A 288,358-nucleotide genomic window follows, 5' to 3' on the forward strand; every position below is an offset into this window, starting at 1 on the left:
TATACATTTTTTTAGACATGATGCTATCGATGGTGTAAATATAACTTTATATGCCCGGGGAAACCAAAAAATTCATGCAACTCACTTTACTGCATTATTGCAGGGGTCTGAACCCACAGTCTCTCTGAAGTAGGCTTATATTTAATGAACAAGTATCTAGTTTCACTGAGTATTAACATTTTGCCATATTTTCATTCTCTACCCTTATATGATGTTTCTGGAGGGTGTGGGGGGCAGGGCGCCTTCATCTACACAGTAGACTGAGTCTGAATCAATGATGAGCTAGGTGTCATTCCCTTCATGGAAATAGGTCCTCTTCCCTGAACTACACCATGTGCCATATACTATTTAGAAATGTTTGGGTGTAACTATACATTCTGTAAATAACAAGTACTCATATCTGCATTTTTAGTGTCTAGAACAGGTCCAAGTTAAGCATTTAACAGATACTTAGTAAATAAATCTGCCACCATTTTACCCAAAGACCAAAAATTCCTCCAAAACACATATGAAATATTCAGCCTTTTAAGTCCTGATCATAAGACAAACATCCTCTTGATAAACGCACTGGTACCAAAAAGGAAAAAAAAAAAAAAAAAAGGACAATCTTCTCTCTGTAATTCTTTATTAAAAATACTGCTGTACACATAGAGACTGAAAACAGGATAAAGATGAAATAACCCAGATAGGGGTCATGACATTAGAAATGAACACACTGGTGCTTTTCAGGGAAGTTGTTGACATCCAAATCACAGAACCGAGGTCGAAGGCAAAAACACAAAGGTGCCCTCAAACATATTTACAATGAGTAAACGCACGGACAGAACGGAAGGCAGGTACAGAGGCTGAACGGCGACGTCACATGATTCGGGGCTGTCCTTGCTGTGCTTCTATGTCTGTCCTGACAGGGAGGCGTGGGAAGCTCACATCCTTAATTTGAGTACTCTCAGATAGTAAAATCTTCCTATGAATTAAAAAGACTAACTTTTAGACAACCTCTTAAGTGGGATTACACTATGGAAAAGAGGGCTCCCCCAAAAAACACCTAAGCAGAACTAATAAGAGTGCTATTGAAAACCATTCCCAATAAAAACTAAATGAAAAATAAATATAAAACAAAGCTTAAAAAAAAAATACATTTACCTGACACCAACTGTTTTCTGGCTGACAATATTTACTCATGAAAACATATCTGTTGTCTACCTTTTATATTCAAACCAAGTCCTGAGGTTACTAGGGGCTGAAGCAAACTAGCATTTTATGACGCAAACACTCTTGGGTTTGTGATTTAAGCCTGCCTTGCAGAGGGAAGTTTGCTGGTCTGTACAGAATGAGAAAATCAAGCCCTATTTTACCCCTGCCCTTCCTTAGCTTTCACATAACATTGGTCCACAAATTAAATTTTCAAAAAGTTCCCAGACCCCGAAACTAAAATAGATGATCCCCTTTCATTTTCAAAGAAAACAATATTGGAAAAAATCTCCAGCCCGCTTATAAATTAAGCATTTCATATTTCTTCTAGAATACAAGTAGTTCTTTTTTGTACAAAAGAATTACAATATGATTTGTCAAAAAACATATAAAAAGACAGCTGCTCTTCCTCAAATACATGAGCTAATAATGATAAAAGACCTTTGCATGTTAATGTCTCCAAGTTCTTGTTCCTTTTACATTTAAAAAAAGAACATTACGGTGGCAAATGTTAATTATCCTTTGAATAGTGAACATTATGTTCTTTTTAAAATCCATCCTGATCAAATGCAATAATTGATTTCCTTTTTAACTCAACAACTGATGCTACCAAACGTGGACTCAAACACACTTGTTAAAACATGTAAAGCATGTCTCTAGTCTTCAAAGCTTTTGGGTGAAGAGGTGCTTTTTCTTGATGCAAATCTCAAGGCAGAGAAAATCATTTTAAAGCTTATAAAAAGTGGACAGAGAAATATTAAAAACTTCTCTGAAAACTACAAATATGAATAGTTATTAAAATTGAAGACTGTCACATCAGTTGCAAGTGCCTGGAAGTCCCTCCCGACCTTCTGAGTTTCCACATTTCTTCATCGTTGTGTGGTGAGCACCCAGTGCTAGGAAAACATTCAGTGCTGGGAAAGGAGATAAAAGTCTTCATTACTGGTTTTTATGAAAGAAAATTCCTATGTATTTGGCAGTCTTCAGTATCTAAGGACAGGTATTTCATTGACTAGAAATTCCATGAATACCCAAGTTTGGCGACAACTGCACGTCCAAATGTTAAGAAAGTTAAGAGGAGGAAAATTCCAAACTTTTGAGATTGACTGACTCAGGAATACCCCCACAGAGTTATTATTATCAAAAGCACTATGACTTTGGGCTAAGCAGTGACTGCAAAGGCACAGCAGACTGTGATCCTTCCAGATCCAGGCTGTAAGACTTCAGAAAGCTCTCGACGCCAGACCACTGCTGTGTGCAGTTTGTCTTCTGAACAGTGTCTCTGCATCTGTGTCCAGTGTAAAGTACCATAGTAAAGCTGTGGTTTAAAGAACAGAACTTTATACAAAAAAAGCAAACTGGAAAGAACCTAAAGCAACAGACTCCTGACCTTCAGGCCTTTAACACAATTTCTTAATGTTTTTTTTCTATTAAAAAAAAATGGCATAAATGTATCTGATTAGCAGGGGAACACCCTTTTTTTTTTTTTTTTTAAAAAGGCTCTGGTTGAATCTGGAGTGAAGAGTTCTGTATGCTCCTTCAGTGACTGTCTATCCTCATTCAGAAAGAATTTAAATCAGCTGAGAGGAGAATTCGTGCCCAATAATTCACTGATACTTTTCTGTGTTCGTAAAAACAAAACAAAAAAAAACCTCTCAATCTGAACAAACAGTGGGTGGCATACAGAGCTTGCATACAATACTCTTACAAGAACGATGCACTATACTGTACTTCCATGAAATCACTGACCTGGTCCGTTATGTTACTCAGGGCAACCCCTCCCCCAAACAGCAAATTCTGCACCCCTCAGTGAACAAAAATGCTGCCCAGCATGGTTTCCCAAAAGTGTCCTTGCAAATAGTTTCCCTTAATAAGTATACAACATGGCAAAAGTTCAAAGATCAGAAAAAAGTCTTTAAAAAATTAAAATTAGTGCATATACAAGTGGGGAAAAAAAAACAACAAAAGCTGGAACATCATTCACCTAATGGTGCTCCTTGATCTAAAATAAATTCTTCACAGGTGTGGCCCCGCCGGCAGCCACAGCTCGGGGCTGAGGGAGACATTCTTTCTTTCAAGTAACAGTGCACCTGACCCAAGTGCAAGCAGCTCTGCTCATCTTCTGCGTGCTTCCCGACGTGAGATGAGATGACGCCAGTTCAGCTGTAGTGCAATTTGCTATTGGTTGAGCTCCTTGGCCATATCCCGCCTATTTTATTTTTTTTAAGCAAATACTACAACTGACCATTCGCAGCTGCAATCAGTTCTTGAAAAGTATTTTCAAAGCATCGCTTTAAGTCACTGTAAGTCACCACAAGTACACTCTTCTCATCTCTGGAAATGAGGCTTATTTTTTCTGGCACACCAGCATCTAACTGAAACAGACAGACACACAAAATGTGAAGTGCAAGCCTATTTTAGGACAACACGTGCAACAGTAACATATGAAATTTTTAAAAATTGTGTCACATCCCCCTCCAGATAATCGTAAATATTTTACATCACTAGTCAGTATGCACACACTTTTGAACTCAGGTGTGTTTTTTACAAACATTGCCCTATGTTGCTGCCTGTCTGTCTTTCACGCTTAACACTTGGGTGCAATACTTTCCATCCAGTTGATACTCCATAAAATGCAGACTTCAATTATTCCCCCAATATCTTCCAGTCTTTGGGCATCCTGAATTACAGTGCAATGAACATATTTCGCTACTTAATTTTTTTCTTCTGTAGAATTACTTCCCTAGGAGAGACGGAATCAAGAAGTCTGAGGAATTTTATAGCTTAATACATACAGGCAAACTGCTTTCCAAAGGACATCGAACAGCACAAATTTATGATCTGTATCAATTTACCAGTACCACCACATCAAATGAGTGCCTTGCTATTTTACCTTTTTTAATGTTTTTTTTTAATCTTTTTAACTAATGTTACCAAATGTTTTTATACGTTTACTTCTGTTATTTCCACTTGTATGAATGCCAGTATATGATCATTACCAAATCCTTGTCTATCAGGATCTGGCAATAGTATTTTAATGAGGCCTTTATAAAGCATTAGTAAGAATCCTGAGTTCATCAAATAACTTCTCCTGTTAGGATTTTCACTTTACTTTTGTTAGTTTTCAATGTACCTTTTTCCTTCCCTTTTCATTAATTCATTAAAATGTTTAACACTAATTCTGAAGACAATAGCCTTTCAAATCATTTTACCATCTAATTTCTGTCATTTCCACCAAAATAATCTATGTAAAACTTTAATTTCTGTATCACCAAAATGACCATCCATCCCTTTTAATTTATTACACTCTTTCTAAACAAAAAATTGTCACATTTTCAGATTTAAGATAAACTTATTTACTCCTATTTTATTTACTGAGTTATTTACTCCCAGTTATTTTATGAAATGAAACAGAATTTTCTCCAAAGCTTCAGTTATCCTAATACTCAGTAAGTAATCTTCATCTACAATAAGTCATCTGTTTGTGGCTTATTCCACAGGTTCTCCCTGTCAGTATTTATTCCAGTTTTACATATTTTTACCCACTGGTGCTTTGATGCTATAGACTGTTTTCTAAAATCTGGCGGCATTATTCTCCACTTGATGGTTAAGAAAAATGTTTTCTCCGAAAGAAAAAGGACAAATGAATACATAAATTGTACCAGATTAGCTAAATTATACATAGTCTTGTTCTGTCTTAATGTAGGTTACTGACAATACTCTCCAAAGAGTTTTAAGGAAATTCAAACTTGGCAAAGTATGCTTAAAAATAAAACCCATTTTATCTGGAGGGTGAGCACACCGTAGCCAACAGATCTAAATCATGGGCCACAGTGGCTAGTTTCTGCTCTAATCGTTGCAATTTAGGGACAGCTTAGACCAGGAGTCAGCAGAGAAGCACCAGACAGTAAAGGCTTTCGATTTCAGGGCCATATACAAGCCTCTGTTTCATGTTGTTAGTTGTTTTTACAATCTTTTTAAAATGTGAGAAAAAATTCTTAGCTTGTAGGTTGTCTAAAAACAGGAAAGGATTTGGTCCACAGGCCACAGGTGGCCAACCCCTGTTTCACATACAAACCTAAACAAAAGAGGGTTTACCTCTGGAGACCCATTTCTCTCCGTGATTACAAGTAGTTCACAAGAAAAACGCATTCCTCCCTTCCTCTGTAAATCCATCTCTCCGAGCCCTCTCTAAAACACAAAGCTCGCCTCTTAAATAAACTTATGACATGCCTCTACCAACATGGTTCATCTAACCACCTACCCCCCATTTATCACAGCGGGCTCTGTTGGCATGCCTGGCACTGCGCTCTCAGTTTTAACACTTGACTGACACCCTGAGCTGAGAGCACTCAACGTGACCCATGACTGCAAATAAAGGAATTCAACTTTTAAAGATATTTAAACGCAAAAGTATTTTTGTCTTTCCCACTCATGGCCTCATATGTTGAAACAAACTACACCTGGTAAATAAAATACAGTGGGGGTGAGTTGGGGGAGAAAAGGCAGTCATTTTGTGACATTTGATCACAACAAAAAGATCCACCATGAAAAATTCCGAAATTATTCATGCAGGTTTTAAAAAATACTCCCATTCTAGAAACAGCTATTTAAGTGGGAGCAGCTAATAATTATGAATAACATGCCCTGTATACTACAGCAGAGTCAGTCAGTCAGTTCAGTCGCTCAGTCGTGTCCGACTCTTTGCAACCCCATGAATCGCAGCATGCCAGGCCTCCCTGTCCATCACCAACTCCCAGAGTCTACCCAAACCCATGCCCATTGAGTCGGTGATGCCATCCAGCCATCTCATCCTCTGTCGTCCCCTTCTCCTCCTGCCCTCAATCCTTCCCAGCATCAGGGTCTTTTCCAATGAGTCAACTCTTCACATGCAGAGTACAGAGACGTAATTCCTTACATCTCTCAATATTTGTACAAGATGCAGCTCTATAAACTGGAGATTATAGCATCATAATCTTCAAAGTCCAGGCCCAGATTACCTTGTTAAGACAAGAAATGATATGACTGAGGTCAATCCAAGGAGCACCCGCTTCTGTCACCTGATGAAAAAGATGATCCCTAAAGAGCTTCAACAGGTACCGGTCTCCCGTCTCTGACCAGGTAGGATCCTTCTGAAACCTGAGGGAAGGGAATATTAACCTCAATAACTCATGCTTACAACACATAGCTGTATATACTTCAGACTCAAAACCAGTTTTATTGTTGTCTACAATCAACCAGAAAGTAGGGTCTGTGTGTAGCTTTTTTAAATCTAATTTTTATGTCCAGAGTACCCATAGATTTTTTAAAATAATCTCACTGAACATGGAAGTATATGAATACCATTTTCTACTTCTCAAAGCAATCACCCCCTTACATACTCCTACTTCACAATCCCTTCCTCACTTAGGCCCCTACCATTAGATAAAATGGGGAAGAAAGCAAATGACCTCTCTCTATAGGGTAGAGAGATGTCAGACATGTCTTCTGCTTTACTGGGGGCATAAAACAAGGAAATGTTTAGGACTAAACAAAATGGGGTAGATACTGGTTTCCTACCATCATGTGATGATGTGAAAGTGAGTGGCAAAGAGCTGGAAAACTGGCCAGATGGTCACTGTTAGTTTTCAGTGACCTATGAAACATATAGGTTAGTGGTGAAAAGATATTCAAATAACAACAAAAAGCTGCAACTGCATATGGAGAGAATGCTATTTAAAAACAGGGACACAGTATAGACCAGAAACAAGAATTCACCTGGGAAGCAAAGGAAGGCTTTCCAGAGAGGGAATGGTGCTCTCCCCAAGGAAGTATGCCTCTTGGTTAGAGGCCTCAGTATGCGCAAGGGAGAGAGCAAGGGGCACCTAAACAAGAAAAGATAAGTGAGGCTGGATGGCGCTGGGGGAAAAGAGGATCAGAGTGCATGATCGGAGTGAGGACAAGGAGGGGTACAAGAAAAGACGGGCAGACAGCACAAGAGGCAAGGAGGAAATTAAAAGGAAAAAAAGGTAGATTTGAAGCAAGGATGAAAAGGGAGAGGTCAGGCCATGCAGCCTTAGATCACATGTAAAAATGAGGTCTGCATTCTGAGAACAAAGAGGGAAGCCCCCCCCCCAGTCATGTGTCTGCTTTATTAAGATCACTCCAGGGTCTTTCAATTAAAAGTTGATTAAACACACCCATTTATCTCTGTTCCTTTTCAAAACCCCAGCCAACTGAGAGTAAGTGTCTAAGAAAACATATAGACACACAAGGACAAAGGGATCAGAAACAATAAGAGACAAAAAATATTCACAAAAATTCGAAAGGAGAAAAGCAGACAGGTAAGCGGCATGACTTAGCAGATCTGAAAAAAAAACACTGAGCTCTAATGTTTTGTGGGGTGCTTGAAGGGGAAGTCGTTAGTGGGGTTTTCTATGAGATAATGCAGGGGACAAAATAAAAGTTAAACAAAAATTTTAAAAACCCACTCAATAAAAATCTATAATTGACAGCCTCAGAGAAAAATGAATTAAATGCTGTAAGACAGAAATATTCAGAAAGCAGAAATATTTGGAAATTTAAAATATAGCAGAAATTCAAAAATTTTAAAGGATTAGGGAAGAAACCCTTTAATTTTAGACCAAGTAAGTTGAGATTATTGCCTAGAAAGTACAAATTTAAAACATTAGGAAAAAACGCTTTAACTTCAGACAAAATAAGTTGAGATTTTTGGCTACAAAGCACAACACTAAGACACAAAATGGAAAACAGAAAAGAATATTAGAAAATCAACTGCAAAGGTGTAACATCTAAGCAGCGCGAATTCCAGAAAGAGGTTTACAAAGAAAGAGTAAGACAACTTCCAAGAACTAAAAGATAGAAATCCCCAAGGTTAAAAGGCCCATCTGTTGATTCATCAGAACGAATCAAAAACTCACCACCACAGCACATTGCTGTGAATTTCTGCACATCAATGATTTAAAAAAAGGGGGGGAGTGGTTTGTCCTAAAAGCATGGGGATGAAGAAAAATTTGGAAAGAAAATGGCTTTGAGTCTGTCTATAAGTTAAAAGACAATAAATGGAGCAGTGCTTCAAATTCTGAAAGAAACTATCATTACTATTACTGAACTATGAATTAGAGATACAAACACAGTCATTCAAGAGACATCAAAAGTACAGAAATGAGAAGGGAGGAAATATGACTATCATTATATGAAGACACGACTGAGTAACCCAGAAGAATCAACTGAAAAACTACCCAAACACTAGAAGTCCCATGCTACAAAATTTATAGAAATCAATTTTTTTTCACATACATCGATAACAAAGACTCTAAGACAGGATGGAGGAAATTTCCATTGAAAACAACAAGTAAAAACACCTAAGAATAAACTTAGTGTATTGTAACTATATAAAGAACAATGTAAACTCTGAAGGATACTAAAGCAGACATCAGCAAATACAGTGACATGCCATTATCTTGGAGAAGGTAACTGCACATCTAAAAAACACAAATGCTCCTTAAGCTTACTAATAAATTTAATAAAACCAATAAAGCGGAGACAAGAAAGAGCTAACATTACTAGATTTTAAATGTCATTCATTAAGATAGTGTGAAAGAGCAGCTGCCTTAATAAACCAGTGGGAAAAGCTAGACTATGCAATAAACAGCTTTTGGACCACTGGATAGTCATCTGGTGGGGGTGGTGGTGAATTCATACCTTACATCCTATATAAATTCCAAATATATAAAAAAATCTAATATAAAAAAATGAAGCCTTAAGTATTCTAGAAAATACTTGATGATCCCTTCATAAGATCATCTTAAGAGTAGAAATGCTAACTTTCTGACCATGACTCAAAATCCAGAAGCAAAAAATAAATTCAATCAATACGACTACTATAAAAATGTCTGTATGGGAAAAAATTGAGCAGAGTCAAAAGAAAGATGACAAACTTAAAAGAAAGGATCACAAAGGTCAGATCCTTCTGGCTCCTACACAGCAAAAAGACAGAAAATGTAGCTGGAAATAAAGATGGGCAAAGCAACAGACAGACAGAAAAGGAAGCAAAAATGAATCAGAAAGATAGGCAACATGCTCATTATGAGTAAATACCAAAAAACCTGCACTGAGATTCAATTTTTCATCTATCAGGTTGTCAAAAACCCAGAAGTTTGGAAAAAGTATTGCTAGTGAAAGACTCTCATGCACTGTACACTGGTAAATCCTTCTAACAGCTATCAAATTACAGTCACAAATTCCAGCAGGTACTGACCTCATAATCAGAGTTGGACCTACACTTGTACACACACAAAATTAAGTATGCTTAAGTCAGTCCCTGCAGAACCGCTTATTCTAGCAAAAGGTTGAGAACAACTCAAAAGGCCATTGATAAGGAACTAGAGAGACAAATTACAGAGCATCCACAGGATGGACTATTACACGGCCACTGACCATGAGGAAGTATGGCAGTGTGGTTACGACAGCACAGACTCTGGAACCACATGTTGTCCGGACTCGAGTCTTGACTTTATGTGTGACCCCGGAGGCTTTTAACCTGTCTATGTTTCAATCTCTCTATTAAAACGGAATACTGAAGTATCTGCACTATGGGCTGTTACTAGGATTCAGTTAGGTCATGTTTGTTAACTACTGAGAAGACTGCTGGGCATACACTAAACGTATCTGTACAAAGATTTCCAAAATACCCTGTTATGAGAAAACATACTGTCATGTGCAATATACAGACCATTGTACATAACTTACAGTTTGCACATATTTTAAAGTAGAGGGGTGATAAGAATATATAGTTGCTAACTCAGGGAATATGTACAAGAGACTAATAAACTAAAGGCTGGTAGGAGGAGTGGAGAGACTGGGTATGTCAGGTATGAAAGGTTTTTCACTGCAAACCTTTTCTACTTTTAAAGAAACTGGTTCATACAGACTATACTCAAAAGATTTCATTAATAAAAAGAATTTTCTGAGGACATATACCCAATCATATTATCAATAAAGTATGAAAGCAGAATAAAGATATTTTTAGACTTCCAAACACTGAGAAAAACTCCCCTTTCTCAGGAAGCTACAGAAGGATGTGATTTATTAAAGCAGAAGAGTAAACCAATGCAAAAAGCAAGAAACAGGGCATGTAACACAGAGGGGGAACAAGAAGAGGGAGAGCTGCCAGGGCAAGAGTGAAGGGAAGCCTGGGGTCTCAGCTGAGGGCGTGAGCAGGCTGGAAGGCAACCAGCCCCTAGAGGGGCAGCTGGCAGAGGCCCTGGGGGTACTTTCTCTAATGGGGAGGAAAAAAGGAACTGAGAGGTTACTACTTATTTTTGACCATATGGAAGGGTGTTTTATATCCTGCAGTGAGTTTAGAATGAACTGGTGGTAACTATTTTTCACTTGCTTAGTTTTCTACATAAGACAAGTATTCACACCAGGAAAACAAAAATAAAAAACCAAAATACAAAACAAAGGAAATGCAGTCATGATTTACTGTGTGCTGAAGCTACAAACAGTATTTACCTTGCTCTAGTAATGTCAACACTGAATACTCATCTCAAAATTCAGGGGTTAAGTGGTATAGTGTGTGTTTGTGTTTAGTTAAGGGAAGGGTGTATGAGAAATACAGCCTCACCTGCCACAGGACAAAGTCATTAGCTGAGAAAGAAAAATTGAAGAAAAAAACTGAAGAAAAACTGAAACACTGAAGAAAAATCAAGAAACAGCACTTAAGCATGCTATTTTTAAATAAAGAGATAAATGCCAGAAGAAGTAACTAAAAACTTTTAAAATGGTTCAACATATGACCACATTCTCTTTACTTAGAAAAATCACTAGGGAAAATGCTAACTGAATCTTTTAACTTTGAAGAAAGGTAAGTGAATTTAAATTTTGTGGTCAAAAAAACCCCCTCAAGCAATGGTATTTATCTACCACTTATCTCTATGAACAGCAAGCAGTTAACAATCCTGAAATTTAGCTTGTGCGGAGAAGGCAATGGCACCCCACTCCAGTACTCTTGCCTCGAAAATCCCATGGATGGAGGAGCCTGGTAGGCTGCAGTCCATGGGGTTACAAAGAGTCGGACACGACTGAGCGACTTCACTTTCACTTTTCACTTTCATGCACTGGAGAAGGAAATGGCGGCCCACTCCAGGGTTCCTGCCTGGAGAACCCCAGGGACGGGGTCGCACAGTCGGACACGACCGCAGTGCCGCAGCAGCAGCAGCAGCTTGTATACCACAGTCACCACAGCTCTACTACTACTTCACCTTGTCTTTGGGACAGATATGAAGCATCAACATCAACCTTGCTTCTTTCTTGAACATACAATTAACTCACAAACAAGGCAGAACTAAACAATAACGTAAGATGGTGATGCCTTTCCAGTGTCACTCATGTGACAGCTATAAACAATGCACTTTAACAGAAGATAAGAGGCATGAAACAATTAGAAATATCAAAAAGATCCAGTCTGACCATGGTAAACGGAACAGGCTTCAAAAAGCAGATGGGGAGAGGCAGTACTGACAGGCAGAAAATGTTCCCTCACAGGCAAACCACAACAGAGGTTTTTAACACAGTGTATTTTCTGTTCGTGTGTGTGTATACGTGTGTGTATGTGTGTATATATCTGTGTGTGTGTGCGTATGTATGTGTGTTGTGTATGTGTATGTCTCTGTGCATGTGTGTGTGCATGTGTGTATGTGTGTGTAGTGTGCATATGTATGTGTGCAGTGTATGTGTGCATGTGTGTAGTGTACGTGCGTATGTATGTGTGTAGTGTATGTGTGTGTCTCTGTGTGTATGTGTATGTGTGTTATGTATGTGTGTAGTGTGTGTATAGTGTGTGTATGTATGTGTGTCTCTCTGTGTGTGTAGCGTGTGTGTGCATGTATGTGTAGTGTGTGTGTAAAGTGTGTGTGTATGTGTGTAGTGTGTCTGTATCTGTGTGTCTCTGTCTCTGTGTGTATAGTGTGTGTAGTGTGTGTGTGTGTGTTACATATGTATGTGTGTCTCTGTGTGTATGTATGTGTGTAGTGTGTGTGTGTGTAGTGTATGTGTAATATGTATGTATGTGTAGTGTGTCTGTGTGTCTCTGTGTGCGTAGTGTGTATAGTGTGTGTGTGTGTGTATAGTGTGTGTGTGTCTCTCTCTGTGCGTATGTGTAATCCCTAAGGAAAACCACAACCAGGGCTGTGATTAAAAACACCACCCTAATGGCTAACAGTAGGCTTAAGGTCACTTTACATGAGAATTCTTCTGTTCTCCCAAATAAAATCAGTAAGAATAAGGTATACTCATTCTGGTTATGCAAAACAGTGCCCTTGATTGATGTAAAATACTGTAAATCCTTACTCCGGCCTCTCATTGATTGTTCCCAATTTTGCTAGAAGCCTAAACAGTCTTCCATTTTGAACCTCCTATAAAACATTTTAAAAAGAGAGAGAATATTAATGTTCCAGCTAACTGAATATAAAAGCAAACGTTTATAAAACTGGTATCCTGTACCCAGATTAGCTTTAAACCATAAACCCTAATATCCCCATCTTTTGGTTATACTTTTGAATATAACATGTTCTTTTCACATACTGTAATACTCAAGATTATGCAACTGTCCCTTTTTTTATTGGACTATAGTTTTTGTGTTACTTTCAGGTGTATAGCAAAGTGATTCAGTTACACATATACATGTATTCATTCTTTTTCAGATTTTTCTCATATAGGTTATCACAGACTGGAGTAGTTTCCTGTGCTACACAATAGGACCCCGTTGGTTATCTATCTTATATACAGTACAGTGTATGTATTAATCACAAGCCTGTGATTTATTCTTCCCCCACTGTAGCTGTCTACTACTAAGACTGCATATTAAAAAAAAAAAAATCAAGATTGTATCTCAAGACTGTGGCAAAACCATGAACGAAAAAAAAATAAGACAAACGCCCAGAGGACCTGAGAAATCAAAATACTGAACACTAAGTTTGGACAAAAATATCTGCAAACAGTCTTAGCCAGCTGCGTACTATATCCAGCACAGTAATTACTCTGTTTTACATCTACTGATACACACAGACGCAGGTGTGTACACACTCCTTTAACTACACACTTTACCTTTGCAAGGTCTTCCTCTATGACATCATTTCTCATTTGAGCAGCATCCAATTGAGTATAAAATCGAGCACCAATCATGGGCATGATGTCATTTACACTTCGCATCCTGTTTTGGTCAGTCAACAAATATCTAACCAAAATAGAGAAGGATCACTTGAATGCCAAACACGCAGTTTACAGAACAACACAACCCACAAGCACACAGGGACTGCTGCCACCAGCATGTTAGTGTGCACAATTTCAAAAATTTTTTTTCATGCAAGTCGAGTTCATTTTTAAAGCTTAATGATTGTATTTCTTTTCTCTGGAAAACTTTAAGAGCCAATGGAAAAAACTGTAAAAACGTCTCTTTCTCTAAATCTTTTACTACTATGAAAATGAGAAAGGAAAGCTGGGTATAGAGTTACACTTACCATATTTCCATTCTCAAACCCTTCTTTACAATAGTGGGAGATGAAAAGATCCAAAGGTTTTGGAAGGGGTGGTTGTAAGTGGGGAAATTTTTCCATTGGTCTTCAAAAATAGTTTTTAAACTAAAACTCAGACTTTCATTTCGGTAACAGAAACAAGCCTCAGCTTTTTAGGAAGCTGTCTCCTGCTCTGTGACTTCATTTGCCAGCTGTCAGGGTATTTTTATTTCTGAGAAATCTCCATGCACTAACACACATCAGGAAAAAGAACAGTTTCTTCTACCATCATAACTAAGGCAGAAAAATACTACACATCTCAAAGGGCTACCTGTCAAAACACAATGATTATCGATCATTTAGTATTAGTATTCTGACAGGTCAGCCGTGTCCTAACCATTTCTAACAAAGCAGCGTCTAACTCTTCTGTGCTCTGCTTATAATTATACCTATTTTCTCCATAGGACTTATCTCTATCTTGCAAACATCTTACTTGTTGACGTGTTCATTAACTCCTCCCCATTATAATAGGGGGAAGCTCCAGAAGATGGGGGATTCTGTTCATCTTATACAAGGTAGCTTCAGCATCTGACACAGAGTTAGGCATTCTTTTGTTGAATAAATGAACGCTTATAAACTCATGTGGACAATCTATGTCTTAGCCATTCATCTGTAATTACTGATATATTTATATCTAACTACTCACACTTTAAGTTATTACAAGCTATGTGACTTTGGCAAGTTATTTTATATCTCCCAGCCTCAGTTTTGACATCTTTAAAATGGAGCTAGTAATGGTACCTAATTTAAAGGGTTATTGGGAGAATTAGGTGAATTAATTCATAATTCACATCAATCAGCTCAAAAATACATGATACATAGTTTACTGCTCTGTAAATTTTGATTACTGGTTAGTATGAAAGTATGACTTTTTTTGTCAATTCATTTTTTATTAAGGAAAATTTCAAACATTTATAGAAGGAGAGAGAAGAGTATGATGAATCTTCATGTACCCATTACCCAGTTTCAATAATTATTAATTTATGGCCAATTTATTACACTTATATCCTTTACTCTCACTTTTATAAAAAGGGAAAATTATAACGAGATTACTTAAAACATCCTAGGTGTTGCAAGCTATGGCTAGAAATCACTGCTGTGATAATATATGAAACAAATATTTTTACTTAAGAGAAATCATCTTAGTTGATCCTAAGAGGAACCAGGTAACCACTGGCTCCAGTGCTCTGTCACAAGCAGGACACTTAGGCCAGTGTAACAAAGCACAGGTGGGCAGCCCCATCCTCCGTCCCTCAGTTCCATACCACAGGGCTAGTCCAAAAAGAAACTGGATCATCCAGGGTTACACAGAAAGATCAGAAGGAACAGCTGGAAGCTAAAAGAGACTGAAAAGGATCAATAAGCTCTAATTGCTTCTAGAACATCATAGAAAAAAAAATTTCAAAGGAGACTTCCTAGCATCTTTTCTCCTGAATCATTTAAAATAAAAGTTCTGGTTGTCCCCCCTCCAGAATCCCCGATGTCAGACGCATCTTATAGACCATCATGACAGCAGTCCACAGTGGACTGGGCTTCTCTTAAGCCCCAGTCATTTCAGACTTACAATCAAGGATTTCCTGGAGTATAAAGACACTGGGGGAGAAGCACAGGGACCCTGACACACATGCTCTCTGAAACAGGGGTGTGGGCCACACACCACACAACTGGGCTGCAGATGGGGTTATTTATGATAGCTCTTACAAAGATACTGACCACTCTGGAGAGCAGCACTGTCTAATGGACTTTCTGAGATGATGCAAATGTTCCATGTTCACACTGTCCAGTATATGAGCCAGAAGGTACATGCAGCTTCTAAGCTCTTAAGATGTACGTGGTGCAACCGAGGAACTGAATCGTTTCAATTTTATTTAACTGTAATTTATTTAAATTTAAAATGTCTTATGTAGCTCGTAGATACCAATGCAGCTCTAGGGGGGTCTACCCTTTGGCCAAATGTTTAAAACACCAATAACTAATTTAAACACACTGGTTTATGACTTTATTTCAAGAAATACATACTTAGCAATAAAAATAAATTAAAAATTGTTTAATTATGTTTTGCCTGATTTTAAATAGTGGAAACTAAAAATCAATTGAATCACTGTTAAAGACTCTCATGAAAAATCTGTCTTATCTCATAAGATCATTACATTAAAACTTACAAAATCAGATTCTTCAGGTCAGAGGAGTAGTTGATTGTCACCAGTTCCATGGCTTTCTGTAAATTCTCTCGCTGAATTCCTGCCAAAGAGTTGCAAGCCAAAGCCAACACAACTTTTCCTAATGATATCAGATCTGCTTGCTGACATGAAAGAATAAATATAACTTTTAATTTTTCTTTCATAGGCACAAATTTAATACACTGACACTATTGCCTGCATGGAAAAAGCATCTTTACAAAGAAGCTGAAGAACTAAGCACAAGGTTCCTAAATATTGGTGCTCATCAGAATTACCTGGGAGCTTCATTAAAAAGACTGAGCAACTCCACTCCAGATTCTCAAGCAGGAGGTCTGGGAACAGGCCCAACCTTTTTAAAGTACCCAGGTAATTCTAATGAAGGTACTCCTAGGGGCTACTTTAAGAAACATTATTCAAAACAATTCATATGCCACCTATAGAACTGCTGCTTTATTGTCTTTTTTTCCCCCTAAATGTTTATACTTAAATAAAGCTCATATTCTTACTATGGCAGGACATTTGAGGCTGGTTACCAAACAGCTGCTTCACAGTAATCATTACATTCATGACTGGCACTTTCTTCATTTTCCATGATGCACAAAAGTGAGAGTGTATTTGAAAGGGAAGTAATTCCCTTATTCCAAACACAATGTCTGCAATACCTGATTTCAGAGCACATTCTCTAGACATCGACAATGCTGCAAACCTCCATGTCAGTCCATCTGCCCTTGTTTCCTAGCAGACAGATTTTCACACTATGGTCGATCTCTGAGCTCTGCAACCACCTCAATTCCTACTCATTTTGTTTGTTTCTTCGTTTGAAAGATTTCCCCCTTTGAGGCCTTTCTTTCAAAAGAATGTTTAAAAGACAGCTGACTAATAATAACTCCTAGAAACAGAATGGTCACCTAAGTGGCCCTGCTTGGCAGGTTAACTATCAGTAATCATGTATCTCTGAGACAGTGGAACAGTTCAGGGTTCAAGGAAATCATTTTAAGTAATTTCTATGGAAAACTTGCATAAATCTTCACAATTTGAGATCTCATCTGAGTTACTGGATACATGTTTATTTATGGAATAAATAAATATTCCATAGGAGCTTTCAAACCTAGTTTTACAATTAAATTCACCTGAGAAGCTCAAAAAAAAAAAAAAAAATCACCCAGTGGCTATCCCTCCATCCTATTTTGGTGTTGTTAGTCTGGGGTAAGATCTACATATTGGTATTTTTCAAAACTTCCTAAGAGATTCAGATATGCAGCCAGGGTTGAGAGCCACTGGTTTTGTAGAAGTTTATAAATGGTGTTATTTGCACAATCAGGTGAGTATTTCAAGGCAATTGCTACTGAAACTTTAGGACTAGATAGCTATCCTTAACAACATCCTTCCCAAAGAGTAAAAAATAAAAAGAAATCAAACTCCATGACTAAAATAACCTTAAAATATTCAAATCTAGCATCGGTGAATCTGATACTCTGAACCTAAGATCCTACAATATAATCAATGGAAAAACTGATTATTAGACAAATAACTCTGATCGATCAGGAAAAGAGAGGCCAAAGATTCATGTCAGAGAAACTGTGTAAGACTCCGTCAGTGGCCGAGTTTGGAGATCAGGCTGGGAGGGCAGGTGCCACGGGAAGGGGCATGAATGCTGTGGCATCGTCCTTGCTCTCTGGACCCACAGCTGTGACTGAACTCAGGCAGGATTCCTCTCAGTCTCTCTCCGGATCAATAAAACATTCCAAGTTAGATAAAGGAAATCATAAACATGCTGATCAAGAGAAATCAGTACATGGAAAAGCAAACTGTAAAAGTCTACAAGTGCTTCAATTCAGTGTCATCAGCAAAGCAAACTTAAGCTTGTTACTGTTTATTAGGTATTTCAGCAGCATGTAGCAACACACAACATCCCCACCCTCAAACAGCAAAATCCTCAGTTTAGCTCCACCCTGAATCAATGCTATAACTAAATCTCCCACCTAGAGCATCCCCTATTACAAGACTGGAAAATAGGAAAACAAAAGCACAAAATAGCTGAAGGACTATATGGGTTTAAGAAATAAGTCCATCTGATTCTGAGTACATCTACCACCTTTCTGAAGCTGACTCAAGGTGGGAATACCCACCTGAAATGAAGTATACACATCACATAACCCAGACTAAATCAGAACTGATTTTTTCAAATAAAAGAGGTTAATGAAGTCCTGCTCGATAGAGACATTGTAATGTCATTAAGCACTCAGTAACTCTCCTTTCCTTATTCCCAGCTAAATAGTGTTCCGTTTGTTATTTTTGCTTCTTACCTCCATCTGGCTTTTCCCCCCATTTGTTGAATTCTGGAGGCTTTCCCCCCAACTCATTTTCAGTTTCTTCCTGATTCTTGACTTCTTGATTTTTCTCTGATTCTATCTATGGCTCTACTTATGTCCATTTTACTGAAAGTCAGTCTCTATTCACGTGTCTGAAACAGACTATGAAAAATAGACTACAAGAAACAATACACTCCTTTCTCATGTACCCTCTTCTCTGTAAAATCATAAACCCCCCACTAGGAACTACCATGAATTCTCTCCTTTACCTTACTTATATAAGCTATATGGAAAATCCATATATACACCCACTCCAAAAAAAGAAAGAAAACCTGATACAATCTTTGCCTTTGAAAAATAAAGGGAGGCTGACAGTTGGTTGAAAGTAGCCCAAGTTTATGAATGGGGGCAGATCTTAACCTACCATCAGTTGGCCCAAATGCTTACTTTACAGTTGTTTGTTTCGAAACTCTGGAATTGTTTTTTCTTATGAAGTGTGGTCTTTCAAGGTAACTAACTATACAATCCAAAACATAAAGGACATTCGAAAATAAAAAAATGGAAAACACCCCTGCTGTGATACCTACAGAAAAACAAAATCAAACTAGTCTTATCTTCCACTAGTAATTAAAAAGAAAAAGGAGCTATTCAGAATAGAGAGGAATGAAGAGGTACCATGAGGCTGCACATAAACAACACAACACCAGTTCTGTGGACAGAGGGTTTCCTAATAGTTGCAACAGAGGCTGATGGCACTGGTTCTAAATAATGTCTAATTTCTCTTCCAAAGTTTAGTATTATTTTCTTGGGGGATATATAAAGATCACTACCATTTTAACAGTCAATAATCAGTCACTTTCAGGAGCACAAAGATTATGAAGGAAAATTTTCAGAGCCAATTAGTTAGGCACTAAGTATAAGACAGATGATAAGCAGGAAAGTAGCTAAGAAACAACCAACCAGGATAAGAAGGAGGGAGCAAATTCCCCTCTGCAGAAGAAAGCTGCTAGCGGTGGGGGTTGGGTGAGGATGAGGGGACTGGAGGGTGGCCAGATTCTTCCACATAGAGCCCACTAGATGGCGCTACCAACCAGAACAGCTTGGCAGTTCCTGGGGGCAAGTGGGCCAGAGCAGAGGGGAAGGAAGCTGCGAAGAGGCTGCAAACAACTGAACACTGACTAGCGGCTCTAAGTCTGGGGACTATGCTGTCCACCGTCCAGCAGCAAAGGAAGAGGTTTAAGCATGAACTAACCGGAATATCACACACTACTGACACTCTAATTCTCATCCAGGCCTTTCCTTTTTGTTCTGAATTTGTCTCAATTTTAATAAAGCAAACTAAAATCTTTCAAAGATTTAAAGAAAAGAAAAGGAAATGAGAAGGGCAGTGGGAAGCTAAGGTATTCTCCCTGTTTCTCCATGTAAATAGGAGATTTTGCCTTACATCAAATCTCCCTAAGTTAATAAATGTTCAGAATCACCAAAAACTCCTTACATAAAAAAAACAAACAAACATTGTCTTAAAATGACAACTGCACATCCTCCAAAAAATATGAATACAAACAGAATGACATGAGATACTGACTTTAAATAGCTGTATCACTTGCACAGAGTAAAAAGGCAAAAGGAACCACACTGAAAACTCTTGCAGAGGTGGATTCTTACCTATACCTTGCATTAATCAAGAAATAAGAATGAAATAGCTAAGAACACAATGGAACCTCAGTCCACAATATTACTATAAAGTCAGACTATAACCACATTCTAATAATGTACAAGAAGTGAGTGATAGGTTTTGATTAAGGAAAAGAAAAAGAATCCTTTAGAAAACAGCTATACAACACCTTTCCTTTAAAAGTAAAAGTTTTGGATTGACAGAGGGACAACCATAAAAGTAAAAACAACAGGTGTGATTTTAACATACTAAAAAGTGAAAACTAAGTAAAATGTAATTTACTGTATTTCATTCAGCTAATTAATGTTCTAATCTATGCTGAGGATGAATTTCCTAGTCATATAAATGCATTTTCATTTGAACAACTAGTCTCTTGACACTGCCACTAATTCTGTATATTACAACTTCTAAGGGCGCTACACTGAACACACCATAGTGGTTAAGAAATGCACATTCCAAGTCTGCATAGAGACCACCCCCAGAATAAACTGAGATCTACATTTAAAATTCTGAAATGCTTTTAAAATTTAAAAAAAAAAAATTTATCTTGAAAAAAACAATTCAAGCCTTAAGTTATTAAGTAAATATCCATGTTAATTCTTACTCACCTGGTATTGAGCCATTAATGCCAATGGATTATTATTCTGACTGTTATCAAATGTTAAAACATCAAAAACTCCAACACAATTTACTCGCAACCTTTAAAGATCAGAAAATTTAGAGAGAATAATTAAAATGAGACTTTTGAGAACTTACATCCTAGTGGAAACTGAACATTTCTGATGATACTGGGAGGGATCTCAGCATCCTGGCCAGGTCTCCCGCCTGCCCTACCCCCACGTAACCCCTGCCAGTTACCACGTTGGAGATAAGGTCACAGACTTGACAGGCCCCTGGCTGTGAAAGCCGGGAATGGACAAAGCCAAGACTGCAACCTGTGCTTTCTGACTGCCAGGTCACTGCTGCTTCTCCCCAAACCTCGCTGCTTCGTTACTAGTTACGCATGAAAAGGGAACCAGTTAGCTTCTTAACAGGCGAGGAACATGTGCTAGGCACATTCAAAGCATTTTACATGTATTAATTCATTTGGTCCTCTCAATCTTATGAGGCAGGCACCTTACAAATATGGAAAATGGAGATGACAACAGCACCTGTCTCACAGACTGCTGAACACACACGTAACTTGCTGTTAGTAAGTAACTAGCAGAGCCAGGACATGAATCCAGGTAACCTGGTACTAAGACCTTGAGCTCCTCATGCTATGCTGCCCAAGACGATTCTCAAAATTTCAGCAACTCAAATCAAACGCTGGTGAAGTCAAGGTATCTGTAACATCACTTGTTCTCAAAGCATGAAACCCAATTAGCAGCAACAGTATCAATCGCCCCTTGTTAGAAATGCAACTCCTAGGCCTCGCCCCAGACTCCATGAATGGGAACTCTGGGGGTGTAGCCCAACAGGCTGTGCTGACTAAGCCTCTCCAGATCATGGGGACTTAGGTCAAAATCTGAGACTGACAGTTGTACATACGAAACTTGTACTGACACTGGTTGATACACCCCCAACCCTAACCATACATACCTCCCAAACCCCTATAAGATCTTGGTTAATAACAAGGCATTTTATTACAAACTCAGCATGTAAAAAAAAAAAAACTTACAAATGAACTCAAAGTCACAGCAGTTCTTCTGGATGGAATATATGAAAAGGTAGAATTAAAACAAATCGTCATGCTATGTTTACTAAGCTGTCATAGGTTAGATGATCGATAAAGCAGCCAGAGTTCAAAATGCCAGTACCTTGTTTTGCCAGTTATCAGAATCTTTGTTGGGTCCATAACGCGACATGCCAAACCTGCGGTATGAATGGTACGCAGTGCAGAACTCAGCTGGACAATATATGCCCAAATAAGAGATTCTGGCAACAATCCAGCATGCTGTCTGGGCAACGGTCCATCATGTTGACCTACAAACACACACACACACACACAAAAAAAATCGCACCTTCATATAACTAACTAAAAGACTAAAACATGCAGATCAAAAAGAATTCAAGAAACAAACCCAAATTTTCTTACGTATGATATTACACCTCAGTATTATACTGCCAGCAGTAGCAGAGCTCTCACTGAGCTTCTCTTTTCTGTGACCACTATAATTATTGCACAGCAAACAAAAATTATTAAAGTAAGAACTTCTACTTAATTGTGAACCAAGTTCTGATTAAAAACAGGAACTGAAGGGATTATTTTTCTTAAACAGTGGTTAAACCTTGTCTCTATTACTGCTCAGGTGTGTGGGAACTATTCTTTCCGTGGCTTGAGGGAAACAAAAGTCTCCACCAACATCTCTGTGGAGTGTTTTCTTATTGTCCTTATGCTGCCCAGCCTCTTCTATTACAACGACATCCAATTAACAGAAAACATAAATGTAAAACACTGAACGTCACTTATGCCACTTATGCGTAGTAATGTTGAAACATAAAAATATCCCAGTCTACCATAAAAAGTAATCCTTTTGATTCTATCAACCTTGTAAGTGCTTCTTGATATAATTTTCTCGGTCACTGTTAACCAAGAGAAAAGGGGCCTCACAAATTTAATATAGATTTTGTAATTATTTCAGGGAACATGACCTTATAAATCCAAGTGTTCAAATGGTTGTAAACAAACCTTTACTGAATCAGTTACAAAAGCAACACAGTTAAATGGTTAACTGTGGAGCTAATAAACAGCTAGTAAGTACTTATGGCTTGAGACAAAATTTCCAAGGAAGAACAAATATAAAATTCAAAAACTGCTATCCCTCAAATTTAGACAGAACTGAAGATAATACCATCTGGAACACCATGTTAAATGACTCAAAAAGTAGACATATACGACAACCAGGAAGCGGTCAAATAAAGCTATTTTAAGTGTGGTAATAGGGAAAAAAATATTTGTAGCAAATACATTGCATACTTTGTGCCAGATTCTGTCTAGTTACTTTACCCACATTATGTCATTTTAAACCTTTTACCACAATCCCTATAAGGTATGCTATTATTATTACCACTCTCTTATTACTATCTCTTACAACCTACCATTTTTTATTTTGTTTTAAATTAACAAATTAAATAGTATAAGAAAGCATTATACTTCCATCTATGTCTCTACAAGTTTATGCAAACCTTGGCTCTTTATTCCTTCATTTTCAATATTCATACTGGGAAAACAGAGATTATAAATTGCTATAAATTAAAGCATATATGGTACATTTAGAGGAGTTAATACCACCAAAAAACACTTTCAAACACTAGAAAATGAACTGATTCCTAAGAAAATGTGAACATACCAAATAATCAAACACCAAAAGCAGAATTAAGATTTAAAAAAAAAAAAAACACCTAAAAAGGAGTGCTATAAATCAGTGGTTCTCAACAGGGGTCAACTTTGCCACCTCAGGGACATCTGACAGTGTCTCAAAATATTTTTGGTGTCACAACAGGAGGAGGGGGTTGCTACTGGTTATCTAGTGGGTACACAGTGGGGATGCTGCTGAACACCCAGCAAGGCAGAGAATGGTCCTACAAAAATAATTAATTCAGCCCCAATGTCAACAGTGCTGAGGCTGAGAAACCCTGCTATAAATTAAAGCCAACAGTCATTTCACAGCTGTTGTTACTAAAATAAACGAACAACTACAGCTATATTTCTCTATAGGAAAAGTTATACCACATCCCTTTCAACAAAATCATGTGTGTGCTACTGATGACACGGCAAAAGGAAAAAAATGACCACACTCTGAGACCAGATTTTAATGTGAAACAGCCATGTAACCACAGCTTGCTTCTTTCAACTGTCAGAAAGCAAAGTTAGGAGCAAACAGAAATAATATATTTTATCTATGATGCCAGGCAGACTCCAGCCTTCTCTCTCCTTGCTTTCTCTCAGGATACACTCAGGAAAATCTTTAACAAATTAAAAACCTCAACATAAAGGGTAACACTTTTCTGCCCCCAAACAAGAAAATGATACATACATTTTCCTTCCCCCAAAACAAACTAATTAATAGACATTGCAAAATGAATTAACTCTGAAATGATTTACCCTTCAATAAGCATTTGTTAGAATGTAATTACATTTTAGTTCTTTGCAATATATGAACAATACAACAATTCTTTAAATACTAGATGAAGAAAATATTCCCCATTTAAGTAAAAGTTACCTGAAAATTTTTTGAAGACTAGTTCCTTTAGTAACACAGAATCTTACCTTAAAGCAAAATATTTGTTCAGGGAAACAATTATATAAATAACAGAGAGTCACACTGGACTATGCAAAAGAGACAAAACAAACCAAAACAAGAAAGAAATGTCAAGAGACTCATAATGATGATGCTTTGGGTGGTGAAGTTACAGGAATTATTTTTCAACTTAATGAATTTCCCAAACCATTTTACTCAGAAAGCATAACATTTTTTAAAGAAAAAACAAAAGGAAAAAAACCTTTATCATATTCTCAGCTACTTAAATTTCAGATATTTACATGAGTCTTTCGTAACCCATCTTCATCTCCATCTACAGATAATATGTTATTTCCTAACTTGTTACATATTGACTCCATCTCTTTAACGTATTTCTTTTTAAAATGCAGTATGGTCTTTAAACTGAATAGGGCTAAACTTACAAGTACTTTAAAACACAAAACTACTCTTTCACAGAGCAAAGGCTCTGTCAAACCCAGCTTTCTTGCGTCATTGCCTTACCCCACTTTCTCTTTGTGAAATAGGCATCCGCGTTGGGGTCATTGAAGTGTCTGCTCATCATGGTCTCTCCTCCAGCATGGAAATCATATGCAAACACAAGAGCTTGAAATAAAACACAAACGCTCATTATTGCAACCTGGCTTCCAACAATGAAGCCCACCAGCAGAGAGACAATTACAAGTCACTCACAAGGCTCTGAGAAAGCTTTAGTGGTAAATACTTCACGCAAGGTTACAATATTTGAATGCTGAATTTTTTTCCACATATCGACCAATACCATGCACTTTGTGTTAACAAGACGAAAACCTGAAAAAGAGAACATTTTCTGCTTAACTGGAAATGACATCTCCCCCTTATTTCCCCAGAAACGTGCCAAAAGAGCCATATTATACATCCCTTGTTGTTGTTTAGTTGCTAAGTCGTGTCCAGCTCTTTTGGGACCCCATGGACTACAGCCAATCAGGTTTCTCTGTCCACTGGATTCTCCCAGCAAGAATGCTGGAGTGGGATGCCACTTCCTTCTCCAGAGGATCTTTCCAACCCAAGGATCAAACCCAAGTCTCCTGCACTGACAGGCAGATTCTTTGCCACGGAGCCACCTGGGAAGCCCAATATGTCCCTTAATGAGATACTAATTTCCAAATGAAACAATAAATGTATTTATTATCCTTTAAATTCATGTTAATTAAATAAACTCATTCAGGAATATCTGAATAATCTCAGCCTCAATAATATGCTCCTAAAAGAGGATAAATTATGTTCCTTACCATGTATCCTCCGAAGGCAATAAGGCAGATCATCTTTGCTATTTACAGCTTTGTAGCAGGACGTAATATATCCAAAATTACTTGATTTCTGTATCCGGTTGGGTGGTGGCAGTGGTTCTAGAGGGAACAGGCTATGATAGCTGTCAACTTCTGAAGGGACTGCTAGAGTAATTCATAAGAAGATGACTTTAGCTTGCAGACATTCATAAATCTCTCAGATCTCAAAGAAATAAAGAAGAAACCAAATCCACAAACGATTGATATCAAATATTCTGTATTCTAGAAGAGTGTCAACATTCATAGTGTGTCCATTCTATAGGGCACACCAGTCTCACAATCAATAAAAATAAATATTATAACACAACAAAATAACTAGACTTCATGAACTCAAAAATATTTGTTTGGTAACAGCACAACTCTTGTTTCTCAGCTCTTAGAAACAATTTGGATTGTCACTTATAAATATTAAACTTTCCAATGGTATGTATCTTACTTATTTTTCCCTAATCATCAATGATGTTCAACATTTCTTCATAATTTTTGGCTGTATAAATTTCCACTTTCTTGCAATGCCTATTCCTATTTTTGGCCACTTCTCAGTTTTGTTTTTAAGGTCTTACTAATCTGTGGCTTTAATTTTCTTTTCTTTGTCAAACATGTAAACATCTAAGCTTTTTCTCTACTATAGATAACTTTGGGCTGTTTTTAACTTTAATTCGATAAAGTTTATCAGTATTTGAAGAGTCAACAAACTTTGCCTCCAGTATAGGAAATCTTTCCCTATTGAAACATTAAATTTATGAGTTTTAAAGCTTTGTATTATCATTTAGAGATATTACACATTTTGTTTTAGACATCTAAATTTTTAATCTATCGGGAGTCAGTTTTTGCATGTGGTTTGAGATGATACAACTGTAAGAATGCAACCTTCTACCATGAAGAAAACCATCTTCCCCGCGCTTTCCTGTCCCCACCAATGAGCCACTGTGTCACCTCTCCCTAGCCTGCTCCAGCAGTCAGGATGTCCAGCCCAGTGCCATTACCGCACCACTGCAGGGACTACAGACTCAAGCCAAGCCTGCCGTCCCCACACACCAGAACCCTAATCACAATCTTCAGAGTGTTGCAGGGAGTCTTCGACCTTCACTTTCTGATAAATTCTATCATATACTACGAAAAGCTCTGTTATGTGCAATATAATTTAAAAAAAAATAAAGAAACAAAGACCAAACCTTGATTAGAAGTGGAAAGTGAAAGTGGAGTCACTCAGTCGTGTCAGACTCTTTGCGACCCCACGGACTGTAGCCTACCAGGCTTCTCTGTCCATGGGATTTTCCAGACAAGAGTACTGGAGTGGGTTGCCATTTCCTTCTCCAGGGGATCTTCCCGACCCAGGGATTGAACTCCGGTCTTCCACACTGTAGGCAGACGCTTTACCCTCTGAGCCACCAAACTTTCACGCAATCTCCCAACCTTCCAGGGAGGGGAGAGAAGCTGAAGACTGAGTTAACTGCCAAGAGCCAGAGATGTAACCAACATGCCTCGACAACAAAACATCCATAAAGACTCCTCAGCAGCGGGATTCAGAGAGCTCACAGTTGGTGGGCCTGACGTGGCACTGAGAGGGTGGCACGCTGGGGAAGGCAACGAGGTCCCCCACCCCCACACCCTGCCCAATACGTCTCTTGCATTTGGCTGTCCCCTGAGTTGTACCCTTTATAGTAAGCCAGTAATAGTTCATACAGTGTCTTCCCGAGTTCTGTGAGTCATCCCAGCTTATTACCAAACCTGAGGGCATCCAGCAGAAACCCTCAAATTTGTAGTTGCCCAGACAGAAGTCTAAGTAGCCTAGGTACCCCATTTCAGCTGACATCTGATGCAGGAATGGTCTTACAGGATTGAACCCTTCCTTAACAATTAAACTGTTAGACATGAAGCAGGTGTTAGTATTGTGAGTAAAAATAATTCATGTGCTTTGACTAAAATTGTACTAAATCTATAGATTAGTTTACAAAATTGATAATCATTATGTCTTCCTATTCATGAATATAGTATTTCACTCTATATATTTACCCTATTTAACATTTCTTAGTAAATCTCCTTCATTGAGATGTTACGTATCCTATATTTATTTCTAGGTACTGATACTCTGAAACTACTGTAAATAGCATCTTCATTTATTTTTTATTTTTTACCCTGGCTAGGGCCTCAAAGACAATACTTGATAATAAGGAAAATTCTAACACGAACATTTCAAAGGCCACGACAGAAAAGTTTCCTGACCAACTAAAGTGGAAAAGATCAGTCTTGAAACATAATAGCCAGACATACTCCTTTGAATTCTTTAGCAGTCAAGAAGATACACACTTGACTGTGCTGAGTCCCTGATTACAACCAGGTATTTTGAGATTCCTGCTACAGTAAATGTATTTCTGCTGTATTATTTATAAAGTTTTGCTAAATAAAGCCACATTTAATCTTGCCTTTACAGAATAAGCTAAGGAAAGAGATTTTAATGCACTCTGTGAAACACTACAATTCAGCCAAAAAAAATATAGGTTTAAACCCTGATTTGGTCAGACAATTACTAGCCACTGGTCTTAGAGGCAAGTTACTTAACCTGCCTGTTACCTTCAGTTTCCTCACAAGTGAAACAGAGGTGATAATATTAGCAAGTACACCACAGGAGCTTTGCAAAGAAAAAACTTACACACAGAAAGCCTTAGTACATAGGCATGCCACAGTCTCAATGTTAATAATAATAACAATCACCTCCCACTCCTACTTAAGTACCTATACTTTGTCAGGTTTCAAAAGATAATAACATTCTAGTGCACAGTGAGACAAATCACAGTGGAAATTCTAAAACTGCCTATTTTTTGGATAAACTAGAATCTTGTCACATGTAGAATTATTTGAAAAACACTAGATGACCAATGGCATCTTGGAATTCTTAACTAGATTTCAAACAAATATATTCATTAAACAGTAATTAGCTGGCTTAAGGCATAAAAACCATGGAACTACGTAAGGATTATACTCTCCTTTAAAAGGAAGGATCAATCAACTTGCATTTTACCTGGCATATCCGCTTGATCAATTTGAGCCATTGTTATTAAATGTCTGTTTATCAGCTCCTAAGAAAAGAAAATAAGTTTATTTATATCTAAACACAGCTTCTGAAATATGGACTTTTTATTGTAACTGAATAGCATAACCATTAATAGTTTTGGCATGTGCACTTGTCAATACTGGTATCATGAAATGACATTTCCAATACTGGTAAGATGTCTAAATTCCAGTCCCAGCTAGGCCTGCCCATAACTCTAGTTGGTTTCAAGTAGCAGTGTCAAGTAGCAGTGTTACAACTCAGAGCCTACAGTTAGCTCTGTGGTCAATAATTCACTCCACAAACAATATTCTGGGGGTGCAACTTACTTCTGTGAAATAAAACGATTTCTGAGGATCTAAGAGTAAAATAAAATCCTACATATCAAGTAACACCTGTTTAACAACAACAAAATTACATTATTTTATAAAACCTACTTTGTAGAAAATTTTGAGCTTTCTTAAAATGAGGTTCGTTTCTAGGCCAAATTACTTATTAGCTAACAACTACAGATATTAGCAAAAATTTGTTTAGAGATCAGAAACCATTTAAATTATTTTATATACTTCAGAGGCTTTTCGATGCACAGGACGTGAGGCGCAAAACGGTGGTCCACTTAAATAGCTAGTCTATGTTCTGTATTACCTGCAATTGTCTTGAAAAACACGTTTCCTTAAATAAATATGTCAATTAGAACTCATAAATTCTATCTGCTTCAGTACAGCACATCTAATTAAATAATACAATTTGAAAGGAGCTCTGTTGTTTCTCCAGTTCTTTGCTAAAGAACTACAGACATCAAGTGTTTCCACTCTGAACCCTGAAAGCGTACCTGTCGCAGTTCATCAGCCATGAAGAAGGAAGGTGCATTCGCTTTCGGCTGCATATAAGCAACGTGAGGTGCAGTTGGAGGATAGATGTGGTAATTGGGAAATACCTAAAAGACAGGGAAGGGGAAAACAGAATGATCAATTTTTCTCAACTGATAAGCTTTATCATTACTGTGATAAAGTTCTAATCTTTAAATGACAGTGATAAATTGTTAGTTTTAATCTTTATATGACAATGAATTAAAGGCCTCAGAGAATAGCTGTTATCAGCACACTTTCTAAATGAATTCATTTTTAAAATCTTTATTGGAATAATCAATTTTTTAAACTCTAATAACAAAGGAGTCATTTCCTCAGATATGGTAAGATTTTACCTCCAATGAGAGGCACAAGTAGTTTTTTGGAAGTATTTTTTAAAGGCAATTGGAAGAGAGGAAGAAAGTAGATACTAAAAGTGCTTGGGAACAGTCAGAGCATGGAGTAACTCTGCCCTGGCCGCCCAAAAAACTGCCCTCTGGAAGGGTCTCCTGCAGCCAAACTGAACAAAGAGTTATCTAGATGCTTGTTAACACCTCAGACTAGAAAAGGAAAGAGGACCAGCATCCTCTGGGTCAGCAGTGGAGGTGAACATAAGGATGCGACAGAGTATGTAACTTCCAACCAAACTACAACAAAGCCACTAAACTCTGCTGCCAGCCTCGTGCCTTTGATCCTTCCAACTGGGCTTTTCCCACCACCCTGCTTTCTTCCCATCTTCCTCTGCCTCTCCTTCCCTCCACTGGTCCACAGCACAAAATCAGAGTACACCCTAAAATATCTTCTATTTTATCCCTTCATATTTAAAGCTGCAACAAACCCTTTTTTTCTCTTTTAAAAATGAATTCAGCTGACTTCCGCTGCCCTCAGATGACTGTTCTGCTTTGGATCTCAAGCAGGAAGTGGTTTTGCAATACTTGAAAGGTTTCCTTTAACTACACTTGCGAGGAGAACAGTGCCTCCTTTCCCTGGCCATGGTTTCCTCACATCAGGTAGTACAGTTGGGCTGAACTACCTCAGGTTTACCAGGAGTGTATTTTTAAGAGCTGTTTGAAGGGTAAAATCATTGTGAAAACGTGCCATGTATAATATCCACAGAAACAGCTGAGATAGTTTTGTGATACAACAATCTCTTTATAGGTTAAACTGAACTTTTTTCTACAAATGTGATAAAATAAAAATGTAAGTAATTACGAAATATAATAACCCCCTCCCCAAAAGCAAAACATTGATGGAATTCTTACTTGAAAGAACCAAGGAAAGTCTCTACTCTACCTCAATTATTTGACCTTCTGCTCGGCAAGCTGTTCTGTGATAATTTTTGAAAGATCTCTGACCAAAAACAAAAACAGAACAAAAAACTATTAGCTGCTTAATTACTTTTTAGAAAGCATTTCACATGATTCACAAGTATTTCCATAAATGTTTTCACATTTATTTCTCAGACGGTGGTCACTTACAGTTGGGGGATCAGTCTCAGAGACACTAAGATTCAAGAGTCACAACACGAAGGCAGAACTAGGACTCTTAAAAGAGGAAAAATAAAAATCTGTTCTCTTTCCACTCAAACTGTCTTTCAGTAAAATATGAAATGTAATCAACCAAAATAAATCATTAATTTACAGGATCAAAATCTGATTGCTTACTAAAATCCAAAGACACTTTTCATATAAGTCTATCAGCTATGATTTTGTCCAGTTTACGGTGTAGACCAGCTTTCATATTTTAATGGAATCTGGCATTCTTACTCATGAGAGCTTCATCTACTACTACTTTTCTATAGGTAAATAATTTCTGAACATGGACAAAATTACAAAACTGAAAAGGTACACTTTATGGAACATGACCATCCCTCTCTGCCCCTCCCCTCTTCTCCCTGCAGTCCTTTGGTGGCCCCTTCCCTACCTCTCAGCAGGGCTCCCTGAACTCCTCTTTCCTGACCAGTGACCCACATTACAGCCCTCCTATTACCATGTGCTCCATCATCCTGAGTTCCAGCTGTTAAATCACTGCCTCACCTGGCAAGTCCTGACCATCAGTTTGCTTTCAGTCACTACTGTTAAGAAATGACTTCTCTAACTTCTCACCAGAGGTGAGTCTACCTACACTTATTAACAAGGGTCAGCAAATGGCAATCCCAGCTGGCACAAGTACTAGGGGGCCCCTAAAGCAAGATGTGCTATAAAGTATTAAGAGTGTGAATATAATCTAAATACAACCAGATTTGTCCAAAACTAGAGTTATTATTGGGATTCCCTGGGGCTTAGATGGTAAAGAATCTGCCTACAACGCAGGAGACCTGGGTTCAATACCTGGGTCAGGAAGATCCCCTGGAGAAGGTAATGGCAACCCAAGAGTTTTTATTACTGTAGAAACAGATTACTTTGAAGAAGTAAGAAGAGATTAGAATTATCATCTGATTTAGAAATGAGTTACCTTTCCACATCACAGTAAAAAGATACAAGAGGGGGTAACCTCCTCATCTCTCTCATCAATAAGGAGCTGCTATAAGGGCCCTCTTTTTTCTCCCTTGTTTAAAGCAGACATACCATTCCACTCAAAGGTGCTGGAGTCGTGTCTGTATAGAAGTACGTCGTTCCACCGACGGTTTCCTTTTGGATCACTTGACCAGAAGATGGTGTCTGAGAAACAGGATTATTTCCGGGCGTAGAGGCACTAGAAGGCACCATGTAATTTGCTGGATTTGGAGTGTGGCTTCTTCTTCTGGGAGCGGGAGAAGTATGTGGAGTGATCTTGGGGGAGTGAAGAGGGGAGGATCCAGCAGACAGTGACATTCCTAAAGTAGATGGAAGAGCAAAAACTGGGTTTAGAGAAAAAAATCTGAAAACTAAAATACTTGTTTGCAAATACTTGTTTGGAAGAAAACATTTTTAGCAAAATTCTTTAAGTACAAAGAAAAAGACAATTTTATTTTGTCCTAGAGAAAGCTCTGATTAAAGCAAATGTAAAGAATTTCTTTTTTTCAAAAACAGTCAATTCCAAATAAATCAGGAAATTTACTGTAAGAATAAGTCTCCTCCATATAAAGGTTTACATGAGAAACAATAAAAATTATTAACTTAATAAATGAATTTAATTGAAAAATTATAAATAACTGTGACTATAAAATTATGCCTTTTATTAAAGTCTTTTATAAAAGGCAAAATTTCTTTTCTTGTAAAGAAGCATTTACAACTGTGGTTATTAACAATACAATCACCACATTTCCTAAAATGATTTAGTATCAAAAAAATCAAGCTACTTAATGAGATTTATTAGATTTCTTTGGGCCAAATACATTTAACAGAATGGCTTGAAAAAGCAAAAGAAAACTTAGTCCTAGTTGAAATACATGGCAGCTTAAATACTGTATTTTTTTAAATAAAGAAGTGTATTGTTTTGATGCCTTTTGTCTTTAAATAAGCATACACTATAGTAGACAAATAAAATTTCTGCAGATGCATACTTAGGCCAACTGGTATTACTCTGTTCTTGCAAGTTTTACCTAAACACGAGTAAGAAAGCAATGTATGCAGAGCATCCTCTATCATGAATCTACGGTGAAGAAAGGGGAAGGACAACTGTCTTCACCCTTGAGGAGACTCCAGGCTAGCTGAGGAAGCAAGACCAGATCACATGGGGAAGACACAAAATGACTCACAGAAACACTCAAATATAAACCAATGTACTGCAAACTACATGCATAAATGCAAATGGAATCCAAATTAAGTAAAACCAGGTAGAGTTCTCATCAAAGGCTTAATGGAGGTGATCAGTTCTGAGCAGACTGAAAATAGTTTCTAGAGCTACAGTTACACTTTTGGCAGTGGGGGGGGGGGGAGTTTATCCAGAAATGATCTTTTGGCTATTTGGGGAATGATTAAAAACCTTCTTCACCTTCAGGATAATAGGCCATCTCACAATTCAAGGAAAAAGTTACCAAAATGCCTCTGGTCACAAAAATATGATTCATTAAGCAGGAGTATGAATTTCAAACACTAAGAATTCACAAAACATCAACACTGTTCTTTGAAAAGATGTAGGTAAACAAAAATAAGGTGAGAACTAAGATAATACTTATCTTTACTCTAGATAGCCCTCTGTACTTTGAGTCCTGACACAATTATGTCATCTGATTTTCTGAGCAACTAGGTGAGGTAGGTCAGGTCACAAGCACCACAGGAGAGATCAAAATTTAGACATGGGGTTTTTTTTATCTGACCAAGGACAAATGTATGTAGCCAATAGCGAAGTCAGGCCTCAAACCCAAGTCTCCACACTTTCAACTTAACTCTTTCTGCTGTTAACACAATGTCTACTGGACTGACATTAAAACTGGTCAAGACTTTCCAAATATGTCTTAACATCTAAAACTCTTAAAAATATATTTATAAGGAAACCAAACTATTAAGATATAGGCTTAATTTAAAAAAAAAAACTGTTCCAGAGTGTTGCGTTTTCTTCTAACTCTGTATATTATACATTTAACTGTAGGTTAGTACATACTATAAAAATTAGGAGGATTATTTTCAAAAGATAACTACTCCCCAATTATCGAGTATGAAACGCATCTAGATAGTTTTCCTAAAGCTAATCTCTAAGCCTTTCCTAGATTATAAAGCTGGCCAAGTCACTAAAGAGTAAATTTGTTTACTACCTTTGAATTAAATAAACTGCAACAAATACAGCTACCAATTCTTTAGCACTTTCCATGTGTCAGGTGCTAAACAAAGTGCTTCACAAACACCAGCCTATTTAATCCTCACAAAGACCCTGTGAGGTAGGTATATCATAGTCACCTCACAGAGGAAGAAACTAACTTAATAACTTTTAAAAATTTATTGTAAAGGCAAATATAGATTATTAAGCAAAAGAATTAAGATTCAACCTCAGGTCTATCTGATTCCAAAGCCTGTACTCTTAACCAATATCCAATACAGGTGTCCAACCCCTAAGTCTTACATAGGGGTACAAGTGAAACAAAACATAGAATCTCTCTTTAAGGCTAAACACATGGAAAAAAGATAATCATAAACAAACTAGTAGAATTTAACAGATGTAAGTAACAAGACTTCTCTTAATTTTGTGACTTTCCACTACAAAGTTTCAGTATTGAAATTTGAGTTCATGTATCTGAGCAGAGGCTGACTGGAATTATTTAAACACATACAAAAGACAACATGCACAATAGTAACAAGTATCACAGCCCATAAGCAGTACAAGATAACTAAACTGTATGGGAAGCTAGAAATGAAATTTAACTTCTAAACTACAGAAACATCAAATCTAGTCACAAAGGGCAAAGCTTTGTGGCACCAAAATGTTTTACCAACATGGTACAGAATTGAGTAAAATATGCGTATTATCTGCTTGGTGAGAGTTTTTCTGTCTGGTTTCATGAAGACAATAACCACAATACAATACTAACTACTCACATACAATACTATGAAAGAAAGTGAAGTTCGTCAGTTGTGTCTGACTCTTTGAGGCCCCATGGACTGCGGCCTGCCAGGCTCCTCCCTTGCATGGGATTTTCCAGGCAAGAATGCTGGAGTGGGTTGCCATTTCCTTCTCCAATACAACACTATAGATGGCACAAAGCAGCAGAACATTACTACAGAAATGAGCAGTTAAAAACAGAGGTGAAACGAACAGATTTCATTTCATCTCTCTCACATGTAAATGTTCCTTTGTAAGTTCCATCTTTCCTTATATGGTGGGGTGGAGGCAGGGTGCTACTTGTGGCTATTACAACAGTCTGCTAATAATTAGTACTCAGTCACTGGAACACTTAGGCAAATACAGCAAGAGAGTGAGGATACCATGAAAGACAATCTGGAAGAATGAAAATCTTGATTTAAAACAATAAGCTAATTAAAAAATCTTTCATTTGTGTATTTATTTTTTGCATTATTTTGTAATTCACTCCTAAAATGATATCTTGGTGACATTATATATAATAATTACACTATAATTTCTTATTAAGTGAATATACAAACTTAGATATTTACGTCATGTTATGATAAGCTAACTGCTTTAGAACATTTGAAAAAAATCCTTCTTAGAAGTACCGAATTCAAATAAAAGTAAGGAACAAGACAGAAATGCTCACTGGATGAATTAACTAGAGCAATTAACAAAATAAAGGGAGATATAAAAAGTTCAAGCATAACTTATGAAAGTAAAAGTATCAGTGTTTCTGGAGGACATTATTCTATACCTGAAAATTCCAAGAAAACAAACAAAAAAGACTTGTAAATAATGACAGAATCCATTAAGTAAATGGCTCCAATATTAATATATACCAAATGAATATTTGGTCTTAAATACAAACATCCATTTAAGATAATGCTAAAATAAGTATCTTTCCTCAACCACAACCAAAATTATGAACACAGAATTGTGAGATAAAATATAATATCCACATTTTAAAACACAGCTGAAATAGAATAAAAACAGTAACTCCAAGAGCGAGAAATTAAGGCAAAATTATGAATTAAGAGATTGTATCGTGGGAACTCTGGAAAATCAGATCCTAGGCCAGATACAGACTCTACAAGCTGAGGCTTTAATGTTCACAATGGCATATGAAACATGGCCTTGAGCACATAAAATGTGGAGAACGAAATTCAAATTCCAGTGTAAAGCTAGGAGTCTGGAAAAGCTGTACCATCAGTCCTACTGGAGGAGAAAACTTCTACCTACCCACCCACAGAAGCAAAAGGTAGTAGTCTTGTCTGAGGAGAAGGCTGGGGTGGTGTCAAGAGAAATGAAAACCCAATCCCTGTACCCTACACTGGGGCAGGAGAGAAAATCCCCAGGAGATTCCATGTTGGGGATCCTGGTGAGGGATAAGTATAAAACTTAAATTGCACTGGCAATGGACACCTGGATAAAGCAAACACCAACTATTTCAAAAAACACTTCTACAACACGAAACACACAGAGATCGATCTCTCTCTAGAAAATAACTCCACATGAAGGAACTCCAAGAATCATGTGTGTACAATACTTGATCAACGCACTGAGAATCAGAACCCACAGAACAATGAATCCCAGATAACAGAAACCTATAAAGGAGATTTTTTTTAAATCTACAGCTAAAATGACTAAGGTCATGAAAAAAAGTGACAAACATCTCACTCACAGACACACACACATACCCCTGGTATTTGTTCTTAAACAGAACAAACTAGACTCTATAAGAGCAAAAAACATAACCATTAAAATTAAAGGGAGAAAAAATAGTGCTCGCTTTGGCAGCACATATACTAAAATTAAAAAGGGAGAAAAAAATTTAAGAGGGATTAAATAGAAAAGTAGACATAATAAAAGACAAGAAAAGTAAACCAGACAAGAATCTAGAAATAAAGGTTAGAAAATATAGAAGACTGGTTAAGATACATAAAAGGTAGAATGAGTAGGTGAGTTTCCAGTATAAAAAAAGACCAAGAATACTGGAGAAGCAACATTCAAAGCAAAGCTTTGGGATTTTCAAGAACTAAGAAATCCTCACTCAAGAAGTAGTAATCAAGAGTTCTGAACAGAGTCAGTAAAGACAAACCTCTTGCAAACAATCAGGTGGAACTGATTGTTTCTGTTTCACATCACAATAACAATCACGTGAAAGAGAGAGAGAAAACCCTAAAAATTATAAAACTTTGTGGAAAAAAGTAAAAGTCGCTCAGTGGTGCCTGACTCTTTGCGACCCCATGGACTATACAATCCATGGAATTCTCCAGGCCAGAACACTGGAGTGGGTAACCGTTCCCTTCTCCAGGGTCTTCCCAACCCAGGGACTGAACCCAGGTGTCTCGCACTGCAGGCGGATTCTTTATCAGCTGAGGGTATTTTAAAAGGCCTGGAAAAAAGAACTGGAGAGCGAGCCCATGGTCATGGATAGAAAGACCATACTGAAATCTTAATGACCCTCTTCGATTCACCTAAAGATTAAATACAACTCCCTGAAGGTGCCCGGCTGTTTCACAGATCCACAGTCTTCAAGGCTGTCCCCTCCCCTCTGGTACCCTCATCAACATCACTCCTTGCCATAAATGAGTTCTCTAGATCCCATCCTCACAGCAAATTCTAGGTCAATCTTCTGAAAAATCTTCTTACTCTATAAAAATTCTCTGGATGCTTGTATTTAAAAATTATTCCCAGCATTTTGTACTTTCTCTTTTGCTGCCAGGAGCACACAATTCAAACTGTCTCTGTGTAGGGAAGAACTATGCCTCAATCCTCTCTGCATTTCCAACTACACCCTCAATGGCACAGTGTCAGCACATAATACATTTGTCAAAAAGAAAGAAAGAGGTGGAAGTTTCCTCTTCTTGGTACAGTAATAGCTATGATCAGGAAATGAAGAGTGCCACCACCAGAATTATCTGAGCGTAACAAGAAGTTGGGAGAAGAAAGCAAGAGTTCATGCTGTCAAGTAGCACAGAAGCCAGTCGTCCCTATGTAAAAGTAAAAGTCCCTATTTAAAAGTAAACATCAAACAAGCAAATGCGAAAGAGAAAGAAGAATTTGAAAGAACTTGAGATGAAGGGCATTCTTCTGACACAGCCATCTGAGTATCCTCGCACTACTCTTTACAGATCTATGCACCCTGGGTAAATCCAGATTACACTAGCATTTTAACTAAAATTGTGGATGCTGTTGTAACTCAAGTTCTTAACTTTATGAAAGTTCCAATAACCAAACTAAATCCTCAGCAATCAACTGTCATGTATGGCTACACAAAGGAGAATGGTTTAGATTAGAAATCACATATATCTCATATTGAACAGATGAATGAATTAAAGACAGAGGAAGCATCATCTTCTTAACAAGAGGGCCAACTTAAACCCCAAACAGGGCCTCATTTAAGAGAAAATCAGAGTAAGGAATTTGTAAGATCATAACCAGGAATACAAAAAACCAAAGTAACTACTAAAGATACAATTCTTACTTAATGGATTTTTTTAAACCAAAGTCCCCAATCACATCCCCTCCCAAATAAAACAGTGCACAGTGACAGCTCAAATAACAGACACTAAAAGTTTATACTCCTAAATTCTAACAGGACCTTAAACATGCAACAAATTAATAAATCCTTTTCCTTGATATTGCTTATGATGACTTAAAAGATGGATATAAAAGGTCAACTCCAAAATTGAGTTCAAAGCACTTTCTGCCCCTCCTGCCCCGAGTTGCTCCTCAGTGATTCAGAAACAAGCTTTACTTCTTAGTCCATTTCTATCACTAGCTGCTCTTAGCAGGAGAAAGTGAGTTCAAAGTAAGTGTTTAATTGTAATCATTGACAGTAAAAAATCTGGAGTTATCTGCAATGCATCCATCCTGTCAAACAAACCCCTAGGATACTCTAGGAAGCTATACTATATGCAGGACAGATTTCTACTGAATATTTCAGTAGAATATTTCTAGTCTACTGAACAGAACTTCCTAAAGTAAAATGTTAAAAAGCTATAGAATAACGTCAGAAATGCGCTAAATTCTCCACATGATGTCAACAACGGTTGCATAAATAAACTGGTCTAAAATGTAATCCCTACAGTTTCTAGTAAATTCAGGAACAAAGTGTCTTGATTGGGGATCAATAAGACCACGCCCACGTTCAGAAGCAGACAAACTGGAAGGACTCGGCACAGAGTTGCGCTCGGGACCATGATTGACCACAGCAGCATGTTCACATCCAGATCACAGGGGAACAGGGTCTAGGAGGGTTACCAGAGGCTTCTTTACACTTTCTTCCTTGTGAGGGGTCACTCCTCCTCCAGGAACACACTTGTAACGGATCTGCTCAGGGAGGCCCACCAGAGACTCGGCAACCAAGGTCCTCATGGGTGACTGGTCACCCAAACACCCTCTGCCTAGCACCCACCAGAATCCCACACACTCGGAAGGAAAGCACATGTGCAGCACAAACCAGTGTTTGCACAAAGGGTCTAGGCACAGGAAACCACCCTCATCAGTTAGGGAACAGCAGGAACACGCCAACCCCAAGGTCCCAGACGCCAGCCTAGGGCCAACCTTGCAGGCAGGCTTTGCTGAGGACAGCAGTCTTCAGCCTGCTGTGTTAACTCACTTCTGCACAGATATCCTGAGCTGTCTTCCTACAGTACAGCCACCACTTTTCTGTGGTAAATACTGTTACAGAGAAATATCAGGGCAAACGTGTTTCTCACTTCTGAATATATGCCTCAAGGAAAAACAAGTAAGCTTTAAGTTAGGGCAATGGACTTATGTATGGCCCATACATACTGAGATAAATTATATAACTAGTGATGTACACTCATGGCTAGGAAATACAGCAAAGAAAAATTAAATTTAGCTCATATAAAAAGGAGCTGAACTTATGTGTTTTATCAGCTCTTTTCTTCAGTATCTGAACTATCTAAACATACACAATAAAAGAAAATATGTATGTTGTGGCTTATAATGACATTTCAGCTACTAATAAATAGAAAAGGTTGTATGGTATCATTAGTTGGCACATTTGTTTAGTACACTAAAATTATAGAAGTGATTCAAAAGTTTACTTATTTAAAAATTAGAGGTATATAAAACAAATCTTTATTCTCAGTAAATAACTGTTGGACTTCTAGAGTAACCCTGAGCCCCACCCAGACCATGGTTTGGTGCACACATTATAAAAAAACAGCCGCTTTCAACAAAAACTATGCACAGCCTTTGCCACAGAAATTCTAATTCTGGAAAGTAGCCTAAAGAAATAGTCTTCAATTCTGAAAGATATTTATAGCTACAATAAATGTATATATACCCAGAGCACATACTATATATGTTGACCTTTAAATGGTAACACTGTAATTCAACATCTTAATAGATAAGTTTTTAAAAATTGAATGGCAATTTGAAAGGCAAAGAAAACATTATCAATCAATTGAAGTTTAAGTTTATTAAGGTGATAAGGGTGATTTTAGGGGAAAATAGCTCTTTAAAAGTGATGTTCTTGGATATACACTAAATTTCCCCATGACACAGTATTTAATTAAGAAATAAAGAAAAGTTGTTTGAATACTTAATAACTTTACCTTAAAAAGCTTCTTTTAACTTTATGCTTTGAATAACCTTAAGCATATGTTTATTTATATCAATATTAGTTATCATTTTCATTGCCTTATAAATAAAAATACATCAAGTTAAAAATCCTAAACTCAAAAATCCTTAGTATTTTTGCTTAATGATAATCACTCCATTAAGTCACACTTAAACAATTACTTAAAGATAAAAAGGAATCTACTTCATTAACTGCCAATGCTTTGAGGAGAATGTTTTACAATTTCCAATTTTTAAGCTAGAAGTAGACCAAGCTTTTCCCCTCTTTCTACAAACTAAATAACTGGTGCCCGACAGAGCCTGGGCACATAAACTCAGTGAAGGTAGAAATGAAGCTAGACTCTAGGTCCCTTGAGCGCTATTACAACCCACTGCAGTACTCCACGCTGTTGAGTTTAACCCAAATTTAAATCCCTAAAGGTCATAAAAAAATAATGCACCTAGAAGAAAAAGTTATAAGAAGGAAATGTGATTCAAGGCAGAAGAATTGCCAAATATCAGAACACATAAAATATTAAAGAGGAGGAGGATGGTACACCAGGTTTAAAGCATTCATCTGTGCAAAGCTTCTGGATTCCTAGAGTAAGCCTCTAAATTCTACCATCAATCCTAAACAGTTAGGTACTGTAAGAAGAAACAAGTCATACGAAGCTGTGTAGAACTGCTGAGGACAAGGGTGACTCAGTTTAAAGACAATTAGAATTAGACTTTAAAGACCTAATGAGTGTTTTAGAAGAATCCTAGCAATACAGACGGAGAAGACAATTGCACCCCACTCCAGTACTCTTGCCTGGAGAATCCCATGGACGGAGGAGCCTGGTAGACTGCAATCCATGGGGTCGCTAATTGACATGACTGAGCGACTTCACTTTCACTTTTCACTTTCATGCATTGGAGAAGGAAATGGCAACCCACTCCAGTATTCTTGCCTGGAGAATCCCAGGGACAGGGGAACCTGTTGGGCTGCTGTCTATGGGGTCACACAGAGACGGACACGACTAACGTGACTTAGCAGCAGCAATACAGAAGTTTAAATGTTTTTTCTTTATTAAAAGTTTTTTAAAATTTCTATGTCATTATCTATGTCAATTTCTATGTCATTATATGGTATCAATAGATACTAACTTCTCTTCCCTTTCCTCAAAAGGCTATTATTACACTGACAGGGTGCATTTTATGAGAGATGGCATCTAAGAATCCAGGGACTACATGGCAATAAATAATCCTTCAAGGTATTGCAAGTTTTTAAAAAGTAAATATTTTGCTAAATTTCGTTTTGGGAACATTTTACTATCAATTTTAAGTTACAAACTCGGGTAAGAAAACTTTAAAAGTGGACATAATAACGCATATATATGGAATTTAGAAAGATGGTAACGATAACCCTATATGCAAGACAGAAAAAGAGACACAGATGTATAGAACAGACTTTTGGACTCTATGGGAGAAGGCGAGGGTGGGATGAACTGAGAGAACAGAATCGAAACACGTATATTATCAAGTGTGAAACAGATCGCCAGTCCAGGTTGGATGCATGAGACAAGTGCTTGGGGCTGGTGCACTGGGATGTCCCAGAGGGATGGGATGGGGAGGGAGGTGGAAGGGGGGTTCAGGATGGGGAACACATGTAAATCCATGGCTGATTCATGTCAATGTATGGCAAAAACCACTACAATATTATAAAGTAATTAGCCTCTAACTAATAAAAATAAATGGAAAAAAATAAAAAATAAAAAGTTGATCGCTAAGGCAAAAAAAAAAAGTGGACTTAAGTAAATATTTAACTGAGACAACCATCACCTAGGCATGTCTGTATGTTAAATGTGGATCTAATCCTCCAACAGACTGTACAAAATAAAACAAACCCCACTATCCAAAAAGCAACAGGATTAGTATGTGAAAGCCAAGATAATACTAGTCTCTACAGTCTTTACTTCTTTCCCCATAAAAACTCCATCATTCAGTCAAATTCAGCTTTGCAGATAATTATAAAAACTGATTAAAAATTTTATTAATCAAAAGTACCAGACTTAAGGTAATAATACTCATGCAACTAATGAACCTAAAGCTAAAATGTATGAAAGCTCACTTGGCTAAAGCCCAATTTTTCAAACTCAGACATGATCAATGATCACTTGCATTTCTAGCCTAAACAATTAAAGATATTTTATAATCAATTTAAATACTAAGTAAAATGCCTCTTATTTCTATACATTTTAAATCAAACTATCAAATGATTAAAATAAAATTAACATATTTATAATCCTTTAACTCTCAAACCACAGAAGTTATTTGTTACCACATGGATCACACACCTTTGGTTGAAGTATTTCCTTTATCACGCCACACCCTGTTTTTAAAAGCCTCCCAAAAGACAATTCGCAGTATTCCTGTGTAATTCATAAGGGCCCAGAATATTAGGATATGAGAAATTTCCTCTCTGTAGCTTAAAACCTTCATGTTTCATTAAAAAAAAAAATCCATTTAATTCAACATTATAATTATTCTCATTTCCTTGAAGATTGAGACTAAAAAATAACAATAACCTTTTAAGGTTAAACACTGCAAATTATCAAGATCACATGACAATATCAGCCATGAGCCACAATAAAAATTTTTCACTAATCTAATAAAACAGACGCTAATCAAATTAAGTTCAATTTAATCCTCAGAGTTTCAAGTCACAAATGCAAACTACCTTTGCAAAGATGAAACAACCCAAATGCCAAAAGGTTTACAGGCGAGAAATGTGTATGAACCCCACAAAAAGGATAACTTCAATTCATAAACAGATTGTAAAGGCCCTCTGTGGACCTCTCAGGGGCATACTAATTCTTGCTGGCAACAAATAGCAGTAAAATTTCGACGCTTTTAAAGAATTATTTCATTAAGTGTGGTGATAAAATGAAAACAAAGTCAAAAAAGAATACTGACGTTAACTGCCAGAACTGATTCCTTCAGAAACCCTGTTTTCACAACAGCAACCCTTTATGATTAGGGGAATTAAAAGTTGCTGAACTCAACAATCCCTTCAGTTAAACAAACAGACCCCTCAGAGCTGTCCAACGCTGCCCAAACTATCCATCCTTTAGTCGAATCAGTCAGTTTCATGAATTGTAGGATTTATCTTCAAGTCCAGTGCTGACTCAGAGGGTAGCTTGTTCCCTAGAGAAAACAACCAACAACAATCAGAACAGCTACTGCTCATAAGCTCTTTCAACACCCAAGTGGAAAGGACAACTTAATGGGTCCAAAAAAACAGTTCAACTTCCTTTTGGCTACAAGAGTAGCTGATAAACTGAAGGCATCCATATGCCACAGGCAGTTCTTGGTTAAAGCATTAACTTGGTTATAATAAGAAATGTTAAAACTAGAAAGCTTACCAGAAGAGCTATCAACCATACCATAGGGTTTCTCACCCAACAAGAAATTTGTAGGGACTGTAAGTGGAAAGTATTTCAAGAGCCAAAGCTATTACTGTGTTTTGTTTAAACTTTGAAAAGCTGCCTTCCGTATATGCATGTTTGCACGTGTGTGTTTGTGTGAGTGCGTGCATATGTGAGTGGGGGAATTAAATACATCCACCCAGAAGCCATCTATATATCTAGGGTAGCTTTGCTTACAGCCATACATAAAAAGCTAGTGAAATGTTACTTAATTCCCTAAATACAAGGTCCTCATATTCATAGGCCAGAGAAAATATTCTGAATTAAAAGAAAAAGAGTAACATGTTCTGTTTCAAGACCTGCAAAGGTGAACTGCCTTCTCTATTATTTCTAAAATCAAAACTCAGTATGTACAACCTTTGAACCTCAAAATATACCACAACAAAGCTAGGGGGCTTTTCCACTTCATGAGTTAGGGTGTTCTGTCTACAATAATTATGTTGTAATGGAGAGGGGAAAACCCTCTGTAAGAAAGACAACCAAAGAACTCAAGCTACCTTCAGAAACATCATTTTGTCCTTTCACATGAATTAGGTTAAAAGCTTTTCATAAAACAAACACAACACTCAAGACTGATTCCAGAAGGAGGCATGAAGATGGCCAATACAACACTGCACACTGTCTTCAAAACTGTATTCTTTCTTGAATACAGGCATTTGACAGGTGGTGGGGGTTTTTTGGTTTGGTCTTAAGCCTTCCTCATTCCTCAATTTCCCAGCCTTTCTCAGAGAAAGGAGAGCTAAGTCTTAAGACACCCACTGTATGTAATGCTACCTGCCATATAGTATCCTTGGGAGAATTCACCAGATAGCCACTCCAATCATTCCTGTGTTCTGTGGTTCAGGTGAGAAGAAGGGCAACCCTTCCAGCTTTCTAGCTTTCCTGAGTACCAGCAGACTGCTTCCCATCAAGAAGCAGACCTCTGTGCCAGTGGGTTCCAAACTGCGTTGAGCAGAACCCTAAGCTTCCAAAAATGAGTCAGGGCTCTGTGAAAATCTTGACTTGAATCTATCTTTTTTTCACTTTTAGTAAATCAACAATAAAATCACAAATGCAGGTCCAAATTAGCATTCATTTTTCAACACACTAGAGATCATCACTGACACACTTCTGCTGCGTTAAGGTATTTTCATGGAGACGATACAGAATACAGACCCTCTCTCCTGTCACCCCTGTGTATATACACGGATCTTTGATTAGGAAGGTAGTAATTGCAATAAACTTTATTTGAATGCACATGCACTCGGAAAAAAATTGAAAAAATGGGTGCACAACTTATTCATGTGAATCATGACTTTTTTTGTTACTATATGATAGAAAACACAAAAGGAGACTGAGAACTGTTTCAGACTAATTACTGTTCTTCACCCACCAGTTTCAAGTTACTGTGTTCACCAAAATACCACAGACTTTCTCTTCTCACTGAATAAGTTCATGAGTAAGTTTAATAAACCTGATCTTTTTTTTTTTTAATTTAATTTTTTTTGGGGGGGACCACATGGCCAGTGGGATCTTAGTTCCCTGACCAGGGATCAAACCTGAGTCCCCTGCACTGAAAGTGCAGAGTCCCAACCACTGGACCACCAGAGAAGTCTGATTTTGTAAATGCCAGTTTTATCTGCTTTACATAATTTTAGGTTTGGGGACTACATACAGACTTCACAAGTGCTGCTGCTTTAAAAAAAAAGTTTGAAAACCACTGTTCTAAGCCCTAATTAAGCTCTGGTATTCTTGGCTCATGGGTCCTCTAGGGGCAGAAATGGTAATTAAGTCTTGAGTTTCCGACGCCTGCTAAGCTCCAGGTGCCTGCTATCGACGTGTTCCAAACCACCTGTCCAGTCCTGTCTCCTCTCCCCACATCCTGACAGCCCTCAAGAAACAATGTGCCAACCTTGGGGGTGCTAATGGCAAATAAAATTGGTAACGATTATGAGAGAGAGGTACCAGGTACTTCAAAGACATGATGTGTTATCTCAGGGCCATTTTTTGTTCATTTTCCCAAGTTTCTGCCCAATCTAACCTTTTTCGAACCTTGCCCAGTAATTTTAACTTTAAAACAAAATTGCACTCCTCTGATATTTTAGAGATGGCTGGCTCTCCACATCACACAAATGGCAAACTTCAAAAATACATCTTTGAAAAGATAAATGAAAAAGAAACTCCCCGTGACAAAAGCAGTGACTGAGAGCCAAAGGTACAGAAACGGAACTATCCATGTGAGCTAATTAATGACAGTAGTTTCAACTCTCATGAGGAATCACTGCACATGAACACCAACGGAGAGTTTGTTTAAAAAAAACAAAGTGCCCGGCAGTAAAAGACCTTCCCCATCCTAGTCCCTCCACGCGGACTCGGAGTGCTCCTCCACAGGCAGCACTCGAGGGTAACACGTCTTCCGGCAGGAGCCTGTTCCAAGTCTATGGCTCAGCACCACGCCTGAGGTTTTCTTTACGTTTGTTCAGTCTTTACCTAACTCAGGTGGAATTACTTTTTGAAAGTTCACTGAGTGAAAAAATTCTCTATTATGGTAATAAACTGGTTAAAACAAATAGGAAACAAAAAATAAACTTCACAGATTCTCAACTGCCTGTGTTACAAATGTTTAAAGAAATCCTATCTATCCTTTAAAACCCATCTTTTGGGTGTTCCATGATCCTTCATTCTGGATACCCTCACTCAAATCAGATAAAATCTCACCTTCCTTCAAATTTTCTGGAATTTTGAACTTTTATTTTCCTCTCAAAGTAAAGAGTAGACGTCAGAATCTCCTGTGAAATAGTAAACATGCAGGCAATGGCAGTGCTCCAAAAATGGGAGTTTCTGACCCCACGGGTCTTCAGTGGGGACACAGGAAGCTGTACATTCAAAGCACCACGGGCTGATCTGTAACTACTGATACACACAAAAGCTTACTGGAACCACTGCATGAGGTCAGGCACTGAGCAAGGTTCCAGGAATTCAGGAAATAAGGTCCAGTTCTGATCTAGTGAAGTTCATACTATACACATAAAGCCCACTACAGTGCTGAAAACTCTTCCGTTTTAGTGTTTATTCTAGGTCTCCATGTGCGATCACAATAGTGAATAAAATGATAAAAATACCTCCAGAAGCATTTAACTTTGGTGAAGGAAATAAATACATCTAAAACATACAGACAGAAATTTAAAAACATTAAGATACTGAAAACATTATAGAAGCACAGAGATAGAAGACAGTAATGATGACTAGTGAAACAGAAATGGCTTTGATGGGGGCGGGGGGGGGGGGCATTTGATCTAATCAATGAAAACTAGGAAAAATCTCAAGAAACTAAAGGGCCATCTAAGTAGAGGAAAGCAGAGATGGAGGGAAAGCTGGCCAATTTCAAATACATATCCTCAACAGGATACACCAGAGGAGGTCCTCCACTTAGAAAACAAAGCTGCTGGTCATTTAGTAGTCATTTTCAATTCTTTCCATTCTAAAAATATTTAATAAGCATCTAGACACAGTTTCTTCCACAAGGCAGCTTATATCCCAGTGGGAATGAAGAGGATCATTCATTCTAATATAAAGAACACAAGTTCAAACTGTGGTAAGTTCTAAAAAGGAAACAGGAAAACACAATGAAATATAATGATGGGAAATTTCCTTTTCATTAGTCAAAGGTCCTTTTCTCTGTGACACTTCAAGTCACTCTGTAAGTGACACCTAAGAGAAGGGGAGGAACCCTACATGGAAAGAACAAAGTGAAACAACGTACACAAAGAACATGAGCCAAAAGAAGCTTGACATATGTGAGGAAGACCAGCATGGCTGGACCTGAGCACACAATGGACAGAGAGGAAAGGTGAGATATAAGACACAAATTATATACCACAGGAAGGGGCTTGGATTTTATTCCAATGACAATTAGTAAGCCATAAACTGATGACTTCTGCTTTTAACATGGAAAAAGAAATGCAGGGTAGATCAATCAGACAAAACAAGTATATAAAAGAAGCAATGAAAAAAAAAAAAGAAGCAATGATGGATTGCTCTAAGATGGAGGCAACATATATTTGAGATATATAAATAATATGAAGGTTGAATTGACGGACTATCTGTAAAGATGAAGGAAAATGAGCAAAGATGAGTCTTAAATTTCTTGCTCAAGCATCTTTCTAAGCATCACAGGAGGTTTACTCAACTTCATAAAAGCTCAGACAAGGAAAAAACCTTAACCCAGCAAATGAAATGCAGAAGAGGAATTAACAAATTCTGAAATGAACTGACATACCAAGGGAAGTTAGGACATATTCTTCTAAAGTAATTAGGAAATTTTCATATGGCTTAGCTGGCTTGGAGGGACTGAAGCTGGGAAAATGAATTACATAGTTTAGGATCCTTGCTATCTATAATTTTTTAATAACATAGAAACTATACATTCTTGTGCACACAGACAATAATAGCTCCATAATAATCATACCAAAACTCAAAAAAAAAAATGAAACCTTTTAAGACAACATGTGAACATTTTCTTTTAATTATAAACATATGGAATGGAAAGTTACTGGAGGAGGGGAGGGGACTCCTGTTTCACTTCACTGTAACAAGACCAGTGCTTCTCCACTGCCCCAAACCTTCTAAAGCACTGGTTCTTAACCAGAAATGGACATCAGAATTACCAGGAAGGCTTTCAATAAAACAGCTCTCTGCAGAACTCTTCCCTTCTGAAGGAAAAGGAAGGAAGGATCTGAGTGAGAAATTGGAATGGCAGGTTTAGAATGGGCCCTGGTGAGAAAGACATACATTTTAAGAGCACCCTGAGAAATGTTGGTACATATCCTTCATTAATCTTTAAAAGGTTAACACTGAACCAAGATAATTTGCAAATAATTTTAATTAATAGCTTTTTTAAGCACTAGTATTTCAAGCCATGAGATAAATCCGTTATGGTCAAAAATATTTCATGAATGTAATCAATAGTACATTGTCTTATTATACATTAGTCTTTAAAGTCAAAATTATGAAAGCAAAAAAGATTACACAATTATGTTTCTTACAACATTTCTTTTTTTAGGGGGTGGGTCATGTTCTCCACTGATTTTCATTTAAATATAGTATTACTTAAATGATAAAACTAAGTTTGAATATCTGTTTAAAAGTTTCTCTGAACATTTCCCACATGAGGCACTAATGTTACTGCCTGCAAATATTAAGTGTACACAAAATTATTTCCAAGAGTTAAGTACCAGAAACAAAACCCCTCAATAAAACAGATATGTGCAGAACTGGAGGCAAAAGGAAGGAAGGATCTGAGTGAGAAACTGGAATGGCAGGTTTAGGATAGGTCCTGGTCAGAAACACATATATTTTAAAAGTATTCAGGGAAATGTTGGTACAGACCCTTCGCCACCCTTCAATGTGTACCTTAAACCCTGTTAATATATTAGTGACTACAAGAAACTTGATTCTTGCTTTTAAAGCCCCCATCAAAAGAAAAAAATTGAACTAAAAATTATGAAGATATCACAAATAAAGTATTCTTTCTCATTCTTCTAAGAAGCATAAAGAATCAGCATATTTTTAACTTTAGGAAAATATAAAGTAAAAAATGTTCACTGATTTACAGTAACATTTCAATTATTAAAAACTGTATTTGATTAAGACTACAAATATTCTCTATTACATTACATAACAAAAACAGCAAGTTTCAATATACTCCAAAATACTTTATTTTTTAAAAAAACACAAATACTCTTTAAAACAAAGCTATGTGGACCCAACCAATGTAACTGTAACTCAGTTTCAATCTCTGAGTTCCCCTCAATATCTAGAGAATTTCAGCAACTGACAATGGAATCATACTTCACTTTAGTTGAATATCTATCTGTGATAAAAAGGTATTCAGACTATCTGGATATTAGAAACACTGTAAGCATTAGTAAAACTATCAAGTGCCCTAAAGCTTCCTCACAAAGTTTACTTAATCTCATTGGCCAAATTTAAGAAATACTGTGAGTTCATGAATTTAACCTGAGTTTTATCAATCACATACTCTTACATAATATGTGATGGAGATTACAGTCTGCACAACTATTTTGCTTTCCATGTCTACACACAGTAATCTTTCATTTGGCTAACTTCAACCTTACCTTCATCAAGAGCCTCATTTGCGTATGTTTTCAATAATTAATTCAATAAATATTAGATTAAGTGTAAACTATAGTGCCTAAATTCTAAAAATATGAATAACTTATCCAGATTCCTGCCTTGAAAACAACTGAATCACAATTTTAAGAATTATACCCTCTGGCTTGCACACTGAGTAATTTACTTGGATCACTGAAATATTTGAAAAAACAGAAAAGTGACTTGCTTGTCTCCAAACTTGATAAAATCACCTTATAAAGTTAGCAGATAATTTAATTCAGATAAATTAGCCTCTGCAATGGTGGCGAGCTTTTAAATCCAAATACTTAAATTACTTAAACAGAGTCAGAAGAAAATGGGAGGTTAGCGACAAAGTTAGCAACCAAACATAACTCTTCTGGATCAAGAGAATCGTTTTCCTTCTCAAGAGACAGCGACTGTTTATGACTAAATGGTATGCTTCATTCATAATGATAAATTATCTTGTACTGGTTATGAACAATAAACTTACTCCAAGATGACCGTGTCTGATTATAAGAAATTATATTCACAAAAAATAAGATTAATATTAGCTAACAATGTAATTTTAACTTTAAATTTCTTTCCAATGAATAAAAACTATTACCAAATTAAAAAGAAAAAGTCTGACTTCAAGACTGCTGCTATTAAATCAATAAATACTTATTTCTTTAACATTAATAAATTTAGTTGATCTTTACATAAAAATCTTATACATATTAAAATAAAATATAACATGCAAATAGAAGATATGTGACTACTAGCTCTAGCTCTAAGGGGTTTAAAATTTTAAACAGCCACAGTACTTGTGCTATTCATTTTTCAGGTATTCTGAATAATTAATTTACATTAGTTGTGCCCATTAGCCTTACTAAGGTAGAAGAACTCCCTGTTGCCTGCTTTTACTTAAATGGTATTTGTGATCTTGGCTGAGTTTCAGGAACCCCTGTAACTCCTGTAACAATTAATTCAGCAGTTACTTATCTGATAACTTCAGTTACTCACAACACAGACTTGATCCAGAAAAGCAAAGTTAACCTCAGCTAAAGAATAACTTAAAGCCCCATGTACCTTATTCACAGGGAACAATTCAAGTCCTAGACTCAAAGTCTTTTTCTTATTTAAAGAAAGCAGAAGGTCAGGAGAAGAAAAGAGTTGTAAGAAGAAAGTGGATGGAAGGTAGCTCAGAGCATCAAGTAGAGCGGTGGTTCTCAAAGTGGAGTCCCCGGAAAAGTAATCAGCATCACCTGGAAACAACTCCTTGGCTCACTGAGACCACCCGATGGACTCAGCAGCTCTGGGGGCCGGACCAAGGGGGTGCTGGGTTTTAACGGGTACTCCAGGTGATTCTGATGTGACTCAAGAACCACTGTCCTAGAGAGAAGAATACTAACAGCCCAGCAGAGTCATCAGTAAAAAGCCAGTGAGAACATACTAACATGGCTCAAATAAACTTGTCTTAGTCTGTCCAGGCACTCTAACAGATTTGGAGAGCAAGAGAAATTACCTGCAAGGAGTCAGAAGCTAACTAGGCAGGAGGACAATGGAAAGGGTGAACAACCCAAGTACTATGTAACACTGCAGCAAACTGCTCTTCACACTCTAATACACCTGAAGGGTAGCGAATGTATTCAGGTTCAGTACAACCAGTTGAGGCACATCAACTTGACTATCAGTCACAAAAGAAAAGTTAGCTGTGTTTGAAGCAACAGAAACTACAAATTTTGGAAATCTTTCTTTGAAAAATTCCTGAGAATATGTTTTGACAGCAAGGGCCATAAAGCTTCTTATATTCAAAAATTCAAGTATGATAGAAAGCTCTATTTCCCATGATGCTAGATAAGCCAATTACTGCAGCTGTTTTGGTGATTCCTCTAAAGTAGATATAAATGATGCAAATAAGATAATCCCCCAAAATGTATTTATATGAGATAACCAGAATCAACTTAAAATTCTGCTTCCAAAGAAGACTGGAGAATGAGTCTTCTCCAGAGAAGAAGGTAGGCCAGCTACTTAAAAAAAAAAAAAAATGAAAGTCTGGATTTTGGTGGACAGTCACAGTGGAGAAAGTTTTTGGACAATTTCCAGGCTTGTCTGTAATGACTTCGCACCCAGGCTTCTCCATGCTTTCCCACTTCCAGCTAACTGAAGACCAGACGCTTAGAAGCCACTTGACCTGGGTCCTTATCTACATGGAGGAAGGCACCCCACAAAACCTGAACCATCTGTCCCAGACTGTTACAAAATCAAAAAATACATTTTTGTCATGTGAAGTCATTACATTTTGGATCGCCATGTTTCAGCAATTTACCTACCACATCACAACAGTAGGCAATAAGATTACGGCCCAGAGTAACTATGGCTGAGGGAGCATTCTCGTGACATTTATATTAATATCCTACTCATCTGTGCTGTGCTTAGTCACTGAATTGTGTCCGACCCTTTGGACTATAGCCCCCCAGACTCCTGTGTCCATGGGATTTTTCAGGGAAGAATACTTGGAGTGGGTTGCCATTTCCTTCTCTAGGGGATCTTTCTGACCCCGGGACTGAACCCCTGTTTTCTCTGTCTTTTGTACTGCAGGCAGATTCTTTACCCACTGAGCCATCGGGAACTGTTTTCTAAAAGGTACACCCCCAACAAGGGACTGTTAGTTACTAGTTATCATTTATAGAATTATCAGTCTAAAATCTGGACAACTACATCTCAACTATGGGAGATGTTTATGAAATCATAAGAAAATGCCTCATTTCACACATATCCAAGTGTACAAGATTCATGGATGAAAAATCCAGGAGTAAATATGACCACCATCAACACATACTCCATACCTGAGTTTCTGCTAGTATTCACAGTTAGATTTTACACACCTGTGTACACTGGAGTTTAAAGGGATACACCACTGATTCCTCTCCTTTTACTTAGACCCTGCCCACATGCCCTACTCTAGGGTAACTGCACATCCAAAAGGCAAAAAGAGTGAAGAAAAAAGATGACGTTACACGTGAATATGATCAGTCAGGCTGAGAAGAATCGGGGAAAATTCAATCAAAGCGGCTGCCACCATTCCACTCCTTCCTAAAGAACAGAGGACTGCTCCTATCTGTACACGTTACACACAGCGCAGTGCTTCTGTCCACACTCACACTCTCTCTTCACTGAGTGTCTATAGTGCACCATTAAGCCAAACGGTTAGACTTCCACAGGACTGGGGAAATAGAAAAAATGATCCCTGAAGCTCCCAACCTATTTGACTCAAAGGAAATCAAAAGACTGGCTTCCAACTCCCCACCTCCAGCTGAGAACCAGCAATGTTTCTGGGCAGCTACCAACACATGCTCTCTCCCCACCTCTCAGTTCATTTCGAACCTCTACAACACTTGATTCACCCCAGTCCCTAACCTTACACTACTAAAACAAACCCTCCCCTGGCACCTTGCTCCACTTGTGAGGACACGGGATTTTCTATTTACACCTACTACATCAAGGAAATCCACATACCTCTAAGAGTCCTTTGAAGTCCAGCACAAAAATCAAACACTTTTCTCCCTTTTGCTACCTCTCATCACTGTCTTCATTTCTGTCTCTTTATACTGTACCTATCTATCTCCCAGTGATCAACATGTCACAAAACAGTAACAGAATTTTAGATTAGAAAGACTTTAAATTATATAATATTATCTTCTTATAGAAAGGAAGATGCTAAAACACAGGGGTCAAACAATGTGCTGAAAGCTACACAGCTACTTTGGTATAAGAACTGGTACCATGTTCCAAAGACAATCAAGTCCCAGTACAATGAAAGCAGACACCCTCCCCCCACCCCACACACAAAATAAAAAAACAGCAGGAGATGCTGCTGCAGTTGTAGATCACTGAGCCTACAGCTGACGGGAAGCCCTATCCACTCCCATTCCAGCCTTACCTCCCAGAGTTAGGAACAAGTTAGTCAATACATAAGATGAAAACAGGAAGTCCACAATAAGAAACTCTCAAAGCTAATGGGGCACATGAACCAGGGATTCTCCAAGCAGTAGGGCAGTATCTACTGGCACTTATTTTCAGCCTTACCTGACAGGTCTCCAAGCCAGCTGCAGCAGCCACATCCCCCTCTGCGCCATTAATGTCTTGCCTCAGTTTCCTGAAATTCCCAAGTGGGAAGGAAATAGAGCCAGCAGGCACTCCCCACCCAGTTATGGTTCTACAATTCTACTGTTAGTCATCTTCCCTGGGATATCACCATCTGTACCCACACACATGCACGCACAGGGCAGCCCCCATCCAGGATGGGCTCAACAGTACAGGGCAATGGACAGGCCTTTTCCACAAATCCTTAGGGACCCCTGACTTTTAACGGTAAAATTTTATTTTTTTAATGTAGAACGCAATCCCCAATTAGAAAACCTGGACAGGTTTGAGTGATTCTGCTGAATAGACCTGAAAAACAAAGTAGTTACAAAAAATGGAAACATGCGATTTAAAAATAATACAAATATTTTAATTGGTTTTTAAAATGTTTTAGCACCTCAAAACACACGGAGACTCTAGTTCTAATGAAGTTAAAAAAACGTTCAACAAACATACTCTGTTGCTCATGAGACTGTTCACCTACACTCTCTTGAACATGGGCAGGATTTAGGAGTTCTTCAAAGACGTTTACGGAATCATTAAAATTCACTGTAATTAAGAGATACTCACTGATTAAAAAAATTTTTTTTTTCTGAGATAAAAATGAAGCTTAGTTAAATAAGCATTTATTAGGCACCATCTTTACGCTGAAATTTGTGCCAGATAAGAAATGGCAGAGTCTCTTAAGGAATTTGTAAAATGCTTTGAAATTCTAGATTGATATTTAAAACAGGATAGAAGAATATTTTAATGGTAAACTACCTCTAAAGCTATTAAGTATAAAAATAATTTTAAAAAAATCAATTCAGATGGATATATCAAAACAAACTCATGGTAGGATTACTTGACTGTCCCACAAAATTCATTTAATGAAAAATAATTACAAGGAAAATCTGTTTAGTTACATCATACAAAATATGGCAACGTTTTAGAATTACTTAGGTATTTTGTACAATTTTTACTGTCAATAGTTATATTACTTAGTAAAACGTAATCTAACACGATAATAGATTTTATGCATTGTGTAATTTTAATGTAGAGCTTAAAATCCACAGTGAAATTTGAAATAATGAACTTAAGATATTTACCATCTGTAAAACCATAGCTTCAATCTATTAGCAACCTATTTTCCCAATGGTACATATCCTCCCCCTAGGTAGATATAAGACAGTAACACAGGTAGGTAGACATATCTGCAGATTTAACTTTACTCACACTATGTTACAGCATTATGACTTATAAGAGGTTCATGACTTTTGACCCACACAATTTATTAATTTTAACAGGGTTTCCCCGGTTTCTCTCTTGTTGAGCCACATGAACAGATCAGTGTATGGATACACACATACAACTAGTCTAAAAAAATGACAGAAAGGGCTATAGTGTAGGAAAGATTTTAAGTTATTCCACTCAACAAAAGGGAAAGACCCAGGACTAGTGGATAAAAGATAGATAAGACAGAGTTTAGCTCAGCAAAAGATCTAATTCTCTTTGTTAATCAAACTATTAAAATGTATACTGGGCTGCCTTGGTTAGCTAAATAATTCCTTATTATTCTAAGTGAAAAAGCAGAAGCTAGACTATAATTTCTTATGAATGTCACCTCTAAACTGGCACAAGGCTGAAACATGTAAACCCCAGAAGTTCCACCTAAAGCAATGATTAAAGTCATATAATGGCATAAGTCAACTATTAATACAATGTAACTGAAATGAATTAAGACTCCATTTACTATGATATGAAACATTATAAAGCTAATGAATCACAGAACTTTATTTTAGCATAGAACTTTAAAACTAAAAAATGGAAAAAAGATCACCTTTTGACATTATAATTGTATATTATATATGTTAAAAGTTTAACATTTTAATATTTTTGAACAAGAATGATGGATATTTATTTCCCCTTGTCTTTTCCATTCCTCTTTCCCCATACCTTGCTTAAACCAACTAATAAGGAATATTAGCCAATTTTATCTATCAACTTGGCACTCTTTGGAATACATAAGACACGATTAAGTATTTCAAAACACTGGATCTAAAAATATACTTAAATTTTTTCTAAAATAATACAATTGAATTTTAATAAAGGAATACAATTATTTAATAATGATAGCTCTAGTATAATAATTAAACGCTTCTCCTAAAATCAATCATCCATGATTCACCATAATTTACACATTCACAGTTCAAAAACCTATACCATTCTCATATTGAAGGGATGAATATTTAAAAACGCTAAAAAGTCACTTACAGCTCTCTCATTTCTAAACCAATAATGGCATTTTCAAACTCAAGAATTTCCTCTACCTCTCCCAAGTGTCCACACACAATTAAGCAGAACAAGAGATGCTCAACTGTGCACTAAACCACCCCATGATACATTACAGAAGACTACCCAGAAATATATATACATTCTTATTGATACCTCTCTTAAAATCACCTTCAAACAAACTGTGACCAAGACTGAAGTAACTAAGTTTAAAGTCTCCTACCAACTCAAAATACTCAAAAGGAAAACTTCTGACAGAAAATCATTCAGCAATTTAGTTCACATAATAATTTTTTCATGGCACAAAAAATTAAAGTATAAACTGTCTTCAGTATAGTCATATTTTCATTTCTAAAGGCTATTCTAAAAATGGACTGCCTAAAGCTAGTGCTCAGTGGCTCAGACCTGTCCGACTCTTTGTGACCCTACAGACCACAGCCTGCCAGGCTCCTCTGTCATGGGATTTTCCAGGCAAGAATACTGGAGCAGGTTGCCATTTCCTCCTCCAGGGGATCTTCCCGACCCAGGAATGGAACCGGTGTCTCCTGCATCTCCTGCACTGCAGGCAGATTCTTTACCGCTGAGCCATCAGGGAAGCCTAAAGTTAAACCTATTAGAAAAATTTATCTTTATAGATTACTTTAAAAGTATTCTTACTGTATCATACTTGTGAAATAAAATATTGCCAAGGGTGTGTTAAACCAGTGATTCTTAACTTTGGAAGGCTGTGAACCTCTAGGAGGACAATAAAAGCTGTGAACAGAGAAAATTGCATATTTACAAATAAAAAATATGTATATAATTGTTGTTCAGTCACTAAGTTGTGTCTGACTCTTTGAAGCATACCAAGCTTTCCTGTCCTTCACTATCTCCCGGAATTTGCTGATACTCATGTCCATTCTGTCAATGATGCCATCCAACCATCTCATCCCCTGTCAACCCCCTCTCATCTTGCCCTCAACCTCTCCCAGCATCAGGGTCTTTTCCAATGAGTCGGCTTTTCGCATCAAGTGGCCAAAGTATTGGAGCTTCAGTGCCAATATCACTGAAGAAGTTCTTGAAGACAGTAAGTCAAGTGCCATATCCCAAATATTCTTATAACTACCTTTGTAGAAGATACTTAGAAATACAGCTACTGTTCTCAGGTTATGTGCAGAAAACAACTAAACCTATAGCTCCTTCATTTCTTAAAATGTACATACAAGTTAATGGAAATTTAACATGTGCTGCATATTTTGAACACTTTTAAATACATTTTAAACTTAATTCAATTTTAATTTAAACTTATTTTAAATTTTAAATTAAAATTAATTTATTGTAAATTAACTTAAACCTATTTTAATTTAAATAACTTTTGTATAAAGTTTTACTTCTTGCATTAAAACTTTTTTAAAAATATGTTTTTAAAGTGATCAAAACAAGCTTTAAAAGAACTCAATTCACTCAGGATCTATTTTTACTTTGTTCCAGGCATTATGTTTTTTGTTCCTTACAATCTGAGGAAATACAAAATCTTAACATCTACTCAACTTTGCTCAAATATTTTTACATTTTTTGGTCAAAAAATGTATTTAAATATGTATTTTTTTCATACATAATGAAAATGATATTACTCTAGCTTATGTCTGAGTGCCAACATATTTAAAGTTTCATATTTTTTAGTAAAACAGTAATTTGACATATTTTCAAGGATAATTTCTGGAATAGAAATTGAAGAAAAGAGAAAATGAAACTTTATAACCGAAAATTATCACTAAGTTACACCTACAGAAGACGAGGAGGATTAAGATCAATTAAATCACCACTAACACTGGGTGTTCATTGGAAGGACTTATGCTGAAGCTGAAACTCCAGTACTTTGGCCACCTCGTGTAAAGAGTTGATTCACTGGAAAAGACCCTGATGCTGGGAGGGATTGGGGGCAGGAGGAGAAGGGGATGACAGAGGATGAGATGGCTGGATGGCATCACCGACTCGATGGGCATGAGTTTCAGTTAACTCCGGGGGTTGGTGATGGACAGGGAGGCCTGGCGTGCTGCGATTCATGGGGTCTCAAAGAGTCGGACACGACTGAACGACTGAACTGAACTGAACACAGGTATATGAACTCCTACGACCTTTCTTATTGTACAACCTAAAAGTGAAAATTCCAAGAACCTTTCTTAGATCTTGAAAAAAAAATAGTATTTATGGGTAAGAAGTAATGGAAAACACTGAAGGGATAAAATGTTTTGCTGAAAGCACACATTTTTTTTTCCTTTGTTCATCTTCACAGTGTTACGCCATTAACTAAAAAGAGAAAATATAAACAAATAATAAATGTAAAACCATCATCACTCCAGTATTTTGGAGAATATTTTCATCTAGTTGACTGTCATTTGAATAAAGGACAATTTTTATATAGTCAGTATAAAGAATTCAGGAATACCTTTAATAAAATATACTGACCTATTCCCAATGGTTTCAGACAGTAATTATCAATCCTTTCATTAAAAGAAGTAGAATGACTATTTTAACATTAGAGCTATGCAGAAGAGTTTTAAACTCATTTCATCCTAAACTGTGAAACCCAACTGGGACCAATGAAACACCTACCTACCTATACACAAATTAATACCAACTGGAAAGCTTAAACAAATATCACAGCACTGTAATTAAATGTTTTCAATATCTAAAATTCCCTTTGACATTTTAAATTCATCCAATACTTTAAAAGCCTAACTTTTAGTTTAAATTAGCCTGATCAAAGATGTGAACAAAATGTTTACTTATTAAACAAGGAAAGAGGTGCTGTTAAGTCAAAAAAAACTGGTACTTAATTAAGAAAGCCAAAGTTTTCTGACTGGCATATGGATTCCATTGCCGTGGGTGTTTTATCAACACTGCTCAGATGTCTGGAGAATCTCTAAGAAACTTCAGCTGTACAGCTGACATGCAGCCTATGCTCATGTAAACAATGCAAACACACCTCAACGGGAGAAAAATCACAGTAGCATATTACTTACAAGTAAAACTTTAAGGCTACCAGGGATATTCAATTCTGACACTGCTCTCTAGGGAGAAAGGGAAAACATTTACAATTTTACCTGAATCTGAAAAAAGCCAAAGTAGAAGAAAAGGTAAAAAGGCACAAGCAAGGAGGAAGGACTTGCAAGGTGTATCTCAAAGCCCTGCACACAAAACTACCTTGAAAGTCTCACCAGAGAGGGATGCAATTCTTAGCTTACATTTAGTTAATAAAATGATAAAATGCTCACTGGGGGGAAAAAAATGAGTAGGAAATGAGTGGGAAGGGCAGGAGGGAGAAATAGAGGGAGAGAGGGAGAGGTGAGGGGAAGGAGGTGTTAACAAAATCCTTGGCAACACAAGGTTACTAAGCCTCTGAATACACTTGATGCTTAACACACTAAACCTGTTCCATTAAGTTATCATTGTTTTCTTTCATTCTTATTCCAAAAAATGGTCCTTGATTTTAGTATCAGTATCAAAGCCAATCATTTAGCACCACTACTGATTAGATTAAGACCTGGAGACAGGACTAGTTCCAAGCTAATCCAGATGGATCTTTTGGCTTCATTTAGCCTGTAGTATTTCACTTTGTCCCTGGTTTTGCTTTTTAACATTCAAGACTAAGTCATTAATGGATGATTATCCATTAAAGGTTCTAGAAACATCTGGGTGGGCAGCTCAACCACTGAGCAGATTTAAGATAACCCACTCAGCACTTACTATGAATTCAATATAATTCTCATACCTTACTTTTCTAATAAAGGTTCACAGCAATAGGAATGGGTAACACTAATTATCTAAGAAAATTTCCATATTTTTATAGGAATGTTTACGCTAGGAAGCAGAATGCAAAACCTGCATTAATTTTTAGATAAAAGAGAGGATCTTCTAAGAAAATAGGGCTACTCTGAACTATGCTTCAAGACCCCTGATGTACAAGTGTACTTCTTCAAATTCCTCCACTGCCATCTTGGGTAAACTTGGAAGAAAAGTGTTGCGATGACCCCTAACCCTTCACACTGCTTTCCTGCCACTGTTTATAATACTTTACTACTACTACAGATTTATAATCAAACACCCAAAAGGCAATACATCTAAACTTTAATTTAAAATGATATAAATTATTCTTTTAGAAATTTATTTCAAAAGAAGGACCTTGAAGCACACCAATATTTAAGTTCTGATGCTCTTGTTGAAGTTTCTGAGTGAAATAGCATTAACATGCTAATAAAAAATAAGGAAATATTATGATCTGGATATTTTTTCCTCAATAATCATTTTCTCCTTTAAATTTACTTTTGTGCTTTTACACAAAAAGTTATATTTAACTTTTATTCATTAAATTTAAATTCTGCTTTAAAAATTTTAACTACACACTTGGTCTATGGTGCCAAAACCTAGAACATAAAACTCATAATGTGCTCAGATATGAATCGCTGAAGAATACAATTCCAGGGCTGGTAAACTAACAGCAAATGGTGCTCAGAGATTTGCTACCTGGAACTCACTGAAAACAGTTACTCAACTTACCTGGTGCTAATCCAGCAGCAGCAGGAGTCCCCAGGGATGGGTGAGAGAACACTTGAGAGAAGGCAGACGCATGTGACTGGGACGTGTTACTCAGCCTGGAGGTTGATCCTCCTTTGGGAATAAACTCACTTGCAGTAGGATTTGGTGTCTATTTGAAAATCAAATATAGTAAGTTAACACATTTTAAGCCCCCAAAAGACACTGAATTTACTAGGCATTATTCCACAGTGCTCTATTTACCAAGTAAAATATTTTACTGAAAGGATTTACAGTGCTTTTTAGTTTCCACATTTTGGAGTGGGATAATTAAATTTCTTAAAGAAAAAATTTCTTGAAGAAAAATTTTCCATCAAATTTGAAGGTTTTAATCATTTCACTTGGGGAATTTAACTTTGAAACAAGAAAATCTGCCTGTATTGTCAAATATACATTATTATCCAACCATCCTAATACTATATTTTAGAGAACTGGGAAGTTACAACTACCTCAAAACTGAGCAAAAAGTTTCAAATTTATTATCTTTAAACCACTTCTACCAGGATAAAGGTCAAAACTGCCTTTATTCCAAAATTAATCACCTTCTCCTTTATAAGCACTTAAGACATCTCCCCAATAATATGGGGCCACTATTTAAATAACAGTAAAGATGAGAAAAACACTTAAACATAAGGCAAACATGAGAGGAATCAAGATATAAGAAAAATATAAGAGGCCCCAATGTAGGCAAGGTATGGCATGAAACTTCTGCTATATTAAAAATATCTTACAATGAGATTGCATGAGATAACTTTCCTCCTAGTTGTACGAAGGCACATTTTATCTAGTTAAGTGGTGTGGTGCCTGTGGCATTAAGAACTACTAGCACACTATGAAACTGTAACTCAAATCCATAAATGGTCTATATTTCGTCCATCTGAAACAAATCAATGTCCTAAATATTTTTCAGAAATAGTGATCCACATATTTAAGTATAATGAAGATTCAATGACCACTGACATATTGATATTTGAATTCAACTTCCAAAAGGGTTAACCAAAGAGATAATTTAGTATGTTCATACTTCAGCCCACATTTTCAGTACGTGTGTGTGTATATATATATACACACACATACACACACATATATACACATATATATAAATACACACATACATATATATACACAAACTAAATTTAAAACACACTGAACCACAATGCAAAAAAATACTTAAAAGTATTTCAGAACTGATCATTAGAATGGAAAAACGCATTTCCATAGAAGGCATAAAATAAAAAGATGGACTAATTACTGTACAATCCAAGGACAACTTGCTTATTTGAAATGAATGACATTTAAAATTGACAAGTTAAGAGTTCAAAATACCAAATTTGGAAAACAGCAAGTCTACAGGCTAACCTCACTGTAAACTCTAAAGCAAATGATATTTTACTAGTTATGTTCCAGCAAAAATTAAATACAAGGTGACAAAATACAGAAAAAAATGCTAATTTTTGATTAAAATATACTAGATATACAGAGAACTTCTTTTACTGCCATATCAAAAATGTGAAATTCTGAAGAAAAAAAAAGAATCTGAACTGAATCAAAATGTATTTTCCAAAGAAAAAAAAAGTCCTCTCCTGTCAGTTATGTCTATTTTAAAATTTCCCAAATGCTCAAGTTTTCAAAAACACTGGCATCTTCTTTAAAAGTGTGGCCAATGAGCCCATGCATTTTATTAATGTAGTAATCCCTAGATATAAATGGTTATCAACAGGATCACTTCAGAGCTAAACCAGTGTGCACCAGTGAGTGCTAAAACTATTTTAGAAGAAGAAAGTCAAAATAAAATCAATCAGGTAACTTGCTAACAAAAGCTCAAAACGCCTAGGAGAGATGGGGACTTCAGGATTGTAAGAGTACTAAGAAACAGTAAATTTAGGCAAAGAAATTTAAAGCTAACCTAATCCTGACACAGAAACTATCTGGTTTCCATTTCATCTATAACTTACATTTACCATGAACAGGAGACTAATTACAAAGCTGAGTTTCTCTAAATCAAATCTATTTTAAATTCATCTCAAAGACTATTTTTAAGGGATCCTATAAAGGAGAAAAAGGAGGGGAGTCTGTTTTACTTTCTCCAAATAAATCATATATAAAATGTCACTATAACAAATTATAGAGGGCCTTCAAATGTATTACGATAGAGATTATTAAAATTAACTATGAAAAAAAATAAAATTAACTATGAAAATTTATACTAAACTGCAAATTTCAGGGATTCAACAACCAAAGATCCAAAAAACTCACCAGGAGTGAATTTTACTTAAAAAGTAAAAAGAAGGGCCGAAAGACCTCCCTCCTTTTTTTCCCTGATTTAAGATGGTGAGGCATTTCTTTCTCTTGAGTAGGTGGTTTTCGAGTTTGTTTTATTTCAGATGAGTTTATTTGAGATGTGAGAAAAGGTTAAAGGATTTAAGTGGCAGAAAAAAGAATTACACAGTAGGTATAACACACACACAAAAACAAAATCTAGGGATAAGATAGCAGAGCTACTATTATTAACAGATAATACAAATTCCTCTAACCAGATTAGAGAACTATCAAAAATACTTAATGAGAAATTACTGTGGAAAGGTGAATACTTTTTCATGGTAAAATTAGTTAAAATAGTAAGTGCAATAAAAAGATGCATTCTTAAAACCACTTTAATATAACTGGCTTATAACAGAAGTAAGTTTTATAAAATAACAAAATAGCATAGGCACACACCTTTAACATATTAAAAAGAATACTTTTTTAGAGATAAGGCAAAACTGGTAACTAAAACTAGTGTCCTGTTAAAATGTAATCTCTGTTAACCAGAAAATAAGCAATTTATTTCAGCTTTAGGAAGTGAAGGTTATATGTAAAAGAAGACTCAAGAACTTGGGTTATACAAATTTGTCTAACTTCAACAACAGTAAAGAGAATGGAATAAATGAGAAGAATAATAGTGGGGGAAAAAAAAATCAAGGTTTTATTACTCCTGCCCTATGATTTAGACAAGCCTATCATAACTCTCCAAACATGCTTCTATTATATTAAACTTGTGGGTTTTCTAACATACATATATTTCTATTCATAATTTATAATTTCTATTCATATTTTAAATCCTAATTTTCATTCACATCTTAAACAGCTCTAAGTGTACGTTTGGGGCGGGGGGGGGGGGGGGGCGGGAATCAATGTTTACATAAGTCAAATACCAAACATTCATGCTGTGAGAATTTATCAATAGTTTTGGGTTCTCACACACTTAAATTTACACTGCAACTTTCACACCCAAAACAACCAAGTGCATTTAGTGAGTTCTTCAAACTGGGACCACCCGCAACATCTGGATATGACCCCTGCCTATACTCTCCAGAGAGAAGTATACGAAAGTCCTGACCTTTAGCTTGAAAAGCACTGTTGTAGTTATTAGCATTATATTTTAACTGAAATAATAACTAATGCTTCAATTCACAGATCCCAACCAAAATGATAGAATATGTCCTATTTTACAAATGACGGATAAAGTTTTGTTTTTTAACAAATGAAGCAATTTTTTTTTTTTATTTTGGCTGTGCCAGGTCCTAGTTGTGGCATGTGAACTCTGGGTTGCAGCATGCAAACCCTTGGTTGCAGCATGCAAACCCTAGGTTGCGGCATACAAACTCTTGGTTGCAGCATGTAGGATCTAGTTCCTTGACTAGGGATTAACTCAGGCCCCCTGCATTGGGAGTTCATAATCTTAACCACTGGACCACCAGGGAAGTCCCACAAATGAAGTAATTTTTTGATGACGTTTCTAGTTTATAACTTTATGCTTTCCTACTATCATAGTATCTCATGGAAACTGTTCCTTTTAAAGTATAATTCAGTATTTAATAGTCTGTTGGACTCCACTACAAACAAGAGTACTTATTAAGAACACAATAAATTAGTCCCATGAATTAAGAGACTAATTTAATAAACAGTACAACAATAAAAATTTCAGCCATTAATTTTTTTATTAGAATGACAGGAAGAGGTTTATACTTAATAAAAACACAACACAAAATATTATGTAATATTTCATTGCAAACCTTCCAAAAGATCTGTTGAAAAAAGAGTTATCTTAAGGTGATGTAATGAATGATTGAGAAATCACCACTATTTCTGAATGCTGGTCAGGCTTTTTAAAAACATACAATAAACTCATAAAACCATAAAGAGCCTTCCACAGTGCTGCTCCTTGTAATGAGCTCCATTTGCTTTACCACTTAATGGCTTCATAAGCTGCTCTCAGTAATCTTTCTACTCGCCGAATGAAATATAAATGAACTGGTAAAAGTTTCTTACAGCTTTATTTAGATATAATCAACATAGAATAAATCACACTTATTTCAGGGTAAACTGTTAACTCTTGACACAGGTGGACCACCATGAAACCATTACCCAAATCAAGGAGGACTACATCCATCATGCCCCAAAGTTCCCATAAGTCTGTATGAAACCCATCCCTCCTGTTCCTCTCTGCTCCACTGCTCTGGACTCCGGGCAACCTCTGATAAGCTTTTTGTCACGACAGACTAGTCTGTATGTTCTAGAATTTAGTATGAATGAATCTTACATATGTACATATGTACTTGGTTTTTCACTAGCTTCTTTCACTTCGCATCATTAAGATTCATCCTTTTAATGCTTTCTTTGCATTTAATTTGTTCTTCTCTTTCTAGTTTCTTAAGTGGAGATCACTCTTTTGAGAACCTTTCCAACACAGGCATTTAGTGCTATAAATTTCCCTCCCATTATTGCTTCAGTGACATTTCACACCAGTTGGCATGTTTTTATTTTCATTCAGTTCAAAACACTTTAAAACTTCCCTTCCTGATTCTTCTTTGACACATGTCAAAGAAGTGTGTTATTCAGTCTCTGTATACTTGAAGAGTCTCCAAAGATCTGGTGGTGGTGGTGGTGGTTTAGTCATTAAGTCATGTCCGACTCTTGGGACCCCATGGACTGTAGCCCGCCAGGCTCCTCTCTCCATGAGATTCTCCAGGCAAGAATACTGGAGTGGGCGGCCATTTCCTTCTCCAGGGGATCTTCCCAACCCAGGAAATGAACCCAGGTCTCCTGCATTGCAGGTAGATTCTTTCCCAACTGCGCTATAAGGGAAGCCCCCAAAGATTTGTAACTGGTTTCTAATTTTATTCCATTGTGGTCAGAGAACACATTAGCGTGACCTGAACCCTTTTTTACTGAGATTTGTTCCAATTGGTTGTTCTATCTTGGTCAATATTCTATGGTCACTTGAAAAGAATATTCATTAGGCTGTTGCTGGACAGAGTGTCCTACAAATAAATTGATAGAGTTGTTCAAGTCGCCCATCTTCTTACTGATTTTCTTCCTCTTCCATTATTGACAGAGAACTGAAGTCTCTACCATCATCTATTACAGATTTGACACTACACATATGCAACCTACCACTGCCTATCTTAGTCCGCTAGGGCCATAACAGAAGAGCACACACTGAGCGGCCTGAACACTGGAAACTTATCTTCTCACAGTTTTAGAAAATGAGAGTCCAAGATGAAGGAGACAAGAGAGTCGGTTTCTCCTGAGGCCACTCTCCTTGGCTTTCAGAAAGCCATCCTTTCACGGTGTCCTCACTGCAACAAGTGTTTTCTCTGTCTGTGTGAAAGCCTGGTATTTCTGCATCTACTTATAAGGACACCAATCATACTAGATTGGGGCCCATCCCTACAACCGCATTTAACCTTACTTAAATCTTTAAAAACCCATTTCCAAATACAGTCACATTAAGAGAACTTAAAAAAAAGAGTGAGGGCTTAAACATGAGAATTTGGGGAAGACATGATTCGGTAGATAACACCAACTACCTAATACTTTTGAGTTTTAAACTACTTCAGATATAGTGTAACACGGTCACAATATTAAACTTCCGTTTCTCCCCTCCCAGACTCTGCTATAATCATCGTATGTTTTACTTCTACATGTGCTATAAACCCTACAGTACGCTACTACCATTTTTGCTTTAAATGGTCAATTATCTTTCAAAGAGACTTACAGAATAAGGGGGAAGTTCCTTACGTTTACTTATTTAGCTACTATTTCCAGTTTTCTTCATTTCTTTGTACAGATCCAGACTGCACAAAGTATTTTCTTCCTTCGGTCTGAAGTACTGGGTTGGAGAATAAAGTCATTGGAGATTTTCCATAAAAGGAAAAACTGAATGAACTTTTTGGCCAACCCAATACTCTAAGGTCTACTAAAGTACACATCTACTGCTGGTGAATCTTTTCGACTCTTACATGTTTAAAAAGGTACTTACTTTGCTTTTTAAGAAACTGGAATTTTGAAGTAATTCCATCTTTCCCCAAAGACGACATCCTACATAACCAGAGTATATTTTCAAAATCATAAAATTAACAATGTATAACTGTGTAAAGTGTAAGTAAACTGCACATTTTTATTTAAAATTTCACATGTCTTTAAATGTACTCATGGGATTGCATTCTCATATTTTTCCCAGGAATAGAATTCTAAGTTGACATTTTTTTCTCTTCCTGTATTTTAATTGCTTCACTGTCTTGTGGCTCACATTGTTTCCAACAGGAAATATGCTGTTATTTATATCTTTTTCCTCAAAAATGAATATCTTTCCCCCGCTGGCTGGTTATTTGGTGTGCCTTAGTGCAGAGTGCCGTTTCCCCTGTCCCCCATCTTTGTTTTGTGCCTGTGTTCACTGAGCTTATGGATCCGTAGGCTTATCATTTTCATCCAGTTTTGAAAATATCTGCCCACTATTCCTTTTTTTTTTGGCCCACTATTTCTCAAAGTTATCTTTTCTGTGTGCCCTCTCCTGCTTCAGGGAGTAAAAAAAGTGTGCCAGGCTGCTTCATATTCCCCCATGGCTCACTTTTTCCTCTGTTTATTGGACAGTTTCTAGCACTATGTCTTTCAGTTCACTAATCTTTTCTTATACAACGTTGAATCTGTCATTAATTACATCAAATATATTTTTCATTTCAGATACTGTAGTTTTAAACTTTAGAAGTATGATTTGAATTTTTTAAAATGTTTTTTGTGTCTGTACTAACATGTTTAATCTTTTCCCAGTTTCCGGATCACATGGAATATAGTTATAAAATTCTTTCATGTACTTATAAATTATTTATGTATTATGCTTTTGATTTCTCAAATTTTGTTGTGCTTTCTAGTAAACAGATAAATTATTTCACAACCATCCTTTTGATAATGCAGGTATCTCTGAAGCATCAGGTCATGGGGTCTATTCTACATCCTAAATATTTCTCAAATTCAACTACATCACCCATGCCACTGTCAGTACCCTAGTCTAGGCCACCATCATTCCAACGTACCAACTTGACTCCAGTCTTGCTCAATTCCAATTCATTTTCTACTTTCAGCCAGGATAAAAGTAGTATAGAAAAGCAGAAAAAGAAAAGCAGAAGATGGGGAAAATGAAGGAAAAATGGGAAGAAAGAAAGAGAAGGAAAGTTTTATTAATGACTTAACGGCTGAAATCCAATCAGGCTGATCAGGTAAAGATTCCACAATCTTTGACTGAATTAAATCATTAAAAGAGAAACTGAGATAAAATATCGATATTAATCTCAGCCATATCTACTTTTCTCAAGAACCTATGAAACTCCAGGAGACAGTGAAGGACAGGGAAGCCTGGCATACTGCAGTCCGTGGGGTCAGAAAGAGCTGAACACAACTTGGCAACTGAACAACATCATTATGATTCCAATCACCCATCTTTACTATTCTTCCCTCCTTAGAGTGACAAAAGGGCCCAGGTGGAACTAATTCAAAAAATTAATGTCTAAGGTAGAAGGGAGTGTATGTGTGTGTTGCAGGGCACAGAACAATGACTTAGGTGGAAAAGCAGATGAGGGGATACTGATAATGAGAGCAAAAGGCAGAAATAGGCAAGAATTTTGCCTTGATAAAATTATCTAAAAGGTATAAAAAGATGAGACCTATAGACATAAAGAGTAGCACTATTCAGAGCTATTTTTACCTGTCTTCAGTGTTCATAAATAACACAGGAGAAAGAGGAACAGGGTGAGACAGAAAGGAGAAGTCAAATGGCTAACCAGAACCTCCACGTTCACATTTCTACAAGTTTTTTCTTTTTCTTTTTTTTTTGCCTAAATGGGTTATTTCTCCATATTTCAAGCATATCCAAATATGGTCAATTTAAAATTTATCAAAATAAACTCAACTTCTGGGTGATTCAGAAACTGATCTACTTAAGAAGAGTCAAGGCGCATCTTGTAAGTTAGAAGTTAACATATAACACTACTACTATTGTGAAAAATAGTCTAGAGTCACAATTTACAAATTTTCTGAAGCAAACTGGGCCTTCTGATAAAACACCTCAATAGAGGAAATATGATCTTCTAAATAAGTCAGATTCAAATTGGTGGGGACAGTGAAGTACAGTTGATTACTAGTGCCTCCAAGAGATTCATACCATTCTTCTTTTAAGTATAAGTTCTCCTACTAATAATATGACTATCTTAAGGGGAAAGTTGGTAAAGAATGTGCCTGCAATGCAGGAGACCTGGGTTAGATTCCTGGGTCCGCAAGATCCCCTGAAGAAGGAAATGGCAACACACTCCAGTATTCTTGCCTGGAGAATTCCATGGACAGAGAAGCCTGGCAGACTACAGTCCACGGGGTCACAAAGAGTCGGACACGACTTAGCGATGAAACCACCACCACCACCAAGGGAAAAGTAGGAGGTGTATGTCAGAACCTGCCAGCTGAAACTCAACTAGTAATAAGCCTTATGGATGTGGGAGTTAAACAAAAAAATTTCCATGAATCAGCTTACAGTCATTCTCCCTACATAAGAGTGTGAAACTACAGGCACATAGATTTCCAAAGGGGCTCATCAGTTCATCTTTCACAATGCCTGTCAGAAACGGTTAACAATGTTCTTGAGAATAGTTTGATACTATGAATCAAAATAAAACACAAACATACTCTGACCTAGTATTCCCACATCTAGGAATTTAGGCAAAGGAAAAAAAATCACACAAGCAAAAAAGATTCCAGTTAGCATATTTTTAAAAATGATTTTTAAAAGGGGTAGAGGGACGGAAAACTAAAATATCTATCAAAAAGGATCTAACTATGTACATTATGATACATATGGGTTGTGGTACACATGCGTGCAGTCATTAAAAATCATGGGAAGTGATACATTTTTACTTACCATGAAGAGGCCCATACCACTATTGAGAAAGGATAAAATAAATTAGGCTGCTGCTGCTCCTAAGTCGCTTCAGTCATGTCCAACTCTGTGAGACCCCATAAATGGCAGCCCACCAGGCTCCCCTGTCCCTGGGATTCTCCAGGCAAGAACACTGGAGTGGGCTGCCATTTCCTTCTCCAAAGCATGAAAGTGAAAAGTGAAAGTGAAGTCGCTCAGTTGTGTCTGACTCTTAGCGACCCCATGGACTGCAGCCTACCAGGCTCCTCCATCCATGGGATTTTTCAGGCAAGAGTACTGGAGTGGGTTGTCACTGCCTTCTCAGGAAAATTAGGCTATGATACAGCAATTATGCTAAGATTGCTATTTGTAAAATGGTATGCGTATGCCTAAGAGAAAGGGCGGGGGAGGGAGAAGGAAGGAAGGATGTTTCTATGTGCATGGGCACAGGTGTGTAAAAGGATTCTAACGATAAATGCTCACTGAAATGATAAAAGAGATTGTATCTCTAGGTGGTGAGGAAACTTGGGACATTTTTGCTTCCTCCTTTGTACTTCTCTGTAGTATCTGAAGTTTTTTTCAATAAGCATATATAATTTTTACAAAAACATTTTAAGAAAGTTTAAGAATTATAAATTATGAAGCCACATATACCATTCCCTTTTCTTTGCATATCATCATCTCTGAATCTTCAGAATTCACAGAGAATATGCAATATTCAAATTGAGACCAGGAGAACCAACAGATATAAAAAAGCAAAACCTTCATCTGGAGGACAGAAGGCATTTAAAGACAAAAACAAATGAAATGTTCCTCTTCCATTAAGTCATTTACTCGTCAAAGTTCTCCAATGACAGTAATCATTAACCATCACAGAGGCATTCTCAATATTCTACGTAGTTAATTCTTAATACTACTCTTCCTGTTTGTCAATTATCTCAATAAAGTTGGAAAAAAATATTACTCTCCCTAAAAGAAGCAAAAATGTCCACTTAGGTCAGTTAATGAGTAGTCCAGAAGAGAGTGAGACTATCACCACATCCCATGGAGGCAGTAATTACTCTACACAGCTATAACCATCTTGTGTACACACGTACATCTTCTATTCAGGACTATGTAACAGTAAAATCTGTCTCGTTTCATAGTAAGATTTACTTAGAGGCATTCTCTCTAACCAAGAATTCTGCCATATTTAACAACAAAATTTAACATATATTAAGACTTTTCAAAGGTTTTTCCATGAGAGTATTTTATGTCATGAAACTAGATACTTATCACACCAGATAATCTTTAATCCAGGTTAATTCATTCAGTTAGCTGAATAATAAAAGACATTGGACACTGTGCTGGGCACTGTACGAGGCACTGTAGAGAACAAAATACCTGAAACATAGGCACTATGTTCTAGAAGTTCATAGGCTGGCATTTCACAGGTACAGAAAGCACCCAGAACCCAACAATCACAAGAGTTCAGAACATCCATGTATCTAAATTTTAAATGGTAAGTATCTACAGAGTGCCATTCACTGCTAGCCTGTAAGTTATACGTAATAACAATGATGTGAAGTGCTATGGAAAAGAGCACAAATGCTTCATGCTGTCTAAGACTAAACACTTTAATCGAATCCTAAAAGACAAGTTTGCTGAGTCAAGACAGATAGAGGGGCACACACAGCAAGCAGAGAGCATGTTCGAAGGCAGAGGTGGGAAGCGCATGCTTCTCTCCATGGCACTGCAACCAGTTCAGGAGGTCTGCAGGGGTGACCTACTTTTCTAATAGATTCTGATCGGACGAGAAACAAGATCAGATAGTCACCCAGTAGTGCTTTGAAAGAAAAGACCAGAATCAGGAAACCAGGTAAGAGATTTACAACAGTAACAGTCCAGGTAAGAGATGAAAGTGAGCCTAAACTGTACCGCGGCAACACTAACAGGGAAGAGAATTTCAAAGCTGCACAATCAACAGACCTTAGTGGCCAAAGAAAGTGGGAGATACGAAGACAGAAGAATTGAGGAGGGCTCACAAATTAGACAACTGGGTGATAGCAACAGTCAAGACAGAGAGCAGACAGTGTGTACACATGTGTATGAGTGCAAGAACAGGTGTGAAGGAAAAGATTAAGAAGTATTCAGTTTAGACACAGTGACTGTTCAGTGTCACGCCATAGAGATGAGGATGTCCAGAAGCAGCTAGTATTCACAGTGAGTGCGGAGGACTGAGAGGATACACACACACACATCCGTGAGTCAGGTGTGACGGAGGCACTGGAGACCACCATGTGCAGAGAAAGAGGGTCAAGGACAGAGCCCGAGAGAGCTCCTGAGGGGTGCGGCAAAGGGCACGAGGCCCCTGGAAGACACTAATAAAGGACGGTCTCAGAGCGGGACAATGACAGGTGTGAGGAAAGAGAATGGATAACAACGTCAGACGTGGCAGAGGTCAAGTAAGCGCTGTGACTGTTGGTCACTATATACACTTACCAAAAAAGAGTCTCCATAGTGATAAAAGGGAAAGGTAAGACACTGGGAATTAAGGGATGAATGCAAGGTGAAAAAGTAACAGCAATAAGTAGGAAGCAGGTCTCAAACTCTATCATACAGTTTACCAAACATACTGACAACAGAATATTTCCTCATGTAGCATTCCTTGGTCTTGGAAGACCAAGCTGGGAAGAAATCAATGTCAAGGGAGAGACTGTCTAAAACTGAAGAGGGATAAATAATGAAATAAATTGCTAAGGGGGCTAAAGACAGGTTCTGAAGGATACAGTCAAGAAACACTTGTTTATCTATAACAGAAGGAAAAATTGTAAGAAAGGGTATAAGTGAAAGTGTTGTCCATAGGTAGAAAGCCAACATACGAAGCTATGAGCTCTTTTTTCCCTTCTCTGAAGAACACAAGTCATTTATTCAAAAGTGACAGACAGCATGAATGGGTGTGAGGTGAATGATAAAGGTTTAGAATAGCAGCTGAAGAGAAGAGGAAAAAAGAAGAGGATCTGGGATGGGCTGTGGGTCAGAAAGCAGAATATATACAGTCATGTCATTTTAGCTGTCCCACAGTTCTATAACTTTTCAAAGTCCTGAGGAATCCTGATTAGACAGACTGAAGCCTCACTCTTATAAATCCCAATCCATTCCCATCTAAAGCCCAAAGGATCCCATTTCCTGGGCATGAGACTAGAAATCTCCTGAAATAACACCAAACTGAGTAACTAAAGATTAAAGCACATGCAGTGAGTTACCAAACCTCCCTGGGTTGTAAAAGCATCAATAACAAGCAACTAGAATTCACAGCAGAACTTGAGGGTCAAGAGATTTTAATGTGAGCATTCTTACAAACTAAATACAAGAAATAAATACCATTCAATCAGACCACAAGGGGGAAAACATCATCAAAAGAGACATCGACAAGTATGAGTCTACTAATACACCCAACAGTCCCACAGTTTTCACTCATTTCCATCACTTTGGGGGTAAAGCTAAGATAACAGTAATACTAATAATTTTTGATTCATAACCCCACTATTTCCAAAGGTCAAAGACAAAATGAGTATGACTTTATGTAACATAAAAGTTACATTACATAAAAGTAATGACTTTTAGGTAAATCTTAGCATGCAATACCCTGAGAAGTTTATAAAATCATGCCTTTCCCATCCTTTCATTCGAGATGACATCTAATAACATGAAGGCTGGGAACACAATGTTACCCTTCAAAAAAGGAATTACTTTAACTATTTTTAAAGGAATTACTTTAACTATTCAAGTGTATCAGCATCAAAATGAGAGCTCCTAAAAGGTACAATGTCACAGCCTCTTTCCATATATACCATAAGGCCATGCACACCTGGATATAAATGACAAATACCACCATAAATAAATAGAAACAAACACCAAATTTAGAAGTGATGAGGTCAAATTGGAGGAATGAACACATTTAATATTTACTATACAAACAACAGATTCAAATAGAAATGTGAATCCTCACAACGATTCTATAAGGTAGGTGATAAAATATTTCAATCCTGAACAACGGCCTTTGAACTGTGTAATCAATAGCGCAAATGAAAAAAAATCTCAATTTCACATACAGATTGGTCAGGCAGAGGAATGCGCAATCACCCTGAACAGAGACTAAGGAAAGATGAAAGCGAACTTGCATTTCAGTGAAAAACAACCGCTAATTCCGAGTCTCAGGTGACCCTTCATCTACAACACCTGTTTGGTGTTCAGACTGAGGCCATAAGAAAAACACAAAACAGAGCTTTGTCACTTAACAACAGTGTCAAGAAGTAAGACTACCACCAGGTCAGAAGACTGAAAAATATCAAGAATATACCAATAATGTTAAATTTTTAATTAAAAAAAAAAAAGATCCTCTAAGATAGCAAAAGAAATCACCACCCTATGTTCCAAATCAATTATGATAATTAAATTAAACAATAGTAACATACAGTGGCTATAAATCCCAGACAACCTATGATCAATTTTTCAAAATACATAAAGTTCTTAAACTACTACAAATTTCACATATTGCCTAAGAAAGGAAAATTAAACATGACATTTAGAAACAAGCATAATACCTTAAGGGTACAAAAATAAACATGCCTAGTCTCACATACTTATAATTCAGTTGGAAAAGACAAACAGGTAAAGAAGTTTAAAACAGAATGAAATAACAGTTAAATAACATCATGTACAGTGAAAACAGTAAAAAAAAAAAAAAATTTTTTTTTTTTTTTAACGTGTTTGAGCAAGTATTTACAGAAAAGGTAGCATTTGAGATACTCTCAAAGGAAAAGGGAGGAGAGTTTTTTTAGGTTCAACTAACAGCAATACAGAGATAAAAAGGAACTGAGAACTGGCTGTGTATTTTGTATTATTTCATATGATTAGAATTTTAGTGTGTGTGGAGAGTAAAATCTCCTATCCTAGGAGATAGCCCTAGGATGACAGAATAGATCCTGAAGGGATTTTAAAAAATTATCCAGAAAATACACTGAGGGCATAAACTATGTCAGTTGTGTTAAAGTTTAAAAAAAAAAAAAAAGGCAAGGAAGAAAAAGATACTGTGAAATTTTAAAGAACGGGGATTACAGGCAGACAACACAGCAAGAAAATATCAGGAATTAAAATTTAATAGATCTGGGTGAGAATCCCAGCTTTATCACTTATGAACAATAAGTCTTTTCTAAATTACAATTTACATATTTTTTAAATGGGGGATAATATGTCATTATTGTGGTAAAGCCTTAATATGATGGCAAATGTAAATTGTCCAATGTATCATCTTTCAATTAATGGGTAGTCAAACATCAGGAGTCTCCTCATAGTAAATAGTAGAAATGGGAAATGACAGGATAGAAATGAAGCTATGTACTCTCAATGACTAGGATGATGATAAAGTCACTGACTCAAGAAGGAATATAAAGAGAATATAAAGCAGCAGTATATGTGAAGAAGAAAAAAACACACTCGGTTTTAGGCAGGCCAAATCTTCAGTGAGAGAGGGATATACATCTTCATGGAAAAATACCAGAAGGCATCAAGATGTGGGTCTTGAACTGAGAAGTCCAGTTCTAATACAAATAAAAATTTAAGAATCTTAGACATACAGGGCAGAGCAAAGAACAAGTGAGCCGAAAACAGGAGCTCACAAGGAGCAGGGATGAAAGACAGTCAAGCATGAACAAGGGAAAGAGACTGAAATGAAAAGGTGGCCTGCAGTACAAAGTACTGGGTGAGACCTCTGGGTGTGGTGATTAAGGAGACCTCTGAAACTTTGAAGGTGTCTTAATGCCTCTGGTATCTTTGCATGTAGATGTATATCCTTCTGTCACTGAAGATTTGGCCTGCCTAAAACCAAGTGTTTTTCCCTTCTCCACATACACAAATTTCTGGCAAAATTTTGATCACACCAAACTACAAGCACGGAAGGAATAAATGGCTTTTAAAGGAATCAGAGAAAAGACTAGACTCTAACTTCACAGAAGCAGTAGTGGAGACCAGATAGATATTATCAATATTTCAAACAGCCATGTGAAAAATAAATTTAGCCTCCACCATAGATACTTATTCGCTATCTCCAGTTTCTTTGATTCTCTAGTTAGTATAGTCTATATTTTAGAAGAATCACTGTTTCACAAATGTCATGTGTTCAGTAGACTCTTTCATATCACAAGATTCTTGGTAGAAAATAAAAGATTTAAGTAGCAAAAGGCTGGAAATCACAGGTCTTGCACTGAAAAGAACAAATGCAATTATGAATGATCCAGGTAGAAACTTTCAGAGGAAGTTTTTGTTGTCACTTTGGGTTTTTGTTTGGTCTGGGGTTTGGTTTGGTTTTTTGTTTTGTTTTCAGAAGTAAAAAAACTTTTTCCAAAATTTGTCTTCCAAAAAGATGCTGGGTCACGATTAAGAAATCAATGCAAAGAAATATCTAAGGTTCCAGAAAGAAAGGCAGTGAAGTGAACTGTCACCGAGAAAAAAAAAGATGAATCATGAGAAAAAAGACTGACTTTACAAATATGGTAGAGTCACACATAAGCTATATTCCATGCCTACACACAGTACAGCAAGAACTATGTTACACATATATGAGGAGATTCTGAAGCCTGACACACGTGGCTTCAAATTTCTGCTCCTCAAACTGACCATTGTTTAAACTTAACATTACTGAGCTTCTCTAAAAATGTTTCTTAAGAATAACGACTGTCCGATAAGAGACCAAAAGAGACAAAATATGTAAAGAGCTTAGTGCAGTGCCTGGCACAAGGGAACTATTTAAGAAACACAACTATAATTCTAAAATAAAATACAGATAAATATTTTTCTGACTTTAGGATTGAGAAGACTTAAGCTTTGAAAGAAACAAATGAAACAGGAAAGATGAATATATCTGGCTACACAATACTTTAAAGATTTTTATATGTGAAAAATCTAAACTACTTAAAAGTAAACAAACATACAAAATTAAAAAGAATCCATATAGAACTGATTTATGTAAGCTACTTTTCTTATAGAACAAAAAAAGATAAAGACTCCAATAGAAAAGAAAACTGCACTGACATACTCTTTGCTCTGAATAAACAGCACCAGGTACCCAATCTAGGAATCCACAGACAGTAACAGACACCACGTGACTGATACTGTAAGGTACCACTGTCCCTCCAACATCAGACTAAGCTAATAAGGCATTCCTTATGTCCCTTAAAAGTGAAAAAAAAAAAAAAAGAAAAAGAACTATTTCAACTATTTGAAGCACAAAGTAGTATTAGTATTTGAAGTGTTAGATTCAGATAACATCAATTCAGTCTTTAACACACTGAATGCAAATCTACTACCGTGCTGTTAGTTGCTCAGTCCTGTCTGACTCTTTGTGACCCTGGTGGGTGTTGCCTGCCAGGCTCCTTCCATCCATGTGATTCTCCAGGCAAGAATATTGGAGTGGGTTGCCATTTCCTTCTCCAAAATCTATTACTAGCTTTTTAAATTAAAAATAAAGCATATTCTAGCACATATTCTTATACTAACTTAATGATTTCCCAAGCCATGCTAAAAAGAGGTACCTTAAAGCTACCACCGAGATAAGGGGGAAGGACAGCCGTGGGCAGGTGGGGCAGTCAAGCGGCTGTGCCTCTGCATTACCCGTGTGTCCCCTGAAACCAACATGTAGTTCCAGTTCCACCTGTATCTGTTCTTAATTAATTGTGACCCAATTTATTTTCAGGCTTTCTTTTTCAAACTGAAAAATAATTCTAACAGTAACCACATCAAATCTCTCTACTGATCTCAAAAACAAAAATTCAGTAAACTATATTCTTATTCATAATTGACATATCCCAGACTTTCCACCGAGGATTTTAAGTATTTGATTATGTGGATCCCCCCAACCCCGCTCATTTCCCTATTTTTCCTTATATTTAGAAAAAACACTACCAAAGTATCAGCGACATGTGCAGTATTTTCAGAACAACTTTTATTTCTGTGCCCAAGGCAGCACAGATACTGGTATGGTATTAACATTAAACAGAACAAAGTACTGTGAAATCTCTTCATAATACAAAAGCTGGTGACAGAAATAAAGCCAAGTTGTTAATTTTGTAATTTTTCTGACTGTGATGTGTAGATGTGGAGTTACAGACTTTTGACTAGCAATATATTAAAAACAATACGAATTTACTCAGGAAGTTTGGGATGAAAGATATTCCACTTCCAGCCAAACTGAAATTTTGATTAGTAGAGCTATCCATTTAATTACCAATGTCTTTAAATGAGACTACAATCATTATAATCCAAATTAAAATGGGATATAATCCAAACTATTCAGTGGGTACTTCAGATTCAGTCATACAAGAGCTAGCCTGTGAGTTATAAAAATTCATTTTCATTAGCACACAATATGCAAAGACTGAAATGCATCTATGACAACATACTACTGAAGTTGGTTTCAGAGCCAACACTTGACAAGCTTGTTTAGACACAATTTTTAATCTCCTAGTAAAAATGTACAAAAAGACAACACAGAGCTTTCTGTTATTCGGACTCCAAATAAATGAGATTTTCTGTAATCAGTTTTATAATATGACTTTTTAATGTAGTACCCTGAACAACTTTGTGTATTAAAAATAATTAAACTGCATTGTTAACAAAATCCAACAGGAAAAACTAAATTTAATGAAAGAATAGGAACATAAAAGCAGAGACAGTGCAAAAAAGCCACAAAACAAAATCATAGTTAATGGGCCACTAATTTTACTTTGACCAAAAAAAAAAAAACAAACCCTAAGCATATCAGCTAAGCCATCCAATCTCATACCCACCACCCCACACAGAAAGCAGCCAAAATATTCACTTTCAAAAATGTCTATAAAAAGTATTTTTACCTGTAAATTGTTTTCTGTGACTCTGTTCCACCAAACCATATTGATGGGTACTCCTGATTTACACCTGTCAGCAAGGCAGCCAATAGGGTTCTTTGCTTTTCGTGCCTTTGATCCCATCGGAACTAGCCTCTCCTCCAGCATCCCCAGGCGATACTTCCTTGGCTAGGAAAAAGAAGGAAAGAAACCAGGCCACTCCTAACAACCCCCACACTAATCTAAGCTAGTAACTAACACACAGAAGGTATCAGGAATGGTGGACTAGGAAACAAGTAAAATTTCTGAGACACTCCCTCTAATGTCCTTATCACCACCCACCATTCCCCATCCCCACCCCAGAACATACACATCTCCAAAAGAACCCACAGTCCTAAGAACAATATTACAGAAAACAACAGATGTTTTAGTGAAATCCATTATAATCTGAGTTTATTAAGACTTTAATGAACAGAAGTTAACTTATCAGCAAAGTAAAGGCTTTCCAAATTTTTTCCACTGGCACTTACCTATGCTCAATGCAATTATGAAGAAATGGCTTCAAGGGCACAAAATACAGGTAACAAAATTCTTCATGCTGTATCTTTTTCTGCTCCCCATCTCACTACCTTATTTCCTACTGAGAACTACTCACTTAAAAGCAGCAGCTAATTTCTAAGGAATGGACTTTTTTTTTTCAATTTTAAAACTAGGGCAGAGTACCAACTGATCTATCATAAGGCACTCTTCAACTTGTACTCAATGAAAAGAAATAATCTCAGACTTTAAAAAAATACACAAATTTCATTGGTCTTATAAATCTCAGTAATTTGAACAGATTGATACTAAATAAACCATCTAATAAGAGCAAGAGTCACTGGATAATATCATAATAAAGGTAGTAAATAATTTTAATAGTGGTTGGCTGACAGTTTCCACCATCTTCCTTCTATTAATTATAGCAAATCTGTACTAAATTGCATCTTAAAGAGAAATTGCAATTTTTTTTCCTTTAAGGAATACTGATATATATTCTTGGGAAGCTATCTAATTTAAAACTTAAAATAAGAAAATATGTCTTCACTCATTGTTCTGTCTTAAGACTGCAGAAGTAAATAGTTAAAATTAATTTTCTTCAGAAATTAAACTTAGAATAGCAACTAGACTACCCATCTACCCAATAATTACAGCAGTGGGTAAAGTTTCATGAAGCTACAATATTTTCACCTCGGTGCAATCTTGAGCCAATTCAATTACTCTCTGTGTCGACATCACAGACAACTTTTGTGAATGAGAATAGAAAATATACTCTTCACAACCAAATTACAAATGAAAGAATTTTAAAGCAAGTTATTTCTAATAACATCGCTCACAACAAATGAGGCTTTGACATACAGCAAAAATAATATAGCCTTAATTAAGCCTTCACTAATTTAAAATTTGTATTTTAGAAAATGTCTGGTCTAAACATTATCTGATCAAAAAAGTTCAACACATCAAAGAATATTTATTTAAACAAAATCACAACCTGTCAAGCAGGATCTATATAAGGACACCCAAATTCCAGTCACACATTTGAAAGCAAGAGAATTATTGCTTTAAATGTTCCTTTGTTATTTAGATCCTTCATAAATCCAGACTTGTTTTTGACCCAGTTACCACTTCAGTGAAATTTATTCTTATGGTAGTTCATTAAGCAACAAAGAAAAAAGGTTTAAATGAATCCATGTATGACTCTCCCTCCCCAACAGCTCTCATATGTTTCCTGTTTCTCCAAAGAGGAATTTATTATTCCTCTCCCTCCACCCCATCACGCCCAAAACTTTTAATTAGCCCAAGGCCTTTTCTCTTAGGTAGAAGAGATCACCAAACATTACAGATTTAAATTCTTCAATCAACAGCCAGGGATTAAAATCCAATCCAAAAGTAAACTTTCCATGTGATACTGAATGAAAAGGTCTAAGGTAGTGATACCATTTAAATACCATTATAAGCAACAAAAGACAAAGGACACCTGAAAGATGGCAGCAATACAAAACACAATGTAGAGGCAAGAAGATGACAGACAGAAGTCCCATTACAGATAACATAAATTACAGTAAAGTCTCATCTATTTCCAAAGTATCTGAACTATTTATCCCTTGAAGGAAAATGTATTTTCAACAAAGCATGTGAGAGCCTACTTTGTATCAAGTGCTTGGAAAACAATGACGACTAAAACACACACCCTTCTCTCCAAAAGAGGACATAACCTAGTAGGTAACAAAGTTGTGCAAACTGAACACTCACTGTGATATTAAAAATACACATGTAATCAAGGTACCAAAAGAAGAAGAGAGGCAAAGAAGCCTTCACAGAGAGGATGAATGTCTGAGCAGTGTTGAAGGAGGAGTGTGTCTAGATAGGAAACAAAACAAAACAAAAAACAGACTGAGCTAGGGAGAAAGACGTATTATAGGCTAGGAAAAATGCACTTGAGGAAGCATATAGGAACTGTGTTGTTGGGGAAAACTACAAGTTTTCAATCTATCATTAACAGAGGGCCAACCGTGAGAGCAAAAGATGAGGCTTGAAAGCAATTTTTAAAAAAATCATGTATTGTCTTGTATCACTTGCCAAAGAGTTTGGACTTCATTCCATGGGGGGAACTCTTGAAAGCTTGTGAATGAGAATTAAAAAGGCACAGACAAATTTATGGACTCCAGCTATAAATCCAGGTTAGAGTTTCCCCAAACTCAGCAATACAGACTTTGGGTAATTCTCTGCTGGGGAAGGTTGTCCTGGATCACTGTAGGACTTTTACCAGCATCTACCCCAGTCGTGACCAAAAATATCTCAGATGTTCCGTAGGAGCAGGGGGACAAAACTGTCCACATCTGAGGACCACTGATGTAGGTAAAGGACAGAAACAGAAACGGAAACAGAAACAGCTCAACAGAAACAGAGGTGAAGGCCTGGTTGGGGAAAGGGCTGCTAGCTTAAAAGCAACTATCAGGATTAAATGAAAGTAAGGGGCTACAGGAAATAGAAAAGACTAATGGAAGATGAGGAAATAAAGGACAAACACAATTTTATAGGAAACATTATTTTGCCCCTAAGTGTCCTACAAGATCCAAACCCCTCCCCCAAAGCAAAGAGAAGCACAACTCTCCTTCTCTTTCCCTTAGGTTCCAGCAATCCTTTCCGAAACCAATCTTAGAACGTGATGGTCAAATAAAAAGGTATGCTTCCTGGTTGACCTCCACTCTTGACAGCCTCCTGCCAGTCCGGTCTGCTAGTTACTATGAAAGGGAAGCACTCTGAAATGTCATGTGCTGTTGGTAAGTAACCAGCTTTTCTGCTTTACCTCCTAGTAGGTCAACATTCGGAGAAGGGAAAGGCTACCCACTCCAGTATTCTTGCCTGGAGAATCCCCATGGACAGAGGAGTTTGGTGGACTTCAGTCCATGGGGTAGCAAAGAGTCAGACATGACTGAGCGACTAAGCACAGGTCAACATTTAAACATCAAAATCCCCAATCTCTTGAGAAACCTGTATGCAGCTCAGGAAGCAACAGTTAGAACTGGACATGGAACAACAGACTGGTTCCAAATAGGAAAAAGAGTACGTCAAGGCTGTATACTGTCACCCTGCTTATTTAACTTATATGCAGAGTATATCATGAGAAACACTGGGCTGGAGGAAGCACAGGCTGGAATCAAGATTGCCGGGAGAAATATCAATAACCTCAGATATGCAGATGACACCACCCTTATGGCAGAAAGTGAAGAAGAACTAAAGAGCCTCTTGATGAAGGTGAAAGAGGAGAGTGAAAAAGTTGGCTTAAAGCTCAACATTCAGAAAACTAAGATCATGGCATCCAGTCCCTTCACTTCATGGCAAATAGATGGGGAAACAGTGGTTGACTTTATTTTTCTGGGCTCCCAAAATCACTGCAGATGGTGATTTCATTCATTTTAATGAAATTAAAAGACGCTTACTCCTTGGAAGGAAAGTTATGACCAACCTAGACAGCATATTGAAAAGTACAGACATTACTTTGTCAACAAAGGTCCGTCTAGTCAAGGCTATGGTTTTTCCAGTGGTCATGTATGGATGTGAGAGTTGGACTATAAAGAAAGCTAAGCGCCGAAAAATTGATGCTTTTGAACTGTGGTGTTGGAGAAGACTCTTGAGAGTCCCTTGGACCGCAAGGAGATCCAACCAGTCCATCCTAAAGGAGATCAGTCTTGAATAATCATTGGAAGGACTGATGCTGAAGCTGAAACTCCAATACTTTGGCCACCTGATTCTAAGAGCTGACTCATTTGAAAAGACCCTGATGCTAGGAAAGATTGAGGGCAGGAGGGGAAGGGGACCACAGAGGATGAGATGGTTGGATGGCATCACCTACTCAATGGACATAGGTTTGGGTGAACTCTGGGAGTTGGTGATGGACAGGGAGGCCTGGTGTGCTGCGGTTCATGGGTCACAAAGAGTCGGACATGACTGAACCGCTGAACTGAACTGAACTGAGAACATATACCTTGTCTCTTTCTCTCTCTAATTCATAAAATTTTTACTCTAAGTCTCAAGATTCACTACAAAAGTGACTGATTTTTATCATTCTTCACAAAATCTGAATAAACAGCACAATAAAATAGCTGAAAATAGTTTTACCCTTTTTTATTGGGCATTTAAAAAATAAACTTAGGGCTTGAACAAAAGTTTTCAAGAAGAAAAAGTTGGAGAATGTATTCCAGATTAGCACTCCTCAACTGTCATGAACACAAAGAACATTCTGAAAGTGAAAGTCGCTCAGTCATGTCCTACTCTTTGTGATCCCTTGGACTATACAGTTCATGGAATTCTCCAGGCCAGAATGGAGTGGGTAGCCGTTCCCTTCCACAGGGGATCTTCCCAACTCAGGGGTGGAACCCAGGACTCCTGCATTGCAGGTGGATTCTTCCAGCTAAGCCACCAGGGAAGGAACATTCTGGGGATCTTGTTAGAATGAAGCTTCTAACTCAGAAGGCCTGGAGTGAAGTATGAGACTGCATTTCTAAAAAGCTCCTGGGACTCTGAGTGCTGCTGCTGGTCTGGTGACCACCCTTCCAATAATAAAAGTTCTGGAGAAATGTCAGGGAAAGATCTGGATAAGTAACAGTTCATAGTAAAAAAGAAGTTCAGCCCCCCCCCACCCCCAAAAAAAGATAGAAGTTCAAGCAGTTAACATCCCAACTCCTTCTACCTTGCCCTAAATACTCAGAGCCTTCAAGGCCATTACTGATAACCCACAAAGCCCTGGCCCTTCAAAATTTCTGGTCCTGGTCCAGTGGTTTAGGACTAAGGGAAGTCCACTCTCATTCCTAACAAAAAAGTCTCTGGACTACATCAAAAGAAACAACAATAAAAGCTAATTTTTAGAACTGTTTTATTTCAAAAACTTAAATGCACATATACCTTTTTTTTCATTCATTCATTCACTCACTTAACATTGCAGCATAAATATTTTTGCCCTTCCTAGAAACACAACGATAAGATCTATTCTCCCCCTCTAAAAATTTTACAGTCTAGCAAAAGAAAAATCTATAAATACCACTGCTTGTGTAGAAAATGTGGTTACAGACCAATTTTCAGAGCACAATTCTTTAGGTAAAACTGCAAAACAGCATCACCTCTTTGACACTTTACAGGTCTTGTTATTATATATCATAATCTATATTATATATCACCATCTAATTGCTAGAGAAACAAATTAAATAATAATAAACTAGAGAAATCAATGCTATCCTAGCACAAAGTTCCCAATGCCCTGAATTTTAAGAATCCCAAAAACAGAATAACTATGCTTTCACTATTTATACTCAGAAACAATGAAGGATGATTTATCTAAAGTTACGATGAATGACCCTTTTCAACAATTTGCATTCAATTACTCAGAACATGTTCACATACTTGGAAAAGAGTAGTATACATATATGAAATACTATCTCCCTTCAGACAATATTCAATGAACTATTAGCTCATTGACTTTTGCATGCAGTAACAACTCAGCAACCTACCTCATGCCACTCCTAAGAGTATGAGGTCCACTAACAAAAACCTCTGGTCTAAAATTTACTGTGTATTTATTTGAAAATCAACTTTCACTTCTCTTTTAAAACCTCTTCTCTATTCCCTGGGATCCAACCAGGCAGGATGGCTAAGGAATGAGTCGTAGCCGTCTACATGCAGGTTCGACTGCTCAATAGCAGAGAAGCAGCACTTGGAAAAGACACTCAAGCTTACTGGAAAACTGACAATAACACAATTTATCAAGTTGATGGGAGTAAATCCTTCCATTTTGATCGTGTTTTTCACAGTAATGAAACTACTAAAAATGTGTATGAAGAAACTGTGGTATCAATCATAGATTCTGCCATCCAAGGCTAAAATGGTACTATATTTGCCTATGGGCAGACTGCTACAGGAAAAACATATACTATGATGGGTTCACAAGAGTATTTGGGAGTAACACCCACGGCAATTCATGACACTTTACAGAAAATTAAGAAGTTTCCTGATAGGGAATTTCTCTTACGTGTGTCTTACATGGAGATATACAATGAAACCATTACAGACTTACATTGTGATGCTCAAAAAATGAAGCCTTTAATAATTTGGGAAGACTTCAACAGGAATGCATATGTGGCCGACCTGATAGAAGTTGTTTATACATAGGAAATGGCTTTGAAATAGATCACAAAAGGAGAAAAGAACAGGCATTATAGAATTACAAAAATGAGTCAAAGAAGTAGTCTGTTCTCATACCATTTTTAGGATGATTTTGGAAAGTAGAGAGAAAGGTGAACCTTCTAATTTTGAAGGATCTGTCAAAGAGTCCCATTTGAATTTGGTTGATCTTGCAGGCAGTGAAAGGGCTGCTCAAACAAGTGCTGAAGGTCTGCGACTCAAGGAAGGCTATAATATAAATCAAAAAAAAGCTTATTTATTTTGGGACACATGATCAAGAAACTTAGCGATGGACAAGTTGATGGTTTCATAAATTATCAAGATAGCAAATTAACACAAATTCTCCAGAATTCCTTGGGAGAAAATGCAAGTGATCAAGAAACTTAGTGATGGACAAGTTGATGGTTTCATGAATTATAAAGGTAGCAAATTAACATGAATTCTCCAGAATTCCTTGAGAGGAAATGCAAAAACACATATTATCTGCACAATTACTCTGGTATCTTTTGATGAAATCCTTACTACTCTCCAGTTTGCCAGCACTGCCAAATATATAAAGAGTACTCCTTATGTTAATGAGGTATCAAGTGATAAAGCTCTCCTGAAAAGATATAAAAATGAAATAATGTATCTTAAAAAGGAATTAGAGGAGGTTTCTTTAGAGACTCGAGTCCAGGCAATGGAAAAAGACCAACTGGCCCAACTCTTGGAAGAAAAAGACCTACTTCAGAAAGTCCAGATTGAGAAAATTCAAAACCTAACACAGATGCTGGTGACCTCGTCTTCCCTAGTATAACAAGAATTAAAGGCTAAAAAAACCCAAAGAGTCCCTTGGTGCATTGGGAAAAGTAACAAAATGAAGGACTCAAACTACATAAATAAATTTAACATGCCAATGAACATAACAACAAAGACACATAAGGCTGCTGTAAGTTTAGAAGAAACTGATAAATCTCTGTTCAGAGTCTGATATTTTCAGTAACACTCTTGATACATTAACTGAGATAGAATGGAACCCAGTAACAAAGCTACTAAGTCAAAGTGAATTCAATTCACTTTGTGCTAACTATGATAACCTGGTATTAGACTATGAACAGTTAAGAAGAGAAAATGAAGAAATGGAATTGAAATTAAGAGAAAAGAATGATTTGGATGAATTTGAAACTCTAGAAAGAAAAGCAAAGAAAGATCAAGAGAACGAACTAAGTTCAAAAGTAGAGCTGCTTAGAGAAAAGGAAGACCAGATTAAGATGCTACAGGAATATACAGACTCTCAGAAGTCAGAAAGTATGAAAATGGATTTGTCATACTCATTGGAAACCACTAAAGATCTAAAACAAATGAAACAGACTCTGATTGATGCCAAAACTGTAGCTCTTGATGCCAAAAGAGAATCAGCCTTTCTTAGAAGTAAAAATCTAAAGCTGAAAGAGAAAATGAAAGAACTTGCAAGTACATGCAAGCAGATGGAAAATGATATGCAGTTATATCAAAGTCAGCTAGAGACAAAAAGAAAATGCAAGTTGATCTGGAGAAAGAATTACAATCTTCTTTTAGTGAAATAACAAAACTCACCTCCCTTATAGATGGCAAAGTTCAAAAGATTTGCTCTCTAATATGGAATTGCAAAGAAAAATAACTTATCTGCAGAAAGAACTGAATAAAGCAGTCGAAGAAAATGAAGCTTTGCATAATGAAGTTAATTTGATGTCAGAACTGAAATCCTAACCTTCAGAAATAGAAATGCTAAGGAAAGAGATACATGATAAATCTGAAGAGCTCTACACAATAACATTAGAAAAAGACAAATGGTCTTCTGAAGTAGTTGATAAGGAAAACAGAATTCAAGGTTTACTTGAAGAGTAAATTGGGAACACTAAAAATGACCTACTAACTTCCCAGTTGAGTTGCGAAAGCAATGATCAAGAATTCCAAGATGTTAAAAATCATCATATTGAATCTGAGCAAAAGTATAATCCTTGAAGAGAATGCAAAATTGAATCAAGAAATAGGAAATCTCTCTAAAGAAGCTCAAGAACTTGGTTTAGATTTGGTGGCTTTGAAGACAGAATTCTCTCACAAAACCCAAGAATTTCAGCAAAAAGCAACTGAGAATCAAGAGAGATTAAAGGAAGTCAAAGAGCTGAAGGAGCAATTAGAAAGTAGAGATTCTAGGCTGCACATTACAGAAAAGGAGAACACACTGATTACTGAAAAACTTCAGCAAACCTTAGTAGAAGTAAAAACCTTAACCCAAGAAAAAGATGATCAGAAATGATTCCAAGAGAGCCTACAAGCTGAGAGGGACCAACTCAAAAATGACATTCAGGATACTATAAACATGAATAAAGACACCCAGGAAGAACTATGAAATGCTCTTGAGTCTTTGAAAAAACACCAAGAAACAGCATGCTAAAAATTAAAATTTCTGAAGAAACTTCCAACATATAGAAGAAAACTCAGGAGAAACTAGGGATGAATTTCAGGAAAAGACGGTTGGCATAGATAAAAGCCAAAATTTGGAAACCAAAAAAACCAAGCTCTGATTGCAGATGCTGAGGATAATGAGCTAACTGAGCAATAGAGAAAGATATTTTCTTTAACACAGGAGAAAAATGAACTGCAACAAATGTTAGAGAGTATTACAGCAGAAAAGGAACAACTGAAGACTTGACCTAAGAGAAAACATTGACATGACCATTGAAAACCAGGAAGAATTAAGAATTCTTGGAAACAAATTTAAAAAACAACAGGATACTGTTGCACAAGAAAAGAACCATACCATTAAAATAGAAGAGCTTTCTAGGACCTGCGAAAAACTAGCAGAAGTTCAAGAAAATCTAAAGGAAAAGATCCAAGCATCTCAAGACAAACAAGAACAGTCTTTCAATATGAAATAAAAAGACAATGAGACTAAGAAGATAATGAATGAGATGAGCAACTGAAGGAGCAATTCAAAGTCAAAGACTCAGCACTACTAAAGCTAGAAAAAAAGACTCAGCACTACTAAAGCTAGAAATGGAAAAGCTCGTATAGTCTGAAAGACTTCAAGAAAGTCATGATGAAGTGAAAACTGTAGCTAAGGAGAGAGCTGACCTGCAGAGGCTACAAGAGTTTCTTCAATCTGAAAAGAACCAACTCCAAGAAAATTTAAGAGAAATGGCAGCTAAATAACTAGAAACCTAAGAGGAACTTAAGTTGCTCACTGTCACCTGAAAGAACAAATTATTGGTAAACTGAGAGTGGATCTATCAGAGAAAGAAACTAAAATATCATGCATTCAACAGGAATTAGAAACAGCAAATGATGAATTACAGAAAAAGATGCAAGAGCTTTATGAGAAACAATTTATTACCATCAAAGAAATCAGTGAGATTCAGGAAAAAATGAATGAACTGAAACAGTTAAAGAAACAGCTCAAAGCCAAAGATTCATCACTATGAAGAATAGAAAGTCAAAGGCTCAAGTTGACAGAAAAACTTAAGGCAAGTCAAGGCAATTAAAAACCATAATTAAGGAAAGAGATGAACTGGAAAGGGTACAGAAGGCCCTTCAAAAGGAAAGACACCAACTCAAAGAAAACTAAAGAAACTATAGCTGAAGAACTGAAAATCAAAGCAGAACTAAAAGCTACTTACATACTTCTGAAGGAGTACCAAGAAACCATCAATGCAAGGAATAGTTCAGAGAAGACAGATCAAGGAACAACTATCCAGAGGGTCTTAGGGAATTCAGATGCTGACTTACAGGCAAAGATTCAAGAACTTCAGGAAGAAGAACATCAATGTCTTGAGACGAAAGATGTCAGTGAGACTCGGGAAAAAATATATGAAATGGAAAACTTGAAGAAGCAACTTGAGGCCCAAAAGTCAACTCTAGAAAATACAGAATGGGAAAACATAAAGTTAACTCAGAGACTCCATGAAAATCTTGTAGAAATAAGATCTGTTACAAAAGAAATAGATGACCTTAGGAATACGGAGAAGACGCTCAAAGTAGAGATAGACCAGCTCAAGGAAAACCTAAGAGAAACAACAAGTAGAGACCTGGAAAAATGAGAGGAACTAAGAACTGCCCAAATGAATCTGAAAGAGCACCAAGAAACTATAAATAAACTCAAAGGAATTGTTTCAGAGAAGATAGATGATATATCAAATATCCAAATGAATTTAGAAACACAAATACTGCCTTAAAAGCACAGATCCAAGAACTTCAGGAGAAAGAACATCAAATTCTTAAGGTAAAAAATTATCTCAGTGAAAATATATGTATCAAACAGAGCAACTGCAGAAGCAATGAGAGACCCAGAATTCAGTCCTGGAAAGCACAGAAACAGAGAAGTTAAGGTTGACTCAGAAACTTCATGAAAATGATGAAGAAATAAAATCTGTTACTAAGGAAAGAGATGACCTAAGAAGAATGGAGGGAACCCTCAAAATGGAGTGAGATCAACTCAGAGAAAGCCTCAGAGAAACAAAAGCTAAAGACCCGGAAAAACAAGAGGAACTAAGAATAGCTGAGGTGCATCTGAAGGAGCACCAAGAAATTATTGATCAACTCAGAGGGATTGTCTCTGAGAAGACAGAATACCAAATATGCAAGTGAATTTAGAAAATTCAAATGCTAAATTACAAGGAAAGGTCCAAGAACTGAGAGTAAATGAACAGTCACTTTTTAAGAAGAAATTAGTGAGACACAGAAAAAAAATGTTTAACATTAAGCAACTGAAGAAAGAATTTAAGGCCCAGAGCTTAACTATGAATAAAATAGAAATGGAGAATTTAAATTTGGCTCAGAAGCTTCATGAAAACCTTGAAGAAATGAAATCTGTAATGAAAGAAAGAGATAGCCTAAGGAGAGTGTTAGAGACTCTCAAATTGGAGAGAGACCTACTCAAGGCAGACCTGCAAGGAACCATAGTTATAGAACTGGAAGCACAAGAACAACTAAAAATTGTTCATGTGCATCTGAAAGAACACCAAGAAACTATTGATAAATTCAGAGAGTTTCAGAAAAAAATCTCAGATTTCAAATATTCAAAAGGATTTAAATAAATCAAAAGATGAATTACAGAAAAAGGATCAACAGAACCACGAAGAGGTAAAATATGAAAAAAAGTTACTATGTGATGGAAACCAACACCTTACAGGAAGCCCGAGAGAAAAGTGCTTTAGGATAGAGTTTCTCGAAAAGAAAAGAAAAAAAAAATAAAAAAAAATTTTAAAAAAAAGGAAAAAAAAAAAAAGGATAGAGTTTCTGAAGAGATACTCAGAGATGGATAATCACTATGAATGTTTAAATAGATTGTCTCTTGACTTAAAGAAGGAAATTGAAACCCAAAAAGAGCTTTCAGTTAGAGTAAAAGCAAACCGCTCACTTCCATATCCACAAACCAAACAAATCCAGAAACTTCTTACTGCAAACCAGAGGTGTTCCATGGAATTTCATAGAGTCGTGACAAAACTTCAGTATGTGCTAAGCTATGTTGCAAGGACAAAGGAAGAACAACATGAATCCATCAATAAATTTGAAATGGCTTTTACTGATGAAGTGGAAAAGCAAAATGAACTGCTAATGGAAATATAGCACCTTCAACAAGATTATGATGTTATCACCCGGAGAATCAAGGGACCTCAAATTGAGCCAGAGCATGGATCTACATATCTAAGAAATTCTCAAGGATTTCTCAGAAAGTGATTTCCATAGCATAAAGACTGAATTTCAGCAAGTACTAAGTAACAGAAAAGAAATGACTCAGTTTTGGGAAGAGTGGTTGAAATGCTCATTTTTATATAGAAAAGTTTAAAAATGTCATCCAGAAAGAAAATGATGGTATTTGTCAAGTGAATAACTTCTATCATAGCAAAGTAATTCCTATAATGAATGAATTAACAGAGTTTGAAGAAAGAAATGCTACCATAGTCAAAAGAATGGGAGCATAGTCTGAAATCAATGAAAGAGAACAATGAAAAACTATTTAAAGTTTATACCAAACTTTGAAGCTCTCCCTGGCCTCTGGTGCCCTTGTTAATCCTACTACACAAGGCAGGCAATCTCAAGTCACATCAAGAGCTACACAGCAAGCCACAGAGAAGATTCAAGAGCTGGAAACATCACTACAGAAAGCTAAAGAAAGTGCTCTGCATACGGAGGGCAAGATTACAAAGATGCAGAAAGAACTTGAGATGACTGATGACATAACAGCAAAACTTCAACAGCAAGTTAATGAATTAAATGAATGCCTTCAAAAAAAAAACAAAAGATTCAAGTACTTCAGGACAAAGCTGCTTTAAGAGCTAAGCCTTATAAAGAAGAAATTGAAGATCTCAAAATGAAGCTGGTGAAAACAGACCTGGAAAAGATGAAAAGTGTCAAGGAGTTTGGAAAGGAAACTGCTTCAACAAAAGCCACTGCAGAATATCAAAAAGAACTTATAAGGCTATGAGAGAAAATCTTGGAAGAAATCAACAGGCCCAAGATACCTCAATGGTATCAGAACATATTGATACTCAGCCTTCAAATGAACCCTTAACCTGTGGAGATGGCAGTGGCCTTGTGCAAAGCACTACAGCTCTTACTCTGAAAAGTGAATACATACAGCTAGAAAAGGAAGTGTCCAAGTTAAAGCAGCAAAAGGAACAGCTAGTAAAGCAAAAGAACGAACTGTTAAGTGAGGTCAAGACATGGAAGGAGAGAACCTCTCTTAACAAAGAGAGGTTCACAAAGAAGTAACTTGTGAGAATTCTCTGAAGTCTCCTAAAGTGAGTGGGACACCCTCTAAAAAGAGACACCGTATGTCTTCTCAATGCAAGGAACGGAATGTCCAAGATCCTGTACCAAAGGAGTCACCGAAATCTTGGATTTTTGATAACCGATCAAAGTCTCTGCCTGGAGAAGGAAATGGCAACACACTCCAATATTCTTGCCTGAGAATCCCATGGACAGAGGAGATTGGTGGGCTACAGTCCTTGGGGTTGCAAAGAGTCATACATGACTAAGCAACTAACACACAGAAAGTCTTTGCCAGGACCTCCTCCACTTCACTATTTTGATAACTCGGGTTTAGGCCTTTGTACAGGAAAACAAATTCCTGAAGCAGAGACCGTGGATCCCCAGCCAGGTCCTTGGCACACGTCATCAGGAAGTAACGTGCCTGAGTGCAGGACTCAGGAGACTGCTTTGCCCCTTCCTGGTGGCCCAGCACTCCATGTTCGGAAGTGTCTGTGTTTATGTCTTTACGTGTCTAACCCCTGGCTGTCATGTCACAATCCAACTGAATTTCAGTTCAGTTTCCACTCTGCCACTACAATTGGAAGATGAAGGAATGGGACGAATTCCCATAATCTAGAATGGTGATAGCAACAGACCTTCTTCTTGAACGTGATAATTCTTTAGAACTTGAACAGTTTTATTTATTTACATGCTTTATAAAGAATAAAGTTACTGAAGCAAAAAAAAAAAAACAAAAACAAAAAAACACCTCTTCTGACTCACAAAGGTCCTCCCTCAATTAATTAAACATCCTGGTGGCTTAGATATTTGTTATTATGAGAACTAAATGTATGATTACGTTTACATTAACCATCAGTGGTTAACCTAAACCCACTGGGAAAAAATAGACTAACTGATTAAAACTATTTGAATATTTAAAATCAAAATCAAATATTTAAAATTAGCTAATTTCCGTATAGACAAAGGGAACTACCTCTACTTATTAGTTAATTAGGTGTGTTGACACACCTGGACTTTAAAGGCTTCTACACCTAATTTAAATCTAAAACTATAAATGATTATAAATTAAGACGCCATTCAATTTTCTCCATGTGTAAAAGATTTAAAAATCAAAAGCAAAACCAAGTCAACCTCAAAGATCATGCTGCATTTTGTCCTGCCACTCATTACCAGCAACTGTAGGCTTTTCACAGAAATATATTAGGCCCCTCACTTTTCATTGTTTAAATAAAGCCAGTTATAGGATGGGATGGTGACTAGGTCTATAGAAAGTGGGTCTATGGAAAAACAGGTAGTCATTATTAAAGACTCATGGGCAGGTAAACATCTGTAAATGAAAAAGGCCTTTTAACTTGTGCAGTCAATACAGAAATCATACACAGGTTGAGAAGATGAAAAGAGAGGACACTGCTAGGTAAAAAGTAACCCAAATCATATCAAATGTAGCACAACAGGAGTTACACAGACACATGGAAACATATTTTTTAAGCTCTACTGAGTAAAATCTTGGGAGAAGAAGCCTGAGATATTATTTACATAAATTTAAGAAAGCCTAAAAGCAGTCATTACTTCTGTTTTTAAAATTCAATGTTACAATGTAGTTTTATGCTACCAAAAATGAGATCAGTTGTTAAGACCACATTTAATTTCTAAAGATCTGGAACACCAAACTACAACTTCTTTTATTCTTTTGCTTTAGAATAGAACCAGAAAACAAGATGTAGAGAAATAAAATACCATGCCAACGTTATTAAAATCTTTTAAGTGTGAGTAATGTTGTTTTAAATCATAAGTTATTTCTACAGTAAACTATCACATGCAATAACCATAAAAATTTTTATATTAACTTTAGTGTCTTATCAAAAGCAATCATCATGCTAAATTGCCTATTTGCTTATGAGCAAAAGGTTCCCTTTTGATTTATGTGTCCCCTTTCTTAAATTCAATCTTGAAATGAAGCAGAACATCTTCAGCAAGGCCCTTTACTATGACTCAACTTTAAGTAGTGGTTAATCAAAAGTAATCCAACACTGAGAAACAGATAAACAGATGTTTCTAAACTGTAAGACTGTAAGCAGCGTAAGACTGAAACTACCACCGTCTGACAAGCACAATGCACTATGGTAAGCACTTCACAGCACTGATATTATGTAATATTCAAAATTCTGTGAGATAGACAGGATTATAATACCAACTTTAGAGATGAGAAGGAGGGCTTAGTCAAGAGACTAAAATAATCTGCCTATAATCTCAAAACTAACATAAGGTCATAAGGTCATGCTGCAGAGCTTGTACTCAACTATGGTATTCTGCCTCAATCCAAAAAAACTTATTCTACATTCTATAATATTCCTTAACATTTTAACATAATGTTAACATTACAATATTAACATTATTCTAGCTACTCCTAAAATGACCAAATTCCTAAATTAATCTTTCTTTGAATCTAACTGGCATGGATGGGATCAATGAGAAACAACAGCTGCAGAGACTTTATTAAGCCACTCTACCCTCCCCACTTTCAAAACACAAGAAAAGCAAATCTTGAGAATTAAATAGAGTTGGGAAAACTTACATAGTTTTGGCTAAATTTAGCTTTAAACTTAGGTTAGCATGTTTGTGCATGAAAATTCTAAACTGATCTTTACTCATTTATTCCTGACCCCAACTTCCTAAGAGAACAGAGATGAACCATCAGTAATACCAAGCTCTTAGCATCAGCTACAATGCTTTGTAAATACAATGCCCGAAGTAGAGTGTCAAGAAGCCATTCTGGATATCTCAGAATGATCCACTAAATGCATTAGTTTCCAAATGCAGTGGCAAATGCAGCATGGTTTTACTAAACTGTCATTATCAGGTAAGAATCAACTCAAAATCCCAAAAGCTAAAGCTAAATGATTATTATCAAAAGCAATGGACATGAGTTTGCGCAAACTCCCGGAGATGGTGAAGGACAGGGAAGCCTGGCGTGCTGCAGTCCATGGGGTCGCCAAGAGTTGGACACGACTTACCAACTGAGCAGCAACAACAGTATTAAATACTGTATACAAAAGCCATGCTGCTTCAGTTCATGTGTTTAAATACAGTAGTGAGATAAACACCAACCAACCACACACATCTTAAAAAAAAAAAGCCTCCAAAACAAAAACTCACAAGATTTTTTAAAAAATCAATAAAACAAAATTCCCTTGAAATAATCAATTTTGAAAACTCTTAACAAAAGCAAGCTGTCACTGTACAGAAGCACCAATTATAATAAAGTTCAGAAAATAAGTGGCTGAACTCCTAGCTTGTTAAAACAAAATTTAATTTGCTCTATCCAAGGCACACCTCTATCTAAACACAATTCTGGAAGTTTATCCTGGATGACTCTTGATTTACGAGGGAAAGAAAGTTAACTCAAAGTTGAGTCATTTTCTACAGGAACTATCATTTTTATAAACAAGTTTCTAATCTAATCCATCATTTTAAGTAAAGAATAGACTGGGGTTACAAACAATAGGATGAATGGCACATTTAAATCTGAGGATTCATATGCAGATAAGAGAGAAAACTCAACTGTTTGCTAAGGGAAGCTGAATATTGTAGGTCATTAGCCATAAAAATGTTAGTGGATTCACATTCCATAAAAACAATGACAATCCTTTCAATATAAAATCACCAATTCATCAGACAGGGAATTACCATGTTATTTTAACAAAAATGAGCTTAATGTTTCATTCTTTTTTAAAGTACTTAATAACATTCAGTATGACATTTCAGAACTAAGAGCATAGATGCTTAAGTATCTAATAAACAAACAGTTTACAACAAATTTAAGAAGGATAGTCCAACAGAAAAATAAGCAAGTGAAAGTGAAGTCGCTCAGTCGTGTCCTGACTCTCTGCCACCCCATGGACTGTAGCCTACCAGGCTCTTCTGTCCATGGGATTTTCCAGGTAAGAATACTGGTGTGGGTTGCCATTTCCTTCTCCAGATCTTCCCGACCCAGGGATTGAACCGCGGTCTCCCGCATTGTAGGCAGACGCTTTACCGTCTGAGCCACCAACCAGGGAAGTCCAAAATAAGCAAAGGACACACACACAAAAAAATCCAAGGTCAAAAAGCACGAAGGAGAAGCTCAACAGGACCAGTAATCAAATGTTAACAGTGCAGGGCTTTTGACTATAAAATGACAATGAAAGATTTTTACATCTGTTTTCAAGGCTACTGAAAAATCAGCACCCATGAGTAGAAATACAAATTTGTGCAGCATTTCTGAAAAGTTATCTATCAATTATTAAAAGCTTGATTTTGTATTTTTCCCTAGAAATTTATACTGTGTAAAAAACTTACACTGAGATAATCACATAAATGAAAAAACAGACAGGCATAGGTCAGTAAATGTTATAATCTCCTCCTCGGCATGTTACCAGTGGTCTCTCTCTCCACTACTTCATTTTTCACCTTATAGAAGACTCAGTGTTTCTCATTCTCTCCTAAAGAGATTTTTGTTTTTCTCTGAATGTAATTAAATATTATCTATAGAGTCTCTAAATCTCCCATTTCCCAATATGTGAAATGGAAAAAACAATGTCTCTCAAAGAACTGTTGGGGTAACTAAATGAGATAATGAAATTATAAAACATTTAATTTTATAAAAGAATTACCATAGTACCTGAAACAGATATAGAAAACCACTGTCAACATAAATAAAGTCAAGTTTCTGTCTGTCAAGGCATCACTGAGAAAATCCCAGATGTACTTTCACCAAATTTGACAGATACGTTTGAGAAGCTAACACTTATGTGGGGAGGAGTGAAAAATTAAAATGTTGGAGGACGAGGGATCTGAACATTTCAAAGAGAAGATGAACATTCTCAGAGCAACTACAAGAGAAGGCCTTTCCAAAGGGTAACTAACACAGTCTGATCCAGCATGAGCAGCGACAGATATTCACTCATTTAATAACAGTAAACAATTCCCAAACAAGACTAGAAAGGTTTGACTAACATCATGTTTTACCAATAATAGCTACCATTTATGAGGCATTTCTCATTTAGTCCTCATAACAACTCAACAAACCAGGTATTAAGTGTAACATTTTTCTCCTTTTGCAAATGAAGATACAAAAAGGTTTAACTAAACTTAAAGACCCAATCAGTGTAGATTAGGAGATTCAATTCAAACTGCCTGGCATCCAACTTCCAACTCTAAAACCTTGACTACTGTCCAACGCTACTGAATTATTACTATTCCTAACAGTTTGCTCTTAGAAAGAAATAAAAACTCACCATGAGCTCTGAGCAAGCTACAAACAAGAACCAGGATGCTCCTCTGAACTCCAACAAGTATACCATACATATCCCTAAATCTAAAACTTGAGCACGTTTCCAACGGTATATAGCAAGAGGAGGTGAACAGAGGATTAGTTGACTCCGTAACAGAAGAATAGCTCAGGGGGTGTTAATTTGGAATTCTGAACACAATTTTCCGTCAGAACATTCCTGTACAACACTCATGGGGAAAAGATCCCAATGTGGCTCACCTGGAAATCTAAATACTAAGTAAAACAACATCTGAGAATATAGTAAATGTTCAGAAATGGTTTCACAGGTGACGCTTTGTATTGTGATACCCATTAAGATTTATTTTTTCAATGTCTTCTCCATTTTCTCCTCATTTTCCCCCTGACCCCTCCCCGCCCAAGACCAATACTTGGTTTCGTGTTCAGCAAGTCTAACCATCTGAAGGATTAAGGAAGGATTTACATCCCATACTGTCTATGCCACAATCCTATAGATTTCTCCAAATTCATTTTAGCTCTCACCAGTTTGTCAGTCCTATTTGGTTCCCTATGTAAAAGTACATAACATAAAAGTCACCTTTTGAAGAACATGAAATGTACACAAAAATTTTTAAACATCAAAGTAATCAGAAATCACAAAATATACATCTCAGAAAACTTTGTAACAGAGATGATGGACAGAGGGAAAGATGCTCTTGAAATCGAGAACAGTGGGGAGGAAGCTCCACACTGAGATTGGGGGAATCACCTGGAGATAGGCCAACCCCAGCCTCGTCTCCTCACAAATAAGCCAGGAGCAGATACGCCGGCCTCCTCCCATCCTAACAAAGAGCTTTACAATCAGGAACAGAAGAAATAAACATGATATTCACAAGTCTCTGTCCTCTAATCCCACAGAATTTAACTTGGTGTTAAAACCTAAAAAACTTACAAAAGTGAAACTGTTATCCCACTACTAGAAACTTCGATAAAATACAAATGCCCAGGTAAAAACTGCACATTGACTGAAATGTTGTACTAAAGTACAATTAAAACAAAAGAAACGTAAATGACAAGCACCAGAGCCTTTTTGCTTTAATTCGGGAAGGTAAGAAAGCTAAATACAAAAATGACTTGATGACTAAAAAAGAAGGCAAAGAAGTACCATGAGTGTTAAACAGCGGGAAGCCAAAACTGCCAGACACAAATTCTGCAGGAACTTTTATCTCAACCATCGGTGGTCATACAGCTTAGCAAGAATAGTTAGCAGATGTCATCATGTCATTTACAAATATCTGTATTCTTTACATCAGACTTTGTTTTTTAAAGAGACTGTCCCTGAGGATTTCTGACAGAAAGTTTTACTGCTGTCCAGATCACATCTGTGATTCACAGTGGATCTCAGGTGCTTTTCTGTCATACCAGTTCTCAGCTTGATCTACCTACCTTGTTACAGTTTCCTCATGCACTGATGTCTAATATATTACCTCCCATTTTCAACAAAATTCCAGCTCCAGTGTTCTGGGGGTCTTTTCTCTCCCACTGAGCATACACCCATAATTCAATTTCTTCTGCCGTCACTCCTGGCCAATAACTGTATACATCCTCAAATAATGGTACTTTTCCTATTTATATGTTCATAAGATAGAAAATTTTTTAAAAAATCAGTGCTTCTCAAATACCAGTTGTGAAGATCGTGTTTTTAAAAAATTTCCTATTCATCATGGTCCTATACATTATTTATAAAATACAAGTGAACTACTAGAAAATGATGACATATTTGGATGTTGTGGTATTATCAAACTGTTACAGAAGTTTCTAAACATTTGCTTTCAACGTTTTAACTTCTTTCTAGCTGTGGCCTCTTAACACACCATGAGCAGCAGTGCCCTAAGGCACATATTCTTAGTATACAGCTCTTCTTCATGTGTCTAGCAACAATAAACCACCCAAACAAAGGTTCACCCAGCTATGAATCTCTGTACTGTTTTTTCACAGAACACATTTTACTTCAAGAAGTCCTTACAGATACAAGGCCCTCAGCCATAGTCTCTCAGTTCATCTGTGGTAGAACAGAACTTTAAAATTTCCTGAAGATACCAACTCTCTACTTGCAATCAAACAATGCCTTCTGCTTAGCATCACTGCCTCCCCATATTCCTCATCTTCAAAGCCACAATTCAAACATCTTTTCTCCACAAACTCTTCTGGAGCTAGAGAAATCTCTGCTATGCAGCAATCACCACACATTTAAATCTGCGCAGATTAATACACTGCTTTGTAAATTTTCTCTAGTAGATCCATGCACTGCCTCTTGAATTAGATTTGAGCAAAGCAGAAAAAATATCAGCTGATTCTTCTTGTATGTTCCACATAGCCCATAATAAGACTGCTCACAATAAAAATATCTGACTGACCTGATTCAAATAATTCATATATTCCAGAGGCAAAAAGCAGCATTTGCAGCCCAGGGATCGGCCCAACTGAGATTTTCAGAAAATTATTTATCTAACTATGAAACAGTAGTAAGTATGGCCCAAACACCTGTTTTCCAATCTCGTTAAGAAATAAAATGTCACTGAGTAATCATGATAGCTTACTTAGATCACCTGGAATTATGATTAAATATTTACATAAATGTGAATTACTTCCACTAAATTACGTCATTAAACAGACATTATAAATTACTACAACAGAAGAACAGACAGTCTCCATGTGCCTTTACTTCACAGCATGCAATACTCTCATACTAATAGTTTTTCTAATACAAAGGAATTTTAAGCTTTCTCAGCTGTTAACAATTTAAAAACATATGCAACCTGTATTCATAGACTGCTAAGTATATAGCCCACTATTGGGGAAAAAAACAAACCTCTATGTCTCTACATATTATTTCAAAGGTAAATGGCAAGAAAATATGGTCCTTCAAAGGTATAACATATGAATCTGAGTTTCTAAGTAGATGTTGACACATAGGTCCTTTCAGTTCAGCCAGTCATTGAACTTTAGACATGGGAGACACCACAGCAATTATCCAGGCCATGCTCATCATTTCACAGATGTGAATATTACAGCCTAGGAAGCTGGCCCAAGATCACAAAGCTAGAGATCCAGGATCTCAAAAACTACAGCCAGCGCTCCCTTCACTATACTAAAATAGTATTCACTATACTTCTTCCATCTGGATACATTTTAATATCTCTCCACATACAGAGTTCACCTCTCTAGTAACATTTCCTTCTATTGTTTCCCTTTACTAAAATAAATTTTAGAAGAATGGGTATTATAACCTCTTTTTTTCCAATCTCCAGGGATTTTTACTGCTTTTCTCAAAAATTAATGTCAGCAGCTCTAAATCATGTATTTCAACTTTAAGATGCAGTCCACCAAGCCCTCATATTAGGAACACTTAAGGCCATTCTACTTTTACTTTTTACTCACTCATCGGAAATGCTACTCACCACAGTTAACTGATTGTTATTTTTAAAAACGTGAAAAGGCCACTGCAGAGACCCTTAAAACCACTTAGGGGCTTTTTAATTTTCCCGACACTAAGAAGCTTCAGGTAACTTTACGTCTAGGTTGGACCTGCTACCCAGCACATTCCTATCTCCTGCTACAGTGACAGGCTTCATCTACTGTCACTTCTCACCATCACCAATGAGTCTGCTTGTGTCCAATGTTTCTTAAAAGCATGTTGTAATTACATACTTATTCTCATCTGTTTCAAAATGGAGATAATAGTAGGTACAGGAGGGTACTGATATAATTTATACCTGACCCCAAATTTTTTTGTCTAGAGAACATCTTGAAATCCATTGAATTTATCTAGTCTTCTTGAAATTCATTGAATTCTACCTTTTGAACAGATACTTCCTAAAAAGCACCTTAAGCTTATATCAGTTTTCTAAAATTAACATTCTTTTCTTTTTAATCTTTCTCCCATTGCTTAGGAAACGGAATTAGTTGTAATTTCATAGTAATTTCCACCAAATTTACAACCTCCTGAATATTCAGCTGCTATTCCTAACCAAAAATATCACCTCCTCTAGATTATTATTACTATTAACATAATGATTCTCATTAAGACTCAAAGGCATCAAACTGTAATAAACTATTATGAGGTACTTCAAAATCTATTCAACCTCAATTTCAAATAAAATTAAATTTCTAATATGAAGAGATTTTAAACTGTTTTTAAACAGTTGGGCCAATTATGAAAAGCTAAAGATTAAGTGTGCCTTTTCATGAGAAGTTTAGATTAGGGGAGAAATCTTTGAAATTTAGACAAAGCAGTCAGAAAATAAAATAAAAAGATGATTAACATGCCTACAACGGGTCACAGAACAGCAACTACAACATTAAATAAGATGTTTATCTTACAAAGAGAATGCATTAAGATTTTGTTTTAAATGAGCAAAAATAAGCAGAAGAATTTAGTTCCTTCACATAGAAAGTCCCCAGATCATACACAGAGATCAAACAAAATTCTCCTTTAAGAGATATACAACAAGGAAGGTTAACAAAAGGCAAGAAGAACATTCCAGTCCTCCCCCACTTCAGAGAACAATGACCATTATGTCAGCAACACCCGCGTCGCCCCTATGTTCCATTTAGTTTCATGTAAATGTCCATTGCACCTACCTTTCTTCTCTGAGAGATGTTGAGGGCACCAAAGTCATTAAACAAGGATGAAGCAGGTGAAGTTAGAGGATCTGGAAGGTAAGTTACATAAGTTTCCACACAGGCTACTCAGGAAACCTACAAATCTAATAGATGTTTAACCCAAATGCTTATAAATAATAAATAATAATAAAAATCATATTGCACAATATCAAACTCAATGCTCACACACAGAGGATGTTCAAATATTTTCTGAGGGAAAAGAAACAAACTGGAGGATACTTCATTCAGCCAATATTCAGTACACATTTATTCAGCAACTATACAGATCAGGATGTATCTATTTGCTCAGAACCAAAAGAAAAATAAAATAGAAAAAAAAGAAGCAATCTTAACCATGTTATTAGCAATGTGTTTATGAAGGAAGTCTACCTGTAGTCTGTGTTCTTGAGACCAAGTCATAAGAAATATAAAAGGAGCAGGGGTGAGGGGAAGATAGTCAAATAGTTAAACATAACTGAGAGATAGGGCTTGGATTTTAATATTCGGGCAAGGCCTTAAAACCATCTACCCTGCAGAGTATTCCATACTGTTAAGTTTATCACCATTTTTGACAGTTATACTAAAAAGATAAAGCAAATTAAATTTTTAAAGATGGGGCTATTAAATGTTTCAAAATACTAACATGAAATTCAAAGATTTTAAAGGTTCAAAGTTCCATTACTCTGTGGCCAGAAGTTATAAACAAAAGTGTATCTCTAAATTGTTTCTCATTTAGCAAATCAGAATGAGTTTCTGAAAAGGAATGCATGATATGCACCCAAATATTTTTATCTTCATTTCTGAGCTTTAGTTAATTTTATGTTTCTCATTAAACTATCTGTGAAATCCTAAAAAAATACAGTAAATTTTCTCATTTAAAGGAGACTTAAATCTCTTTATAATGCAGTACATAAAACTGCTGCTATATTTCTCTGGCTTCTTGTGTCTGGATTTTCAGGGTCTAGCCCTTCATTAGAATTAACACTAATTTAATTAATAATGCAAAGAGAAAGAAGTTAATAAAATATTAAAACTCTAGATTTTTATGTAATTAAATATTCAAACTCTTAAAAATAGGTATTATTCGTCTTTTATGCTACCTTTGATAGTATAAAGGACCAAGTCAGCATATAAATCCTATGGGAATACCAAAAACAGTATAACGCTACACATCTGTTTCTAATAATTCAATATTAAAATGTTGCTACTTTTTCCTACAGTGAAAGAAATTTGAAATTTCCAAGTAGTGAGAGAAACTTGATACACATACATAAAATGTCTATCTCAAGAAATAATCAACATGCAAATTCTTATTATTATAGACAACTGTTTAAACCAATATTCAATTGTAACATACTTTTAAAAAAAGCATTCCTGAACATTTATTTTTAAAATAGGATCCAGAAAGATACAGGAGAAACATTTATTTTTGAATTAGGATAAAAAAAGGAAATTCTGTACCAAAAGTCTTAAAAATGTCCATAACCTTAAAACAGCAATTTCATGTCTAACAATGTTTCCAAAAGAAATAACTCAAAATATGAACACAGATTCATACACATAGTCCAATATTGGAGTGTAATCTTTAAAAAAAAAAAAAGTAAATTATGAAAATAAACAATGGGATTCAATTTACAATGATCAAGAAACATTCACACTATATTTTAAAAGTATATTTAATGTGATCTTAAGTATTATTATACATATACTTGAGTGTATTTTGTGTGTTTATATATATTTATCCAAATTTTAACAGTTACCTCCGAGTGTGAAGATAATAGATCATTTCTATTTTCTTCCTTATATCTATAATTTTCAAAATCTCTACCGTGGATATATTGTTTTTAGAGTCAGAAATACACATACCTATAAAAGAAAAAGGGATCGAGTCTTACCGTGGCCTGCGTATGGCTTGGCACTGTCATTTAGAAGGCTTGGGGAGCTGCTACTATTAGTCATTCTCTGAAAATAAAAACATATATACATAATATCACTGAAGAATGCAGAATTAAGAATATTCAACTGATTAGGTTTAGACTGACCCTCTTTGTATCTACCCCTCCAACCGATCGTTCACATCAGTGACATGCTCACCTTCCTATAATGCTGTTGCATGGACTACAATCACCTAGGCAGAAACTTATTTCACTCATTAGCCAGGCTGCACTTCCATAACTCACTAGCCTGAGCAAGACACACAACTACTCAGTTTGCTTCTTCGTAAGTATCCATCTGGGGGATGTGAATGACAGAGTCAATAAACACTCTCTGCTATTCTCCCTCAATACATATTATCCTTCATACACCTGATAGATGCTATGAAATTAGGCTTGTCTCTGTTCTCTGGACATGTCCCACCCTTCCTTAACACACTCCACAGCCTCTACGGCTCACGATCCTGAAAGGACTTCATCCCATAATCACAACACACACAGGAGGAAAACTAGCCCCTTTCTAACCATCCTCTAGACTTCAACTCCACCCTTGAAAGCTCACCTGACTTCACTACAGGAGGTGGCTTACCTGTATCCCTCTGACCTCATCACCTCCTAAAAGTCCACCTCCCACTCACCAAATGTGAGGACAAAGGAAGACTCTAGAGGTCTCCATCCCCAAAACACACCTCAGTGTCCAGGGCCATGAGAATTCACGCCAACAATACCTGCATCACAGGATACTTCGTCTCCACAGGGCTTCCAAATCCATTGACTCCAATAAAGCTGGTGCTGAAATAGGAATCTGTGAGACTCGTATCAGTTAAAGCACCTCCATCGATTCCAGGAACTGAAAGAGAAGGAAAATTCAACTATTTAAATTATTTAAAAGCACAAATGGTTGATGTAGTTTCTCTGTTCCCAAGTAAATTTTGGGAACTTATAATAAAGTCTCAAATCTCTGTCACACTTGTTTTTATTTACTTGTTCATAATTTGAATCAAACAAAACTAGCTCAACTCTAAAAATTTGTTAAACAATGCTCAAGTTGAATAACTTCTTCCACAGAGATAGTTATTTTTATATTGTCACCTGAGAGCCACTAAGCACGACAGGAAGAAACAAACCACACTTGCATTTATTTCTACTTTTCTCATCAAGTTTCCATTCTTTAACTTGCAAGAAAACAGGAGAACAGTTAACTACTGCAATTTCTCCTGTGAATCTTCATATACTTAACAGGACAAGTTTCCCAGGACTGTTTCTCATAACACACCTTATGAAACAGACCAGCAGTTTCACCTTAAACTTATTCATAAAATCAACTCAGCAGTGGTTGCAATGGGACAGAGCTGAGGGCAACAGACAAGCTGTCTGTCAATTCTAAGGTGGAATAATACGGAATCACTGTAACTACTAAAATAATCCATCACATATCAACAAAGTGATAAACAATACATTTTAGATTCTATTTCTTGGTAAGTACAGTTGACCACTGAACCACACAGGTTTGAACTGTCTGGGCCCAATTATGAAAGTGCAAGTCGCTCAGTTGTCTCCAACTATTTGCGACTCCATGGACTATACAGTACATGCAATTCTCTAGGCCAGATTATGGAGTGGATAGCTGTTCCCTTCTCCAGGAGATCTTCCCAACCCAGGGACCAAACTCATGTCTCCTGCATTGCAGGTGGATTCTTTATCAACTGAGCCATCAGGGAATACACAGACTTTTTTTTGATAAATATATTGGAAAAATGTTTGGAGATTTATGACAATTTGGAAAATTTGAAGGCGAACCACACAGACTAAAGATATAAAAGACAATGAAAAAAAGGTGTGTCATGAATGCATAGAATATATGCAGATATAGATATTAGTCTATCCTCACATAGGCATAAAGTAAGTGATACTTAATATAAAATTAACAATTTTCATTTTCTCACTTTTATAACTTTACTTTCAAAGAATCACAGTATCATACAGTATGCCTCTCTCCTAACTGGAGAAGTTATTATAGGTGACACATCAACCTATCATCAGAGGTTGTTCTTCTTTAAATGTAACATTTCTAATACTATATTGAACATGACTGAACAAAATTTGAAATGCTATGCAAATTTTACAACTCGTTAATAAGTGCACAGGCTAGGCTACTATGAAGCAATCATATCCCAGACACTAAGCTACCAGAAAGCAATCCCATTGCTGCCGCTTCACACCTGTAAATAACTATGAATTCCTTTTTCACATTTTCCATTATGATGTCCAGTGTTAGTAAAACACATGATACCTACAGATTTTGTATCCTATTAAGACAGCAGTGATGAAGGTACAGACAGAAAATGACTCATTTTGTAAACATACAAAGCAAACTTCCTATGTCCATCAGTACAGTACAGAACTGAAAATGTATTTTCTCTTCCTTATGATTTCCTTAATAGTGTTTTATCTTCTCTAAGCTTACTTTATTGTAAGATTACAGTATAAACTACATGTAACATAGAAAATATGTCACAGTTTGTTGTGATCCACACAGTCAAAGGCTTTGGCATAGTCAATAAAGCAAATGTTTTTCTGGAACTCTCCTGCTTTTTCAATGATCCAGCAGATGTTGGCAATTTGATCTCTGGTTCCTCTGCCTTTTCTAAAACCAGCTTGAACATCTGGAAGTTCACAGTTCACATACTGTTGAAGTCTGGCTTGGAGAATTTTGAGCATTTCTTTGCTAGCATGTGAGATGAGTGCAACCGTGTGGTACTGTGAACACTCTTCGGGACTGCCTTTCTCTGGGATTGGAATGAAAACTGACCTTTTCCAGTCCTATGGCCACTGCTGAGTTTTCCAAATTTGCTGGCATATTGAATGCAGCACTTTCACGGCATCATCTTTTATGATTTGAAATAGCTCAACTGGAATTCCATCACCTCCACTAGCTTTGTTCGTACTGAGGCTTTCTAAGGCCCACTTGACTTCACATTCCAGGATGGCTCTAGGTGAGTGATCACACCATCATGGTTATCTAGGTCATGAAGATCTTTTTTGCATACTTCTTCTGTGTATTCTTGCCACCTCTTCTTAATATCTTCTGCTTCTGTTAGGTCCATACCATTTCTGTCCTTTATTGAGCTCATCTTTACAGGAAATGTTCCCTTGGTATCTCTAATTTTCTTGAGGAGATCTCTAGTCTTCCCCACTTTATTGTTTTCCTCTATTTCTTTGCACTGATCACTGGAGAAAGCTTTCTTATCTCTCCCTTGCTATTCTTTGGAACTCTGCATTCAAATGGGTATATCTTTTCTTTTCTCCTTTGCCTTTAGCTTCTTTTCTCAGCTACTTGTAAGGCCTCATCAGACAACCATTTTGCCTTTTGGCATTTCTTTTTCTTGGAGATGGTCTTGATCACTGTCTCCTGTACAATATCATGAACCTCCATCCATAGTTCTTCAGTTACTCTATCAGATCTAATCCCCTGAATCTATTTCTCACTTCCATTGTATAATCATTAAGGGATTTGATTCAGGTCATACCTGAATGGTCTAGTGGTTTTCCTTACTTTCTTCAATTTAAGTCTGAATTTGGCAATAAGGAGTTCATGATCTGAACCACAGTCAGGTCCCAGTCTTGTTTTTGCTAACTGTATAGAGCTTCTCCATCTTTGGCTGCAAAGAATACAATCGATCTGATCTCAGTATTGACCATCTGGTGATGTCCATGTGTAGTCTTCTCTCGTGTTGTTGGGAGAGAGTGTTTGCTATGACCGGTGCATTGTCTTGGCAAAACTCTGTTAGCCTTTGCCCTGCTTCATTTTGTACTCCAAGGCCAAATTTGCCTGTTACTCAAGGTATCTCTTGATTTCCTACTTTTGCATTGCAGTCCCCTACAAAGAAGAGGACATCTTTTTTGGATGTTAGTTCTAGAAGGTCTTGTAGGTCTTCACAGAACCATTCAACTTCAGCTTCTTCGGCATTACTGGTCGGGGCATAGACTTGGATTACTGTGATACTTAATGGTTTGCCTTAGAAACGAAAAGAGATCATCCTGTTGTTTTTGAAACTGCATCCAAGTACTGCACTTTGAACTCGTATGACTATGATGGCTACTCCTTTTCTCCTAAGGGATTCTTGCCCACAATAGTAGATATAATCTTGAGTTAAATTCACCCATTCCAGTCCATTTTAGTTCACTGATTCCTAAAATGTCGACATTCACTCTTGCCATCTTCTGTTTGACCACTTCCAATTTGCCTTGATTCATGGATCTAACGTGCCAAGATCCTATGCAATATTGTCCTTTAAAACATCGGACTTTACTTCCATCACCCATCACATCCACAACTGAGTGTTGTTTTTGCTTTGGCTCCATCTCTTCATTCTTTCTGCAGTTATTTCTGCACTCTTCTCCAGTAGCATATTGGGCACCTACTGACCTGAGGAGTTCGACTTTCAGTGTCCTATCTTTTTGCCTTTTCATACTGTTCATGGGGTTATCAAGGCAAGAATACTGAAGTGGTCTGCCATTCCCTTCTCCAGTGGACCACAGTTTGTCAGAACTCTCCGCATGACCTGTCTGTCATGGGAGGCCCTACACAGTACGGCTCATAGTTTCATTGAGCTGGACAAGGCTGTGGTCCATGTGATCAGATTGGTCAGTTTTCTGTGATTGTGGTTTTCATTCTATCTGCCCTCTGAAAGAGAAGGATAAGAGGCTTATGGAAGCTTCCTGAAGGGAGAGACTGACTGAGGGGGAAACTGGGTCTTGTTCTGATGGGCGGAGACATGTTCAGTAAATCTTTAATCCAATTTTCTGTAGATGGGCAGGGCTGTGTTCCCTCCCTGTTGCATGACCTGAGGCCAAGCTTGACCTGAGGCCAAACTATGGTGGAGATAATGAAGATAAGGGCGCCCTCCTTCAAAAGGAGGACTGCTGCACTGCTGCACTCAGTGCCCCCAACCTGCAGCAGGTCACCGCCGACCCACGCCTCCGCCAGAGACTCCTGGACACTCACAGGCTAGTCTGGGTCAGTCCCTTGTGGGGTCACTGCTCCTTTCTCCTGGGTCCTGGTGTGCACAAGGTTTTGTTTGTGGCCTCCAAGAGTCCTGTTTCCTCAGTCCTGTGTAAGTTCTGGTGGCTCTATGGTGGGGTTAATGGCACCCTCCTGCAAAGGGCTTATGCCGTAGCCAGGTCTGCTGCACCCAGAGCCCTGCGGCAGGCCTCTGCTGACCGCACCTCTGCAGGAGACGTGTTTCTGGCTCAGTCTCTGAGGGCTGGGCGTGTTGTGCCATTCCCAGGACTGAGCCGCTCGGGTGACCAGGTGCTTGGCGAGTGCACTGTCCCAGGTGGGCCGTGCATCTTAATCACCTCCCAGGTCCCAACCGCTCACTTTCCTGGGTGTGCCGCAAGAGCACTGTCTCAGGTGTGCTGTTTGTCTCCTCAGGAGAGCTGATCTCAGGCTACAACCCTTCCGGCACACGTCAACCACCCAGGATCTCAGGAAGACAGCTGGGAGCCTGCTCACTGTTGGTGGAAGATGCTGTCTCTGGGGCTGAGATTGTAGCAGCCCCTTGCCTTCTGCCTCTAGCTGTCTAGCTGTCACAAGCCTGCCTTTCCGCCTCTGGGTGGGGAGGGGCCGGTATGCAGCTCTCCTTTGGTATGCAGCTCAATCCTTTGTTCCTGAGAGGGCCAGGCAGTGGAAAATTCTTAAAAAGATGGGAATACCAGATCACCTGACCTGCCTCCTGAGAAATCTGCAGGCAGGTAAAGAAGCAACAGTTAGAACTGGACATGGAACAGCAGGAGGAGTAAGTCAAGGCTGTGTATTGTCACCCTGCTTATTTAACTTCTATGCAGAGTACATCATGCGAAATGCCGGGCTGGATGAAGCACAAGCTGGAATCTAGATTGCTGGGAAAAATATCAATAACCTCAGATACGCAGATGACACCACCCTTATGGCAGAGAGTGAAGAAGAACTAAAAAGCCTCTTGACGAAAGCGAAAGAGGAGACTGAAAAAGTTGGCTTAAAACTCAACATTCAGAAAACTAAGATCATGGCATCTGGTCCCATCACTTCATGGCAAATAGATGGGGAAACTGGAAACAGTAACAGACTTTATTATTTTGGGCTCCAAAATCATTGCAGATGGTGACTGCAGCCATGAAATTAAAAGACACTTGCTCCTTGGAAGAAAATCTATGACCAACACCAGTCAGTCAGTTAGTTCAGTCACTTAGTAGTGTCCGACTCTTTGCAACCCCATGGACTGCAGCACACCAGGCCTCCCTGTCCATCACCAACTCCCGGAGTTTACTCAAACTCATGTCCATTGAGTCGGTGATGCCATCCAACCATCTCATCCTCTGTAGTCCCCTTCTCCTCCCGCCCTCAATCCTTCCCAGCATCAGGGATTTTTCCAATGAGTCAGGCCTCGCATCAGGTGGCCAAAGTATTGAGTTTCAGCTTCAGCATCAGTCCTTCCAATGAACACCCAGGACTGATCTTCAGGATGGACTGGTTGGATCTCCGTGCAGTCCAAGAGACTCTCAAGAGTCTTCTCCAACACCACAGTTCAAAAGCATCAATTCTTTGGCGCTCAGCTTTCTTTATAGTCCAACTCTCACATCCATACATGACTACTGGAAAAACCATAGCCTTGACTAGTCAGACCTTTTTTGGATAAGTAATGTCTCTGCTTTTTAATATGATGTCTAGGTTGGTCATAACTTTCCTTCCAAGGAGCAAGCGTCTTTTAATTTCACGGCTGCAGTCACCATCTGCTGTGATTTTGGAGCCCATAGAACAAGTTTGGCCTTCCATAGAACAAGTTTTAAAGAAAAAAAAAAAAAAAGGGCCCAGCTGAAAATACTGAGTGGTTCTCCTCTGCCAAGAAGGACATCACAGACAGGTGCTGGCAATGTTTATCCCAAGGGATGAAATCCAAACTTCTTAGTCGACATTAAAAAGCCCTCAACATTCAGTTCTCAACCTATCATTATAGTATTTCCTAAAAGTTCTGGGTCTGAATCTCAGTTCTGCCACTTACTAGCCACAATGTCTTGGGCAAAATGCTTATAAAGTGGAGATTACACCATGACTTGTAAAATGAGACTCATACCATCTACCTGGCAAACTTTAATGAAACGTTATGGGAAAAAATGAGAAGTATCTTTAAAAAAATGAAAAGTATCTTAAAAGTTCTCGTAAAAACTCCTGACGGTTGCAACTCTATAAATTTACTAAGAAAAAATGAATTGTACATTTACAATGGATGAATTTTACAGTAGATAAATTATATTTTGATAAACCTCCTTTTTAAAACCCATGGAGATGGCAGTGATGAGCCACTTGCCCTCTCTGAGAACAGAGTTCGGTAATGAGAATCTTTACTATGGACTCAAGTTCTGAGCCAGACGGGAAAAAAAAAAAAAGAAAAAAAAAAAAAGAAAACCCATGGAGAAAACTGGAATTATTCAATAAATGGATTTAAAATAACTGTGTATCCATCAGGGAAAAAACACAGATATTTCCAAAATATCAAAGATTATAATGTAAAAGTATACATTCTACTATAAAAAGGTCTTACAATAATTTTAACATTACTGAACTCTCTCCAGTCAAACCAATAAATTCACTATATGTTGAAGGTCTATAGTTCACAATTGGGCTTCCCAAGTGGCACTAATGGTGAAGAATCCACTTGCAACGCAGGAGATGTAAGAGACATGGGTCCGACCCCTGGGTTGGGAAGATCGCTTGAAGGAGGGCAAAGCAACCCACTCCAGTATTGTTGCCTGGGAAATCCCATGGACAGAGGAGCCTGGTGGGCTACAGCCCACAGGACTGCAAAGAGTCAGAGACAACTGAAGTGACTTGGCATGCACAGTCCACAACAAGGACTACCATCAATTCCAGCAAACACATAGCCCAAGCCCTATAATCTTCAAGACCCAGGTACAATGCAAAAAAACAAAATACTTGAAGTTAGTCACTGTGTTCTAATCCAAGTTTCACCGCTCACTAGCTGAATGACCTTAAGCAAAACCCACTAAAATTCATTTCTTCATCTGAAAAAAAAGCAATCACATCTCATTCACGGGGCTGTGAAAGGCCCTCAAGTGAAGTAGAGTGCCTAACACCCTACCTCAAAGGTAATCATAAATGTTATTTTCCTCTTTCCTCATCTCTACAATGCATTCCCCCATTATTCCAAGATGTTAAAAACTCCACCTTTTAAGACACTGTTTATATCACTCATGTGACCAAAAAAAAAGAAATCCTTTGATCCTTCATTGCTGTCTTCAACCACTGAAACATTTATCTGTAAACTGAGATTAGGAACTATTCCTGCTATTTTTCTGGCACTCCCTACTCTATTAACACGTTTACATAAACACTCATATACAAGTAAGCCCTTCTTAAAAGTACGTATTCTTAAAAGTTGATAAACAACAGATTTTCACATCCAACTTCTATAAAACACCCCACGCAAATGGTATCACTGCCTCCGTTTTTCTGATGGGGCCGAGCGACTCAGAGACACTAGATGACAGCACAGTGGGTGCAGGCCCAGGAAACGGGCTCCTCCGGCCACTCAGCAGTCACACCACCCTCTGCCCCGCCGGCCCGTGGAGTGAGCACAGACCACGCAAACACAGCTGCCCGTGAGGTCTGCTGGAGCCAGCTGCCAATTACTCATCCTTGAAAGTTAATGTAATCTTAGTTTCCTCCTCTGTAAAACAGAATTGGTAACATCTACTTTCCAGGGTTTTATGAGAATAAAAGACCTGGAAGTTTGTATCTCTTGACTATCTTCCCCTACCCCCCTGGACCCCTGCCTCTGGCAACCACCAATCTCTTCTTCATTGTCATCTATGCATTTGGGTGGTTTTTCTGTTTTTTTTTTTAAGATTCCACATGGAATTGAGATCGTACTATATTTGCCTACATATTTTTTTTAATGTAACAAGCTTGAACCAGATTACTCAAGACTCTGTATGTTTCTTAAGTATGCATATGTTATACTTTGTGTTAATTTATGTATAAGTATACATAGTACATTAAGATGTAACAGCTTAGTACCATCACTTGTAAAAGACCATAAACAATCTAAATAGCCACTGAAAAGAACAGTACAATCATACAAGGGAATTATCACACAGTCACTATAAAGAGTAATGTATACTTCTATGTGTAGATGTGAAACAAACTAGAAGATAAGCAGTATGGTGAAAAAATTCAAAGTGCATTAGGCTTCCATGTGTGAGCAGTATGTACTAGAGATAGGGAAATACAAACATGAGTGATGTACAAAGAACATCTCTGAAAAGATATATAATAAATTAAAAGAGTGTCTTTTGGAGGGGGATCAGGGAACTAAGGAAGAAGGGAGACTATTTTTCACTGTGTATCCTTTTGCACTATTTAAACTTTTAACCTGTGCATGTGCCTGTGACTCTTCATGACCCCAGGGGCTGAAGCCCACCAGGCTTCCCCTGTTTACGCAGCACATTTTTAATTTCCAAAGCAAGATATTGTTCCTAGATTTAAAAAGCTGCAATTTTTAATGTTAAAAATACAATTAAAAGCTAGTTTTAGAAAAGCAGGTACAATATCTTTAATTTTTTAAAGAAAAAGATACCAAAGGACATAAAAAAAGGAAGTTACCAGAAGAGGGCCATTATCCACAGGCCAATTAACTCAGTCAAGATTAGAGAACATGTCCTTCCCTAAGCTGAAGCTGCTGTGAGGTCAAAGATTTTTAAAGCTATTGGGAAGGAAAGAGGATGAATTCTAAAAATTGATCATAAAATAATGTTTCCTAGAACATAAACATTTAGAAAAACACAAACATTTTATATCTGAAGGAATTTTAAACATCATGTACTCCATACCCCATTCTCATATTCTATAGACAAAGAAATATATTTCCACATGGACTAAATTACTAGCCTAAGATCAAAGTTACTTTAAGACAGAGTACTAAAGAAAAAAAAAACAAAACACCTAATTCTCAGGACCCCCAGTCCAACTGTAATTCCTATACAACAAAAGGAGGAGCAAATACTGTATGTATGAATTTGTTGACAACTCTATGACAAACAAGCTTCCCAGGTGGCTCAATAGTAAAGGATCCACCTGACAGTGCAGGAGACAAGCATTTGAACGCTGGGTCAAGAAGATCCCCTGGAAGAGGAAATAGCAACCCACTCCAGTATTCTTGCCTGGGAAATCCCACGGACAGAGGAGCCTGGCACTACAGTCCATGGGTCATGAAGAGTGAGACATGACTGAGCAATTGAGCACACACTGATCACATATGACAACAGTGCATAAAGCAAGAACTTTATCACAATCCTTTGTACAGCTTCAGCTTATAAACTACTTTATAAAAACAGAATATAAAGTTAATATGGAAAAACAAATGTAAGAAATACTGCTACAAAACTTGAGTGTGTGTATGTATGCCCATACTATGGACTTAACTGTCTCCCCCTAAATTCTCCTACTGAAACCTTAACCCCCAATGTGAGGGAATGTGGAGATAGGGCCTTAGGAGTAGTTAAGGTTACACACAAAACTAATAATAATGATTAACCCTGGGCAATGAGATCAGCTTAACTTTATACACTGCTGTTCCAGTGAAAATTTTTACAAAAAAAGTTTATTAAAGACTAAATAAATTCAACCCTAAAATAAATAAATTTCTAAAATATTTCTAGGTACCAAAAACATTCATACCTTTGTACACAAAAGCAGATATGCCTACAGAAAAGCAAACAACAACAACAAAAAAAGATGCAGCAGTGGAAGCACGGAATCCTAACCACTGGGCAACCAGGGAATTCCCTATAGAACATTCCTGAAAAGACAAAATTATAGAAATGGAGGGCAAATTAGTGGTTGTCAGGGATTTGAAAGGTGACAAAAAGGCCTCTTGAGGGTGACAGAGCTGCTCCATGTCCTGACTGTGCTGGCAGGTGTAAAAACATACACACAATAAAACTCCACAAAACTAAATATACACATGTGTATACACACACACAAGTAAGACTCAGAAAATCCTGAAAAAGGCTAAGTGGATTGTGTCTATCAGTGTGGCTGTGACACTGCACTACAGTTCTCGAAGTTGTCGCTGCTGGGGAAACGGGAATGGGACAGTACTGCTCTTTCTGTATTATTTCTTACAACTGCATGTGACTCTACAATTATCTCAAAATAGAAAGTTAATTTAAAAAGAGAAAAATCCTATAAAAGGACAAAAATAGATGTTTTGGCCATCATTTATCTTCTTACAGAGTCATTTCAAATGCACTTTCTGGAAAAAAGTGTTTACTCACTAACTGAATCTTACTGAGACAGTACAACCCTCTCTGGAGTACTCCTCATAAAGCTCTAAACTTTCCTCTTAAAACTTCTCAAGATCTAATTTTATCTTATATACATACCTGTATTCCCCACTAGAAGGTAACCTCCACAGGACAGACTTTTGTTTCATTCAATGTTGTATTCCTATCACCCTGATCAAAACTTGCCACTTTGCAAGCACTATAATAAAGGAGTGAAATCAATGGCATTATAAAGTCTCTTGTTATCTACTTTGTGTATTGTCAAATAAAAATGTGTTAACCCACACCAGCTCTCCTAATGGCAAATATCCAGTACTCACTCCTCTGTGAGCTGATTCAGGTTTGTGGGGTGAAAAAGTATAATTCTGGCTTAAAAACAGTCTTGCCATACACTCCAAAGTTTGCTTATGAACTTCCAAGTTATCCCCTGCTTTCTGCCATTTGAACAGACAGTCATGGTCCAATCATCTGTAGCTATTTTACTGGTCTTGAAAATATACTCTCAAAAACTGGGAGGTAAAGAAATGTACAGGCTAACTGTAGACTTATTACTAATATTCAATTAACAGCAGCAACTAATCCTGACCCCTCACTATGTGCCAGACAATGCTCTGATAGTGTTATATCCAAGCCTGTCACAACTCTGAACTAGGTACTACTGTTACCTCCACGTTTTAAAATGAGAAAAACAAGATGCTTAAAAGTTAAAAACTCAAGATCACAAAGGTAGTAGACAGGAGAGCCAGGTCCATCTTAGATGTGCCTTATGCCAGAGTCTTCACTGCTAACTAAATCAGCAGAACTGAAAAGTAAGTCTGTTTTGGTAAAATAAATCTATTGGGTTTCAAATAAAGTAACATATATAAAATACAAATACTTGATATATAGTTGAGCTGCTAAAAACCGAGCATCTTGAAGATGAAAAGTGTAGCTGGCTGAAAATATTAGAATCACATCATTAAAAGGTCAAGAATCAGCAACTCAATTAAACCACCAAATCAAGCCACACTGAACCTTTAGAAGATTCGAAGTCCAAAAGAAATACAAAATGTCTGACACTTTAAAAAAGAATAATAAATAAACGGCTACTTCCCAACAACACTGAATGCCAGACTATGTTCACTACCATACTGCCAGGTCAACGAAAGAGCTGGAAGTGTAATACTTCTGTACAGATAAAAAGTAAGCAACAAATGAAAATACAGTTCCTTTATGAGACTGAAACACCACTGCAACTAAGCATACTAAAAAAAAGCCTTTCTGCTTTAGTTTTCCAATGCTTGAAAAATAAGGATAAAATTTCCTCTTGCATTTACCCCTCAAGTTTTCACATAATCTGAAACACTACCAAAACAATTCAAGTACTAAAGCAAGAGTCAAAAACTAAAAGGCCAAGAGGAGCCAGGCATATAAGTTACCCAGTCAGTAATAAGGCAAAAATGGAGTCTTGCCCAGCCAACACACCTAATTCCAATATAGAAAAGAGTTGCCCTTCAAAAAAAGACAGAAATCTGTAGTTTAGTGTTAAACCTGATTTTTTAAATGTTGTCAACTAATTCAGTTACAATCCAAACACATGCAAATTGAAAACATCTAATTATATCATATATTGTAGGCATCAAAATGGCTAAAATTATAAGATAGCTAATATCAAGTGCTGGGGAGAACATGCAGCAACTTGAAACAACTTGAACTCTCATACTCTGCTAAAGGGAATGTAGATGTGATACAATCTGTTCAGAAAACTGTCTGAAGTCATCTACTTAGGGCTGAACATCTGCATGTCCTATTACAAGTCTGAAATTCCACTCCTAACATAAATTCATAGACTTGAACCAAAAAACATGTTCAAGAATGTTCAAAACAGTGCTCTTCTTAATAAACAAAAATTGGAAACGTTCCATCACCCACTAACAGCAAAATGAGAATATAAAATGAGGTACATTCATACAATGTGTAACACCAAGCAAGAATGAGACTAAGAGGCTGCTCCTACATAACTGATCTTACAAATATGCTTAAAGAAAAGAGGCCCACAATGTTCTTATAGAGTTCAAGAAAAAGCATGAAAAAGTAAAAAATGAATCTACAATGTAGTGCGTGAAGTCAGTGGTTACCTCTGGGAAAGGACAGTGACTGGCAGAGGGTAGGAAGAGCAGGACTTCAGCAGGTCCTGATTCAGTTCTATTTCCTGATCTGAGTACTGTTATGAGCTGTTTTCATCTTGTGAAAATTCCAAAATTTATGGTCTGTATACTGTTCCGTAGGTGTGTACACTTCAACAAAAACTTTAAAACACACACAGCCCCAAGATACCCAAGGAGCCCAAACAAAGTATTTCTACAGGTGGGCCCAGCTTATCAGAGCAGATCTGTCTGACATCCCAGCTAAAGAAATAGTCTCCATTCTTACACCTGAAGAAGAGCAAAGAAAAAAAAAGTAAAAGCAATATAAAACTGTGTCAGTGACTCTACCTGATCAAGTCAACAACTAACAAAATTTAAATTTCTCCTAATAACACCTCTCAGAATGTGTCCTCCCTTTTAATTGCCTCATACACTTACCAAACCAAGTGTCTCATAAAATCAGAGTATAATACAGCTAAACATAGAAAGTAAATCAAAAATCAAAAATAAAGTGTAGAAAATTCAACGCAAACATTAAATCACCAACACAATCCTGTTCCCTGATTCCTGAACAACCTAACTCAACTGGCCACTCACTAATAGGAGACAATTTTATCTCACCCAAAGGAGCCACAATCTAGACCATTCCGAGTTACCCAGAAGCCTACAGCAGACAAGAGGAGCCTTGGGCTTCACCCAGTTGAGTTAAAGCAAGTCCCACAGAATCCAACTACATAACGCAGCTACTTAATCAAGTAACTGTTAAATGACTAAACGCTGACTTCAAAATGCCTTCCCAGCACTGACTGCCTGTCCTCTCAAGAACCTATCTCCCAAACACGTTCGGATCCTGAGATATGAAATGGTCCCCACCTTTGAGTCATTGCTAGTATTTCTCCTCCATCTCCAACCTCACCTGTTTACAGCCTGTCCTAACTTTCATGTCCCAAATATAACACATCTATGTATTAGAAAATCCTAAAAATATCACATATTAAATTGAACACCTCATTTTTTTAAACATGCCTCTTCTTGTAGGTAACAAAACCACTGTTCAGTTTCACTGCTTACTAATCAAACATAACGAATCAATCTGAGCCACAACTCAATACATCCAGCAAACTTACCTAGAAAATGCAAAGTTGCTGCTCCAACGTGATAAAATTCCACCAATAAAGTAACCATTTTGACAAAACATTTTAAGTTGCAAATTATTCTTCTTAGCATATCACCCTCACCAAATATATCTACATTGAAGTCAGACCCATCAGAGCAAAAGAAACAATCTTAAAAACACACACTAACACCCATCTCTAGGAAGACACAATAATCCTCACAGAGCAAACAGCTGCTAAAGCATCAAGCCAAATACACCATTTACAGTTTAAAAAAAAGAGAAAGTTCTGACATCCAAGTTAGGCAGCCTATCAAATGAGTTTCAAATCTAGTAACTTTTTAGAATTCCCAAGGAAGTAGGATTTTTCCACGTGGTTTAGAAATGCTCCATACACTCAGAAACAAACAAGGGAAAACTCGACACACCTCTACTTTTCAAGGGCAACCTTTTGTAAACTAGATTACCACTCACTAACGACAAACAAGTCACAAGGTAATAGATAAAGACAAGTAAAAAAAAAAGGCCCGCTGTCCTGAGAGAGCCGAATTCGAGGGCTCAGTCGCACACAAATGTGCGCGGCTCATGGCGAGGCACTTTTCCGAGGCTCCGAACTGAGGGTTCGCTGGATACAAAGTGGTAGAAAACAAGAGATACACCTCCGGACACCCTGCAGACTCCCGCCAGCTTTCAAGAAAACTGCGGAAATACAAGTTTGGGTGAAATCCCGACTCAGACCGAGCACGCGAGAGACGGCTGCGCGTCGGTTCGCTCCCGATTCCTTAGAAAGCATTTCCTGCCTGGAAAACCTCTCTCCCAGAAGCCGTGCGCACACACACACACAGAAAAAAAAAGAAAAGAAAAAAAAACTTTTTCCGCTCTTCCAACCCACTCCTGGAAGCCGCGGAGCCCGCCCCGACCGACACACACCCACCGGGGGACCCCTTCGCTCGGCCCGGGGCGCGCGCGCGCACACACACACACACTCACAGGTGCCGGCAAACCCGGCCCCTTTCCACACCCCCCGGAAGCGACACCCCCATCTCCCGCACGCCGCGGCCCATCCCCCGTCCTCCCCGCCCCCACCCACACCCCCGCCCCCCCAAAAGTCCACCGCCCCCAGTTCCCGGGAAGCCGACCGGCCCTCGCCGCCCGGGCGGGCCGAGGGCTGTGGGGAGGGGAGGCAGGAAGACGGAAGGAGGCCCCAGGCCCCGGGCCTAGGCCTCTCGGAACGCTGAGGGAGACGAAAGCTGAGGGGAGAGGGGGGACCCCGCGGGCCGGGCTCCGGCGCCCCCCTTCCCCCGCCTCCCCGAAGCCCCCCGCCCCCGGGCCACACTCACTTGCCAGCCGCGGCCCGTCGAGTACCCCGCTGCTGCCGCCTCCGCCGGCTCCGGGGCCCCCCAGTTCCGGCTTCTTGGGCCCCGCGGGCGGCCCGGCTCCCCCGGCCGGGACCGCTCCGGGCGGGAAGCCGGCCCCGGGCGCGCCCGCCAGAGCCAGGGGGACGCTGTTGCTATGGAGGCCGAGGCCCGGCGCGGCCCCGGCGGCCGGGTCCTCATGCAGGAACTGACACTCCTCCCCGTAGAAGCACGTCTTATCCTTGGCGTAGTAGCGGCAGTACTTCAGCTTCACCCCCGCCGCCGCCGCCCCGCCGGGGACGCCCCCGACCCCCGGCGGGGCCACCGCCACCACCGCCGCGGCCGCCGCCAGCGAGGAGGACGCGGAGGAGGCGGCGGCCGAGGGGGGCGGGAGGCCGCCGCCACTGTTCATGGCAACGCCGCAGCCTCGTCTTCCGCCGCCGCCACCATAGACCGGGGAGGGAGGGACGGCGCTGCCGGGGGGCCGGAGAAAAGCCCGGGCGGGCGGGTCTGTCCCGCTGCGGGAGCCGGAGCCGCCCGGGGAGGGGGGGAGGGGAGGGGAGAGGGGAGGGAGGAGGGGGCAGGAGGGAGGGGCGGGGAGGGGGAGAGTCGGGAGTCTCTCTCACTCACTCTCGCCTTCTCTTTTCTTAAAGGGGCCGCGCGCGGGACGACGGGGTGGGCGCGCGGGCCCTCTGACAGGGACTTCGAGGGCGCGGGCTCGGGGAGTAGGGGGAGTGGAGGGGGCGCGGCGGCGGCAGCGAACGGGCGGGGAGGACGGAGGGGCCGGTTTATTTTTAAATTCTGCCTCCACTCGCTCTCTCGCGCTCTGGTTCCTCCGAGTTGTTTATTCCCTTTTCCTCTTCCTGAGACGGCCGTCGCCGCTGCGCCTGCGCGCCGGGGCGCGGGGGCTTGTGGGTAACGGGAGCGCCAGCGGGGGAGGGGGAAGCCTGGCCGGGTGTCGGTTGGACCGGCGGGCGGTCGGCGGTCGCGCTTCTCCGACGCCGAGCCGGCTGGGGGAGCGTTCTCACGAGGCGATAGGCCTTCCCGCTTTCGTTTGTCCTCTTACTTGTAAAGCCAGAGCGTCATTTCTTAATTGAAACGACGAAATTTACGGAATGTGATGGTCATTTCTTGGGGGGGGGGGGGGGCGCGCCTGAGGCCGCAGCCTAAGCCCTGGCTCTCCCAGCTCCGTCTGTTCGTCGCACTTCCGCGCCCTCACTTTTCCCCCACCCTCCTTTTTTTTTTTTTTTTTTTTTCTCTTCCCGCTCAGGGTGAGGAGAGCTACAGAAATGATTGCCTAAAACTCCTGGGCCTTTTATAAAAAAAAGAAAGGAACCAAAGGAGGTTGACTTAGGCAAACCCCCAACTGAGTACAGCACCTGTTTTCTCTATTTATATTACTGAAAGCCTCCAGTAAAATATTATGAAAAAAAATCAGATGCCACCTGGGGACAGCAATGCAGAGGCTACCCCTGAACGTTTCAGTTCTATCTACGCCCGGGGTTCTTTTCTCCAGTCTGTCTAGTCTTGATTCGAAATTAATTTTCAAAAGATAGGGTTTTTCGCGCACCCATCGGTAACGTTATGTTCCGCTGTATTTAAAAAAAAAAAAAAAAGTTTTCAAGAGTTTTTAAAGAGTTGCTATGAAGGGAAAGTATTGTTTTGATTTTTCTCCTCTGCAGTCGATTTTCTCAAAAGGCAGTTGGAAGGGAGGAGAGATGTTTGTTGGCGGTATTTGTGGCAAACAGAAGAGGTCACAGAAGAACGAAGAGAAGCCAGTGTACCACACTGCAGAAGGAGCGGGGGTGGGGGAGTGGATTCCTTAGACCACAAACGGGTAAACCTGGTGATGTTCCTTAGCTAAACTAGGAATAACATTGTATTACGTCTCCCTGTTTAAAAATATTTTCACGTGTATGTCTGTTCAACAAATGCTTATTAATGCCTGTTACGTGTACCAGGAACTGAGCTCAGAGCTGGGGAAGCAGAAGTAAGCAAGAGGCATTCTTTTCTGAGTTTCAGATGGCTTGTTTATCCCTTGGTTAGAGAGACACATGGTACACAGGCGATTACAAACCTGTGTGTTAAGTGGTAACCTTATCACATTAGCTATTAGAGTGTGGGCTTTCTGGAGAAAAGCTGATACCTTATTAGAGAGGAGAACATGTTTTGAATTGGGACATATCTGAGTTTTTAATCCAGTGCCTACACTTAACAGCTGTGTTACTTGTGGTAAATAGCTTCATTTCTCTCTGCCTTATCTATAAACCAGCTAAGAATGGTTAGTTACTTTGTAAAAAATAAACTAATAATGTATATAAAGTATCCAGTGTTTAGTAAGGATTCGATAGATTGTAGCTATGTCTCTTGGTACAATAGTATTACTGCTACTAGTAGCCAGTGTGTAAGAGTGCAGGAAGGAGCTTTGCAGGAAAACGGAACAGCTTCAGATAAAGACCTTGAGGTTGAAAAGAGCTTGGATTGTTAGAATGGTGATAGTGGAGAATTGAGTGGAGGCAGGATCATAAAATCCTTGAAAGGCACAGTAAAGGATTAGACATTTTTCTTGAGAGCAATAGAAAGTTATTACAGGGTTTTAAAAAGTCAAGTAATGGCATTATCAGATTTCCCTTTAGGAAAAAAACTGACTCGCATAAGAACTATATGATGAAAGTAAAGATGAGTTACCACCATTTTATTGAACAAACTGAAGGTCTAGAGTTACATGAAGTTACCAGCTTGTCAGGTGCTTCCTTCGTGGCTCAGTGGTGGAGAATCTGCCTGCCAATACAGGAGCTGGGGGTTCGATCCCTGGCTTGGGAAGATTCCCTGGAGAAGGAAAAGCAACACACTCCAGTATTCTTGCCTGGAGAATCCTGTAGACAGAGGAGCCTAGCAGGCGACAGTCCACGGGGTCACAAAGAGTTGAACACGCCTTAGCAGCTAAACAACAACAACAAACAGCTAGTAAATTTCAAAGCCGGGACTTCCATTCAGGCCTTCTAACTACAAAAGATGTGCTCTTTCCACTGCATATTTGACCATTTCTAGGTGAGTGTGTGTCTGTGGATGGCTAGGAAAGAGAAGTGTCAATGGCGAGACAACAGAGCTTCATTAAATTCATACCATATCAAGCAATATCTTTCAGACAAGCCTTTGTTGAGAATCTACTGTATGCAAGGAACCACGCAGGTTCTGTGCTAGGCACTGATACACAGAGGTGTATAGGATACAGTGTTCGTCCTCAAGTGTAACCAGGGCCGTGAGAGAAATGCCAAAGGTAGAGCAAGTCACCACTCAATACCACGTTTGACAGTTTGCTATATTAAATCCCTGTGAACAAGACGGAGGAAAGTAGGCTGCAATACTATGGTTAGGAGACTTCAGTGCTCTTTGATTAGTCAGTCAAAATGTTAAAGCTGGCTTTGGAGCTCATTGAACAATATCCAGAAAGTATTGATAAATTGACCACATATCAACATGGTCTTTACTGACCTCTTTTGAACTCTGTTTTTAACCTATTTTTATGGAAAAAAAGAATTATCGACTGCCTAGATGAAGAAATACATGACAAATTTAGCAGATCTGCAATGTGTTAGGAGACCAGTGGAGATCAGTTCAGTCACTCAGTCATGTCCGACTATTTGCAACCCCATGAACTGCAGCACACCAGGCCTCCCTGTCCATCACCAACTCACAGAGTTTACTCAAACTCATGTCCATTGGGTTGGTGATGCCATCCAACCATCTCATCCCCTGTCATCCCCTTCTCCCACCTTCAATCTTTCCCAGCATCAGGGTCTTTTCAAATGAGTCAGTTTTTCGCATGAGGTGGCCGAAGTATTGGGGTTTCAGCTTCAACATCACTCCTTCCAATGAATATTCAGGACTGATTTTCTTTAGGATGGACTGGTTGGATTTCCTTGCAGTCCAAGGGACTCTCAAGAGTCTCCTCCAACGCCACAGTTCAAAAGCAGCAATTCTTCAGTGCTCAACTTTCTTTATAGTCCAACTGTCACATCCATACATGACTACTAGAAAAACCATAGCCTTGACTGGACAGACCTTTTATGGAAAAGTAATGTCTCTGCATTTTAATATGCTGTCTAGGTTGGTCATAACTTTTCTTCCAAGGAGTAAGCATCTTTTAATTTCATGGCTGCAGTCACTATATGCAGTGATTTTAGAGCCCAGGAAAATAAAGTTTGTCACTGTTTCCCCATCTATTTGCCATGAAGTGAAGGGACTGGATGCCATGATCTTAGTTTTCTGAATGTTAAGCTTTAAGCCAACTTTTTCACTCTCCTCTTTCTCTTTCTTCAAGAGGTTCTTTAGTTCTTCTTCACTTTCTGCCACAAGGGTGGTGTCATCTGCATATCTGAGGTTATTGATATTTCTCCCGGCAATCTTGATTCCAGCCTGTGCTTCATCCAGCCCAGCGTTTCTCATGATGTGCTCTGCATATAAGTTAAATAAGCAGGGTGACAATATACAGCTTTGACGTACTCGTTTTCCTATTTGGAAACAGTCTGTTGTTCCATGTCCAGACCTAACTGTTGCTTCCTGACCGGCATACAGAATTCTCAGTAGGCAGGTTGGGTGGTCTGGTATTCCTATCTCTTTAAGATTTTTCCACAGTTTGTAGTGATCTACACAGTCAATGGCTTTGGCATAGTCAATGAAGCAGAAATAGATGTTTTTCTGAAACTCTCTTGCTTTTTCGACGATCCAGCAGATGTTGGCAATTTGATCTCTGGTTCCTCTGCCTTTTCTAAAACCAGCTTGAACATCTGGAAGTTCATGGTTCATGTACTGTTGAAGCCTGGCTTGGAGAATTTTGAGCATTACTTTACTAGCGTGTGAGATGAGTGCAATTGTGCAGTAGTTTGAGCATTCTTTGGCATTGCCTTTCTTTGGGATTGGAATGAAAACTGACCTTTTCCAGTCCTGTGGCCACTGCTGAGTTTTCCAAATTTGCTGGCATATTGAATGCAACACTTTCACAGCATCATCTTTTAGGATTTGAACTAGCTCAACTGGAATTCCATCACCTCCACTAGCTTTGTTCATAGTGATGCTTCCTAAGGCCCACTTGACTTCGCATTCCAGGATGTCTAACTCTAGGTGAGTGATCATACCATTGTGGTTTTCTGGATTGTGAAGATCTTTTTTGTGTAGTCCTGTGTATTCTTGCCAATATACAATGTGATCAATGACCGATTAGGATTTGTAAATCTCCATCAGCTGAAAAAAGTGCAGCAGTGCTAACAAGATGAAACCTCAAATAAATTTAGGAAAACAGAGCAAACACTCTTTAATAAAGCGTTGATAATACAGCCTCACCCACTTCCCCCGACCCTGCATCCTCAAAGCAAGTTAGCAGTGTTTTTTTAGAGGCCTTTAAAATGTACATCATTATTATTCTGCTTTGCAAATAAATCCTAAGAAGGTAACTCTAAATAACAAGTTTTATGCTACAGTGTGCTCATTGAAATATAGCATATGAAAGCCAAAAAAGAAAAGATGCAAACAACCTAAATTCTAGAAACAAGGGGAATGTTAAACAGTGGACTATTCACAAAGACTATTATGCAGCCATTAAAAAGCCATGAACTGTGCAACAGTGCTTATGATAGTGTAAGTATTTAAGGTGATGCAAAATTGCATTTGTTGTTTTATTATAATGATGTAAACAATTAAAAATCTAATAGAAATAAAGATTAAAGTAACTACCTCAAAATATTAATGGTGGTTTTACTGAGGTGATTAGACAATAGAGACTTCCCAAATCTGTATCATGAACATACATTATTTCTATAATAGAAAAATAAGCATTAAAACTTGATTGTAATTTAATCTTAACCTTTTATTCTAAGGAGTGAGTATATGGGCTTTTGTTAAATTGTTCTCCGTATTTCTTATTTTGTTTTCAAATAAATTAATTTTGTGAAAACATGCTGGGCACTTGTTGGCTGTTCCTTCAAATTTTTCACTAGTCTGGTATTTCTCAGGACTTCCCTTGGTGGCTCAGATGGTAAAGAATCTGCCTGCAAGACAGGAGACCCAGATTCGATCCCAGGGTCAGGAAGATCCCCTGGAGAAGGGAGTGGCTGCCCACTCAGGTATACTTGCCTGGAGAATCCCTTGGACAGAGGAGCCTGATGGGCTACAGTTCATGGGGCTGCAAAGAGTTGGATTCCACTGAACAACTAACATTTTCAAAGCATATTTCATGGAAGATTGGTTTAACAGTATGTTAACTGATACAAAGAAAAAAGTTATTGACAAAGTTGGGGAAACTGAGTTAAACAACTTCTAAGTCTTTTTCAGAGCCTTTAATATGTTGATATATTATTAATACACAGAATTTACCAAAATTTTTACTGCTTTTCCTTTGAGAGACATTATCCTTGTCGTCCACTTTCTCATTTTTCCTATATTTTAACATTTATCCACATTCTTCAGTTCCCCCTTTCCCAGCCCTGCTGGCTTGCTTTCTATTCTGTTCAGCCATAAAAAGGAGACACTGCCTCATCTTAACAGAACAGGGGCCCTCCTTCCATCCAGGACCTTTCACTTGTGCTCTGAACCTCCCCTAGCATTTCCTCCGGTATCTAGTCATTCTCCACCAGTGTCTTCTGTTTTCTGACCCTCTTCTTAGTATGCAAATAGGTAAATTGAAATAATTTTTAAGTCATTTATTCCTTCCCATTGTAATCAGAAAAAACAATATTTTTGTCCGTTTTTTTAAAAGCCCTGTAAACAGTCACTCCTACTAAGAGGGCTAACTGACCTGGCCATGGAGGGGGACAATTTGGGCTTCCCTGGTGGCTCAGACGGTAAAGCATCTGCCTGCAATGTGGGAGACCCGAGTTCGATCCCTGGGTCGGGAAGATCCCTGGAGAAGGAAATGGCAGCCCATTACAGTATCCTTGCCTGGAGAATCCCATGGATGGAGGAACCTGATAGGCTACAGTCCATGGGGTTGCAAAGAGTCGGACACGACTGAGTGACTTCACTCTCACTTTTCATGAAATATTTAAATATCATACCCTATGGATTGCAGCCATGAAATTAAAAGACGCTTACTCCTTGGAAGGAAAGTTATGACCAACCTAGATAGCATATTAAAAAGCAGAGACATTACTTTGCCAACAAAGGTCCATCTGGTCAAGGCTATGGTTTTTCCAGTGGTGATGTATGGATGTGAGAGTTGGACTATGAAGAAAGCTGAGCACCGAAAAATTGATGCTTTTGAACTGTAGTGTTGGAGAAGACTCTTGAGGGTCCCTTGGACTGCAAGGAGATCCAACCAGTCCATCGTAAAGGAGATCAGTCCTGGGTGTTCATTGGAAGGACTAATGCTGAAGCTGAAACTCCAGTACTTTAGCCACCTCGTGTAAAAAGTTGACTCATTGGAAAAGACCCTGATGCTGGGAGGGTTTGGGGGCAGGAGGAGAAGGGGACGACAGAGGATGAGATGGCTGAATGGCATCACCAACTCGATGGACATGAGTTTGAGTAAACTCCGGGAGTTGGTGATGGACAGGGAGGCCTGGCATGCTGTGATTCATGGGGTTGCAAAGAGTCGGACACGACTGAGCAACTGAACTGAACTGAACTGAACTCTATGGCCCAACAGGGCCACTCGTGGTATCTCCCCTAGAAAAGTACTGTTGTGTTCAAGGAGACATACTTAAGATGCTCCCTTGAGGCATTGTTGATAATAGTAGAATTAATTGGAAGTAGCCTAAGTCTTCATAAACAGACCGTGTGTACCATTGTTGTCTAAGACCTATCATTGAATGAAAAAAGCATGATGCAGATATATATGTGAAATACAGCACCTTTTATGTAAGATCGTTAAAACATATTTCTTGTAAGGCTATATATAAATGTATACAGAAAGGGCTGGAAGGATAAACATGAAATTGCTAACAGGAAGAGATTGGGAGGAGTGATGAAAGAGGCCTTTAGCTTTATTTGTATCACTTCAGTTTACAAGAAGAATATATGCCTGCTTATGTAGTTAAGAATTTATTTTTAAAATTCTCATTGGTCTCCTTTTTTTGCCCTAACTTCTCTTCACAGGCAATTTATTTGAATCATCCATATGTAACGATTATCTTCATCTCCCGTTCATCTCTTAATCAAGATTAATCTGACCTTTGTCCTTGCTGTGTTAATTTTTTTTCCCCAGAGCTACCACTGGTATTAGTTAGCAGATTTATTAGTACTTTTCTTCAGCTGTTTTATATTTCCTCTAGAACACTGAGCAGTGTTAACCATTTTCTCAGCACTCCTCTTTCTTCCAGTCTAGTCACCAGTGTTTCCTCCAAATCTGCCATTCTGTGCCACCTGCATGGTAGGCCTTGCAGAAGTATGTGTGAAATACATTTCAAGTAATTCATTTATTACCATTCAAGACAATGCATAGGATATCCTCTGAGCTTTAAGCTCATTTTTGTGAGCACAAAATGTAATGTTAATGAAACAAAAAGTTACATCAGATTTGGAATTAAAATAACTGGTTTGAAACCTGGCTTTTACTACCTATACCTGTGCAGCTTTTAACAAATCCTTTAACATCATTCAGCTTCAGTTTCTTAATTTTTAAGATGGAACTAGTCCCTGCTTTATGGAGCTGTCCTAAGGAGTGAATGATACAATGAGAACTTCATGGCAAAAATAATCTCTCTGGCAGTAAGTACAAATTTTTATTTGCAAAGTAATTTTAACCACCTTTCTGTATACAAGAGATCCTACTTCTGACAATTTTTATTACCTTCAATATTACTTCTTTTAGCACTCTCATGCATCTCTTATATGATGATGTTGGCAATTACTGTAATGATGCCTCAAATTCTGTAGTGTTTCACAGCCTGCAAAAGCAGCCAGGCTTGTTCATCGCTTCTCCCAACAATCCTGTGAAACAGTTAAAATGAAGATGTTGTGTTAATATTGGGATTCTGAGACTTTGAAAAGATCTGTAAAATTCTGTCATTTGCTCCAAAATAAATCAGCTGAGAGGCTCACATGTTCTATGATCTTTCTCCTGAGCTGCAGCCATCTCATTGGAACTTGTGTCCTCCCATTCTGGATTTTCTTACTGTTACCTTCATCTCACGTCAGAACTAAATATATTTCTTCCTCATCCTTCATTGAAATGCACCAAATCCATATTTCATTCCCTTAGATTCTTTTTGGTATCCCTCACGCAAGTCCAGGATTTTGAAACCCATAATCGCACACTAGAGAAAGAGAGTAACTTGCAAAATTTTGTGTTCTCTGGCACTAATGTACACAAATGCAGCAATATTCCTATCTTTGGATGGAAGAAATGGAAGTATGTAATAATGAGATTTTTTTCTCTCTTTCAACTGATTCTCTAAATGAATATTTCTTTCCAAGTAGTCACCTTGGCAAAAACTAGACTTAACTCTAAATTATAATGTGTTTTTGAGATTTGCTTAAGTACTCTAATCACATTTCTTAAAATATCTTCATAGTAGCAAATCTTCATTCTTAAGGGAAGATTTGATTTTTGGAAATGACTCAAAGTTATCAGAGCCAGTTGTGGGAAATAAAAATTACTGAGCCAAGCCATGTCATTTGTGATTAAAGATAATGATGTCAATAGAAATAAAGCCAATATTCTTGTGTGGTTCATGAGCTGATGCTGAGAATAATTTCATAAAAAACAATGGGAGCATTATTAGAATATATAATCTTCCCACATAGCTATAAGTGTTCTAAAAGGAAAGAATTTGATTATATATTCATGATTGCTTTTTAAAATTTTTCTGAGTCTTATTTTTCACACATTTCACATCCCCTAAATATAAATTTTGTAGGCAACTGCCTACTCACATAGTAAGGCTAAAGAACCCCTTTTCAGGAAGGGTTCACTCTTGAGCATAGATTACTAATAATAAGTCTTTGGTCAACACTAAGTCATTTTCATGATAATAAAGATTACATCCAAAATGACATACAATCCATCAATTATATTTGTTCTGGGATATACTGTGAGAATTATATTTTGTGCGGATGGCCTCCAGGGACATTCCGGGCCCCCCCCCCCAGCCCCCCACAGCAGACTGCTAGAAGCTTGTGTTAATTTGTTGTTGTTAGTGTTCAGTCGCTAAGTCGTGTCTGACTCTGCAACACCATGAACTGCAGCATGCCAGGCTTCCCTCTCCTTCACTATCTCCCAGAGATTGCTCAAACTCATGTCCATGGAGTTGGTGATGACATCCAACCATCTCATCCTGTGTTGCCCGCTTCTCTCCCTTAAGTACCAATAATGGGCAGATGGAGGTAAAATGTCATGCTTTGTGAATAGTTAGGGATTGTGTTAGTGACAGCAGTCCAAGTTTAAAAATTCTCCCTCAAGACAATCTAGACTGGTAACTACATGAGGGTTCAGTTCTGTTCAGTTCAGTCACTCAGTCGTGTCCGACTCTTTGTAACCCCATGGACTGCCGCACACCAGGCTCCCTGTCCATCGCCAATACCGGAGTTTACTCAAACTCATGTCCACTGAGTCCGTGATGCCATCCAGCCATCTCATTCTCTGTCATCCCTTTCTCCTCCTGCCTTCAATCTTCCCCAGCATCAGGGTCCTTTCAAATGAGTCAGTTTTTTGCATCAAGTGGCCAAAGTATTGGAGTTTCAGCTTCAGCATCAGTCCTTCCAGTGAATATTCAGGACTGGTTTCCTTTAGGATGGACTGACTGGATTTCCTCGCAGTCCAAGAGACTCTCAAGGGTCTTCTCCAACAACACAGTTCAAAAGCATCAATTCTTTGGTGCTCAGCTTTCTTTGTAGTCCAACTCTCACATCCATACATGACTACTGGAAAAACCATAGCCTTGACTAGATGGACCTTTGCTGGCCAAGTAATGTCTCTGGTTTTTAATATGCAATCTAGGTTGGTCATAACTTATAACCATAAGTTATAACCATAACTTGGTCATAAAGGAGCAAGCATCTTTACATGTGGGTAAATTAGAACTATTTTTGAATCCCAGAATGAAATGTACTGCCTTTATATATATCTGTAAGTTGTATATCATCTTATGCTCTAACTTTTGCTCCATAATTCTATACAAGGTTATTAACAACTTCCTAGTACTAATCTTGTCTTGACAAATTTTTGGTGCACTAAAAACAAAAGCCTTCCCATCTGTGGCAATTACCAGTGACCACTATGTTGTAAGATTTTTTTAGCATGTCCATGATCCTCAACTAGAAGAGATAGTCTTTCATTGCTGTATCAACTTAAAAAAATAGTCACAACCTAAAAATTGAGAGTTATGTTTTATTCAGTGGGAATTTGTAGGACTCCAAGCCCCAGAGACAGCATCTCAAGTGAACCTGAGAGAACTGCTCCAAGGAGATGGGGGGAGGAGTTGGGTTATACAGAAGTTCGCAACAAAGGACATGTTAAGTTTGAACAACAAATGTGCAAAGTTACTTCAGTTGTGTCTAACTCTTTGCCACCCCCTGGTTTTTAGCTCACCAGGCTCTTCTGTCTATAGGATTTTCCAGGCAAGAATACTGAAGCAGGTTGCCATTTCCTTTTCCAGGGGACCTTCCGGAGGATGGAGCTTGCATCTCTTATGTCTCCTGCATTGGCAGGCTGGTTCTTTACCACTAATGCCATCTGGGAAGCCCAAAGAATATTGTTAATTAAGGAAAACCTGATATCTCAGGTATGAAGAACAGGGAAGCCAGGCGTGCTGTAGTCCATGGGGTTGCAAAGAGTTGGACAAGACTGAGCCACTGAACAACAACAACAAAAAGATATCTCAAGGAATTTAGCACTCTTCTATGTGTGGGAAGATGCAAGAGGCTGGGCTCTCTGAAATCACTCCTTTCATATGCATTTCAGCTATCTGGGGCTGCTACCCTGTGTTTTTCACATCCTCCTCCTCCAGTTCCTCAGTGCTCACCATAGGGAGTGGCTACAGCCTAATGGCTGCCAGATAGCAGGTATTGTTCTCCTTCTTGGGCTCACTCCAGGTTCAAAAATTCACACTGGAAGGGCTGGAATCACTGATGGCTAAGACATTCTTGTTTATTGACATTCGTTCATTCGTGTTTGTGAAGGCGCTCAGTAGTGTCCGACTCTTTGTGACCCCATGGACTGTAGCCTACCAGGCTCCTCCATCCGTGGGATTCTCCAGGCAAGAATACCGCAGTGGGTTGCCAGTTCCTTCTCCAGGAGATCTTCCCAACCCAGCGATCGAACCTGGGTCTCCCACATTGCAGGCAGACGCTTTACCATCTGAGCCACCAGGGACATGGCAGGAAATATTCCATTTCTCAACTGTCATCGTACTTATATACTTGTCTGTGATTTTTGAGTCTTTGTGGTAGTAAAAGCAGTTTGCCACTTTTACAAGTTTTCAAGGGACTTAAAGACATTCATTCTTATTGTATTCCTGTGCAATACATTAAAATCAAATACAACTTTAACATTAATTGTACCTTGGAAATAACCCAAATAATCAAGTGTACCATTGTTAGCATCTCATACAGCTCCCACCAGCCTTGCTGAATTTCCTTCGGCTTAGCTAAGCCCACTGCACTGTTTCTGTTGGTTAAGTAAGCACCCCTACTCTAGAAAACCACTTTAATATTTCTATAATTTATAGTAAGTCCATTATTGTCATTTTAAAGCTGATAGTTCTGTATTAATAATTGATTTTACTGTTTCAGAGATTAGATATTTGTTTCAGTGTAGATTTTTTGTTTATTTATACTCTTTGATGAAAAACTTCAAATTAGGAGATTTGCTGAAAAAGTATATGTATGCAAGCCAGACTCTTAATGAGATATGCCAGTAGTAAAATTAAAATGAAACTCCTGAAATCAAGAAACTTTGTCTTTTGCACAGACTGCTAACCTCCTCACCTCACATTACCTAGCACACAGCAGGGATCTGGAGACAACAGTTTATTTAGGATTTTTGATGTTTGCCTAAATGCAAACAAACAAAAGAAACCAAGAATGAGAATATTAATATCAACCATAGAAAAATTAAAGCCAAAACACTGAAAAAGACTATTACGTAGAGATAAAGGTGGTAAACTCCACAAACTAGTAATGATAATCATGACAAACTTTTACCCACCAAATAAATATTGAATGCAAAAGTCCAAAAGCACTTAACAATGCAAGAACTTGGTTAGAAACACATGCACATACACACACAATTATAATAGAGTTTCATAAAGCTCTTTCAGAATTTAATAGATATGTGAACAAAAAAACAAAGATATTAATATATTAATAATGTAATTAACTGGCTTGGTCTTTAGCCAAACACAGAACTTTGCACCCTAGCACCAAAGTTTGTATCCTTTTCATGAAACCATGGAAGATTTATAAAAATCAAACATATATTTTGCCATAATCAGAAATCTAAAAGCATGAAAGTAAAAGGATGGTAAAATGTACATAACACAAACCATCAAGAAAAACTTCTAGATATAAAGAAGGACATTTCATATCTCTAATTTAAAGTCATCGATAAGATTTAACAATTCCAGGGAATTCCCTGCCAGTCCAGTGTTTAGATTTCTGCACTTTTACTATGGTGGGCCCAGGTTCAACCCCTGATCAAGGAACTAAGATAACTACAAGCTGCAAGGCATGGCCAAAAAAAAGTTAACAATTCCAAATTTGTTTGCATACAATATATGCTCAAAATGTGCAATGAAAATTGTCAAAACTAAAGGGAGAAAATAGACATATCCACAATCAAAATTGGAAAATTTAAACATGTATCTCAATAACAGATAAAGCAGAAAAAAATCAATAGGGAAAATGCAAATTTTATGAGCAAATTTGACCTGTTAGGCACTGTACTTCCAATTACAGAATATAAATGTATACAGAACATTTATAAAACTGACCATATGCTGTGATATAAAGCAAGTCTTACTGAATTTCAAAGTACTAAAATCATTATAGTCTCTAAGGACAGTGGAACTAAACTAGAAATTAATGAAAACATCAAAATATAGTTAAACACATAATTAAAGGGGAAATATAACCTTAAATCCATATATTAGAAAAGAGGCTGAAAATAATGATATAAATGACCATTTCAAAAAGTTAGGGGAAAACTCTTATCAAATTAAGCCCAAAGAAAGTAAAAAAAATAAATAGAAACATGTACATAATAGACTCAATTGTCAAGAATCGATCCTTTGGAAAGACTAAGAAAATTAATAAACCCTTTACCTATACTGATCAAGAAAACATGAAGGCCCTGATATCGGGTATGAAAGAGAGGATTTTACTACAGACATAAACAGAAAAAATATTGTAAAAAGTTAATTAACAGAAGCTTTAATTAAATAGAGTCAGGAGACCAGAAGGGGGAGCTTTCATACCCTGCAACAATAGCGGAACCCAACAGGAAGAAGAAAGACTGCTTTTCTTTCTTGACTAAGACTCACCAATGAAAAGCCATGGATTCTTTGTCTACTCTAGCCATCCCAACCTCCTTTCCTGCTTTGCACGGTCTTAGTTCCCCGACAAGGAATTGAATCCAGATCCTCGGCAGTAAAAATATGGAGTCTTTAAGCACTGGACTGCCAGAGAATTCCAAAACATGTTTCATCACTGGTTAGAATTATCATCTCTTTCCACTCAGACTTCCCCTTGTGTTGAAGCATGTCGGAGATGTTCAGTTGGAGATAGACAGATTGATTTATCTATCGCTATGTTGGCACCAACCAAAATTTTTTAAATTTTTGTTGAAGTATAGCCGAACCAGAATGTTGTTTTAATTACTGTTGTACAGCAAAGTGACTCAGTTAAACAAATATATATACGTATTCTTTTTCATATTTTTTCCATTATGGTTTATCACAGGATACTGATATTTATATCAGTACCAATATCCTGTGGCTTTCCTAGAGGCTCAGACAGTAAAGAATCCGCCCGCAATGCAGGAGACCTGGGTTTGATCCCTGGGTCAAGATGATCCCCTGGAGAAGGGCATGATAACCCATTCCAGTATTCTTGCCTGGAGATTTCCATGGACAGGAGCCTGGCAGACTATAGTCCTTGGGGTAGCAAAGAGTTGAGTGTGACTAAGAGAACAGCACTTTTACTTTCACAGGATAGTGAATACTGTGCTATACAGTAAGACCTGTTGATTATGGGTTGGGTGGATACTTGTGTGGTTTGGGTTTAGTGGAATATGTTTATGGGACTCATAGTCACTTCCATGTATAATTAAGTAATTGATAATCATCCAGAGTATAGGAATGGCTTCTAAGAGGATTCCTACCTATTCATGCCAACTCACCATGAACCATGATGCCAGGATCTAAGACCAGAGTTCATATTACAATATAAAGCATGCAGCATCTAGAGAATAGAGGAGAGACAAGGTTGAAAACATGCAAAGCTAGAGCCTAGTCTGTAGAAAATTCTTCCAGCCATCAAACGTGTGAAACTATAACCTGGAAGCTTTGCTTTTCTTCAGCACCTGGGCAAAATGGAAGTCCTCTCCTGTCAGGAATGTGTTCAGTAATACTACATGTGTATGGTTTCCCAAGTGGCTCAGCGATAAAGAATCTGCCTGCAATGCGGGAGACCTGGGTTTGATCCCTGGGTGAGGAAGGTCCTTGGAGAAGGAAATGGCTACCCACTCCAGGATTCTTGCCTGGGAAACCCCATGGACAGAGAAACCTGGAGGGCTACAGCCCACGGGGTCCCAAGAGTTGGACACGACTTAGCGACTAGACCACCGTCACCAACGCAACAGGTACAAGCATAAAAAAACCATTCACTATTTTAAAAAGTGCGAGTGGCATAAAATAGAATTTGTCAAAATTCCCATATTTGTTGGACAAAACCTAGAGCAGCTACAAACACAAGCATGGCTTGTGTGAAGTGACACATTTTCCACTTCTATTATTGGGCTGATTCTTAATATATCTAACACATCTTTTCCATATAAACTCTGGTGGTTCTAAACTAGACAACATGTGACACTGGCACCAATGCAGTGAAATGATGCTGAAATCTTACTGCTTACTATGAAAGGAATTTCATTGATATTTTCCCAAATTTGACAATGGTTCTAAAAATTCACATGGCATAACAATCATGAGTTGTAATGCAGAAATTCCAAACTATTAATAATTTTTTAAATTGGCCATGTTTATTAAAAAAAACTCTGGGAATTTAGATTTATATTTTTTAAAAGAAAAAGATTCTTTCTGCTTATTTAATTTGAACCCTTAACCCATAAATGTACAAACATTTTTCTCAGAAAGTAAAAAAATTACTTGAAAGCCAAGAAAATTTATCTATCTGGCTAAACATAATCAAAATGTCAAAGATGAAAAATGCACAAGTTTTAGGTAAATGACTAGGGGAGTGGATGGGATTTTTTGTCATTGAGGGGGAAAGTTTGGAGCTAGTAATGATATGATGAAATATATGTGTGTGTGTTGTGTGTGTGTGTGTGTGTGTGTGTGTGTGTGTATCTGCCCTCAACTTTCATGGCCAGCTCAGCTCTAGATGGTTGGATTTTTAATTTTAGAAAGGAGAAAACAAACAAAGAGAAGAAAATAGAGGAAGAAGAAAGAGTAACGGAGAAAGAAAAAAAGAGAGAAAGGAAGGGGTGGGCAGAGAGAGCAAAGACTCACTATATCTTCTAAGCCTCTGAAGCCTCTGCTTTGATTTGGAAACTCAGCCTAGGCTGGTGAAAGTTCTCTTAATACTTGTACAGTCTCCTTCACCTATAACCAGAAGGACACAAATAGCTTTAGCTTGAGGAAAGTAACTTAACTATTAAGATGACCATTTAGTACTCCCTTGCTGTAGCTCTCTGCAGTGTGTATGCATGTGTGCTCAGCTGTGTCCAGCTCTTTACAACCCCATGGACTGTAGCCCTCCAGGTTCTTCTCTCCATGGAATTGTCCAGGCAAGAATACTGGAGTGAGTTGCCATTTCCTCCTCCAGGGCATCCTCCGACCCAGGGATCGAACCTGTGACTCTTGCCTTTCCTGCATTGGCAGGTGGATTTTTACCACGGCGCCACCCAGGAAGCCGGCACCTCTCTGTTAAGTATCCAGAAATAGCCTGTGTGTACTCTTGGTCTTTCGGAGTCTATCAAGTGTACACTGCACTCCAATCTATTACCAAAATGTAAACTTCTGATTTATGTCACTGACACCACAGAAGGTGGAATGTATGGGCAGGGGAAAGGGGGTGGGATCTATATGGTCCAGAAATATGTATAATCAATGTAGTCATTTTTGTTGATAGAAAGGTAATATTGGTTTAAGTGTTGTTAAAAGTTACTTGCTATTTTAACTCTTAAAATGACTTCATAATTCATTAGTCACATTGCTTTTCATCCCCAGTGGAGAATTTTAAATCCCCAAATTTTTACAAGAGACCAAAATACAAGTACAAGAGTGTCATCAAGGAATTTTAACATTTCAGAGGGACTCTCTGATGACTCAGAGTTCAAATTCCACTGTGCAGAGAATGCTGTCAGTCTTTAGGTTATTAATATAAGTAAAACCACATGAAACTGAAAATATTCTGGTTGTTACAAACTGATAACTATGACTAGCAATTCTGTTTTCTGGAAGAAATTTCAGGCAGTTTTTTGGTTTATCTCATGGCTAATTTATTATTTTTTTTTTGCTGTAGGACTTTTGGGATCTTAGTTCCCTGACCAGGGATGAATCCGGGCCCAAGCAGTGAAAGCGCTGAGTCCTAATCACTGGCCTGCCAGGGAATTCCCTCCTGGCTAATTTGTGTGTGCGTGTGTGTGCGCGCGTGCACGCGCGCACGCTCAATTGTGTTTGACTCTTTGTGACCCCATGGACTGTAGCCCTCCAGGCTCCTCTGTCCATGGGATTCCCCAGGCAAGAATACTGGAGTGGATTGCCATTCCCTTCTCCAGGGTAACCTTCCTGACTCTAGGATCGAACTTGCATTTCCTGCCTTGGCAAGTGGATTCTTTACCACCGGGCCACCCCCCTCCTTCCTTTAAAAGTCGGCTGAAGCTCACTTTCCAGACTAACCCCAAATCACACAAATCTAATCAGATTTGAATTAAGGTGCAGACGAGGAAAGGACTAGAAGCTGCTATTAGACTGATGTAATGAAATGTAAAGACTTCAAAGGTAGAGGGCTGTTGAGGTACGACCATGAAAAAGTACTGGTCGATTTCAAAGTTGTTGGCAGCGATGGTGTCAATGTTCTTTGAAGGTAGATGGTTGGATGGGGATACATCACCATGATTGCAGTTGGATGGAGAGGTGCAGAGAAATGAAGAGAGGACTTCCCTGACGGTCCAGTGGCTAGGACTCTTCCAGTTCAGGAAATGCGGGTCTGATCACTGGTCAGGGATCTAGGATGCCGAGGCAGGCTGTGAGGCACAGCCAAAAGATAAAAGAAAAGAAAAGGAATGAACAGAGTCACTGGATGAGGGTACAGCTGGATTTAGGAAATGGAAAGTTATGTAAGAAGTTACAGTTAGAAAAGGGTAGCGGTGATCGAGAGGAATGCATAATGTACTAGATTTTAATTTAAACTCCCAAACCAAAAACATGATTTGAAGAAGTGATCAGCCAAATAAAGACTGGCCTGGGTGAATTATTCTGGAAGGTACCCCCAGGTTCACATCTCCTGACACCAAGTCAGTAACCTGTGATCCTAAGTACCTATGATAGCTAGCCTGAGCTTCTCTTAGTCTGATAAGTAAACTTACAACTCTGAGAAAGTATACAGATAAGGTTTAAGATGGTTAAAAAAAACACGAAGGCAAATTAGAGTATTTTTGAATTTTGAATATTTTTGAATATGTGCTGTCATAAGTTTTGTAATCATTGTTATAGTTTCTATGTTTTGTTCATGATTTGAGATATTTGATATGTTTTAGAGACTGACAGATTTACATCTTTAAGTGACATACTTAGAAATATTTAACTAATTAAATTTATATTCACAGTTTAAGTATTTAAGGGAACTTGATTGTTAAAATCTGCAAGTTTTGCTTTATTTTTCATGTAAATACTCCTTAAATGCTGAGGAAGTTTGATTGGATTTTATTAGTCATTTGGGGTGTTAAAAAGGAATAAATTTACTAAATGTGTGACTTATGGTTTGAAATGTCTAAGAGAATTTGATAAAACTGTTAAATATTTGAGAGATTTAATAATAAATTATAGTAACAATTTCAGTTTATAAGATAATTATTAACCAAGAAAAAGTAAAAAGTGTTTTAAATTTTAAAACAAACTATATTAGATTTATAAATAAAATAAGATTTGTAAGTTGAGCTCAAAAACCTCAAAAAATTAAGTCCCCAAATTTGCAAACATAACTAAATATTTGTTAAAATAAAAATAGCTGTAAAATGCCCCAAAACATTGATCGATTACATGAACAATGATTCATCCATGTGGCGGAATTTCTAACTATAGAAAATAATTTTGTAGAAAAATCAACATGGATAGCATTTGATTAAAAAAAAACAAGCCATAAAAGTATCATAAGATGATCCTATTTTCTAAAAATATTAATTTTTAACTTTTAAAGTCTATGTATATATACATGCTGGAGATGAAAATGGCAACCCACTCCAGTATTCTTGCCTGGGAAATCCCATGGACTGAGGAGCCTGGCAGGCTACATACAGTCCATAGGGTCACAAAAGAGTCAGACGAAACTTAGTGACCAAACAACAGCAACATACATGCACAGAGAAAAATTTGGATGGACAAACATCAAATTGTTAGTAGTTACTAGTTGATACTTACAGGTATTTGTGGATGAGTGTGCTCTTTCCAATCTTTTTGGTATTTCCAATCTTTTGGCATTCTTTCTAGAAAAAGGATGCTCTTTTTAAAAGAGGTGAAAATGGAGGTAATAGTGTGGAAGTAGCAACGAGGAACTAGGAGAATGTGGTGGTCCAGGCTCCACCACACCATCATCCCTCCACATCCCTGGGGATTGGTTTCAAGACCCTCGAGGACACCAGATTTCAAGGATGCTCAACTTTCTTACATAAAATGGCTTGGCATTTGCATATAACCTACATGCATCCCCTTCCTGTGCACTTTAAATCACCTCCAGATTACCTATAATCCTAATACTTACAGATGGGCTTCCCAGGTGGCGCTAGTGGTAAAGAACCTGTCTGCCAATGCAGGAGATACAAAAGATGTGGGTTCCATCCCTGGGAACCAGAAGATCACCAGAGGAGGGCATGGCAACCCACTCCAATATTCTTGCCTGGAGAATCCCCTGGACTGAGGAATCTGGCCGGCTACGGTCCATGTAGTCACAAAGATTCAGATACGACTGAGCATGCACACACGTACGGAACTCACAGCTGGGGTGAGGCGGGGCTGATAGAGTGGGGCTGCTGCTTCTGCTGCTAAGTCACTTCAGTCGTGTCCGACTCTGTGCGACCCCATAGACGGCAGCCCACCAGGCTGCCCCGTCCCTGGGATTCTCCAGGCAAGAACACTGGAGTGGGTTGCCATTTCCTTCTCCAATGCATGAAAGTGAAACATGAAAGTGAAGTCGCTCAGTCGTGTCCTACTCTGTGCGACCCCATGGACTGCAGCCTTCCAGGCTCCTCCGTCCATGGGATTTTCCAGGCAAGAGTACTGGAGTGGGGTGCCATTGCCTTCTCCGGATAGAGTGGGCAGTCCAGGGCAAATCTAGATGAAAAGAAAGGGTTCGGCAGACTGGAAGTGACAAGGGAAATGATGAGAAGGGGAGACGGTTTACTCTGGACAGAAACAGCATCAAGTATGGGTCGTGGACACCAGGTAGAACATAATGGTCTAGTTTACTATGACTGTTACTCTGGGTTATATGGAAGAGTGGTGGGAATAAAAACGGGGTACGGGCAAGGCTGTTGTTACCAAGAGACTCCCAGATACAGTGGATTAAGTACATCAAAGTTCATTTCTCTCATCAGCATTGTAGAGTTACATATGTCACCCAGGCTTTCTGGGTTCCCTTCTGAACCCTAAATATCTTCCATATGTGGCTCCACATCCCTAGGATGCCATTTTAAAAAAAGATTTATTTATTTTGACTGTGGGGCGGTCTTTGTTGCTGCGCAGGCTTTTCTTTAGTTGGGGTGAGCGGGGGCTGCTGCCTCGTTGCAGTGCGCGGACTTCTTGTGGTGGCTTCTCTTGTTGCAGAGCACAGGCTCTAGGGCATGGAGGCTTCCGTGGTTGTGGCTCCTGGGCTCCAGAGAACTGGCTCTGTAGTTGTGGTGTTCCCGTTTAGCCACTCTGAGGCATGTGGAATTTTCCTGGAGGGGGGATCTAACCCGTGTACCCTGCATTGGCAGGCAGATTCTTATCCACTCACTCACCAGTGATGTCCCAATGCCGTCATTATCTGCACCACCAAAATGCAATTACAGTCCTGTCCATGTTGCAGGTCAGAGGAAAGAAAAAGCACATATAGAATGCAAGAAATTTCCTTTTAAAAAACTGTTTATTTTGAAATAATTCCAAATTCACAGAAAAATTTTCTGAATAGTAAAAACAATTCCTACATCTTCTTCACCAAGATTCTCCAGTTAATATTTTTTTGCATTTATTCTGTTGTATTCATGCTCTCTTTATAGACACACAGAGAGAGACTAGTCCCTGAACACCCTGGTTTGTATTTCCCCCAAAGCAGACCAAGGAATTGTTCAAACAGCTAAAGAGCCTGAAGGAATATAACAGTGAAATGTAACATGTATTCCTGAATAGGACCCTGGACCAGAAAGGAAAAGAGACATTGTGGTAGATAAAATCTGAAAGATATCTGTGAAAGCTCGGCAGTGTTTGTACTAATGCTGGTTTCCTGATATGGAGGTTTTGTGTCCTTGTTTATACAGGAAGATGTCTATAAACACCCTACAAAGCAGTGTATTTAGGGACTAGTCTCTATATGTGTCTATATGATTCATTCTTGGAAGGAGTACCACAGAAATGACTGTGTTCTCCTCAGTGCAAGCATCAAAAGACATTCCATGTTGATCCATTGCTGTAGGTGATATTAACCTTGATCACCTGGTCAAGTTGGTGTCTGCTAGTTTTCCCTGCTATAGAGTCACCACTCTGTAATTGATTGGTATTTTGTTGGGAGGTATTCTGACTGTAACATTCTTCTATTCCATGTCAAATACCTACCTCCTGCTTTAGCATCCACTGATGACTCCTGTCTGAATCCACCATCTCTATGAAGGCTGACAAATAGTAATACATTGTAGGACAAAATGTGGCATCATCATCCTTGGCTTTATGGAAACAAAGTTTTAGAGAGGCCATTGTGATCCTAAGGAGGGAGACAGGGATGATGGTATTGGGGTGACTATAACAATCTAGGTAAGACAGTTGTGAAAATGATCGGCAACTCAAGGTAGAATGGAGGGAGGGAACATAGTGAAAACATATTTAGGACCCAGCTCCTAATCTATCAATAGATATGATGACAAACTGAATGTAAAGATTTAAGAGAAGTTCCCATGAGAGTGACAGGTGACTCTGGCAGCACATTTTGATTATTTTGAAAATGGGTGAGGCAGATATAAACTACAGATTATTGTTGCTCAGTCATGTCCGACTCTGCGACCCTAGGGACTGCAGCACACCAGGCTTCCCTGACCTTCACCAACTCCCAGAGTTTGCTCAGGCTTATGTCCATTGAGTCGATGATGCCATCCCACCATCTCATCCTCTGTCATCCCCTTCTCCTCCTGCCTTCAATCTTTCCCAGCATCAGGGTTTTTTTCCAATGAGTCAGGTGGCACACATATTGGAGTTTCAGTTTCAGCATCAGTCCTTCCAATGAATAATCAGAGTTGATTTCTTTTAGGATTGATTGATGGATCTCCTTGCAGTCCAAGGCACTCTCAGGAGTCTTCTCCAACACCATAGTTCAAAAGCATCAATTCTTTGGTGCTCAGCTTTCTTTACGGTCCAACTCTCACGTCCATACATGACTAATGGAAAAACAAAGCTTTAACTAGACGGACCTTTGTTGGCAAAGTACTGTCTCTGCTTTTTAATACGCTGTCTCTCATATTACCTAATTACAGATAACCTGAATCTTTGGTGTCAAGACAGTGCTGGAAATAGATGAGATAACTAGGAGGGCAGAATGGAGACAGAAGGATTTAACACAGTGGAACACCAGCATTTGAGGAGAGGAAGAAGGCAGGGGAGGAGGAGCTGACAAAGAGGGTTAAGAAGGTTTTATCTGAGAGGTAAGCAATTCAAAGAGAGTGGCTGTAGTTAATAAGACATTAGCAGATTAACTGGTTAATTATTACCTAATGAACTGTATTATCACCTAAGAGAAGTCTGAAGGAATAGAAACTAACAGATATCACCTGGGAGTTGAGAAGAGTGGAGAAAGATAAATCCCAAAGAGCCCCAGGTAGGCAGGGAGCAGCACAAAGACCCCAGGTGAACAGGTTTGTGTAGGAAGAGTGAGAAACCCAGAACTAATTAGCATCCCTCTCTCCTCCATCAACTTCTTGGTGCTGAGCAGGGGACACTCTTTTTATTCCTCCGCAAAACAGTGTTTCTTTTCTTCCAGCATTACCTATCTGCCCTCCCCTCTCACCACCCAGACCCACAGAGGAACAGAAAACACCATGAGCTTTACTGTTACTAAACTTGTTACCAAACACATTTTAATAGCTTTAAATATTTTACCTCGAGAAACTACTAGAGAAATAAAAACAAAGCAAAAAGTGAGTGGAATAGAGGGACAGAACTCTGCAAAAATAGCAGTAGAGCAGTGTGTTAGTTACTGTTCTCCTTGAGATATAAATCTGTCCAGGAAAGCTCTCTCTCAGCCCCCTTTCTCTGAGGATCTATGAGATGCCTGGGGAAGTTTCCTTACTTGGGTTTGGTCGTGAATCAAATGATTCCTTTTTTAAACCCAAGGTTACTTCTGCTGCGGCTCTTGCACGCATGCAATTCTCAGTTTCTTTCTTCCGTTTTTTTGTTATTTAAAAAAATGTATTTACTGAGATAAAATTCCCATACCTTCCAAGTCACTCACTTAAAATGGACAATTCAGTATACTCCCAGAGCTGTGCAGTCATCGCCATCACCTAAGTTAAGAAATGTTATCACCCCACAAAAAGAAACCTCAGATCCCGTTAGCAGTCATTGTTTATCTATAATGACTCCCCCCCACCCCCAACTGCACCAGTGCTAGGAAACCACTAATCTACTTTCAGTCTGTACTGATTTGCCTATTCTGGACAACTCATGTTAATGGAATCACATCATTTGTGGTCTTTTGTGACTGTTTTCTTTCACTCAGCGTGCTATTTTTAAGGCTCACCATGGTGTAGCATCTATCTTTCCTTTTTTTTTTTTTTTCTTTTGCCTCAAAAAGTGACATTTATTCAAAGAGTCAAAGAAAAAAAAAAGAAAAAAATGACAAGATGTCCATCCCTTGGCTCCCTTCCCTCCCCCCTCCTGCTGCTCCTCAGCCCCCTCCAAGGTTTTATCCCTGGCTGGTGCTAGGTAGCACAACAGCCCCCCTCAGATGAGGTCAGCAACATTGAGGGGCATTTCCTCAATGGAGGTGTTGTAGAAGGTCTCGATGTCTCGAAGAGTCCTCTTGTCTTCTTCTGTCACCATGTTAATAGCCACACCCTTACGGCCAAAACGTCCACCACGACCGATTCTGTGGATATAGTTTTCCCTATTGGTGGGGAGGTCATAGTTGATGACTAAGGAAACTTGCTGTACATCAATGCCTCTGGCCAGTAGGTCAGTGGTAATCAATACTCTGCTAGAGCCAGAGCGGAACTCCCTCATGATAACGTCTCGTTCTTTTTGGTCCATGTCTCCGTGCATGGCAGAGACTGTGAAGTCTCGGGCATGCATCTTCTCGGTGAGCCAGTCCACCTTCCTCCGGGTGTTGATGAAGATGACTGCCTGGGTAATGGTCAGGGTTTCATACAAGTCGCACAGTGTGTCCAGCTTCCACTCCTCTCGTTCCACATTGATGTAGAATTGACGGATACCCTCCAGCGTCAACTCTTCCTTCTTGACAAGAATTCTAATTGGGTCCCTCATGAACTTCTTGGTCACCTCAAGCACATCAGAAGGCATTGTAGCTGACAGCAAAACCACCTGGGTGTTGCTGTTGAGCTTCTGGAATATGTCATATATCTGGTCCTTGAATCCACGGCTTAACATTTCATCAGCTTCATCCAGTACAAACATCTTGATGTATTTGGGAGACAAGTATCTCCGGTTAAGCATGTCGAACACACGGCCTGGGGTACCCACGATGATATGAGGGGCTTCCATCTGCAGCTTCTGCACCTCAGCACGTACATTGGTACCCCCAATGCAGGCATGGCACGAGGCACCCATGTAATCTCCTAAGGCCATAACTACCTTCTGTATCTGCTGGGCCAACTCTCTAGTGGGTGCCAGGACCAAGGCCTGGGTGGCCTTTAGATCTAATTCAATCTGTTGCAGAATTGATATGGCAAAAGTGGCTGTTTTCCCAGTCCCAGATTGGGCTTGAGCAATCACATCATAACCCTTGATACAAGGAAGAATGGCTCGCTGCTGGATGGCAGAGGGCTTCTCAAAACCATAGGCATATATGCCACGGAGGAGTGACTCTGAGAGGTTCATGTCATCAAAGCTGTCGACAATCTCATTCCAGTTACTCTCGATGACGCCTTCGGGTTCCATCCCATCGGGGCCATTGTCTCTGGATCGGGAATCCTGACTCGCAGACATGATCCTTAGAAACTCTCTATCTTTCCTTTTATCTGGCCAAATAATATTTCATTCCGTGGATACACCAAAATTTTGTTTTCCCACTCATCAGTGTTAGAAAACGCCGCAGGAAGAAAGGGCCACCTCTAAGGACCGTTGACGAAGGCCTTTATTGGGCGGTCGCTCTCAGGCAGAACTCCCGGGGGCGGGTAAGCAAGGAGACAAAGGGAGTCTGCGAGGTATGAGGGGTGGGAAGAGGTTTTATAGCCAGGGCCGGCGTCCAAGCCAGGTCTTCCCATATAAGGAAGAAAGCGCCGGCTACAGCGGCGGTTGGTGTCCAAGGGCTCCGTGTGGGCACCTGATTGGACCGGGCTGCAGGGGGTCGGCCCCCGGAAGTTTAGCCAGCTTCCGGAACTCATCTGCGGCACTTTTTCTGGGGCATGCCTCAACATGCCCGACATTTCAATCAGGTGATGGGCATTTGGGTTGCTTCCACTTTTTCACTATGTTCTTGTTGCCAAGAACATTCATGCACAAGTGTTTGTAAGGATACACATTTTCATTCCTCTTGGGTATGTACCTAGGAGTGGAACTGCCATGCTGAGTTGCTTCAGCCCTATCCAACTCTTTAAGACCCTCTGGACTGTAGCTCACCAGGCCTCACTGTCCATGGGATTTTTCAGGCAAGAATACTGGAGCGGGTTGCCATTTCTTTCTCCAGGGGATCTTCCTGACACAGGGATTGAACCTGTGCCTCTTAAGTCTCCTGCGTTGGCAGGTGGGTTCTTTACCACTAGCATTAACTTTGTGTTTAATCTTATAAGAAACTGCCAGCCTGCTTCCCAAAGCAGCTGCACCGTTTTCCAACCCACCAGCACTGTAGGAGCGTCCTGATTTTTCTACATCCTCACCAGCACTTGTTAATCGTCTTTTTGATTCTCAGTTTCTTCTTAACAGAACCTTCTGCTTTCCTGTCTGGATGGGAGTGTAGGACCCAACGAAAGTGCCAATTCTGTTACTCCTGAGCCCTGTGGACAAGAAAAGCAAGTCCCTTTTGGGAATTCCCTGGTGGTCCAATAGTTAGGACTCAGCACGTTCACTGCCACAGCCGGGGCTCAGTCCCTGGTTGGGGAGCCAAGAACCACGTAGAGCCCTATACCAAGGTCACAAGTTTGGAGCCTTACACCAAGGTCAGAGGACAACAATTTCCAGAATTAACCAAGCTCCTTGGCAACAGTTGCCATGAGCCTCCTGATCTAAACCAGCCAGTCTCCTGATGTCATATTAGGTAAAATACCCACTCTATTACCCACCATATACCATCCTAACCAATTACCTAATGCCACCCTTCCAATAGGAATTTTCTCTGTCTTGAGGCTATAAAAATTGGCTGTGTGTGTGTGTGTGTTAGTAGCTCAGTCGTGTCCGACTCTTTGCCACCCCATGGACTGTAACGCGTCAGGCTCCTCTGTCCATGAGATTCTCCAGGCAAGAATACTGCAGTGGGCTGCCATTTCCTTCTCCAGGAAAAATTGGCTACTAGCCCACAAAAGGTGTCAGCTCTCCCTCAAGCCAGCTCGCTGTTTTAACAGCGTCTCCCACTCTAATAAACTGTTCTCTCTTTCTGCCTCATATCTGGAAATTCTTTCCCAACCCTCACTAAGACCATGACAAACCCTGCAAGCCAAGTGGGGCAGCCAAAACAAAATTAATTAATTTAATTAATTAATTTTTAAAAAGAAAGAAAAACAAGTCTTACTGTAATATCTGAAAATTCCACTGCTAGGCTATGGGCCAGCCTACACTGAACAGCCTGGAGGAGGGCATGGCAACCCACTCCAGTATTCTTGCCTGGAGAATCCCACGGACAGAGGAGCCTGGCGGGCTACAGAGCATGGGGTTGCAGTCGGACACAACTGAAGCAACTTAGCATACAGGCACGCTGACCGGGCCTCCCTGTCTTCACCCTTCCTGAGGTCCTCTTTCTCTGGTTCCCTAGGGGGAGGGGCTGGGGTGCTATCCTGTCCTCCCCCACCAATCAGTCCCCTTATTTTCCTTGCCCCTTCAGGGTTGTGGCTCCTCCAAGTCCTCTCCTCTTGGTTGTGACAATAGAGCCACTTTTGATCTCCCCTAATATGTAAATGGATGCAAGTTCCCTCTCTCATAATCTGCTTTCCATAGGTCCACTCCTGTCTATTCCATTTGTCTAATGTATGTTAATTAGTTGGGTGTTAAGACTTTCTTGGTTTGCTAAAATTCTACCCCTTTCCTTCAATTTTGTTTTTATTTTCATTATATATTTATTTTAGCCTACACGGGTCATACTACATAGTTTTGTATCCTTCTTACCTTAAACTCTTTGAAAGCATAATTTTTAAAAATTGAAGTATAGTTTATTTGGGCTTCCCCTGTGGCTCAGTGGTAAAAAAGATTCTGCCTGAAATACAGGAACCACAGGAAATGCAGGTTTGAGCCCTGGGTCAGGAAGATCCCCTGGAGAAGGAAATGGCAAACTGCTCTAGTATTCTTGCCTGGAGAATCCCATGGACAGAGGAGCCTGGCGGGCTACAGTCATACCGTTGCAAAGAGTTAGATATGTCTGATGCAACTGAGGATGTATGCACACATAGTTGATTTAGAATGTGTTGATTTCTGCTGTACAACAAAGTGATTCAGTTTTTTATATATGTACATTTAATATATGTACATATTATATATACATACATCTTGTATATACATTCTTTTCCATTACAATCTATTATAGGATAGAGAGTATAGTTCCCTGTGCTTTACACTAGGATCTGGTTTTTATGCAAGCATAATTTTTAATTGCTCCCATTTTTGTGTTAACTTCCAAGTTATCCAGATTATATCTCTTTGCAAAACAAAATATCAATTTGAAATCTATTTAACATAGCAGTTAACAACTGATCTGTAGAGGAATCATATGCATTCATTTCTAGGCATTGATTTCAAAGGAGACCAAACCATCAATCCTAAAGGAAATCAACCCTGAATATTCATTGGACAGACTGATGCTGAAGCTGAAGCTCCAGTACTTTGGCCACCTGATGCGAAGAGAAGACTCATTGGAAAAGACCCTGATGCTGGGAAAGATTGAGGGCAGGAAGACAAGGGGACGACAAAAGATGGGATGCCTGGATGGCATCAGTGACTCAACGGGCATGAATTTGAGCAAGTTCCGGAAGATGGTGAAGGACAGGAAAGCCTGGTGTGCTGCAGTCCATGGGGTCACAAAGAGTCAGACATGACTGAGGGACTGAACAACAGCAACAGTTGATTTCAAAATCTCTCTCTTGTGCATTAAATTGCATCCTCCCTCCCCCGACCCCAAAATATTTTGGAGTTCTAACCCCCTTATCTCAGAATGTGACCTTATATGGAAGTAAGTTCTTTATAGAGGTAATCAAGTTACAATGAGGTCATTCATGTGGATTCTCATCCAGGATGACTGGTGTCCTCATAAAAAGGGGAAATCTGAACACAGAGACAGACACACACAGGAAGAAGTGAAGATGGGAAGATGAAGACAGAGAGCAAGGTGGTGCAGGAGAAACCAAGGAATGCCAAAGATTGCCGCTAAAGCCTCAGAAGCTAGGAGCACAAGGCATGGGGCAGATTCCCCCATACAGCTCTCGGAAGGCAACCTACCCCATCTTCGTCTCGAATCTCTTGCCTCCAGAACCGTGAGACAATACATATTTGTTGTTTAAGCCATTCGGTTTGTGGTACTTTGTTACAGCAGCCTTAACAAGCGAATACATTATCTGTTGTCAAGAACTGTAAGAAGATGATTATTTAGATCATCTTAGACCCAAACAGCTATCACAAAATACAGCCGTCAGGGCTTTGAATCTTGTTTGAATCTTAGAAACAGTTCCCAGGGTTATGCTCTAGGTCATTTCATTCAGGTGGGTCAGTAACATGACAGGAAAGAGTAGCTGATGACATCTGAGGAAGAATAGTTAGCTTCTGCACATTCAGGATGACTTCACTGATCCATGATTTCAAAGTTTTCCGCGCTCCCCCAAATCTTTTTATTATAGAAAATTTCTAAAAGGAGTATAATGAGTTTACTTAACTATCAGGCTTGATGTTAGTCTCGCAGGGTCAATTTGATTCCTCCACTCAAATCCCCCACATCAAATTACTTTGAAGAAAATCTCAGGCTTTATATCATTTTAAAGCAGCTTTTTTGAGAACTAATTGACATGTCTTATAGTTTGCCTACTTAGTGCACAAGTCAATGGTTTTTAGTATATTTACAGCATTGTACAACCATTGCCATAATCTGATTTTAGAACATTTTCATCATCCCAAAAAGAAATCCTGTATTCATTGGCTGTCATTTTCTATTCTTCCCTCAATATCTCCATTTATGTCATTTTATCCATAAGTGTTTCATAGACACTTACACAAAGATAGGAACTATTTTAAAAATACATACAATATCATTTAGTGCACAGTAAAATTTTAAATAATGATTATTTAATATCAAAGATAAAATGTATGGGCACATTTACTTGATTATTCTCTATATATTTTTCACTTTGCTTAAATCAGAAGTCAAATAAAATCTTCACATTGCACACTTCAGTTGCTTGATATTATGTTCGTTTTCTTTTAAACTGTAGGTCATGCCTCAAACTCTCTCTTTCTCTTTTTTCTTACAAATTTTTGTTGATGAAACCAGGTTATTTGTTTTATAAAGTTTACTAGGGTCCAGAATTTTCTGACTATATCCTTGTGTCATTGTTTACCATGTTCCATTGTCTCATGTGTTTCCTATAAAGTGGTAGTTGAATTTTAATGGGGTTTTAAACCCTTAAAATGATTTTTGTTTAGATAAGATTTTTTCATAGGTGGAAATGTGTCAAACTGACACCTTAGATGAGTTTTCTTTTACTATGAAATATATTATTCACTGCTATAGTGAATAAAAATTATATTTTAAAGAAGAAGAAGAAAATGAATATCCAGCATCCATCACAAAAGGTAAAAAGCAATAGAGTATTGCCAATAACTAATGAAATCTCTTTTCACCCCATTCTAGGGGTAAGCGTTATTCTGACTTTTTTATTTTTGGCCATGCTGGGTCTTCGTTGGTAGATGGTCTTTTCTCTAGTAACAGTGAGCAGGGCTACTCCTTGTTGAGATGTGAGGATTTCTCACTGTGGTGGCTGCCCTTGTTGGGGAGCACAGGTGCTACGAGCTCCAGCCTCATCCTCTGTGGCCTTTGTTGTCCAGAAACATGAGGGATCTTCCCGGACCAGGAATCGAACCTGTGTTCCCTGCACTGGCAGGCGGATTTTTATCCACTGTACCACCAGGGATGTCCAATCCTGACAGCTATTCCTTCATTTTCTTTATACCTCTTATGAGTATATTCCTAAAGAGAATATTGCTTGGTTTGCCTTCATTACTCTATGACCTGCTTTCTCTCCCTCTCAACATGATGCTTTTGAGATTCATCTGTGCCATTTCTTGTAACCGTAGTTCATTCATTTTCACTGGTATATGGTCAGTACGTTAGATGAATAGAGTCCACGTTATCTTTTTGTTAGCAGGCATTTGGATTGTCTCCAGGTTTTTGACATTAGAAATGATCATGCAATGAACACTCCTGTCATACCTCCCAGTGCATGTGTACAAACTTTCTCTAAGGTGTATGTATGTCTGGGGTGAAACTTCAGTGTGAGATGTGCAGATGCTCAACATCAGTAATCGATGGCTAATTATTGTCCAAAGTGTTTATACCAATTTAGACTCCTGCTAGCAGTTGACAAGAGTTACCCATTGATTCGAATTCTTGCTAATGTTTGGTATTGGCAGATTTTGCCAGTTGGTGGGTTTGAATTCTCTTATTGATAAAAGACGAGTAAAACTGTACTATATGTAGTCGATATTTCAACTGAATACACAGGAATCCTATTCCAACACTCCTTCTGCTTGTCCCTTATTTTCAGCAAACCACAGCACTTTGTATTTTTAAAGTGCCATTGCTCAAGGCTATGGTTTTCCCAGTGGTCATGTATGGATGCGAGAGTTGGACTGTGAAGAAAGCTGAGCACCAAAGAATTGATGCTTTTGAACTGTGGTGTTGGAGAAGACTCGAGAGTCCCCTGGACTGCAAGGAGATCCAACCAGTCCATCCAAAAGGAGATCAGTCCTGGGTGTTCATTGGAAGGACTGATGCTGAAACTGAAACTCCAATACTTTGGCCACCTCATGTGAAGAGTTGACTCATTGGAAAAGACCCTGATGCTGGGAGGGATTGGGGGCAGGAGGAGAAGGGGACGACAGAGGATGAATGGCTGAATGGCATCACCGACTCGATGGACATGAGTTTGAGTAAACTCTGGGAGTTGGTGATGGACAGGGAGGCCTGGTGTGCTGCGATTCATGGGGTCGCAAAGAGTCGGACACGGCTGAGCAACTGAATTGACTGACTGACTGAAGGCATTTCACCTATAGTCATTGAGAATATGTCACAGTTTTTGAGGAGGGAGAGAGATTAGTGTAATTTAAGAGCTGGAAAGACACTCATGAGATGAAGGACTACTGTGCAGCATAGCTATGCATAGCTAAGCATTACGGTGATAAGAATCCTGATAAAATAGATTCTCTGTAGGGCCAGTATGGGCTTCTCTGGTGGCTCAGTGGTAAAGAATCCACCTGCCAAGCAGATGTGAGTATGATCCCTGGGTCTGCAAGATCCCCTGGAGAAGGAAACAATAATCCACTCCAGCATTCTTGTCTGGAAAATCCCATGGACAGAGGAGCCTGGTGGGCTACAGTCCATGCGGTCGAAAAGAGTCAGACATGACTTAGCTACTAAACAACAACAAAGGGCCAATGCAACACCCTCCATTCAACCCAGAAACAAGCTCTCTCTTCTCTCCTCCCGTTTCTCCCTTCATCTCATTCCTTCTGGTTGCTTCAGGTCACAGGATCTGGAACCAAAATTTTATACAACGCTGTGCATGACTAGTTGTGCAATCTAGAACTCCAGATAATGTCGGACTAGCTTCCTTGAGTATCCCTGTGACAAATAAATTAGGTATCATACTAGACAGAGCTCTGGGCACACTTCCAGAAATGATTGACTGGCATCACCTCACCTTCTACACGTTAGCCTAGGGGGAGGGGGAAGAGGGAGGGGTGGATTGGGAAGTTGGGATTACCGGGTGCAAACCACTATATGCAGAAGAGATAAACAACAAGATCCTACTGTATAGCCCAGGGAACTATATTCCACATCCTGTGATAAGTCATAATGGAAAAGAATGTATACATATTTATGTATGTATACCTGAACCACTTTTCTGTACAGTAGAAATTAAAGCAGCATTGCAAATCAACTACACTTCAGTAAACTAAATTTAAAAAAATAAATTAAAAATTAAAAAATTTTAAATGTTAGACTATACCTCATACTCCCAAGATTTTCAGTCTATAAAATTTGCTCTTTCTAGAATTATGTTTCTCCAACAATTTCCAGGGAGAATCAGGAGTGCAAAGAAGCCATTCATGTTTCTCTCACTTCCATTCTCACAGTTTTCTGCATTGTATCTAAGATTCTTTGGCAAAGCAGCACTATTGATTTGATTTTGTATCCTTGAACAGTGCTCCACCCAAGCTGATCTGTTGCAAACTTGTAACTATCAGTTTCCTTGAAGGCAGTGATCAAGCTATAAAGGTAATGCCTTGGATCTTGGCAATTGGAAGGCTTGCTAGCCCACTCTTCTTCCCATCCAAGCCTGCTTCACCACGTTTATTTGTTCATGTCTCACTGAACTTAATGTCTCTTTCTCTAGTTGTGTCTGACCGAAGGTAGATGCTTTAAAAATTTTTTTTAAACTTTCAATTGTGGTAAAATGCACATAACATAAAACCTACTATCTTAACCATTTTTACATGTACAATTGTGTTAAATACATGCACACTGTTGTGCAACCAATCTCCAGAACTTTCTTGATCTTGCAAAACTGAAACTCTGTCCCCACCACACAACTCTCCATTCCCCATCTCCCCAACCCCTGACCCCAACCCAACTGTTCTTCTTGACTCAACAATTTGACTACTTTAAGGAACTCATACAGGTAGAATCTGTGTTTCTGTTTTTGTCCCTGGCTTATTGCACTTAACATGCCCTCAAAGTTCATACATGTTGTAGCATGTGTCAGAATGTCTTTCCTAAAAAAAAAAAAAAAAAAAAGGTCTTTCCTTTTTAAAGCTGAATAAGATCCTAGCTGTATTATGTTGTTGTTCAGTCGCTAAGTCATGTCTGACTCTTTACCACCTCATAGACTGTAGCATGCCAGGTTCCATGGGGTTCTCCAGGCAAGAATACTGGAGTGGATTGCCATTTTCTTCTCCAGGGGAATTGTCCCAGATCAGGGATCAAACTCGGGTCTCCTGCATTGGCAGGCGGATTCTTTACTGCTGAGCCACCAGGGATGTCCCAATTGTATGTATATACCATTTTTATCCATTCACTGGATTTTGTTTATCCATTCATCTTTGATGGACGTGTGGGTTGCTTCCATCTTTTGGGTTTTGTTAAAAATGTTCCTAGAATATGGTTGTGCAGACCATCTTTTCATCACCCTGCTTTCATTTCTTTTGGGTATACACTCAGCATTGCAATTGCTGGATCATATGGTAATTCTATTTTTAATTTTTGGAGAAACTGTCACGCTGTTTTCCACAGCGGCTGCAGCACGTTTCAAGTTTCTGTCATGCTCTAGGGGAGAAAAATTTCCTACTCTAGACTACAGCTGAGGAAAAGGACTGTATGGCCAAGAATGCACATGTCAATTATCACGCTTGATTAGAACATGATTGAAATAATGAAAAGCGTGGAATTGCTAGAACTTGGAGACATTATAAGCCGCGTGGTCCATTCCGCTCCATTACTGGTGAGCAAGGGGTGGGTGCGGGGGTCGGGGGTAGGGTAACTGTCAGAGGATGAGTGGCTTTGTGAAGGTCAAGGGCTGGTTAAGGGAAGACTCAGAGCTGACAACCCGGGCTTTCCAATCTTCAACTTATTGCAAAGGAAATAATTTCAAGTAGAAATATTATGCAATGAAGAACAAGAATTATGAGTGCAGAAATCAAAGCCCGAGATGACCTGTGTTTTGCTTTTGTTTCTATGGCTGGTGTTTAGCTTCCCTGATTGCCTTGGTTGACATTGAAACCGAGCCTGTTTTTCTTGCTGCCGCTGTGGACTGCATCCTGGGCATCCTAGGAGATGGAGCGGGGCGGGGGACACAAAGAACGTGGGTCCGCAGTTAGGATCCACCCAGCGTGGACCGCGACCCTCGGCTCGCCCGCGCGCCAGCCTGGGGCGTCCGCATGCCGCGCGGCTGTAGCGCCCATCCTGCGGCCTCAAACCCCTCCCGAGCGAGGTGGACGGTGGCTGGCTTCAGTTGTCCCCACGCTCATCGAGAGGGTTCCGGGACTCCCGGCGGGGTGGGTGGGGGAGCAGGCAGCTCCGGTCGTGCCTCCTCCCCGGTCGGGGGCCGCCGAGCCCCTGCGACCTCTCGGGTGGAACCGCGCCCAGTCTCCCCCGCCACAGTTGGGGAGCACCGAGCGCGGCGGAGCGCGGGCTGCGGACCACGGCGGGCACGTGGGCTCGGCCGCAGCGCTGCGCCAGGCACCGGCGCCCCGGCACAGCCCCTGCGGGTGGGGAGAGGGATGCTCCCCCCCCTTTCCACTTTGCACCAGTCCGAGGGAATTTGCGGTCGGTGACGCGCATCCTTAAGCGAGCCACCTGCAGCGCGGGGCGCGCCGCGGAGGGCGGCATCGCAGGGCTGGGCCGGCGCGGCCTGGGGACCCCGGGCTCCGGAGGCCATGCTGGCGTTGGCGCGCCTGGGCGGCCGGCTGCCGCTGCTCGGTAAGGCCCCGCTCGCCCGCTCGAGCCCCCGCGGCCCCCGGCCCCCACCCGGCACGGGCACCGGGCGCGCGCCTCCTCCGTCCCCGCCGCCGCGCGCCTCCCCGCCCCGCTCCGTCCCTCGCTCCCGCGCCCCTCCCCTCTTCCGCGCCCTCCCGACTCGCCCTGAAGTCACCCGCGGCCCCAGCCGGGCCCACCGGGCGTTCTCCTCCCGCTGGTCTCGCGTCGCCGGTCGGGCTCGGGGCCGCAGTCCCCACCAGCCGTCCCGACCCCGCGGGCGGCCTCGCCGAATCGGTGTCTGCGGGGCCCGGGCCGCCCCGCCCGTCCGCCCGCCCAGCGCGCCCGGGTTCTGGGCCAGCCGCCCGAGTCTGCGGCCCCGAGCTGGGCGCCGGGGGTCGGGACCTCGCGTGCGCCGACCCCGGTACCACAGACTCCTGGGTGGCGTCTCCAACTCTTCTTTTGAGGTTTTGATATCGGGAGTGAACTCTAATGGGAAAAGGCGCCCGGGTTCTCCCCAAAGCGAGTCATCTCGGGTAACGACCCCCCACCCCGCCGAATGTCTACTGGATCAATGGGTAGATACTTTGGGAAATATTATGCAAACGGGATTTACATCTTAAAATACCCGCTGCCCCCTCCTCTTGTACTCGATTTTTATCCTGGCGTTAAACCCCAAGAGGCTTTTCAAGGACTCAGCTGACTGTTCCCAAATAATCTGGGTAGCATAATTGTTACCCGGGGAAAAAAATCCTCTTTAGATCCACTTCATCTGTTTGGAAAGAGGAGAGGGTTGATTTGCGTTTAGGGTGAAGGAGGCAGAGTTTGGGGGGCTAGGAAGCCTCGGATCGTGTCCTAGTTCTGCAGCCTTGGGGGACCATTACTCACTGCCCCTGGCCCGCCTGTCCTGCTCTGTCCACGGAGGGAGTCTGACTGTGTCTTCTCCAACTCCCAAACCCTAGCAGTCTGTCTTGCATCTTCTGTGGTCCATGGAGAAAATACTTGCAGTATAGATGTGCAGGAATTATTTCCAGTAGCTTTGTTTCAAATAATTCAGAATTATAGAGTTGAAAAAAATGAAACATAAGAGGAAAAAGAGTAGAAAAGCATCTTGCATTTCCTAAACATCTCTGTTAATTGGTAAATATGTACATTTTAAATGTACAGTACAATATGTTTTTTAGAGTCTATTACAAAAAGTTAGCTTTCTGTTAAGGTGTAACATGAAGTGGTAAGTGGGTTTTTCAGTCACATGCAAAGGCTTTGGGAAAGTATAAACATCAGTACATGCAACTGTATATAAGCTGCATTGAATTCTTTTATATTTCAGGACAATCTCAGAAATTCCTACATCTCTCTCCAGATTTTTCTAAATGGGGCATAATTCACAGCAAATATGCACACATCTTAATAGTACAACTCCATTAGGTTTTATATACACAGTGAGTGAAGTGGAACTCACTCAGTTGTGTCCGACTTTTTGTGACCCCATGGACTATACAGTCCATGGAATTCTCCAGGCCAGAATACTGGAGTGGGTAGCCTTTCCTTTCTCCAGGGGATCTTCCCAACCCAGGGATGGAACCCAGGTCTCCCGCATTACAGGCGGATTCTTGACCAGCTGAACCACCAGGGAAGCCCTTTATATACACAGATACCTGCCTAATCATTATTTCATAAAGATACAGAGCAATTCAAACTCTGCCCCCTCTGATTTACCACCCCCTTGCCTGAGGTAGCCACTATTCTTTTTTTGGAGAGGAAAAAAAGTGGTGTGAATTTTATTAGAATCACACTGGTTTAGTCACATTTACTATTCTGACTACTGATTCCATGGTTTTTCCTGTTTTTTTGAACTACATGTAAACCAAACCATTATTATGTGCTTTTTAAATGTTCAGTTTCTTTCACTCAGCATTGTGATTATGAGATTCAACTTTGTTCTTAATAACTGTGGTTTTTTGTTTTTGTTTTTGTTTTTTTCAATTGCTAGGTGCTTTTTCCTTAGTATGACTAGACTATGCAATCTATCCATTCTATTGTTGAAGAACACTGTATGTGTCTCCAATTTTGTGTAGTAAAGAGTAATAACACTGCTGTGAATACTCTTTTACATGTTTGGGGGCAGAAACACTCATTTCTCTTTGGATGATACCCTCAAATCAAATTCCTAGATTATAGAGAGAGGCATATGTTAGTTTTGGTAGATATTGTCCAGCAGTTTTCTGAAATGGTTGCACCAGTTTACCTTCCCACTAACAGCATATGGAGCTCCTTGGCACATCTTTGTCAAGACTTGCCATTACAGATTTCCTTGAATGAAGCAACATAAAGTGAGAGGCTAAAAAACAAGGACTTTAAATGTTAAAAAAGCTCTAACTACCTTGGATTGTCAGATGCGATTCCCATTTCCATTATACTGTAAGCTCTACCTTCAAGAAGAATGATGAGGTTTTCTAAGTAGTGCTTAAAGAATGGACACAGACTCTTCATGGCCCTAATTGCGTTCTGTACTGATCATGGCTAGGAAGAAGATTTCAGGATCTCAGTAACTGTGATAAGTGTTACTTTCATTAGTGCTGGGAAATTCATATTCAGAGCTTTGACCTCCACATTTAGTTGATCTTGCTGCTTATCTTACTTTGTTTGCCTGTGACCTGGTAGCCTAAGGGGGACCAACTGAGAAGCAGGTAGACAGAAGGGATGCTCGGTAAAGTTTGGATTGGATGGGGACACCAGACCTGGTGACCTGGTGTTAAGATTCCCTTTCGTCCTAAAAGCCTCATTCTAATCCATGCCATCCTACAAGTTTAGACTGGCTGTTCATTTCTTCTTGGTTACTTTGAATGGACCTATAATAAATTATCCTCTTAGGTTTCATTATTAACTACTTGGCTCCACTTTTTATAACTAAAAAGGCACTTTCATTAACCCTTTAGTTATCAGTAAAGATTTTGTTCTTGTTGAAGTTTCCTGTTGTTTAGCTGAAGAACAGTCAGGTAATGAGATCTTAAGTATGGGAGAGGAAGACATTTATATTCCAGGGGGTGGAAAAAGATGAAGAGGGAGCCTGCATCAGGAAGAAAAAGAAATTTATTTGACAAAGTTTTATTGAACACCTATTTCAGTGCTAGGCACCATGAGGGTACAAAGATGATAAAGATGGGGATGAGGGAACGTACATATAAATAGTTAATTCAATTCTATTTTAAAATTGCATGGTCATTGCCTTTCTCCAAGAAAACATTTCAGCATAAAGTTTGCTTTCAGTTAGTTAAATCTTCCAATACAGTTGTCATGATCCATAGATATCTGTAGAAGGAAGATAGCGTGAATCCCAGGATTTTTGTTGCCTACGACTACTTACACATGGATATTACTGGATTTAACGGCTGTGGGAATGAAATGACTCTTTCATTTGAAATTTAAAAAATGGACTGTTCCAGAATGAAATATGGCCATTTATTTTTTTAAGATTCTAGGAAGAAGCAATTTTCCAAATGGTTCTTTGAACAAATTTGTTGGCTGCATTTTCCTCCCCAGAGAGCATCCCTGCTCGATTGAGAAGCCCACAGGATGGCTCAGCTTCATGACTTTCTCTGCAATTCCTTTTATTCCCCTCATCTTTTTCATCCTCTGGTGAAACTCAGGAAGCGATGTGACAAGAGCCCTTGTCAGTGTTCAAGATTGTGATCTCTCTGAATCTCCAAATAGCCACCAGATATTGCCTTAATCTTTGGGTCAAGATTCTGATTTGGTTTAAAAAAAAAAAACAACAACAACAAATAATCTCAAAAGTATTGTATTTTATCATTGTTCTTGATTTTGAAAAGGACTTTGAAGAGGAGAGGAATAAGAACTTGGGGGGCGGAAATTGAGGGGCTGGAAACTAGCTTGGCCTCATTTTTAATTTGCTTAGCTTGTTCTTGCCACGATGCTGTACCCTTTGCTATTCACTCCAAAATAGCAAAGTCTTGTGAATTTCACAAGACTGAATAAAGCTTTTGGTTTTCATCAAGATGAGTTTGTGATCTTACTATTTTTCAAATATTGATTTCCAAAAAAGTCTTAGCTTCATCTTAGGTGGCCATAGTTCTATGGCTGAAGGTTTTTCTGTTGTTTGGGGGTCTGTGAGATTTACGTATATGTGACTGAATTACCTCTATGGCTAGATCATCCTTAAGCCTTCAAGTGATAACAGCTTTTGTAGAACCCTCTGATGATCGTTAGTTGGAATCATGCAATTCTGTTCGATGGGTCCCAACACATGTAGAGGAAATTTAAAAATAATATAAAGTACACACACACTGTTCTTTTGTGGCTAGAGGAATTGCGTAAGATCCAAAAGAGGAACTATTATTATTTTTTTAGGTTAAACAGTAAAAGTATTTTTTCACTGCTGTCATTGTAAGTCCATTGGTAGCCAAGAATCTGCCATAAAATTATTTGCAGCCTACTTTAAAACAGGATATTGTCATTATTTCTTTAAACCATTATGTTTTTTAAAACTTTGATTTATTTATTTTTGGCTGTGCTGGATCTTCCTTGCTGCTCGGGCTTTTTTTCTTCAGTTGTGGCTACTCTCTAGTTGTGGGTGCGCGGGCTTCTCATCACCACGGCTTCTTTTGTTCTAAAGCATGGACTCTAGGCGCTTGAGTTTCAGTACTCGTGGCAGTGGGCTCAGTAGTTGTGGCTCCCGGGCTCTAGAGCACAGACTCAATAGTTGTGAGCATGGTCTTAGCTGCTCCTCCACATGTGCGTTCTTCCCAGATTAGGGATTGAACCCGTGTCTCCGGCAGATTCGTGACCACCGAGTTACCAGAGAAGCCGCTGCTTTGCTATTTGAGTTACAATGTTCTTAATGTTAGGGGTTCTGTGCTTGGAGGTCATACAATTGAATATGTTAGGGTGAGCAACACAGTCAGAAAACCTGAGTTCTTTATTCTGGCCAGGAATGTCTCTGCACTTAAGCTCCTCATTTGTGAAAGGGAGATAAGCAATATCTTACCGCTTCATCAGATAATAACTGTAGAGTACAGCTTCATCCCTTGTCAGACAGGTGCTTCGCAGAAAGAGAGATGCCTCAAGTTGGGAGGAATCGTCAGGATTTAGTTACAGGGTTTTTCTCCTTGCCTTCTTAGACCCTTGTGAGTACCGTGTGGTCCAGCCAGGTGCCACATGGTTCAGATTCCTGCTCACAGTCTAATGTTGGGGGTGTTGGTGGCACAGGGTAAGCATGTAAAAGGAAAACTGCAGTGTAATTTTAGAAATAAGGACCGAGGTTGAGCCTCCAACACAGACTGAGAAAATCAAGCAAAGCTTCCCAGAAGAGGTGATGTCAAATCTTGATTAGAAAGTTAAGACTTAGGTGCTTCCCTAGTGGTCCAGTGACTGAGATTTAGTGCTCCCAATGCAGAGGCCCTGGGTTTAATCCTGGGTTGGGGAACTAGAACCATGCCACAACTAACTGTTCACATGCCCCAACTAAGATCCAGCACAGCCAAGTAAATAAATAAAAGAAAGCTAAGACTTGACAGGGGAAGGGGAGAATAAGGACTTTCCAGGCAAACAGGACAGTGAAGAGAACAGTACAGCGGTCAGAATCATGGAGCAGACGGACTCTGTAATTCCATCCTGAGTTGCTGAGGCACAATGTATAAGGCCCCCAGGATTGGGGAATTCTCATCTAAGAAGCTGTCAACTCAGAAAATGAAGCCTGTTCAATGGGTAGCTTCCAGAGGCTCAGATGTGTATGATGTGTAAGGAGTGTTTTAGTGATGTGATAAAGGACTTGGATGTTCTCCTGTGGCCCAAGAGTCTCTGGAGGGAATGATGTTCTCCTGTGGCCCAAGAGTCTCTGGAGGGGGTCCATTGTGTCCTTTAGGGTGTGTGTGTGTTTGTGTGTGTATGTTGTGTGTGTGTGTATATGTGTGTGTATATGTGTGTGTGTATATGTGTGTGTATGTATTTGTATATGTGTGTATGTATTTGTATATTGTGTATGTGTGTGTGTATTGTGGGTGTGTATGTGTGTGTGTATATTACATGTGTATGTCTCTGTATTGTGTGTATATGTATGTATATTGTGTGTGTGTGTTGGTGTGTGTGTTGGTGTGTTATATGTATGAATGTATGTGTATATTGTACATGTGTTTGAGTGTATATGTGTGTGTATAGTGTGTGTGTATGTGTGTGTTTGTGTGTGTATGTCTCTGTGTGTATTGAGTGTATGTGTGTATATTGTGGGTGTGTATGTGTGTGTTTGTGTGTGTACGTGTGTGTATAGTGTGTGTGTGTGTGTATTGGTGTTTTATGTGTATGAATGTATGTGTATGTGTATATAGTGCATGTGTTTGAGTGTGTATGTGTGTGTATAGTGTGTGTGTGTTTGTGTCAGTGTATATTGTGTGTATGTGTGTGTTTGTGTGTGTGTGTTGGTATGTTATATGTATGAATGTATGTGTATATTGTGTGTGCGTTTGAGTGTGTATGTGTGTGTATTGTGGGTGTGTATGTGTGTGTTTGTGTGTGTGTATTTTGTGTGTATGTGTGTCTGTCTCTGTATTGTGTGTATGTGTGTGTGTGGTGTTTTATGTGTATGAATGTATGTGTATGTGTATATTGTGCATGTGTTTGAGTGTGTGTGTGTGTATTGTGGGTGTGTATGTGTGTGTTTGTGTGTGTATATTTTGTGTGTATGTGTGTCTGTCTCTGTATTGTGTGTATGTGTGTGTGTTGGTGTGTTATGTGTATGAATGTATGTGTATGTGTATATTGTGCATGTGTTTGAGTGTGTGTGTGTGTATAGTGTGTGTGTGTGTGTGTAAGGGTTAATTGCTTCCATCAGATTCTTCAGTGTGGCCTGTGACTCAAGAAGGGGTAGGGGCCAGTGCTGTAGGTTGTTCAGGGGTTTGAAGGAGAGGGGTGACGCATGTTGGAGCGCTGCTGTGTATTCCAGAAGGACAGTTTTGGGGTCTGTGTCGAGGATGGACGTCAGGCAGACAGGCCATGGCAGAGAGGTCAGCGAGGAAGCAGTTGGCAGTCGTCCAGGCCAGACGCGACAAGCACGGGAGTTGGGGCGGTGGTGACAGAGAGGCAGAGCCATGCAGAGATGTGGGGATTATCTGGAGGTCAAAATGTCACGGCTTGGCAGCTGCCTGGATGATGGGAAGTGGGGGAGAGGGAGGAGTTGAAAGTGACTTCTGGCTTTGGGGACAGTGGGTGTGCTGGCACTAACAGAGGAGGGGGTAGGGGGCCGAAGGAAAGGGGGGAGTTCAGTCTGAGCGTAAGGTTCCTGGGAGCCGCCCAGATATGTAGCCGCACACATAGGAGGTATGGATTTGGAACTCCTGAGCAAATGGACTGTCGTTTACTAAAATCATGAGAAAGAGCAGACACTGGCGAGGATGACAGCGATGAGAGTATCCCAGGTGCGAGGAAGAGCACACGAGTCTCCTTCCCTGGACTCACACTGACCACTCCTGGCTCCGCTGACCCCATGTATATGGGGTGGGAGAGTTCCCCACACCAAGCAGTTCTTGGGCACCAATTGGATGTCTGACAGTTTAACTCAATTCTGACACTCTCTCCCCAGAGATAGCATCAGACCCCACAGGTTAAGGGCTCAGAGCCCTCTTGACCCCCATCAGATGTCAACGTCAAGTCCAGGTGGCCACCAGCACAGGCTGTAAGTCAGAGGTTCCCAGGACCCCCTCCTTGAGTTTGATGACTTTGCTGGAACAGCTCACAGAATTCAGAAAAACAATTTGCTTGCTAGATTACCAGTTTATGATGAAAGGATATAACTCCAGGAGAGCCAGGTGGAAGAGATGCAGAGGGCAAGGCAAGGGGTGTGGGGAGGGCTTGGAATGTCATCCAGTTCCCCAACCCAGAAGCTCACTGGATCTCTCAGTTCAAGAATTTTTATAGAGTTTAATTAGCACACGCCCCTCCCTGTTTGCCCAGAGGTCAGTTTTCAGCCTCACCCCTCCAACCTCTGGATCTTTCTTGGGACAACCCCAGCTCCTGGGGCTGCAGAGGCGACCCGCCCTAAGTCACCTTGTTAGCATAAGCTCAGGAGTGCCCAAGAGGGGCTCGTTGTGAATAGCAACAGACACCCCTGTTGCTCAGGAAATTCCAAGGATTTTAGGAGCTTTGTGCCAGGAAAGAGTGCTTCCCAGGTGGTGCAGTGGTAAAGAACCCACCTGCCAATGCAGGAGACACAGGTTCAATCCCTGGATTGGGAAGATCCCCCAGAGGAGGAAATGGCAACCCACTCTAGTATTCTTATCTGGAGAGTCCCATGGACAGAGGATCCCCGGGGGCTACAGTCTGTGGGGTCACAAAGAGTCAGACACGACTGAGCACGCATGCATGGTGCTGAGAAAGACCAAATACATTTTGGTCTAAGGCCAAGTATATTTATTATACCACATGGGTCTACTGTCTTCTTTTACCAAATGAGGAAAGTGGGACCCAAAGAGGTCAAATGACTTGCTGAAGTTCAGGGTTATCACAGCAGGTAACTGGCTCCTAAAACACCTGGCTCTGAAAACCAATGGGACTTGTGTCCAAGAGACCCTAGCAAACAAAGAAACAGTTTGTAAAGGGTTGGCAAAGACTCACTGTGACTATACCCCCAGGCTCAGTGCTGAGTCAGCAGACAGAAACATCCTTCTCCCAGTCTTTTCCTTAAAGAGGCCTATTTGAAAAAAAAAAAACACTTTTATTGAAATATAGTTGGTTTACAATGCTGTAGTAGTTTCTAGTGAACAGCCAAGCAATTCAGTTATACATGTGTGTATATACATATTCTTTTTCAGATTTTTTCCACTATAGGTTATTACAAGATAATGAACATAGTTCCCTCTACTATACAATAGGACCTTGTTGTTTTTCTCCTTTATATATAGTAGTGTGTATCTGTTAATCCCAAGCTCCTAATTTATCCCTACCCCAGCCTTCACCTTTGGTAACCATAGTTTGTTTTCTATGTCTGAATCTGTTTTGTAAATAAGTTCATTTGTACCATTTTTTAGATTCTACATGTAAGTGATACCATGTGATATTTGTCTCCCTCTGTCTCATACTTCACTTAATATGATAATGAGTAGGTCCATCCATGTTGCTGCAAATGGCATTATTTCATTCTTTTTTATGCCTAAGTAATATTCTACTGTATATGTATACCTCATCTTTATCCGTTTCTCTGTCGATGGGCATTTAGGTTGCTTATGTGTCTTGGCTATTGTAAATAGTGCTGCTATGAACATTAGGGTGAATGTATCTTTTTGAATTATCATTTTGTCCAGATATATGCCCAGGAGTAGGATTGCGGGATCATATGGTCACTCTGGTTTTTGTTTTTGGCCATTCCATGCAGCTTGCAGAATCTTAGTCCTCTAACCAGGGATCAAACCCAGACTCCTGAGAGTGGAAGCATGAAGTCCTAACCACTGGACCACTGGAGCATTCCCTCTATTTTTATTTTTTTAACAAACCTCCATACTGTTCTCCATGGTGGCTGTCCCAATTTAAATTCTCACCAACAGTATAGAGGGGTCCCCTTTTCTCCATACCCTCTCCAGCATTTATTATTTGTAGACTTTTTGATGATGGCCATTCTGATTGGTGTAAGATGACACTTCAGTGAAGTTTTGATTTGCATTTCTCTAATAATTAGCGATGTTGAGCATCCTTTCATGTGCCTATTGACCATCTGTATGTCCTCTTTGGAGAAATGCCTATTTAGGTCTTCTGCCCATTTTTGATTGTTTTTAAAGAGGTCTGTTTTCAGCCTAATTTAACATACATCTAGGAGCTGACTGCAATTCTGCCTGAGCCTGAGGAGGCTAGATGCACCATTTACACATTTCCCCTCTCGTATCTCTCTGAAAGGAGCTTATACATGTATCTAAAACTGTGGCCTTTGTGACTGCCACCCAGAGGACACATTCCTTGATCTGGTGGCCAGCAGGACTTGCATTTGTGGGTCCCACTGGCCTGCAGTGAACAAAGAAGCTGTTATTAACTGACTATACTTTAGGGCTCAGTGCAGAGAAAGCAGACAGAAACACTAGCTCCCATTCTTTCCCCAAAAGAGGTCTATTTGTGTGTTTTAAAAGCCACTGCCTGAGAGTCCAGCTTCATTGTGCATCTAGGTACTAATTGAGATCTTCCCTTTGTTGTCATTGTTTTTCAGTCGCTAAGTTGTGTCTAACTCTTTGAGACCCCTTGGACTGCAGCACACCAGGCTTCCCTGTCCTTCACTATCTCCCAGAGTTTACTCAAACTCATGTCCATTGAGGCAGTGATGCCATCCAACCATCTCATCCTGTCAGCCCCTTCTCCTCCTGCCCTCAGGCTTTGCCAGCATCAGGGTCTTTTCCAATGAGTCAGTTCTTCACATCAGGTGGCCAAAGTACTGGATCTTCAGCTTCAGCATCAGTCCTTCCAATGAATAATCAGGGTTGATTTCCTTTAGGATGGATTGGTTTGATCTCCCTGTGGTCCAAGGGACTCTCAAGAGTCTTTGCCAGCACCACAATTGAAAAACATCAATTCTTTGGCACTTAGCCTTTTTTATGGTTCAACTTTCACATCCATACATGACTACTGGAAAAACCATGGCTTTGACTATATGGACCTCTGTCAGCAAAATGATGTCTCTACTTTTTAATATGCTGTCTAGATTTGTCATAGCATCCAAGGAGCTATCGTCTTTTAATTTCATAGCAGTCACCGTACCCAATGATTTTGGAGCCCAAGAAAATAAAATCTCCTCCCCTTTAGGACACTAGCAAATCATGACACATCCTTACTACTGGGAGCCAATAAGCACAAAAAAGGTAATTTGAGAAACCACCAAGAACTAAGCCTGGGTGGAAGGATGAGATTTCTTCTACAAGAGGCTATTCTGTGAAGACTGGGATAATATGGCTGTTTTATCTAATCCACAGAAACCAACACAGATAATCAAAGATGAAGAAAGAAAGGAGCGTGTTCCAAACAAAAGAATAAGATAAAACTCCAGAAACAAACCTTAGTGAACTGGAGATAAGTGATTTACCTGTAAAGAGTTCAAAGTAGGACTTCCCCGGTGGTCCACTGGTTAAGAATCCTCTTGCCAAAGCAGAGCATGTAAGTTCTTCCTGGTCCGGGAAGATTCCGCATGCTGTAAGGCAACTGAGCCCATACGTCACAACTACTGAGTCCATACTCTAGAGCCTGTGTGATCCAGCAAGAGAAGCCACTGCAATGAGAGGTCTGATAACCACCACTAGACAGTAGCCCCCACTCTCTGCAACAAGACAAAGCCCGCAGGCAGCAAAGAAGACCCAGCGCAGCCAAAAATAAATAAATAAATAGTTGTTTTTTAAAAAAGAATTCAAACTAAGAGTCATAAAGATGCTCACTGATGCTCCCTGAGAACAACACATGAATAAAGTGAGAATTCCCACAGAGAGAGAAAGCTTAAGAAGAATACAATAACTGAAAAATTCAGAAAAGGAGTTCACCAGCCGACTGGATGTAGTGGAAGAATTACTGAGATCAAAGACGAAGCAGTGGAATTCATCCAATCAGAGGAGCAATAAGGGAAAAAAGAAAAGAGTGAAGACAGTTTAAGGGACTTAAGAGATACCATCAAACTAAACTAATAGTCACATTATAGGGGTTCCAAAAGACGAAGAGAAAGAGAAAGGGCACAATATTTATTCAAAGAGATAATGGCTGAAAAATCCCCTCATCTGGGGAAAAGCAACAGACATCCAGGTCCAAGAAGTCCAGAGACTTCCAGATAAGATGAATGTAAAGAGACCTCCTGAGACACGTTATAGATACACTGTCAAAAACTAAAGACAAGGAGAAAATCTTAAAGGCAGCAAGAAGTAAAAACTTGTTTTATACAGAGGACCCTCTGTAGTACTACCAGCAGATTTTTCAGCAGAGACTTTGTAGGCCAGAAAGGAATGGCATTATATATTTGAAAATCTAAAAGAAAAAAAAAAAAAAAAACAGCTAACCAAGAATACCTGGCAAACTGTCCTTCAGCAATTTTTTGAAAACTACTTATTTATTTTATTTATTTGGCTGTGTTGGGTCTCAGTTGCAGTATGCAGGATCTTTTTCATTTCAGTGCATGGACTCTCTGGTTGTGGTGGTGGGCTCACTAGTTGTGCGACGTGGACTCCAGAGTGCACTGGCTTCAGTGGTGGGGCTAGCAGGCTTAGTTGCTCCGAGGCACGTGGGATCTGCCCAAACCAGAGATCAAAGCTGTGTCCCCTGTATTGGCTGGTGGATTCTTAACCACTGGACCACCAGGGAAGTTCCTAATCGGTTTTAAAGACACACACAGACTAAAAGTAAAGGGATGGAAAAAGATACTGCATGCTCATGGAAACCAAAAAAAGTAGAGATATCTATACTTACATCAGACAAAATAGACTTTAGCCAAAGACTGTCATAAGAGGTAAAAAGGGTCAATGGAAAAGAGGGTCACCCAGTAGAGGATATGACATGTGTGAATATTTATGCGCCTGACATAGTAGCACCTAAAGAAATTAAGCAAATAAGCAAATGCTAACAGACCTGAAGGGAGAAATAACAGTGCAATCACACAAAGGGGATTCAGTACGCTAGTTTCAACAAAGGATAGATCATCTAGACATAAAATCAATAAGGAAACATCTAAACTACATGTTAGACTAGGTGGACCTAACAGACATTTACAGAACATTCCATCTAACAGCAGTGAATATATAGTCTTCTCAAGCTCACTTGGAACATTCTCCAGGATATTTCTGATCACAGTGGTATGAAACCAGAAATCAGCTACAAGAAGAAAACTGGGAAATTCAAAATTATATGATAATAAAACAGCATTTGCACGTTTTGTATCTCTATGTCAACGTTTTGGTAATGCTCACAATATTTCAAATGTTTTCACTCTTATTATAGTTGTTTTGGTGATCTTTGATCAGTGATCTTTGATGTTACTACTACAATTCACTGAAGGCTCAGATGATGGTTAGCTTTTTTTTAGCAAGAGAGTATGTTTTAGTTAAGGTATACACATTGTATTCATGGGGATAATGCTGTTGCACACTTAACAGGCTACACTGTACCATAAACGTAACTTTTATATGCACCAGGAAACCATAAAGAAGAAAAAAATGTCTGGTATACAAATAACCAGTCCTCAGTTGCACTAGCCTCACTTCAAATGCATAATGCTAAATACAGCTAAGGACCACCCTGTTGAACAGCACAGATAAGGAATATTTCCATCACCCAAGAATGTTCCTTTGGAAAACACTGCTCTAAGGACCTCTGCTCAAGATTGATAGTAAGACTTGCCTTTTGTGAAATTATACTTCCTGCATACTTTCCTGTTGGCCACTTTCCCTTGATTACATTTTGTTTTATTGTAAGATGAATACATATTTTCTTTTTAAGGTGTGCATGTATCAACATCACTGCCTTTGTTTGCTTTCACAGTTGTTTTTTCCGCAATGATATTCCAGACTATTACAAATCAAGATCTGCCTGAGATCAAGTGTGTTTTAATCAACCATGGAAACAATGATTCATCAATGGGGACATCACCATCGAATCCCATGGTAAAGTAATAGTAAAATGACAATTTTAGCTATTTTCTCTGGAGACCATACTTTGTAAGCTATTGAGACCTGCTATGGCTTATGAGCTTTTCTTTTTACATATTTAAGTAACTATACACTCATATGGGGTATTGATGAGCATCTCTCCTCATTGTTACCTGGGAATCCATCCCAACATTCTCTTTGGGCTTAGATTCTGGAAGGACAGTGGTACTCAGAATGAATAAGAAACAAAAATTTCCTTTTCTCTTTAAAATAAAGCCAGGCTTCTCTCTCAAGCCCTGAATCTCTAAATTTCCAACTTCCTCCTGGGTTTACATAAATAGATTTTCTCCATTTGCTCATTAAGACCCACCTATATAATTTACTTCATTTCTATTTCCCCAAACATCTTGTTTTAATGGATTTCTGTTTACAGCCCCATCTAGATCCTAAGCTTGAAAGCTCAGCCTCACTTTGGACTGCTTCCTTTCTCTGCCCTCACATTTGGTCAGTTACCAAGTCTTATCAATTTCCTTTCTTTCCTAGTTCTCATTTAACCACCTCATATTCTCCAGTCTCCCTGCCACTTCCCTAATTCCAGCCCTCATAGTCACAATAATATTGTAAGTGGCTTCTTCCTTCTACAGTTCAGTTCAGATAGGGCTGCCAAACTTTTTTATTTATTTTTTTAAATTTATTTTGGGCTGCACTGAGTCTCTGTTGCTTTGCACGGGCTTTGTCTGGTTGCAGAGATCTGGGGCTACTCTAGATACTGTGCTCAGGCTTCTCTTGCTCCGAGCACAAGCTCTAGGACACACGGTCTTCAGCAGTTGTGGCACACAGCCTCGGTAGTTGCAGTTCCCAGGTTCTGGAGCACAGGCTCAACAGTTGTGGCACACAGGCTTAGCTGCCCTGTGGCATGTGGGATCTTCCCCACCCAGGGATCGAACCCGTGTCTCCTGCTTTGGTAGGTGGATTCTGTACCCCTGGGCCACCAGGGAAGCCCCCAGACTATTCTTCTTGAGGCATGGCTACATCCTTTACAGCCTGGCTTGGTCTTCTCATGACTTCAGCTGACGTGCATATCACTCCATAAACTGGCTCTGACTCCTTCAAGTTCCACTCTTGTTTGTCATTCCTCTTCTTCTTTTTTTTTTTTATTCCTCTTCTTAATGCTATTCAGCTAACATAGCCTAGGTGTTTACTCAAATGAAGGAAGCTTAAATGATCAAGAAACTGAAAATATTAGAAGTCTATATACAATAAAAAGTGAACATAAATTAACCAGTTCTATGGTTTTTATCCAGTTAAGGATTCATATACAGCTATAGTTACTCCATTTTCTTTTATAGAGTACTCATGGCACGAAAGCATAGTTTATTTATTTACTTATTTATCTGGGTTTAAATTTTTAACAGATATTGGTGTCATTAACACATTGGCTTGTTAATAATTAAGACATTTGGCATACATGATATTTTAGTGCAGACAAGAAAAAATTTTACTATTATGTGCTGTGATGTTTTAAACTTTTAGTGTCTTTTCAATGTGAGAAAATAGCTGCACACATTTAAGTGCTTTCTTATTAAATCACGATCTTTAAAAAAAAAAAAATCCATGATGATTGGTCTTGGTTCCCAGTATTAAGCTCTGTATTATCTTTTTTATGTAGAATAAATTGTATTATTATGCAAATTCAATACTAAGACCTAGTAGTTCCTAAACCACATCAAGCAACCATCCTAACTGTGGCAAAACTGAACTTTCACCTTCCTGAAGCTGAAGCCACTCCTTCTGGATATTTTCCTACTTTGATGTGAGATGATTATTAGGGTGTCAGTGACTTTTCTCACAAGCAGTTGTGATTTCTTCCATAGTTCATGATTCTCAGATGAGACATCTTTCTAAAACTCTTATAGTCAGAGGTTTTTGGAAGAACCAAGCACTTTTTAGTTGACAAAGCTGGCCAAGACAGCTCTAATAAATAAGAAACTCCATCCTGAGCTATGTCACAGTATAGCCTGGAACCAAAATAGGATTATTTTACTGTTTCCACAATTCACTTAATTGTTGTTTCAAATCTGAGATTTCCCATCATTATCATTTCTGTTTGAAGATTAAGGTGGTGTGTCCTGAGTTTCTCCCCTACAAGGCTACTATTTCTCCTTTGTAGTTAAAAAGGATTGGGAGGAGATACAAATATTCTGTTTCTCCTCTGTTTTTCACCCACTGATTTTAGTGTCCACTGGTGGATCTTGCCTACAACCATTATTACTGTGATGTTTTCCTAATGATGAGCTTCTTTTCCCCTTGTTCCCTCTACATTCATTAACTGAAATTCTTCTGCGAGGAAGAGCTGTCTCTTCTCTCCATTTTATTTATTTAATCAGTCTAGACTTGTAGATACTTATTTTACTTCATGGATTATAGCCCCAAACTAACACTTTATTTTGTGGCTCAGATGTTTCCAGCTTTGGTCATTGGGAGCTACTTCAGCTTGGTTCCTGTGTCTTTTCAACGTGTCCCCAAAGTTTCTGAAGCACACCCTTAGTTTTTGGCACGATAGCATAGTTCAGACTCATCTTGTATTTTTCCTGTGTCAGCCCTTCTCCAAGAAGCGTTTGTTTCGTGAAGAATAGTATTTATAAACCAAGATCTGAGAGCTGAGTGCTTATTGCTCCTGAGCATTGTCGCTTCTAGGCCTTCTTGGCAGACACAGGAAGGATACATGTTTGTATACTACCCCCCCATCCATACATACTATATTTATCTCTTTATCATCTCTATCTATCTATGTATCACCATGAGTTCATGCTGATAAGTGTGAATTCAATTCAGCACCAAAGGGTTCATTCTACCTTTCTCTCTTTCCTCAGTTGTACTTCTCTCTCTGACAGTAAGACCCCTGGCTTTCATGATCTAAAATAATTTACTTTATTATCATTCAATAATAATATTCATTTCTGGTATAAATGGCAGCCCACTCCATTATTCTTGCCCGGAGAATCCCGTGGACAGAGTCTGTAGCCTGGTAGACTACAGTCCATGGGGTCGCAAAGAGTTGGACATGACTGAGGCGACTTAGCATACATGCACTGGTGTGTCAGAATTGCTAACCCACATTGCAGTGAGAAAAAGATTTACCAACTAGAATACAGTGCGTGTGTGCTAAGTCTCTTCAGTCGTGTCCAGCTCTTAGCAACCCTATGGACTGTAGCCCGCCAGGCTTCTCTGTCCATGGGATGCTCCAGGCAAGAATTCTGGAGTGGGTTGCCATGCTCTTTTCCAGGGGATCTTCCTGACTCGGAGATTGAACCCATGTCTCTAACGTCTCCTGCCTTGGCAGGCAGGTTCTTTACCACTACCGCCACCCTGAGAAGCCCCGGGAATACAGTACTTGTGTGCAATTCTTTTTGTCTTTAACCTCATACCATCCAAAACATTCTTTTCCCAAATTACTTAGGTTTGTTCCTTTCTTTCCCAATCCCTTCACTCTGATTATGTTAGTTATTTGTGATACAGTTAAGTTCAGTTGCTTTGCATTCCATTTTGAGTTCCCCCATATCCTGGTTGACGTTGATGATCTATTTTGTGAGTAAATGGTATGGACCTAACAGAAGCAGAAGATATTAAGAAGAGGTGGCAAGAATACACAGAAGAACTGTACAAAAAAGATCTTCATGACCCAGAAAATCACGATGGTGTGATCACTCACACTCACCTAGAGCCAGACATCCTGGAATGTGAAGTCAGGTGGGCCTTAGAAAGCATCATTACGAACAAAGCTAGTGAAGGTGATAGAATTCCAGTTGAGCTATTTCAAATCCTGAAAGATGATGCTGTGAAAGTGCTGCACTCAATATGCCAGCAAATTTGGAAAACTCAGCAGTGGCCACAGGACTGGAAAAGGTCAGTTTTCATTCCAATCCCAAAGAAAGGCAATCACAAAGAATGCTCAAACTACCGCACAATTGCACTCATCTCACCTGCTAGTAAAGTAATGCTCAAAATTCTCCAAGCCAGGCTTCAGCAATATGTGAACCGAGAACTTCCAGATGTTCAAGCTGGTTTTAGGAAAGGCAGAGGAACCAGAGATCAAATTGCCAACATCTGCTGGATCATTGAAAAAGCAAGAGAGTTCCAGAAAAATATCTATTTCTGCTTTATTGACTATGCCAAAGCCTTTGACTGTGTGGATCACAATAAACTGTGGAAAATTCTGAAAGAGATGGGAATACCAGACCACCTGACCTGCCTCTTGAGAAATCTGTATGCAGGTCAGGAAGCAACAGTTAGAACTGGACATGGAACGACAGACTGGTTCCAAATAGGAAAAGGAGTGCGTCAAGGCTATATATTGTCACCCTGCTTATTTAACTTCTATGTAGAATACATCATGAGAAACGCTGGGCTGGATGAAGCACAAGTTGGAATCAAGATTTGCCGGGAGAAATATCAATAACCTCAGATATGCAGATGACACCACCCTGATGGCAGAAAGTGAAGAGGAACTAAAGAGCCTCTTGATGAAAGTGAAAGAGGAGAGTGAAAAGGTTGGCTTAAAGCTTAACATTCAGAAAACTAAGATCATGGCATCTGGTCCCATCACTTCATGGGAAAAAGATGGGGAGACAGTGGAAACAGTGTCAGACTTTAATTTTTTGGGCTCCAAAGTCACTGCAGATGGTGATTGCAGACATGAAATTAAAAGATGCTTACTCCTTGGAAGGAAAGTTATGACCAACCTAGATAGCATATTAAAAAGCAGAAACATTACTTTGCCAACAAAGGTCCATCTAGTCAAGGCTATGGTTTTTCCAGTGGTCATGTATGGATGTGAGAGTTGGACTGTAAAGAAAGCTGAGCACCGAAAAATTGATGCTTTTGAACTGTGGTGCTGGAGAAGACTCGAGAGTCCCCTGGACTGCAAGGAGATCCAACCAGTCCACCCTAAAGGAGATCAGTCCTGGGTGTTCATTGGAAGGACTGATGCTGAAACTGAAACTCCAATACTTTGGCCACCTCATGTGAAGAGTTGACTCATTGGAAAAGACCCTGATGCTGGGAGGGTTTGGGGGCAGGAGGAGAAGGGGACGACAGAGGATGAGATGGCTCGATGGCATCATCAACTCGATGGACTTGAGTTTGAGTAAACTCTGAGAGTTTGTGATGGACAGGGAGGCCTGGCGTGCTGCAATTCATGGGATCGCAAAGAGTCGGACACGACTGAGCAACTGAACTGAACTGAACTTAAACATGATTATGGTCCTGAAAGCTAAAGCTATGTGATAAAAGACATACTCAGAGAAGTGTCATGTCTTCTTCATCCCTACTTCCAAGTTTCCTCCTTTCCCCATCTATCTCCTGTACTGAGCCAGTCCCTTAAGTTTTTTATATTAGCTCTGTATTTCTTGTGCACAAATGAGCAGATACATGTGTATTGTCTTAGCCCCTTTCCTTGTGACCCAAAGGATAGTGTAACTGAAAGTAGAAACATTTTGAACCCAGCTTTCTCCACTTAGCATTTGTCCAGGAAATAACTGCAAATCAGTTCATGGAGCTTGTCCTCATCCTTCTCTATAATTGCGTGTCCTCAATTATGTGGATTGACCATAATTTATTCTGTCACTCTGCTGTGTATGAGCACTTAAGTGCTTTCCTATGTACCAGCGCTTAGGTGATTTCTAATATTTTGCAATTATAAATGATGTTCAATCAATTGTTGGACGTATAGTCCTCAAAATAGGACTGGCTGAGAGGGTGAAGTGCACAGTAGTTATATTAGGTGTTGGTGAATTCCAGATTCCCCCTGTGTACCAGTTTGCCTTTCTCCAGCAATGTATGAGAGAGGATATTTCCTTATAGCCTCACCAACAAAATTTTGCTAGTGTGACTGATTAGTGCTATCTCAATGCTGTTTGCGTTTTTCTGATCATATGTGAGTTTGAACATTTTCTCATGTGTTCGAGAGCCATTCTTTATAACGTTTTTGTGAATTGTCTATTTATTTCTTTTTCACTTTTTTCTATCATGTTTTGCTTCTGTGTCTCTCAATGTTGAAAAAATTCTTTACATATTAGGGGTATTAGCACTTTATTTCCTTTATTTGTAATATGCATAGCAAGTATTTTCTTCTAGCATGTCAAGGTTTTGTTGTTGTTGTTCTTGCTGTAATTTATTCTGTGTCCATCTTTTAAGATCCAGATCAGTTGCTGCACTCCAGTGGAGCATCTCCACCCCCATTGTCCCTGCGTGGAAGTCACCTCTCCCGGCTCTGAAGGTCCAGAGCACTTAAATGCACCTTCCAAAGTAGTGGACTTCTGTTTCTCAGCCACATCACTTTTCACTTTGTTTTGTTATTTCTTCCTGTTGTTGTTGTTCAGTTGCCCAGTTGTGTCTAACTCTTTGTGACCGCATGGACTGCAGCACACCAGGCTCCCCTGCCCATCATCTCCTGGAGGATGGTGAAACTTGTTCATTGAGTCAGTGATGCTATCCAAACATCTCATCCTCTGCTGCCCTTTTCTGAACTTGGGGGTAGCACAGTCTATAAAGCATTTTTATAAATGCTTTATAAAATATAGAGCACTATAAAGCACTTTAACAAACAGTCTATAGAGCATTTTTAGAAATGCAGCCTAAAATTATCTGTCTTTTCCTTAGAGAATTATCACTAATACGACTTTTAGTCAGTGATATGTCCTCCATGGGCTATGATGCGCTTGGGTGTTGTATGCAGTTGAAATCAACATGTAGGTATTTGGCAAAGCTTCCAGCTAAAAGGAAAAGTTATTAAACCTGCACTTGTAGTAAACTCACATTGTTTCATCGATGACGCAGGCGTCAGAATCCCGGGAAGACCTGGCGTGTGCCTTGAGGCCCGAGGGTACAGAAGCCATCTATGAAGCGGCCACGGTGCAGGTGGACATGGCTGCATCCATCACGCTGCAAGTGCTGGTCCCCACCCCAGGGAACACTTCCTGTCTCTGGGTTTTTAAACACAGCCACCTAAACTGCCAGCCACACTTCGATTTACAAAACAGGTAAGCGGGAGCCAGGGCAGCAATGTGTAACCACAGGAGTTTTTGGAGGAATACTTTCTTCCCATAAAAAAAAGACATTCTTGCTTCATTTGCAGTTTCTTTTCAAACTTCTGTAGACATCCATTGTAACTCTTATCTCCAGTGAAATAAAGTGAACCAAAAAATTAGGGCATGGATTCATGACATTTTATAGCAGTCAAAATGCACAGGGTAAGCAACACAAAAAGTGAGTCCTAATGTAAACTACGGACTGTAGTTAATATCAGTATCGGTTCATCACTTGTAGCAAATACACCACACATATGCAAGATGTTAGTAATAGGAAAACTGGGGTTGGTGGGGGGAATGGGAAGGGATGTGTTCGGGATATCTGTGTTTTCCCATAAATGTAAAATTGTACTAAAAAATAAAGTCTATTAATTTAAAAAGTTATATAGACATATATGGTATATTTTGGGCCTAAGAAGGGCTTCCCAGGTGATGCTAGTGGTAAAGAATCCACCTGCCAATGCAGGAGACATAGGAGATGCAGGTTCGATCCGTGGGTCGGAAAGATCCCTTGGAGGAGGAAATGGCAACCCACTCCAGTATTCTTCCCTGGGAAATCCCATGGACAGAGGAACCTGGCAGGCCACAGTCCATGGAGTTGGACATGACTGAGAGACTGAGCAGCCAGGGCCTAAGAACGTAGTGATAGCTGACAAAATGTAAAACAAGTAGTGAACAGATTGTGCGGGATTTTAAAGGTGGCTTGTTTTTCAAAAATTTTATTTATTTATTTTATTTTTGGCTCCACTGGATCTTCATGGCTATGCGTGGATTTTCTCTAGTTGATGCGGGTGGCGGCTTCTCTCTCACTGTAGTGCAAGGGCCTCTCATTGCAGTGGCTTCTCTTGCTGGATCACACAGGCTCCAGAGTGCGGGCTCAGTGGTTGTGGCACATGGGCTCGGTTGCCTTACAGGATGTGTATTCTTCCCAGACCAGGGATCAAACCCAAATCCCTTGCATCGGCAGGCAGATTATAAACCACTGGACCACCAGGGAATTCCAATGGCTTGTGTGTTTTCATTTTATTTTGTCTTAAAGATAAAAAATTAGAAAATTTCTCTTCCATTCTGGTTAAAGTAGCAAAGAGCTTACTAGTTAAAGTAGTGAGAAACTTCTTTCTGGGAATTGCTGGCCTGTTTTGTTTCCCAGAATGATGAGCAGAATTGCAATGTGTGTGATACCATGAAACATTAGAAACTGACTTCTGTGTGGCGAGCATTAGTGTCAGGATCCAGAAACATGTCTTAAGATTGACAGCAAAGCCCTGAATCTAACCCTGTGCTGACTGCAGCCCCTGCTGTCCACGTCCAGGGAGGGTAGGAAGCAGGGGGCACGGGCCATTTGAATGCCCACTTACTAATTCTACACTGCTTTATTCTCTAATTCTTGGGTTGCTCTGGCATCCCAAAACTGTAGCAGAGGCATTGTCTTTCTAGAAGCAATGCAGAAAACAGCCCCTCAATGACCCAAAGAGTGCTCCATGCCGCCTACCTGGGACATGGGAGAACACCCATGACTGGGTTGTACCAAGGATTCGAATTTGTTTCTATAAGGTCAGACCAACATTGAAGTAGTTTTCAGGCCAGTAGCTATAATTCTGAAGTCTGGTTCTAAACCTTAGAGCACATTCATTTTCCTTTCCTCTTTTGAGGCCGTATTACTCACTTCTCTTTTTTTGCTTACGTTTACCTTGGGGTTAAAGCAAAGCATTAAGAATTTTGCCTTAAAGAAACGTTCCAGTAATTTTATTAAAATCTAATACCACACGATTTTACCACTCTGTGTATGCTAAAAAGCAGGTAAATGATCATTTTTTCTGCACACCACAGAATTCCAGCAAAACAAAATGAAATCTCTTCTTAGAGACTCATATATATACATATATATTATTTATATAGATAGATAGGTATATAGACATATAGATATGCATATATGAAATGCCACAGCAGCTCCTGGAGTGAGACCAAAAAGAAAAGTAAAAAATAAGTGTTCTTTTTTACTCTGCTGAAAGATTGCCCTTTTTTGTTGTAGGTCAGGCAGCCAAAGTCATAGGTCTTTTGTGGGTTAGTTAACCTAGTACCAAGACATTTTTAGAAACTTCTCCATAGCAAAGAGTTATAGAATTTAAGGGCTTCCCAGGTGGTGCAGTGGTAAAGAATCGGCCTGCCAATACAGGAGACACAAGAGACAAGGGTTCGACCCCTGGGTTGGGAAGAGCCCCTGGAGAAGGCAATGGCAACCCACTCCAGTATTCTTACCTGGAGAATCCCATGGACAAAGGAGCCTGGTGAGCTACAGTCCATGGGGTCGCAAAGAGTCAAGACACAACTGAGCACACACCTGTGCATGCACACACACTCACACAGAAATTAAATCTGCTCTCAGACTCATAACCAGACAGATCTGATAACCATCTCAGAGTTTTGTATGAGATACCCAAGAGTTCACACATGATACTAGGAATGTGAAGAGTTCAGAGAAAGAAAGCACGTCAAAATGCCTGCATGAGCAAAAAATACATATTTGTTGTTGTTTTTTGGTTGTTAAGTCATGTCCGACTCTTTGTGACCCCATGGACTGTAACCCGCCAGTCTGCTCTGTCCATGGGGATTCTCCAGGCAAGAATACTGGAGTGGGTTGCCATGCCGTCCTCCAGGGGATCTTCCTGACCCAGGGATTGAACCCACATCTCTTACATCTTCTTCATTGGCAGGCAGGTTCTTTACCACTAGTGCCACCTGGGAAACGAAGGCCCCTAGCCAGATTGATCTTTACCAAGTATCTGAAAACTTAGAAATACTCACATTGAGACATCTCTCTCCTTACATCCATGTGATGTATCAGTGTAATTATTATCTCATAGGAAAATGCTTTGTGTCTGATTTTACTCGAATTCTTCCCTCTGGAGGGATGGGGTACAAAACGGACTGTTCTTAGTCTCAGCACATCTTGCTTGTTCCGTCGTGTGGTTCTGCAAATGGGGCCCCAAGGCATGTGACCAGGTGACTGGCACCTGGATGCTTTGTCATTGGCAGGAATGATGCCCTGCTACCAAGGAAGGCATCCCACCAAGTCTATGTGGTTTTGGCGGGAGTTTTCCCTCCAAGGGACTCGGGCAGCATGAGGTGAAGGCACACACTCCCCAGGGAGGGACCGGATCAAGGTCGCGGTCAAACTAACAAGGCCCAAGCTGAGTGTCAGGCGCAGGACAGGAGCTTTGTTCTCCACGGAGATGAACCAGAGCTGCCCAACTGCCTTCTGACTCAGTGTGAAATTTGATGGTTTTTGTTTCACACGTTTTCCAGATTAACCAGTTCTCTTTCTTGTGTTTCAGAGGAGTTTTTTCCATGGTCATTTTGAAAATGACAGAAACCCAAGCTGGAGAATACCGCCTTTTGATTCAGAGTGCAGCTAACAATTACACAGTATTGTTTACAGTGAGTATAAGAAGTAAGTGCCATTTGCTCCTAGGTTTCCTCAATATTCTAAAGGGGTGGTTGGAATCCAAGAGCTCTTACCAGGTGCCCCAGACAGTTTAACCAGGTTTCCCTCGACATGTGGCTGAATTAATTGAACTCACTTCAACCTCCCCCATCACCTGTTGAGACTCTGCTGTGACCCACAGACTGAGAGTGAGTGCTCTTCAGAACCTCTATTTTAGGGATCCCCATTTTTTTTTCACTGTCAGACGGATGACAAAGAAGTGGAAAGCATTTTGACCTTTGAGTCAGAAGACCTGAGTCCTTTTTCTGGATCTGATGTGACCGCTTTGGGTGGGTCATGGCATCTTCTCTGAGCCAATGGGGATACACAGACATATCTCACAGGATCGCAGGAGCTTAGGCAACAAGAATGTCTGTGTCTGCACTGTCCGGCAAGGTAGCCACTGGCCACAGGTGGCTGGTGAACACTTGAAATATAGCCAGTGTGACTGGGCACCAAAGTTGTCACTTTCTTTAATTTTAATTGATTGAAAGTTGAATTTAGATAACCATATGGAGCTGGTGGCTGCTGTGTTCATCGCAACGCCCCCATCGCTATGCAGACCATCAGGAGCAAGGCAGAGGTTCTCACCCGGGGTTTTGGGGGGCCAGGGGAGGACGGGGACACGCTGTGCAGTTGGCAAAACCACCTCCGGCATGTCTTCTGGCTTCTCCTTGTCTCCACCGATTTCTGCCAGGCCTCGAGGTTGTGCAGACTCAGCCCTGTACCCCCTCCCCCCAACTGCTTTACCCCACATGACAAACGGGGACTAGAGGTGTATGTCCACATGGGTCCCGCTGCCTTTAGGGGCCAGGGCAGCACTCCAGAACCTCTGGTTCATCCACGGTAAATCAAGCTCCCTGGCTGCACCTTGGTGTGACTTGCGGGCGGCGGGTGCAGTACCTGTGTGTCCCGGCCCATAGCGGTGCAGGGCCCAACGACAGGAGGCTGAGCTTGGCCAGGTCTGCACTCGCGGCCTCCCTGCCCTGGGTCTTGCAGTCAGAGCTGCAAGCAGCAGAGCCATTTAGATTCCCACAAGGCTCATCTGAATGGGGCTGGGGACACGGTGTTAGGCTCCAAAGTCAGCCTGTCTGGCAAAAGCCAGGCAAAGTCAAAATCGGTCAACATTTGTTTTGAAAAGCCCACCAGTTACTCTGATATGTAAAGAACCGGAGCCCTAGAAGGTCAAAAGTCAAGAGGTACCTCTCACTGCTCTTTGATTTTAGTCTTGTTCCTGACCCCTCCCCAGTCCTCCACTCCCCTCTGAGACAGGAAGCGCTCAGGTTGGAAGAGAATGGGAGATTTTTTGCTCTCTTTCTTTCCCTCTGTTTTTTGCCAAGTGTTGAATTTGTATAAAGTAAATGTGCCTCTGCTGTCTTTATTATACTTAGGGCAACTTTTTTTCACTTAAGATCTACAATGTACAAATGAAAAAGATTTACAATGTAAAAATAGCACAACAATCATTCAAGTAAGTTGCAACTGCTTTTAACGGTGCTGCTGGGTGGTGGGATTCAAAAAAATCAGGTGGGTTAGACTTGGCAGCAGTCAACATGAAAAAGAGGAAAGGGTTTAGTGAACCACAAGTTCAGTATTAACCAACAGTATGTTATGGTTGCTAAAAAAGGAAATCTGAACCTTGGCAGCATTCACAAAAATGTAATGTCTGGGTTAAGAAAATTCATGGAAAATTACTATTTACAGTTCTACATTTTTGGCAGATGAATATTGACAAAACAGAGCCACCAGGATAGGGAAGATCTTGGAATTCCTTAAGTTAGGAGAAGCTAAGTGAATTAAGAATGTTTAGCAAAGAAAAGGAAATATTTTGAGGAAAGCAGAAGATTGATTGCAGTGTAACGTAAAGGAAATTCTTCTGATGTGAGTCAGGAAACCTGGGCTAACTAGTTAAAAACATCTTCGATGGCCGTGGTCTTCCTTAACCTCAGGATGATTTTAAATATTGGAAAGATTTTCCCATGGAAGCAAAGCTTCACTTAAAAAAAAAAATTGCTCTAGAGGGTAGACTTGGGACCACTGGTCAGAAGCTACAGGAAGAGATGGTAAAAACTACGATACAATGGGAAAAGATGTTTGTAATTCACATAATCAACAAGGATTGAATAGTCATAATAGGTAAAGAACTTCTATAAATCAATAAGAAAAAAAACTAGTAGAAAAGTAAAAGATATGAGTAGGTATTTCACTGTATAGTAAAAATATTAAATTAATAGCTGAGACATGCAAATTAAGACCACAGTGAAGGGCTTCCCTGGTGGCTCAGGGGATAAGAATCCGCTAGCCAAGGCAGGAGACATAGGTTCGGTCCCTGATGCCATGAGATGATGCCACACGCCTTGGAGCAGCTAAGCCTGAGCACCGCAACTAATGAGCCTGTGCCCTAGAGCCAAGGAGCCACAACAACTGAAGCCTGTATGTTCTAGAGTCCGTGCTCTGCAACAAGGGAAGCCACCGCAAGAAGAAGCCCGTGCACCGCTACGGGACAGAAGGCCCCGCTCGCTGAAACTAGAGAAAAGCCTGCTCAGCAACAAAGATCCAGCACGGCCAAAAATAAATAAAAAATAAATATATTTTAAATTATCTTAAAAAAGACCACAATGACATATGATTTTATACCCACCGGATGGTTGGAAACAAATTGTCACTGTGCGTGGATCCACACCGTAGGAATCAGAAGTTGCACTCCAAGGTCTATTGTTAAAGGAATGTACACACCTGACTTGGTAGAAATGCATAGGATGTTCATAGCACCACTGTTGGTGATTCAAACTACAAGAAACACCCAAATGTCCCCTGCAAGAAGATGGAACAGTAGACTGTGATATATCCACCAGTGGAACACAAGGTAGTGGTAGCAAAATGAATTAAGCATCAGTTCAGTTCAGTTGCTCAGTCGTGTCTGACTCTGACCCCATGGACTGCAGCACACCAGGCCTCCCTGTCCATCACCAACTCCTGGAGCTTACTCAAACTCATGTCCATTGAGTCCATGATGCCATCCAACCATCTCATCCTCTGTTGTCCCCTTCTCCTCCCGCCTTCAGTCTTTCCCAGCATCAGGGTCTTTTCGAATGAGTCAGCTCTTCGCATCACGTGGCCAAAGTTTTGGAGTTTCAGCTTCAGCATCAGTCCTTCCAATGAATATTCAGGACTGATTTCCTTTAGGATGGATTGGTTGGATCTCCTTGCAGTCCAAGGGACTCTCAAGAGTCTTCTCCAACATCACAGTTCAAAAGCATCAATTCTTCAGCTCTCAGCATTCTTTGTAGTCCAGCTCTCACATCCATACATGACCACTGGAAAAACCAAAGCTTTGACTAGACGGACCTTTGTTGGCAAAGTAAATATCTCTGCTTTTTAACATGCTGTCTAGGTTAGTCATAACTTTCTTCCAAGGAGTAAGCGTCTTTGAATTTCATGGTTGCAGTCACCATCTGCAGTGATTTTGGAGCCTCCCAAAATAAAGTCTGTCACTATTTCCACTGTTTCCCCATTCATTTGCCATGAAGTGATGGGACCAGATTCCATGATCTTAGTTTTCTGAATGTTGAGTTTTAAGCCAACTTTTTCACTCTCCTCTTTCCCTTTCATCAAGAGTTTTGAATTAAGCATAGCTACATGCATGCAAAACCATGGATGAGTCTTAAGGTTGGATGAATAACTAAAATTGTGAAGGACTGCATATTGAGTGACTGCACATGTTGAAGCCCAGAAACAAGCAAACAAACCAATATATTGTTTGGGGCCACCCATCTATGTGGTACAGACATTTTTTAAAGTTTGAGAATGACAAACACAAAATTCAGGATAAAGTTAACCTAGGGTTGAGACATGGAGAGAAACACGAAAGTAGATTCAAAGGTATTTATGATTATTCCAGTTATTAAGTAGAGCATGGGTCCATGGATCTTCATTTTTATTTATTATGCTTCAGAATTTACTCTTTGTCTATCTTTGGTGTATATATATGCATATATGCATATATATATAAAGTATTATGGTATTTTAGAACAATTGATTATAAGGAAGAAGATTGAAATTTAGCATTTTTTCTTTAAAAAAAAAAGGTTCCAAACTGGAAGGATCTACTCTGGGAGGTCATGAACTTCTGTCGCTAAGGGTTCCAAGCAGAAGTAGAGTTGATATGATAAGCACCGTGGGGAGGGGGAGGGGAAGATAGGAGGAAGGGGGCGGGGAGGTTCAATGTGAATAAGAGGTTAAAATAAACCTCTTAATTGTGTTTCAATTCTATCTCCATTTGACTATACTTCTGCCTAGTTCTAGATAAAATTGTGGGCAGAAAGTGTTAGTTGCTCAGTCGTGTCCAACTCTTTGCAACCCCATGAACTGTAGCCCACCAGATTCCTCTGTCCATGGGGATTCTCTGGGCAAGAATACTGGAGTGGGTTGCCATTCCCTTCTCCATGTGGGCAGAAAGCTGAGCCTCAAAACTAGATAAGTAAGTGTTATAGACTTTATGTTATTTCTGCTCTTCTTTTTCCCATGTGTATTGATATTTGTGTTTTTACCTGGCTTCCCTCCACTAAACTTTAGTTGTCTTTGGATTCATGAAATAGCCAAAGACATTAGCTAAGAGAATAAATGCCAGTCAGCATTTCAGCCTGAGTTGAGTTTAATATATTGGTGAGGAGGGGCTATGTTATTGTATATATTTGGAGTGGAGTGGAAGATACTGCGATAACATAAGAGATTAACTTTTCTTGATGTAGAATTCTTCTTTTGAGGAGACTAAGACAGTTTTTTAAATGTTTTTCATATGAAACATTTTTAATATTAAAACATGAATAATTTATAATGCTTTAGATACACTGCTTTACACATTAAGAAAACCTTACTTTAGAAAAATGGAAAATCAGGACGCCTTGGTCTGCATCTCAGAGAGTGTTCCAGAACCGACGGTGGAATGGGTGTTCTGCGATTCACAGAGTGACAGGTATGATGTGAGAACGGCTTATGACTTCACTGTTGTGGTCTTTTTCTAATATAGTTGACATCATACTGTATGTACAAGTTGTCACCATGCTAACAAGAAACTTCGCCTTTTAAAGTATGATTGGTGTGGACTTCCCAGGGGGAAAGTGGGGGGTATCTTAGTGAGGGGGCCTTTGGAGCCCCCCATTGGTCATGTCACTGACCTATAGGACCCTCCCTGCATATCACAGGACGTGAATAAACGCCCTTTAAGTTACAGGGTTGTTGACTCTACTGGGGGAAAAAGAAAGGTCCAGGGCTTCCCTGGTGGCTCAGTAGTAAAGGACCATCTGCCAATGCGGAAGAAATGGGTTCGATCCCTGATCAAGCACTTAAGCCCAGGTGTCACGATATTGAACCTGTGCTCCAGAGCTTGGGAGCCACAAGTACTGAGCCCACGCACAGCAACGGCAGAAGCCTGCACCCCCCAGAGCCCGTGCTCCGCAGCAAGAGAATCCACGGCGCTGAGAAGCTGGCGTACCCCAGCTAGAGAGCAGCCCCCAGTCACCATGCTACAGAGAAAGGCCACACACAGCACAGATCCAGCACAGCCAAATAAATAAAGTCATAAATGGTTGTTTAACTTTTTTTTTTTAAAAAAAAGGTCCAGGCTTTTAAATTTTTTACTTTTTAATTTTATCTTATTTGGCTGCACTGGGTCTTAGTTGCAGCGTTCGGGATCTAGTTCCCTGACCAGGAATGGATCCCTGGCCCCCTGCATTGGATGCATGGAGTCTTAGTCGCTGGGCCCCCAGGGAAGTCCCAGGTCCAGGTTTTAGTGTATAATCCCCTATAGGAAAAAAAATCCCCTGTGAATGAATGTTTAATTTGTGCTTATTCCATGTATTCTGGAATAGCAGGTATGATTGTTAGAAGATGCAGAATCTGCCTGGGTCTGAACCCTTCTGTGCTTATACCTGTGTGGCCTTGAACGGGTTATTTAATCCCTTCCCACCTCATTAGAAGTGTGGGGCTAGTAGCGGTCTGAACTTTATTAGGAGCGCTCTGATGAGGAAGTGAATCAGTACACGTGAAACACACAGAACAATGATAGTAAGTAGATAGCAAGTACCTTATAAATGTGTTATACCTAGGTGTCCACAAAGTAAGGATTCATGCTGTTTGAACCAATTAAAATGTACTAAACAACTTTCATTGAAAAATGGGACTAAAAAAAAAAAAGAAAAGAAAAATGGGACTAAAGAGAAGGAGGGGAAAAAAATTAGGTTGCCAAATGATAAAACTGGGATCCTACATTTTGAAGGAAAAAGAGATTACCTATAGATATAAATGCAATGTGTGAACAGAGAAGAAAAAGATTAGAAAGCTACACACAGCAAAATAGTAACATTTGTCATCTCATGGTGGTAGGAATATGGGCAAATTAAAATTCTTTTCTTTGGGTTTTCCTGGATTTTCCAACATTTCTACAATAAGCAATTATTGTTGTCTTAAAGATTAATTATTATTGGGACTTCCCTGACAGTCCAGTGGTTTAGACTCTGATCTTCCAATGCAGGGGACTCAGGTTCCATCCTGGTCAGGGGACTAAGATTTCCCTTACCACTTGGCCAAAAAAAAAAAAAAATTATTATTGTGATTTAAAAAGAATTATTGTTGTCATTTTTAAAATTCAAGGAATAATGTGTAAACAAATGAATATATTTGACTACAGTGATAAAGAGGGGAAAAGTGACTATACACAGAAGCTGTATGTAGTCACAGAAAGCTGTGACTATTTCAAAAGCTGTACCTGCTTTGGGGAAGGTTATAGTTAGGGAGGGGGGAGAGGGCAGGGAGAAGTCCCTCAAATCCCCGTGCGTGTGGTGTGTGCTAAGTTGCGACCCCAGGGACGGTAGCCCAACAGGCTCCTCTGTCCTTGGGGATTCTCCAGGCACGGATACTGGAGTGGGTTCCCGTGCCCTCCAGGGGATGTTATCAAACCTGAGTCTCCTGCACTGCAGGCAGATTCTTTAGCACTGAGCCACTGGGAAGCCCAAATCCCCAGGTGTGGCTGGCCCCTCTCCGGGGACACCACCCTCTCTGCTGTGACCTGTGGGGACCCTGGGCACTTCTGCAACCCTGGCCCCTCTCCGTCTCACTGCCGGTCCTCTTCAGAGCTTCAGAGATACCTACACCTTGTTGCCGTATTAAAACCTAATTGTGCTTTTCCTTTTCTCCATTTTCTCCACCCCCGCCCCCGCTTTTCTGTCTTTTCTCAGTTCTTCCATTCGTTTTCTCTGTTTAACAACAACCAAGAGGTCACCAGACACGAAATCTTTTTTTTAATTAATTTTTATTGTAGCATAGTTGCTTCACCGTGTTGTGTCTAGTGTGCTGCAAAGCGAATCTGACATACGCGTACAAGTATCCCCTCACTTTTGGATTTCCTCACCGATCAGGTCACCTCAGAGCATTAGGTAGAGTTCCCTGAGCTATACAGTATGTTCTCATTTGTTGTTTAGTCGCTAAGTTGTGTTCAACTCTTTTGTGACCCCATGGACTGTAGCCCGCCCGGCTCCTCTGTCCACGGGGTTTCCCAGGCAAGAACACTGGAGTGGGTCAAGCCATTCCCTTCTCCAGGGGTCTTCCCGAGCCAGAGACTGAACCCTTGTCTCCTGCATTTTCAGGCGGATTCTTTACCTCTGAGCCACCAGGAAAGCCCATGTTCTCATTAGTTATCTGTTTTATACATACTGTTACCTATTTTACACATGCTGTTTTCTATTTTATACAGACCATCAATAGTGTATATATGTCAGTCCCAATCTTCCAGTTCCTCCCACCCCCCTTTCCCCTTTAGTATCCATACTTTTCTCAAAACTTTTTGAACTCTTATTATGTGATTCTCTCCAGCGTTACTCTAATTAGGTGAGGTGATGAATAACTAACTAGTTCCCTTAAGAACTCCGTGGGTGGTGCGGGTACCATCAGTATGAATTGGTTTGCCTATGACCTGCTCCTATCTTTATTTTCTTATCAGGCTGTTAAACTCTACAACCTTTTATCTGGTTCTTCTCCTGAATACTCGCTTGTCACTTTAAAAGGTGTTTAGTCAACTGACATGTCTTTTTTAATTGCAGCTGTAGAGGAGAGAGTCCAGCTGTCGTCACAAAGGAGGAGAGCGTCCTCCATGAGTTATTTGGAACAGATATCAGGTGCTGTGCAAGAAATGAGCTGGGCAGGGAATGTACCAAGCTCTTCACTATAGGTAAGACCATGACATTGTGTCCGTCTGTTTTCTGTGATAGTTCCTCGGAGACAGTCTGGGACTAATCATCACCCCTTAGGTCCTCACTCAGTTTCAAAAATGCTGTAGTCCCTTCAGGCCATTTTCAGTGTAATATTATGGATTCTTTCTGTGCTCATTTCTTCATAAAAGACAACTTAATCTCTGAAAGATCTTTTTATTTTGGGATAGTTGGTAACATTTAAGATGCCATTAAAATCTTTTTTAAAAAAATGTATTTATTTCTTTTTGGCTGTGCTGGGTCTTTGTTGGTGCACCGGCTTTTCTCTAGCTGCGGCAAATGGGGGGCTACTCTGTAGCTGTGGTGCATGGACCTCTCATTGTGGTAGCTTCTCTTGTTATGTAGCACAGGCTCTAGGGCGTGTGGGCTTCAGTAGTTGCAGCTCCCAGGCTCTAGAGCAGAAGCTCAGTAGTTGTGACCCATGGACTTAGTTGCTCCACAGCATGTGGGATCTTCCTGGACCAGGGATGGAACCTGTGTCTCAGGCGGATTCTCTACCACTGAGCCCCCAGGGAAGCCCTGAGATACCATTAAAACCTTTATTCTGCAGAATGTTCAGGATATATTGTGTGGTGCAAGAGGGAATCACTTTTTTTCTTACCCGCGATTTTTTCATCTTCTAGATCTAAACCAGACTCCTCAGACCACACCGCCACAATTATTTCTTAAAGTAGGGGAACCCTTATGGATAAGGTGCAAAGCCATTCACGTAAACCACGGATTCGGGCTCAGCTGGGAATTAGAGAATAAAGCTCTGGAAGAGGTGAGAGGATGAGCTTGTATTCTGAAATGCAGAAAAATGAACCAAGAATCCAAGTGGAAATCACTCCATTCAAACTCTGTTTTATATTAAAATCTAGGGCAGCTACTTTGAGATGAGTACCTATTCCACAAACAGAACTATGATACGGATTCTGTTTGCTTTTGTATCATCAGTGGGAAGAAACGACACTGGCTATTACACTTGTTCCTCTTCAGAGCATCCCAGTAAATCAGCTTTGGTCACCATCCTAGGTAATGCAGCTGCGCACATAATCTGTACTCGTGTTTTTAGTTGTTTTAGTGTGGAGTGTAACGTAGGTGCTGCACATTCTGCCTTCAGTATAAGGTTAGTATCAAAAAGTTGAGAGAGAAATTGAATTAGGATAACTTTGTGAAATCAATACAAGCTGCCCCCTCCCTTCCTTTTCTGGTTAAACCGAGCCTGAGCCCACTTGAACGCCACTGTTTTTGCACTCATCACATTGTATTGTGACCCTCTGTTTGTGGATTTTTGTCTTCCAGTAGGCTGGAAGGTTCCTAAGGACAGGAATAATCCCTTCTATCCTTGTAGTCGCGGACGTGGCAGAGAGCCAGATGCAAAATGCACCATTAAGAAGCACTTGTTCTAAGAACTACCTGAGAACTGCCCCTTAAGGGCAGAGAGCAGAGGCTGAGAAAGCCCAACACACACTTGTTGTTTAGTCACTCGGTTGTGTCCGACTCTTTTGGGACCCCATGGATTGTAGTCCACCAGGCTCTTCTGTCCATGGGATTCTCCAGGCAAGAATACTGGAGTGGGCAGCCACTTCCTTTTCCAGGGGATATTCCCGACCCAGGGATTGAACCCGTGTCTCCTGCATTGGCAGGTGGATTCTTTACCACTGAGCCTTGAGGAAATGGAAATTTGGGTGGGCTGTGTATGATCAGTAACCCTGCTTTAAGTAATCTCAGAGACTCCAATAATTTCTTTTTTTAAAAAGTGATCTCAGAGAAGGTGGCAGCCTTTAGCCATCTACTTTGAAAATGCTGAGAAATAAAGAGATTCTCTTATCAAATTAACAAGGAAGTATTCCCCAGGGAAACCTTGTGAGTATTACTGGCTAGGCTGTTCTTTCATTTGTGCCCTGAGATTATTTTATGTGGGATAAGTCACGAGGAGGCCATTCTGACTGAGGGATTGTCGGTGGGTCCCTCTGTGTCCACGGTTCACCAGGCTTGGGGAGTCCTCCAACCCCTTGAAATTGTATGCAAAATCAGTAGATGTCTTTATACATTTCTCTGGGAAGAGCATCAATTACTCACATCTAATTCTGAGTGTAATCAGAAGGTGGTATGTTCAGGCTTCTAACTGGGGACAGGACTCATGTGTTTCTTGATAGGCTATCAAATCTCAGTTTTCTTGCATAAAACTGATGAATAAAAATTTATCATCTCAGTATATTTCCATATGAATCTCATTATCTAATTTAGAAATGCATTTTTTTTTTTTTTTACAGAAAAGGGATTTATAAACGTTTCCAAATCAAATGAAGACTATGAAATTGACCAGTATGAAGAGTTTTGTTTTTCTGTCAGGTTTAAAGCATACCCACAAATCAGATGTACATGGACCTTCTCTCGAAAATCATTTCCTTGTGAGCAAAGTGGCCTGGACGATGGGTACAGGTGAGTCCAGGAGGCATCATAATTCTTGGCCAGACCCTTCTGGTTACCTTTGAGCTAATGTGCTATCATGTTGATATGGAAGACGAGGAAACAAGCAGCAGACTTGAGGGCATAATGACAACTCTTTAATCAGTTCAGAGAGTGTAACCTACTCACGAAAAACAGAAAGAACCATTGTCAGTTTGAGTCCGGCATTTTCTGAGTCACCCGATAGTTACTTCCTATTTGAGGGTATGTGCTACTGGTACACGAAGTCTCTCTCAGCCCCTTGGCAGATGACTGAGGAAGTAAAACCCCTGAAAACCAGAAAACACTACCTATAGGTATATTGATTTGAGTTTTCAAAAAACAAACACAGACATAGCCCAAGGATAAATGCTGAAGGAAAATCTCATTTTCCTGGGGGTTTGTCCAACCACACTCAAGTTTCTCTTATGGGAGAAATTCTTCAGTCCCTCTTTGGAAAATAAAAATCAACATGTTTTTAAAGTTGAAGGATAGTTAATTTGCAATGTTATGTTAGTTTCAGGTGTACAGAACAGTGATTCATTTATACACATATTTTTTGTTGTTGTGTAGTTGCTAAGTCATGTCTGATTCTGTTGCAACCCCATAGGCTGTAACCCGCCAGGCTCATCTGCCCATGGGAATTTCCAGGCAAGAATACTGGAATGGGTTGCCATTTCCTTCTCCAGGGGATCTTCCCGACTGGGGGACTGAACCTGAATCTCCTTCATTAGCAGGCGGATTCTTTACCACTGGGAAGGCATCAGGGAAGCCTCTTATACATACATATATTCTTTTTCAGCTCCTTTCCCATTATAGATTATAAGATATTGAGTGCAGTTCCCTGTGCTAACCAGTAGGTCCTGTTGTTATCCTATTTTACATATAGTAGTGGGTATATATTAATCCCAAACTCCGAATTTATCTCTCTTTTTCCCTCAAAAGAACAGCTCTTCCTTGTATATCCTATGGCTCTGATGCTTCCTATCTCTTAAAACTAATCCCTGGTAACAATGGTTTCAGGATAGACTATGAGTGGAGAGGCACCTGTCATGTCTTAAACAAGTCGATGGGTTTATGGTAAACCACTGATTCTCAATGTGAGTCCATAAACCAACTGTATAGGAATCATCTGGGTGGATATTAAAAATGTGGATTCCTTGCTCCCATTTCAGACACGATGAACCAAAATCGGGGCACAACCCCCAAAAGCTACATTTTTTAAAAGAATACTGCACAGTTGATTCTTGTTCCAATTTTTATCACAATATACTGATTCTGCAGTGGTTTTCACCATCAAAATATATTTTTCTTGACATTACAGCTGACTTGCAGAACATGTGGAGCACAGCTGAACGTTGTTCCAAGGTGCCATGTCAGGGCTTGGATTAATCTCCTTTGCTAGTCGCTGGCTGTTGAGTTTAGATGCTAAAGTTCAGTCACAAAAGAAACTACGGTCAAGAGTTGGTTCTCTGGGGTGCACCTGTTACTTTGCCCTTTAATAACCACACTTGAGTAATTTCGGACGCGTACTGCATCCAGAGTCTATGTGTTTAATGAGAAACTCTGGTGATTCCTGTCACAGGTCTCGTCCTGGGCTGTGCGGTACGGATCCACCAGCCACACACGGCTGTTGAGAGCTTGACCTTTGGCTGGTCCCAGTGGAGATGCACTGTGGCTGTAACATGCACACCAGGTTTTTAGGACTTAGTATGAGAAATAGGATGTGAAATATCTCAATAATTTTTATCTTGATTATATGTTAAGATGATAGTATTTTAGATATATTAAGTTCAATAAATCTACCATTACTGTTTACTCCTTTTCACTTTTTTAGGTGGTTAACTGGAAACTTTAAAATTACGTTATGTGGCTTGCATTATATTCCTGTTGGATGGCACAGGTCTAGGAGACGAGTCAGAGTTAAGCTCTTGTCTTCACTTTCACTTTTCACTTTCATGCATTGGAGAAGGAAATGGCAACCCACTCCAGTGTTCTTGCCTGGAGAATCCCAGGGATGTGGTAGCCTTGTGGGACACAACTGAAGCGACTTAGCAGCAGCAGCAGCATCTTTTTAAAAAATGTTTTATTTATTTAATTTTGACTGCACTGGGTCTTTGTTGCTGTGCCCGGGCTTTCTCTAGTTGCAGAGAGTGGTGGCTTCTCTTGGCTCTGGTGCTCAGGCTTCCTATTGAGGTGGCGTCTCTTGTTGAAGAGCCGTGGGCTTCAGGGCATGTTGGATCAGTTGCCCCACGGCATGTGGAATCTTTCCCAGACCAGGGATTGAACCCATGTCCCCTTCATTGGCAGGCGGATTCTTAACCACCAGGGAAATTCAAGCTCTTTTCATCTTGATTCTTCTCTGTTTCCTGATGACCATGCTGTTCTATACCCCAAAGTGATTTGTAGCTGATCTTTGTTTGCTTTTTTATTTTTTAAAAAGACCTTTTAGTTTAGAAGTCAGTTAATTTTTAAAATATTTATTTTATTTATTTATCCAGCTGTGCCAGGTGTTAGCTGAGGCATGTGGGATCTAGTTCCATGACTAGGGATTGAACCCTGTCCCCCTGTATTGGGAGTGTGGCATCTTAGCCACTGGACCACCAGGAAATTCCCTTGTGTGCATTTTAAAAAACACACTATAATGCAGAGTTTGCGTGGAACTGTCTGTCCTCTCTTGCCCAAACCTCCTAACGTTCAAAGCATTCATTTTTAAAGTAATTAAGAAGGCAGCCTTTGGATGGACTCACAGTCCCCTAACTCAGGGCTTCTCAACAACAGACTGTTGACATCCTGGGCTGGGTAATTCTCCACTCAGGGTGCTGGGGGTGGTGGTGGACTCTTTCTTCTGTGTGGTAGGATATTCTGCCGAGTCCCAGCTCTCCACCCCGTGGATGTCAGTAGCCCACTCACCCCACTTGTGACAACTTAAAATATCTGCGGACATTGCTGGATGTCCCCTGGTGGGAAAAAGTTCCTGTGGTGGAGAACCACTGCCTTGGAGGGGGGCGTCACCCCATTGTCATAAGCCCTTATTCTGAACCATCAAACTTCTGAAAGTAGAAGGTAGGGGCTCAGTCCTCCTCCTGCTGGTTGAGTTGACTACTTGTGTGTAGGATGCCCGTGCCACCCCTTTCCCTGTTCTTTGTGGTGTCACCCAGCGTCAGAGAAGCTCTCACTTCTACAGGATTCTCTTGCAAAATTGATTCAAAGAGATAGATGATCAGTTCAATTTAGTTCAACAAATATTCCTTTAATGCCTTCCCAGTGGGCTCAGTGCCGTCAGGGGCTGCAAGCGTGAACAAGGTGATGTCTCCCCCTCAACTCCCTCAAGTTATGCAGGCACATTTCAGTGCCAGGGCCCACCTGGGAGGTCGTTGCTATGTGTGCTGGTGACACCTGGCACCATTCTTAAGATCTGACAGACTCACTGATGAGAGGACCGTGTCTCTGACATATGTGGGTCTCGGGCCAATCTAGTTAATCTAGATGGTTTCATTCCATGACCACAACCTGCACCCCTGACCCCAAGTAGTTATCTTCAAGAGGCACTAAATGGATAAATTAGGGAAGATCTTGACGCCTATAGTGATGTGTACCTCTCACCCCTAGTTACCGGGTGATACAGTTAGCCTCTTGTGTGTTGAATCCCACTGTGGGGATAGGCATTGTTATTTTTCTGTCTTTTTAGAAAGGTGTTGTACAATGCCTTGTGCTATTGTACAAGGCAACAGCTATTTAGTAAATAGTCAACAGCTATTTAGTAAATGAATGAATTCATCATCACCTCCCAGAAATCAATTCAAAATGTGCACTCACCACAACACCTAACACTCAGTGCTTACTTTATTTAAAAAGTTCTTGAAGAGCTACAATATTAATTGATGAAAATGATGCAGTGAGTGTGATGGCCCACTTGACTCACAATGCCAGGTGAGATAGAGCCTCCTCCATCATGAAAGACACTCAAAATATTGAATAAAAGATGAACGACCAAAAAAATTGAGTACGAGTGCTTTCAATGTCTTCTGCTGTCTACATGAGGCTCTATGTTGTAACTGGGGATGCAGAATAAATTCTGAGTTCTTTTCCATTTTTTTATTATAAAAAGTTCCCAATTTATGAATGAACTCAGGGGATAGTACAGTGAGCATCCTTTACCCACCACTCAATTTCAACTATTTAGTCAAACTGAATTTTGTTGATGAAGTACAGAATTTTCATCATGTGGCAGGAGAGGACTTTAGAAGCAAAGTGCCACCAGTTTTTCTGTGTAACCGAAAGGTCTCGTAATAACAGTACTCCTGAAAAAGCTTTGGTGTGGTCGTGTGTGTGCCAGAAATCTAGCAGCTTCCCCCACCTTCACAGCTTCGTTTCTCCAATTTACTTCCTCAAATATTGCACAGAGTTTATTAGGGTTTGCCTTTATGTTTACGTTTTATGAATTGTAACTTTCCAGCAGCCCTGATAACCAGGTCTTGGGAAAAGGTTCTAGGATATTTCGTCTGTTCGTTTGCTTAATTTCATATCTCTGTAGACTTACAAACAAATCTGCCTTAGCTTTTCCTAATTTCATGATTAAACACACACACACCCATCCCCAAAACAACTTATTAGGATGTTATAATTATTTAAATAGTCTCTTCTGAGAGACTCTCCTTAGGCATGCCAGATTTCTGTATTTTCTTTTTTCCTGAAATATATAATTTTCCAACTCTACCAGTCTGAGTTCTGCCCACAACAGGCATTAACTGAGCGCTTCCTGGTACCAGCGGTATGGTGGAGTGTGGGTTCCGGGTGATGAGCCATGGTCCTTCTCAGGACAAACAGAAAGGCCAGCTCTCAAGTCAGTACACGATATGTGATTGAAGGATTGCATTGAGATTCTTTGGAAGGACTGTTTTGGTTCCCCGAAGGAGATGAGCCTTGAGTGTAATAAACACGAGGGGAAGATGTTTGCTTGTAGTGAACAGTGGGAGTTTCCAAATCCTGTCCACTCAGTTGTAAGGTATTGACCAGGTCATGAAGCCTCACTGAGAACAAAAGAAACTTCTTTGATCCCTTGCAATGTGCCAGTTTTATACAGATCATCTCATTTGATCCCATCATCCCATTTTATGAAATATGGAAACAGGTTATGTTACTTACCCCAGACATAGGGCAAAGTCAGTCCCTTTCATTCACTCTTATTTTCTGAAATTGCCTTAAAAAGAAAAAAGATATAACACCCGCAGTTCCACTACCAGGGTTTATATTTCAGACTTTGCCTATGTAACTGCCATGATAGAAACAGAAGTATAGGTTTTTGTATAAACATGAAATTAATTGTGCCATTTATCACCTGATTTTTCCCTTTAAAATATCATCTCTTGCTATGTTAATAAGTGTATTATTATTTACATGATTACTTTTATGGCTATATGATATTCCACTTTTCAGAAGATTTTGACTAACTCCTTGATGGGCATTTACTTAAGTTTTTTTTTTTCTTTGCGTCTTTGTTTTAATGTGACTTCCTCACAAGGTATACCCCAGAGTAAAGCTTCTAAATGTCTTTTTTATTCAAAATGATTCCCAGACTTAATAAGCCTCATAGTAATGATAATCTAACAAGTTTATCATGTTTACTATGTTCTAGGCACAATTACTGGAGAAAGAAATGGTAACCCACTCCAGTATTCTTGCCTGGAAAATCCCACGGACAGAGGAGCCTGATGGGCTACAGTCCTTGGGGTTGCAAAGAGTCGGGCACAACTTAGCAACCGAACAACAGCTAGGCACTATTATAAACAGTTTATGCAAAACTGCTTTAATAAAAATTTAACAAAAACTACCCTAACAACCACATAAGGTAGATACTGTCTTCATTTTGCAGATAAGGAAACCAGAACAGAGAGGTTTGATGACTTGTCCAAGGTCACACCACTGGATGATAGCGGTGTGCATTAGTCACTCAGTCATGCCCAACTCTTTGTGACCCCACAGACTGTAGCCCACCAGGCTCCTCTGTCCGTGGGATTCTCCAGGCAAGAATACTGGAGTGGGGTTGCCATTCCCTTCTCTAGAGGACCTTCCCGACCCAGGGATGGAAGCTGGGTCTCCCGCATTGCAGGCAGATCCTTGGCAGGCTGAGCCGCCAGGGAAGCCCGGGTGATAGCAGAGTCAAAGCCTGTGTTTGTAACCATCACTCTGGTACAGCCTCTGGACACCAGCTCATTTCAAATGTTCAAGATTCTCACACCCTGTGTGTGAGAGAACAAACATCCACGTGTGCGCTTTGCTTATTAGAAATAAAAGTGTGCCTCCTTTTGAAATGTGCCATGCTTCACTATTGGGGATTTTTCTTGGTTTAAAATGTCTTGAAAATTTTCTTTTCTTATATTTTGGCTGCAAGGCATGTGTCATCTTAGGTTCCCCACCCAGGGATCGAGCCCATGCCCCCTGCATTGGAAGCATGGAGTTTTCACCACTTGACTGCCAGGGAAGTGCCCACTATTGGGTTTTTAATGATTATATTTCTCCAGGATTCTGGGCTGCCCTGAAATAAAATAAAAGTGAGCTTAGTATTATGTAGAGTGACATAAAATCAGCAGCAGCTCTCCCGCCCCTGTGTCTGACCCTGGACAGAAACATGTGTGGACCGGGTTCAACTTTAGCCGGACTGTGCCTGCTCCACACCCCGCCATCTGAATGGGCAGGGTCTCCTGATGGGGCCTCCCAGTGCCACGTGGAGTCCCCCAGTCTTGCCAGCCCCTGACTCTCCAGTTTCAGAAGCTCTCAGCTTCCCCAACCTGCACTTTATTATTCCCGGTCCTCTGGTTTGTCTTTCATCATCCCTTGCTCTTTGAACAAAGCCTTCTTTCTAGTGAAATTACTCCCTGCGCTGCGGGAAAGACCTGTGCCTTCTCAACTCCTCCCCTCTGGCTGCCAAATAAAAACTGAAAATCACCTACATTTTGCTCATAACAGAGGAGAAATCCCTTCTCATAGTTGTACTGAAAATACATCTTAGTCACCAAAGGTATTTCACCGTGAATTCATTTCCTGATCTCCCATCTCCTGCCTGCTGGCCATTTTCAGAAAAGTCCCAGGGAAAGAGGAAGTTTTGAAACTCCCTGGTTCTAACTGGTTAGTCCTCCTGGAGTTTCCAGGGGAGGGTCAGCACTGCAGTCGTTGCCCTTGCAGGGGTCAACTGCCATAAATAGGATAAGCAGACAAGTGGTTGAAGAGGACCTGAATATTCAATTTCTTTGTCCGGGCTGTTTCTGTGACCAGTTTCCTACCTGGAAGAGCGAGAATGTTTCAGATACTATCTCATCTATCCATGGCAAGTCAGGCTCCATTCAGATAGCACAAGAGACTTAGGAGGGAAACCGTTCAAGAAAAGATTTCTGGGACTTCCCTGGCAGTCCAGTGGTTAAGACTCTGCACTTCCAATGTTCGATCCCTGGTTGGGGAACTAGGATCCTACATGCCAGTGGTGCAGCCGAAAAAAAAATAAAAACAATGCAGTCTCCACTTAAAAAAAAAAAAAAGACAAACCAGATAGCTTTGGTCTACACAATTATCAATTGTTGTATTGGTCATTTCTTTATCAAATTGAATGATGCTTTTAAGCATGGTACCTGGCCAGCCAGACTGGCTTCATTTTTAATCTGTTGTTCCTTTTCAGAGTCTTTGGCTATTGTCCAGTGAGAATTACATTTTCGCTTGTGGAAGCTCACATCTTTCTTTTCTCAGACCACTTAAACCCTGCCTTTGTAAAGTCTGGGGGTTGCATGTAGTGTTGCTTACTTTTCTCCCTAAAGTTATAATTTGGCTTTCCCCCCATCTTTCTGTCATTTTCCACTGCAGCAACCATTTCCTTCTTGTTGTCCAGAAGTAGGTCAAGGTAAGAAAGTCCCCTTTCTGCCTCTTCAGCCTTCTTATCAACGAGGCAAACAAAAATCTTGTTAGATGCTCACTTGGTAGGAAATGGAATCTCCCATCACTGTCCACAGTCAGAATTACCTTTGAGCTTCTAAGTTAAGGTTGCAGAACGTTGGCGCCAGGTAAACCGGTACTCAGAAGCTGCTCTGTCAGTTGCTAGGCGGGTGGTTTGACTCAGGAATCAGCTGGGATTCTGTTCTCTTCTTCATCTTCACATCTGGTTCTGCACCTGCTGCCTCTGATGGTCCTGGTGCCTCTTGGGTTGGCTGTTTCCACTCCCTCCCTGTTTTCCCTGCCTTCGACAACACTCATCTTTTCCCACTCTGAGCTCTCAAATCTGACCTTTTACTTCTCCTCCCCTACGACGTCCCACATCGTACCGTAGCTGCATATTTATTTGTCTGCCTTCAAACTCTACGTTCTGTGAGAACAGAAACCTGATTTTTCTGACTGACTGTTGTATTCCGAATTCCTCCCACAAACAGCCTGTGCCATTGATGGGAGAATGAATGAGTGAATCCATGAATGAATGAAGGACTTGCTGGGTTACTTGAACAACTACTTCCAGACTTCCCTTCCATACACTTTGCTGCTGCATTTCACTCTAAACTGAAATCCTGTTCGTAACTTTCCTCTCCTGCTTAGGAGTCCACAGCATCCCCTCCCTGCTTTCTCCATCAGGTCTAAATAATTAGGTTGTTTTCCAGGGTCCCTGATCAGTTGGCTCCACTTGATCCCCTGTACGAGGTACCTGGTAGGTATGACGGGTAATCCCCAATACCAGATACCTGGTAGGTATGACGGATGAGCACTCCAAGTAGATAGTAGAGCCTGCTGAGACCACCCGGAGATTTCTGGACAAACTCAGTGGATTTGAGCCCTCGTCGCTGTTAATTGCTATGGGAGTCAAGGGCTGGTCATAGGTCCTGCCTTGGACCAACATCAGAGAGCTGTCCCTTCAGGAGGTTGGGGGGTCATGGGCTCTGCCACCCGCCAAGGTTTTTCCATGTTTCTGGGAAGTCAGACTAGTCTGGAATGGAGGTAACCACAGGGGCTGGAACCTTCTTGTCCGTCTCAGGAGCCCCAGCCTGGATCAGTGCTTCTCAACCTGTGATGTGCGTGTGAATCACAAGGAAATGGTCTTAAAATGCAGACTCTCAGTCTGTAGGTGTTGGGCGGGGGCGGGGGCTGGGGCTTCGTGTTTCTAACAAATTCCCAGATAATATTGAGGCTGACGCTGCCTGTTTGTGGACCACACTTTGAGTAGCAAGTGAAGACACCTCCTGTCCACTGAGCTTGAGAGACTGAAGTGTCTCCAGGGAGACTCCCCCCAAGCACACCATCACTCATTTCAGCATCTCCTCCAAGAATCTGGCTAAGTCTGTCTTTAACTCTTTTCCCAACAGCATATCTAAGTTTTGCAATCATAAACACCAGCCAGGACAGTATATCTTCCATGCAGAAAATGATGACGCCCAGTTCACAAAAGAGTTCACGCTGAATATAAGAAGTAAGTGAAGAGGATGGGATGAATGGAGAGAGTAGCATGGAGACATATATTACCATATTAAATTAGACAGCCAGGGGGATTTGCTGTACAAGGCAGGGAGCGCAAACCAGGGCTCTGTGACACCTACAGGGGTGGGACGGGGTGGGAGGTGCGAGGAGGTTCAAGAGGGAGGGGACGTGCTCATACCCATGGCTGATTCATGTTGATGTATGGCAGAAACCAATGCAATATTGTGGAGTAATTATCCTCCAGTTAAAAATAAATAAATCGAAATTTAAAAAAACAAAACAAAACAGAAGTGAAGTAGTCAAGAAATTTTATTTCACTCTTGTGACTCCTTAATGATGCATTAACTCGGACCAGAAAGAGCTAAGCAATGGCTTCGGGAAGGAGTGTGATGAAACTGTTTTGACCTGTGGAAGTGTTCTGAAATTGTACTTTCACATCTCCTGGCTCTGCTGATACACAGACCTCTTTCTGGGCTCATCCGTTTAAGTTAAGATGCTGAGTCCAGGTCCTCTCTGAAGGTGCTTTAGTGCGTCACTTTATTGGCTTTAGTACTTTGAAAGATCATGTTAAGAAAAGGCCAAAAGTCATACTACCTGCCATTTAGTTGTTTCAATAATTTTTGTTTCTTTGGTCTATGAAAAGAGGCGAGTACCTTTTGTTGGACTTTTTCTGCAGATGCTTCTCCTGAAGCTAATACTCATTTTAGGGTGAGCAAGTAGATAGAGTCTACACCTGCAACCTCTCCAGGAAGGGTCTAGTGATGGACAGGGGGTGCTCCCCAGAGAGGTGGTAGGGCTGCCCGCACCGACGGTGACATGACAAGGGGAAAGGACCCCCCGCTCTGAGTCCTGCCTGAGACACCCTCCAAGAAGCAAAACTGCTTACAGTGCATGGGCAGCCTATATAAACCTGACTTTGAAACCCCTTCTGAAAAGTGCATTACTCCACGAGCTTGTCTGTCCTCTTGTTTTCTACAGGGAAACCTCAAGTGCTGGCTGAGGCATCTGCAAGCCAGGCTTCTTGCTCCTCTGATGGGTACCCGATACCATCTTGGATCTGGAAGAAGTGCTCAGACAAGTCCCCCAAGTAATGCGGACCTTGGCCTCTCTTGTGTTAGAAGAACATGAAACTCTCTCTGACATACTGACGCTTTCTCGTGAATTCAGTTTAAGAAGAAACGCTAGAGCATTTCAAATGCTTACCTTCCTAGTCGACCATAATTCTCAATGATCATAGATTGTTTCTGATAATGTATAATAGATGTGTCTCTTACAGACCCCATTAGAGAAACCCTCACTTCCAGTCTGATGACAGCCACACCCCTCTGACTTCTCTGCCATTTCTTTTCAGCTGCACAGAAGAAATCACAGAAGGAATCTGGAATAAAAAGGCCAACAGGAAAGTATTTGGACAGTGGATATCGAGCAGCACGCTGAACATGAGCGAGGCCGTCAAAGGGTTCCTGGTGAAGTGTTGTGCCTACAACGCCCTCGGCACGTCCTGTGAGACAATCCTTCTGAGCTCACCAGGTACACAGCAGTCGCTGTTGAAACTCGCCACCTTCAGGAATTCCCCACTGGAAGTTAGGCCCTGTCTTTGGCTTTTATCTGGGGGTGTAGGTTCAGTGTGTGAGATGAGAAGGCTTTTTGAGTCAGGCAGGAATCCCCACTGAATATACATGTTCTGTAGTTTAAGGGCAGAGTGACTTCTACTGATGTTATTGTAACTCATGAATTCATTGTGGGTAGAACCTCAGACTCCTGGTATAGTGGGCATCTACCCCGACGACCCTGGTAGCTCAGTGGCAAGGAATCGGCCTGCCAAGCAGGAGACTCAAGTTTGATCCCTGGATCAGGAAGATCCCCTGGAGAAGGAAATGGCAACCTGGAGAATCCCATGGACAGAGGAGGCTGGTGGGTTACAGTCCCTGAGGTCGCAAAGAGTCGGACGCAACTTAGCGACTGAACAGCAGCAACACAGAGACCCAGAGCCAGGGAGAGAGTTGAGTAATTTGGAGCCTCTGCCACTTTTCCTTTCAGTTCATCTCCTTATTTGCCTTTTAGCCTGCTGTTTTATCATTTTTGGTTTGATATTTAGAGCCCTCTGAAATTAAGCAATTCTGAAACCTGGCCGCCTACACTAATGGTTTAGAATCACCAGCATCCCCAAACTAACTTCCCCACATTCATATGACAGCTTCATTGTGGGAACACAAGTTTCTTTTTTTTTTCAAATTGAGCTATAGTTGATTTACAATGTTCTGTTAGTCTTGGGTGTACAGCAAAGTGATGCAGGTTTTTTTTTTTTTTTTTTTAGTGATGCAGTTTTGTATGTCTTCTTTTTCAGATTCTTTTCCACTATAGTTTATTACAAAATATAGAATATGCTGATAGTTCCCTTTGCTGTACAGTGGGACCTTGGTGCTTGTCTACTTTGTGTATAGTAGACAAACATTCTTGATTCAGTCACATGTGTGACTTTTCAGATTGTTTTCCATTATAGTTTATTACAAGATATTAAATATAGTCCCCTGTGCTATATACTAGGACTGTATTGTTGATCTGTTTTATATATGGTATACAGAATTCTTTTTTTAAAAAAATCTGGCCTGACTATCCTGTGGGTTTAAATAGATGTAATCCTTAAAACCCCTAGTAAATGATTTTTTATTTTTTTCCTGCAAGTAAATGATTTTTTAAATTGAGCTCAGAGGGACTTCCCTGGCCACCCAGTGGTTAAGACTCTGCATCAATGCAGGGGGCATGGGTTCCATCCCTGGTCATGACCCATAAATAAATAAAATGGGTTCAGAATCATCTAAAATTTTCTGGGAGGGAAGTGTCCTTTATATGAACATGGCCTGATTTTTCTGTGGGCTTCTGTGCATAGAGGGCTTGTAAGCGTCACAAATAACAGCCCCTCAGACGGGACAAGAGAGGTTGTAGCGAGCCTGCGATCTCCGGATTCTCACCCACTGCTCTGGGATGCTCTTCCGTTGCAGGGCCCTTCCCTTCCATCCAGGACAACATCTCATTCTATGCAACAATTGGCCTCTGTCTTCCCTTCATTGCCGTTTTAACCATGCTGATTTGTCACAAGTACAAAAAGGTAAAAGCAAAGGTTAAAAAAAAAAAAAAAAGCCGTCACTGTGTCCCATATCTGAAGAACGCTCTGTGGCTAATTGACTCATTATTTCCTCTCGGAAGCAATTTCGGTACGAAAGTCAGCTGCAGATGGTGCAGGTGACCGGCTCTCTGGATAACGAGTACTTCTACATTGACTTCAGAGAATATGAGTATGACCTCAAATGGGAGTTTCCGAGAGAAAACTTGGAATTTGGTAAGAATCGGATGTTTCCCCTGTTTCCTTCCTGTGCGAAAATCCTCAGCGAACGCTCACTCACTCACCACGTATCTTGCAGGGAAGGTCCTCGGGTCAGGTGCTTTTGGAAAAGTGATGAATGCGACCGCCTACGGAATTAGTAAGACAGGGGTCTCCATCCAGGTCGCAGTCAAGATGCTGAAAGGTACAGAGACGCGCCGAGGGGGGAGGTGCCGCCTGCCGCCTCCTCTTTTCCATCACGGTTTTGGGTACTGCTTGCCCGGCTTCAAAGCTTAAAAGGGAGTGAGTTGGGGTTGGTGTCCACTAAATGATGAATATAAAATGCAAGTCCACCTCTTCTTCCTCTCTGTCTGCTTTAGGTTTTTTTCAGTGTTGGGGTTACCATTGCTACAGGCAACTGTGTGTCTTACATGGTGACGCGGACTCTGGGTAGAAGAGGCAATCGGTGCCTTCTGTATCACTCCACACTCATTTCTTATCCGCCCTCCCCAACATCCAGCCTGAGCATCACTCACTTAGCAAGAGCGCCCCCAGCTGGCTCTAAGTGATCAGTGACCCCCGCCCTCCACTGCCCCCACCATGAACTAAGTCTAATGGGCACTTTTCTGTCCTCACATTACTTGAATTTTCAGCACAAGTTGGCACGATCGACGGTTCCCTCCACCTTTTTGTGCTTTCTTCCTTCAGTTTCCATGGCGCCATATCCTTCTGGTTTCCTCCCACCCTCTGACTGCTGCACTGTCCTTGGCTGCTCCCTCATCTTCTCATCCATCTCTCACGTGGAGTTCCTGAAGGCTTGCTCCGGGTCCCGCTTTCCTGTCCACTCCTCACACTCAAGGGCTGTCTCAGCTCGCCCATGACCTCATCCCGCGTACGAATGGTTCTCACGATTGCATCTCCCTGCTAAGCTTCAGGTTATGTCCAAATGCCTGAATGTCTCCTGCTGCTGCTGCTGCTAAGTCGCATCAGTCGTGTCCGACTCTGTGCGACCCCATAGACAGCAGCCCACTAGGCTCCGCCGTCCCTGGGATTCTCCAGGCAAGAACACTGGAGTGGGTTGCCATTTCCTTCTCCAATGCATGAAAGTGAAAAGTGAAAGTGAAGTCACTCAGTCGTGTCCGACTCTTTGCAACCCCATGGACTGCAGCCCACCAGGCTCCTCCGTCCATAGAATTTTCCAGGCAAGAGTACTGGAGTTCCAGGGTTCCTCAAAGACAGCCTATCCAAAGTGGACTCCTCCAACTCTGGCCCTTGGTTGATACTCCCTCTCTCACCGATTGGTTATAAGTACCAGTGATTGGCCATGGGCCACCCAATTGGGCCAACCAGGAACCTAGGACTGACTTATCCTAGAAACCATCCTCATTGTAACTATTCCTATCAGGCTTCCTGCAGGTGCCTCTTGAGTCCCTCCTCTTTTCTCTTAACCCGTTACTGCCTGTCTCTTCCGAATGGATGCACCAGCCTTCTAAGAAGCTACTCTATGTGCACTCTTACCTCCTTCTGAATTCTGAAGCCCAAGTGATGCTTCTGAAATGCAAAGCTGATCACATACTTTCCCTACTTAACCTTCCCAGTTGCTTCCATCTTGAACAGTCCACACAGCCCAGCACGATGTGGCTGCAGCTCTCCTCTGCCCTCGCACTCCAGCACGGCACATAGCCAGCTCTCAGTTCCTCTGGAGTGCCGTGCTTTTCCCGCCTCAGGGCCTTTGCACATCCATCCTTCCCCTTCCCCTTTCACGGCATCACTGCCTGCTCTTCCTGTAGATCTCAGCTCAGATACCACTTCCTCTGGGAAGCCATCTCTTACGCCCCAGATAAGCTCAAGTTCCTGGCTAGATGCTGTAGCCCAGCTCCCTGTGGGCTTCCCCCCACCCATAAAATTGATCACAACTATAATTACATGGTTGTTTATTTATTTAACTAGTGTGTTAGCTGCCCCAGTAGTCTGCAAGCCTCATAAGGGCAGATCTGTATATTTTGGATGCTGTCCTCTTTCTCTTTCTTTTTCTTTTTTTAAATTTCATTGGAGTATAGTTGCTTTGGGGTTTCCCAGGGGTAAAAAGTCCATTTGCCAATGCAGGAGACGCAAGAGACAGGGGTTTGATCCCTGGGTCAGGAAGAGCCCCTGGAGTAGGAAATGGCAACCTGCTCCAGTATTCTTACCTGGAGAATTTCCTGGACAGAGGAGCTGGTGGGCTACAGTCCATGAGGTTGCAAAAGAGTCAGACCCAACTGGGCGCACACACACGTAGCTGCTTCGCCATGTTGTTTTAGCTTCTGCTGCACGGCAGAGTGAGTCAGTGACATGGATACATCTATTTCCCCTTTTTTGGATTTCCTTCCCATTTAGATCACCACAGAGCATTTTGTCAAGTTCCCTGTGCTCTACAATAGCTTCTCATTAGTTATCTATTTCATACACAGTATCAACAGTGTGTATATTTCAATCCCAATCTCTCAGTTCATCCTACTCTGCCACCCCCTTGGTATCTATAAGTTTGTTCTCTGTGTCTGCTTTGCAAATAAATTCACCTGTACCGTTTTGCGAGGTTTCACATATAAGTGATATTATATGATATTTGTTTTTCTCTTTGTGACTTACTTCACTGTTTGACTGTCTCTAGGTCTATCCATGTCTCTGCAAATGACGCCATCTCATGCCTTTTTATGGCCGAGTAATATTCCATTGTACCTCATCTTCTTTATCCATTCCTCTGTTGATGGACATTTAGGTTGCTTCCATGTGGTCCTCTTTCTTGATCTTGGCCCATCCAGTGACTTCAGGACTTCTTCCTCATCCTTCCCACTCTGAGTTCACTTGGTTAACTCCTGTTTTCCCTCAGGTCTCAGCATAAACATTTAGTATCCCCTTCCCCACTCTCCCCAAGTCTGGGTTAGGTGTCCCTCTTGTGTAGGACAGCATCCTACATTCATTTTCCATGTGGCATTTATTTTTTATTTTTATTGAAGTGTAACTGATTTATAATGTTGTATTAGTTTCTGCTATATGACAAAGTGACTCCGTTATACATATGTTACATTATTTTTTATATTTTTTTCCGTGATGATTTATCACAGGATATTGAATTTAGTTCCCTGTGCTATACAGTAGCTTATCCTTGTTGCTTATCCATCCTATAGATGATCATTTGCATCTGCTCACCTCAAACTCCCAGTCCCCACCTCCCCCCATGCCCTTCCTCCTTGGCAACCACAAGGCTGTTCTTTATGTCTGTGAGTCCTCTTCTGTTTCACAGATAGATTTGCTTGTGTCCTGTGGCAGTTACGATACTATATTGTAGTTTATTTACTTGTCTCCCCTTTCAAGGAGGCTGTAAGCTCCAGGAAGACAGGAGCTGTGTCTTTCTACTATTTATTCCCCCCCAGGTTCCGGCACATTGCCTCCTATCCAGTAGGCATTCAATAAATACTTGTTGAATGAATGAATGAAAGTCAGGGAGTGGTATATGAAAGTGCTTTGAAAAAGTTAGGGTCATTGTAAAGTATGTCCTTTGGGTCATGAGGAACAAGACATGGACACCTGAAAGGCACGAATCCCTGTGCAACGTGAGGCAGTGGGAGATGTGACGCAGAGTGGGTCCCGACCCACTCAGAGAAGGATGTCACTCCTAGGCCAAGAGGTTGGAAATCTGGATGCTCCTGAGAGCTCACACAAGTCAAAATAGAAGTACTGACGCTCTGGAAAAGCCGCATGAAGGCTAGCATCTTCCAGGAGGAAACAATGACACCCAGAAATAGCCAATCAAATCTCCATTGAATGTAAGAAATGCAGGAGTGGGTGCCTGGAGGGCAAGATCCTGAGACCCTGCCCTGGCCTCTAGGGCTCCAGCACCCTCCTGGCAGTGGCAGGTGGCCTGACTACCTGCGCACGTTGGCCTCGATGACAGGAGATCTTTAAATTCACCAATAAGTACCTCCGTGCCACATTTCTAAGCAAGATGCCAAGTAAAATTTGCTAAACCATCTAGCCTTACTCCAGGGGAAGTAGTAGATAAATTCTAGCCTAGTCAGCAGTGATCGTCCTCATTATCAATTACGGAGTTTCTTGAGAACTTGGTCGGTGAGAATTGGTCCTCTTTGACCTTCTTACCAAGCTTCCCAGGTGGTTCAGCAGTAAAGACTCTGCCTGCCAATGCAGGAGACATGGGTTGGTGGGTTCAATCCCTGGGTGGGAAAGACCCCGGCAAAGAAGGAAATGGCAACCCACTCCAGTATTCTTGGCTGGAAAATCCCATGGACAGAGTAACCTGGAGGGCTACAATCCTTAGGGTCACAAAGAGTCAGAGCCAACTTAGCAATGAGCACTCAGGCAGCCTGCACAACCTCCTGACCATTGGATTCCTGACAAATTTAAGGTTCTAAATCTGAGGATCACAGATTGGAACCCTCACTAACATTCCCATCTTGTCACTCTATGACTTCAACAAACCAAAAGTCAAAAAAAAAAAAAAATGCATGCTTCTCCCTTCAGCATATCCATTAACTTCTACTGTGGAGGAAAGTCATGTGTTATTATTTTTTTCTTTTCTTGTTTAAGGGTCAATTCTAAAGATTTTTATGTTGCAGGTAGAGGAAAGTCCAGTAGAAAAGCACATTATTTGATTCAACTTTCATGCTGCAATCTTTGAAATTCTGCCTTAAAACATAGTGTATTACTATTCAAAATGTATGTATTATTGAATGTATTTTAAAACTTTTATGCAAATCTTCTCCGAACAGAGGAAGATTTTAATTTATCAAATAATGTAAAGTACCTATTTTACTTCTGTTTTTCATTTGTGATGCCCTGCCATTGACAGAAAAAGCAGACAACTCGGAGAGAGAGGCTCTCATGTCTGAACTCAAAATGATGACCCACCTGGGCAGCCATGAGAATATCGTGAATCTGCTGGGGGCGTGCACCCTGTCAGGTAACCAGTTCCCACTCAGATCACCTAGAAGAAAACATTTTAGCCTGGAGACAAAGATGGTGTTTGTTCTCCTGTTTCTCTCCTTTTCGTAGTTACAGTGTGAGCCCCCAAACCCAAGTGGGATTAGACATACAGTGCTTCAGGGTTAGATGCATTCGTGTAGATAGTGCCTGTCTTCACTGGGAAATGTCATGGAATTCTAAGTCACTTAAAAGGAATTCCCTGGCTATCCAGTGATTAGGGGGCTTCCCTGGTGGCTCAGTGGTAAAGAATCTGCCTGCAGTGTAGGAGACACCGGTTCTGTCCCTGGGTCAAGAAGATCCCCTGGAGCAGGAAATGGCAACCCACTCCAGTATTCCTGCCTGGAGAATCCCATGGACAGAGGAGCCTGGTGGGCTACAGTCCATAGGGTCACAAAGAGTTGGATACGACTTAGGCACTGAACCACCACCACCACCAGTAGTTAGGACGTGGCATTTTCACTGCTGTGTCCAGGGTTCAATTCCTGGTCAGGAAACTAAGACCCTGCAAGCCTCGTGGTGTGACAATGGCAAAAAAGTTAAATTAAAAAAAATAATAATAACAGCATCGCAAGCACATTTTATGTGTCTCTCTCTACCTGCCCAGGAGGTGCTTCTCCCTGGCTGCAGAGCTTGGCCACTGCCCCAGTTGGGCTGTTTCAAATAAGATGCAGCCACGGAGGGCTTTCAAACTCTATTGTCCCAGAATCCAGTGGAGCCCATGCCCTGATTCTCTCCCTTCTGCCTGGAAGTGCCCGAACCCTGTGCCCAAGCGTCACTCCTTTGGGGTCAGCCAGGCAGAAATAAGGAGAAAGTGGATTTAAGAGGTGCGTGTGTGCTAAGTCGCTTTAGTCAGGTCTGACTCTTTGCAACCCCATGCACTGTAGCCTGCCAGGCTCCTCTGTTCATGGGATCTCCAGGCAAGAATACTGGAGTGGGTTGCTGTGACCTCCTCCAGGGGATCTTCCCGACCCAGGGATCAAACCCGCATCTCTTGCTGTCTCCTGCATTGGCAGGCAGACAGCCATGGTGGTAAAGACAGCCTTCTTTACCACTAGCAGCACCTCAGAAGCCCTTTAAGAGGTGACTAGGGATATATTTCTGCCTCCTCAGGCAAACCACAAATCAGCATATATTTACCAAGTGGTCCCAGTATAGGCAGCATATTATTATCCATTGTAAACTGGAGAATCCCGGGGGCCAGTGGTTGTTGGCTGAGCCCAAGTGAAAGGCAAGAAGAGACAGCTTTCCAAAGAGTCTGGACAAAAAACTGAAATTGACTTTAAAGTCCAAGATGAGATAGGTTCAGAGGGAATTGTCCTCCCACCTCTCCCCACCAAAGTTCTCATAGATTGGGGTTTTTGCTACATAGATGTCTGAAAAAAACTATTCGGTGTCTGTATACCTGGAATTAAAACCATCACTATTTCAGGACCAATTTACTTGATTTTTGAATACTGTTGCTACGGCGACCTTCTCAACTATCTAAGAAGTAAAAGAGAAAAATTTCACAGGACGTGGACAGAGATTTTCAAGGAACATAATTTCAGTTTTTATCCCACTTTCCAATCACACCCTAATTCCAGGTAAGCGACTTGTCACAGTTTATAATAACACATTGCAGAACAGACAAAGTATGATGGTCAAATGCATCCCACCAGCCAGTTTCTAAGGACCACTGTCCAGCACACTGTGGTCTGTGTGTTTTAAGACCTAGGAAGGTCATTTATCTTTGCCATAGTTTCCCTGCTGATTTGAACAATGAGGTTTTCCCTGTCCTGCAGTACAGGCACTGTAGCTGAACCAGTGATTTCAGCCCACTTGTACCTAATTGCATCCTAGACACAGGACCTTTTAGGAAAGGTGCGTGATTCAATCTGTCAGGCCTCCTGGTTGACACATGGGTATTGGTAGGAAGAAAGAGTGCCTTTCCCAAAGCCCCTGTTATATTCCTAGAAAGTAGTGCAGGTCCTGGGAGTATTGCACAAAAGAGCTCTAAATTCATAAAATGGATTTTGAAAAATTAGGATAGATTGATTGGCATAACGATGGGAGTAAAATAAAGTCGGGGTGATGTTCATCTCTGTGCTCTGCCATCCGTGGACTCCTGAGTGGTTCGTGGTCCCCACAGGCTGTAGGTTTGGCGGAATGCTCGTCCTCCTCCTTGGACATTTCTGGCTGATCACTTGAACATAGTAGCTCAGTAACAGCCTTCTCCGAGTGAATTCACAGGTGCTCTGATAGAATGGTCCTCAATCCCTAGTGCATTTCTATTTCCTTCCTACATGAAAGCTGTCCCTTTTTCTAGAGGTGGATTTGTTAGAGACTTTTAACTTTATGGGGGGATGTATGGAGGGTGCGTTTGAGAGTCCTTGTTTTCTTGGCATGTATGTTTCAGCACATGCCTCTGGCCTTCTAGTGCTGAGACAGACTAACATCCTGAAGCCGGGGACCCCGTGAAGACCCCAGGCATGTCTCTGTGCAGCTGCCCTTAACAATTCACGCCAGTCTTTCCTTTCGTGCTCATTTCTCAGTTCATACTCTCAGACCAAGAGGATTCTGTAATGTCATCTGTGTTTTAGAACGGAGTCGTGTGTGACCAGCACTCCTTGGTTAGTGACAACTGTGTTGATCAACTCAGCACCTTCGATTCATTCCAGTCACTGGATATTAAAAACACGAAGCAATTACTTTTGGAATATTTGTGGTCTGAAATCATTAAGCCATTTTGTAAAGATATGGACATTGTAATTAGAGTAAACTCTTATGCTAGAAAAAATGGAATCATTGTATATCATGCATACAAAATTCCTCAGTGAAGAGTTTTACTTTATACATAAAAGAGATTCTCAGTGTTACTCCTTGTTAATTTCACAGGGAAAGGAAATGAGCTTTACAAAGGCCAACTTGGGGAAAAAAATGATGATGAAACACTTAAAGTTCTCTATAGAAGATTTGCATGACATGGACTTTTATAGGGAAAGTCACACTCCTTATTAGCTTCGTGATTTCGGCAGATCATATTTATCTCATCCAGCCTAATTTCTCTTTTATGAAATGTGACTTTGACACCCAGCTTGTAGGCTTGTGGGAAGAACTGAGTGAGGTCCTCTTTGAACCAGCAGGTTCCAAACAGAGAATGGGAATCACTCTTAACCTAGTTTGATGGACAAGCTCAATTACACAGATGTTTTTAATGTCCACACACAAAAAAAGGATAAGTTGATGCTATGCTTTTAATTTAAAACCCCGTTTGTAATTGGAATTCATTTCTTTGATGAATTGTATATTTTAAAATAAAATCTCTACTCAGAAGAACATAAATAATGATATAACTTTTCTTTTCTTAAATAGTATGCCGGGTTCAAGAGAAGTTCAAATACACCCAGACTCAGATCCTATCTCAGGGTTCAATGGGAATTCATTTCAGTCTGAAGGTAATATTTTATTCTAAACAGCGCTTCCAAATAGAAACAGATGCAAAAGTTCTGTGTTTACTATTATATTTTTTAAAGGTGCGTAAATGCAAAAGCATGTTTTTCTTTGCTAATATCCAAAGACTTCATTAATGGATATTTGCCTTAAAGGTAGTGAAAAACCGTCAATGTATGTATGATGAATTTTATGTCAATGTTTCAACTAATAAACATGAAGCGCGGTTTTATTTGATCTGTCAGGTTATTCTTTTTAAAAGTCATAAATTTTTTAAAAAGTCATAAATTAATTAGAGCCACTTATTACCTAGTAAGTGGAAGCAATGATGAGTTCTGGAGTCAGATGGAAGTCGGGTTAACCCCCAGGTTCCCCCACTTTCTGGCTGGATGACTTTGAACAGCTGAGCCACAGTTATCTCATTTATAAAAGGGAGCTAATCAAACTTTCCTCATTGGACTCTTAGAAGGATTGACTGGAAGAACATTAAACCACAAACAGTTCATAATATGTGGTAGATAATTGGTCATTCTTTTCCCAATGTGGCAAAACTACCTAGTGCAACAGAAGGGCATCTAGGACTTCCCTGGCGGTCCAGAGGTTACGACTTTGTGCTTCCAATGCAGGGGGCCTGAGTTCGATCCCCGGTCGGAGAACTAAGATCTCCTAAGCCATGTGGCACCGCCAAAAAAAAAAAAAGAAGAACATCTGAGACCTCTGATTCATCACCAAGAGCTGGAGAATTCACTCCTCTAATCAAAGAGACTCTTTAGGTGACTCTGCCTAGGCAGCATGTATGCGGATGTGTGCATGCCCAGTCGTGTCCGACTCTTTGCGACCCCGTGGACTCTAGCCCCCCAGGCTCTTCTGTCCATGGAATTATCCCACCAAGAATACTGGAATGGGTTGCCACTTCATCTTCCAGGGGATCTGGAAGTCCCAGATGCTTTTCTTTTGCACTAGGTATTTTTGCCACGTTGGGAAAAGAAAGACCAATTATCTACTACATTTTATGAACTGTTTGTGCACTTAATGTTCTTCCAGTCAATCCTTCTAAGAGTCCAATGAGGAAAGTTTGATTAGCCCCCTTTTACACATGAGAAAATTGTGGCTCAGCTATTCAAAGTCATTCAGCCAAAAAGTGGGGATCAAACCGATGTCTCCTGTATTGGCAGGAGGATTCTTTACCACTGAGCTGCCTGGGAAGCCTCCTAGGCCTCACAGTACTCTGCATAAATAGGTTAACCCTGGTGCCACCAGAAAGATGATGTAACAGCTCCGTTTGTACACGAGGTGCTCACAGAGATTTATAAAGTAACTTTTTTTTTAAGTATGGCTGACGTACAATATTATATAAGTTACAATATATATTGCACAGATGTACAATATGGTGCCTCACAATTTTTAAAGGTTCTGCTCCGTTTATACTCATTATAGAATATCAGCTCTATTTCTTGTGTTGTGCAATTTATTCTTGTAGCTTATTTTATACATAATAGTTTGTCATTCTAAATCCCCTCCCCCTATCATGCCCTTCCCCTCTTCCATAAGGCAGCTTCTTTGCATTTTGGCAAAAATGAGGACCAGTTCTATTTTACAGATGAAATTGAATACGAAAACCAAAAAAGGCTGGAGGAAGAAGAAGACCTGAATGTACTGACCTTTGAAGATCTCCTTTGCTTTGCATATCAAGTGGCCAAAGGAATGGAATTTCTGGAATTTAAGTCGGTAAGCTCCTTTTTAAAGGCAAAACTCACAACAACAACAAAAAGATAATTTGGAAGAAGAGGTGCTGGTTGGTTTTTTTTTCCTTGTTTATTTTAACTTGCAGCCCTTCAAGTCTGTCTTTCCCTCCTGTTCACTGCTGGAGTCACCTAAGCTCTTGGCTAATTGTAGTATAAAGGTCCGGGATCCCTTATTCCATGAAGGCTATCCCAGCCCTCTCAGGCTGCCCAAAGTTCCCGAAACTTCCAGACAGGAGGTCCTCAGGAATCCCACCTCAATGCCATGTATAGTCTTGGCCAAGACAGTCACTTCAGGTTGTTCAGCCTGTGCCCTGCATTTGACCCAGAGGATGAATGGAGGTGTTCAGATCCTGGGTGCCTTGTTGGCCAGGCCGGCCACCCTGGCCAGCTGTGTCTGCTATGAGAGCCTGCTAATCCCCGATCCACTGGGGCTGCCACACAGACACCTCAGAGCCTCCTCATTCCAGGGACTCTACCCTAATTTTGCATTCTTTCTAAAATAGTCTTTCAGCCCTGCCCGTTCTCTGACGCGTCAACTGTCTGCTGCTGCCTGTAAGCCGACTTCAGCCCCTTGTCTGGCTACTTCCTCTCCTGTTTTCTTACCTTCTTACTTTCTCCTTATTTCCCCAACTTCTTCCTCCCCCACTACCTTTTCCTTTTGTGTCTTCTAGTCCCTCCCTCCCTCTCCTCCACGCCCCTTTGCACTCTCCTCTTTTCTCCCTGAATTTGAAGAGAATAATTTCAAGTTGGTTTTTTTTTCCTTTCTTTAATAATGTGCTATCTCAGGGACTTCCCTGGTGGTCCAGTGGTTAAGACTCCACACTTCCACCACAGGGGATTCAGGTTCAATCCCTGGTCGGGGAACTAATCCCGCTTGCCAGGTGGAGTGGCCAAAAAATTTAATAAATAAATAAATGAAAATTTTAAAAATGTGCTATCTCTAATATAATGTATTACGTCAGCTATATCCCAGGTTTAAGAAAAAGATGAACCTGGAATAAATCAGTAGCTTTGAAGGACAGGAAAAATATCTATTCACAAGAACAACCAAACTATGAAACAGGTTGAGATAAAACAAGAAACATGTAAGATCTACATGAAGAAACCTGTGAAACTTGGTTAAAGGGCAAAAAGGGAGACCTGAATAATGAGTTCTATTTTGTTCATAGAGGAGAGATTCTATGTTTAAAAGTCAGTTCTGTCCAGATTAATTCTAGTTAACCCCAGTTAGAATCCCAAGGTTTTGGTTTTTTTTTTTTTTTCTTTTGTGGATGTTGAAAGTATTGGGTTGGCTAAAAGGTTCGTTCGGGTTTTTTCCATAGGACGTGAAGGAAAAATCCAAATGGACTTTTTGGCCAACTCAGTCAATATATGTTGACGTCTCTGCTTTGCTTTTCCAAAGCTGGGCATCGCTGCTCTGTAGTTAAAAGAATCGCAGTCTCCTAATCCTTCCCCAGCCCTCATCCCAGGATACACTCCTCTCCTGTCTTCGCAGCGTGCTGCTGAGTCAGCCCCTGTCTCACCTCTGCATCTGCAGTAGCGCTTTCACCAGTTTCTTTACACACGCTGATGGCATCTCCCTAGATGGTCCAGCCCTGTTGCTGGACCTGTTGTGGGACCCGGTTGCCTGTTGTTAGGTAAATATTCAAACCACTCACAACTGGAGGTCAAGGGGCACTGCCTTTTACCCCCCTGGGCTTGTTTTAATAAGAACGTTTGCAGAATCTCTGGCTTTTTGGAACTCTCTCCCCTGTTTTCCCTCCAGGCAGGTCCCTCTGGGTCACCCTGTCAGTCTCCCCTCGGTTTCCTCCCTACTTCTCTGGCTGCCCCTGGGTTTCCTCCGCGGCTCCGTGAATCCATCCTGCATTGCCTGCTGACTGGTGCCATGCACCATGACAGGTGCCAAGATACAGAGGCAGGTCTTATCTCTGATGGGGAGAAAAAGAAAGCAGAGATGCTACTAGACTGAGATAAACACTATGTTCAGTTAAGGTCTGGGAACCCAGGGGAGAAACAGGCATGTCAGACCCAAGGGCGGAGAGGCCGTGCAGAAAAGATTTTCTGAACAGAGTTCATGCTGGGGCTGGCAAAGATTTTATTTTGTAATATTTTGGAGAAAAAAAAAATTAATTTTTTAGTAGTTGTGGCTCCCAGGCTCTAGAGTACAGGCTCAGTAGTTGTGACACTGGGGCTTAGTTGCTCCCAGATCAGGGATTGAACCCGTGTCCCCTGCATTGGCAGGTGATTCTTTTTTTTTTTTTTTAGTATTTTTTTATTTTACTTATTTGGGTCTGCCAGGTCTTGGTTGTGACAAGCGGCATCTTTGATGCAAGATATTTAGTTGCAGCATGTAAGATATTTAGTTGCAACATGTGTGATCTAGTTCCCTGACCATTGGGCCCCCTGCATTGGGAGCATGGAGTTTAGCCACTGGACAGCCAGGAAAGTCCCGGCAGGCAGATTCTTTACCACTGAGCCATCAGGGAAGCCCAGGGCTGCTTTTCATTCCACTTCAGTCAATCTTTCCAAACTTCTAGTATTTTTCCCGAATTTAAAAAAAATATGTTATGCCATTTTATTCTCAAAGCTATTTTCCATTCCAGTCAGGAAAAACACACTTGTCCCTGCCAGAAGCTCCCACACCCCTCTGGGAGCCCAGCAGAGGCCGGGCTGCTGTGTCTCATTTATAGCCAGACGCGCCTCTGGTTTGCTTGACCTGCTTTCTCAGAACCCGGCCCCCTGGCCTCTGGGAATGTTCCCCAGGGAGCACCGATGGCTGCAGCCACAGCAGCTGACTTGTGCAAACACCGGGTTACCCACCGTGATGACTGCCCAGGACTCAGTAAAGATAAGATGCCTCTATGACCTGCCCTTCCGTCATCTGTAACTCCTGTGGGCTCAGTCGCTCAGTCGTGTCCGACTCTTTGCCACCCCACGGACTGCAGCCCACCAGGCTCCTCTGTCCATGGGATTCTCCAGGCAAGAATACTGGAGTGGGTTGCCATTTCCTCCTCCGAGCTATCTTCCCAACCCAGGGATCAAACCCACGTCTCCTGCAGCTCTTGCATTGCAGGCAGATTCTTTACCATCTGAGCCAGATGGGAAGCCCTTTGTAACTCCTACTGAACTTGAAACAATAGGAGAGATTGTCTTCTGTGGTAACACACACAGCCTGGTAACTCACACTCCCATCTCTTTCTTTCTAGTGTGTTCACAGGGACCTGGCTGCCAGGAACGTCCTAGTGACCCACGGGAAAGTGGTGAAGATCGGCGACTTTGGGCTGGCTCGAGATATCATGAGTGATTCCAACTACGTCATCAGGGGGAATGTGAGACTCCTGTTTCTCGTGTAGTTTTATCCTGTTTTGGGGGGAGTTTTATTTTATTTAATATCATTTTATTCTTTTTTATTGAAGTATAGTAGAATTATAATGTTGTTACTGCTGTAGAGAAAAGTGACTCAGTTATGCATATATATGTATATATATACACACACGTTCTTTTTCCTGTTATTTTCCATCATGGTTTATCACAAGTATAGTTCCCTGTGCTCTACATTTTGTGCTTTGTCATTGCTAATCTAAATATCTGCACTCACAGTAGTGCATTTGTGATTTATGATAATTTCAGAAAACTTCCAGCAGTCTACTTCCTTATGCTTCGAAGGTTTTTCTGCAGCATCAGGGACTAGTCCATCTATAACAAAAGTTGAACAAAATAGCATCACACCTATCAACTGGGGCCTTGAGTGCAGTCCACACTTAAAAAAAAAATCTTGTTACTTGTACTCATTTCATTTCCTTTAGCTATAAAGTGACTACTGTGTTATACTTTCGATCATGGGAATAGGTAATCATTACAAGACAGCATTTACAAAATACAACATATAAATTAAACATTAAATATACATTTTAAAAAGGCAAAGTATTTAAATCAAATGTTAGTTGCCGGATATTTATCATCCTATTACTGTTATGATGCAAGGAGACCTAAAACATCACTGATGTTTGCGTTTGTGTGCTCACTCATGTCTGACTGTTTTTGCAACCCCCATGAACTGAGGCCCACCAGGCTCTTCTGTCCATGGGATTTTCCAGGCAAGGATACTGGAGTGGGTTCCCATTTCCTCTTCCAGGGGATCTTCCCAACCCAGGGACTGAACCCTCAGGCAGTTCAATTCTCCAGCAGGCAGGTTCTTTACCACCGACTCACCTGGGAAGCCAAAACATCACTGAATCTCCTCATTAAAAAAAAACTGAGGACAGGTGTGTTCCTTATAAGAGAACTTCTAAAAGTAGTAGATGATAAAATTGTGTATAGCTGAACGAATATGGTTTTTAAGAATTACAATACCTGGATTTCAGCTCCTCTTCTTTCTGGCTATTCACTTTTATGATTTCTATCTGCATTATTGTCCCTACTCTTGAAGTAAGAATAATAACAACGAATGCAGGTATTGTGGTTACCGGGTGCTAACTGCTATTGTAAGTATTCCAGGTATTGACTCAGTGGTCAAAGTACCCGTTTGTGGTTGAGGAAACGGGCACAGAAACATCCCTTGCTGAATATTGCACAGCACACGCGTTAGAGAGTGAATGGTCTAAGCCACACTGTCTGTGCACAACTACAATGATTCAGTGTTTCCCATGAGGATTACTCATCTACCTCGTAGCACTGTGGGAATAAACTAACAAAACCAACAGGGAAGAAAGGGTCTGTGGAGGGTAAACATACAATAAAGGTTACAAATAAAATTAAACTGTGTTCCCACTAGAATCAGACACTCAGCTGAGTTTGGATCTGTGCCTCCCTTATTGTAGCTGCAGTCATAAATAGGACGAACTAATGGCTTTGAAGTCCTCACCTCCTAGCTGGTGGTTTCTTAAGCAGGAAAGCCAATTCCATTTGGAACCACAATTAATTCCTTTAATTAATCAAAAGAACCAGACTGGCCAGCTTGATTCTCCCAGCTCATCCTTTTGAAAAGAATTTAAAAGAGTTTCTTTCTCGAGGTTTGATTTTACTTGGTAGATTAAATGTGCTCAGTGAAGGGTTCTCAACCCATGAAATGGAGAATGCTTCAAAACTCTCAGCCCCAGGAACCTATCTGTCCCTGTGTCTTGATTCTAATCTGAGGCTACACCCATTTGAAACTCCTCTTTCAAGCTACTGGGGGTGACTAAAGCCACAGACACCACCAGCGTCATTTCTGGAACCCATGTCGTGTGCTCCTCCGCACACGTCCGAATGCTCACCGCATTCCTGTGGATGAGATTTCCACTAAAATTCTTCCAAGAAATGCTTTGACAAAATATTCCACTAATTCACCAGCGTCCTCTTACCTATGGGGAAGTGACTGGCTGCTCCTCACTGTGGGGAGGGAGGGAAGGGAGGCGGGGATGGGGGAGGGAAAGTCTACTGTAAACTTACTAACGCCAAATGCAAGCTCGAGTTTTAAAGAAATAAAAAGTTTGTTTGTCTAAGGCTAATGTGTTACAGTATTAATTTGACAGTGAGAAATGTTCCCTTGGGAAGTAAGATTTTCTCAGGGAAGCAGTAAGAGTGCCCTTAGGGAGAGAATGGACTTCCCTGGTGGCGCAGATGGTAAAGAATCCACCTGCAATGCCAGAGATGTAGGTTCGATCCCTGGAACGGGAAGATCCCCTGGAGGCAGGTATGGCAAAATCCATTCCAGTATTCTTGCCTGGAGAGTCCCATGGACAGAGGAGCCTGGCGGGTTACAGTCCATGGGGCTGCAAAGAGTCAGACAGGCCGGAGCAACTAACACTAGGGAGAAAAAAAAAGGTGATCATCTCACTAACTGGAGGAAAGAAGGGATGTTTATTCGTGGAAAATTCACCATCAACCTCTGCTTGGGTTTTATGCAGGCCCGTCTGCCTGTGAAGTGGATGGCCCCTGAAAGCTTGTTTGAGGGCATCTACACAATTAAGAGCGATGTCTGGTCGTACGGAATATTACTCTGGGAAATATTTTCGCTTGGTAAGACTTGAAGTTCCCTGGACTTCTGCATTCCATGCGCTCTGCACCCCTCCTCCACTCCTATTTCAAAGGGTGGACTAAACGCCCCTTCCCAGAGCTCCCCCAGTCTTACTTCTGTTGCAGCCTGAGCCCCTTTATGTTTATTCGATGGTGTCTGTCTGTCTGTCCTAAAACCTGCTCTCAAGCAGGAACAAGGCTTCTGCCAGGAGCCCGGCACCTCACAGTGCTGGTCCAGGAATTGAGGATCCAAGTGTTTGCTAATTGAATAAATGATAAAGAAATGAAGGGTGAGCGGATGGTCATACGCCCTCCTGTTTTTCCAGGTGTCAATCCTTACCCTGGGATTCCGGCTGATGCTAACTTCTACAAACTCATCCAGAGTGGTTTCAAGATGGACCAGCCGTTTTATGCCACGGAAGAAATGTAAGTACAGGATGGACCGAAAAGTGGCTGAAATCATAAATGTACCGTCTATCTAGTTCCCAACACATGAGAAAAAAGTAAAACTCCTTAGCATGAAGTTCCCATGGCTTCTCTTAAGAAAAGAAAAAGAAAAGAAAAAGAAATTCTTCCTTTTGGTTTCAGGAATTTCTGAACACAACTGAACCTTTTTCTGGGTTTCAGTTTTCACTTGAGGGACCCTTCTCCTGAATTCTGGTCCACATTGTATTTGTCCAAAGGCATCATCTAATTTGTCCTTTCTGATATGAATTCTAAGTCTAGGACAGTACTTGCCTCAGGACAAACACGCCGTAAATAAGTCACTCCGCAGTAATGAATGGTGCTTTGTGAAGTGGAAAGTCACCCATTTTGCTTCATTCAGATTTCCTGTCTTGCTCCTGTTCTGTTGTCTTTGCAGATACTTTATAATGCAATCCTGCTGGGCTTTTGACTCCAGGAAACGACCATCCTTCCCTAACCTGACTTCATTTTTAGGGTGTCAGCTGGCAGATGCAGAAGCAGCGGTAGGTAGCAGTACAGTATTTCATAAAACATCCTTAGGAAGGAAAGAACTCCATCACTCAGAACTCTCATGGCTGATTCGCTAAGCACTAAATCTAGTTACCAAGTTGCCTTCCTCATCACAATTGGTCTTGATCACTCCTTAGAAGTTTTATGGGGTTAGATATACTTACAGACAAGTGTTTAAAGGGGAAAAAATTTTAAAAACACTTTCCCCGAAAATTTCAATCAATTGATTAAGAAGTTAAATGCTTTTAAGTGACCAGTGCAGAGGACAAAACCAGAAAATAAGACGTAATCCCTATCTCCAGAAGGCACTGAGTTTTCCTAACTCAACAGCAAGGCTTCATATGGAATAATTGTACAACTCAATCAGGTAATAAAGAGCACAGGCCTGGAGTTCTGGGAGTCTAGGCCTCCTAGGAGGCTCAGTGGTAAAGAATCCGCCTGCCAGTGCAGGAGACACAGGTTCCAGCCCTGAGTTGGGAAGATCACCTAGAGCAGGAAATGGCAACCCACTGTAGTATTCTTGCCTGGGAAATCCCATGGACAGAGGAGCCTGGCAGGCTACAGTCCATGGGGTTGCAAGAGGGTCAGACACGACTTAGCAACTAAACAACAGTTTATCCCAAAGACAGACAAGGTCATGTGTGCACTTTGCAGTTTGTCAGCTATGACCAATCCATCAAAAGGTTAACTGTGGTCCATGAGTACCATGAAACCCTAGGCTGCCTTTAAAATGATGAGAAGTGACCATGTGTAGTAAATAGTGAAAAGATGTAACACATGTAACATAGGAACAACATATTAGTAATTCTCAACAAGGATCTGCAACAGAATCTGCTGTCCGAGCCTCCTGAGACAAAATTGTGTGTGAACAGCAATCTACTGTAACAGTGATTTCAGCTTTTTTTGGTCCATGTATCTGTTTATGTTGCTTAGGAGGCAAAAGGAGAAGGGGGTGGCAGAGGATGAGATGGTTAGATAGCCTTACTGACTCAGTGGACATGAGTCTAAGCAAACTCCAGGAGATAGTGAAGGACAGGGAATCCTGGTGTGCTGCAGTCCATGGGGTCGCAAAGAGTTGGATACAATTTAGTGACTGACCAACAATTGCTTAGTTTATCTATATGAATGTGTATTAACTTTATAGTGAGACAAAAGAGTAGAGCTGTTTTCATTTGGACAAAAATTTTAAAGTCAAAACTCCCAAGTGAAAACCAAGAAATCTGTTCTCTGTATTTATTGTATAAAGACCAGGTCTCTTTGGGGGGACTTTCTCATTTTTAAAAAAAATTTATTTTATTTGAAATATAGCTGATTTACAATGCTGGGTTAATTTCTGCTGTAGAGCAAGGTGATTGAGGTATACATATAAATACATTCTTTTTCATATTCTTTTCCATTATGGTTTAATCACAGGATATTGAATATAGTGCCCTGTGCTATACAGTAGGACCTTGTTGTTTATCCATTCTTTATACAAATGACCTCTCTCTTTTACGGTTTTTCTGCTCGGCGTTAGCATTTCTAGATTGAGATTCTATATCTAAGAGAAGAAATAATAGTGAAATAAAATATTTGACTATGACTTGATTTCACCCTAAATAAAAAGACCACATTTGCTTTGTCAATTAATACGTAGACTATCCTCTGTGATCTATACGTAATAAAAGCAAGTAACAATTTGCAATGTAGGCATGTGACTCGTCAGTCTTAGGTGGTGGTGATCTGTGTCCATCTCTTTCTCACACACAGATGTATCAGAACATGGATGGCCGTGTTTCAGAGCGTCCTTCTGTTTACCAAAACAGGCGACCTTACAGCAGAGAGGTGGACTTGGGGCTACCCTCTCCTCAGGCTCACACTGAAGATTCCTAGAGAAACGACTTAGTCTTAAGGACCTCATCCCCCCTGCCTACCTTAAACAGGCTGTGTAGATTACCAAAATAAGATTAATTTCATCACTAAGTGAAAATATATTCTCAACTGCTGCTTTGCTGGACTTTTCCCTAGAAGCTCTCTGTATTTACTCTTGTTTCCAAGGGGACTTTTGTAAAATCCAGTCATCCTTTGCACAAGGCAAGAAGAGCTGATAACATTACCGAAGCATCTACCTTCATCCAAAGGCCTTCCCAGGCTGGCTTGAGTGAAAATTGTCTACCTGAAGTATAGTATACTCTTGTAAATACAGAAGACAAAAGCATTTTGCTAAGGAAAAGCTAATATGATTTTTTAAATCTGTTTTAAAATAATATGTAACTTTTTCAGCTATTTAGTGATATATTTTATGAATGGAAATAAAGTTTCTACTATAGAAATGTTCATTATTGAGTTGTTTACATGGCAGATTTAGGGTGAGACTTAATGGGAGTCATGAACTTCCTGAAACCCTGTGAGATATGTTGCTTGTGCCTGTGTGTTTTTTTCCTTTGAAGAAGACTAATTCTTTCATCAAATTTTTGAAAGGCTCCATGACTCCTGCCCCTAGACTGGGTGAAGAACAGCTGATGGTCATGAGCTTTACAAAAAAAGGTGTCATACACTGTAGACTTCCAGAGCCTACTTCCTTTTAGAAACAACACAAAACAACGTTATGCAGAGATTCACTCATGATGTTGCATGAAGCTGTGAATGTACAATTACCACTCTTTACTCATTTTCACATGATGGCATTTGAAGTTTTTAGGGGTTGGGTGAGGTCATGGCTTCACAGATAATACCATAATTCCTCATGGTATTATCCTTAAGAACATAACTTTTGTATGTACCAACTATGATATTTTTTTTTCCAACTATGATATTGAAAAGGCAATCTTTTCTTAGGGAGGGTGGCATTTATTTTATCTTTTAAACTTATTTTGTTGAAGTATAGTTGATTTACAATGCAGTGTTAATTTCTGCCGTTCAGCAAAGTGATTCAGTTATTTATCTACTTATTCTTTTTCATTGTGGTTTATCACAGTTTCCCGTGTTCTACAGCTGGACCTTGTTTATCCATATTGTCTACGTAATAGTTTGCATCTGCTAATCCCAAACTCCTAATCCAAGGAAGGATGGCATTTCAAAACCTCTTAGGAGAGGGGGTGGGGGAGAGAAGGACTGGGAGCTTGTGATTAGCAGATGCAAACTAGTATAACAGGATGGATAAGCAGCTAAGATCCTGCTGCATAGCACAGGGCACTATATTCAACATCCCTCGATAAACCATAACAGAAAAGAATATGAAAAAGAATATATATGTATGACTTTTCACTTGGCTCTACAACAGAAATTAACACAATATTTTAAAACAAGTAGACTTCAATAAAATTTTAAAAATAACCTCTTAAGGGAAAATGAAATTAGATTCTTTTAAAAACCCAGCTCAGCACAAAGTCAGTTTTCCTTTGGGTCAAGTTTTGTCCCGGACATGACTACACATTTTAAAAAGTGTCGGAACACAGTTGATGATCCCCGGAGCGTGGGGCCGGGCTGTGGCTCCTTACGGTCAGCCCCTGCCTCCCGGCCCCTAGGGGAGTCTTGCCAGTAGGTGGCGCCCTGGCACTGCTGTTTTCATCACCGCAGCCTGGCCGCCAGGTCTCCAGCCTGCCTCTGGAAGAGCGAATTTTAAGAAGCAGAATTAAAGACAAAGCTAACCCGTTGATTAGAGGGAAGAATAACCCTCTCTGCAGATGACTTCGTTTATTAACCTACTGTGGGAATGACGGTCCCTTTTATGTGCATTATTTACACCAGTAGTGGAGCAGCCTGGGGTCAGACTGTCTCCTGGGACCTGGAATTTACCACTGGCTTCTACACCTTGTGTTCATCTGCCGCGGGATGGACTTCTGACCATATTCTTGGAGCACCTGCTCTGCTTCGTGTTGTCTGAACCTGGACTGGTTTCCTATCCTGAAAACAAAGGCTCTGTTTCTTAGAGATCTCCAGGAGGAAGAAAAACACCCTGTGGGGCTGGTCTGTAGCAGGAAGATGCCTGGGTGACCTCATTACCACCACCTCAGCCATCCTCCCACCGCTTGTGTTCCTTCCTGATCTTGCTTCTCACTCTTCAGCTCTTCATGAAGGACCACCAGCTCCATAGCATTTGTCTGAACTCACCTGCCATGCCCACTATCCTTTACATCAAAATAAGTGACTTGTCAGAATTAACATTTGTTTTCCCAGATGGCTCAGTGGTAAAGAACCCACCTGTCAAAGCAGGAGACATAGAAGACACGGGTTCAATCCCTGGGTCAGGAAGATACACTGGAGGAGGAAATGGCAGCCCACTCCAGTATTCTCGCCTGGAGTGTCCCATGGACAGAGAAGCCTGGCTGGTCACAAAGAGGCACACACGTCTTAGCAACTAGGCAACAACTGTCTGTACCACCCTCACCCTCAGCAACAGGGAAAAAAAAAAGAGGAGGGGCAGTTACCACCTGGAAAAACATTTTTTTTTTAGCTCCTGGAGACCCAACATGTATTAAAATTCCCATTATCTTAAAGAGGCAGGAAAGACTCTGATGATCTTTTTCTGCAGTAAAATATACATAATATAAAATTTACCACTTGAGCCACTTTTTAAACTGACGTATAGTTGATTTACAGTGCCTTAGTTTCAGATGTGCAAGAAAGTGATTCAGTTACATACATACGTATACGTATATATATTCTTTTTTCAATTTATTTTTTTATTTTATATTAGGGTACGGTTGATTAGCAATGTTGTATTAATTTGAGGTGTACAGCAAAGTGACTTAGCTACAGATATGTATATATATTCTTCAGATTCTTTTCTCTCATAGGTTATTACAAAATATTAAATATAGTTCCCAGTGCTGTGAGTAGGTCCGGATCTCTTTATTTTATATGTAGCAGTGTGTGTACCTTTTAGCCATCTTCCAGTGTACAGCTGAGTGGTATCAGTTACATTCACACACACACAAATTACGTTCACATTGATGAGCAGCCACTCTCACGATCATTTCCGGAACCTTTTCATCTTCTCAGACCAGAGCGCCCCCTTTAGACACTGACTGCCCATTCCCTGTGTCCCTCACCCCCACCCCCAGGCCCTGGCAGCGCGTCCTCCCTTCTGCTCTTCTGAATTTGGCTACTCTGGGAACTTCATATAAGCGGCATCATGCAGTATATGTCTTTTCGTAACATAACGTCGTCAAGGTCCACTCTGATAAATTCTGTATATTATATTGATTTGTCCACAACACTATTCCAGAGCTGTGCTGAAGGCGTCACGTGCATTTTTCTCATTTAACAAACTGGGTGGTAGGAGCTTGTTCTGCGACAGTTTAACAGACAGTGAAGCCAAAGCTTAAGCTTAAGAGGGTTAAGTCCCTTAGTCAGCTCCACCGAGATACTAACTGCAGACCTGACCCATCCCCCATGCCTGCCGCCTCCTCCCGGCCTCACCGACCACTCTGGGCTCCTTCGGCCAGAACTTCATGTTGCTTCGGCTCAGCCAATGGAAGGAGTCTGGTAAGAGGAGGATCACAGGAGCTCCAACTCCCAAAAATCTCCCTAAGCTCTGCTCAAGAAAACATAAGGGCTATCACTGAAGGGAACAGATGCTTGAAACAGTTCAACTAAAGGAAAATGAAATAAAAATTTGACTGTTTAAGGATTTTCTCCATGGATTGCTAAAAGTCTCTTACCTTAACAGAAAAATTATAATGAAGTCAGATACAATAATACATTCAGCCCAGGACATAAGAATCATATCTTACAGGTTAAATGGAAATTATGAAGCCACAGCTCTCTATAAGTTAACTTTAGAAAATAGCAGCTTTGGAATGTTGCTGATGGTCCAGTGGTTAAGACTTCGCCTGCCAATGCAGAGGTTGCGGGTTTAATCCCTGGTTGGGGAGCTAAGATCCTACATGTCTTGAGGCCAAAAGAACCAAATCTTAAAACAGAAGAAATACTGTGACAAATTTAATAAAGTGTTTAAAAATGGTCCATATTAAAAAAAAATCTTGAAAAATAAATCAAAAAGTAAAATTTAAAAAGAAAATAACTGCTTTATCGATATATAATTCAAATACCACACAATTTCCTTACATATACTGTACAGTTCTGTAACTTAACTTTTTGCTAGGGTGAGAATGGCCTGACCTCTGACCACTTTACATTTCTTCACTTTGACTGGAGGAGTCAGACAGGATTAACTGAGCCCAGGGTCCTTGAGTGGCCTGGCTGTCCAGGTTCCATACTAGGAATTTGGTTGGATTTTTGTGGGTGTTGTGCTCAGTCGTGCCCAGCTCTTTATGACCCCATGGACTGTAGCCTGCCAGGCTCCTCTGTCCATGGGATTCTCCAGGCGAGAATACTGGAGTGGGTTGCCATGTCCTCCTCCAGAGGATCTCGTGTCTCCTATATCTCTTGCATTGGCAGGTGGAGGGTGGTCCGTTGCTTCTGTGTCCAGGACTGTTTAATACCTTAACCTTAAGGCTTCCTATGTTAGTAGGCGGTTTGGAGTTCCATTGTTATACAACAGATAACACTGAATAAAAGGTTAGGCTCCTGGTCTCTGCCCCAAATGCAAGGCCCTTCCCACCGTGCATATCAGCATTTCCATGAGCTAAGAAGTTTCCACTTGCAAATTCAGATGTCTATCTCTCTCACTGCTTCAGAGGAGCTGAGAGCCGCCAGTCTCCAGGCCCAGGCTGCCAGTGCCTGGGGCTTGGTGGGGAGGAAGGACCCTCTGTGTGCAAAATAATGGGAGGAGGAAGGTAGGGGTCATGCGTGGGGAGGGGAACCCTTTCTCCCTTGCCTTCTGCTCTGTCTTCAGTTCCCCACTCCTGTGCTCACTCCTGGGACCAGGAAGGGAATAAGACTTGTGAGGATTGCGGGGTCCCGGGGTGAGGGGGGGTATTGCTGGACAGACCTCACCCTCCTTTCCTGACAGTCAGCTTTGAGGGCACCCAGGGAGGGAGATCGGAAAGAAATTCACACTGGCTGTTAGCCTGTCTGCAGGGAACCTGAGGGGACAGGAAAGGGCTGTGTTGGCTCTGGTGGCAGAAGGGACTGCAGAGGACGTTCTGTGGCTGGTCCTCTGCAGGCTTCGTGCACAGACAACATTGTATCAGCCGACACCTCTGCCGTGCGATGCTAACAGGAGCACTCTGCTCCATTAACTTGCTTTATCTTTGCAAAAATCCCATCAGGCAAATACTTATATTATCCCCACTTCACAGACAAAGAAACTGAGGTTCAGAAAAGTTTAATAACTTGACGAATGCCAGCTAGTAGGGGGCAGAGCGTGGATCCAAGCTCTTCTGGGACCAGGCCCTCCACACTGGGCTGCTTGCCTGAAACTTTACACACGATACAGGATCCAGTGTGTGTTCACATATCTATGCAATGTATATGATAGGCAATACATATGATATACATCGGCTTCCCTGGTGGTTCAGTGGTAAAGAACCTGCCTGCCAACGCAGGAGACATGGGTTCGATCCCTGGGTGAGGAAGATCCTTGAGAAGGAACTGGAAGCTCACTCAAGCAAGGGAAATCTCATGGACAGAGGAGCCTGGCAGGCTACAGTCCATGGGGTCACAAAGAGTTGGACACAACTTAGCCACCCCTCACCACACACACACACATGCATATGATTGTTGTTCAGTCACTAAGTCACTTCTGACTCTTTGTGACCCCGTGGACTGTAGCCTGTCAGCCTCCTCTGTCCATGGGATTCTCCAGGCACGAATACTGGAGTGGGTTGCCATTTCCATAACCAGGGGAGCTTCCCAACCCAGGGATCGAACCTGGGTCTGTTCCATTGCAGGTGATCTCCTGTATCGTTTTGCGTTGATTCTTTACCAACTGAGCTAGCAGGGAAGCCCTGTGTGTGTGTATGCCTACACAAATTTATCTTCCTCCATATTTGAAGACATGGCCTGTAATGATGGCACTTCTGGACCAGATTTACCCCCTTTGAAAAGTAAAGTTCCTTGACTTCTTTGCTATCAGTCCTTCAGTCATGAAGTAAATACAGTAAGCAGGTAGGAAAATGTTAATGGCACCAGAAGGCTAACTGGCTTGAATGCTGAGGCTGAATATGGCCTCTGCCTGCTTGGATGGTGGGAAGAGTTTGGCTGGACATGTTTCCCCCTCTGCAAGATATCTGCTCCCTGGATTAGACCTTAAGCCTGTGTTTGTTGATTGCACAAGAATTCTGGATCTCTGCTTTTCCCAGAGGCAGTTAAAACATGCCAAGCTGGTGTTGCAAAAAAAAAAAAAAAAAAAAACACACACACACACCAAGCCTGTGCATTCAGCAAATATAACTCAGCGAGCAGAGACGTGTCAGTCACTCACCCAGAGGGGAGCCCAGTCCTGCCACTGCCAGTGGAGCACAAGCCATGGACATTGAGAAGGTCAACTCCATGGACTTTGGAGAATTTATGGATGTGTTTGGAAATGTCATCGAGAGATGTCCTCTGATTGCAGCCGCGGTTTGGTCCAAACGCCCATTCTCTGATTTGGGAGATTTAGAGAAGCACTTTTTTGCCTTTATTGATGGTCTTCCACTGTCAGGTAAGGCTTTGGGGTTGGACACTGAGAGTCTCCGCAGAGGGATTTCAGGTGTGCTTATCAAAAAGATGGGGGAGGGAATTCCCTGATGGTCCAGTGGTTAAGACTCTGAGGTTTCGCTGCCAAGGGCCTGGGTTCAAACCCTGATTGGGAGCTAAGATCCCACAAGCCTTCAGTTCAGTTCAGTCACTCAGTCCTGTCCGACTCTTTGTGACCCCATGGACTGCATGCAGCACACCAGGCTTCTCTGTCCATCACCAACTCCTGGAGCTTGCTCAAACTCATGTCCCACAAGCCATAGTGTGGCTAAAAAAGATTTCTTTTAAAATGGGGGGAGGGGAGGTCTTGTGGCTGTTTTTTATTTTTAAACACAATTTTTAAAGGTTGCTTTCCATTTAGTTATTACAAAATATTGGCTGTATTCTCTGTCTTGTAAGATATATATTCCCGAGCCTATCTTAGACCCAGTGGTCTCAGCCTCCTCTCCCCCATCCATAATGCCCCTCTCACCGCCCCCCCGCCCCCCCCTCCCCCGCCACTGGTAGCCTCTAGTTTTCTCATTTGTGAGTCTACTTTGTTATCAAACTGTTTTGAGATATTTGAGTCTAATTGCTTATCCCTGGTATACACATTTCCTTGTTTTTGCTGTGAGGCTTGGTGGGTTTCTTCAGACTTTTGCAAATGAGAGTCAAACTCTTGCAATGTTCAGTGGGCAGTAGAGTGAAAGAAGGTTCCTTGGCTCCGGTAAACTGGCTGTTAAATATTAAAGCTCCGGGGTTACCAGGAAAGAGGAACCGGCGGCTGCCTCCTCTGGCCTCAAAGCTGCTCAGGGACCAAAGGTCAGGCTGGTGCCCCCCCCCCCCCCCACCTCAGCCCTGCGTTGGCTTTGGGAATGTCCCTTATGCAAGAGAGGAGACTGCTCCGTATCAGACTATCTGAGGAGCCTGGGGGGAAAGAGAGAATGGCTGAAGTTTTACCAGAAAGGGCTGGTTTGGACTAGGCAAGTAAAGTCCCTCAGGCCAGCAGCTCCCTGTGGGTGTGAGGTGTGGGGGTGGGGGGTGGGTGGGGGAGACAAAAGTCTGGAGAAAGGGGTAGAAAATCTCCTTTGGGTGGAGAGAGAAAAGGAGGCCCTTGGGTGGGTGTGGGGTGGGGAGAGGAGGGAAGTTTGGGGTCAGGCCAATCCCAGGTGAGTCAGAAGGACACACAGCCTCCCAGGGGTTCACAGGCCAAAGGTCAGCGGCCGAGGCTGCCTCCCGGGCTGTCCTCAAGGTCCCTGGAGAAGCCTGGATTGGCTGAAGGGACCTTGAGGGGACAGGCTGTCTTCACAGAGGGGCTTCCACAGGGAGCTGGGCTGTGGGCGCGGCGCTCTTTTGCACCACAGTCCTGGCCTGTGAGCCCAGGGCTCCGGCGAGGTTTCCAGAGGTCAGAAGGAGGCTCCCAAACAAGGGGCTCCTTTATTTCATTTTAGGTACATTCAGGAAGACGGGAGGATGGGGGATTAAACCAAACTGACAGGAATGTGGAGGCCCTGACTTCCCTGTGGTCCAGTGGTGAAGACTCCGAGCTCCCAGTGCAGGGGGGCCCCGGGTTTGATCCCTGGTCAGGGAACTAGATCCCACACCTGCCACAAGTAAGAGTGTAGGGGCCCTGTTGACCCTCACCCACAGCCTGTCCAAAGCTGGACCCGCAGCACCCGCAGCCCAGCTGGCTGCAAACACGAGGGACCCACTGTACCCGGGCCAGTGTCAGAATCCCATCCCACCCCGTGGACAGAACATGATCAAGGTTTGCTAAGGGAATGAATGAAATCGTTTCTAAGGGGATGTTGAAAGATGGTGGAACCTGGCATTACCCTTCCCCACACACTTTAACTGGGGTGACTTTCGCAGCAGGTCAGTGGGACAAGACCACTGGAGGGAGTTGGAGCCAGCTGGGCGTTTGCTGGCTTCTGCACTCCAGGCAGTTCTTTGAGGGACCTCCCTGCTGGTAGAGCTTGCTTCTCAGCCCTGTGCTGGTGGCCACACTTGCCTGGGGCAGCTGGGAGCACAGTCCTCTCTAATCACCTCCTCCTATCTAATCATCTTCATGGCATTAGGCAAGCAGAGTTAGTGGTGGAAATAATGATGACAACCCCTAAAATGCATTTTCCCCTTACTATTGCTGTCTTTCAAGCACCTTTCCCAACACTTGGCATTTACTAACCCCCTTAATCCTTATAATAATCCTATAAAATAAGGATTATCACTATTATCCCCATTTTACAGATAAGAAAACTGACAAACCCTGATAATCAACCCAACAGCTTTTGAAGAATTTTCTGGAAATTCAAAGGCAAAATCTAGAAACAGTTTCTAGGGACTTCACCTATTCATTCACTGATTTATTCAATAATGTTAATGTTTGATGTACCAGATATTTAGGGTTTTATTATTATTATTATTATTATTATTATTTTTTCCCCTTGGCTACATTTCTTGACTTGCAGGATCTCAATTCCCAGACCAGGGATTGAACCCCGGCCAGCAGCAGTGAAAATCCAGAATCCCACCAGGGAACTTGCTGGTTTTTATTTTTTTAAGGTTTTTTTTTTTTTTTTAATGTGGGCCATTTTAAAAGTCTTTATTGAATTTGTTACTATATTGCCTCTGTTGTTTGTGTTCTGGCTTTTTGGCCAAGAGGCATACGGGATCCTAGTTTCCCAACCAGGGATCAAACCCACACCCCATGCGTTGGAAGGTGAAGTCCCCACCATTGACTGCCAGGGAAGTCACGTCCCTAGTTTTTAAAATAATCAAGTAAAAATCTAGCTTTTCTTCTTGGATGTGTGCTCACAACCCCATAGACTGTAGCCCCCCAAGCTCCTCCGTCCGTGAAATTTCCCAGGCAAGAATACTAGAGTGGGTTGCCATTCCCTGCTCCAGGGGATATTCCTGACCCAGAGATTGAACCCACTTCTTCCTGCATTGCAGGCAGATTCTCTCCACTGAGCCTTTGGGGACGCCTTACTCTTTAGAGCGTAAACAACAACCTGGGTGTAACAGAGTCTTTGAATCCTAAAACTAAAAGGGCTCTTATAGAGATATTCAGGTTATGATGATCTATCTGGTCAAGGATTTGTCTTAGATGATCTAAGAAAACTCTCTGCCATTTAAAGAACTGAAAATTCTGTTTCAAGAGTAAGCCAAGGTTGACAATTCATTCCGGAGACACTATGGTGATTACTGACCAGTAGGTGGCAGTATAGGACTAATATTTAGCTCCAAAACTAATTGGCAAAATACCTTTTCAAGCCAATCAGTTCCTGATTCCCAAGCCAGAGGAATGGCAACAATATAGGGAAGAAGGTTCACACACACACACACACACACACACACACACGGCCAATAATGAACAAATTCAATAGTGATTTGTATTAAACATCAAAGAGCAATAAAAATGTCATAACAGTTAATCATGCATCTTTCTGTGGCATTTCAGAATAGCAATAATGCCATGATTCATTACCTAATACTTATTTCAGAAGATAGTTGTTGAAAGCATCAAAGAGTTGGATACCGATAACTTCCTTCAATACAGGCTATAAGGTATTTATATGAGGCTATTAAGATGTGTTTGTTCAGTCAAAAAATATACATCACTTTCTCCCCGGAGTGTCAGTCAATAAACACTTACTAAGCGCCTACTCTCCCCTGGGGAATTGTCCCTGGCCCTGGAGATAGAGCCATGAACAAGACAAGTCCCTGCCTTCAATGAGCTGACATTCCAGTGAAGAGATGCAGGATTAGCATACATACAAAAGGATTGTTTCAATTCTAGAAACTATGAGAAGAACATTTGTACTAGGATAGAATATGTGTAATAAAAGAGGTCTTTCTTAAGAAGTGATAAGAAAGACCAAGGCGGTTGGAGAATGGTGTAGAGTGGAGGGATGTGAGGAAAGGGGTCAGGTGGAGGGCCTGCAGTAGCAGTAAAATTGAGAGGTGATGGTCAGGTGGACTAGGGTTGGAGCAGGAGAGATGAAGAGACATGGCTGGATTTTCAGGATGAATTTCAGAGTTAGAGACAACAGGTGTTTTTGATAGATTTGTGGCAGGAAGGCAGGTCAGAAACAAAGAGAAATGAAGGATTGTTGTATTGTTGTTTAAGTCGTGTCTGACTCTGTGACCCGATGGACTGTAGCCCGCAAGGCTCCTCTGTCCATGGGATTCTCCAGCCAAGAAGACTGGAGTAGGTTGCTATTTCCTTCTCTGGGGGATCTTTCCAATCTAGGGATCAAACCTGCATCTCCTGTGGCTCCAGCATTGGCAGGCGGATCTTTACCACTGGGAAGCCCGAAATGAAGGGTAACACCTGTGTTTTTTATATGACCAACTGAGTGGCTGGTGGTCTGTTTTCTGCAATGAGGGAGAGTTCGACATTGAGAGGACAGGATGGAGAATGGGAGCCTGGCAAGGCCGAGATGCTGAATAACCATCCAGAGGACAATACTGAGTGTTTAGTTGGCTCATAACAAAGGGACTCAGGGGAAAGCTGAGGACTAGACTAGACCTGGGTGTCCTGAAATAATCAATGGCATATGAAGCTAGGGGCTAGATGAGAACACTTAGGGCATCCATGCGAATCAGAAGGGAGGAGGTATGAGGACTGAGTCCGGGAGCGTTTGTGTGGCTGATCTGGACCAGTGATGAGAATTAAGCCGATGATGGGAATCTTCCAAGGAGAGAGGGCCAACAACATGACATGCTGCCAAGAGGCTGAGAGAGAAGAGGCCAGAGCACTGGCCATTGGCTTGAGCAAGCTGTCTGTCATCTGTGACCCGAGGAGCGCAGCCTGGCAGGTCGGTGGGGCTGGAGGTGTGATGGGGTGAACCTGGGAGGTGAGGAGAGGAAGTGGAGATGCCGAGGAGACAATCCCCTCAAGCAGCTGTGCTGTGCGGAGGAGCAGAGATGCAAGGAGGAACTAGAGGATCACAGGCAATCAAGAGAGGGTGCTCCTTTTGTTTAGGGGTTGAGTGCTTCTAGGCCTGGTTTGTGTGTTGATGAAGTGGCAATGATGTTGGGGGCGGGGATTGATGGTTGAAATCATAGCCTTTGACATGGATGGAGGCGCTGGCTCCCAGAACACAAGTGGAGAGAGAGGGTGGCCCAGGCCATGCGCGGGACAGGAGGGAGGGCACACCAGCTGGGGCAGTGTGGGGACACTGGAGGACATGGGCTCCCAGGCCAACTGCCTGCTCTTCAGTGGCCGCCACTGTCTGCTAATACAATGAGGACTGTCGGCTCCGTGCCAGGAACTCTTCAAGGGGCAGAGATTCCTGATCTGTGGTCTCAGCAAACAATGCCTGTCCACACCTGCATCTCCAGACCGTGCCATGCCAATGGCAGAGGAGGTGCTGTTTCAGGTTTTAGGACAGACTGAAGGACAGACAGTACTGAAAGGCCTGAAGTGAGACATCCAGGCAGGTTTGGTCACTCCAGGTAGGGGGACTGCAGGGCTGAGGTGGGGAGTACCCAGGTGTGGTCTCCAGCCTCCTATTGGGGCTTAAGGCCACTGGGGATGCAGCGCTGGAGGGGGGACAGAGCTGTCCGGCAGGAAGGATTGGAAAGGGCATATCAGTGGTTTGGGGCAATAAAGATGGACTTGTTGGCTCAACGGGCTCAGGTTCTATTTCTCCAGAGCTACCATTCCCTGCCTGCCTCCCTGCACCATCTTCTTTTACCTACATTTAAGGGCTGTGTGTGTGTGTGTGTTTAAATCCTCTTTTCTGATCTCTTTTCTTCTCTTTGCTGTGTGCTTCCCTCATCCCCCTTGTTTCCCGCCGCCAGCGGAAAACATGCTCAGTTCTGGGCAAACATTAACCCCAGGTGATGTTTTCAAGAGAGGGAAGAGCCCAACGGAGTGAGAAGCCAGGTGTCAGGGCCAGAAAGAAGAGGCAGGTCGGGGATGTGGGCAGCCACCCACAGGACCGGGCTTCTGCTTGGGGACACCAGGGGACAGACCCAACCCCTGGCTAGGTCCTCCTAGCAATAACCTTGTCCTCTGCGCTGGAGCCAGGCCTCTGCAGAGTAAGAAATGGGGGGCGGGGGGACGCTGAGGAGTTCAGTGAGAAGGTGGGGTCTCGGCCCCTCACCTCCTCACCCCTTTGAAAGTCTGAATAAACAAGGAGGGTGCGCAGGGCTGGCCTGCGGTGAGAGCCTGGGAGCCTCCCAGGCCCCCGCCGCCCACGCCCATCTGGGGGGGTCCGACTGGATGGGTGTGGAGTGGATTCAGGGGGCGCCCAGCCTCAGGCTTGGGCAGCCTCTGCAGCACAGCCGTCCTCCAGCCCAGGGCTGGGGGCGCCCAGGTAGGGACTTTATCACCTACGTTTTCGCACCACCCGGATGTGCTAGATGCGGGGACCGAGCGCCCCAGCTTTGCAAAGCCCAGGAGAGGTATTCTAAAATGGGAGATATTGCCGAAATGGGATTACTGGTGACCTGAGTTTCGTTTTAAGCTACCTTTAATCTTGAAGGGGCAGCCAGTGCCCCAAAGCCAGCTTCCTGGCTCAGCGACCTTGGGCAGGTCACCCTCTCGTTTCTGAGCCTCTGATGAAGCCTGTCTTCAGTGCAGAAGTGCCCCCCACCGCAGTTCTCCCACCTTTCAGGACACAGGTCCACAAGTCAACAATCCCAGTCATCCTTTAACTGGGCAGAAGCTATAAGATTTAAGCAGGGGGAGTTTATACTCTAATTAAAGGAAGAGTCAGTCAGTGATCCCCCCTTCCCAGAGGAGCCCCACGCTGGTCCTCAGCCCCAGGGACAGAAGCTTCCAGCTGCAGGGCAGCCCAGTTACACTGAGTTTACTAGGACAGGTAATACGGCTATTTATTGAAAAACTGCTAGCATCAGGTGCTGTTTGGGTAAATGAATGGTCTCCAATCCTTGCCACCCCTCACCAAGCTAGGTGTCATCAGCCCCATTGTTCCCATTGGGTTCCCTGTTTAGCATATCTGAAAGCTTGCCCAGCCCCAGGATTCTAAATCTCCCTTTAGCGAGCTAAGTAAAATGATTGGCTAGGGCTCTGGAAAACCCGCCTGGATTAGGACTTGAAATCGCAGGACTCACACCACGGGTGGCCAATTTCAGGCCAGTGTTCGGAGATGAGGAGAAGCTGCCTTCCCAGGAAAGGTTGTTCTCCAAGAATTGTTTTGAGATCTACCGTGGGAGAAGGGAAACGAGCCTCAGACACGGTGGGTGGTGAGTGGTGCTGTTTTCCTAAAAGGAGGAAGCCACTTTCGTTCAAAGGGCCGTAGGATTCGGCTGGAAATGGGTTTCTTTGCAGTTAATCATCTGCAAAGCTCTTTGCACGCCTGATTCCAGAAGCCCAGAACTCACACTTAGGGTCACAAAACCCTGGGCATTTATTTGCCAACCTCCAAGGATGTTATCCCTGTGGACCCTCCCCGCCCTTCTCCTTTCCAGAGCGAAACCCATTCCGTGGCGTTTGCAGGAAGTCTTCAGGCCCTTGTGTCCGGCCCTCTCCGACATCAAAGCCCCCCTGAGAGCAAAGGACTTTGAAAAGATACGAAACGCTCGGGTTCCCTTATCGCGTCCCCGCTCCCTCCCGAGCAAGTCGTAAATTCCGAGCCTCCGCGGCCGCTCCCCGCCGCTCTGCTGGCCCCAAGGTCTCAAAGGACAGACTTGTCACTTCCCGCCCCGCCCCCGGGGCTCCGGCCGAGGCCGAGTGAAGCGGGGTTGGAGGGACGCAGGGCTCGGGACGAACTGGAGGGGGGCGGGTGCGCTGGGCGCCCCGAGCTGCCCCTCATCAAGTCCCGGGTCCCTGCTTTTCTCGGAAGCCCTTCGGGCGCGATAACGCGCTCCCGCCGCCGTGTGTCTGTGCTTCTCCGCAGGCCAGGAGGGCGTCCTGCGCTGCCACCCGGAGCTGGCGGGCCGTGAGCTGCAGTGGGGCCGGCTCACCGCCGAGTCGCAGCGGGAGCAGAGTGCCGCGGGCCTGCAGAACCTGGGCGCGGCCGAGCGGCTCCGGCTCAGCGAGCTCACCGCGCAGTACCGCGCGCGCTTCGGCTTCCCCTTCGTGCTCGCCGTGCGCCTCAGCGACCCGGCGGCGGCGCCCCGCGAGCTGGCGCGACGGCTGCGGTGCCCACCAGCGCAGGAGCTGCGCACCGCCTTGGGCGAGGTGAAGAAGATCTGCCACCTGCGTCTCGCCGACCTGCTGGGAGAGCAGCCATAGCGTCCGCGCCAGCCGGGGACCCCCGGGACGCACGTCGGGACGCGCGCCAGGGCCGCGGGCGTGCGCGATGCTCTTGGAACGGAGTCCACCCCCGCGCACGGAGGCCGGGGCGAATCAAGACAGTCGCACGACTAACGAACCCTTCTGTCCCCCTCCCCACACGCGCACCCTTTGCCAAAATGTCTGTTGATAGTTTTGGGCTTTGCCACCGATATATCCAGCTTACTGCTCCAACTCTTCACTCCCATTGCGGCCCGTTGACACCACCAGCCCATGCGGATTCCAAAGCGCTTATCCAGCTCGTTTTGGCTCCGCACCCTCTCCTGTTATACTCCCAGCGGCAAAACAAAACGGACAGAAAAGGAATCTTTTATTCTCCAGTGGTTTGTCTGTTCTTTTATTATTATTCTCCCACCTTAGTTGCTGCGCCGACACTTACGTGAGAGTGGAAGGAGTCTCTCTGGAACTTGGAGAAACGCAGAAGCTTGAGCTGGGACTGGCGAAGCGGCCTGCGGGGATGGAGGGCGGGAGAGAGCCCGCGGGGGTCGGCGTTGGGGAGGTACCCGGTGGGGGCCGGCAGAAAATGCTAGGAGTGGGGCTTCTCCAAGCTGGATGGGCCTGAAGGTCCGGGGCCCTATAGCACTGATCAAGCGGGGAACGGAGGAAAATCGGTTCCCATAGCAAGCTTTCTGGCCAGAGGAGGCCTGACCTGGGCTTCCAGAGCCCCAGAGAACTGGGGTCTAGTGTGTCCGCTCACACAGGAGCAGCCCACTACCTTTCTCTCTCTCTCAGTCATACCCACCAGAAGGTCCAACAAACCCCAACAAGCGCTCCTTAGGCTTCTGTTGGCAGGGGAGAAACAAGCCATGCCATCCTCCTCACCTCAGAGGGAGTAAGACATGAAGGCAGAACTGGCCCTTCTGAAGACACGAACCTCCATTAGTGACCAGCCGGGGTCTGCAGGGCAACAGGAGCAATAAAACCTTTCCATAAAAAGCACTGCAGCAGCACCCTTGGTTGGGGGCCGAATTCCACGGAGAGAAGCCACTGTGGTAGCACGGGAGTTTTAATCCAGGAACCCCGCTCCCCTTTGCCGACTCACAGGTGTTGCCTGCTAGTGGAGAGGGTGAAGGCCCAAGGCCGGAGGCTGGAGGCTGGGGATGGCGTGAGTGGGGAAGCCAGGAGGTGAGCTGAGGCCCCACCGTGGCTGCAGACCAAGGTCTCCCCTGCCATGGGTGGGCAGTGGGGCCAGGGGAGTTCCCAGAGCCTTCTCTGGATGTGGGAGCATCAGAAGTCTATCACAAAGGACCTGGGTGCAAAGGTGGGGCCCCCGGGCCTGGGGCTAGACGCCTGCCTCCCTCTAGCCGGGGTAACCTGGGGGCTTTCCTGACACAAGCGAGAAACCTGCTGTTTGGCAAAGAAGGATTTCTGGCCCCGACACAAGGACCAAGGGCTGGGCCTGAGACTGAGACTAATAAACTGTACTGAAGGCATCCTGACCAACCCTAGGGTGAGCCCACCTCTTGGATAGAGGGACCCGCACATAAATATGCTCAGGCTAAGACAAGCGGGAATCCCCAGGGCCAGATCCGAAGCCCTATTTTTAGAGGTGAGGAGCTGCATTTTGCACGGCTCAGGCACCATCTGGTGTCTACTATTACACAGTGAACATTTCGAGGGCTCAAAGCTTGTCCGCAAAATTGTTTGTTTCTTCAGGAGGGGATGCAGGGTGGGAGAAGGCGCTGGACCCTCCCCTTCAAAGGAGCTGGGGGAGAAAGGGGAGAGCCTCTACCTAAGCCCTGAGTGCTGGCAGCGGACCCAGGGGGTGGGGGTGGGGGCGCGGGGAAGACCCTGGACGCCCCACACCCACCTCCCGTCCTCCTGCCGGCGGCTCTCCTGAGGCTGCCAAGGTCTGGCAGGGCAGTTTTCTTCTGCCACATCTTGGCTCAGACAGTGATGTCCTGGGCTTGGGCATGTTTTCTGGTTTCTGTGCTCCGGTGCGCAGGACACGGGAAATGAACCAACCGGACAGCAGAGACTGTGGACTCGGACTCGGGCCTCAGCAGAGGCACCAGCCAGGACCGCTGGGTGGCCCGGAGATGTCGGGGGAGGGGGTCCAGAAGTGGTGGTACAGTTTCCCGGGTGAACAGTTAACATCCGTACTTACTAATTCATTAAAAAAAAAAAAAAGCACAATGGCAACTCTAAGAAAAGTCGGAGAGCAAAGAGCTGATTTCAGTTTCAGTAACTGTTCAACTCCTCCACACACACTGCCTTCCGAGATAGGGGTGCTGCTTCGCCCACTGTCACTCCCCCTTGAAATGTTCAAGACCAGCTGGCAAGCAGAGGCCCCAGGAGAATGCTCCTGCTGGGAACTGAGGAGCCCAGGTCCCACTCACCTATGTGATGGGAAACTGGATGGGAGGTCTCTTTCCGCCACCCATACAGGTACGACCCTTTGGGGTCATGTGTCCAAAAAAGGTGCAGGGACACTGCTGGGGAAATAGAGGACGAGGAGAAAGACAAGCCAATTTCTTTGCATTCCCTTTACTCATTTTGAATTTGACACATTTCTAGGGGTCAGCCACAGGATGTGGGTTCCCGTTCAAAAAATAAAGATGAGCTGTTTTGCAGAAAGTAATTTACTGTGGGATAGATGGATGCTTTTCCTGGCAATTGAAGAAACATCTGGATGGAGTTCAATAAACTAATACACCACAATTGGCAGGTGCCCCTGAAAGGGAGAAATATAATAAATAGGACTTGGAAAGCAGAATTGTCACAACAGCTCAACCTGATTGTTTTGAAACTATTTGGTGCATGGGGTGGGGGTGGGAAGTTTGGCTTCCTCCCCCCACCCCGTGACGCCAGTCGGTTTGGGGTTGCGGAGGCGGTTTCCAGGGTGGCACCTGAAGCCTTAGTAATTATTAACATTTGCACAGAGTGCTCCTGGTTACAAAGAATGCACCTGTATATAGCTCATTTAATGTTAGTGACCAGAACAGCTAGCTGTGTGACCTTGGGAACGTCACCCAATCTCTCTGGGCCTCAGAGTGTTCCTTTGTAAAATGCAAAGGCTACAGACACGAAGTCCTTTGTCCCTCCCACCCCTCCACCAGAGTTCCCTGGTGGCTCAGACGGTAAAGTGTCTGCCTACAATGCGGGAGACCTGGGTTCAATCCCTGGGTTGGGAAGATCTCCTGGAGAAGGAAATGGCAGCCCACTCCAGTATTCTTGCCTGGAAAATTCCATGGACAGAGGAGTCTAGTAGGGATCCATGGAGTCGCAAAGAGTTGGACACGACTGAGCAACTTCACTTTCGACTTTCCTCCGAGAGTAGCTTCCAATGGGCCCACTGACCGAAGGAGAGCTGCACCTTTACCTGCCCCTTCCCTCCGCCACATAGAGCCTGCTGTGTAGGGCTTCCCGGGAACATATTTTCATATGACAAACAAAGGTCATCACTTTAGGCACGAGACATTGGTGAGGGAACAAGCGGTAACTCCACGCCAAAGCCATGTGATAGCATTTAGGTGTTGCTGGCCTGGGGGCCGGGTCTTCCCCACAGTGAGCGCTCCCTCTCAGGCTTTTAATTCTTGCTCTGTGCTCACGCATCACACAGAATTAAGCAAGTCGTACGACATCCACAGACTGATTCTAGCAGGGTGGGTGGGGAGGGCGGGGGGAAGAAATGGGGGCAACCACCATTTATTCCCATAATTTGCAGCCAGTGGGCAAAACCAGATTGCTGCACCCAAATATCAGCCCTTCGTCTGAGGCTTTTTCTTTTCCTAGCTCTCCTTGAGCAGAAGGGGAAAAAAAAATTATTTCTTGCTCCTGGATGAAAAAGCTCACTGTTTTCTCCACTCTCCTGCACCCTGAGTGTTAAACGTCTAGCCCACCGATGACCTCCCACAATTTCAGGAACTCTCCCTCAGGTGGGCAAGACCAGAGACTCAGTTTGCTTGGGGGGAACATTCTTGACTCCCTTGGGTGGGGACGTGCCTGTGAATGAAGCCGGGCAGCTGTGGGCAGCTGCGGCCCCTCCCTGCCGTTCAGGATGAACACGTTGTACTCCTTTGTGACCTGATGGAACTGAGCGAGCAGCGGACTCTAGGGAGACCCTACAGAGAGGACACTGATTGATCTCCCTCCCAGAGATGTTAGCCGAGTGGCAGGGCAGGGTTTCTTGGGCGGGGGTGGGGGCTCAAACCACCACTTATAGAGGTTTCCTTTGTGTGAGGGGATTGCTGACTTCATGCCGCCGTTGTTGGCCCCAAAACTCTCCAGCTCCAAACTACACAGCAGCCAAGTGGTTTTCCCACAGCAGTGTAGACTGCCAAGCTGAATGGTTTTATCAGACAACACTTTCTTCCTTGTTGCTCTTCCTTATTTCTCCTGGGAATTCAGGTCAGTGCAGGGTGAATGAAGGCTTCCTGTGCAGGGCAAGAGAGGGAGTTTGCAAGGGCAGTGCTCTTTGGATCATTTCCTTGATCTGAAAGGGTTTCAGAAAGTAGGTTTGCTTGCTAAGGGGGAACAGACAGCCTGCCCTACCTAGATGTCAAGGGTCACAGATGCCCCAGTTCCAGGAGTCACAAATTCGGGGAAAAGCAGGGTCCCCCCCCCAGGCTGGAGCAAACACTGGGGACCTTTGAGCAGAGAGGCAGCCCTGTCAATGATCTGTGGATTCAAGGAGTGTCTCATCTCCCTGGAAGAGCTGCCCGCCCCTTCCGGTGCCTCCTGCTCCCCACACGGCTCTGTGCCCCAGCTCTTGCCAGCAGCCGGGATCCTGGAAGCCCAGACCCTCTCCGAGGAATGTGGAGTGGCCCCGACACTGTCAGTAACAATGAGACGTCCCTTTGATAACCTGAGTGGAGCCTGCCCCCGGAGTCTTACAGACCCTTTTATTTACCTGGGTCTCTTTCTTCCCACCCTGTCCTGCCCTAAGCAGCCTAGTCAAGCTCTGTGGGGTCACAGCCTCAGGCCCAGCCCCACCCCAGCCCCAAACTTCCCTATGACTTGGAGACCCAGGTACTGGTAGGCTGAGCCAGAGTCTTGAAGAGTGAAGGCTTGGGACGACTATTGAGGGTGGTTCTCAGCTCAAGCCAGGAGGCTCTAAGAAAGCCACCAGGTACCTTGGTCTCTGCTGGAGGCCTGTCCCACGTGGCACCTGCACTCCCCCAGGGCCACACACCTGCACCCTGAGGCTGGAGGAGCTGCCTCCCCTCCCCCACCCAGAGCAGGTTTCCTGGGGTCAGGAACCCGACAAAGGGCTCTCAGAGGCTAAGCCATGGTGATGAAAAGACACCAGGCTCTTTTCCCATCAGCCACCTTGCACCCCTCTCTGATTGCTCCCTACAGCCTGCCCCTGCAGGAACCCAGATGGGCCCCCTCTTGGCTGAGGGAGCAACCCAGACATGAGGGGATATTTCCACTCCAAGGAGCTTGTCCAAGGACATCATTATTGCCTCCTTTCCCCTCACCCCCAGCCCAGGGCCCAGAACCAAGCAGGGGCCATGCTACTGCCATGAGTGCCCATTTCTTCATGAAGGACACCAGCCAGTGTCCTCTCTCCTGCCATCACACCACACACCCCAAGTGAGCATGGGTCTCTCTGAGATCTGGCGTGACCCCTGGGGCCAGATCAACCCAGGCCGCTCCCAAAGCATTTGGGCAGGCAGGCCAGGGCCCTTTCTCCAGGGCAGAGCGGAGACACAGCTGGAAAACCGGGACAATTAGCCAGCGGCCAGCGGCCATAAAAACGCAGGAAGCGGCCACCGCAGGGCGGAGGGGGCTGGCTGTCCCCAATAAAGCGATTGTCCCAAAGAATGCCCACATTCCGAAGACTCGGGCGCAAGCCTGGGCCTCGGCTTCCAGAGCTGGAGGCTTGGGAGGGGGCTGCCGGCGGTGGGGGGGGGGGGGGGTTGGAGGCGGAAAGAGGGATTGTGTCTCCCAGGAAGAGGAGGAAGATGTTTGCTAGATCAAACGTCTGCAATGCTCCCGCCACTTAACCTCCCACATCCCAGCCCCATCCAGGTCCACAGACTACCCCGCCACCCCATGACCCCCCCCTCCCAACTCAGTGACTTGGATTCTGTAACAGGCTTTGTAATTTGTTTCCTATTTTATTTCTCAAGAGGTCCAATGACCCTCAGTTATCTGGGCCAGACCTGGGGTGATCCACAAGGAAGATCTGCTACAGCCTTCACCAGTTGATTGCCCAGTTTGTTACCACCCACTCTCCACCATTTTAACCTCTTTCCTTAGGAAACACAGAGGACAAGAGGGAACAGCAAGGAGGAGATCCGAAGCCCTGATCTGGCAGAGGCCTGGCCTCTCCGAACTCCGCGGCTGGCCGGCTGTCCTCTGTAAAGTGGAGAAGATGACAAGACCTGCTCTATTCCCGATCTGGGGAGATGTGAAGATCTAGGAGATAAAGGACACTGGAAGGAGCTACAGAGATCACAGGAGGACGTGACAAACACCAGAGACCGCTCTGCGGCGAGAACCGACAGGGGTGGATCTGCAGAAGAGCCACTGCGCCCCGCTGGTTCCCAGAGTGCTCAAAGCCACCCAGCCCGCCTGCCCAGCCCGCTGCCCGGGTGCTGTGATCCTCAGATCCCAGTCTGGCAGCGCCGTCTGGGCTCGGAGCGGAGGTAGACAGCAGCCGCAGGCCCCACTCCCCGCGGTTGCTGAACCGAGATGGGCGCCTGCCCGAGCGAATCTGGTTGTCCTGAGCTCCTGTCCTCCGACCCGTCCTGGCGGGTCCCGAGTCAGGCAACGCAGTACAGGTCCCCACGGCTGCCACTTTCAGCCCGGGACACAGTGCTTCCCGGGCCCTTCAGAAGCAGTCATCAGTGATGGCTCGGGGGTCTCTTTCCATCCCCTAGAGATGAAAAACTATTTTCTCCGGAGAAATGTTTTACTCTGCAAATGAGAATGGTTTTAAGCCATTGGTATGTTGTATGACATATACATACCTGGGTAGACATTAGCAGAAACCCTAGAGTCCCTTTTCCTTGATTCTAAACCACGTATTTAAGTATATAAACATATAAGTGTAACTTGCTTAGTTTTCACAGGCAACCCACACACCAGGACCCAGCTCAAGAAACACCAGGGAAAAAAAAAAAAAGAAACACCAGAACTCTAACAAACCCTCCTGCTCCCCTCCGCTACCACCCTCCCACCAGCCTGACTACTACCCCTCTCTTCTTGGTTTGCAGTTAAGATTTCTGAGTTTGTACTGTAAATGCTTTTTCAAAAAAAATTAATTTGAGTTTTAAAAAATTAATTGAGCTTTAATTTGAGTCCCAAATATGAGATGAACTCAGAGATGCGACCTGCAACTAGGGTCTTAATTTATCTCGTGTGGAGGGCCAGCTGTTTCCCTAGGGAAGAAAATAAATGATCAGCGGTGACAGTTGTTTGAGGGGCGCAGTCGGCCTGGCCAGGGGCGCAGAGAGGATAAGAACAGGCCTGTTTCTCCCGGCTCCACCCGTCACCTCCCGGGCTGGCCAGAAACTCTGTCATCAAAGCAATGGCTTCCCTTTTTCTCTTTGGGATGGAAGGAGCTTCTTCTAGACACCCCCTCCCTTCCCTGCAAATGCAAAAACACGACTCCTCAGTTCCTAAACCCCGATTCCCACCAAGATAGCTCTCCCCACCCCTCCACCCACTTTTGCAAGTCTCTAGATTTCATTCTTTGAACCTGTGATTGGAGGTTAAAGTGCACCAAGGTTGGAAGGAGGAAGCTCTTAACAATAAAGGTTTGAATATTTAGCTGTGATGGGTCGCAGCCCTCTGGAGAGCTCCCCCCCTCCTCCCTAATCTTTTAAAATGCAAATCGTGTTTCTAGGGGTTGTGCGCCGGGTGCGCGCTGCGCCTCGACGTCTCCAGCCATTGGTGTCTGTGTCATTACTAATAGAGTCTTGTAAACACTCGTTAATCACGTAAGGCCGCCGGCCTGGGGCTCCGCACGCCAGCCGGTGGCGGGTCTTCCCCGCCTCTGCAGCCTGGTGGAAAGGAGGTGGGAGGAAAGAAGGAAGAGAGAGCGGGAGGGAGGGAGGGAGGGAGGAGGCAGGCCCGAGGCAGGGACCGCCTCAGAGGCAGAAGCGCCGCGAGGAGCCGGCGGAGCACCGCGGGCCGGGGCGCAGCCACCCGCAGTTCCAGCGCCCCCTCATCCCCTGCGCCAGCGCGGCGCCCCCCGGCAGCCTCCAGCGTCCGTCCCCGGGCAGCATGGTGAGGTTCGCCGTCGGGCCCTCGCCACCATGTACGTGAGCTACCTCCTGGACAAGGACGTGAGCATGTATCCCAGCTCCATGCGCCACTCCGGCAGCCTCAACCTGGCCCCGCAGAACTTCGTCAGCCCCCCGCAGTACCCGGACTACGGCGGCTACCATGTGGCGGCCGCGGCCGCCGCCGCCGCCAACCTGGACAGCGCGCAGTCCCCCGGGCCGTCCTGGCCGGCCGCCTACGGCGCCCCGCTCCGAGAGGACTGGAACGGCTACGCGCCGGGGGGCGCGGCGGCCACCGCCAACGCCGTAGCTCACGGCCTCAACGGGGGCTCCCCGGCCGCCGCCATGGGCTACAGCGGGCCCGCCGATTACCATCCGCACCACCACCCGCACCACCACCCGCACCACCCGGCCGCCGCGCCCTCCTGCGCCTCCGGCTTGCTGCAGACGCTCAACCCCGGCCCCCCCGGGCCGGTCGCCACCGCCGCCGCCGAGCAGCTGTCGCCGGGCGGCCAGCGGCGGAACCTGTGCGAGTGGATGCGGAAGCCCGCGCAGCCGGTGCTGGGCAGCCAAGGTGAGCCGGCGGGCGCCGGGGGAAGGCGCGGTCCCCGCGCGTCCAGGGACTCCGCGCAAGGGGGACGGGGCGGGGCGACCGCGTCTGGGGGCTCTGGACCCTCCCCCCCGGGTGTTGCTGCTCTGGCCCCTGCGTGGGGGCTGGCGGGGTCGGGACTGGAGGTCCTGGTCTCACGAACCGCGTTCAGTGTAAGGCAAAGGGGAGGCTCCCTCCTTCCCACCGCCCTTCCTTCGTAAGGTCGAGTCCTCGGACCCTCGGGAGACTCCCGGGAACGTGGCGCAGCGCGGCTGCAGCGCAGTGATCGCGTCCTCCCGGCTTGCTGCCGCCCGCCCTCGCTCGGTGCGCGGCTCCCCTGCAGCTCCCCAGGGCCGGGCTCTAGGGGCACGCCGTCCTTCCCCGTCCCGGCCACTCGGGAAGAACAGGGGACGGGGGCGGCCAGGAGGGCGGCGCGGTCGCGCGAGGGACCAGGTTTAGCCACTGAGGCCAAAGGTAGGGATCGGAGCTACCGAGCTGGGGAAACCGGGCGAAGCTGCCGAAGCTGAAAGAAGGTGTTGGTCCCGGGATCTAAGTGGGGAAGAGGTGCGACGCGGGGGTGGGGGGAGCACCCGGGTCTTCAGACCTTTGATCTGCGCAGGGGTCATTTCAATCAAAAGCCAGAGGGCTGGGACTGGACGCCCCAGGAGTCCCCTCGTGTCTGCAGAGGGAGAAGGGGAGGAAGGGGTAGTGCGCGCTCAGCCGCTGTTCCAGACGGAGGTCGTTTCTCCGGAACCTTCCTTCCCAGGGTCTGGTGTGTGTGCGCGCGCGCGTGTTAGTTGTGTGTGGGTGTGTGTGTGCGCGCGCGCGTGTTAGTTGTGTGTGTGTGGGTGTGTGTGCGCGCACACTCGTTTAGCGAGCTTGCCCCAGAGATGTCTCTGCAGAGATCCCGGGTTGGCGGGACTGAGCAGGCTCGTGGGTTCCGGGTCTGCCCCGTCTAGCGTCTGAGTGTGTCCAGTGGGGAAGGAGCTCCAGTAGGTGTGGTGGGAGAGTCCTGCTGGCTCCGCTTTCCCTCCGTGAAGTCTTTCTCAGCCCTCTGCACTTCCGCTTTTTCCTCTTCCCTCCTTTCAGGCCCAACCCGGCCGGCATGCAGGTTATGGCCACTTTGCACGGGTTTTATAGCCGATTACAGCCGCATAAATCAGAGCAGCCGTTGGGGGCTGTCTCCGGGGATCGGTTTTTTGCGTCACTGCGCACAAGCCGGGACCCACCACGGGGGGAACTGCGGCGGTCCGGGGAGGAGGCCTCGGGGCCGACCTGGAGGGTCGGCTGGGTCCCTTCCCCCGAGAGGAGGCGCGCTCTCCTGGACAGAGAGCGCGCCCACGGAAGGCCCTTGGCTATCCTGAGCCTGCCTGGGGCGCCGGCCCGCGGGGCCGGGGCGGTCTAAGGTAGACCCTTGGTGCGTCCCCGGAGAATGCGCGCAGAGCTGGCCCGGGCGGGGGGAGAGGGAGGCGTGCCACAGGAGCCCGGGCCGCGGGGTCAGCGGAGGAGAGGGCCGCTGTGAAGTCCCGCGTCAAGGTGGCAAGGCCGCAGTCGGCGCCGGGCCCCCTTGTGATGTTAATGTGGGGCGGCCCGCCGGCCGGAGCCCGACTCCTCTGCGGAGCCTCATCCGTCAAGGGGTGAGTGGGGGGGTGGAGGGCGGGTGGGACCCGACCCAGTCCGCTTTGATATACACCTTCCCAGCCCTGCCATTGTCTCTTTTAGGGCCCGGAAAGAGGGTGGTGACTTTCGCAGTCAATAATGAATTCTGACAAGTCCCTCTCATCTCTCCCCTACTCCATCCCCCTCCCTGGTTCCCAGGGGGTGCGGGGCATCTCCAAGGTCCTCGGGGCGCGGGCTGCAGAGCACTCTGGGGGCCTGGTCGCGCTGCCCCGGCCTCTCCGGATACTGAAAGGACAGCCCCCAGCCAGAGCCTCTCCCGAGGGCCCCAAGGCGAGTCCCGCTCCTGGAGAGTCCGGCTCGGAGAACTCCCCTGCGCCCGCCTCTCCGGTCCGGGGAGGTGTCCTCTGTGGCTCCCACCTGGCCCCCGTACACCACCTGCGTGGTGATCTAGTCTGACCCTCAGTTTGCCCCTCTGTACGAAGGGGCCACCACCGCGGGCGGGCTGGGGGCGGTAGAGCAGGTTCCCAGGACTTGGCAGTTGCCTTTCCTTTCCCGGTGGGCGCAGGGTCGGGGCCGCCGCGCGCATTCAAATGCGCCCGCCACCGTGTTGATGTTAATGTGCCTGCCGGGGAGGGGGGATGAAGGCCGGCCCGCCATTTGCTCAGTAGTGGTAATTCAAACAGAACGCGGTTGTTATTAAGGCATTGAAAGGGCTTTTCTTTGATAAGATCGCCTTGTCCTGCATTGTTTGAGGCTGTGTTCTCCTTTCAGCGGCTCCGGGGAGCTCCCTCTGATCCGGCCTGTATCTTCCCAGGGCGCTTTTGTTGTGGTTTGCAAAGGGTTTTACCTGAACAAAGTCGGCCTGCGGGGCATTAAACACCTCCGAGCAACTCCCCAGACCCTTTAGATCTTCCTGCAGCCCCGGGGCACCGGGCGATTGAACCTGTTCTTTTGGGGGAGAAGACCCCGACCTGGGACCGAGCGAGAACAGCTCCTGAGTTGGGGGGTTCTGCCGAGGGTCGACCCGGGACAGACCCGGTGGAGACGCGGGGCTCCAGCCTGCTCCGACTGCAGTCGCACTATTTGTCAAGGCCCTTCAGTAAAACAATCAATGCAAGGTTTAATATGTTGACTCAATCCAATGAGCAGTAGATCACTGGTCAGGATAGCTCTGGCAGGGTTTGCAGCAGAAATAAATGGAGGATTAAAAAGAAAAGTGTGCCAACCCAGGTTCGCCCAGGTATAGAGCCTCCCCAGCGAGAAGAATTATCGGCCTGCCAGACCCCTGCTCAGAATTCCACCGGATAAGGCTGGTGAGCCGGGGGCGTGTGCGGTTTCTAGTGACCTGAGGGGACAGCTGTCAGCTACTGCACCCCCTTTCCACTTCTGATAAAACAAACAGAAAGGGAATCCGCCCCCCACCCACATACCCACAATCCCAGCTGTTTTTACTGTGAGCTGTGTTTTTTTTTTTTTTTTTAAAAACCTCGGATGGGCCTGAAAATCTGAATATTCCCAGGACAGTTTTCCTTTTGGGCCTCATCAGCTCAGGTGTTGTATTTGCTTTACAAAACCCCTGATGGAGTTCTGCTATCACCTGTATGAATTTTTCAGTTCAGTCGCTCAGTCTTGTCGACTCTTCACTACCTGTATGAATTTTTAGTTTCTCTTTAATTTTCAAAACCCACTTAATTCCAAAACTAGGTTAGTTGTCCTGAATAGCTCCCCCCCCCCGGGGGGGGGGTCTTGTCAGACTCAGCAGGAACCAGCCAAACCGCGGCCCCCCAGGGCGATGGAGGAAGAGAAATGGTTCCTGGGTTAGGGAGGTTTGTCATTACCCATGACTGATGGGCTGCCCTGCAGTTCTCGGGGCTAACTTTGCCTTCCTCTACAGTGAAAACCAGGACGAAAGACAAATATCGGGTCGTGTACACGGACCACCAGCGTCTGGAGCTGGAGAAGGAGTTTCACTACAGTCGCTACATCACCATCCGGAGGAAAGCCGAACTGGCCGCCACGCTGGGGCTCTCGGAGAGGCAGGTAGGAACCCTCCAGGGCCCCATCACTGCCTGGGAGGATCCAGTGGGGAGGGTTAGAAGCCAGGCCCGGGGATCCACCTCATTCTGTGGGCAGATTAAATTAAAGCAAGAGGATCAAAAAATAAATTAATTAATAAATAAAAATTTTTTTAAAAAGCAAGAGGATCGAGAGACTTTTCCTTCTAGATGCTTTTTAAAAAGGCTTCTTCCACGTCTAGTTGTCTTTTAAAAAAATATATATATATATTGTTGATTTTTTTTTTCTTTCCTATTTTGGGGGACCTAGGAGGTAAAAAACACACACACACACACACACACACACACAAATGAGTGTAGTTTAATGCAGAATTCGATTTGGGTCAATAAAGACTTACTCTCTTTGTACCCAGCTGTGTATTGGGGGAACAATTAATGTAGGATACCAGCCTCTGCCCAGAGAAATTATGGAGGGGTGAGGCTTAGCTCCTGAATGCTCTAGATTGTCAAATTCACAGCCAGGAAACCCCTGGTTAAAACTCATTCTCAGCCCCAAGGCAAGGACTATTACATTTCCGTTTAGCTTTGAGAGGCCAAAGGTTGTCATTTTGAAGTACATCCAGCCCTAGCCTTCTTGCTTGGTGTAGAAAGGGCCTGGCAGTTTCTGTCTTCCTTGGTTCTGAGACTCTGAACTTTTCCAGTGAAGTTGTAGATAAAGGTTGCTCTGGAAAGAAACCTGAAGAACAAAGAAGGAGAGAGGCCCTTCCCTCTTGAGGCTGAATTGGGCTTGGGGGAAGCTCCAGCACTGGGCTGTTATATGGGCTGTCCTGTGAAAAGCTGGGTGAAGGGCTGGTGTCCTGCGGGTGCAGAGGAGACCTCTTTGGCTGGAGAAGGAGGCATTGGATCTAGTGTCAAATACTGTCTCTTTATGCTTTCACTATCTTCTTCACCACCTTCTGTTTTTCTCCACCTTTTTCATTTCCAGGTTAAAATTTGGTTTCAGAACCGCAGAGCAAAGGAAAGGAAAATCAACAAGAAGAAGTTGCAACAGCAGCAGCAACAGCCGCCCCCTCCTTCTGGGCCACAGCCTCCCCAGCCACAGCCAGGGCCACTGAGAAGCGTCCCGGAGCCCCTGAGTCCCGTGTCTTCCCTGCAAGGCTCGGTGCCTGGGGTTCTGGGGCCAGCTGGGGGCGTGTTAAACCCCACTGTCACCCAGTGACCCGCAGCGGCCTGCAGTAGCAATTTCAGGCTGAGCCATGAGGAGCATGGACTCTGCTAGAACCCTCAGGAAAGACCCCCCTCCCTTCTCACCCACAAATGTTCACCAGCTGACCTAGCCCTCAGAGCAGAAACAGACGGGGGCCTGGGGGAAAGATGAGTGTGGTTGGGGTCCTCAAGGATGACATTCTCCTAGATTTTGACTTTTTCCGTTCTGACACTTTCTGCCAAGTGAGGAGATGGGAAAAGACACCGGGGCTTCCTTTAGTACCGGCGGACATGCTGCCTGGACTGGCGGAACAGACCAGCCTTTCAGCCCCCTGCTTCTCCACTCTTGGCCTCCCAGATCTGCAGGATACATCTCTGGTTGGAGCTGAGGCAGGAAAGGGGCTCAGGGGACTGCCAGGGATGGAACCAAGATGGTTAGGTCTACTGACGGCCCTCCAAGGTCCCGCTGGCCCCTCTCACCTCTAGGGCAGGCAAGATTTAAGCTGCAGAAGCCAGTGGCAGCTAAGATGGAGACCTGGGCCCACTGAAGCATGCAGAACCCCCAGGTCTTTGTCTTTCTTCTCTTCCCAGTGCAGGAAAGACTTGGCTGGTGTATGCACGGGGTCTATGGTAGTGTGAGAGGGTGGCTGTTGGACTCCAGGCCTGACAAGTGGGGGGTGGGGGGGCGGGGACAGGGCCTTGTTTAGAATGCCTGTCACCAGAGCCTCTCTGGGCTGAATGTATGTCAGTGCTATAAATGCCAGAGCCAACCTGGACTTCCTGTGATTTTCACAATCTTGGGGCTGATGAAAAAGGGGGAGTTTCTGTTGTTGTTGCTGCTGTTTGGGTTGTTGGTCTGTGTAACATCCAAGCCAGCATTTTAAAAGCTTTCTGGATCCATGGGGAGAGAAGTGATATGGTGAAGGGAAATGGGGGTGGGTGGGGGTGGGGGTGGTATTTGAACACAGTTGAATTTTTTTTTCTAAAAAGAAAAGAGATAAAGGAGCTTTCCAGATTTCAGATTCTGTTTTTTATCACCTATCAGGTTTTGTCTGAAATTATTATTATTATTATTTTTTTTTTAAGAAATGAAATATCCTCTCTCCTTGCAAGCTAGAATTAGGAAAATCAGGGTGGGGGTGGGGGGTGGAGAAGGTTATCTGGACATCCTCATTTTACCCCAGAGCACCAGAAGCCCGAGGGAGCGGTTTCTGAGACCTGCCCTGCCCCCAAGCCGCAGCCCAGCCTTGCCTTCTGGAATGCGTGGTTCTCCCGGGGGTGCCTGTGGGCAGGACGCACAGCTGAACGCCCAGCTGCTTCTCAGCTAGGGGAATGGTGGGCAGTGGGCGCGAGAGAGCCCCTCACAGCGTCCAGTCAAGTCCACACGGAAGCCGTCACCCTCAGTCCCTTCATTGGTGAGTCTCTTCTCCCCAGGATGCCCAGCATTCAAGTGAAAACACTCGATTCTATTCCCAAGGCAAAGTTTCCACGAACGTGCGTACTAAGTTGCCCCCATGGACTATAGCCCGCCAGGCAAGAAGACTGGAGTGGGGTGCCATGCCCTCTTCCAGGGGAATCTTCCTGGCCCAGGGACTGAACCCGCGTCTCCTGCATCCGCAGGCGGGTTCTTTACCACTAGCGCCACCTGGGAAGCCCAGGTTCCCACGACCGTGTTCTGTAAATGGCCTGTCTTGCCCCGTGCTGTTTCATTTTCCCCACCCTCCCTCCCCGGTCTCTCCCTTCTCCCAGATAAAAACTGGGAGAACCCAGCAAAGGGAGACCCTCGTGGAGATCGGCTGGGCACGGGGTTGCTGCCCTTGAGGTTGCTGGTCCTACAAGCCGCGGAGCCGGGCGCGCTCGGCAGCGGCGGGGCCCGGGAAGAGGGGCTGTGCCCTCCACGCGGCCTCTCCGGGCCCTGATCGGCGCCTCCACCGAGGGAGGAGGTGCCCCGAGGGCTGGGCTGGACGGGCCGAGCTGCGAGGCAGGAATGCCCCCTGCAGTATCGCCCCGATTCCGCGGCGCTTCCGGAAGGCGCCTTCCCCTCGGCGCCTGGGACCGGGGCGGGGGGAGCGGTGGGGGTGGCCGGGGGCCGCGTGCCGGGCCCGGGGCGGGGGCGGCGGGGCAGCCGGTGGTCTCCGGGGGCCCGGCGCGGTTGCTATGCGTTGCCGTGAAACGCCTGTCAATAAAGCCTGTTTGGACAGTGGAGCGCGAGCACAAGGGTTATTTGCTTAGTGGTTAGAGGTCCAAAAGTCGGCGTGGTCCCGCCGCGAGCGATCACACGGGCCTCCCCTTCCCGGGGAGCGGGCCCCTAGCGCCGACGCCCGTGCGTCCGGAGGGCCCGCCGGGACCCCCACTCGGGGCGGCGGGTTGCCCGCCGGTCGCCGCCCGCAAGGCCGGGAATGAGGGCCCTACGCCGAGGCACCGCCCCGAGAGCCAGCCCCCAGGGAACCCACGCGCGGATGCTGCGCGAGCGGCAGCGCGGCCTGGAGAAGCCTGGGGAGGCCGGCGTCCGGACGTCAGGGTTCATTTGTGAGCAGAGGGCCGCGCGGGTCCGAGCGGCGCGGGCGCTGTGCCGAGGATCTCAGGGCGCGAGCCTCTGGGTCCCCGCGGCGCCCTGTCCCCGCTCCGGCCGCCAGGGAGCGCGCGCGCCCTGGGAAGAGCCGAGGCCCGGCCCACGCTGCTCGCCGCCTCTGCAGGAAGGGGACGCAGTTGAGACCCGGGGGTGCAAGCCCCAGACCTCTCTCTCCCACCCCGCGGCTCCCAGACCCGCGTGGAGAGCCTTCCCTCCGCGGCCACGGGACCGGGGAAGCTAAGTGCACACTGGGTCAGGTGCAGAAAATTCTTGGATCTGGTGCATGTTTAAGAAAAGCAAATTTAGGGGAGGGGAGCTGTCCACTCTTCTAGAAGGGTCTTTTTGGGGGACTTCCTTGGCGATCCAGTGGTTAAAACTGCACGCCTCCACTATTAAGAGAGCGAGTTCGGTCCCTGATCGGGGAACTAAGATCCCAGGGCGCCCTACTCCCCCCAAAAGTCTTTTTGGACGTTTCTTTAAAAAAAATTTACAGAAATATAGGTGTGATATTAATATATGGGAAGAGCGAGAACTTAGGATAAACAAAGGGGAAGATGCAGCAGTATTGTGGAACTCATTAAAAAAAAAAAGGTATATATGTAGGGAAAGCAGGCCAAGTATTTTTCCTGTAAACAATTCATAATTTTATCATATTCATCTCATGAAGTTAACAAGATGGGCTGCTAGTTGAAAGCCATGGAAGTTTCAATGAGTTTCCTTGGTGTCTGATAGGCAGGAGGCTGACAATGATCAAGAATACTGATCTTAAATAGAAATCTAAACACATAAACAGCAATATTCTGGCCGTTGTTATTCACAACCACCTGGGAAAAATAAGACGAGGAAAGGAGCAGATATAAGTCTCAGCTACAGAATCTTAGGAAGAGATTATAGGTTTTTAAGAGCACTATTCACACCTTGCTTTAGAATTAGTTTAAGAACCCTGGGAAGATCACAACCTCCCAGCTACCACTTCCTCATCTGTAAATGGAGATCGAATGCAATGTAAGCAGATGCAACTCATGGGGTACACTTATGATTAGATCCCAATAATGACATGAACTCCTCCTTTTTTTAGTCATGAACCGTCTTCTCTGAAGTGCTCAAAGGTCCTCACAGTGGATGTTTGAACAAGGATCATTTTTCAAATCATTGAAAAATAATTACCTTCCAGAAGTTTTCCTCCTGTATTTAGCTCTGCTTACTTTGCCAAAATAGCCCCAAGTCTGTTGTCTCCTGATTTCCACTGCCTATGTGTCTACACAAAATCTCAAGTGGCAAAGCACGAACATTCCAGATGAGAAGATGAGTTTCGGCTCTACCCAGCTTACCTGTCCTTTCGTCAACCAGGAAAGATGTTCCAGTTGTATTTAGGAGACTCAGATTAGTTGAGGATATCAATCAGAATCCTTTAACCCAGAAGAGGCACAGAGGCAGATACTCCTCCTCAGTTCAGTTCAATTCAGTCACTCAGTCGTGTCTGACTCTTTGCAACCCCATGGACTATAGCATGCCAAGCCTTCCTGTCCATCACCATCTCCTGGAGCTTGCTCAAACTCATGTCCACTGAGTCAGTGATGCCATCCAACCATCTCATCCTCTGTCGTCCCCTTCTCCTCCCGCCTTCAGTCTTTCCCAGCATCAGGGTCTTTTCCAATAAGTCAGTTCTTCCCATCAGGTGACCAAAGTATTGGAGTTTCAGCTTCAGCATCAGTCCTTCCAATGAATATTCAGGACTGATTTCCTTTAGGATGGAGTGGTTGGATCTCCTTGCAGTCCAAGGGACTCTCAAGAGTCTTTTCCAACACCACAGTTCAAAAACATCCATTCTTCTGTGCTCAGCTTTCTTTATAGTCCAACTCTACCTAGGCAGTATTAAAAGTTTTGTTATTTTGAAATAATTTCTAGTCTAATACCTCAATATCAATTCTGTACTCTGCCAGGAGCTGGGTTGCACCCACCTCCCCACCCCCCTCCCCCAGCCTTCCAACTGCTTCTGGCAGGGGTTCAATTCTTCAAGCCTTCCATTAAAGTAATTTAATATGAGCATTTTCTTCTAACACCCATAATTTCCCCTTACACAAAAACCATAGCAGCAGATTTTTGCATTAAATTAGTATTGCTTTGGAGGATAAGGAAAACATTCATATCTAAATAATGTAGGTTACCTTGTATTTTAAATTAGCATTTAAATTATTTTCTTAAATTCCATTTGGACTATACAATCTTCCAACCACCATAATTCTCACATTTAAAGTTTTTTTTTTTTTCTGGGGGGGGGTGGCTTTTTCCTTTTGCCTCCTCTTCTTCAAGAGTTGACTATGATTTTAGGAAAATGAGCAGGTTTTATTGCTAACTGGGATGAGCCAAGTGATGGGCCAAAACAATCACTAAATATTTTCTTTACTTATACACCAGAGGAAATACATACACTTCTTCTATCATTCACTTCTTGAAGGTTATGACATTAGATCTAGGAAAATACCCTCAAATTCCAAATAAAGAAAATAGGATCTGTCAATTCTAGAGATTATAGCCACATTTACTTTGACATTCTTCTTGGAGGTATCAGTTTAGAGAAGGTGAGAACAAGTACATAGGTGACCTTTCGGGTTTGTGTCTCTGCTACTCAAACATTTATTTTAACAACAGTTTTTTTCAAATTGAAATTTGTCACTAACCTCGGTTGATACAGATGATATCAATTAAGTTCCCAGAGCTCCAAAGATAATGACTGGTATGGGTTTCCCTGGTGGCTCAGATGGTAAAGAATCTGCCTGCAATGCAGGAGACCTGGGTTTGATCCCTGGGTCAGGAAGATCCACTCGAGAAGGGAACGGCAACCCACTCCAGTATCCTTGCCTGGAGAATCCCATGTACAGAAGAGCCTGCCAGGCTACAGTCCATGGGGTTGAAAAGAGTCAAGACACCACTGAGCGAATAATGCTTTCACTTGTTCTTCTTTATTCAGTGTCCTGGTGATTCTGTGCTTGGAATCTAATCCATAAACCAGAACACCACCAGTCTGATCCATGAAGAAGAGTTCCCTGGGATTCAGTGATAATCAAACAGTCCCCCTACACACACACTCACATGTACTTAATATTCAGGTCATGTACTGGGTTTATGGGTCAAGTAATTTTACTGGTAAGAAGGAACCTAGGCATTTCATTCCCCCCGCTCCCCACCTTTTCATGATCAATACCAGAACATTTTTTTTTCCATTGCATGCCTTTTTATATCCGTGTTTTAATTTCTAGGAAAGAAATTCTTTTCTAATTGTTCATGTGTTATCTCAGAACTTTCAGGACAGTCTGCTCTCATAACACTTTGTATCTGCAGTATGGTAATAATAGGTTTTATCCAAGGGGTAGTTGATAAATTCCTCTCCAATCTCAGGAAAGCAAACAATGAAAAGCAAAGTAGGAGCTAAAGTCATTGTAGTATGCGCAAACAATGGCTTGTTGGTTGGCACCTGAATAATTTTAATTTACTGACAATTAGTAGAATCAATGACAAAGATTGAGTATTAATACCTAAACCACAGATTAGGAGCTGTAAAAATTGACGTGGGCAGGCTCTATCTTTTACTCATGAAAGACAGTATATGTTCTTTCACTCTGTGTATCTAGTGTATTAAAAACAACAACCAGGACAAAATTCAATGGCTCTAGATTCTATTTTTAGCCTTTCCTCTATTTTCTAGGCAAAACTCTGGTAGGGTGTATGTGCCCTGCCGAGGCTAACAGAAAAAAGACACAGTTAATTGAGAACAAAAGAGACCATTGTCCAATACATAGCAATATAGAAGCATACATGCAGGACAAAAAAGAAAAGACTGCTATCTGGAATCCACATGTATTAAAAATAAAAAGCATAACGTTCCTGCTCAAACCACCTTACTGAAAAGAATGCAAATTTCAGGAATCCAAATTCCTCTAGTTATTTTCATGTGTTCCTGTTATTACAATTTTCATCATAGCTATGAATTTCATATAACCGCCTTTATACTTTCAGATACCTGTGAGTGATATATTGTTAAACACAATAGATGTTGATTCAGAGTGACAGTTCTTGGTCCTGATATTCAGCCAACAACCAGCATTTATTCCTCACTTCTAGGGTTAGGGTCTTGAAACGCACCCACGTGGTTATAATGGCTGCACAGGGGGTGGACACATGGCCAGAAAAGAGAACCAGAAGGCAACACGACCAGACAATCGGGCAGTCTGAAGCTGTTTAGGGAATAAATTTTTAGAGGGACATGTATTAGCGCATCAAGCTGGGCCCTACTTTTACAAATGTCAAGCCACACAGGACTCCTCCCTTAATGGGAACTTTTAGTTTGTCCGCCCCCCGCCCCCCATCTTTATCTCAGAGAATCGACTGCCCGGATTCAAGTCTTTGCAAAATGTTTTAGACAGGAAAAAAAAAGAAAGAAAGAAAGCAAACCTTGCTCATGCCCATATAGACAAGTCGTTTGAAACAGGCTTGGGCGTAGGGGGCGTTCGGCCAGGTATGGAGGCGTCGGTGCGCGGCCCCAGCCATCAGGAAAGATGCGCTCCGGTGGCCGGGGCCTCGCCGCTCCCCCCTGCGGCCCAGGCTCATGGATCAAAGTGGCGGACCCCTGCCCAAGGCAGCCGGACCCCCAGCGGGCGTCGGGCGCAGGTGTCGCATCTCCCCGCTCCGGACGCCCCGCCGGCTCCTCGCCCGAAGGGAAAAGGCCGTCTGCTGGCGGCCGGGCGCCTCCGGAGGTGGAGGCGCAGCGAGGACCCCGCGGGGAGATTCCAGGCACGTTCCTTTTCTTCTTCGGAGCAGCTCGGTCTCCACCGCCGCCGTGGTCGTCACGGTGAAACGGACTCTGATTTTTCACGGCGCATCCGCTAGGAGTGGGGCTGTGCCGGGCCCGGGGCGGCAAGGGGCGCGCGCGGCGGCCTCCCGGTGCTTCCTGAGCGCCCCTTGCGGGAGGGACTTGACCTGGAAGGCGAGGTGGAAGGCGGGCGCGCCCGGGCCCGGCAGGCGGCGCTGCTGCCCCAGCGGAACGGCCGGGTCTCGGGGCGCCGGCGGTGCCCAGCGCCCGAACAGGCGGGGCGGGGAGCGGGGTCACGGCCGGGGCGGCCCTCGGTGCCTCTTCCGCCTCCCCGCAGAGGGGTGCGGGCCCGGGATCCACGGCCGGCGGGATGGCGCGGCACCGCGGGTGCAGACGAGCCCACCCTTCCCGCCTCTCCCGGCTGCGCGCGGGCCTCTTGCCCCTGGGGCCCCTTCCCGGCCGGGCGAAGAGGCTACGTCCCCAGGAGCCGCGGGCCCGGTGGGTGCCCGCCGTCCTCGAACCTCTTCTCGCAGACGGACGTGTCCCTGGTCTGCCCTCACGGGACTCCAGAGAGCGTCCAACTTAACGACTAGTGAGGGCCGATCCCCGACCCGGGCCCGTTTTGGGGGCTTGGGGGAGGGCGGGATCACTCTGGATCTAAATAATTTACTCGCGGCTAAATAATTTACCCAGGGTTTTCTCCTCCTGCCAACTCCCTCCCTTACACCCCTGCTTCCGACTTCCTGCCGTGTGCAGCCCCGGGGAGAGAAGGGCCAAGTCTACATAAAAGTTAATATTAATAGCGGTGGAGGCGACGGCAGGTGCTTCTCCAGACCTCCTCGTCCTCTCTCGCCCCCTCCTCTTCCAAGTCCTGCCTCCTCCTCCAAGCCCGTTTTTTAAAACTGGAGATGGGCCTTGTGCCTGGGGGACCCTTTCTGAAATAAGGGCTCTGGGGTGAGCAGCCTTTGTAAATCGTATCCTCCTTGCAGTCGCCCTGGGCTCGGAAAGTGGCAAAGGTCGGGCGTGCACCCGGCGGCAGCAGCGCCCGCGCGCCCGGTTCGGCTGCAGGGCACCGGGTCAGATAAGCGCGCAAGCGAGTCAGCAGGTTTGACGGGAAAGATACCCGGCAGGAAGGGGACGGGCTGAGCAAACTCGCAGGAGGGGTGTGTGTTGGGGGGAGGAACACAAAAGTTACAGGCGCAACAAGCCCGAACTGTGGAGAGAATTCCTAGTAATTCTAGGAATTACTAGAGAATTTCTAGCCACGGACACATTTTTCTAGCGCGGTGGCAAGGGATGCCATCAGGCTGTCCTCACCGCAAAGCCTAGTTGGGTTTAAGTTTTTACCAACGCCAGTTGAGGCTTTCCAGCTTCTTCCAAAAATTTTATTTTTTATTTATATTTATTTTTTTTTTTCTTCCAACAAATTTAAACAAGGCAGAGAGGTGGGAAAAGTTAAAACTCCCTTCCCCCTCCTTTCGTTGGGCTTTCCTTGTGACTCATTTGGTAAAGAATCTGCCTGCAATGCGGGAGACCTAGGTTCGATTCCTGGGTTGGGAAGATCCCCTGGAGAAGGAAAAGGCTACCTTTCTGGCCTGGAGAATTCCATGGACTGTATAGTCCATAGGGTTGCAAAGAGTCAGACAGGACTGAGCCACTTTCACTTCTTTCAATCCCATCCCTCTGGGGTACCAGTGTTAACATCCTGAGCTACATCAACCCAAGAATTTTTTGTGCTTAGGCAAACATGTATCACATCTTACAAACTTATTTCTCTTTTCTTGTTCTTCCTTTGTCTCTCCTTAAAAAAAAATTGAAGTAATACTTTTATTTGTGACTTGCTTTTATCAGTTAATAATACATCTTGGGGGCTTCCCTGGTGGCGCAGATGGTAAAGAATCTGCCTGCCAATGCAGGAGAGGATACCTGGGTGGGCAAGATTCCCTGGAAGAGGAAATGGCAACCTACTCCAGTATTCTTGCCTGGGAAATCCCAGGGACAGAGGAGCCTGGCAGGCTGCAGTCCCTGGGGTCGCATTGAGTCAGGACTGAGCACACACACACATAGTTGATTTACAATATTGTGTTAATTTCTGCCTCCCCTTCAAAACAGCAGGAACTGACTAGACAACAATAAAGATATCAAGGGCATTTCCCCAGGTCATTATAAGTAAATCCAATTGACTCTTTTAAATGGCTGCTGCATTGTAAATTTAGATGCCAAAACTTTACTCATTCCTTATTCACCAATTTCTTTGAATGTTTATTTTGTTCTAGGTGCTGGGAAACAGCATTAAGAGCACAGATAAAAAATCTTAGGTCTTGGGAAGCTTGCATTCTAGAGAGTAGAGACTGAAAACATTTTTTAAACTACTTCTCTCCTACTGACTGATATTCATGTTGCTGTCAGCATTTTCTATCATAAATGGTACAAGGGTAAGCATCTTCTTACATATATTCTTTTGTATATTTATATTTTTAAAGGCTAGATTACTCAAATTGGAAATCCTAGGTCAGAGAAAATTATCATTTTAAACTTTTTTCATTTTTTAGCTTTAATAAATATAGGCATTGCTTCCCAAAAGGGTTTAACAAATCACAGTACCTCCCAGCTGCCTATAAGTGAATTTGCCTTTCTCCATAGCCTCTTTGCACTAGAAATTATTGCTTACATTTTTAAATTCTGATGGACAGAAAATGGTAGCTAATTTTATGTTCCATAATTTACTAAGCAGGTTGAGCATATTTTCTTTTTTTTTTTTTTGCATTTCTTTGTGGTCTGCTTGAATCTATTATTTTCTAGTAAACAGATGGAAAAGAAACAGTGTTTACTCATCCCAGGCCTTGTGCTTGATCCTTTAAATTATTTCATTTAATCTTTGCAAATGAAATAACAAGCTCTGGGAGATGGTGAAGGACAGGGAAGCCTGGAGTGCTGCAGTCCATGGGGTCACAAAGAGTCAGACACAACTGAGCGACTGAACAACAAAATCTTTGCAAAACCCAATATCTAGCCCTATGAGATAGATTATGATCCAGGTCTTTCTGATGTCAAGTGTGTGTGAAAATGTTAGTTGCTCAGTTGTGTCTGACTCTTTGCGACCCCACGGACTATAGCACGCCAGACTTCTCTGTCCATGGGATTTCCCAGGCAAGAATACTGGAGTGGGATGCCAGAAATAGAAGAACCCAGGGATCAAACTCAGGTCTCCAGCACTGCAAGCAGATTCTTTACTCTGAGCCACCAGGGAAGCCCTTCTGATGTTAAACACCGTATTATTTAGGCCACCATTGAGTCTGCTCTTTGAATGTGGCCCACTTTCTAAGTATGAAGGCAAAGGAAGAATCATAAAATGGTACATAATTATCAGAAATATTTTCAAAATTTAAAAGCAAATTAAAAATGACAAAAGCATTTGCTACAAAAATGTCAGTGGATTGTTTTCCTTGATATAAACAGAATTCAAAGCAAAATAATAAGAAAAATTCTAGACTGCTAATGAAATATCATCAAATAACTTAAAAAAGTCTAATAGTGCTGGTGAGAGAAAGATATGCAGGCACTTCCTATACTAATGATAAAACTGTAAATTGATATATCTTTGGCAATTTGGCAATATCATTTAGAAGTCTTAAAATACACTCAAGTTCAGTAATTTCATATCTAGAACTAATATAGGGAAATAACCAGAAATAGGGAGTTGGAAACAAGTGTCCAATATTAATATTTTGAGCAACTAAATTATGGTATACCTGTTCAGTAGAATATTGTATAACCATTAAAGCCACTGTTTTCAGTATTATTTAATGTTTTTCTATTTAATTTTTCAGAGTGTTTAGTGATCCGACTTCCCTGGTGGCTCAGACGGTAAAGCATGTGCCTACAACTCGGGAGACCCGGGTTCACCCTGAGTCGGGAAGATCTCCTGGAGAAGGAAATGGCACCCCACTCCAGTACACTTGCCTGGAAAATCCCATGGACGGAGAAGCCTGGTAGGCTACAGTCCATGGGGGTCGCAAAGAGTTGGACATGACTGAGCAACATCACTTAGTGATCTGAGGAATTTTTTTTTTTTTTTTTTTGGTCTCATACATCAAAAAAGGCAGGGCACAAAAGAATTATACAGTATGCTCTTCCGTGTACTTATGTATCTAGGCTGAGAAATGGCCCTCTAAAAGACATCAAGAGGCCAAGCTCTGGAAACTGTGACTGTTACCTTGTGTGGCAAAAACCAAACAAGCCAAGAAAATAGACACTGAGATCAAAACCAAAGCAAACACCAAAACCCAGAAATCCCACCCCAACAATCGGTGCAGATATGATTAAAGACCTTGAAATGGAGAGATTACATTGGATTATTCACATGGGCCCTAAAGGCCACTGTCAGTGTCCTTTTCAGAGAGGCAAAAGCAGATTTCTCTCTCTCACACACACACATGAAGGTGATACGAAGCAGCAGTGAGAGATCTGAGGCTGGCCTGGGAGATGGGACTGATGCAGCTGCAAGCAAGCCAAGATAAGCCAGCAGCAGCTGGAAGAAGTGAGGATGAGACCATCACCCCTAGTCTCCAGAGTGCGGCTCTGCCTGCATCTTGCTCTCAGCCCGGTTTTGGACTCTGGCCTGAAGAACTGAGAAAGGATAAATTTGTTGTTTTAAGCCAGCACATACATGATAATTTCTTACAGCAGCCACAGGAAACTAACATGGTGGTGTCTCATCTGCTGTATCACAAGCAACTTGAAATTCAGTGTCATACAACAGGCACTTTGTTATGTCCGTGGATTCTGTGGGTCAGGAACCACACGGGGTACCACAAGAATGGCTTGGGTCCAGTCCACAATGTCAGGACCCTCAGGAAGACTTGAGTGGCTGGGGCAGAAATCATCTGGAGGTTGCTTTTTTTTTAATTTTAATTTTATTTTACATTTTTATTTCTTTGGTTGCATCACTCAGCTTGCAGGATCTTAGATCTCCAACCAGGGATTGAACCTGGGTCACCGCAGTGAAAGTAATGAACCCTAACCCACTGGACTGCCGGGGGAATTCCCTAGAGATTCTTTTATTCAGCTATTTGGTGGATAGGCTGAAAGGAGCCAGAAGTTGGGATCACTGTGGATGGCTAACCTCTTCCTGTGGCTTGGACCTCCTCCCAGCAAACTTAAAATGTGTAAAAACCACTTTTTCCATTGTGGTGCAGAGCTCTGGAAGTTTGTGATCCCAGAGAGCAGGAGGGAGGCTCTGTGGCATATTATGAGCTACCTTCAGAAATCACTTTAGGGCTTCCCTGGTAAAGGATCAGCTGGTAAAGAATCCACCTGCAATGCAGGAGACCCTAGTTTGATTCCTGGGTTGGGAAGATCCCCTGGAGAAGGGATAGGCTACCCGTTCCAGTATTCTGGCCTGGAGAATTCCATGGACTGTATAGTCCATGGGGTCACGAAGAGTCAGACACGACTGAGCGACTTGCACTCACTCACTTTCAGAAGTTACACAGTGTCATTTTCAATCCATTGGTTGAAGCACTGACACACTTCTCAAATTGAAGAGGAAGAGAATAAATCCACCTCTCTATGGGAGGAATGTCAAAGAATTTGCGGCCATATTTTCAAGTTAGTTCCATGCCCACAAACTATTTACATTCCTCATGTGCAAGTTCTCTCCTCCTGAAGTTTTATCTTTCCTACTAAGGCACTGGGTTCAGGCTCAGATGACAGGGTCCCCTGATACAAATCAGGTCCCAGTGGATGTTGGACTTCAGCTCTTTCTTTGGGTTTGGTTCCACTTAATCTGAAAACTGATGAATTAGAGACAAGTTTTCTGTCACTTCTCCCTCAAATAAACTTTACATATTAATATAATTGGGGCTTTCCAGGCAGCACTAGTGGTAAAGAACCTTCCTGCCAGTGCAGGGATTCGGGTTGGATCCTTGGATTGAGAAGATCCCCTGGAGGAAGGCATGGTAACCCACTCCAGGATTCTTACCTGGAGAATCCCAGGACAGAGGAGCCTGGCAGGCTACACTCATAGGGTCTCAAAGAGTCAGACACGTCTGAAGTGACTAAGCATGCATGTGTTAATACAATGGTGGGACAAGTATAGGATAACAGCTATAGATACTGCTATAGATAAATGCTATAGATACTTGTATAGATACAAGTATAGGATAACTGCTATAGACACTAAAGTGGGGAAAATAGAAATGCATAGCCGTCACTGGTTTATATTAATTAGAGATTAACCCTTCAATCTCTCTCTTAAAAAGATCTTAACAATGTAGTTGTTGAGGAAAACAGGTTTATTTGTCCCATGGAGTAGTCTACACTCTGGTTTGCTGATTATATCATCATTAATCATTGTATGATTATATTCATAAATATAGAAATATATTCCCCCTTTCTGATAAATGATAAATGGAAGTATGCAACACATATGAAGAGTTATTCTTGGAAAACTTAACTGTATCTCTTAACCAAAAGTGGGGAATCCAAATAGGCCTCCTGAAATCTCACCAGAAACTACATTAAAGCGGATCAGAGCATAGAAGTAGTAAATAAAGCGAAAAGTGTAAAGAAATCCACGGACCATGTTGGCATCAGGGGAGGGAAAAGAATCATATGCATTGGGAAATTATAACCTCCACAATGAAAATCCAGTAAGAAGCAAAAGGACTGGATGGGAAGAAGGGAGATGCTAGTTGCACTGAACTCCTTCACGTGTTCATTCCTGTAATGAGTCCTTCCCTATTTGCTAAGCAGCGGCGGAGCACAGGGCTGTATGTTATGTGTCATAGCACTGGGAGAACTACTAAAGGAAAGTCAAATGGAAAAAGGAAATGCTTGGGAAAGAAACATGGAGACTGTGTACAGTTCCCAGAAGTTTGTTTGGCTTAGTGTGTTCTAGAATTGCAGGTCAGGAGTGGGATGCACTTGGCTTTCTCGGATGCTGGACTCTTGTCAGAGTTGATATGAGAGGTGTGATATCCATGCCAAGGGGGACAATGGCAGCCTGATTAATGGCCCCAAGCATGACTGGGGGTCCTAACCTGGAGCCCACGGGTGTTGTGTTACCTGTAGAAGGGACTGTGGTCAAGGATCTTGAGATGCAGACAACCATCTGGAGCATCACGAGGGTGTTTACGTGCAGAGAGGGGAGATCTGATGACAGGTGCGCTGACTGTGGAAGCAGAGGCTGGTGGGGTGGGGGACGGGGCGGGAGCCCAGGAGTGCAGGCGGCCTCCAGAGCTGGAAGGGCTTCCCAGAGGACCATGGCCTCCAGACCTGTGTTTAGACAATAGCTTAGACACAACCTCTAGGACTGTTAGAGGATAAGTTTGTGTTGCCTAAAGGATGAGATGGTTAGATAGCATCACTAACTCAGTGGACATGAATCTGAGTGAACTCCTGGAGGTTGTGATGGACCGGGAAGCCTGGTGTGCGGCAGTCCATAGGGTCGCAAAGAGTCTGACACGATTTAACAACTGAACAGCAAAAACAAAAGCCAGTAAATTGTAGTAATTTGACAGCAGCAGTACTTTCAAAGCGACTCTAGGATTCACCTCTGTCTTTTCTCTGTGCTCTTTCTGGCCTCCAGGTCTTGGTCCATTCTCCTCTCTCTGCATGGAACTTCCTCCTCTGGTCCCCTCTCTCCAGCTCACCTCCTTCAAACTCTGCCAAGATTCCCCAGATCCCCCAGGCCTGTGTCCCCTCCCTGTATTCCTCGAACACTTTGCATAAATCTGTGTGCGAGCACCATCGCACTGTGTTATAATACACCCTTTCCCTTGTCTGATTCTTGCATTTGATGATGGACTTATTGAAAGTAGGGATCCTATATTTTCTCTTTTTCTACCCGCAGTAGGAACTTCCCTATAGCTCAGATGGTAAAGAATCTGCCTGCAATGTGGAGACTAGGGTTCGATCCCTGAGTCAGGAAGATCCCCTGGGGAAGGAAATGGCAACCCACTCCAGTATTTTCGCCTGGAGAATTCCATGGACAGAGGAGCCTGGTGGGCTACAGTCCATGGGGTCGCAGATTCAGACATGACTGAGCGACTAACACAATTGGCACAGGGTCTGATGAATAGTAAGTAGTTCATCCAAGTTTATGGAAGAAAAACCAACCATGAAACAGGAAACCACAATAAGGAATCACACCATAGGAAGCCAGTGATAAAGGCAACTCAATCCACAGTCCTGGGATTCTCTGGCCAGGGTCTGACAGGCCCAGAAGGGTGGGGCCGTGTCTTCCTGTCTCCACACCCTCCCAACCCTGAGGTGACCTTCCCTCCCCCAGGCATCTTGACCTTGACCTGTCCAGGCTGCCGGCTTCCTTAGTTGGATGGCTTCCCAAGTGCTGTGCCCTCTGGTTGTGGAGCCTTCCAGCTCTGAGGATGATGAATGAGGTGGAGAAGGGTTTAGGGCCTCTGAGAGCAGTCCCTGCTGTAATGTGATACATTTGTTGCACTTTTTGTAGGAGAAGCAGACAATTTAGAAAGGGTTCTTTTAAATCATGTCCACTTCTTCTGGACACAAAAAGTAAGGTTCAAATAAGAAAAAGGCTTAAAAATCATCTGTTTTCTCTCTACTCTCAATCATGAATAACATTAAAAATAGTATTATTAATGTTAAAATGAGTATCCTATGGTCAAAAATATAAACAATGCAGAAGAACCTAAAGTAAAATGTAAAAGAATACCCAGTTCCATAACCCAGAGTTAACTACTTATCAATATTTGGTTATATTTTAAAAAATGTTTATTTATGCATTTATTTGGCTGTGCTAGGTCTTAACTGTGGCATGAGAACTCTTAGTTGCGGCGTGCGTGCCTGCTAAGTCGCTTCAGTCCTGTCTGACTCTTTGTGGGCTACCCATGGACAGGCACCTCTGTCCATGGGATTCTCCAGGCACAGCATACTGGAGTGGGTAGCCTTTCCCTTCTTCAAGGGATCTTCCAAACCCAGGGATCAAACCCAGGTCTCCTGCATTGCAGGTGGATTCTTTACCAGCTGAGCTATCGGGGAAGCCCATATTAATATAAAGCAACTCAAAAGTTCTCAACAACAGTAATGTAAGCAAATAACAAAAACTCCACAGATCAATTAATTTCTCAAAAACAAAAACAAAAACAAAAAACCCTCAGTCTTATTTTCACAAATGGCTAAACTGCTTCCATGGGGGACGTGCTTATAATGGGCCATATGGTCTCACAAACCCTCAGATATTTGATATACAGTGGATGAGGTTAGAGGTTAATGGAATTGATGAGGACTCTTCTAATATGCGTTTGGTTACTCAACAAATACTTGCATTTTTAAATAGTGAAAATAACACAGCTGAAATGAGCTCTTCACCTGCCTTTACTAATTACTGGCTGAACTAAGACACCCGGAATCTTGAGTTTCTGGTCCGTTCCCCATCCCTGAGGAAATGACAACTACATGGCACCCTAAGCAGCAGCCTGATAAATAAACAGTGTGTGTGAAGTGGTTTTATTTAACCTCCAAGGTTAAATAAAGTTCAAGGTGAAGCCATAGAGTTTACCTGTCAATATAGGACTTAGCTGTTATTGTTTTCAAGAATCTGATCTTTGTGGCTGATTTAGTTTCTTTAAACATACTCTGTGTTTCCAGAATCAGCTATAAGGATGGCTTTGGAAAAGCAACCTCCTTACTTCCAGGAGAAATTGGTTACAATTTGCAAAATAGGTTGAAAAGTTAACATTTGAAATGGATTCCATATTTGCCTAGGTAGCTCAGTTGGCCAAGAATCTGCTTGTAGCACAGGAGACCCAGGTTTAATCCCTGGGTCAGGAAGATCCCCTGGAGAAGGAAATGGCAACCCACTCCAGTATTCTTGCCTGGAGAATCCCACAGACAGAGGAGCCTGGTGCGCTACAATCCATGGGGTCGCATGAATCAGACATGACTTAGCGACTAAACCACCACCACTTTTATGACAAGGGAGAAGATACAGACCCCACAACAAACTACAGTGAGAACCTTACAAAATTCACTCTCATGTTCCACCCTTGCTACGACTCAACTCTATGCTCAGATTTTGCTCTTGGGAAAATTTTTTAAAAATTATATATTTACCTTTTCCTTCCCAGCATCTAACACAGGAAAGAGTTCATAACAGGCCTGTAATTGTAGGGCATGAATCTGAGCAAACTCCGGGAGACAGTGAAGGACAGGGGAGCCTGGCATGTTGCAGTCCATGGGTTCGCAGAGTCGGAGCTGACTCAGCCGGTGAACAATTATAGGGTAGACTGACTGATTTTGTGTGTGTGGGTGTGTGTGCTGTACTGTGTAGCATGTGGGATCTTAGTTCCCCAGCCAGGGATGGAACCCACACCCCCTGCATTGGAAGAACTGAGTCTTAACCACCGGACCATCAGCGAAGTCCCTAGACTGACTGATGGATACGCTAGTTAATTTGCATTTTCATCCATTCATCCAGCAAGTCTATCCTGGAGACTCTGCACCTGCCAGGATGTTGTGTTAAGAGCTGGACGTGCACACGTGTGGTCCATTGGCTCTCATGAGTCTCTCTAACCTCAGTCTCCCCTGTTGAGCATTAGCTGGGAGGCTGAACCCTACATTTCCCAGAAGTCTTAGGAGCAAGACCAGTGGGTGCCATTAAGTTTCCACCAGCGAGATGCACTCATGTAGTATCTGGAAGACAGAGAGAGGGCAGGAGTCATTCTTCCTGTGATAGTCATGGCTGACCCATCCTGTGAGTGTTTCTGTGGCCACATTCCACACTCCACCATTTGGCCATCATCTTCTTGGATGTGGGGCTGCCATGAACAGGTCAGCAGCTTCCAGACCTCTCCTGACAACCATGGTAAGAAGACCCTGAAGTCAAAAGTCCATCGGGGGCTTGTCTTTCCACGACTTTGTGAGTGCTGAGTCCCTGTTAGTTTGAAATACTTCAAGTGGTTTCTATTTTCATACTGAATCTTTTCAGATAAAAGAAAGAAACAGGGTTGCCCTTCAGAAACTCACTCCCTATTCGAGGAGAAAGACCATGCCAGGTGATGAGGCAGATGATAAAGGTGTGAGTGCAAAGGTACCCTGGGGGGTAAAGAGTGGGAGCAGGGCCTGGGGAAGCGGTGTCCGAGGTGCCCATTGTGCCCTGTGTGCTCAGTCGTGTCTGACCCTGTGTGACCCCATGGACTGTAGTCAGCCAGGCTCCTCTGTCCATGGGCTTCTCCAGGCAGGAATACTGGAGCGGGTTGCCTGGCCCTCCTCCAGGAGATCTTCCAACCCAGGGACCAAACCCATGTCTCCTGAATCTCCTGTATTGCAGGCGGATTTTTTACCAAGCCACTGGGAAGGGGTGTCCCAGGCATCCGCCACTGCACTGCAGACGTAGGGGTCCGTGCCGCTCACAGTTTCCCATTAACTGGGCTGGGCAGCTACGCTGACCTCACATGACTACAGTCAGATGGTGGCTGGGCTGGGGTTTTCCAGAGGCTCTGCAGAGACACCCCAAGGCCAGGGCTTCTGTCTCCATCCGTCCCAGGGCAGCTCCTCTTCACACAGCCTCTTCACATAGCCTCACCAGCAAGGTGGCTTCCAAAAGCACATATGCCAGGGCTTCCTCTAGGCCCGAGACTGGCACAGCATCCGTTTTACTGCAGTTTCCTGGTTCAAGTCATCAGCCTGGCCCAGCTGGAGTGAGCCGGGACTACACCAAGATGCAGAGACAAGAAACCTGCTTCACAGGCATCTCAGAAATGAGCTGCCACAGAGGGATGCTCTGGAAGTGTGGAGAAGTCCATGGAGAACGTCCCATGGTTGATGAGCTAGCAGACTTGACAGAGAACCTAGGGCCTGCTCCAGAGCCCGGCAGAACTATTACTTGATAAACCTCAGTGTAAGGAAGGGTAGGGGGGAAAAGGGAAGGCAGGTGAGCACAAGAAGGGTCGGTCAGTAGTCTTTCCAGAACGTTGTTTAGAGGCAGCCCTGGGGGTTCAGGACCCGCTCAGAGAACCGAGGGGCCTGAGAGTCCAGCCTGAGGAACTTGGACTTGACAAACAATACCTGTACAGTGTTCACGGCCTGATGAAAGTAAGCAAGTTTGTCCAAGCAAACTTCCTTCTTACACTAAATCCCAGCACAAGGGCTGTATAGAGTAATGAGTACTGTTTCCTTTGGGGGCTTTGCAGAAGGCACCAAGTTATGATGTCAAGTTTTCAATGCAAACTCTTGGTAACAGTGGTGGAGACGTCAAGCTGTCCCCAGTATCTGTGATACCCTTCTTCCTTTAATGCTGCCCCTTCCCATTTTTAATTAGAAAACGACCAGGCAGAATGAATACTAGACTTTCCAGCCTGCTGTGCAGCCACGTGGCTTGATGTAACTGAAGTCCTGTTATGACGTGTAAGCAGGTGTGGTGTCACTTCCTTGCAGTATCATTCAAGAAAAGGGGACGGTATTCCTTTTTTTATTGTTGCAGACACATCACTGCACAGCAACACAGGACAACTGTTACCTCTCAGTTTCTGCAACCAGCAGGTTTCTCTGCTCCGGGTTTCACAAGAGTCAAGGTCAAGTTTCTGACCAGCTGGGCTCTGCTAGGGAGGCTCTGGGAAGAACTCCGGTTGCTGGCAGAATCCAGGTCCTGTGGTTGCAGGACCGAGGTCACCACTCTGTTGCTGACCTTCACCTCGGGGCAGCCCTTAGCCCCTGGAGGCCTCTGGCCAGCTCTGGCTCATGGGTCCTGCACCCCAGAGCTGGCAGTAGCACCTGTCACACACAGAATCCAATGCTTCTACTGCTGCATCTCTTGGAATCCAGCTGGAGAAAGCTTTCTGCCCTTAAGGCTTTGTATGATTAAACTGGGCCCACCAGATAATCCAGGATTAAGTAAAGGTCCCCAGCTTAACTCCATCTGTAAAGACCCTTTTGTGCTATAACAGAACACATGCACAGGTTCAAGGGATTACGAGGTGGACATCTTTCAGGGATCAATATTCCACCCATCACAGGGGCCTACCCTTTGTCCTTGTTTCTTTCCTCCTGGTGCTTAGAAAGTGGGTGTCGTAGCTGGAGTGCCCTATGGAATCATGAAATGGGGGCAACTTTAGCGGTGTTAGAAAGGGAAGTCAGAATAACCTGTGCTGTGCTCAGTCGCTTCTGTTGAGTCTGACTCTTTGTGACCCCATGGACTGTAGGCCACCAGGCTCCTCTGACCACGGGGCTTTTTCCAGCAAAGATACTGGGGCAGATTCTCATGCCTTCCTCTAGGGTATCTTCCCATCCCAGGGATCGAACCCGCATCTCCTGCATTGGTAGCGGATTCTTTACCTACTGAGCCACCTGGGAAGCCTGGGCTCCAGGCAATTCTGGAGCAATATTCCAGTCCTGAATCTCCTGCCTCCACACTTCCATGTAGGAGAGAAATTAACTTCACTCTTCAGCCTCGGATATTTTGGGTTTCCAGTAGTCACAGCCAAACCTAACCACACAATAACATCAAAAGAAATGACTTATTAAGGAGGTCTGGGACAATCACCTATCTTGGGGAGCCTGGGGGCCCCTATACAAATTCCCCTTTGTCAAGACACTTTCTTTGGTCATCAGACGATCCCTAAATTAGTTAAAACATATGTGCCTTACACATACTGCTAGATAAACTGGGGCATCAATACTGTCTGAAGTGTAACTTCAGTGTGACTGGCTTCTGCCTCTATGATAGAGTTGGTGGTTGATTTTTGCTTTTGCCTGGTCATCACCAACGTGGTTTTTCAGCCCACACACTCTTGTGAAGATTCAGGATGAGACCTAGCTCCCCTGTCAGAGGGAGGATCTGAGGTCCCAGACAAGAGAGCACACATCTGTTTTGTGTACTTGTTGTCACCTCTGAGGTCCACTGAGCAAAGTGCTGTCCTTGCTCAAATGAGATGTGAATGATCTCAGTTTCTGGAGGAAACACACCAACCACCCATGAATGTACTATACACACATGATCATCCATGTATGCACTCTACATACATGATTTCATTTAACCCTCAACAATCACATGAGAATGGGCTTCTCAAGTGGCTCAGGGGTAAAGAACCTGCCTGCCAATGCAGGAGACATGGGTCCAATCCCTGGGTGGGAAAGATCCCCCAAAGGAGGGAATGGCAACCCACTCCAGTATTCTTGCTGGGAGAATACCATGGGCAGAAGAGCCTATCGGGCTACAGTCCACAGGGTCAAAAAGAGTTGGACATGAATGAGCATGCATGCAGATTAAAGATCACAGGCGGTGTCATTATCAGTAATTCACAGACAAGTAGACAAGCTCAAAGGGATTAAGTTATTTGCCCTCATTCAGAATTGCCATAAATAGTGGATGCAAAAGGAGAAGTTAAACCCTGACCAGAGCACTGAGAAACAGCACTGTTAATCTCTGTATTTCTCCAGATATCTTTCCCTCTCTCCTCCACTGGATCTCAGGACATCGGGCAGCATGAAAGCTGGCTTGTGCTTAAAACATCTGTGTGTTCTTGTGTCTCCTCATCCAGAGGAGAAATAATCTACTGTACTTCTGGTCTAGCAAATTAGACTTTCAACATTAAATTAAAATAATATATTTGTTTTTATAATAAATTCAATTATATTTTCTATTTGTTTTTAAACCTTGGAGCTTATTTTATACCTTTTATTGCATTTTTAGAACTACCAAGGTGGAAATAGTTCCATGTAATATATCAATTTCAAATTGGCAGTATTTCCAGACATATCTAGACATGTGAAATTTCTGAATTTTTCAGAGCATGTGTAAATAGGATAAATGATTTTTCAAATTTTCATTCCCTTGGGTGTAAGACTAATTGAGAATTCAGAAAAATAACAGATTTTCAATTGCTATAAATTAATCACAGCAAAAATACTGTTACAACTTTATGTGTGTAATTATGACTAGATGTGAGAGTTCAGTGTGTTCTGTGATGCAGGTAAGAATCTTGACTGCATTCTGAGAATATGGCATACATTTAAGGGGTCCACATGTTCTGCATTTAGGGGAAGACTCTAAGCAACTCTACTGAAAAGTGAATTATAGGTTCTTCCCCAGCAGGCCAGTGGTTGACTCTGTACTCACAAAGCGGGAGGCCTGGGTTCCATCCCTGGTCAGGGAGTTAAGATTCTGCATACCACGTGATGCGGCCAAAAAAATGAAGACTATAAAAGTCATGGCATTTCACTTATAAAGAAAAATAATTTTAACTTAAAAAGAAATAAAATTTGATTATACCTATTCTCTTTCATGATATATAAACATAGCATAGTTTAATAAGGGAACTTGGCATTGATAGGTAATGACTAGGTAATCCAAAAGACCCATATCAGTCACTTTCACTCTTAAAACAGCTACTGGTAGCCACTATTTGTAGAGCCTCACCTCTTTTTCCTACTAGGAGTCAACCGCAGATCACTTCCTGTGGCTCAGGCTGTCCTCCGGTGGTAATTTCCTGAAAGCTGGCTGCCGGTTGAGAGGCTCCATCACTCCCAGTTCTGTTGCCAGGAAGCCCTTCTGCTTCCTGCTGCGCTGCCTCAGTGTCCCGTTAGCTTCATTGCTCCCACATCTAGCTTGTCAGAATGGCTTTGAGTAAAATTTGATTAGTGTCAACTCAGTACTTCCTTCTTCCGGCCCTTCAAAGTACTGGATTTTCAGGATGGTTTCTCGATCTTTGAAGTATGAAAGACTCAGTTGTGAACTTTTTTCTTAGAAAGAAAAACAATTTCAATTCCTTAGGCAATCATGTGATACTTGAGCAATTGGCCAGCTTCTACTCAAGACTGATTTTCCTGCCCCAAAACACCGTGTCAACACACAGAATTGACACAATTACCTGAAGGGCCAGTTTGCATCAGAAGCAATGTCATCAGGCTGGCCTGGGTGGGGGGAAAAGTGTATAGGAAGGTGTCCCTGGTCCCTACACACACACTGATCAGCGCCACCGCTGCAACCCACGTAAGACACATCCTAAACACACGCACACAAATGCACACAGGCCAACAGACAAACCGAGAAATGAAGATGGAAGCTCACCCTAAGGCATACACGCGCCTACATAGAAACACAGGTCTGGAGAGGAAGAAAAGGAGGAGGAGAATGGGAACGAAAGAACAAAGGCAAAGGGCACTGTAATAGTTAGATTTCACCTCAGCAAATGCACTGAACAGAATTAGTTGAAGGAGAGCACATGGAGAGTGTGACAGCGCTGGACTGAGGGTCAAGATTACTCTGGGAAATCAACACAGCCTTTGTTGTGGGAAGGGAGAAATGAGGGGAACCCGAGTGGCTCCTATTTACCGTGATAAATTCACCGATAATCAATCCAATCTCCGTGACTGTGAGAAACATCAGGAGGAGAGGTGACCCCGCTTTCCAAAACTGGGTGCTTTCAGGGCAAGCACTGCAGGCTACGGAGGTGCAGGCCCAGAGGAGAAGCCCAGTCAAGAACGCATTCAGGCGCCAGGCCCGGATCTGAAGGGGTAAGCGAATTATAGATGCCACACCCCGAAATCACCTCGAATTCAGATGTGGTTACCGCGTGGTATGAACTTGGCTTTTAAGGTGAGAACTTCTTGGTGAAACCGTTAGCAAATCTACCGGAAGGAATAATACCGGAAGACAAAAGGGGATTTTGAGCACTGTGGTCGGTACCCTGAGATCCCGATTCTCTGCAAGGGGAGGCCCGGGGTTCGCCGCGGCTGGCGCCCTCCATGGCTCCTGGTGGCTGTGGTGTGGCGCGGAGCCCGCGTGGGATTTCCAGAATCCGGGAGGGCAGCTGTGGCTGAGCCTGGACGGTGCCGCGGCTCCACGAAGGTACCTCATGGCGGACGGCAGATTCCGGGCGGAGAGGTGAGGTCCGCGGTCCCGCGCGAATGCCCTGAGCCTGGGGCGGGCGTGGAGGCGCGGACCGGCCCCGTCTCCCTCCGTGCCGGGGCCGCTGTCCGGGCGCCCGGGCTCCAAGTGTCTGTCCACCTCGAGGACGAGCGCACCGCGCCCAGGAGCGGAGGGAGACCGCTGGCCCCACCGGGGAGGTAGGTACCGCGGTTACCGTGGGGCCCGGCACCCGGCGGTCCCTTGAGCCCCGGCCGGCTGACTCTTTTTTCTGGCTCCAGGGAGGGCTCATCGTCGTTCAGGCCTCCTCACCCGAAACCTGGGCCGCGCGGGGGTTCTGCTGGCAGCTCCGGGCGCCCTCTGCCCGCGGTTCGCGTCCGCCAGCCCATGGTCGAGGGCCGCCACGCGGACTGGGAGCGCACGTCCAGCCGCACGCGGGGCTTGGGCGGCCGGGGTTGTCGGACCGCGCGCCCCATCCGGTCAGGTGAGCCCCCGCGTGGCTCCGACGGAGCTCGGAGCTCGTTCCCCTCTTCGCTGTCTTCCAGGCCTACCTGGCGAGTCGGGTCGGTCCTCCGCCGCCTCCCTGGATCTCCTTGGTCTCCTGGGGGGCCGGCCTTCACTGGCAACAGCATCTCCTCTCGGCCTCCCCCACCACTGTGCGGCCGGCCGGCAGTAAACTTGAAAGACGCTGTCTCATTTCATCCTCGCGTTGAGCCCATTATATTCCAGCATGTTAGTCGCTCAGTCATGTCTGACTCCTGGCGACCCCATGAACTGTTGTCCACCAGGCTCCTTTGTCCATGGAATTTTCCAGGCCAGAATACTGGAGTGGGTTGCCATGCCCTCCTCCAGAGGATTTTTCTGGCCCAGGGATTGAACCCGGGTCTCTTGCATTGTAGGCAGATTCTTTACCGTCTGAAGCACCAGGGAAGACAGAGGAAACGGAGAACTCAGGGATTTGTCCTCGGGCCCGGGTAGCGAAAGGGGTAGAAGGTGATTGGAGACCGGGGAGGCAGAACCGAAAGCCGGGCTTCTGCGCGGAGCCGCCGGCCGCGCGGAGGCGCCGGCCCCGCGAAGCTGGAGGCCCGCAGGCAGGCCGGAGGCAGACCGCGCTCTCCACTCCCGAGCCTGCCCCGGTGGCCCGGGCTTCTCCTCGGGATGCGGAACCCTGGAACCCCGAGTCCCCGCGGGAAACCTCAACATCTCCTTGGTCTCCGAGCTCAAATCCCCTTACCTCCACCAACTGGGAGGCCGAGCTCCAGAGGGTCCGCTTTCCGCCCCCCCCCCCCGCCCGAATCAGCTCCCCCGATGTCCGGGCGAGGACAGCTCGCCTGGTCAGGGATGCTGCGGGCAGTCTAAGTGTACTTACGAAGTGGGGCAGCGTGAAACTAGGACGCGCAGTAAAGGTCAGTGGGTACGTGACCAAGAGGGGATCTGTCGAAGGAGAGAGGCTGTGGGGACCCGTGAAGAACTGCAGCCGCAGTTCCCCAGAAAACGACCACGGTTGTAAAACAACTATTTTACAGGGATAACTATTTTCTAGACACTGAATTAAGCGCGTTGCTTGTGTTCTTTGGTGTAAACCTCAGAGCTCTGTGAGGTGCATCCACGTTTCAGATGAGGAAACCCAAGAACGGGGAAGTGGAGTCATTTTATCAGAGTCTCAGCCGGTGTTTGAGGGACCCCAGGTCTGAACCGAGAGGCGCTGGACTCCGGAGCCCAGGCAGGTGCACACAGGCTGCAGGGCGAGGGGACTGCCTGCCTTGGGAGGCGTCTCACGGACGAGGAAGAGCTCCTTTCTGATCCACAGAACCTGCTTTTCTTTGGACATCACGACTCGATTTCGCTCAGAAAAACAAAAAGCAGAACAACCCAATGACAACAAAACAGCAAAACAAGCAGAAGCAAAAACCACCAACGAAACAAACCTTTCGTCTTTTTGCTAAAGAAAATATCATCGACTGTTGGCTATGAGTCCATGCCGCAGGACCGAACGGTGGGGGCACTTGGGAGGCGCCTTCAGGCGCGCAGCTGGGCCAGCTGCCTGTCCAAGGGTCGTGGGGAGGAGGGGGTGTCTGGAGGTCGGGAGCCCACAGAACTGCAGCCTGTGTGCCCCCAACACAAGCTTCCTGGCCCCCGGACTCCAGGGGTGGAGACTCATCCAGGACCACCAGCTCTGGGCGTTTCTCTGATGACCTGGGTGCCAGCAGTGCAGGGAGGCAGCTCTGACACTGTACCTATTCATGGACAGCCCCCCCATTTCCAAACCCTCCATCTCTGGGCTCCGTTGCCTAAGAAATTAATTCATCTTCAGAAGTGACTCTTAACTTTAAAATAAATCCGAAAATCCACCCACCGATAGGCTTTCTCAACCTCATAACCCAAAGGTGGTGTCTTAATTACCGACTTTTCTCTGGTTAGTGCCAAAGAAAATTTGTTGCTTTAATTTTTTTTTTTAATGAATTGGAATCATTGCGCCACAAAACGGGTTCGATACAAAGCGAGGGGAATCAGTCTTGATCTCTTTCCAATTATCTGTATTTATTCATCGTTTCCCACAAACATCACCTGAACACAAGACCCAGACCCTGAAACAACCAACTGACCTGGAAACCACAGACCTGTTTGTAAAGAACTGTGAGGTAATTTAAAAACTTTAAATAAAAATAGCCATTTTCCCTCCCCCCAAGCTCCCCGACCGCAGAAGCTTTCCTCATCTCTGAGGATGTGGAAATCACACTCTGGATAGTTTCCAAGGTGAGTCAGGCCCCCCTGCTTGCCTCTGCAGTCTTCCCTGCCAGGAGACCAGGAACTAAATGCACACCCACATATCTCTGGTTCAGCGATTGATCCGGGCCTCTTTCTCCCCCAAACCTCCAGGTCCCTCCCACCTCACCAACGGGGTTGTACATTGCCCTGCCGCTGCCCAGGGACCTCTGCAAGGTAGTGGAGGCCGAAGGATGTGCAGTGAGGTGCCTGGTTCTGATGAAAAGGTTAAAACAGAAGAGGAGGAATTATTCTATTCCATTTCACTAGGTCTTTGAAATCTCGGGTATTTCCTTTCAATTATTTCTAAAGGAAAAGGCAGAGAGACCTTTAGAGTAAAAAATGGCTCTGTTTCCGGGCAGATGAAGGGGCTCCAGCCAGCTTGCCTGCTTGTGTTGGGGCAAGGTTCCTATCTGTACAGTTTTTATGGTCTTTTTGAAGAGTTGGCTTCTCTAAAAAGAGGTCCAACACTCCAGTCTTTGCCAGTCCCAGCAGTTTCACCCGAAGGGGCCCCGGACATTACAGAGAACGTCACTTCTCCAGGGGGAGGAGGACAGCGTCTCCCCACCGCTTCCCAGTGGGCACAGGGGCCTCAGAGCCCCCGGGTTCTCCCCTGCAGCCTGGACCGGTGGTCACACCCGGGGTCCTGGGTCCGCTCCTCCCGCCTGGGCGAGTATCTCACCGAGATTCTTGCGGTCGCAGGGGCGCGACGCTGGAAGGCTGCGGTGATGCGCTAAGGCCCGGCGGCAGGCGGCCCTCTCGGGCGGCGGCGGGGCCCGCGGGCGGCACGGCACCCCCGGGGGGCGGCGGGGGCGGCAGCGCTAGCAGCTCCTCGCCGGAGGTCACCGCGCAGTCCTGCTCGGGCTCCGCGTCCCCACCTCCCGCCGCCGGGGGCCCGCAGCTGCGCTTCTTGTCCTCCTCCTTCTTCCACTTCATGCGGCGGTTTTGGAACCAGATCTTGATGTGCCTCTCGGTCAAGTTCAGCATGACGGCCAGCTCCACGCGGCGCGGCCTGGAGATGTATTTGTTGAATAGGAACTCCTTCTCCAGCTCCAGCAGTTGCGCGCGGGTGTAGGCGGTGCGAGTCCGCTTGTTCTCCTCGGGCTCCGCGGCGTAGGCACCGCCTGCGGGCGACATCGCACGTGAATGTGGGGCCTCCCCACCCCCGACCCCTGGCTCCTCGCGCCTGCTCCCACCCTTGCAGCCCGGTCCTTCGGCTCTGGCCCTTTCCCAGCCGCTCTGGCCGCCGAGGTCCAACCATCTATCCAAGAGTACAATCTGAGGCTCAAAGGCCTTCCCTGGTAAGCCTGTCTTTTCTTGGAGGTCTTTTATCTCCCCGTGGCTCTATCAACCAGTGGGTCTAGAATCACTCTGTTTGGGTGGATGCTGATTAAAATACACATAGTGAAAAAGTGAAAGTGTTAGTGGCTCTGTCCTGTTCGACTCTTTTCGACCCCACAGACAGTAGCCCACCAGGCTGCTCTATTCACGGAGTTTTCCAGGTAAGAATACGGGAGTGGGTTGCCATTCCCTTCTCCAGGGTATCTTCCCTTCCCTACCGACCGAGAGATCAAACCCGGGTCTCCTGCATTGCAGGCAGATTCTTTACTGTCTGAGCTCCCAGAGAAGCCCCAAATGCACATAATAAGAATCTAAACCAACTGGATTCTACAAAGGTAAAAAATGTCTTTAAATAAGGACTTTTAAAAAAACCTTTCTGATGACAACTCATAGTAAGAAATGTATTTCAAATCATCACTTAGTTCACACACTGATATATAATTGACATACCAAAAACCTAGGACATTAAACCAAACTTTACCACATATGATGCTGTCTAATTTTCCCTGTTGTTTACTGGGTTGTGCTTAGTCATGTCCGACTCTTTGTGACCGCATGCACTGGGGCCCACCAGGTTCCTCTGTCCATGAGGATTCTCCAGGCAAGCATACTGGAGTGGGTTGCCATGCCCTTCTCCAGGGGATCTTCCCAACCCAGGGGTCAAACCCAAGTCTCTCACATTTCGGACACATTCTGGAGTTTACTAGCTCATTAAAAAATAAATAAAGAGGTCTCAACACAGTAAATGAATTTCACCCCCAACAAATGGGTGCAACCTTCAGTTGGAAAGACCTTGAGCTAATAAGAACCCGGAGGTTATGACATGTATTATTGTATCTCATATGTTATATCACATAATCTCTCTATAGAGTTATGTTGTTGTGATCAGCACCAACTCAAGAGCTGGTAGATTCTCTGCAGTTGTCGTTCTGACCTCAGCTGGGCCCCTGCCCTGGACCAGAAGGGGAACCATTCTGAACCCGAGGGAAGGTCACTGTCAGCCCCAGCCTCTGCATCCAGGGCCCCAAATGCTGGCAGAGGTGGGAGCAGAGGCTCCCTGGGAGGGGAGGCTCAGGCCTGACCCCCTACCGGGGAGCTGGGTACCCCATTGGGGAGGTGGCAGTGGTGGGTGGTAGAAGAACTGCAGGCCAAAGAAGCAACAGCCAGGCCCAGTCCGGTGGGGATTAGCACTGCTCACCCGGAGTTTGCGGCCGCGGCTGCGAGCCTCAAGGCCCTAATATTTTCCTTTCTGGATGAGACACCGGCTGCACCCAGGTTGTGGACTCTGGGGCAGTCGGTTCCACCAGAATACCAAGAACAGGCCGAAGTCATCTTTTCCTGCGAAGGGCAGACATTTCTCCTATGCCTGTCAGCTAGAGTTGAAAAGCTAGTGTATGTGTTTGCTAGGATTAACCACCCTGTACAACCCGCTGGGGTTTCCCCCAGACTGAAAGGGGGTGCCCAGAAGCCAAGGCTGAGGCTCAGGTCTGAGTCAGCGGAGTCCTGCTTGCTGGGGGCATCTCAGAATCTTAACACTTGAAGCCTTTCTTGGTTTTCGAGAGAAATGAGGGAGCCATTTTGATGTATGGCAGAGACCAGCACAATATTGTAAAGCAATTATCCTCCAATTAAAAAAAATTTTTTTTAAAAGAACATCTAAAAAGGTCCTTCAGAGTTTGTAAATTCAACCCGCAATCTTACAGGGCTTTGGCCTGTTTTCACCAGCCTCACCACAGTGCTCTGAGAGGCTCCGCAGGGCCCACTAACTCAGGGACCCTGGTGTAGGATGGGCTTCCCGCAGTAGCTCTGCGGTAAAGAATCCGCCTGCCAGTGATGAGGGGTCGATCCCTGGGTTGGGAGGATCCCCTGGGGGAGGACATGGCTACCCACTCCAGTACTCTTGCCTGGAGAATCCCACAGACAGAGGAGCCTGGCCGGCTACAATCTATGGGGTTGCAAAGTCGGACATGACTGAGCGACTGAGTGAACATGAAAGTGTTGGATGGAGGCTGCCAGCGGTCAGAAAAAGGAAGAGGTCAGTTTGTACCTTTCTCTAAGGCGCGGGGGGTGGGGGTGGGGGGGGGGGGGGGGTGGGGCAGTATTTAGGGGCAAGCCCACCAGTGAGGTGATGTAGTTCCTTTTTTAGGTTGAGGATTTTGGAAGTTCCTATTGTTATTAATAATCATACCCGATTGATCTGTGAATAAAAGTCCTTTGGGTCACTTCTTTCTCCCCAGGGGCATGAAGCCCCTCTAGGAGCAGCCAGGTAGGGGGTCAAAGACCTTGAATTTGGGCTCCTTCCAGAGTTTCCAGGGAGGACTGAGCTGGTGCAGCAGCATCCGGGCTGGAGGGGGGCCCTCCCAAAGGTCGGAGGGCCCACAGACACAGGTCTCTCTGACCCTGGTCCTCCAAACCAGGGGATGTCACCCCTCCACAGAGCTCCCCCCATCACCCCCGCTGCCATCTTTCCTTCACGTTTTACACTCTGACCCCTTCTGTCCACAGGAGTCCAGGAGGTGGGGAAGTTACCCCACCTCAGAAAGGCTTTTTCAGAACCTCCTTCGCATTTTTCCTGAGGAAGCTGAGGAGGAGGGCCAGGAATTGGAGAAACGCGTCCCCAGTGCACCAGGCGGCTCCTGGACCTCCCGTCCAGGTTCAGGCTCGCCGGTATCCCGCCTCCCAAGAAGCCCGCATTTCCCAAGGCTCCAAGGCCTTTGGCCGCAACTTCGCGCGGGTCAGTCCCGGGTTTGGTTGGCGCGGGGGAAGATCGCAGCCTGAGTTTGGACTCTGTCCTGCCTCAGGACTTGCCTGAGACCCCACGGAACCTTCGGGAGAAAGATTGAGAGAGGCAAGCCCCGGGGAGAGACATGCCCGGTTTCCCCAGAGACCCGCCTGGCTTCGCCAGCTCACAGTCAGGCAGGCCAGTCAGGCCGGGCAGATTGGGGGCCGAGGATTCCCGGGGTGGGGGCACCTGCAGCCTCGTCCCTTGACTCCTGCCTGTTAGCTGGGAGGAGGAGAAAAGTCCTCGACTTGCAGTGCAGGTGAGCCTGGAAGGGGCTTCCGCACGGAAGCGGTCACACGGTGCTGGCGATGCAGGCCGCGCAGCCGGAACTCGCTGCCGGGTCAGGCGAGAAGGGACCTGGGGGCGGCTCCGGGCCGACTTTCCGGTACCCGCCAGTGTTTGGGGCCTTCCGAGCCGCCTGTGCCAGGAGGGCATCTCCTTCCTCAAACTGCCTTGCTGGGAAGCAGCCGGTGTTTGTTCAGAAGTGAGTGAGCTTCCCCAGACTTCTCCATCAGGGTGAGTGGCCAGTCCCCGGCCTTGCGGTGAGCCCCCTTCCCGCCCAGCTCCGGCCTCTGGACACCTCTGCACGCCTGGCTACAGTTTTCCTTACTTGCTTCTCTGCACCTACTAGGTGCCCCTGAGATGGTCTGGCTTGCTTCACAGAAGTCGCCAGTAAGGAGGGGTCGGGTGGGGAATGGAATTTAGAGCCAGAAGGAGGCCGGGGCTCTGAAGCCGGGGTCCGGTGCATCCCAGAGACCCGCTCGGTTCCCTCCACAGCACTCCAGGAGTCCTGGGCTGGGGGACCCCGCTGGAAGGGGATTGGAAGGTCCCAAGCCTTGAACTCGGGCAGGCCTAGGCTGTCGGGAAGCTCCGGCTCCTGGAGTTCAGCGGACAGGGGAGGAAGAGGTTTAAATTCCCAGGAAGAGCCCTGAGTAGAAAGGCCGCTCCAGATTGAGCCAGGAAAAAAAAACGCTTCTATGCAATATGGTCTTGTTAGCTCCCTAAGGTTTAGTCCGACTCTAGGTTATCCCGGGTGGGGGCCTGGGGTCACAGACCGAGAGAGGGTCCTGGGAAGCGCTTTGAGACAGGGGCAGTCGAACGGAGAGCGGGTGAGGACAGAGCGGCTGGGGGGGGGGGGCGTGGGCAGACTCACCTGCCCACTGGCCTTTCCACGCGTGAGCCTTGGTAGATTTCATCCACGGGAAAGGCAGCTGGACGCGGCCGGGTTCCTCCAGGGCGCCCGGCTCGGCTCCATCCTGGAAGAGCCCGGCCGGCGGGTGGGCGAGCGCGAGCTGAGCCGGGAGGTGGTGGTGGAGGTGCGCCATCGCGGGGTCGTCGGCGAGCGGAGGCACCTCGTACGGGGAGATGTCCGGGGGGCTGCCCTGCTCCAGCGCGCCCAGGGCTCCGGGGAACGGCGGCGGCGGCGGCGGCGGGGGCTGGCGGCCCATGTACAGGCACGCAGGGGGGCTGGCGCTGAAGTCGGGCGCCGGGCCCCGCTGGAACGCGCAGGGGTCCTTGTACAGCTGCGTGGCCGCGTAGTACTGCTCCTCGCGGTTCATGGCTGCCGCCCGGGCTTGGGACCCGGGAGAGAGAGCTGGGGCCGGGGACTTGGAGCTGCGCGGCGCTGGCACTCCCGGCGCCACCCTGTAGCTTTGACAGCTCGGCGCGGCTCGCGGAGGGCACCCGGGGCCGGCAGGACGGGCGGGCGGCCGCCGCGCCATAGGCTCCGCTGTGCCCCACGTGGCTCTGCCTGAGGCCATTATTGGCCTGGCCCGCGGCCTTAAGAAGCCAGACCCGGGTCCCCACGAGCCCCCTGGATGTTTCCGTTTTCTCCCTCGGCTCGGTTTCCTGCACACACTTGAAAGGACAGTGCCAAAATGGGGGCAGGAATGAACATTCATAGTGGGGCAGGAACTTCTATTCGTTTATAGAAATATATTTCATCATAAACAGTCTGTTTTTCCTTGTATGTTTCATACTGTACATATTAGTTCATTGATATAACTTGCAAGTATATACATATGTTGAGGTTGTAAACAGACTTTAAAAATATTGTTAGGGAATATGGCCCCAAAAAATGCACAGACCTCAGCTCTACAGGTCAGAAGCCGTTGGTTCTATTTTATTTGTGCAATTTGTACACAACCATGAGTGATGTCAGTGAGCTTACACATAAAGATCCAGGATTCGCAGTGTGATTTTGCCTATGGTTGTGCTCTGGGGATTTATGGGGTGTAAACTATAACTTCAGAAGCATTCACAATGGCCTAAAATTTTTTTAAATTGAAAGGCACTATTAATTTTTGATTTGGGGGAATTGAGGCTCATTTGGTCAACTCAGAATGCAGGTTCCTACTGGGGCCAGGAGGAAACGAAGTTGCAGCCCCTCTGTGTCTGGCCAGGGGAGGGACTGGCACCCTGTTTCTGATCTGCTAGCCCCCCAGGAGTCCCGAGACCCAGCCTGAGTTGGGCGGCTGCAGAGAGTCGACTCCTGGGTCGGATGGAAACAAGGTAGACCCGGGAGGGGAGTGCTCAGAAAAGCACTCTGTGGTCCTCACTGAATAGAGACGCTTTTTCGAAACCAGTGGTGCTCACGGACTATCTCGAGGTCGCACTGGCCCCAAACCTCGGACCCACGCCACCGACCCTTTCGCCCTGGGCATTCTGAGCGCCCTGACGAAATGACCGCAGTCTTCCAACCGCCAGGCGGGTTTTAGAAACCCTGGACCCCTTTGCAGAGAAGCCTGGGCAAGAGAGAGCGTGGACCACCAGGAACCAGCAAGAGAAAATCACTGCACTGACTTTCCTAAACTGCAGACTGCGTCCAGGCCTTTACCAGGCTTGACCAGATTTTAACCGACTGGTGGGAAACACACGAATGCGTAGGTAGTGCGTGCGCTGTCCCGAAATATGCCTCATTTTCATTAAAAAGCAAAACCTAGCTGGGGATCTGAACTTCTCGGCAGATCCTTCTGCGGTGAGATGTTGGTGCGGGCATCATCTGTGCTGGGGTGAGTAAGCGCTGGGCACCGAGGGGTCCGCCCCAGGGTGGGCACGCGCGCCGCTCCGGGGGCCCTCCGAGCGCCTCTCTCACCGAAGGGACGGCTGAGAGCAGAGGGCGGCGGGGGGCAGTTCCGGAGATTTCTTCAGGGAAAAGGGCCACCTGCAGTCCGAGGGAGCCGGGGAGCGAAAGGCCGTGGGACCTGAGCCCCTAATCTCTCCGCGCCCCCGTCAATGAGTCCATTGTTCCCGGCGTCCGCGGAGGACCCGCTATCGCCAGCCGCGAGCGACCACATCGATCCTGAGGGCAGGGCCGGAGGGGTGGCCGGGCCGCCGCGTGTTGACCCTCGGAGATAATCGGCTCGGTCGCCGTGGGTTGACTTGGCGACGTGGTTATGAGCAGGCGGCAGCACCGCTTGCGACAAAGATCGGGCACCTTTCCCCTCCCCCCGCTCTCGCTCGTCCCCTCCTCAGCCCCCCTACCCCGCACCCCTCTCCCTCTGCTGCCGCCCGCCTCCCCCGGCCCTCTCCCTCTGCCCCCTCCCCAACGTGTTTACTTTGCACTTCTCGTCTAATTGCACATTTCTGTAAATTGGTCTCCGTTTCGATGCTTCATTTGCTCCCATTTAATATTTTTGCTCGGTCCTGCAGAAAGGAAAGGAGCACTCAGCAGAAAGCCAACCCGCCCCCTGCGCTCGCTGGCAAAATCCGGGAATCCGGGGGGCCAGGAACACCGCCGCCAAACGTGGGGAGGGGGCGGTGGGGGCTGAAGGTGGGCCGCCCGCACCTTCCCGCTCTCACAGTAAGCCTTTTCTGCTGCTGCTGCTGGTGGTGGCTGCCCCAAGAAGTGGCCCGGGAACCCGCGGTCAGACGGCCGTTTGTTGTTATTAGGTGGGACAAGGTAAGAAGATTTGGGGATCGCCTGATTATCAGGCTGATACAGATCCTCGCCCCCGAGCTGGGTGGTGCGTTGTGTTTCTTCTGTGGACGGGGCTCAGGGTGTCATAAAAGCGCCAAGTCCATTAAAGGTGAAATGCATTTCCGCTCTCGCTCCCGCTGACGCCCGCGCCCCTTTCGCCTCCCACAGCCCCGGCAGCGATACCGAGCCATTAGGCGAGCGCCTTCTCGAGCCATTTAGCAGCAGCTCTTATGGATAAATAAACAGAAAAGGCTGTAAACCAATTAAAGTGTGGACAGTGAAAAAGTCGTTTATTAGCAGGACGTCCTGATGGCTGATACTGGCGGTCCTCGCCTGCCCTCTTCCCCACTTCCCGAGGCCCAGCTCGCGAACGGAGGTCACCTAGTTCTCCCATCGGTGACTGAGTCTTCCTCGCTGTTTTCACAAGCGTGCCAAAGGATGAATTTGGCTCGGCGATGAGAATTTTTAAGCCATTGTATTCCATTATAAAGGGAAAACAATATATGGTCATCATATAGCTTGGAGGGTGCGTTTGTGATGGATTTGTGTGCAATTTAATTTATTAGAGTGTATTCTTTATAGTTAACTTGCTATTAAATGTTACCCAGAGGTGAGGCACTAAAGCAAAGGATGTGCTCTATTGAGATGAGGACATTCCTTCCATAATGTACCTTGAATCTGCATAGATGAGTCAGTGTTTTTTCCCCCAGGTCCATCACCCTTCATGCCTTCTCTGGGGTTTCCTCAGACTCTGGTACCCAGGTCTGAGAGGGGCCAAGGAAAACCTAACTCATTCAGGAAAAAGGACCCCAGACTTTGAATCAAAGGCTTTCCATTGAATGCTAGGACAAAACAAGTGTAATTCGGTGGAGAGTTGAAATTATTTTCCAGATAATTCAGTCAGTTTACCACTCTAAATATCTAGTAAAGTGTGAGTTGTCCAGTCGTGTCTGACTCTTGGTGACCCATGGACTGTAGCCCACCAGGCTCCTCTGTCCATGGGATTCTCCAGACAAGAATTCTGGAGTGGGTAGCCATTCTCTTCTCCAGGGGATCTTCCCAACCCAGGGATCAAACCGGGTCTCCTGTATTACAGGCAGATTCTTTACCATCTGAGTCACCAGGAAAGCCCAAATGTCTAGTAAATACAGCCTAAAGATCTAATTTAATTGGACAGTTGTCTTGTTCCCTACGTCACTGGCTCTCTTTATGATAAGAGAAGAGTGGGGCATATGGGGGGGGGTGGCTGTGCCCTAGGACTGGACTCATTGCCCCTCTGCCCCAGACACCAGCCCTTTCCTCCTGTTTTTTTTTTTTGTTTGTTTCATCTTTCTGAGGCCCGCAGTGTACTCTGCACCTGAAAGGAAAGTGTTCCAAAGGGCCTAAGCTCACCCCTCCTCCATCCGGCATCCCTGTGGCCCGGCCCTGCAGCTCTGGGCTCTCCCCTCTGGCCTGCTCTCACCCAGGCTCCCATCGTGCTCTGTCATCCCGATGTGCAGTCTCCAGAAACCCCAGGCCTTTCATTTCTCTTCTCATCTTAGTCCTGGATAACCAGCTTCTTGCCTTCACTGAGCTTCCCTTTCTTAGCTCCCTGCTCCCTGCCTCACCATTTCCTCACTGATCCTTTGTTCTCCTGGGAGCCTTTCCTTACCCCCACGTTCCTGTTGGAGCCCAAAGAAACCTTGACCCACACTTTCCTGAACCATTCTGCATTTCATTTGGCTTATTGGCTTGAAGGATGAATATTTTCAATAATATTTATTCATCAAACACCTATACAGCTCTTACTGTACCTGTCTGCAATTTCTCTGAGTTACAGAAAGTCAGGAGTGGACAAGTTTGGACTTTGGTGTATCACAGAAATCTTAGGAGCTGCGTATACCTGTATTCTGAATCTGCTCTGCACCAGCCATGTCCCTTGGCAAGTTATACAACTTCACAAAACCCTAATTTGTGAAATGAAAACAATGGCACTGCTCGATAACATATACCTGTATAATAATAACATCACACTTTCTTGTTGTGTAGTAGCACTCAGGAAATACTAATTTTT

At 42.6% G+C, this 288,358-nt stretch overlaps 6 protein-coding genes, 1 long non-coding RNA gene and 1 other non-coding gene across 15 annotated transcripts; 4 read left to right on the forward strand and 4 right to left on the reverse strand.

Moving 5' to 3' along the window:
• Positions 1–611: 611 nt before the first annotated feature.
• Positions 612–121,277, reverse strand: PAN3 (poly(A) specific ribonuclease subunit PAN3). Of its 7 annotated transcripts, none has more exons than XM_043892459.1 (20): positions 120,379–121,276; positions 105,181–105,302; positions 104,414–104,480; positions 102,498–102,568; positions 79,166–79,327; positions 61,019–61,166; positions 31,970–32,217; positions 30,696–30,752; positions 29,387–29,491; positions 28,525–28,582; positions 25,446–25,604; positions 24,868–24,984; positions 24,679–24,780; positions 21,733–21,898; positions 20,542–20,632; positions 15,929–16,068; positions 13,300–13,429; positions 12,544–12,608; positions 6,192–6,330; positions 612–3,566 (listed from the first exon to the last, which is right to left on the reverse strand). In XM_043892459.1, exons 1-20 carry the CDS (start codon positions 120,803–120,805, stop codon positions 3,426–3,428), a joined length of 2,715 nt encoding a protein of 904 aa, XP_043748394.1. In that variant the 5' UTR covers positions 120,806–121,276; the 3' UTR covers positions 612–3,425. The 7 variants fall into 7 exon arrangements, 5 of the variants coding, with proteins under 5 accessions (XP_043748394.1, XP_043748392.1, XP_043748396.1 ...); XM_043892457.1 differs by having other exon boundaries at positions 25,446–25,607; positions 120,379–121,275; XM_043892461.1 differs by lacking the exon at positions 79,166–79,327 and having other exon boundaries at positions 25,446–25,607; positions 120,379–121,275.
• Positions 84,535–96,517, reverse strand: LOC122687041. The gene is made up of 2 exons (XR_006339002.1): positions 89,600–96,517; positions 84,535–86,080 (listed from the first exon to the last, which is right to left on the reverse strand). It is a non-coding gene; the product is annotated as an uncharacterized LOC122687041 (long non-coding RNA).
• Positions 111,779–111,863, forward strand: LOC122687141. Its single transcript, XR_006339041.1, has one exon. It is a non-coding gene; the product is annotated as a small nucleolar RNA SNORD103/SNORD85 (small nucleolar RNA).
• Positions 121,278–144,788: 23,511 nt separating the features above from the next.
• On the reverse strand, positions 144,789–146,203 carry LOC122686900 (eukaryotic initiation factor 4A-I). Its single transcript, XM_043892262.1, has one exon. It carries the CDS (start codon positions 146,187–146,189, stop codon positions 144,969–144,971), a length of 1,221 nt encoding a protein of 406 aa, XP_043748197.1. The 5' UTR covers positions 146,190–146,203; the 3' UTR covers positions 144,789–144,968.
• A 9,648-nt stretch (positions 146,204–155,851) lies between these two features.
• Positions 155,852–223,152, forward strand: FLT3 (fms related receptor tyrosine kinase 3). The gene is made up of 24 exons (XM_043892425.1): positions 155,852–156,087; positions 169,579–169,700; positions 176,523–176,725; positions 180,109–180,224; positions 185,103–185,232; positions 188,354–188,481; positions 189,145–189,284; positions 189,382–189,535; positions 190,780–190,948; positions 200,290–200,393; positions 201,380–201,488; positions 201,753–201,931; positions 203,404–203,510; positions 203,609–203,741; positions 203,824–203,928; positions 208,570–208,680; positions 210,133–210,286; positions 212,055–212,137; positions 213,733–213,860; positions 217,084–217,206; positions 219,766–219,877; positions 220,201–220,300; positions 220,737–220,842; positions 222,599–223,152. Exons 1-24 carry the CDS (start codon positions 156,045–156,047, stop codon positions 222,719–222,721), a joined length of 2,982 nt encoding a protein of 993 aa, XP_043748360.1. The 5' UTR covers positions 155,852–156,044; the 3' UTR covers positions 222,722–223,152.
• A 5,861-nt stretch (positions 223,153–229,013) lies between these two features.
• On the forward strand, positions 229,014–237,983 carry URAD (ureidoimidazoline (2-oxo-4-hydroxy-4-carboxy-5-) decarboxylase). The gene is made up of 2 exons (XM_043892091.1): positions 229,014–229,379; positions 237,265–237,983. Exons 1-2 carry the CDS (start codon positions 229,205–229,207, stop codon positions 237,600–237,602), a joined length of 513 nt encoding a protein of 170 aa, XP_043748026.1. The 5' UTR covers positions 229,014–229,204; the 3' UTR covers positions 237,603–237,983.
• A 7,503-nt stretch (positions 237,984–245,486) lies between these two features.
• On the forward strand, positions 245,487–253,472 carry CDX2 (caudal type homeobox 2). 2 transcript variants are annotated; one of them, XM_043892442.1, is made up of 3 exons: positions 245,487–246,413; positions 249,943–250,084; positions 251,049–253,472. In XM_043892442.1, exons 1-3 carry the CDS (start codon positions 245,873–245,875, stop codon positions 251,176–251,178), a joined length of 813 nt encoding a protein of 270 aa, XP_043748377.1. In that variant the 5' UTR covers positions 245,487–245,872; the 3' UTR covers positions 251,179–253,472. The 2 variants fall into 2 exon arrangements, with proteins under 2 accessions (XP_043748377.1, XP_043748376.1); XM_043892441.1 differs by having other exon boundaries at positions 245,501–246,413; positions 249,943–250,088.
• Positions 253,473–278,138: 24,666 nt separating this feature from the next.
• PDX1 (pancreatic and duodenal homeobox 1) lies at positions 278,139–284,058 on the reverse strand. The gene is made up of 2 exons (XM_043892268.1): positions 283,540–284,058; positions 278,139–279,387 (listed from the first exon to the last, which is right to left on the reverse strand). The coding sequence occupies exons 1-2, from the start codon at positions 283,943–283,945 to the stop codon at positions 278,942–278,944; spliced, it is 852 nt and encodes a 283-aa protein (XP_043748203.1). The 5' UTR covers positions 283,946–284,058; the 3' UTR covers positions 278,139–278,941.
• Positions 284,059–288,358: the final 4,300 nt, after the last annotated feature.

The sequence above is a fragment of the Cervus elaphus genome, chromosome 30 (genome assembly GCF_910594005.1).
Source record: "Cervus elaphus chromosome 30, mCerEla1.1, whole genome shotgun sequence".
Classification (NCBI taxonomy): Eukaryota; Metazoa; Chordata; class Mammalia; order Artiodactyla; family Cervidae; genus Cervus; species Cervus elaphus.

What these genes read in the sequence shown, in the direction of transcription:
- FLT3 (XM_043892425.1), top strand. Translation starts at nt 156,045, where the DNA reads ATGCTGGCGTTGGCGCGCCTGGGCGGCCGGCTGCCGCTGCTCG. An exon ending in AGAATAAAGCTCTGGAAGAG is followed by an intron (nt 189,285 to 189,381) that starts GTGAGAGGATGA and finishes ATTAAAATCTAG; the next exon opens with GGCAGCTACTTTGAGATGAG. An exon ending in GGCCTGGACGATGGGTACAG is followed by an intron (nt 190,949 to 200,289) that starts GTGAGTCCAGGA and finishes TTTTCCCAACAG; the next exon opens with CATATCTAAGTTTTGCAATC.
- LOC122686900 (XM_043892262.1), bottom strand. Translation starts at nt 146,189, where the DNA reads ATGTCTGCGAGTCAGGATTCCCGATCCAGAGACAATGGCCCCGATGGG.
- URAD (XM_043892091.1), top strand. Translation starts at nt 229,205, where the DNA reads ATGGACATTGAGAAGGTCAACTCCATGGACTTTGGAGAATTTATGGAT. An exon ending in TGATGGTCTTCCACTGTCAG is followed by an intron (nt 229,380 to 237,264) that starts GTAAGGCTTTGG and finishes GCTTCTCCGCAG; the next exon opens with GCCAGGAGGGCGTCCTGCGC.
- PDX1 (XM_043892268.1), bottom strand. Translation starts at nt 283,945, where the DNA reads ATGAACCGCGAGGAGCAGTACTACGCGGCCACGCAGCTGTACAAGGAC. An exon ending in GTGGAAAGGCCAGTGGGCAG is followed by an intron (nt 279,388 to 283,539) that starts GTGAGTCTGCCC and finishes TGTCGCCCGCAG; the next exon opens with GCGGTGCCTACGCCGCGGAG.
- CDX2 (XM_043892441.1), top strand. Translation starts at nt 245,873, where the DNA reads ATGTACGTGAGCTACCTCCTGGACAAGGACGTGAGCATGTATCCCAGC. An exon ending in GCCGGTGCTGGGCAGCCAAG is followed by an intron (nt 246,414 to 249,942) that starts GTGAGCCGGCGG and finishes CTTCCTCTACAG; the next exon opens with TGAAAACCAGGACGAAAGAC. An exon ending in TGGGGCTCTCGGAGAGGCAG is followed by an intron (nt 250,089 to 251,048) that starts GTAGGAACCCTC and finishes TTTCATTTCCAG; the next exon opens with GTTAAAATTTGGTTTCAGAA.
- PAN3 (XM_043892457.1), bottom strand. Translation starts at nt 120,805, where the DNA reads ATGAACAGTGGCGGCGGCCTCCCGCCCCCCTCGGCCGCCGCCTCCTCC. An exon ending in CGACGGGCCGCGGCTGGCAA is followed by an intron (nt 105,303 to 120,378) that starts GTGAGTGTGGCC and finishes CTTCTCTTTCAG; the next exon opens with TTCCTGGAATCGATGGAGGT. An exon ending in CAAGCCATACGCAGGCCACG is followed by an intron (nt 102,569 to 104,413) that starts GTAAGACTCGAT and finishes CTTACCTTCCAG; the next exon opens with ATCCTCTAACTTCACCTGCT.